This window comes from Notolepis coatsorum (genome assembly GCF_963971535.1).
Source record: "Notolepis coatsorum genome assembly, chromosome: 10".
Classification (NCBI taxonomy): Eukaryota; Metazoa; Chordata; class Actinopteri; order Aulopiformes; family Paralepididae; genus Notolepis; species Notolepis coatsorum.
In genome coordinates this window covers 98,455,278-98,687,777 of record NC_140174.1, presented here as the reverse complement: position 1 = coordinate 98,687,777, position 232,500 = coordinate 98,455,278, and the positions used below count along the sequence as shown (strand labels likewise).

At 45.0% G+C, this 232,500-nt stretch overlaps 4 protein-coding genes across 4 annotated transcripts in view; all 4 read left to right on the top strand.

Annotated features, from left to right (window-relative positions):
- The first annotated feature begins 16,967 nt into the window (after positions 1–16,967).
- riok2 (RIO kinase 2 (yeast)) lies at positions 16,968–31,700 on the top strand. The gene is made up of 10 exons (XM_084323395.1): positions 16,968–17,174; positions 17,637–17,775; positions 21,276–21,392; positions 21,727–21,902; positions 22,901–22,989; positions 23,610–23,801; positions 23,911–24,003; positions 24,143–24,604; positions 26,430–26,529; positions 31,115–31,700. The coding sequence occupies exons 1-10, from the start codon at positions 17,109–17,111 to the stop codon at positions 31,274–31,276; spliced, it is 1,596 nt and encodes a 531-aa protein (XP_084179521.1). The 5' UTR covers positions 16,968–17,108; the 3' UTR covers positions 31,277–31,700.
- A 3,853-nt stretch (positions 31,701–35,553) lies between these two features.
- Positions 35,554–40,369, top strand: LOC311235652 (protein limb expression 1-like; the record flags this gene model as incomplete). Its single annotated transcript, XM_084323117.1, has 6 exons — positions 35,554–35,632; positions 36,668–36,873; positions 37,603–37,743; positions 37,841–37,936; positions 39,570–39,647; positions 39,917–40,369. 6 exons carry the CDS (start codon positions 35,554–35,556, stop codon positions 40,367–40,369), a joined length of 1,053 nt encoding a protein of 350 aa, XP_084179243.1.
- A 3,379-nt stretch (positions 40,370–43,748) lies between these two features.
- On the top strand, positions 43,749–174,899 carry epg5 (ectopic P-granules autophagy protein 5 homolog (C. elegans); the record flags this gene model as incomplete). Its single annotated transcript, XM_084323116.1, has 45 exons — positions 43,749–43,802; positions 43,982–44,632; positions 51,300–51,560; positions 54,003–54,201; positions 54,966–55,102; positions 56,572–56,679; positions 56,770–56,843; positions 57,141–57,249; positions 77,063–77,177; positions 77,345–77,495; positions 77,958–78,119; positions 78,903–79,060; positions 83,894–84,045; positions 84,601–84,741; positions 85,140–85,301; positions 87,424–87,546; positions 89,597–89,859; positions 90,342–90,482; positions 90,591–90,735; positions 106,683–106,880; positions 107,401–107,508; positions 107,614–107,736; positions 108,403–108,569; positions 109,105–109,329; positions 109,472–109,595; positions 110,828–110,972; positions 112,338–112,509; positions 114,069–114,231; positions 114,531–114,673; positions 130,055–130,211; positions 136,607–136,801; positions 146,607–146,820; positions 147,704–147,891; positions 150,123–150,330; positions 153,071–153,146; positions 153,908–154,011; positions 154,161–154,336; positions 155,672–155,902; positions 156,685–156,894; positions 157,573–157,717; positions 158,165–158,407; positions 170,014–170,227; positions 170,972–171,190; positions 172,151–172,265; positions 172,421–174,899. 45 exons carry the CDS (start codon positions 43,749–43,751, stop codon positions 172,601–172,603), a joined length of 7,752 nt encoding a protein of 2,583 aa, XP_084179242.1. The 3' UTR covers positions 172,604–174,899.
- A 50,980-nt stretch (positions 174,900–225,879) lies between these two features.
- Positions 225,880–232,500, top strand: part of dnajb5 (DnaJ heat shock protein family (Hsp40) member B5) — a 23,157-nt gene continuing 16,536 nt past the window's right edge. Inside the window, 5 exon segments of the mRNA XM_084323115.1 lie at positions 225,880–225,908; positions 230,241–230,559; positions 232,184–232,243; positions 232,246–232,369; positions 232,371–232,475. Coding sequence (XP_084179241.1) covers positions 230,349–230,559; positions 232,184–232,243; positions 232,246–232,369; positions 232,371–232,475 — 500 coding nt within the window. The 5' untranslated portion in view covers positions 225,880–225,908; positions 230,241–230,348.

Below are 232,500 nucleotides of genomic sequence, written 5' to 3'. Positions count from 1 at the left end.
TAAGAACTTAAGAAAATTGTCAAAAATATATATTGATTGTACCGTCCAACTCCATACCATAGGAATAGCCTAATATACATTTTATAATTGGGTGGCGTCCTGCTTTAAAGCAAGTATTTGTCTTGTGATATATAGTTATGTCAATGTTTAATATGGACACAATGGTGTTTACACACGTTGACCACTAGATGGTAGTAGACCGTCTCTGGTAAAAATGCATGAAAATAAAGCATCTTGAAAAAGAGTGATTGATTGATTGATTGATTGATTGATTGATTGATTGATTGATTGATTGATTGATTGATTGATTGATTTATTGATTGATTGAAAAGTTTATTAACAGATTGCAGAATGGGTACAGTTACAGTACAGCTCAATACATACAATTGTTAAGGGGATGCAGACCAGAGAAAGACTTTCGTCTTGTTTACATCAGGGTCCCCCATTTTCAATTCATCATAACATATATGACACACACGACATACAGATAGACAGTACTGCTACATCTATACATTTATGACATACCAGATTTGCAAATACAGTACTGTTTGTGATACAAAAAGTGTCCAGAAAAAGAGTGTATATACATTTGACGTAGAAACTGTACATTGGAGGAGGTTGGGTAGGTGGGGGGGGGTTGGGGGGGGGGGGGGGGCTGTACATTGGAGGTGGGGGAGGGGGGGGGTTGGGTAGGGGGTGGGTGGGTGGGGGACACTGCACACTGTACATTGGAATACTGACAAAGCCATACTTGGTCATTTACTGTACAACTGGGTTAGGACATTTGTAGGGGCCAGTTTCGAATTGCAGTCTCCCGTAGGTGTTCTTTGAGAGTGTTTTTGAAAGTGGGTAGTGATTCACATTCCTTTACAGCTTTGGGTAGGGCGTTCCACATGGCATAATTGCGAAACATGTTTAGTCCCTTGTTTGAGCCGAATCTGGGTTTAACATGGTTTGTGGAGCTCCCTCTGGTGTTGTGATCGTGGTATTCACTGACCTTTGGGAAGTATTTTGACATGTACATGGGTACCTTGGTCATGTAGTGTATCTTGTAGACCAGGCCCATTGCAAGTTGCTGTACTCTGTCGTCTACTCTAAGCCATCCTAGGTTGTCAAAGTGGGCAGGGGTGAGGTGGGTTCTAGGAGTCAGGTCAAGCAGTAGTCTGACTAATTTGTTTTGAGATGTTTGTAATTTGGTTTTTAGTGCCTTTGAGGTGCTTTGGTACCATGAGGTGCAAGCATAGTCATAGTACCCTTGAATGAGTGCTCCTGCCAGAGTCTTCAGGGTATTCTTGTTTACCAGAGAGGAGATCCGGTACAAGAATCGAGTTTGTTGGTTGAGTTTTTTTTATTACATTGGATGCCATTTTGTCACAGGAAAGATTAGCCTCTAGGATGGAACCCAGGTATGTAATTTCATCTTTCCTTGTGACAATATTGTCACCCACTGTAATAACTGTGTAAAGAGTAAAATACCATTGATATATCTCAAGTCTGCCTCGTCTACTTTCTACGGGCGCAGTAGATTTGTGTATTTATCTAAAGTTAGCTCCATGAATCAATGTTTGATAACCTTAGCTAGTGGTAACGCTAGCTAACAATCTTCTTGCTACAGAAACGAATACTGAGCCGTACTGTATTGTACCCGGTCCGTGTACGTTTTGATAGTTCGTTTTTCGTTTCAAACGGAATTACGAAAAAACGGGGAAAAACAGAAATACGGAGCTGTTTATCGTATTTTGGTGTCAGAATCAATTGAAAAAAAGGAGTAAATAATGGGCCGATTTTGGTCCGTGTACGTTTTGATAGTTCGTTGTTCCTTTTTGATGTAAAGAATGGAGAACGGAACCACGTGACAAGTACATTTTTCAATGTAAAAGCCATGCACGATCTAACGTTAACGAATATGTATAACGTTATGAATAAATACATAAATACATGCATACAGATCTATACCAGGGTAACGTTATGATACATACATTTTTTGTTTTGTGCATTTCATTTAGACATGATATTTTATGTGAAGTAATAGCCTAATATGGAAATAGCCTGATGTGGTCCGTGTCTACACAATCTAACGTTAACGAATATGGATAACGTTATGAATAAATACATGCATACAGATCTATACCAGGGTAACGTTATGATACATACATTTTTTGTTTTGTGCATTTCATTTAGACATTATATTTTATGTGAAGTAATAGCCTAATATGGAAATAGCCTGTGGTCCGTGTAGCCTACACTACAACCTCGATTCTTGAATCGATCAATAAGCCGGCCCGTGACATAGTCGACAAATCATATTGATTTGCAGTAGGCAGGCTTTTTATTTGATCAACAGCAAAATAATCGTAACTACATATAATGTATTTTGGCGCATTGGTATAATTTCATCTGTGCAAGACAGAGCCGCGCCTGTATGCCTAATTTCTATGCGCAATTTGTACACGTCCATCGTTACTTCTGTGTATTCTAACGTGCAGTAAAATATTACATGGACTTTGTTAACTGTGTAAATACATAGAGACTACAGTAAAGTGTAGAAAAACATACCATCTAAAACTATACTTACAGAAACTGACCAGCAGGTGTCGCACTGTCAATTATTATTATAATATGCCACATAATTATGGCATCACTCACCCAAATGTGCTTTCTTGTATAGTAATGGACAAAAACACTCCCATTATGTCATTATGTCATCAAAGTGAAGAGAATCCATACAAATTTGAAAAATGTATTCAACATTGCACATACTTTCAATGGCAAAAACGCCATAACAATAACATGAATTTACATATATTAACCAGATATGGCTGCAGAACATAATTGACTTTGAACTTTACGAGGTCCTCAATAGAAAGTAAAAAAAAAATGCAAATGCTAAATGCAAAGTAATGCAAAATAGTTGCCAGTAATTTCCTGTGAATTTACATTTACAATGATAGACAATGATCGACGGCTTCTCAGTTACAGTGGGTGACAATATTGTCACAAGGAAAGATGAAATTACATACCTGGGTTCCATCCTAGAGGCAAATCTTTCCTGTGACAAAATGGCATCCAATGTAATCAAAAAAGTCAACCAACAAACTAGATTATTGTACCGGATCTCCTCTCTGGTAAACAAGAATACCTTGAAGACTCTGGCAGGAGCACTCATTCAAGGGTACTACGACTATGCTTGCACCTCATGGTACCAAAGCACCTCAAAGGTGCTAAAAACAAGATTACAGACATCACAAAACAAACTGGTCAGACTACTACTTGACCTTACTCCTAGAACCCACCTCACCTTTGACTACCTAGGATGGCTTAGAGTAGACGACAGAGTACAGCAACTTGCAATGGGCCTGGTCTACAAGATACACTACACCACACAGCAGTGGAGGCTGGTGACCAAATTTTTAGGTGAAGCACAAATTATTATATTATATATTAAATTATATTTTTAAAACATCCCCCACTGTAGTGGTCAGTGGACACAGATGAAAACATAATATTAATATACACTATATATTAATATTAATACCAACACCAATCAATCAATTAATTAATATTAATATCAATATCAATATACATATTAATATACTATCAATACTACTATTGAATATACATACACTATTGATTTAATTTACACTATACATTTCATCAAACCAGCATGTCATGTCTCCTTTAACTGTGAGTGAAAGCGAGGGAGAACTGCAATGACTACATTAACCAGAATGCCTCATGCCTGGCAATGTTTACTTCTGCATCTCACGCAACACACACAAGCCACCGTCGTTTCAGACACCCACACACATAGCTGTCAACATTGGCAGGAGAAAAAACTTGCACATTTTAGCCCCGCCCCTCCCACCCGGCCCCGCCCCCTCCCAATGGAGCTGCCTCGTCGCTGCCATCTGCTGGTCAAAACCTGTATTAATATACTTACATTAGTGTGAAACAAACTGCAGATAGTTCCTGGTATTGTATTTGTAATCTGAACAGAAGGATATGAAACAAGTTGTATATATGAGGAGAATCATTGAAGTTTACCACCAAGCTTTGTTTGAACCAAGTTGGACATATTTAAAATGAAAACTAAGTATAACTGTTAATATAGATATTAACTTAGGCTAAAAGGAATAATTAGAATACTATAAAACTGGGCTTACTGGTAGAACACTGTGATTCTTATCTGAAACATAATGCTTTTAAGTCAGGAATAATATGGTTGTGTTTAGAAAATGCCTCCCCATTCAACTAAATACATCCTGGAGTTTAATGCCAACTGTATTAAGCATATTTAGACAGTAATATATTTCTCTGATTGGGAAAACCAAACAGAGGTCAGGGATCTGTTTAAGACAACCCACTTTTACTTTACAACTGAGAAGGCTGGTGATTGGATGAGACCATATGTGTGATGTCACTGATGACCTCACACCCAGAGGTTCAGACTCATTGAAAAAAGGGGAGTGTTGGAAACCAACGAGACACAGACACCACCCCCAACGGCAGAGGACGGCGAACGGGAGCAGACGAAGAAGAAGCTCTTTGAAACGAGCAACAAGAATCAACAACCCGAAACTCCATTGAAGATTGTTACTCTGAACTACTTTTTATTAGTCTGATATTAGGAAACTCGTGGCATAGTACCTGTTTCACGAATATCATTGCGCTTTTATTGATTGAACCAGGGACTAAACACGTTTCGCAATTAATTTATGCCACATCAATGTGGAACGCCCTACCCAAAGCTGTAAAGGAATGTGAATCACTACCCACTTTCAAAAACACTCAAAAATTACCAAGTATGGTCTTGTCAATATTCCAATGTACAGTTTTGCTTGTACAGTTGTACAGTGTCCCCCACCCACCCCTCCTACCCAAATGTCAAATGTATATACCTTTTTTCTGGACTCTGTTCGTATCACAAACAGTACTGTATTTGCAAATCTGGTATGTCATAAATGTATAGATGTAGCAGTACTGTCTATCTGTCAGGCCACGTGAGCGGATCGGCGCGGCCGAGAAATCCGCTCTTCGCTCTTTAAAGCTTGGTCCGCTCCGCTAATCGCTCATGTTGACCCCGCCCCCAAGTCGCTCTCCGCTCGCTCCCCGCTCACCTTGAATCGAGCGCTCCCCGCTCCCCGCGCCAGATCGCTCGGCAGTTTTTTTTATTTTTTTTTGAGCATGGTGTAAATTAGCTCAAACTACAACAATTGTTTGTATTGAGCCGCATTGTAATTGTACCCATTCTGCAATGTTAAATAACATTGTTTATCCATTCACTAGCTCTATTAAGCGATGATAGGCTAGCCGAGCCACAATGCTATGGTCGCTGCCATTAACGTTAGCATGTAAGCTAACGACAACAACAATGGCGTCGATACTTTTTCTAACAGGAGTGAGTGAAGGAGGAGGAGTGAAGCCTGAACCGGATATCACAGGTTCACCCTTCTCATTGGTTGAAAATGGCCTTCATGTTTGTACATCGCCATCTGTTGCTTTGGCATTGTACTGCATGTATATTACATCAACAGTGTTAAACCACTGTGAGCGGCCTGGAGTGGATTGGAGCGGAGGAGAACTCTCGCTCCGGATGTCGCGCCGACTCATTTTAAAACCCACTCCTCGCTCACGTCAAAACCGGCCGCTCCGTGCCCCGCGCCGCTCACGCTCCGATCCGCTCACATGCACTGCTATCTGTATGTCATATATGTCATATATGTTACGATGAATTGAAAATGGGGGACCCTGATGTAAACAAGTCGAAAGTCTTTCTCTGGTCTGCATCCCCTTAACAATTGTATGTATTGAGCTGTACTGTACTGTACCCATTCTGCAATCTGTTAATAAAGTTTTCAATCAATCAATCAATCAATCAAAGAGGCATTAAGCGTCCAGAAGGACTCTTACCCACACCACGAGCACAGGCTGAGAGGACTGCAACCACTGGTCTCTCCATGTTGACGAAAGTCCTCGCTGCCGGGGCAACACAGTGTAGGGCCGACTAACATCCTCTGTCAAAGATGACGTCGTAGTCAGAGTGTTATGGCCTGTTATCCTCACGGCTAATGTTCAACGGTGTAGCATAAGCTAACAGCCAACTCAGGCCGGCTGGTAGCAACAAGCTAACGCTCCTGGCCTAGTGAACACAACGAGCTAGCGCCGCAGCTAACAGCTAACTGGCTAACAGTTAGCTCACCCAGCTAGTACACAAGCTAAGCAGCTATCACCGAAACTGCACACGAGAACACAATAAGCCAACACCTCAGACAGCCGCCGTCTGACTCACCTCCTCATCCTAGGAGAGAAGAGAAAAAAGAAATCAACACAGTTTCCAAAAACGGTGCAGATATACAGCGGTGTCGGCACAAATCCTTTATAGGCTGCAGCCGACTTGAGCGTGGTGTTTCCGATAAAGAAGCACCAAACACACTTTTCCTTGTGAGGGTTATTTTCAAACTTGAAAGATGGGGCCTTCACATGACAGAGAAGAATCCGCTCGTCCAAAAGATCCCGGGTTTTAACCATAGACCTTGGTCACGGCCCACTAAATTGACTATCGTGGGCTTCAAACCAGGACCCTCCCTCTGCCGTCTAAGAGGCAGAAAAAAGGATACTAGTCTGGGGCCGGCCTTCGTAAATTGTGCAGCTAACCCCCCATAGAAACACAACTGGCACTTGCATAAGAAAAAACATCACTCACCCAGAGGCAGCCAGTTTCTCACAACAGCCGACGCCTACTGCACAGTCCAGCTGCAGACCCGCAGGTAATACCTGTCCAGCTGCAGCTTGGAGGACTGCAGGTGGGGATTAGACCAGCGACGCAAGCCCCTAATACCAAAAAGCCTGATCAGAATGATCATCATCTTCCAGACACCCCAATGACGAAGACATTATCGCCGTATTTTCTCGAAAATAGTGAGAGAGAAAACAAAGATATAATGTCAACGTATCTCCTTGCTCTTCTGTTCTCCTTTCTTCAGTCTAAACAACCTAGCTCAAGTGTTTGGTATACAGGCACTTTCTTGTGGTGAAAGTGAAGAAGGAGATGAGGGCATGGCCACACCCCTGCTTATGTAGGTAGCGGATGGGGATGTGGTCAGACAGATGTTGGTATGTAAAGGTACATTGTGAGTTTTTATTCAGTGTGCAAGTACTGAGGTGGAGTATTTGCACCATGACGCTGAGCAGAGCTATACGATAATATAACTTGTAACGCTACTTGAAGCAGACTATTTTATAGTTTTGCCTGAAATTTATGTTAAATGACATTTACATTTAGTAATTTAGCTGACTCTTTCATCCAAAGCGACTTACAATTTCTGTACAAGTCATCAGGAAGGGCACAACTCTATCAGCTGAATGATCACAAGAAATGTTTAATTTAGAAGTCAACAAAAATTATGTTCAGAGAAATCCCACGTGTGTGCGATTTGGTGGGAGTGTAGCTGTGGCCATTATATGGTTTCATAATTTATGTTATTTGAGTTTGTAAGTCTAGTGTAATATTTGAGAATGTATTTATGTTGCATTTCTTATTTTCTTTATTATTTAATTCGCTACCATTTATAGTATATATTCATTTTGACGTCTGGTTATATATGGTGTCCCGTTAGGCTGCTGTCGCGTTTTACTTTTGGGACTGATTACGGCACCTGCGAGCAAGCGGCAGGGATGGTCGGAGTTGTACAGGTTCTACCACTATCAAGACCAGTGGCGTAACTCTCTCTCAATGTGTGCCGGGGACAGATTTGGGGGCGTGGCGAGTGACGTCGATGGGGGGGGGTTAGGGGGGCCACCCCCCTCTGCGTCTCTACATTTCGTAGCCGCATTTCTGCATACCCCTCTCTGATTGGTTGAACTCTATTTCTGCAGACCCCTCTCTGATTGGTTGAGCGAAGCCCCTCTCTGATTGGTTGAGCGTGCGCATGCGCATGAGCCGCGACAAGCTCCTCCAGAAACTCCGTTAAGCTCCAGAGAGAGAGGCTGAAAACCCACAGGTCTTGCCTGACGGATGGGAGCGAATCCCGGATCCGAGGTTTCTGATGACTACCCCCAAAACACGGAGGTCGCGAACGCAATTTATACGCATGGAAGTATTGATTACGCCATAACGAATCATTAAAAAAATATACCATTAACTGGAATATGTTGTGTGTGCCTTTCTGAATATGATTTGGGAGGGTTATAATAGAAGAAAGACAGTGTAAACAATATAACGTTATGTGAATAAACCGCGAAATAATAACTAATTCCTTGGTCAATAGAAGTCTCTGTGATACTTTCTGAATATGATTTGGGAGGGTTATAATAGAAGAAAGACAGTGTAAACAATATAACGTTATGTGAATAAACCGCGAAATAATAACTAATTCCTTGGTCAATAGAAGTCTCTGTGATACTTTCTGAATATGATTTGGGAGGGTTATAGAAGAAAGACAGTGTAAACAATATGTTTGACGTATTTTAACACACACCTCGGCTGACGACCCGAGCTATTATTATGCAAAGACAAGTACTTTAGCCTACAAAAGGCCTTCGACACTGTCAATCACACCATTCTGATTGACAAGCTAAAAGCAATTGGTTTTGATAGTCTATCAGTGAGCTGGATGCAATCCTACCTGGAGGGGAGAGAGCAGATGGTGGAGGTAAACGGTACCCTATCCCCCCCCCTCACAGTAAGCTGTGGTGTTCCACAAGGAAGCATACTAGGTCCGCTACTGTTCCTAATTTATGCAAATGACATGTCGTCAGCTTGTGACTGCAACTTGTTCCTGTTTGCGGACGACTCAGCCCTGCTGGTCTCTGACAAGAACAAGTTACAGGTTGAAAAAACCCTCAGCTCAGAACAGTGCATGTGAGCGGATCGGAGCGTGAGCGGCGCGGGGCGCGGAGCGGCCGGTTTTGACGTGAGCGAGGAGTGGGTTTTAAAATGAGTCGGCGCGACGTCCGGAGCGAGAGTTCTCCTCCGCTCCAATCCACTCCAGGCCGCTCACAGTGGTTTAACACTGATGTAATATATACATGCAGTACAATGCCAAAGCAACAGATGGCGATGTACAAACATGAAGGCCATTTTCAACCAATGAGAAGGGTGAACCTGTGATAGGCTGTTCGTTCAGGCTTTGTCACTGTAGAGACGCCCACACTCACTCCAGTTGAAAAAGTATCGACGCCATTGTTGTTGACGTTAGCTTACATGCTAACGTTAATGGCAGCGACCATAGCATTGTGGCTCGGCTAGCCTATCATCGCTTAATAGAGATAGTGAATGGATAAACAACGTTATTTAACATTGCAGAATGGCTACAATTACAATGCGGCTCAATACAAACAATTGTTAAGGGGCCCAGGGGGTGTAGACTGTTGTAGTTTGAGCTCATTTACACCATGCTCCAAAAAAAGAAGAAAAAAAACTGCCGAGCGATCTGGCGCGGGGAGCGGGGAGCGCTCGATTCAAGGTGAGCGGGGAGCGAGCGGAGAGCGACTTGGGGGCGGGGTCAACATGAGTGATTAGCGGAGCGGACCAAGCTTTAAAGAGCGAAGAGCGGATTTCTCGGCCGCGCCGATCCGCTCACGTGGCCTGGCTCAGAACTAGGCAAAATCTGCATATGGCTCGCTGATAACAAACTATCATTACACATGGGCAAAACAGAGTCCATTCTCTTCGGTTCAAATAACAAACTCAGCAAGACCGACGGCTTCTCAGTTACAGTGGGTGACAATATTGTCACAAGGAAAGAAGATATTACCTACCTGGGTTCCATCCTAGAGGCAAATCTTTCCTGTGACAAAATGGCATCCAATGTAATAAAAAAAGTCAACCAACGAACTCGATTCTTGTACCGGATCTCCTCACTGGTAAACAAGAATACCCTGAAGACTCTAGCAGGAGCACTCATTCAAGGGTACTACGACTATGCTTGCACCTCATGGTACCAAAGCACCTCAAAGGCGCTAAAAACAAAATTACAAACATCTCAAAACAAACTGGTCAGACTACTGCTTGACCTTACTCCTAGAACCCACCTCACCCCTGCCCACTTTGACAACCTAGGATGGCTTAGAGTAGACGACAGAGTACAGCAACTTGCAATGGGCCTGGTCTACAAGATACACTACACGACCAAGGTACCCATGTACATGACAAAATACTTCCCAAAGGTCAGTGAATACCACGATCACAACACCAGAGGGAGCTCCACAAATCATGTTAAACCCAGATTCGGCTCAAACAAGGGACTAAACACGTTTCGCAATTATGCCACATCAATGTGGAACGCCCTACCCAAAGCTGTAAAGGAATGTGAATCACTACCCACTTTCAAAAACACTCTCAAAAAACACCTAAGGGAGACTGCAACTCGAAACTGGCCCCTGTAAATGTCCGAACACAACCCCCTCCAATGTACAGTAAATTACCAAGTATGGTCTTGTCAATAATCCAATGTACAGTGTTTGTTTGTACAGGTGTACAGTGTCCCCCACCCACCCCTCCTACCCAACCCCCCCCCCCCCCCCCACTCCTACCCAACCCCCCCCCCCCCCCCCCACCCACCCATCCACCTCCAATGTACAGTCCCCCCCCACCCCCACCTACCCAATCCAATGTACAGTTTCTACGTCTAATGTATATACTCTTTTCTTTCTGGACTCTTTTTCTATCACAAACAGTACTGTAATTGCAAATCTGGTATGTCATAAATGTATAGATGTAGCAGTACTGTCTATCGGTATGTCATGTATGTCACATATGTTACGATGAATTGAAAATGGGGAACCCTGATGTAAACAAGACGAAAGTCTTTCTCTGGTCTGCATCCCCTTAACAATTGTATGTATTGAGCTGTACTGTACTGTACCCATTCTGCAATCTGTTAATAAAGTTTTCAATCAATCAATCAATCAATAGTGGGTACTTGGCCCATGCAGGGCAAGAATGCAACCCCCATCTACTGCTCTTTGCATAATAATAGGACAGGTAGTCAGACTCAGCTCTTTGGACGGTAAAACGTGGGGGGGACACATTCCGATGTCCCCGGCGTCAGGTACGCCCCTGATCAAGACTATTGCCAAGAACAGAAGAATGAAAAACCCCTTTATGTAGCATGCAGCCAACGAGGTATGACATGTTGTTTTTCATACTGTGTATATTATTGTTTGTGGCAACCTAACGCAACTTATGTTTTCTGTTTTAAGTTTTCACGGTGGATTGGAGGTGGATTGGAGCAGTGATTCCCAACCTGGGGTCCCCGGACCCCTTGGGGGTCCGCCAGGGGGCGCAGGGGGTCCGCCAGACCGCAGATGATTTGAGGTCTATTTTCACCAGTTTTTCTGTAATTTTTTCTTTCTTTCAGAGAAATATTTAATTAGCATATTTTTATCATCAGAAGCATGAATAGTCTCTCCACTACAATAAATAAAAATAAAAATAAAAATAAACATCTAGACATGATTTTGCACACAGAGGTGCGTTGGCTATCACAGGGCCGAGTGCTTGTGCGCTTCATGGAACTACAAGAGAAAATAGAAGAATTTCTTGAAACTAATAACCCTGCGCTTTCAGAGAAAATGTCATTCTGGATCAAAACTGCATACCTGGCTGACATCTTCACTCTCTACAATGAAACGAACAAGCGTCTCCAAGGCGCAGAGGCCAACATCATGCAATGTAAAGAGGCGCTCGACGCATTCGTGCGTAAACTGGACTATAGAGTCGGGAAAATGGTTAAGGGAGAGCTGCAACAGTTCCCCTTACTGCAGAAGCAATGCAGAGATAACACTGTTCCCGTGTCTCTTCGTCGTGAGTTTACCAGCCATATGATCGCATTGCAAAAGGAGATTAAATCACGGTTCGCTGACACAGATGAATACCTATCCAAGGAAGCATGGGTGTTGGATCCCTTCATTGCCAAAGTTGAGGATGTGGAATACCTTGATTGTAAAGATGAGCTCACTGACATCCAGGTCGACTCTGTCTCAAAGAAGTATTTCCAGGTATGATAATGTAGTCCTATTTTGTTTGTTTGTTTGTTTGTTTGTTTATTAACACAGTTAAACAGAAGTAAAAACAATACATAATAAGTTATAACGATTGTGAAGGAGAAGTTAGAAGCCTAGAGGCTTATCAAGAACGTCCCCCGTTTTATAAAATCAAACATACAAAAATACAAGAATATGCATATTATAAAATACCAGAATACATTAAAAGATTCGTGTTAATACAAACATACATACACACAGTACATACATGGATATACTGTGTACATAATAATATATAACAACCCACCCACCTGCCTATAAACCTACCCACCCACATAACCAAATGCATACCTACATGTATGACCTGTTATCTATCTACTACTTTTGGATGAGAATTTCTTTGTAGTTTGCTTTAAAAATAAGCAGAGATGGAGATTTCCTCAGCATAGGATCAGCTGCATTCCAAAGATTGGACCCTCTATACCTCACTGAGAACTGCCTAAGTGAAGTACCACAATAAGGTATATGCAGGTCCCTGGACTGACGTGTAGCATATGAATGGACATCTGAATTAAAAGAAAAAAAACTATTAAAACCATTTGGTAGATTGTGATCATGAATGCATTTGTACACAAATATACATATCTGTAAAGAATTAACCTCAGACACAGTCAGAATGTTTAGTTTCTTGAAAAGAGGAGCAGATGGTTCAAATCGATCTGAGAGGGTTGCCAGTCTAACAAATCTTTTTTGAAGTAAAATAATTTTTTGAAGATGAGATGAATGAGTGCTAGCCCAAATTATGTTACAATAATAGTAGTCCTATTTTGATATTGTCTTCTGCCGTTGATATCGTATTGGATGTATAGGCTATTCTGCGTCTGATGTAGGCTAGGCCCCATGTGGACATGAGTGTTGGACACATTTAGCCTAAAAATATTTCATCCATTCCTCCATTACAGGAGCACGGATTTAAGAAGTTCTGGATAGTGAAGGGATCCATCATTGCTCCGAGGCTCGCACTGCATGCCACCACCAGGATTATACTCCCGTTCAGTACCACATATCTATCGGAAACGGCTTTCAGTGCACTTGTCGCCATCAAGACAAAAGCGTGCAACAGACTTGACGTACACAATGACTTCAGAATGGCTGTCACGCACATTACACCTGACCTCTCAGGCCTGGCAGCGCACATGCAAGCCCAAGGTTCACATTACACCTGACATCTCAGGCCTGGCAGCGCACATGCAAGCCCAAGGTTCACATTAATGAACCTTCGTCACACCCAGCTAGGACAGATTCTCTCTGCTAACTACTGATTGGAATTTCCTGTCTCATATTTTGTTTAATTTGTTGCATTGATTTGTTCCATAAAAGCAAACCGTTCACCATTAGGGCCTGATTTGAGAGGATGAATACAGGATTTGAATATTGGCCAAACATTTTGAAATACATATACCAAGATGAGATTTGTTGATTGAAGGCACAAGTCAAAGAAGCATAGTGGGTCTAATTATGATGCATATGCCTGTGTATAAGCAGTTTGTTATTAAAATGACAAAAAAAGTATAAAAATGAAAAAAATATATATTTTATGGTATTTTATTAGGAGGGGGGTCCAGGAATTGCATCAGATATGTTTGGGGGTCCCTGGGGGGAAAAAGGTTGGGAACCCCTGGATTGGAGGACCAAGCTTTCAATAAACCAGTAGAAAGAAACCACTTGTGTCTGCTGTGCTTGGAAGGAGTTACACTGGATGTACATGGGCGAAACGAATTTTTTTTTAATGCTTTGTGGTTCTGGAGGGGGGAGGGTCTGATTACAAAAACATCTTCAGTGTGATCTTCAGACGGCTGTCTGCACAGGGAGCGACCTCTAGGCAGAAGAGCCCTGTGTGGCATTGCACTTTGTTTACATGTTTTGTTTTGGTCTGATGATTGGGTTGGAGTTGAGTGGGGATAGAGGAGGGGTTGCTATTTCTGGTCACACCTCAGGCTCTGCCAAGAGAGAACTGGAGACATGCACCCTATAATAAGTCACTAAATTCCAACCCACATATCAGACCAAAACAAAAAAAAGTAAACAAAGTGCAATAAAGTGTTTTTGCCTAGAGGTTGTTACAGATCTCCCTACATTATGAAATTTCGGAGGAAAAAGAAAGCACATTTGGGTGAGTGATGCCATAATTATGTGACAGGCAGGCCTAAGAAATTGATTTGTAATACCACACTTCACAATTGACAGTGCGACACCTGCTGGTCAGTTTCTGTAAGTATAGTTTTAGATGGTATGTTTTTCCACACTTAACTGTCTACTGTGTATTTACAGTTAACAAAGTCCATGTAATATTTTACTGCACGTTAGAATACACAGAAGTAACGATGGACATGTACAAATTGCGCATAGAAATTAGGCATACAAAATACCTACATTATGTTAAAATAATTATATGTTATTTTGCTGTTGATAAAAAGCCTGCCTACTGCAAATCAATATGATTTGTCGACTATGTCACAGGCCCGCTTATTGATCCACAGGCAGCAGCTATTTCCATATTAGGCTATTACTCCACATAAAATATCATGTCTAAATGAAATGCACAAAACAAAAAATGCATGTATCATAACGTTACCCTGGTATAGATCTGTATGCATGTATTTATGTATTTATTCATAACGTTATACATATTCGTTAACGTTAGATTTGTTTGCGGACGACTCAGCCCTGCTGGTCTCTGACAAGAACAAGTTACAGGTTGAAAAAACCCTCAGCTCAGAACTAGGCAAAATCTGCATATGGCTCGCCGACAACAAACTATCATTACACATGGGCAAAACAGAGTCCATTCTCTTCGGTTCAAATAACAAACTCAGCAAGACCGACGGCTTCTCGGTTACAGTGGGTGACAATATTGTCACAAGGAAAGATGAAATTACCTACCTGGGTTCCATCCTAGAGGCTAATCTTTCCTGTGACAAAATGGCATCCAATGTAATAAAAAGAGTCAACCAACGAACTCGATTCTTGTACCGGATCTCCTCTCTGGTAAACAAGAATACCCTGAAGACTCTGGCAGGAGCACTCATTCAAGGGTACTATGACTATGCTTGCACCTCATGGTACCAAAGCACCTCAAAGGCACTAAAAACCAAATTACAAACATCTCAAAACAAACTAGTCAGACTACTGCTTGACCTGACTCCTAGAACCCACCTCACCCCTGCCCACTTTGCCAACCTAGGATGGCTTAGAGTAGAAGACAGAGTACAGCAACTTGCAATGGGCCTGGTCTACAAGATACACTACACGACCAAGGTACCCATGTACATGTCAAAATACTTCCCAAAGGTCAGTGAATACCACGATCACAACACCAGAGGGAGCTCCACAAATCATGTTAAACCCAGATTCGGCTCAAACAAGGGACTAAACACGTTTCGCAATTATGCCACATCAATGTGGAACGCCCTACCCAAAGCTGTAAAGGAATGTGAATCACTACCCACTTTCAAAAACACTGTCAAAGAACACCTACGGGAGACCGCAATTCGAAACTGGCCCCTACAAATGTCCAAACCCAGCTGTACAGTAAAGACCAAGTATGGCTTTGTCAGTATTCCAATGTACAGTGTAGTGTGTGTGTCCCCCCCCCCACCTCCAATGTACAGCCCCACCCACCCAACCCCACCTACCCAACCTCCTCCAATGTAGTTTCTATGTCAAATGTATGTCAGTATTCCAGTGTACAGTATGTCCCCCCCCCCCCCCCCCCCCAACCTCCAATGTACAGCCCCACCCACCCAACCCCACCCCACCTTTCCAACCTCCTCCAATGTACAGTTTCTATGTCAAATGATATACACTCTTTTTCTGGACACTTTTTGTATCACAAACAGTACTGTATTTGCAAATCTGGTATGTCATAAATGTATAGATGTAGCAGTACTGTCTATCTGTATGTCGTGTGTGTCATATGATGAATTGAAAATGGGGGACCCTGATGTAAACAAGACGAAAGTCTTTCTCTGGTCTGCATCCGCTTAACAATTGTATGTATTGAGCTGTACTGTACTGTACCCATTCTGCAATCTGTTAATAAACTTTTCAATCAATCAATCAATCAATCAATTCTCGAAGTCAACTTCCTGTCTGTTATTGCTACGCAACTGCAGCGTGGGGGGAAACTGCCCCGCCTGGTACATTGTGTACACTATTTAGTGGAGAAACGGATAGTTAAAGCGGCAAATTAAAGACAATCAAGCAGACTTTTCTTCAGTCCTTCACAATGCCAAAGAGCTGCTGTGTTACGCGTTATACTAATGACAAAAACAGAAATCCAAATCGGAAGTTTTATACCATCACAGAGGAAAAAGTGGCTGGTGGCTAACGTTCGGCTAACTTGTGGTCGTGGTAATCAGGGGGAGTTTCTTTGACTCATATCTCGCCTTAGAATCACCAGAAAGGCTTTCGAAATAGTGAAATGCCATGTTGGCCTCAATATTTTCAAAACAAATCGTATGAAAATGTTATGAAATGAACAAGAATGTGATAAAACATGTAATAAAAACGGAGCTCAATGCATGGATTTGATGGTAGAAATCCGTATGGTCCCCCTATACCAAGATGGCGGCGGTCTCGTGACGCCGAGTGGCGTCTATACAAATAGTAGCTCTAGTTCTGCAGACCCCTCTCTGATTGAAAAATGTACTTGTCACGTGGTTCCGTTCTCCATTCTTCAAAACGAAAAACGAACTATCAAAACGTACACAGACCCTTATTGCTTGTTATTGGAATAATGGAAATAATTTATTTGCAACCTGAACCTACTACACTGGTGTTTCTGTTCTACATGACCTCGACGCAAACTGGAAGTCCACGTGACGTCGCTTCCGTCCACACACTTCCGCTTAGTTACCAGAAGATGGCGGTAATCATAGATATATATCGGTAATGCCCTAAAAGTGGCCAGCCGCCGTTAAACCTCAAAAAGAAGAAGAAGAAGAAGAAGAAGACTTCCGCTTAGTACATGTGTTTACCAGAGACATTGAGGATACGAAGCTAAGACATTATAATTAGACACGATTCGTATTTCGTGTGGTTTAACTTGTACCTACTGAAACATGGGGAAGTTAAATGTTGTCGTCTTGAGGTATTTATCTCGAGATGACTTCCGAGTCCTAACAGCGGTAAGACACGTTATTATGTTATAAAGCAGAAACGTTGGAGGAGTCGCAGTTCGACTCCGTTTATTATATCTGTGTTCTGTCTGGTTAGCGACTGTGTTGGTTTATCGGGTTATTGTAGTTCTAATATTGGCTTAGAGCTACGGAGCATCTATTTTGTCACCGAGTTTTCTTGTGAACTGCCTGCCTGCCACACTAGCAATGCTAGTCACAGTCCCTCCCCCAATTAATCTGTGGCCCTGTCAGGCTTCAGGATGTATTAAGAACACTCAGAAAAGATGGGAAGAATGCCACCATAATTAGTCATATCATTTTGCCAATGATCAGGGCAGCAAACCAGCCAGGAGTTGGATCAATGAAGGAGTTTAATTCGCTTGTCAGCTAATAGGTCAAACAAGTGAAGTATTTGGAGGGAGGGCTGGATAAAATACCCATCTTTTCAAACGTCTGTTTTCTTTCATGCAGGTTGAGATGGGAATGAAGAACCATGAGATTGTTCCCGTGAGTCTCCTCAGCTCCATCGCCAGCCTCAAACACGGGGGGTGCAACAAAGTGCTCAGAGAGCTCACGAAGCACAGACTAGTGGCCTACGAGTCCACTAAGGGTAAGAGCCACACACAGACTAGTGGCCTACGAGTCCACTAAGGGTAAGAGCCACACACAGACTAGTGGCCTACGAGTCCACTAAGGGTAAGAGCCACACACAGACTAGTGGCCTACGAGTCCACTAAGGGTAAGATCCACACACAGACTAGTAGCCTACGAGTCCACTAAGGGTAAGAGCCACACACAGACTAGTGGCCTACGAGTCCACTAAGGGTAAGAGCCACACACAGACTAGTGGCCTACGAGTCCACTAAGGGTAAGAGCCACACACAGACTAGTGGCCTACGAGTCCACTAAGGGTAAGATCCACACACAGACTAGTAGCCTACGAGTCCACTAAGGGTAAGAGCCACACACAGACTAGTGGCCTACGAGTCCACTAAGGGTAAGAGCCACACACAGACTAGTGGCCTACGAGTCCACTAAGGGTAAGAGCCACACACAGACTAGTAGCCTACGAGTCCACTAAGGGTAAGAGCCACATACAAACTAGTGGCCTACGAGTCCACTAAGGGTAAGAGCCACACACAGACTAGTGGCCTACGAGTCCACTAAGGGTAAGAGCCACACACAGACTAGTGGCCTACGAGTCCACTAAGGGTAAGAGCCACACACAGACTAGTGGCCTACGAGTCCACTAAGGGTCAGAGCCACACACAGACTAGTGGCCTACGAGTCCACTAAGGGTCAGAGCCACACACAGACTAGTGGCCTACGAGTCCACTAAGGGTAAGAGCCACACACAGACTAGTGGCCTACGAGTCCACTAAGGGTAAGATCCACACACAGACTAGTAGCCTACGAGTCCACTAAGGGTAAGATCCACACACAGACTAGTGGCCTACGAGTCCACTAAGGGTAAGAGCCACACACAGACTAGTGGCCTACGAGTTCACTAAGGGTAAGATCCACACACAGACTAGTGGCCTACGAGTCCACTAAGGGTAAGAGCCACACACAGACTAGTGGCCTACGAGTTCACTAAGGGTAAGATCCACACACAGACTAGTGGCCTACGAGTCCACTAAGGGTAAGAGCCACACACAGACTAGTGGCCTACGAGTCCACTAAGTGTAAGAGCCACACACAGACTAGTGACCTACGAGTCCACTAAGGGTAAGAGCCACACACAGACTAGTGGCCTACGAGTCCACTAAGGGTAAGATCCACACACAGACTAGTAGCCTACGAGTCCACTAAGGGTAAGAGCCACACACAGACTAGTGGCCTACGAGTCCACTAAGGGTCAGAGCCACACACAGACTAGTGGCCTACGAGTCCACTAAGGGTAAGAGCCACACACAGACTAGTGGCCTACGAGTCCACTAAGGGTAAGAGCCACACACAGACTAGTGGCCTACGAGTCCACTAAGGGTAAGACTAAGCCACACACAGACTAGTGGCCTACGAGTCCACTAAGGGTAAGAGCCACACACAGACTAGTGGCTTACGAGTCCACTAAGGGTAAGAGCCACACACAGACTAGTGGCTTACGAGTCCACTAAGGGTAAGAGCCACACACAGACTAGTGGCCTACGAGTCCACTAAGGGTAAGAGCCACACACAGACTAGTGGCCTACGAGTCCACTAAGGGTAAGATCCACACACAGACTAGTGGTCTACGAGTCCACTAAGGGTAAGAGCCACACACAGACTAGTGGCCTACGAGTCCACTAAGGGTAAGAGCCACACACAGACTAGTGGCCTACGAGTCCACTAAGGGTAAGAGCCACACACAGACTAGTGGCCTACGAGTCCACTAAGGGTAAGAGCCACACACAGACTAGTGGCCTACGAGTCCACTAAGGGTAAGAGCCACACACAGACTAGTGGCCTACGAGTCCACTAAGGGTAAGAGCCACACACAGACTAGTGGCCTACGAGTCCACTAAGGGTCAGAGCCACACACAGACTAGTGGCCTACGAGTCCACTAAGGGTCAGAGCCACACACAGACTAGTGGCCTACAAGTCCACTAAGGGTCAGAGCCACACACAGACTAGTGGCCTACGAGTCCACTAAGGGTCAGAGAACTAAGAATGCATGCAGAGCTTTTCAGAACCTGATAGAAATGCTACATGTAGCCAAAGATGAGTCTGATGTAACAATCTCATGGTTCATAGCACTGAGACCGCCCTCGTAAAGGTACTGAACGACCTACTCCTCATCACCGACTCTGGGAAATGTGCTGCACTGGTCCTCCTCGACCTAAGTGCAGCCTTCGACACGATCGACCACACCATCCTCATTAACCGCCTCCAGCAGGGGACGGGCATCACAAACACCGCCCTGGCTTGGTTCACGTCCTACCTGGAAAACAGAACCTTCTCTGTGAGCCTAACAAACTGCTCCTCCCAAAAAGCAAACCTCACCCACGGAGTCCCACAGGGTTCGATCCTGGCTCCCATTCTCTTCAACCTCTATGCTCCCCCTCAGTCAGATCATCACTCGGCACAACATCTCGTTCCATTGCTATGCCGATGACACACAGATCTACATACCACTCACCATAGATGACCCCACTGGCTTAACCCGACTAAAAGACTGTCTGGGAAATATCAAGGAGTGGATGTCACAACTTCATGCAGCTAAATTAAAGCAAAACTGAAATAATCCTGTTCACATCCACCTCTGTCACCCAGATCACCAACAACATGGGCACTCTGTCCACCCTGATAAAACCCCAGGTAAAAAACCTGCGGGTCCTTTTTGACTGAGCTGAAACTCGAAAAACAAGTGCGAACAGTGGCTCAGTCCTGCTTCTTCCAGCTGCGCACCATCGCAAAAATAAAAACATTCCTCTCCCCCAGCGACCCCCAGAGGGTCATCCTCACTCATATTTTCAAGACTGGACTATTGCAACGCCCTCTATTCTGGTGTGGCAGACGAATGCATCAACCGCCTACGACTCATCCAGAACGCAGCCGCCAGGCTCGTGTCAGGCACCAAGATGAGGGACTACATCTCCCCAGTCCTTTCATCCCTACACTGGCTCCCGGTAAAACAACGAATTAATTTCAAGATCCTCATGTTCACATACAAAGCCATAAACGGTCTCGCCCCAGCTTACATAAAGGAACTCCTGGTCCAATCAGCCAGCTCCAGATCCCTCAGATCAAACAATCAAATCTCCCTTAAAATCCCAGACTGGTGACGAAGGGAAACCGGGCAGTCGCAGCGCCGAAACTCTGGAACATGCTCCCACTAAAATTAAAATCAGCAAGCACTCTACAGACTTTTAAGGCCATGCTCAAAACCCACCTTTTCGCCATAGAAAATCCATGAGCTAGTTTTGTGTTGTATGACTGGTGTATTATGTCCGTCCGTTCTCTGTCTGCTTGGTTGGCCTGCATGTATTTATTCTGTTTTCGTAATGGTCCTGTTTTTCTTTTTTCCCGGGCTGCGCCCCGGGCCGATGTAACTATTGGTTGAGGGGCGCAATATAAATAAATGTATCGTATCATATCATCATATCAACGTGTGTGTGTGTCGATTGCAGCGGTCAAGGGCTATAGGCTGACAAATCGAGGGTATGACTACCTTGCCCTGAAGACCATGTCCTCCAGAGAAGTGCTCAGCTCAATTGGCAACCAGATGGGTGTGGGGAAAGAGTCAGGTAAAGTAGTCAATTTGTTGACTAATCTTGGTTGACTAAGACTATTTCTTTTTTAACAACTGATACATGTACACACCCCGATAATATTCAAATATATTCTTTGGTCTTTAATCAGCATTTTTACATTCATTACTGTATATTTTTAGCTGTATATTTTAGAATGTACTGTATATACATATTTTAGAATGTATATACCCTGACTATTTTAATTGTTGTTTTTATTTGTGATTTTTGACTACCTAAATGTTTATTGTGAGAGATCTGTAGTGCTGAATAAAGTACTTCTATCCTATCTAAAGAAAACGATACACATATTTGTGTCCCTCTCTTGTAGATATCTACATAGTAGCGAGTCCAGAAGGGGAGCAGTATGCTATGAAGCTTCACAGGTTGGGACGGACCTCCTTCAGGAACCTCAAGAACAAGAGAGATTACCACAAACACAGGAAGAACATGTCCTGGCTCTATCTCTCCCGCCTGTCTGCCATGAAGGAGTATGCCTACATGAAGGTACTGTACCTCATGGGGGGGGTATAACGGATCAATCCAACAATTATTCATTTATAATTTGATTCCAAGATTTATTGTATTAAAAAAAAACGAAAGAAAAACTGTTTTTACCACCGTTTGCTTAGATTAACACTTTCAGAGCCGGCCGTGTTTTCCTTTTTACCCCCTTGAATGCCCATCAACCACTTCAATGTTAGCGTTAATATCGCCTAATCTATGTTTTAAATTATGGCTATGTGTCTAATCTGCCCGTCGCTTATCAATTACTCATTTTCCAGTCAACATTGTCGAAGCGGAATGGTTTTTTATCGTTCATTTCCGTTTTATAGCATTTTGAAAAGCCCTCGTTTTCACGGAAAATAAAAAGAATCCGTGATAAACACCCTGTACTGGAATATTCTAGAACGTTGTCATTTTTCGGCTTATTTATGAATAGTTTTCAAATAAACTCTAGATTATAGAATCCCCCCCATGTCTATGTGGCTTAGTGAAATCTCTTTGTACATGGCATCAGAGAAAATAATGTTCAATCTTAAGAAAAAACCACATCTCTTTGATAAATGCTGGGCTGGGTTTAGGCAATACTTAGAACAGATTACATAGTAGGTTGACGATGTAGGCTATTATTGAAGCTCCCTTTTGTCTTTCTGATGGGTATATATTGCAATGAATGATACTGTAAATGTTATTAGTTGCTCTTTGAAGAGAAAATATGTAACGTTAGATATTTATTTGTTTGGTGTAGAAGTATGGGCACCTGTTATACGGGTGTAACTGGGTTTATAGGGTGAATGTGTGAAAAATAAAACATTAAATACAGAATGACGCTTCAATTATACGATGGTAGTTTCTACTGAAGCGTCGGCCTGCCCTTATCATAACTGAATGCAGTGGAGTTATCTGAATTTGATGGGTTCTGTCTTCTTTGGTTTAAGAAACTCGGGATGAATCAATATTGGTATACCTAATGTCCATGTCATCTCTTTGACCTCTGCCAGGCACTGTATGATAGAGGCTTCCCTGTCCCCAAGCCGGTCGACTACAACAGGCATGCTGTGGTGATGGAGCTCATCAATGGATATCCACTGTGTGTAACAAACCCAAATGTCCACATCTTGTTTGTATTCTCTCCGTTAATACCTCTTTCAAAGCAACCATCATATATGCTACTAGGGCTGACCCCTATTAGTCGATTAGTCGACTAATCGGTCGAAAGGAGCCATAGTCAACTGGCCAACCTCTTAGTCGAATATATATATAATAAAAATTTATATATTTTTTTTTATTTAAATTTTGTATCATTCTTTCCAAAAGAAAAGAGGCCTAGAAGCGTGGCTAACGCTAATGGCACACATACCAGAGGCTAACTGCCTACGAAAACAGGCACAGAAAGAGGATTTCACCCATCTAATGAACACACTAGACTAGACAAATATTAAGATGTATCCATCAGTGGACCAATTGCATGCTTTTGCAGAGGACAAGAAGCCTTCAGTCGACTCCTTCAGACATTAAGCACCCCCACAGCCCAAATGTAATGAAAAAAATAAATTGAAAATATTATACCTTTTTTTTCTCTTTTTTTTTTTTAAGTCTACCAATAGTCGACTAACGGCAAATTTTGGCCAATCATAGTCGACCATCCAAATCCTTAGTCGGGGACAGCCCTAATGCTAACAGATACGTAAATGTTGGCCATGTTTTCAGGTGTCAGGTGCGCGACCTCCAGGACCCGCCCGGCCTGTACAATGAGATCATGGAGATGATTGTCAAGCTAGGCAATCACGGCCTGATTCACGGAGACTTTAATGAGTTCAACCTGATGATCGACGATCAGGACCACGTCACCATGATCGACTTCCCCCAGATGGTTTCCACCTCACATCTCAACGCAGAATGGTCAGTCACTCCCACCTTCAGTTAACATTAGATGCCAGGTTCACCTGGAATTGGGCGTGGGAAAGGTGCGACTTACCGTACATCTGATCCCTCTCACCTCTGTCTTCAGGTATTTTGACAGAGACGTCAAATGTGTTCGAGATTTCTTTGTAAGAAAATACAACTACGAGAGTGAACTCTACCCGAGCTTCAAAGACGTCAGGTGACCGCACGCTTTTTATTTTCAACCATCCTCTCTTTCTAGTTTCCTCCCATTTGTTAAAATGCGAGGATCGGAGGTGAATTGGAATGATAACAATGTGTGACAGTGGGACTTATATTTTGTCTTTATGTTCCCATAGTCGCTCTTGCTCCCTAGACGTTGAGATCTCAGCCAGCGGCTTCACCAAAGACCTGGAGAAAGACGCAGCCTTGCTACACCCAGCAGGACCCGGGGAAGAGGAGGAGGAGGAGGAGGAGGAGGATGATGACGACGATGATGATGAAGAAGAAGAAGAGGAGGAACAAGAGAGTGAGGAGGAAGAGCCTGCGGACAATGAGGAATACAAGCACGCCATGTTGGAGCTGGAGGGGCTGAAGGTTGGCGACCCGCAGGCGGACGCATGTGCTGCGGCGACCGAAGTTCACGATGAGGAGGAAGAGACTAAAACGAGGGAGGAAGAGGAGCAGAGGGAGGCTGAGACGGCACTGACGGGAGGGGGTGAGGAGGAGGAGGGAGAGCGAGATCAGCTGGAAGAGGGGAGGGAAGCTGAGGATGTGTGTCCAGACCTCTCGACCGCCAACAGAGACTTCAAACCCTTCAGGTAGAGAGTGTGTGGTACACTAATCGGGGTATTTTACACAGGTTACTGTGGTGGGAGTGGGAGGTGTTTAGGGATCCAGGAGGGATGGGGCTTGTACTACAGTTTTGAGTCCACTAAGTCTCGAAAGGCGCAGAACAGAAGTAGGACTGCTGCTATCTGTGTGAAATGAATAGTCTGAGATGGGAGTCAAGCGGGTAAGATGACTGAAAGTAGTACACAAACTGAAATGTGAAAAAAAAAAAAAAGATTTACATAGAGTAAAGTCTATGTGTGGGAAAACATTCTTGTGGTAGCTTCTGTTTCCTATGAATGAATATAGTTATTGTGTCAAATTAAACATGCCCATTGGTGCAGCTGGGTAGTGTAGAGGTCTAAGCACTGGGGGAGATGGTGTAAACCTCTGCACCTCTTAACGCTCTCCCAGTGAAGCTCCTCGCTGCCAGGTGAAAAGAAACGGCTGTTGACTACACATGTATTGGAAGAGGCATGTGGTGGGCTACAACCTCCCCAAACCGACGGTAATAATAATAATGGATTGGATTTATATAGCGCTCTTCATGACACCCCAGTGACCCCAGAGCGCTTACAGAGTACATTATTCGTTCATACACAGTCATACCGGTGGTGGTAAGCTACAATTGCAGCCAGAGCTGCCCTGAGGCAGACTCACAGAAGCGTGGCGAATAATCAACGCCTACGGCCCCTCCGACCACCACCAACATTCATTCACATGCATACACATTCATACGAGGCAAGTAGGTTAAGTGTCTTGCCCAAGGACACAACGGCAGTGGGATGGACATGGGCTTGAGCGGGATACGAACCACCAACCCTTCGATCATTGGAAGACCCGCTCTACCCCTGAGCCACGCCGCCCCACGAAGTAGGGGTAGGGCAGCATGTGGTGGGCTACAACCTCCCCAGACCGACAGTAGGGCAGCATGTGGTGGGCTACAACCTCCCCAGACCGACGGTAGGGCAGCATGTGGTGGGCTACAACCTCCCCAGACCGACGGTAGGGCAGCATGTGGTGGGCTACAACCTCCCCAGACCGACAGTAGGGCAGCATGTGGTGGGCTACAACCTCCCCAGACCGACAGTAGGGCAGCATGTGGTGGGCTACAACCTCCCCAGACCGACAGTAGGGCAGCATGTGGTGGGCTACAACCTCCCCAGACCGACAGTAGGGCAGCATGTGGTGGGCTACAACCTCCCCAGACCGACAGTATGGCAGCATGTGGTAGTCTACACCCTCCCTAGACCGGCAGTCCAGCCCTGGTTAAAAGCCTCCAATGCTCATTAGTGCGTGTGCATTTGAACGTTTGCATGTTTCAACCATACATTTATATTTACATTTAGTCATTTAGCTGACGCTTTTATCCAAAGCGACTTAATAGTTCTGTATGACAAGTCATCAGGAAGGGCACAACTCTTATCAGCTGAGTAACAATGTTCATCAAAGTGTGTCGAGTGCTACAGTGTATGTTTGTTAGTATATTAGGACAGTAAGGTTAGTTAGGGTTAGATATTTATATATATTTCTTTTTTATTATAATTTTTTTAACACTTTTTAAACATTTTCTTATACCACCTCCTATAATAGTGGGGGTCGTGGCTCTCTGACAGCGTTATTTCGGGGGTCGCGGCCTGAAAACTTTGGAAACCCCTGGTCTACACCCTCCCCAGACCGACAGTAGGGCAGCGCAATGACAGGGGAGAATTGGCATAACAACTAAAGTGGGGGATGGGAGGATGCTTGTTGAAGATGTAAAAAACGTCGGGAAATTAATGCCGCTTGACGTTGTGTGTGTTTTCTCTCTTTCAGAGACCCGGACAGTCTTCTACATGTGGCAGAACACAGGAGAGTGAGGACGGACAGCGAGGCCACGGCGGGCAGTGTGGGGAGTTGCTCTACTATAGCACCGGTTTGTACATAACACCTCTCACACACACACACACACTGAGGGTAGCTTCAGTCTAGATGTTAGATATCACTTATAACTTCTAATTAGAGATGTCCGATATTATCGGCTGATATTGGCATTAAAATGTAATATCGGAAGTGATCGGTTTAAAAGAATATATAAGGTTATGTACATGCATACAAGTAAATAAAATAAAATAATTACAGTAACAATAGTATACAAGGAAAATTACAATAAATAAGGGAGCGAGAAGGAATGAGAGAGAGGGGAAAAAGAGAAAGTGAGAACCAGAGGGGGAGAGAGAAGAAAATGGGAGATGCACAGATAATGTTTACATTTAGAATGCCTTGTTGAATGCATCCAGTGAAATTAACACATCAATGCATACTTTTATTGTCAAAAGTATGCATAATGTTGTGTTAATTCCACGACAAGACATATGTAATGTTAGTTATCTGGGGGGGCGTGTCTGAATAACCTTTTTTCTAACTCCAGTGTAATGAAAGAGTTGTGGGCAGTCTGGCAGCTTTGCTCTGGAGGTCCATCCCTCTGTGTTGACCTGGTGTATAGTAGTGATGTGACGATTAATCGATTTGCATCGGTGCGCCGGCATACACGTTCACGATGCGAGTGCACCGGTGGAATAAGTGCGCATCGGCAAAATGTCAGGCTGAACTCGCAATGCATCTTGTTGTAGCGTCTTTGCATCGGTCAAAAACCGATGCATTCATATAATTTCCTCTCATCCACTTGTCAGCAGTGCACTGTGACTGCACACACACAGCAGATACTATTGCTTTGCTACTACATAAGGCGAGAGCCGCGTCACAGTTATCAATAAACAGTGGAAGTCGAGGAGACATGAATAGAATTGATCAACATGCTAATGCTAGTAGCCTCTGGCTAACGCCAGTTAGCCGTTCAGCTAACGCTAAACTAGTGTCTAACTAACTAACTAACGTGACTCTGCAACACCAGTACCATTAGTGAGGAGGGGGGGGGGTATATTGAAGACGCTTGACAACAGGGGTTCAAAGATAACTTCACATTTATTGGTTATTCGTTTCTTAATTATATCCTTCATGCATCTATCCAGCCTGGCTCCGTGTTGTTGACATAATGCGGCTACGGTCGGAAAGTATAGACGCATCCTAGTGACCTAGTCTAGTGTGTGACATCATCAACTGTCGACAGCAACTCAGACGGGGAGGGTCTCTCTCTCTCTCTCTCTCTCTCTCTCTCTCTCTCTCTCTCTCTCGTGTGTTTTTAGCTAAAGTGGATAGAAAAGACAGTTTATGCAAAAGTCTTCTTAGGCACCCAAGAGTTTTTATATAAATTGTCTTACAGTAGATTCTTTTATTTTTAATAATAATATAAGCTGCATATAAGGAATACAACCAAATCCTCTGTCATACCATAAAATTTTATCATTATTTTGCATCGTGTTGAATCGCATCGCATCGTATCGCTCCGAATCGCTTTATGTTGAATCAAATCGTATCGAATCGTATCGTATCGTATCGTATCTCAACAGGGGGTGAATCGTATCGTATCGCATCGCCCGGTGTTTCAAATGTATCGTTAATGTATCGTATTGTTGGCACCGTATCGAGATGCGCATCGCATCGGCCTCAGTGAGGAGATGCACATCCCTAGTGTATAGTGGACGTGCTGGATAATTCTTCAGTTCTGCTCATGTTTGTTCACGTTTGGAAATGACCTTGTTGCTGAAGTGACTGAAAGGAAATATTAACTAAATATACTGTATAAATTAAATATAAAAATGCAGGGGTTGTTTTGTGTAACACTAAATACTTAGTACTTACTTAATATGTCAAATAATTGACATTTCGCATATGTCTCACGGTGCGCAATTCTCACACACAGTCACTAATGTTTAATCATCTCTATGATAGACGCAACTAAATCTGTAATATTTAATCATCAACATGATAGACACAACTAAATCTGTAATGTTTAATCATCTCTATGATGGACACAACTAAATCTGTAATGTTTAATCATCTCCATGAGAGACAAAACTAAATCTGTAATGTTTAATCTAGGGATGCCCCGATCGATCGGCCACCGATCGTTATCGGCCGATAATCAGTATAAATATGCGATCAGGGAATTCCGATAATTAGTCATATTCGCCGATCGCGGAAACTGATCAAGTGGATATCTCACTCGCTTGTCTCAGACGCACAGGACCTGCAAACTGCTCCTCCTCCCTAGCCCCGCCCGTACCCGTGTAGAGTTTGTAAACACAGAGGAGGCGGACCTCCTCTGCTGAGTCTAGATAGTGCATTCGACCTGAGCTAACGTTAGCTACCTAGCTATCGTTACTGTTTAAACAAAATTACCCAGTCAACTATTCACTTTTAGTAGGCATTGTCTAACGGTATTTAGCCGGCTAGCTACTGATAGCTCCGGATATCAACAAATACCCCAGGAAGTCTAGTAGTCCATGTTGATATCGCCGTTAGCTTGCGTTAGCTTGCGTTAGCTTGCGTTAGCTGACGTTAGTTCACAGTTCAAAACGAAATGTCCGATTGAACTAAATAGTTGTCTTAACGTCATCTAGCCGGCTAGCAGTAGCTACAGATAGCTCCTGATATCAATGTCTTATAACATTGATTGAATGCGTATTCGAGCTGAGGGCTTGCTGAATGTGAAATGACCAAAGCATAACGTTACCAATAGGGTCCCGCTGCAGCGCCGGAGAATCCTTTTTGGAGCTGGAGGCTACTAGAGTACACACAGACAGTGGAGCTGTTTGCAGATAGCGAGCATTTTGACTTGTTGCGTGGTGGCGATGTCTTGCAGATAATACAAGTACAAGTCTAATTATATAATATATATATTTTATAAAAAAAAAAAAAAAAAAAACTTTTTATATAAAATAATTTTTAATTTCTTTTTAATCAAAAACGATCGGTATCGGATCGGTATCGGCCGATATGGCTCACGACGATCGGTGATCGGTATCGGTGGCAAAAAACGTGATCGGGGCATCCCTAGTTTAATCTCCATGAGAGACGCAACAAAATCTGTAATGTTGAATCATCTCCATGATAGACGCAACAAAATCTGTAATGTTGAATCATCTCCATGATAGACACAACTAAATCTGTAATGTTTAATCATCTCTATGATGGACACAACTAAATCTGTAATGTTTATCATCTCCATGATAGACGAAACTAAATCTGTAATGTTTAATCTCCATGAGAGACTCAACTAAATCTGTAATGTTTAATCATCTCCATGATTGACACAAATAAATCTAATGTTTAATCATCTCCATGATAGACAAAACTAAATCTGTAATGTTTAATCATCTCCATGAGAGACACAACTAAAATTTTTAATCTCCATGAGAGACGCAACTAAATCTGTAATGTTTAATCATCTCCATGATGGACACAAATAAATCTGTAATGTTTAATCGTCTCCATGATGGACACAACTAAATCTGTAATATTTAATCATCGCTATGAGAGACTAAACTAAATCTGTAATTTACCCCAACTTAAATGATGCTGGAGAATATGTGATAACTCACTATTCGGGGGGGGGGGGGGGGCTGCTTATGGCTGAATGTGCTCCTCATCTTAGCTTGCTCCTCATAGAGGGGGTGGGAGGGGTTCTCCAGGATAGCTCCTCACAGAGGGGGTGGGAGGGGTTCTCCAGGATAGCTCCTCACAGAGGGGGTGGGAGGGGTCCTCATCTTGGCTAGCTCCTCACAGAGGGGGTGGGAGGGGTTCTCCAGGATAGCTCCTCACAGAGGGGGTGGGAGGGGTTCTCCAGGATAGCTCCTCACAGAGGGGGTGGGAGGGGTTCTCCAGGATGGCTCCTCATAGAGGGGGTGGGAGGCGTCCTCATCTTGGCTAGCTCCTCACTAACCTCGTTCCCAGCTTTATCTCGAGAGATAAAGCCTGGTAAAGCACTACGGCCGAAAGTGGGAATCAGGTAGGAAGTCCTGCCCCTGAAATCACGACACTGTGCTCATGAAAATGTATTCCCCCCAGAAACAACCTCGTTATCGCCTCCCTTGACAGGCTGACAGACCTGCTTGTTGTTTGTTTCGCTGGGGACTATAAACAGATCAGGGGGTGCCCGGAAACCAGAAAGCCTGTAGCCGGTATTTCTGTATTTCCGATTCACATTTTAGGAGGCATAGCTTTACCAGCCTAGCTCCTCACAGAGGGGGTGGGAGGGGTTCTCCAGGATAGCTCCTCACAGAGGGGGTGGGAGGGGTTCTCCAGGATAGCTCCTCATGGAGGGGGTGGGAGGGGTTCTCCAGGATAGCGTCCAGCTTCGTTCTCATCCTCCTTTGAAACCACCTCTAGTTTTCTTTACACCCCCTTCCTTTCCAGCTTGTTCAGTTTGTTTGTGTGTCGTCGTCGTCCCAAGCACACCAGTGAAAAAGAGGATAGTTGACTTTCCTAAGTTGCTTATGTGAACACACGGTCACTCATCATACGTTGCAGAGCACTGGATTTGACTTGAATACACCGTGTATGCATGTCTAGTAACATTATGTCTAGTAACATTATACCCATGTGTCTGTGTTCTGTAGGAGGTCGTTCGTCAGAAGGTGAGGCAACAGTTGAACAAGCAGCAGAAGGCCAGTCGGAGGAGGCGTCTGCAGAAGGGAGAGGCCAACCTGGTGACTGAGGTCAGGCGAGACAACGAAAGCAACATCAAGTCCAGTATGGACTGTGCCTCCTTCTGGGGGTAAATGGAACTGCCGGGAAGAAATGGATTCCATCAATGGATGGATTGTGTCTTTTGGCTCCTCCCACTTTCCTCCCACCAGAGTGGTCTGAAAACACAAGGACGGCGATGACAACAGTATTAAATACTTCTGATCTTCCACAGTCAGTGAAATGGAGAAAACAAGAGAAGAAGAAAGGTGATTGACAACAGTGTTAAATACTTCTGATCTTCCACAGTCAGTGAAATGGAGAAAACAAGAGAAGAAGAAAGGTACAACTGTGTACAATACACGTCGGAATCGGATGTTCCTCCTCATGACTCTCCAGTCACTGAACCATCACATGTAGAGAGGAGTGTACACCGTCTGTGGTCAATCATAATATAATGCAGTGTAAATAATTTACAATAAAACCAGACTGTATGTTTTTTACAATAAAACATGTCAAATGAGGAAAAAATTTAAATGTATGTTTCACACATTTTTAAGAGATCACGGGTCATCAAAGTGGGTTTTTTTGCACGCCTAAATGGACTGCATTTATATAGCGCTTTTATCCAAATCTCTTTACAATTTATGCCTCACATTCACTCACTGACAGTGGAGGCAACCGTTCATCAGGAGCAGTTAGGGGTTAAGTGTCTTGCTCAAGGACACTTCGACGCGCTGCTGGGAGGAGCCGGGATCTAACTGGGAAGTATTATCGGACGATATTGGCATTAAAATGTGATATCGGAAATTATCGGTATGTTTAAAAATAAAAATGTTTTAACCTTTATTTACCCAGGCAAGCAAGTAAGAATACTTTCAGATTTTTTTCTATTGTCAAAAGTATGCATAATGTTGTGTTAATTCCACGACAAGAGATATGTAATGTTAATTACCTGAAATTATTCCGTTTTGGGGGGGGGGGGGGGGGGGGGGACCCTGCATATATCGGTATCGGTTGATTATCGGTATCGGAGATGAAGAGTTGGACAATATCGGTAAAAAAGCCAATATCGAGCATCCCTACTGGGAACCTTTTGATTACCAGACGACTGCTCTGGTCGCCCACACCTGAATAAGGGTCTCTATGGACCAGCTGTGGCCAGGTGCGCTGGTGGAGCAAAGCGCGACCCACACTTACTGATGCCTGAAGAACGACCTAAATGCCCAAAAGTCTAGCTGAAATCCAAAGTGCCTTTTTAACCGTTATAGATTGTATTTAAGCATTACATCACTCGCAGGAGTTGTTTTCTGAACAATAAACCATGCCTAGGGGTGGTCGTTAGACCCCCCCTAGGCATGGTTTATTGTTCACAAATCACGACTGCAAGTGGTGTAATGCTTTTATACAACTGCCACATTCATCCAACCTTATTGCTATACAATAAACACACATTAATCGAAGATTTATTGAAAAAACCATCCGCCAGAAAAAGTAGTTCCCACAACAACAAAAAAGACAATTTGCCTCCATGTGGAAGCAGCTCGGAAGTGCATCCAACCAACTAACGCATCCAACTGTGTTATTGGAATGATTGAGAGAAGTTGCCTCATGTGGAAGCAGCTCGGAAGTGCATCCAACGGATCCAACAAACTAACACATCCAACTGTGTGTTATTGGAATGATTGATTGAAAATTTTATTACCAGATGCAGAATGGGTACAATACAGTACGGCTCAATACACACAATTGTTAAGGGTATGCAGACCTACTTTCTATAGAACTTCATTCTTAGATGCTTCTATAGAAAGTAGGTAAAACAAATTAAAAAGTTCTTTGCCCTATAGAGAAAAAAAAAAGTTTTCTTCGCCCTATTTTTTTATTTATTTTTTTAAACCTACTTTAGAGGGCCTAAACTTAACCAGTTGGAAACCAGGCGTACAGTAATAAAATTAACAATCAACCAATCAATCAATTCAATAGACCATGCTCACTTAAAACAGCGTAGCACTCCGCTGCTTCTCTCTCAGTCTGACTCTCCCCCGCCGTTGCAGACAGGAGTGTGTGTATGTGAATGTGTGTGTGGGGGTGGGTGGGTGGGTACGCCAGCGTCGGACAGTGTGAGAGTGAGCGCTGCAGTCAGGGGGAAGGAAGAAGACATTTAAAATAAAATTGCAAATAATCAATCAATCCGCGATTTTTCTTTTGTTCTACAATGACTAATGACCCATCAATTACATCATCCAACATTGTTTAAAGGACTAAGACATTCGCCGTGACAGAATCGGTTTATATTTAGTCGTTATGACGCTATCAACATATCCATTTGTTAAAGATTATTGTCCGCCATCTTGTTTTCTCCGAAGAATCCGCACGGCGGAGACGCGGAGTGATGTGATTCGGTTGTGGGCGGGTCCTGGGACCAGGAGCGTGGAATGGTCCCTATACATACGTGTAAATGGACTGTTTCAGCCAATCAGAATTGAGAAATGTACATGCCGTTGTATAAATAATAAATATATTACATACATTGTGCACTTATATTGTTATTGTGCACCCATTTAACAATGTATATTGTGTAGGGATGGGTACCGAATCCGGTACTTTTAAGGCTATTGACCGAATCATGTCTACTACAGAGTACCGATTCACGTGAGATTCACTGGTGCCACATTTCGGAAATGCAAAAGAATTTTTTTTTTTTTTTTTTTTTTTTTTATGACGTCAACGTTTCGTTTACCGCGACAATACACTGTTACCTAGGATTTTACTAAGGTACCGGTATCGATTCACAGGTACCGGTTCAAATGTGAACGGTACCCAACCCTAATATTGTGCAATGTATGCCAAAATATATATCTTATAAACTTATATCAAAAATGTTTGTTTCCTTCCTGTAAAACTAAATATGACGTAGGCTCACGCAAACCAATTTCAACCAAAGATATAACTTTTGCAACCTTGACCCCAATGTTTTCAAACGAACAAATCAAATTCCTCCCCAACGTTATGTCCCGCCTGCCTCTCCTGTTTCACTCGGAAATACGTCACAATACGGAAGCTAGATAACTCGAAATTCCATTTCAGCTTGACTAAATAATATTCTTAAGTGATGACTGGCCCTTACTTTCCATCCATTTAATAATTCTCCTGCTTATGTTAAAAGTGCTACTCTGACAAGAGAATGACTGATGTGCGTGTAGGCCAAGGGTTCAAATGGAACCCCAAGTTCATTCTATAGACTGCTCTATTCTCTGGTTCAAAGGCTACTCACAATTAGACAGGGTTTTGAATGGGCCACGTCCGCCCCTGCCAGATACCCAATCAACTCAATAAAGTCACACACAGACGGGCACAAACATGTGGGAACATATATGCTCCAGGACACACCAAAGCGGTCGCCATCAAAAGGTGCAGTGTGCTCCACTGGCCCAGGAAATGAGCACATACCCATTTTACTCTGTCTGACTGACGTGCACACACACACAGTGAGGCACACACAACGTGCAAAAGAAGAGGACTTGGGAGCTAAGAATGCTCTCCGTTCTCAGTATTTGGTTCATTAATGTGTAAGACGCTTTCAAGGAGCGGTTGAATTCAGACCTAACAATAGCCATTCATACGGAGTGGGTGAATGGAGCTCAGACCCTGAGCTCGATGGGATCAAGACTTGATGTGGGTGGGTGTGTGTGTGTGAAGTCAACAGCACAGCTCCTTCCCACCCCCCACGACCTCGCGCGCGATACTGGGCATGGGACCCGTGGCTGGACGTTCATATTTCATATAAAATGCACATCATCCAATCCATAGATTGGATTTTGGGGCGTATCCTCCACGTTATTGGCAGATGGCATAGTTTGTAGTTCACCAGGGCAACTCAGCACTGGTCCTTAACTGTCTGACTCTGTTCAGGGATTAGCCAGCTGCACAGCCTAAGGGGAGGGGCTCAGCATTCCAAAGCTGGACCTCTCTGTGTGTGTGTGTGCGTGTGTGTGTGCGCGTGTGTGTGGAAAGAGAAAGGGGCCCTCCGAGCTAATTGGCAGTGCGGGTGACAAAGGTGGTCTGCTTCAGAGGAGAAACCCCGGGGAGATGTTCACACAGGAGAGGAGGAGGGCAGAAGGAGAGAAAGAGGGGGAGTAAAGGAGGAGAGAGGAGAAGTGAAGGAGGACTTCAGGCATGTTCCTTCTGGCATTCCTGCCCCTTGGCAGTGTGTTGGCGATGGAGACAGTTCTCTTCTAGAGTGGTGTGTGGGCTGCAACTGTTCCTGTTCTGATCAAGCATGTGTGAGCTGGACTGGGGGAGTCCAGAAGGGCTGGGGAGCCTGTGTTAACGGGGCAGCTTCAGGAGCGAGCGGTGGGATAGAGGAGCGAGGATGAGCGGGAAAAAGGCACAGGACAGCATCTTGATGTCACACCTGTCCCAGTGTGAGTCCGACGGCGGCCTGAAAGACAGTGAGTAGAAACTTTTAAACTAAGTATATCAAGAGGTACACACTTTCTTTTGCATTTTGAATTTGACAAAATCCAGCAAAGCTCGCAATAATACACGATTGAATTAAAGGAACATGCCAATGTTATTACGTCTTTTCTCAAGATCGTTGCCAATTTCCTCTGTGTGTTGACTGTGTTCAGTAGAAAGCTATATGGCTGCAAGCTAGCCTACCTTAGCACAAATTAATGGAAGCGGATACGGACCACTAGACTACTGTAGCTTAAAACTCCGGGAGAGGTATTTTTGGCCAACAGTTAGGTTAGTGGTCCATATCCGCTTTCAAAACATCTCTTGAAACTGTTAACTTTCCTCTTCAGATGCAGATTTAAGTAATTTCTTTTCTTTTTCTTAAATTTTTTTCATTTTTTATAGTATATTGCCTGCCTGATTCAGTCCAGGAGGCTCAGGTTGTCAGTCAAGTAGTCCCTACAGCGAGGGATTGAGTGTCAGAGGGAAAAGGTTTTGCCAACACACAGGGCCACAGGAACCGTCTAAAGCTCTTTGAGGGTCAGAGAGCACTCTGGGGTTTGGGATATGCTGATCTGTGCAGACTCAGGACTAGCAGCTGGGTGGTTCCCTGCAGAACCTAATTCCACTCAAATAAACTCTGTCTGGGAATGTTAGTCTTAATAAAAAAAAATGAATTGTGCACACACGCACACACACACACACACACACACAAATGCAACAGCAGAGGTAAACTTTCTACTGAAAAGTAAGAGACCTTTAATGTTTTCAAATCGCTTTAATCACAAGTAAAACAAGTCTCCGATGACCACTCTGTGTCTGATTAAGAAAAATTAACCTGCATACGTTCCAGCAGTGACCGTTTCATGACCCTAAAGAAACCAGAGGAGTAATCTGTCAGCTCTCAAATCTTTGTTTAATCCAGACCTCCTTCTTTTGTGGTCCTGAATGTTTTCTTTATTATGCTTCCATGATCCTGTTTTCCCATAACGTTTTATTATCCGTGTATCCCTGTTGTGTCTGCACAGTCAATGTGGTGGCCATGCTCCATCATTTCTGGGAGCAGAAACAGGTGAGCCAGCTGAATGGATCCTCCAGCGAATCAGAGGGCTCCGTGAAGGAGCCAGCCAGCCATTCAGAGAGCTTTTTGCTGTACGAGTCCGCCCCTTCACCTGGTCCTCCGTACATCTGCTATGTCACATTACCTGGAGGAAGCTGCTTCGGGAACTATAAGGTACGCGTTCCTCGTCGCTAAGATGAAGCAATGCACCTCCATTTATCACGTTTCCAACTTTTGAAAACCAGGTTGCAAGGCCAACGGACACAGACGAATAAACAAAGAGTAGAGTCACGCTGAAGCGCTGAAACGCTCTCATTAAGTGTTCATTTTCACCACGAGATCAAATGTGATCCACGTGGATCTTCATCCCATGTGTATTCCTCATTACTACCAGATAAACCATCCTGGCACAACCAAACACACGGACCAGGCCAGCTTGATCCCTGCTGTCATCAGCAGACCACACATGCACACTCGGCCTATTGACTCGGAGCTTACCAAGTTCCACCAGGAATGCCACACACACACACACACACACACACATACAGTACATATCCACCCACACAGGCCCAGTGTTGCTTTATTGTGAGTCCGATTGAATCCCATGATACGTTTCAATGGACTCATTGTGGCCCCTACAGCCTCCGGCGCAGCGCAGCTCTCTGATTGGTTATCTCCGACTGGCTCTGATACCCTAACCTTGTCACTTATTAGATTTCTGATCCCATGATCTGCTCTTGTGAACTCCGTCGGAGGTGTTAAATCAGGAGTTAACTCATGAGGCCTAGCATGTAACGGAGAACCCTGAAATTGTATTGTAAAACAAGTGAGATTCCAAGCATTAGCCTCCCTCCCCCCCATCTCATATCCATCTCTGTATTCCCTCCACGGCTCCGTCCTCAGGTGTGCGAGACCCAGGCGGAGGCGCGGAGGGACGCGGCCCGCGTCGCCCTGATGAACTCCCTGGTGAACGAGCTTCCGTCCCGACGCATCGGCCCCCAGTTCATCACTCGGAGCCTGCGGCAGGCCGCCACGGACAGCGCTGTGAGTGAGTCTGGGAAACAAATGCAAGTGTCGGTCCTGGACCATGTGTTACTCAAAGGGCTGAGGGATGTGTCGCTCTGCTCTCTGCTCGGCCCAGGTCTCCATGGAGGACGCGTGTGACCCGAGCACCAGCATAGGTACCTACAGTCTGCTGCTCCATTCACACACGGGCCGCGCCATGCTGGAGTTTCAGGTACGGATGCCGCTGGTCAAATGCTATTTTATCTGCCCGGTGGCCCGTTCAATCAAATCAGGTGACAATGATGATGAATATACAGTACTTCAAAGGATATGGACTGGAGTTGTTCTTCTGTACTTTTAAGTGCGTATGTTATTGGACTTCAAATAAAGACGTTGTTATTGTAACGTAAACACAGATTAGTATCCATATACACATGAGGTGTTCGGGCAAAATGAAAAATCAAAACCGAGCATGAGCGAACTCTCGTCAGATCCATAATGAAGCTCGGTGTGTGGCCGTTCTTCTCTGCGGTGTTATAGTTAGAACTGAGCTCTACTCCCCCACGCACTCCATCTTAGTCACAATGCCTTCGTATAGAAGTTGGAGTCAGACCTCTGGCAAGGGAAGGCGGTATGAAAGACCCCATATTTCCAGCTCAATGTAAATAAGCACATGTCAGCAGTCAGGGGGCTATTAACCAGGAGGAAATGGCTTCATTATCATTCCTGCTGGACATATGAGGATGGAGAGAAGTAACACACGGGCACACACACACGCTCAAATGAGTACACATACAGTTCACAAATACACACACATGCATACACGCAAGCACGTGTGTGTGTGTGTTTACACGCTGATACATAGGCCCCACATTAGCATGTATTACATGGTTCATGAACATGGTGGACACACAGACTGAAGACAGAGAGAGAGTGACGGACAGGTAAATATACTGCAGGTTCACCAGGGACATCAAGCCAACACGTATCACATTTCCCATCTGTGTCCGATTAGATTAATCCATTCATTAGACTCCTTCTGTCTCAATCTGTTGAACTCATACTGTCATGTTACTGTAAATGTATGGCAGCTGTTCGCCCAGGCACTGGGCTCTGGATCAGAGATAGCTCTACCTGGTACATAGCTACATCAAGATTCGACCACAGTTTGGTTACAGGTCAAGGAAATGTTCAGATAATAAATGATCCCGGGTAAATGATAGAGGCCTTGCACAGAATGTTTGTTTAGTTCTCTTTCTTCCAGCACAGCTGCCAGTAACCATTGGTAACCACGTTGTGATTCCATGTTCCATGTATCATTATGTAAAACACACATGATATTACTATTCTACTGTGAATTGTTTAGTGTGTAAGACACCTAATTCTTATGTTTTTGTTGATATATTTCCCATAAATCAACACAACAGTTGTCTCATGCATTGTCATGTACAAAATAGTGGTTGCTATGTTACAGGCAGCCATGTTGGAAGAAGAGAACTACATAAACATTCCGTGCAAGGCCTCTATTCATGAATGTTTGGATTCATGATCCAATCATTACTCATGCACAGGTGGAATTTCTCTCCCTCTCTCTCTCTTTCTCTTTCTCCCTCTCTCTGTCTCACTCTTTCTCTCTTTCTCCCCCCTCCCTCTTTCTCTCTATCTCTCTCTTTCGCCCCCTCTCTCTCTTTCCCCTTCTCTCTTTCGCCCCCCTCCCTCTCTCTCTCCCCCCCCCCCTCTCTCTCTCTTTCACCCCCCTCCCCCTCTCTCTCTCCCTCCATCTCTCTCTTTCTCTTTCTCTATTTCGCCCCCTCCCTCTCTCTCTCCATCTCTCTCTCACTCTCTCTCACTCTCTCTCTCTGTAGGAGATGATGACAGTGTTCCAGTTGTTACACTGGAACGGGACACTGAAGGCTTTAAGGGAGAGGCAGTGTTCTCGACAGGTACAATTCAACGAATAAACAAACCATCGGTCTCTGGAGGATATGGGACTGGAGAGCTGACGTTACCTAGATAGTTGTTTCACTGTGTTGTTTTAATTGTTCTATGAGTCACAGTGCAACTTAAACTTCACTGAGCAAATAAACATACAATACTGCATAATTTCTTCCCCTTAAAGGAACACGCCAACATTTTGGGAAATTAGCTTAAATTAAATGTTGGCGTGTTCCTTTAAGAGAATGATGGCCTGTTTATCCTCTCGCTCCCCCAGAGTGTGATCACCTATTACTCTCAACGAGGACTTGATGAGTGCATGCGCAGCAGCATGGCTCTCGATTGGCTGGTGCGGGAGCAGAGGTCCCCGGGGCGACTGGGCGAGGAGCTCCAGGTGGCGCAGAGGGAGCTGGTGTTTGCCCGCTGCCGGGGCACAGAACTCCGCTTCTACAAGGAGAAGACGGAGATCCTCAGCCTGGCACTGAGCCAGGCGTACATGAAGAACATACATGAGCCTGCGAGCCTGGCACTGGGTCACACCTACAAACAGGATCAACATCCTGGACAGCAGTTATACAGCCAGGATACTCTGGCCCAGATAACCCCACCCTGCAGTCCGTCACCGAGCCTCCATAGAAACGCTCCAGCCAGCCCGAAACAACTGGCCTCTGGAGGCCCTGCCACGCCCAGCCCACAGCTGGCACGTGGGCCTTGGACCAGCCCTGAATAGAATCACAAAGACGGGTCTGTGGAGATTGAACTGCAGACGTCAAGTGATTTATTAGAAATCTGTGAGTGTGGACTGAAACACACACTGACCTGCCAGTGGACTCCACCTGTTGACCAGGCAACAGAGGGCTGGTTTCTGTTATTTTGGAACGAGGAGAAGAACAGGTCTTATCTGAACAATACTGACCGGCTGTATTGAGTGCCAAACAGGAACATAGTTCTTGCCATAGGCAGCCGTGTGATATGCTGAGTGGATAACATCTGAGAGGGTCTGTGTAGGAGTGTGACTTGGCCACCACATGCATATACACACACACACACACACACACACACACACACACACACACACACACACACACACACACACACGCGCACTTCTTTGAGTGGTGTCAGCTGAACTGAATATTAAATAGAGGTCCATATAAACTAGGCCTAAAGGAACGATCAAGCATCAGCCATTATCACAAGTGACAATATAAATACTTTCAGGTGTACAATTTCACACATGAGTTTAGAAACGTGAGATCTGAACATTTGGATGACAACATTATGTTAGCTTAGCAAAAGAATCACAATGGCTACCGACCATTGAAAGCTATAGTTTTATAATTCTTATTTTTTTTTATCTACTTTTTCTCCCCATTTTTTTCTATTTTTTCCTCCCTTCCCCAATTTCGTATTGTTCAATTCTACCCCTCCCCTGTCTCGAACGTTGTTAGGCCATGCCTCCCACAAGCCGGCTGCAATGTGGACGAAGCCTTGCATCACGTGTCCCCTCCGGTACACGTGGAGGCAGCTGTCGCATCTTTTCACCTGCACAGCGCGATCTCTCAGCGGCGAGGGTCTGCGTGGGAGGGACACGCCACCCCGTCGCTTCCTGATTCTACTGCGCAGGCGCACCAACCGACCTGTAGGAGTCGCTGTCCACAACGTCCGATCCCCACCCACCAGCTTCCCACCCCCTAATACTGCCAATTGTATTAGTATGAACGACCAGCCAAGCTGGTAGCAACGCCGAGAGCTGGGCTCGAACCCAGCATATCCTGCGTTGGTGGCGAACGCCTTGCCCACTGCGCCACCTAGCCGCCCTAGAGTTTTATAATTCTGAGATAGAATTCTGAGAAAACATTCCAAAAAACATACACCCGCAAGGGTTGATACATATAGGCCAGTTTATTAGTGAGTCTGTGAGCAGCTGTAGTCTGCAGGGGTTTTTAAAGGGAAAAAGTTATTCTTGTGCTGTACATTTGTAAATAAATGTTTTTATCTCTTGCCATCTGTCTGTCTGTGGATTTGTCATGTGATATTGTGTAACTAGTCCAAGTGGCCCCATGTGCATGTGGCTTTACTCAGATGAAAGCATGGGACTTAAAGGCCCAATCAGTGATTCAAACATACTGTGTAAACAAATGGTAGCCCCACCCCACCATGAAAAAGTGAACAAATAAAACTAGCCATGGAGACCCGTTTTCTCTAGTTGATTGTCTGGGCTCTTCATACAAGGACTTACTAGACCACATGTAAATATGATTTTTTTTTTATTGTATTTCCTGTATTTTGTGGGTGGAAAGTATTTGTTTATAGGCCTATAGGTAATGTTTGTAAACACCAGAGTACATTTTTTACCCCACATGTAGCCTACATGGTCAAAATAAAATACAGATTGGGGCTTTAACAGCTGTTTATCAGCTGATTCTCCAGTGTGACAATCTTAAGTAGGTCCATGGCATACATTTTACTCTGTAATGCCCAAATCTCTTTTGTGAAATACGTGGCATGTGTGTATTGATGAAGACTTTATTGACATGACATGACATGAACATGACTCAATGTACTCAAGGGTACTACGACTATGCTTGCACCTCATGGTACCAAAGCACCTCAAAGGCACTAAAAACCAAATTACAAACATCTCAAAACAAACTAGTCAGACTACTGCTTGACCTGACTCCTAGAACCCACCTCACCCCTGCACACTTTGCCAACCTAGGATGGCTTAGAGTAGACGACAGAGTACAGCAACTTGCAATGGGCCTGGTCTACAAGATACACTACACGACCAAGGTACCCATGTACATGTCAAAATACTTCCCAAAGGTCAGTGAATACCACGATCACAACACCAGAGGGAGCTCCACAAATCATGTAAAACCCAGATTCGGCTCAAACAAGGGACTAAACACGTTTCGCAATTATGCCACAACAATGTGGAACGCCCTACCCAAAGCTGTAAAGGAATGTAAATCACTACCCACCTTCAAAAACACTCTCAAAGAACACCTACGGGAGACTGCAATTCAAAACTGGCCCCTACAAATGTCCTAACCCAGTTGTACAATAAAGACCAAGCATGGCTTTGTCAGTATTCCAATGTACAGCCCCACCCAACCCCACCCAACCTCCTCCAATGTACAGTTTCCATGTCAAATGTATGTCAGTATTCCAATGTACAGTGTCCCCACCCCCTACACTGACGTTTCCTTTCCATTCCTGTTCCGGTCTATTATTTGTCAATGATTGTTGTTGATATATATAGCGGCACTACGACCGCATCTCGCCCCGCCTGAGAAATAAATATGCCTACGAGGCTAAATATGATCAATGAGTCAATTGAGTTCCATTCAATCGCCACCGCAACGCACTCCGTTTAACAGTTTCTACTCGGGAGAAATGTCGTGGGAGCGGGCGGAAGTTGCCCAATCTGGAATAATCTCCGAGGCTGCAGCTGGAGGCTACTCTTCTGGCTTTCCGTAGAGAGGTGGGTGTAGTCACATGATCAAACCATGTGACCAACGAGGCTGGAGTTCTCAGAAGAAAACAAAACAAATGACAGCTGAGACCAAGCGTTTTGTTCTGGAAGGTGACCTGGCAGGATGTTATCAAATATAAATTTGACAACGTGATTACGGATACGGGGATGTTGTTACGACAAATCAGCTATGCTTGAAGACAGACTAACGTTAGTTTACTAGCGCGTTAGCTTCCAGGCTGTGCCAAACGCGTTCGTTGTTGTGTTTTCATTATCGACGGCGACAGAAAGGATTGGTTTCGGTTTCCCGATTTTCCTAACGAGACCATTCCACCAGAAGCACACTTCTGTCACCGAGGGAGTTTCCAAAACAGAGGCCCCGTGTATTAAACGTAACGTACAGGCGAGTGCCAGTGTTTATCTCGACAACACAGCCAGGCAGCTATCTTATCAAGTAAGCCACTGTGTTGATTTGTTGTTGTGTGTCGTTAGTTAACTTAATGTGCACGTTGTAAACAACGTCCATGTTCTTTTTAGCCTCAGTACATTGCTTGTCTCTCCTATTAAGCCTGTCTGTAGCCTTGATGTGACCCGAGGGCTGGGAGAGAGGGACGTGAGAAGAACTCCAAAGATGGAGGCTGTGAGACCAAAGAAGAGCAAATCCAAAACCAGTGGGAAGGCCCAGGTAAAACATACCAAGTATCTACAAATGGTAGCAATCATGACCAGATGTATTAAATGTATATATATGTTCAATAGTATGTAGGAGACTTGGTCACATGCACATTTGTACACATTCAAAACTAGGGCGGAGATCACTATGGTTGTTATTGAACCAATGAAAATGTTCTTTTTTGCTGACAGCAATCCAGGAAGCAGAGACAGACTGAGGATCCCCCTGCTGTCTGTGAGAATGATGCTTCCATCTCTGGTTTCACTGACATCCCCCTCAGCCTGCCTTACCAGGGGACTGAGGGGCAGCAGCGGGTACCTGTCCGGCACTCTGAGACCACAGCGCAGACCTCGGACCAGCCCTCAGAGGACCAAAACACCTCCTCACCACAGACGTTATCAGCATCCATAGCACAGAGTTTACAGACCTCATTGACTGCTGCAAAGCCTCATGCCTCAGGCCAGCTGACTGAGCCAGAGGTAGAGGAGAAGGATGAGGTAAGAGAGGAGGATCGTGGGGCTGAGCTCAGAGTTGCACCGCAGGCCACTGTGGCAGGGAGGGAAAACCAGACATGGACTCGACCCCGTGTTTCAACGCAGCTCGATAATCCACCTGCTCCCAGTGCCCCTGCTCTATACCCCTCCCTCCAGTCACTGGAGGTGGGCCCTCTGATGCAGCTCCGCGAGCTGGCTCTAGAGCCTTGTGGAACAAAGGGGCCTGCTGTGTTGGCCCTTGCAGAGCAGGAGTCGTCTCCTCCCAGCCTGCAGCTTCTTGAATCTGTAGCTGAACTTTCCAGGAGCAGACTTTACCCTGAATTACCCAAGACTGCCCCAGAGCTGCAGGTAATCGCATACCGTAAATAAAGCTACTCTTCTATTCAGTAGCTAAATAATATGTACTAGGGATGGGCATTTTAAAGAAAAATCCAGATAGATTGAGCGCATGCTATACTCGAGTGATCGTGTATTACTCGAGAAGGGAACATTTATTTTTTTATTTTTTTACTTAACCCATTCTCCGCCATTCACGTGTTAAGGCGGGTTTCTCCGCCATGCGCTGTCTGCCAATAACTCCGTAAGGCCTTTTTGAGATAAATATTTCATATTATCGTCATGGTATTCATATTTCACCCACGGAGTCTTGGGTGATGCTGTCTGATCCATCACAACTCTGCAACGCTTCAATACCGCCACCTGGTGGCAGATCGGTGAGTTGCCAAACCGGAAGTTGCCAAAACCGGAAGTGGTCCGTCTCCTATTTTCGTCCGGCCACTCGCTTATCAGACAATACAGACACTGTCGATATGAATCTTTGCCATAACTCAATAATCAATATGATTTGGACGTGTATTAGTAATATACAAACCGGAAATGGATCGCATCGATCAACATCCCATAATAGCGATCTTTTTGCTCCAGTGTGATCGCCCAACGCTATGAGGAGACTGGGGTGAGATTCAGCGTTTTTCTTTACCATTTTCGATACAAACTGCTCTGATCAATATATCACCCATACTACATGAATCATTTAACGTCGGTCATTGAATTATAAACGACCCCCCCCCCCCTCCGTTCACCCGCAGATTACCAGTCATGACGTTTAGGACCATGTACAGTTGACATTTTTAATATAACGTTGATCGGTAGTATTTGATCATCTAATATATGCATTTATGCGTATATCTCACGTTCTATGAAATACTGCAGAAAACGATAAAAACATATTTATACTCTAGACGGTATTTTAGTAGGAATGTGTGAATGAAAAAGTAAAACGTTCCTACATCCTGAACGATAGATAATTGATGTTGAATGGGCCATAGTAATGTCAATTTAGCAATACAATTTAAAAAGTTATAGCCCTGCAAAGAAGGTGAACATCTCCATAGACAAATAGTGCTGGCAGAGGATGGTTTAGGATGGATATAAGCCCGGCAGAGAATGGGTTAATTTTGTTCATTCAAATATATGTTTAAGGAAACCAACAAACAGTTATAATCTTACACATACATATGAAACAAATGTGTAAACAAAAATTATATATTTTAAATATTTTTCTTTATAAAAATTATTAATAATTTAAGATTGATTTTTCTCATAGCTACGAGTAATCGATTACATCTAAGTCAGTGAGTGAGTGCACGTTTGTGTGGCGGGGCTCTCTTTACACTCCTCAAAAACGTCCATAAACATAGGCGTTGTCGGAAAAAGTAACGTTGGTGTTGTTTTATTCGCCGGTCTCCCAAGGTGCAGAGGTGATATTTCAAAACAGTGACGCAAGCGTAAATAACATAAAACAAAACACACTATACTTACAATACTTATACCTATAATAACACAAGTTCCCCAATAACTCATTTGTTTACACAGAAATAACAAAAACACTATGGAGCTTCACCAGCATAATTCTACTTTGTAATGAGCAGCCAGGGGAAGAACCTGTCCTTGGCCAAAACGGCCCTCTTGTACCTGGTAGCCCCTCCCATCAGGCTTCACACAGCGGGCACAGATTTTTTTTACTTCGACACCACAACCTTTAACTTATACCACCACCTTAAAGTGGACAAAAGGCACTAGAGAACACTTAAATTCACACCCTTAAATTAATGAAGCAAACTATAATAATTTATAATAATAATAATAATAATAATAATAATAATAATAATAATAATAATAATAATAATAATAATAATACACTGTTTGTATAGCACCTTTCATACAAGAATTGCAGCTCAAAGTGCTTCACAGCACTTTGAGCTGCACATCGTTGTTTCTTTTATTCGATATTTCCATTCATAAAGACATGCCGGCAGCCTGTGTTATCACTGGGGATGGGTCTGAGATCTCAAAAGTCTAATACCGCTGCCTAACACCTTGCGGCCGCTATTGCACTCCATTTGAAACGATGTGGCTTGGTGTCTCATTTTGGAAATGACACCAGACCACCCTAAAACTACACTCATATTCACAACGGTATAAAACGGAAATGTATGGATGGAAAAATTATCTGTTTTTTGCATCTTGACCGGAAGAAACTCAATGACAATCGACTATATTATTAGATCCATAGCTATAATATATAATATAGCTTTAGGCCTGCAAACACAGCCACGTATCCCCATGTTAAAAGGCGCTGGCCTTTCAACAGTAACAGTAAACAGCGCCATCTGGCGCTGAAAGTGTTAATATGCGTCTTTGTTTACGGTTTGATTATCACTGATACAAAGTAAAATAGTGCAGTGCAATAAAATAGTTAGTAAAATAGAATAAAATAATGCAATAGTGCATTGCAATAAAATAGTTATCATCGTATTTTTTCGGGAGGCCGGTAAGGAGTGCATTACAGTAGTCGAGTCGACTTGAGATAAAGGCATGGATCTGGTTTTCAACGTCCTTTTGATTTATAAATGGCCGTACTTTAGCTATGTTTCTAAGGTGGAAGAATTATGTTTTTGTCAACTTGTTGATTGTGATTTAAAGCTTAGGTCTGAGTCTACCATAACACCAAGACTTAACTCACTCAAATACAGTTAGCAGCTGGATAGACTACAGATGGAAATTTGCTTCTGCTAAATCTGGTGCAAACATATTTTCATGTAACAATGATTAACACTATGGTCGCCAAAAACACCATAGCACGTCTTTCCCCGCCATGCTCATTCTGCCAAAGACGCCGTACCACGTCTTTGATATCAATATTTCAAAAATCTGTGATCGAAATCATATTTCTCCCCCGGAGACTTGAGATCTACTGTTGATCCCCTCTCAACTCTCCAACGGTTCAAGAGCGCCATCTGGTGGCCGATCGGCGGATCGCCCAGAGCGGAAACAGGAAATGGAAGCTGGTGCTCATTTCAATTCGGTTCGAGCTAGACAGGACTCGAGCTAGACACAACGGATAGCAATCCGTTACCAATAACTCGATAAACAACATGATTTGGACGTATATACTATTATACAACCTGGAAATGCAGGGGTGTACAGTCAGTGCGACATATATATCGCACGTGCTACAGCAACAGCTGTCTGTGCGATGGATGGATTTACTTCAGTAGCACTGGTGCGATAGGGATTCGGTTCATATAGATACTCTTATTTTGAAAATCCTGTAGCGGGTCTCATTTCTGCCCACGCGCAGCTCCAGCTAGGCTCCGAAAGCTAGCAACGTTCAGGTGCATATGATACTCTTATTTTGAAAAAACTCTTGTGACAACTCGACGAGTCGTATCCGCCCTATCCGCCCTTCTGCAAGGAGCAGCGCGTTGGTCGGTTGGTGCGCACTGCTGCGTTAACACAGCAGTGCGCCTACACGTCCCGAAATAAGTCCGTGGTGTTTTTTCTTTCTCGCAACGGGTCAAATGCATCTACATGCTTTGCACCGTCGCCATTCCTTTATGCGCACATCGCCCGAAATTAACGTTTATGTACCATTACAATCACTACAACGTTAGCAAGCTAACAAGCTAATCCTGATCAGAGGCGCAGAGCCAGCAGACACAGTGTGGAAAGGGAAATGGGGGGGCACTCTCTCCCCTTCCCTGTGTGTGTGTTAAGGCTGAGCCCGAACGTTCGAACGTTCGTTCGTTCCGCTGGCATTCGGACTTTAATTAATGCATTCGGACGTTCGGGGGAAAAAAAATAAAAAAAGGAGGCGCGGGTGAGGCGATGTGAAGAGGCGCGTCCCCGCGGCGGCGCGCGGGGTGGAGTCGAGGCGAAGATGCGCGTCCCCGCGGCCCGCGGCGCTCGGCTCATTATTCAATCATGGCAGCTGCAAGTGGGAAGACTTCACCTGTGGAAACACTTTAAATTAACAGACGACAAAGTAAAGGCTGTGTGTCAAATCTGCGACAAGCGGTTGGCATTCCACGGTGGCACATCCAACCTGGCTGCTCATTTACATCATGCAGGTCCCCCATTTTCATTTATCTGCATTGGTGCAATAAATCCCGCTTTTGGAAATAACTTGTCTCATTTGATCCTTAAATCAAAAGGTAGAAGACCTATCGAATATTCAATCGTAATTTATTTCAGTTGTTTTTTTCCAGGGGTAATGAAATTAATCTAGTATACAGGTGCCAAGTGTCTATAGTCTAAATGTTTTATTACGATACTAGACAGTAAAGTTAAAATGCACAATAACGTGTAATATATAAATCATTGTTTATGCTTCATGTTCATCCCCCCCTCTGTTCTGAGTGACTTCTGAGGCGATAGAAACATCGCCAAGTGCGCAACGCTCGAACGCAGCCAATTGAAAAATGCACGAAAAGCAATCAAATGTTGAAATGTATAAAAAAAAACTATATATATAAATGGGATTATGATATCACAATACTATCCAAATATATGCACTGGATAAAATGTATATTACGTTCACACTAATATAACTGTTTAGAATAGAATAGTCTATTGGGTGAGTGCGGCTGGCTTTCGTGTGACATCACGTCCGGGAGCGGGAGTCAACCAGGAAAATCTATAATAATCACAGATACATTCAGTCAATACTGGATCTAACTAAATGGATTTATGGATTGGATACACATTTATGGACATTTCAAGCCCACCAGACCAGAAAGCTTCGGTTATTCCAATTCATACGGCGATGTTCTACCGGCACAAAAAGTGAGTGCGTGATAACATGTTTGACTGCTGTCTTTTCCCTTTGTTTAATTACATGTTTACATGAACAGCCACCACTGTAAACAATTTTTTTTCACCAATAGATTATGCAATGCCGCCCTCCGTAGGATCTATAATAATACAATAAAAAAAAAAAATTATATATATATAAAAAAAAAAAAAAGTAATAAAAAAAAAAATTATTAAAAAATTTACAAAAAACGAACGTTCGTTCGTAGACCCTGGCGAACGTTCGAACCCTAAAAACAGGGTTCGGGCTCAGCCTTAGTGTGTGTGTGCGTGCGTGCGTTTGGAAAGACGATGAAGTCACTAGTCAGGACTCAGGACAGGAGTATATTATAGTAAACTGAGGATGGACAGATAATGATGATATTCAAATATAAACAAGTTTCGAGAGGAGTGGAAGTTTGAAGACAGACTAGACTACAATATGATGCGGGGGTGGTGAGTTGAAACAGTGTGTGTGAATGAATGAATGAAAACTTTATTTAACAGATTGCAGAATGGGTACAGTACGGCTCAATACACACAATTGTTAAGGGGATGCAGACCAGAGAAAGACGTTTGTCTTGTTTACATCAGGGTCCCCCATTGTGTGTGTGTGTGTGTGTGTCCCAACCGACCCCACTTCTATGTTTCAATAAATTATTTGCATTTAAAACTATTAACGCTGACTCATTCCTTCAGTCCACTCAAAATTATGCTAATATTCCTTATGTTGTTTATGATATTAATTGAAAATAGCATATGAGAGTATCATAGTAATAATAACACATGGCGATATACTAAATGACAGCCAAACATGGCACTGCAACTAAATAACACAAATACAATAGGCACATTTGTGACTGTTACAAATATAACACGTTTTATACTTGTGCTACAAGATTTTGGCCTGTGCTACAAAACTATCAACCTCTGTAGCACCAGTGCTATGTGCAAAAAAAGTTAACGTACAGCCCTGAAATGGATCGCATATTTCTACATCCCATAATAGGAATATTTCTGTTCCACGCTCATCGCCCAACGCTATGAGGAAGCTACGGTAAGATTCAGCGTTATTTTTTAACGTGTTCGATACTAACTGCTCTAATGATCATATCACCCACACTAGATGAATCATCTAATGTTGGCCACGGAATTATAAACGACCCCCCCCCCCATCCGGTCAACATCAGATGATACGTAGTAACTTCTAGAAGCACGTCCATTTGAAATTTTTTATCTCGCGCAGATTCCTATCAAACTGTATTTGATCATCAATATAATGCATTTGGGGCTATAAATCACGTTCTGGAGAAAGCTGCAGAAAACGATAAAAACATACTTATACTTTAGACCGTATTTTAGTATGAATATGTGAATGAAAAAGTATAACGTTGCTACACCCTGAACAATAGATACTTGACGTTGAATGGGCCATAGTAATGTCAATTTAGCAATACAATTTAAAAAGTTATAGCCCTGCAAAGAAGGTAAACATCCCCATAGACAAATAGAGCTGGCGGAGGATGGTATATTAAGAATATAAGCCTGGCGACCAAAGTGTTAATTGTCAAAAAAATATATATATAATTTTTCTTTTAATATATATTTTTTTAAATAGATTCGAGGCTTTTCAGAAAACATTCGGGGCTTGAGCCCAAGTAACCACCCCCTAGCCCCGCCCTGCTAACGCATCAATACATTAACCTACCAAGCAAATAGCAACAACAATAAATATATATAAATGTATGTATGAATGGATTGGATACATAAATTCGGGGCCGCTTCGTCACAACTTGGAACAATCATTTTGGTCTCATATTATGCTTTTTCCAGGTCAAAACTATGAAAATGGAGTTCTTCATTTGTGCCCCCCCTACCCCAGGCGTTCTCATTGGAGCAGCTGAGTGTTTGGGAGCCGTGCGGGGGTGTATGTGCGTGGCTGGAGGGCGTGGAGGTGTGCGCGGCCCAGTTCTGCGCCCTGGCCAGGCAAGAGAGCCACGAGCTGACAGAGCTGCTGCAGAACTATTGGCGCTGTCGCCGACAGCTGACCCAGTCGCACACGCAGCTACACACGCAGTCCTCCGACTGCAAGAGCACTCAGAACCGGCTCTGGAGCTTCAAGGACGAGCAGCTCACCCTGCAGGTGAGAGACACCAGAGTACTGGTAGTACCACTGTGTAGGGATGGGCACGAGGAACGTTTTCCCAGATCCAGAATAGTGCTAGAGTAATTGTTTAGCAGGAATAACGAGATATTGCGCTGCGTCACTCACACACTATACATGTTATTATGTCTCACTCTGCTGACATAATAAAATGTACAGCAATATACCCGATGCTTAATGCATATTGTCCGTTACCATTTGTAATAATTACATTACCTCCACTGTCTGCAACACGTATCTCCGCTCATGGAACGGCATGTCCATATCAATAGTCTATGAACGCTATGCAAAGTGGTAAAAAAAGAAAGAAAAAAAAAATTAACCTTTATTTAACCAAGGTAGGTTCGCTGAGCACAGATGCTCTTTTTCAGGAACGCCCTGCTTCACATTCACACAGTTCCATTCACACCTGGGAGCTGCCCAGTACAACCACAGTCGACACCATTGGCCACTGAGCAACTCCACTGGAGCAGTTAGGGGTTAAGTGCCTTGCTCAAGGGCACTTCAGCGGTTGGTGTTCCTGCCGGTCCTGGGGATCGAACCGGCGACCTTCCGGTCACAAACCCGCTTCTCTAACCTTTAGGCCACGATTTGCGAGCTAAGCTTGCTTTCAATGCGACAGAACGTTTTTGAGTTGCGCTCTCATGCTCCACAGCTGACCAGTGTTGTCTTCATGCAACAAGTCACGCCTCTTGGGATTTCAGAGCGAGATTTCTGTTTCAGTGGCACAAACAAGCACTTGAGTGAAAAGACCGAGCACTTGAGTTGAACTTGAGTAAACTGTTACTGGCACCCATCCCTGCCACAGTGTAGTGCTCCCATTCATAGTACCACTGTGTAGTACCTCCACCTGTACAGTACCACTGTGTAGTACCTGAATGAATGAATGAATGAATTTTTTATTTAACAGATTGCAGAATGGGTACAATACAGTACGGCTCAATACACACAATTGTTAACACATCCAGCGCCGGAAACGCTTTCCAGCGTTATTGCCCGCCATGCGTTGTCTGCCAAGATCGCTGTACAGCGTTTTTGAGATCAATATTTCATTTTTTCGCCATGGCATTCATAATTCATCCACCCAACCCCCGATGCTCTAGCTGGACCCTAGATGTGACTGCAACGGCTCAATACCGCCGCCTGGTGGATGGTCAGGCGAGTTACACTCTCGCAAAAACCGGAAGTGCCATCGGTGCATCAAGGAAAGTCCTCCGGCAGTCACATCTCGTTACGAGACTCCCGACGGACACTATAGTACATATGGATCGCTTTCTAAACTTAATAATCGATATGATTTCGGCGTTTATTGCGCCATACAAACCGGAAATGGACTTAGGCGATCAGCGTCGAATAATTGGGATCTTTCACCTCCAGTCTTATCGGCCCACGGTAAGGGGAATATAACGTTATTTTCAGCCCGATTGTTTATTCATTTCACTGCAAACCATCTGATCAATATATCACCCATACTACATAAAGCCGTTACTGATGATCAAGGAATTCTAAACGACCCCCCCCTTTCCTCCACGCATGATGAAGCATAATGTATACCGATCATATACATTTGAATTTTTTAATATAGCGTGTATAGGAAAGAAACTGCAATCGATAATCTATCATATGCGTTTGGGCCTATAACTAGCGTTTTTGGAATTACAGCAGAAAAGATTAAAAACATACTTATATTCTCGAAGGTATTAACACAACAATGTATGAATGAAAAAGTATAACGTTCCCACATCCTGAACGATAGATAATTGATGTTGAATGGGCCATAGTAATGTCAATATAGCAATACAATTTAAAAAGTTATAGCCCTGCAAAGAAGGTAAACATCTCCATAGGCTTTTAACGGTGGCAGAGAGGGGTATGAGATGGGCACAATGCCCGGCGGTCAATGTGTTAAGGGGATGCAGACCAGAGAAAGACGTTTGTCTTGTTTACATCAGGGTCCCCCATTTTCAATTCATCATAACATATATGACACACACGACATACAGATAAACAGTACTGCTACATCTATACATTTATGACATACCAGATTTGCAAATACAGTACTGTTTGTGATACAAAAAGAGTCCAGAAAAGAGAGTATATACATTTGACGTAGAAACTGTACATTGGAGGAGGTTGGGTAGGTGGGGTGGGGTTGGGTGGGGTTGGGTGGGGGGGGGGGGACTGTACATTGGAGGTGGTTGGGGGTTGGGTAGTGGTACCTGTATAGTACCACTGTGTAGTACCTCCACCTGTATAGTACCACTGTTAGTACCTCCACCTGTATAGTACCACTATGTAGTACCTCCACCTGTACAGTACCACTGTGTAGTACCTCCACCTGTACAGTACCACTGTGTAGTACCTCCACCTGTACAGTACCACGTTCTGGTGCACATCACTTTTAACGCGATTTCTTCACAGGGTGTGTGCGTGGACCAGTCGAAGGTGTGTGGGTACCACCGCTTCCAGCAGGCCGAGTTTAGTCCGAGTGTTCTGGCCGAGCTGAAGAGGTTGTTCGAAGCCCGGGCTGAACTGCTTCACCAGAAGGTGGTGCTACATGCGTACACCGCCTTGCTGTCGCGCTTACAGGTGGAGTCGTACCTGTACTGCTTGGTCAAAGGTGAGAGACTTCGAAGTACAAGGCAAAGGAATGTCCGCACAATGGATTCCAGTTCTGAATACTTTGTTATGCCTACAAAACACGAGAGTTGACGTTGCTCCACAATGGCGTGTCACTGCTGAAGTTGTTATTTGTAGACTGCTTTCACTGTCTACAACTGTCCTACACTGTAATCATAGTAATCATAATAACTACCCACCTCATACTTTAGTCTACCCATATACTCTGTATGATGGCATGTACAACAGTGCTGTATATACTGCATATATACATTCATATATTTATATTTACTGTATATATATATATATCCATATCTGTCTGAATATACCTGCATATAACCATTTTTGCATATCTGTAGATACTATATCTATCTGTACATATCCCTTACCTACTCTTACTAGTTACGCTGCAAGACAGACTACCATACTGTCTTTATACCTGTATCACTGTACAGTACATATTAATACTACAACTCTGTACATACTACAACTTTGTACATACATCTTATTAGCACTACACTCCGTAGTACTAATTTATATATTCTATACCCAGTTTAATCACCTATACATTGTATATTATTATTTACTGTTTACTGTTACATTTGCACTCTGGTTGGATGCCAAACTTCCTTTCATTTTACTGTACTTGGGCGGTATAATGACAATACATTTGAATCTAATCAAATCTAATATGTTTGGATATCCACACCGCCTGGGGTTGTGAACTGGCATCATTTGCGTTTGTCTCGTGTCTTTGTGTTCCAGATTTCTCCGGTAGTAAGACACAGCCTTGTTCTCTCCAGCCCCTGAAAGAGGCCATCAGTGTTCTGTTCAGCTTCACGCGGAGGGTCCTGGACGACGCCCAGTTCCAGACAGACATTCATCACTGGTTGGAGAGAACGGTAAACACACATGCCACGCTCACACACACACACACACACACAGTACTCGCATTCACTCACACAACACACGCACACTCACGCACTATATCCCTTTACTCCCTCACGGGCGAGCATATTCTCTCAGTACCAGCAGGATGTCTCTTAGCCCCTTCCGTGACTGCGATGTGCAAGCCAGGGGCTTTTGAGTCACTCGCAGCTCTATAGCTCGCAGGCTTATTTGGACCACCAAGCACTGCTTATAAGCTCGGGGTGGGTCAAAAATATATCACATATGAATTTAAAAGGTACCCAGCGTACAATTAGGGTTTCACACACAGCCGCGCTGGGGTCTGAAAGCTCGGAGTTGCTAATAAACATTTTAAATCATTTTTATAAAACTAGTGGTACTCGTGTATTTCCGTATTTGGCTGCCTGGTGCGCCTGCGCTGTGATGTGATCAGCGCAGGTGCACCAGGATTCAAAAGCCCCTGGCTTGCACATCGCAGTCACGGAAGGGGCTAGACGTCTCTAACAAGAGCTTGGCTGCTGGGGAAACCAATAAAGACTGAAGGCCACACTGTCCAACACACGCACACACACACACACACACACACACACACACACACACACACACACACACACACACACACACAGAAAGATGGATTGAGGATGGCATGCTCGCACAGACAATTAGCATGGTAATCATACATGCATACACTCCCTTTTTTTTATCCACTTGTTCTCTTTTTCCATTTTTCTCTCATCCCAATTCCAATGTGCCAATTCTTCCCTCCCCTGTCTTGAACGTTGCTCGCATATGCCCCCCACTGGCCGGTTGTAGGGAGGATAGAAGCCTTGCATCACGTGTCCCCTCCCGTACACGAGGAGGCAGCCTGTCACATCTTTTCACCTGCCAGCGCGGACTCTCATTGGCGAGGTGTACCGTGTGGGAGGCTCACACTACCCCCGCCATTTCCTGTTTCTGCTGTGCAGGCGTCCCCAACCGACCTGTAGGAGTCGCTGTCCACAACGTCCAGATTACCACCCATCGACTTCCACCCGCTAATTCTGCCAATTGAATTAATATGACGGCTGGCCCAAGCCGGAGGCAGCACAGACAGCCGGAGTCAAACCCGGTGTCTCTTGCGTTGGTGACGAGCGCAATGTCCGCTGCGCCACCCAGCCGCCACATGCATACAGTGAGCATTGAATGACCATTTGAAAGAAGCGGAGGCGCCCTGATGTCCAGGTCAGCTGTTGAGCGACAGTGGCTCAGGAGGTAGAGCGGTAAGACCTGGTAAGCAGAAGGTTTGATTCCGGCTTCTCCCAGCAAGATGTCAAAGTATCCTTGAGTCGGTGTGTGAATGTATGAGTGAATGGGTGAATGTGAGGCATAAATTGTAAACCGCTTTGGATATAACAAGAGCTATATAAATGCAGTCCATTTACCATTTGTTGAGCTTTCTAACGTAGGTCCTCTGTGTCTCCAGGTGACGGTGTTCCTGCGTGTCGGAGCGCCAGGGGAGCACCTGTACCTGCTGTGCCACCTGCTCTGCTGCCCTGCCGGCGTCGGCAAGTGGGCTGCACCCTTCCTACAGGTCAGACAGTCTTTCCCAAGCAGACATTGGTAGGGTGGTACCTCAGTCATTTAGAGAACTGGCTGCCATCTTTTCTCACGTGTGTTTCAGATCAAGGTGTTTGGGAACACCTCCGGTGTGCAGAACTTCATGCAGGCTCTGGCCATTCTCATGTCTCCAGCCAGGTGATTACCATCACAACCCCCTAATTGACCTGTCTCAAACCCACGCCCTCTTTTCTTGATCCTCCAATCACGACTGTTGCTTCCGAGGGCGGGGGTTTGCGATAGGCTCATCTATCGCCACTATACTATTAACGTAAACCGTGTACGCCGAGCCATAATCTCGAACTCAAGGAATGTTCCTTGTTCGTATATATTGTGAGAAGCCGAGTCATGCATTCGGGCTCTAAAATGTTACTGCTGCTCGCTCACCCTAATCCTTGACCCCTGACCTCTCTTTGTCCTGTCTCCTGCCCCCAGGCACAGAGCAGAGTTCCTTGGACATATGAAGCCTTGTGAGAGCCAGACCTCGGCGACCTCCGGCCCGGAGTCTGGCAACTGGACACTAGTCGACGAGGGGGGGGAGGAGGTATGTGAACAGGGCAGGATGTGGACCTTTCTGTCTCACGGCCATAGTGACTAGCTCCCAGCCACTGTCACTGTTTCACCAGCTGAACTGATGGTTCGTTTTCAAACAAAGCAGCCAAGTCTAGCTATGAAGGAGCTATATTCTTTGGAACAACCTTCCGGAGGATCTACAGGTTTCTGAATCTTTCTGAAAGACGCACCTTTTTAGCATTGCATTTACCTAGTGTAACTGAGGGGTACAATTCCCTGACTGTATTACTAGATATGATACTTACTACCACTACCTTTGTACTTAATATTCGGCCACCCAGTACTCGGCATAAATATATTATGATGAACACTGTCACGTAGATGAAACGGATCCAACACAAATGTACGAATTAGAAATAGGTCTTTATTTCTACACAGCGATGGTGTGTAGAGCAAGCACTTAATCAAATCAATCACATTTATGAATGGGAATTAGTATGCACTTTTATGGCAAGAGTATTCGTCGGTATATCAATAGAGAATGTCCAATCTCTGAAGGCGCAGGTGGTACATATACGACCTGGAATAGTTTAAGGAATAACAGCAATGATACTTTAATGATTATAGGCTGGATACACTAGGGGGGGGTTAATCCGGTCGCTTGTAAGCCGACAGGAGTAGGAAGGGGGGGGGGGGTAGAATCCGGCTGCCTCATCCGGCCAAGGGTATCCCAGGTGAACCCACTGTAGTGCCGTTCAATGCGCCGGCGATCCTTGGACCACAGATGAAAGCAGGTGGACTCTTTGTGGGCCGGCGTCCTCCGGTCCACGGAGGAGAGACGTGAAGCGACCTCGTCTTGCAGAGCGTCTCCTCACCTTGCGTCCTCTCCAGGGGGGGGGGTTCCAACACACGGCAGTGTCGGGGGTCTTTATCCATGGAATAATCAACGTATACAAAGCATAATCCGTGCCGGGGAAGGCGGGCTGTCGTCGGTAGAATAATCCGGTATACAGGTCCACTCGCTCGTCGGCTCTGGGGCTCCTCGGGTGCAGCTTCACGTGGGGTCAACCACCCTGGATAAGCAGCCAGTTCTCTGCCCGAAACGATGGGGTACTGACTACGGTAGTATTCTCACCGGACTGAAAAAGAAGTCCTACTTTAGTAGCGCAGTATATATACGCACTATGAACAAATAGTCCCATTAGTGGTGCGGTAGCCAGATTCCTACGCGGAACTAGGACTTGTTCGTACATGTTGAGCGGTACGTTTGAACTGGGTCTGGGGGGGTATGGCAGCCTGGCACCAAGGTCTCGACCAATAGTAGAATGGAGACTATTATGGGATGTTCAGTAGGCTAGAATGGATATTCAATGCATATTGTACAAGGAATATACAAGGGATATCAAGGAATATTAGAGAATATACAAATACAATTAAATATATATATATAAATAAATATATATATTCGGTTTAATCTGGCCCTTCACAACACCTAGGCTTTTTGGAGTAATTTGATTGATTTTTATTATTATTTGTTTGTTTCTTGCCTTTTTAATTATTCTTTGCAATTATTTTCTGTGAAGCACATCGAGTTGCACTTACCGTATGTGTGCTATACAAATAACGTATTGGAGTAATTTAATTGATTTTTATTATTATTTGTTTATTTCTTGCCTTTTTTAATTATTCTTTTCAATTCATTTCTGTGAATCGAGTTGCACTTACCGTATACAAATAAAGCATAAACGTCTAGAGGAGCATATGCAGTACCTCGCGTGCACCTTGTGGCCGCATACACTTAATTGAAAACAGCCGCGCTGCTAGAATGCAGAGCAAATGCGGCCAAAAGGTGCACGCGAGGTACTGCATACGCTCCTCTACATTGGAAAATGTATTGAACACTAGACTTGGTTGCTTTCGGTCGGAACGGACCATGGCTGTAAGAATGGAATCTTTCAAATGATGTCACCTGCCAAAGTACAGAGACATACCAGCCACAAACTGAATTGACCAGGTGGTGTTCATTTGCCACCCTGGTTGTGAATGAGTTATAGGAAATCCAAAAGTAGTCTTCTCAAGAGGAAAAAGACATTCTGAAAATGCTAGTTATTTTATGTATATACTCTAACCAAATGCACGGTATGAATAACAAATACCATACACATTTTGATTTCTATGATCATCCCATCATCAATCGATCAATCAATCAAACTTTATTTGTATAGCACACATACGGTAAGTGCAACTCGATGTGCTTCACGGAAATTAATTGCAAAGAATAATTAAAAAGACAAGAAACATACAAATAAAAATCAATAAAATCACTCCGAAAAACCCAGCAATGCTAGAAAGGTATGTCTTTCAGAAAGATTCAGAAACCTGTAGATCCTCTGGCAGGTTGTTCCAACGGCTATAGGACCATCATAGCTAAACGCTGCTTCTCCAGGCTTTGTTGTTCTAGCCTGTGGAGACCAGTGTCGGAGGATTCTAAAGGTTCTGCTGGGCACATACCTAAAAGGCATTTCAGATAAATAGGCAGGTGTATTGCCATAGTGATTTAAAAAACGAATAAAAGGATCTTAAAACCAGTGCAGGGACTTTAAAATGTGTGTAATGTAACTTTAAAATTGGTGTAATGTGTGTCTGCGTCTGGTCTTTGTCAGATTTCCATAAGCGGAAAACATCCAAGGGACCTCAGGGCGCTAAGAGCGGGACGCTCAGCCAGTATCATGTAACTAGGGTTATAGAATAACCATACGTTACATATCAACTGGCCTCGCGTCCCGCTCTGCCTACTGAGATAAGGGCAGAGCAGACGCGTGGCCCGCACAAATGCACCCCCTGAGGGTCCATAAGCCCCAGCCAGGGAGGAGGGGAGTCCCGTCCGCGTCTATATTAATCCCAGCCGAAGAGTGCGTTGCGTTTCTCTGATTGGCCATGTGACCGCGGCGCGCGGCAGAGCGGTAGAGCGGAAATAGGCTGCTGCCTCCACGTCAAGAAAGACAGACAGGCATTCTATTGCCATGCTCTGCGACAAACCTTAACCAACTCCGAAATAATGCCTAACCTTAACCCTAACCTTAACTTAACCCTAACCTTAACCAACTCCGAAAGAATGCCTAACCTTAACCCTAACCTTAACTTAACCTTAACCAACTCCGAAATAATGCCTAACCTTAACCCTAACCTTAACTTAACCCTAACCATAACCAACTCCGAAAGAATGCCTAAACTTAACCGGCGAAAGAATGCACGTTTATAGCGAGAGATGATAAACGTAAAAAAAAAAGAAGTGAAGTTGATTCGAACTTGTCACCAACCGCACCGCAGGCTCCACAGCAAGGCGGCGAACGAGTTGAGCTAAGCGTCGATGGAAAAACAGCTGGGATTACGGCTGCATAATGCCGCAGCTCTGCCGCTGCCGCGGGGCGTGTCGCAGCCAATCAGGGAAAACGCGGAAGCACTCGGCAGCACTCTTCGGCTGGGATTAAAGAATAGGCGTCCCGTCCACCCGCCCGTCCTAACGAAGGGGGGGAGGGAGTCAACTCCACCAAAGTGCGAAAAGGGGGGGAATCAGGCCGCGGTCCACACCCACACACTCCCGCTAGCCCACCTGACGACGGGACGCAGGAGAGGTTCCGGACCTCAGGACTGCCTGGGAGTTTCACAGAACCCCCAGTCACATCCATGAGGTAAAACCTAACAAAAGCACTCTGGGAGGACCAGGAGGCCGCAGCACAAATGTCCTCCACTGAGGCCCCCCCTAACAGGGCAGCAGAGGCCGCCACACCACAAATGGAGTGCGCTCTGACGCCCCCGGGGGGAACCTGTCCAGCCAACATGTAGCAAAGGGCAATGCCCTCGCACAACCAATGTGACAGGCGCTGCTTGGACACCGTAACAAACAACAAGTTGATCGGAGACCCTGCGTGCGACTAAGGTAAACCCCCAGTGTACGGACAGGACACGACAGGTGAAGGCTCGACTCCAACCCACTAGCGTGAGGAGGAGGATGAAACGCCTGAATCACAATATCCCTGGAGCGAAAAGAGCTCCGGATATTCTTTGGCACGAAGACCGGATTAGGCCTCAGAGTCGCCCCGTTATCGGCCCGAACAGACAGGCACTCAGGCCGCCCAGAGAGAGCACATGGCTCACCCACGCATTTAGCGGAGGTGCTGGCCCAAAAAAGGAATGCGGTCGTAAAACAGACGATCTAATGGCGCCTGTTCAAGAGACCAAACAGGGCCCTCAACAGCCTTTCCAGAACAGTTGGAGGTCCCGACTCGGAGACAGAGAACGTTCCACAGGCTTGAGACGCCGTGCGCCAAGCAAGAACGTCCCACGAGAGGGTGGCTGAACAATGTTCTGCCACCCACTCTCGACCATACGCCACTTCCCAGCGTAAGCCGCGGTAGTGGACGGAGTGCGCGCGTTCCGGATGGCGTTAACCACAGAAGAGTCAAGACTCATCCCCACCAGATTCACCCTTTCAGCAGCCAAGCCTAGAGGCTGCCCCAGAACAGGAGGCAGAACAGTGTTCCGCGTGCCTGAGAGAGGGCCCGCGGTGACCACAGTACAGGCCACCCAAAAACTGAGGGCGGGGATGTGTAAACTGTAACACAAGCGCCGCCCTCAGCGTTATCTCCATCCACACAGACATATGGCTACCACTGCAGCCATACGTGGTAAAATTCCAAAGCGCCCCCGCCGCCAACTGCCGCTGGTCCGCTAGGAATCGTAGATAGGTGGCCCGGTCCCTCCCGCTGTGCGTTGTCAACCCTGGTCTTGCCAACCACGCGAGCAGGGTGTCTCGTGGAGCCGAGATATCGCACCCTGACTCTACCAACGAGGCAATCGCACCCAAGGGGGGGACCCCGACAGAAGGGGCGGTCTGATACGGGGGGAGCGGCCATCACCCCTGGTGACAGGCTCCCCCGCTGAGCATCTTCCCGGCTTAGCTTGCTGAGGACAGCCTGCTCCGCAGCTGGACATGCATGGTGTGTGGTCCTCACACTGCCCGATAGGGTGGGTCTCTACACACCGTAGCCCTGTAGTGATATTACTACCACCCAAATTACGCGTGCCTGCTGACCGCCGCGGGATCGGTCCAGACGGGGGAGGCACTAACGTAATACCCGGCCTGGCGGGGCTGGGGGGAACCGACGCTGCGACCTCCTGGGCCTAGAGTTCCCCCTCTGACAAAATGTTTTAGATACAGGGAACCCTGCTCCCGTCGACGGATACAACACCAGGCTCACCAAACACAGACGCAGGACGTGTGGTGTGGGAGCCGCTTGACAGCACAGCATTCTCATAGACAGACCCAGGCCTAGCTAGCAACTGGGTGTCAGCCCCTGTCTCCATGAGAAGCGAAATGTGGGGCCGCTTGCTCTTCACTGGAAGAACGCGGCCCGCAGCCAAAGGGAACAAATCGGAGCCCTGTGTCCCGTAGCGTAGCGGGGGGGGGAGTAACCGGAGAGCGTGCTAGACACAGCTAGATGGCAACGTTTTTTTAGGGCGTACCCATCTAATATAGCCGATCCCTCGGGCCGCCGAGCCTGTCGGCCTTGTGATCACCTGTTTTCTTTGTGTCCAGGGTATCTCAGGCGGGGGAAACATGGCCGGGGGCCTCGCCGCAGCCGAGGCCGTGCTCTTACCTCTGGCTGCGCGGTGTGGGGCGGCGTGGAGCCCAGGTCAAATACCGCCTGCGCCTCCGTGGACAGACCAAGGTCCACCCGCGGAGAGGGGAGCCCTGAGGAAGAGACCCCTTCCCTCCTCAAGGGGAGATTGCTCCAACCAAAGATGCCTGTGAAGAACCGTTGACAGCATCCTAGTCCTCCCTGCGGTTATAGCTTGCGGCTAGGTCAAAAGCTGAATAACCTCAAAACCTCGAGCGATGGTTTGACGTCGGCTGGCCCTAAGGCCCCACCACCGACACCATTTTTGTCAAAGCAGCCAATTGAGCAATGTTGTCAGCTGCTGCTAAATTCTGTACCGCGGCGGTATAAGCTTCATCAGCCCACCAGCCACCTGCCGGGCCGACTCGCCTCATGGCGTCGGCCGGGCGGGACACCGTCTCACCATGTCAGGGCAAAGGACAGATGCCACCTGCTTCACTAAGCACGGAACACCAGTGGTGGCTGCTGACAAGTCTACTACTAGTGAAGCACTGCTCCACCAGTAGTCATGTAACAACCTCCACTGCGGTGTGCACCCGTGAAGGGATGAATGAATGAAAACTCTAACGTATTGCAGAATGGGCTAGCCCAATACAGACTATTGTTAAGGGGATGCAGATCAGAGAAAACGATAGTCCTGTCTACATCAGGGACCCCCATTTTCAATTCATAGATTCACAAAAAGCACACCTGCCCTGAGCCCTGAAAGGGTAAATAAGCCCCCGCTAAACCCCCAACATTAGACACCGATTGACCATCAGCATGAATGGTTAAGAGGAGGGAAGACCGTAAAGACAGCCCTCGGCGGGGTACATGGGGAACGGCGGCCCAACATTGTAGCATTAGCTGCGCGCTAGGATACCTGGAAAAACATCCAAAAGAGAGTCATGACGACCATGTTTTCCCAAATATCCCGCCCCCTGCGCCAATGCATCACTCGGTCGTCTCACGAGACAACGAGCAGTATCACAAATGCCATTACCAATGCCTGCTTAGCGCAGGCCCTACCTATGTGCGACTTAGTGCGACTGCTAACCGTCGCGCGACGTCCATTGGTCCGCTGTCACGAGACGAGGAAAACACAGGATAGGGCCGTCGTGCTGTCAGGACGCGCCGAGAAGGTTCCGGGGGCTGGCGAACTTCTGGCGAATTCCCAACATTATTTAATTTCACCTTCTGCTTAATAACAATCTCCAGTTCTGAAGTGCATCTAGCTGCTTCCGCGTGTGGAAACGAAATGAGGAAGGGTGAGGCGTGACCACTTCCGGCGTCATATAGGGGACGCATGGGAGGGGCGTGGTCACGGGCAAGTGGGTGCATTTGTTTTTGTTTCTCGTGCACGCTAGGTGCATGGAGATAAGGGGTTAGCTCAGCAAGCAGAGCGGGACGCGAGGCCAGTTGATATGTAACCGTGAATTATCTTTTCAGTATCTGAAACGGAGAAACGGTCGAACTCTAGCAATATTCCTTAAATGGTAAAGGTAATAAAATGTTGTGGCCTCATGTTTCAGATGGTACTTTTGGGGATTTTATTTGGATTATTACTTGGACTTGCACACTCGTACTGAGTGATACTTCTATTCAACTGGTAACTAGTGCAGCTTTGTTATTTTCTCAACTGATTGTAAATGAGTGAGGATGATGCTGTATAATTTGCCAACCAGGCGCAAGGAGTATAAATGAAAGGCTGTACCCACCCCTAAAACAGCATGTACTTTGTGTTATTCCAGTGATCTTGGTCAGTTAGGTCAATATCTATGAACATAGATGACTGTGAGGAGGAGGACCTTTAAGAAAGTGAATATCGGGAAGGCAGCAGGACCGGACGGTATCCCCAGCCGCGTCCTAAATGTCTGTGCCGACCAACTGGCCCCAGTATTCACTGACATATTTAACCTGTCCTTAGAACAGGCTGTCATCCCCACCTGTCTGAAGAAGTCCACTATTATCCCTGTACCCAAAAAATCTACGCCCGCTTGCCTCAACGACTACCGCCCTGTAGCTCTCACCTCCATAGCCATGAAGTGCTTTGAGAAGCTAGTAAAGGGCTACATCTGCTCCTCCCTCCCCATCAACCTGGACCCCCTGCCATTTGCATACCGCCCCAACAGGTCCACGGAGGACGCCATAGCCCATGTGCTGCACACAGCAGCATCACACCTGGACAAGAGGCAGGGGAACTATGTGAGAATGCTGTTCATCGACTACAGCTCAGCATTCAATACCATAGTCTCCTCCAAACTCATAGCCAAGCTCAGGGACCTGGGCTTGAACTATGACCTCTGCCAGTGGGTCTTGGACTTCCTGACGGGCAGACCCCAGGTGGTGAGAGCAGGCAACTGCACCTCCTCATCCATCACTCTCAACATAGGGGCCCCCCAGGGCTGTGTTCTGAGTCCCCTCCTCTACTCCCTGTACACACTAGTGATGTGACGATTCATCGATTTGCATCGGTGCGCCGGCATACACGTTCACGATGGGAGTGCACCGGTGGAATAAGTCCGCGTCGGCAAAATGTCAGGCTGAACTCGCGATGCATCTTGTTGTAGCGTCTTTGCATCGTCAAAAACCGATGCATTGATATAATTTCCTCTCATCCACTTGTCAGCAGTGCACTGTGACTGCACACACACACACAGCAGATACTATTGCTTCGCTACTACATATAAGGCGAGAGCCGCGTCACAGTTATCAATAAACAGTGGAAGTCGAGGAGACATGAATAGAATTGCTCAACATGCTAACGCTAGTAGCCTCTGGCTAACGCTAGTTAGCCGTTCAGCTAACGCTAAACTAGTGTCTAACTAAAGTGACTCTGCAACACCAGTACCATTAGTGAGGAGGGGGGGGGGTATATTGAAGACGCTTGACAACAGGGGTTCAAAGATAACTTCACATTTATTGGTTATTCATTTCTTAATTATATCGCTTCATGCATCTATCCAGCCTGGCTCCGTGTTGTTGACATAATGGAGCGGAGCTACGGTCGGAAAGTATAGACGACGCATCCTAGTGACCTAGTCTAGTGTGTGACATCATCAACTGTCGACGACAGCTCAGACGGGGAGGGGCTCTCTCTCTCTCTCTCTCTCTCTCTCTCTCGTGTGTTTTTAGCTAAAGTGGATAGAAAAGACAGTTTATGCAAAAGTCTTCTTAGGCACCCAAGAGTTTTTATATAAATTGTCTTACAGTAGATTATTTTATTTTTAATAATAATATAACCTGCATATAAGGAATACAACCAAATCCTCTGTCATACCATAAAATTGTATTATTTATTATTATTTTACATCGTGTTGAATCGCATCGTATCGCCCCGAATCGCATTATGTTGAATCAAATCTTATCCAATCGTATCGTATCTCAACAGGGGGTGAATCATATCGCATCGCATCGCCCGGTGCTTCAAATGTATCGTTAATGTATCGTATCGTTGGCACCGTATCGAGATGCACATCGCATCGGCCTCAGTGAGGAGATGCACATCCCTAGTACACACATGACTGTGTGGCACAGCGGAACAACAACACAATCATCAAATTTGCTGACGACACAGTAGTGGTGGGCCTGATCTCTGCAAACGACGAGGGCCTACATGGAGGAGGTCAAGGTTCTAGCGGGATGGTGTCAAGAGAACAGCCTCTCCCTGAACGTCAGCAAAACAAATAATAATGCAGGACCTGCTCAGAGGTCTTTAATTGGCATTGGCAATTATCCTCAACACACACACACACACACCGGAACACACACGCATGCATTGTCTGTAGGATCGCTGATGCGATTCGTCTCTGCGATTAACCCATCCCGTCGTCCTTCCCCCCCAAGGGCAGCCGGGAGCAGACAGGCGTCAACGTGAGCCGCGCCAGGGGACCAATCCAAGTGCTCCTGTCCGTCTTCGTCAAGGACGCCACAGCGTTAGCGATCTGTTGTTGTGCATGTTTTTCCATTGGGTTTATCTTATCGGGGGGGAAACCCTTGCGAGCACGGGGAGAACATGCAAACTCCACACAGAAAGGCCTGGGAGATACCCCACCTGGGTACCTGGCATCATGGAAACCTGGTCCCCAAGCGGGAATCGAACCCTGGACCTTCTTGCTGTGAGGCGACAGTGTTAACCACTACACCACCGTGCTTTGATTTGATTGTGAACTTTAGGAGGTCGGGGGTCAGGGACTACAGCCCCCTCAGCATCGACGGGGCACCGGTTGAGAGAGTGAACAGTTTTAAGTACCTCAGAGTCCACATATCCGAGGACTTGACATGGACCACACACATTGACAGTGTTGTGAAGAAGGCACGGCAACACCTCTACTTCCTCAGGCGCCTAAGGAAGTTCCAAGTCAGTCAGAAGATCCTTAAGAACTTCTACTCATGTACAATAGAGAGCATCCTGACTGGCAATATCACCTCCTGGTTTGGGAATAGCACCGCACAAGACCGTAACAGACTCCAGAGAGTGGCCCGTTCAGCCGAACGCACAATTGGAGGGGGGCTTCCCACTCTCCAGGACAGTGTTTCTCAACTGGTGGGTCGCGGATGTGTGTGGGGGGGAAATAAATAAAAAAAAAGAAAATGTATAATACTTTTTTTGCACTACCTATCTTTGTGAAAGTGGCTTCTCAGCTCTGGTCCAGCTGAAGACAGCAGAGGAACAGATTGGACATTGAGCATGACCTCAGAGTTGCTTTGTCTAACATCACCCCAGACGTTGAGACTCTTATCAGGAGCAAACAACATCCCCAGTTATCCCATTAGTTCCCTGTGATGTTAAGCTAAGAAGTCTGCTAAGAAGGATATATTATTTATTATTATTATTATTATTATTATTATTATTATTATTATTATTATTATTATTATTTTATTTCATTGTGTTTTTAGCCCTTAGTTGCACTTTTGTTGCAACCCCAGTTATCCCCGTAGTTCCCCCAAACTTACTGTAGGTCTGTTATGTTAAGCTAAGAAGTCTGCTAAGAAGCATAATTATTTATTATTATTATTTTATTTCATTGGGTTTTTAGCAATAGTTGCACTTTTGTTGCACTTTTTGTGTTTATTTCATGTTTTGAAAGATTGCGTATTACTGCAAACAAAAAAAACAAAAAAAATGTGTACATCATAGTGGTTAAAATTTTTGGGTCGTGACTTATTAATGACTAAGGAAAATGTTGGGTCCCGAGGCTAGACTAGTTGAGAACCACTGCTCCAGGACATTTACAACAAGCGGTGCATGGGTAAGGCTAAGAGAATGATCAAAGACTCCAGCCACTCAAACAACTGCCTCCTTGAACTGCTGCGGTCAGGCAAGCGATACCGGAGTCTCATGGCAAGCACAGAGTGACTCAGAAGAAGCTTCTATCCCCAGGCCATCAGGATGCTCAACGAACAATAACACTATGTAACAACCATCAAATGCACTCACAGTACACACATCCACACGCACACACTCACTTTAAACAAACAACTCACTGCAGCACCCACCTTACTGTAAATTGTACCTAAATTGTCCCTCATCCCATTTCTGCTTTGCACTGTATAGTATATTGTATATTATTATATTGTATAGTATATTGTATGGTAACTCAGTTACTTCTACTCTGCATTGAACATTGTATATATGTACATACTGAACACTTGTGTCTACGTACTTGACTTCTATTTTATACTTGCTATACTTATTTTGTATTTTATTTTTTTATTATTTTTTAAACAAACATATAAACAAACATGACAACACACGATAAGATATACAAGCATTAATTGTCAGGGCACATCCAATGAGATCACCTTTTAGTTAGTTTTATATAAGATACCTGTTATCTAAAAAAAAAAACCTACACACATATGCTCAGCTCGAACCCCCCCCTCCCGGACTCCACCTTGAGAAGTACCTCCACTATCCCTCGCACCTAACCAGACACTACCATTATAAGCTAGCTTTTATTCTCTCCACCACTTCTAACCACATTGACATTTTGGATTCATTGAGACCCAGAATTCTTGCTGTAGATATTTCATGGTAAATTACATCGAGATATGTAAGAAACCAAACTTTACGGCACATTTTTTCCGGTTGAAACCAGCGTGATGCGATCAGCTTTTTGGCTACTGTGATACCCGATAAAACCAATCTCTTTAGCTGTGGATTCACTGCAAACTCAAAAACATCATTCAACAGCAATACCGAGGGGTGTACAGGTATATTCCAAGATACGAGTTTTGATATTTGTTGGGTCACATCTTTCCAGAATGCCTTAACTGGTGAGCAGTCCCAATACATGTGCATAAATGTCCCTTCGTCCCCATTTGTACATTGGGTGCATTTGGAATCTTGTTTGAGCCCCATTCGGCACAGTCTTATAGGAGTCAAGTATGTCTTGTGAATATAGTTAAGATTGATTTGTTGATGATCCGGGTTCCTTGATGTAAGTCGGACATTTGCCCAGGCTCCTTGCCAATCAAAGTCATTTTCCAGGTCTGGTATATCCCTCCTCCAGACAGAGTCAAGTTGGAGGGTTTCATACGAGGACGTTAGTAATTGATGATAAAATTCTGAAACAAAACCTCTCGATGTCTCTCTTGAGTAGAAGAATTTGTGGTATCTGTGGTGTTCAATTGGTCTGTCTAATGGAACACCGTGAGACTTCAAACATAGCTCTAACTGTTTGTGAAAAAGCCATGTGGACTTGGTGAGATTAAATTTTTTGCGTATTTCTTTATCACTACAAAAACCCTGTTTGTTAAAAACATCCCCTAATGAGTGCATGCCTTGCTCTTCCCATATAGGGAATCTTATAGGTCGTTTTCCAATTAAGAGAGCATTGTTATTGAATAAGGGAGTATGATTGTGCCATTCTTGTGGGTTAGGATTTTTTTTTTGTGATTCACGCCATATCCGGATCGCATGAGTAATTATGGGGCCAAATTTTCGTTCACAGTGCTTGATTGGTAGTTTAGTGTATGCTATGTCCTTCAGTCTATGTGGGGCTACTATGTTTTCTTCTATTTTTCTCCAAGATGCTAATGCTTGGGAGTCAAACCATGTTGTCAATGGACTTAATGAGTACGCCTTAAAATATAGGAAAAAATCTGGAAATGCCATGCCACCATCTGCTTTATTTCTCTGTGCGGTGGATCTTTTTATACGTGGTGGTTTGTTATTCCAAATAAATTTGTATGTGGAGGAGTGTAATCTTTTCCAGTAACCCTCTGGAGGGGGTAACGGTAGCATTGAACAGAAGAAGTTGATTTTAGGTAGTACATCCATCTTAACTATTGATATCCGTGCTTGTACTGTGTTTTTAAGTTTTGCCCATCTATCAAGGTCGCCTTTGATTTTGTTTTGGATTTTTGTGTAGTTGTGCTTCACCGTTTGTCTTATGGTAGGGAATATTTCCACTTCCAAGCATCTGAAATGTTTTACCATCGGTATCTGTCCTGGGAGGGTTGTATCTTTTTTTGCAGGGGTGTTAAGTGGAAGGAAAGCCGACTTCGGCCAATTTATCTTAAATCCCGATAAATCACCAAAGTCCTCAATCAACTTGAGCAGATGAGGCAATGTGGTGTTGGGGTTTTTCATGAACAATATTACATCGTCCGCATATAAACAAATGTTTTGTTGTGTGCCCTTGATTACGATAGGTTCTATGGTTTGGGATTGTCTTATATATTGTGCTAAAGGCTCTAATGATAGATTGAACAGTCCGGGACTAAGAGGACAACCCTGTCTGGCAGAGCGTGATACCGGAAATATTTCAGAGATGATTGTGCCTGTTGTAATCATGGCCGATGGGTCTTTGTATAATACTTTAATCATATCGATGAATCCTTTTCCTAACCCCATCCTTTCTAGCACTGCCCACAGATACGACCATTCCAGCCTGTCAAAGGCCTTCATAGCATCCAGGGACAGCATCGCCTTAGGTATGGTGTCCTCCTTGTCGGCATCAAGTACGTGCAGTATACGTCTTATGTTCTCAGTGATCAGGCGGCCTCCTATGAAGCCAGTTTGGTCCGGGTGAACTAAAGACGTCATATGCTTTTGTAATCTGATGGCTAATACCTTAGAGTACAGTTTGATATCTGTTCCGAGGAGGCTTAAAGGTCTATAACTACCGCACTCGTTGGGGTCTTTGTCTTTTTTAAGGAGGACTGTTATGAGTGCAATATTGTCAATTTTATGGAAGTTCCCCTCCTTGACTGAGTATAAGATCATATTTAGTAATAAGGGGCCAATTATGTCCCAACAAGAAAGGTACATTTCTGATGGGAAACCGTCTCTTCCTGGAGCCTTACCACTTTTCATTGCGGTTATGGCCTTCTTGAGTTCCTCTAGTGTGATCGGTATTTCTAACTGTTTAGCGTCATCCTCTGAAAGTTTAGGGAGAATAATTTGATTAAGAAATGTGTCCATTTTGTTTGATCGAAGGTCATTTCTGATTTATATAAGTCGGAGTAGAATACTTTGAATGTATTGTTTATTTTTACAGGATCTGTTACAAGTACTTGTTGTGCTCTAATGGTAGTTATATCTGCAAATGTTGCATTCATTCTTAATCGCATGGCTAATAGGTGACTGGGTTTGGAGCCATGGGAGTACTGCTGTTGTCTTGTGCTGCGTATTTGTATTTCCGATTGTTGTCTGTATATGGCATTGATCTCTATTTTTAGTACGTTAACTTGATTTTCTAGTCGAGTTGAGTTGTTGTATTTCAGAGAATTAAATAACGTTGAGTAAAGCGTTTCCAGCTCATCCAGTTTTGTGCTTTGATTCTTGCGCATTTTGGAGGAAAAGCTATCCGTGAAGTCTTTGATCATTCCCTTTACCGCCATCCATATTATTCTGGGGTCTTGCACCGAGTTTGCATTCTCCCGTTGGAATACTATAAGAGCTTCTTTGAGTTGTGTAATGAATTCCTTGTTAAGCAGCAACGAGTTAAATCGCCATCTTGGGGCTCGGGAGGATAGTATACCAAATGTACCTTTAAGGAGTAAATAACAGTGATCTGATAGTGCGTTGGGTATCATTTCCACTTCATAATTATCAAATAGTCTCTGTGATGCAAAGACATAATCTATTCTGGATAGTGTCTTATGTCTCGCAGATCGACAAGAGTACTTTCGGGTCGTGGGATTAAGTAACCGCCATAAGTCCTTTACACCTGTAATCTTTGACCAATCCTTTAATGCCTTCGATGAATTCTTTTGTTCGCTGGAAAAGGCGAGGTAAGATTTGTCCATCCTTGGGTTCCAGATGGCATTAAAATCCGCTCCTATTATAAATGAGTAATCGGGAATGTCTAACATTGCATTGGTTAGTGTAGTGAAGAAATCTTCTTCGTACAAATTTGGGGCGTATACCGCTATCAACGCTATTTTCCTGTTCTTATGTTCAATCTTAGCTATAGTTATCCGACCTTCTACATCAGACCATACTCCCTTTAGTACAATATTCAACTTACGTTTAACGACTATTGCTACACCCCGAGTTCTCGTACCAATAGAGGAGTGACTGATATTATGGTATATGTTGTCCGCTAATTTACCTATGTCTTTCCCTAGAATGTGTGTTTCGCTTAGCAGAGCAATGTCCACATGTTCTTTTTTCATCAGTGTGAGCACGCTTTTGCGTTTGAGTTGGTTATTTATTCCCCCGGTGTTCCATATCATTATATTCAAACTAGCCATAGTCTATACATGTTGCATTGTAATTTTTGGTAATGCTTCTAGAGTGCGAGGCAATAATAGATATACATCCCACTAGTGAGGTCCCGTTGAGAGCCGAGCTTAAAAACATACATATATACAAATAAAAATCCCCTACCCTTCCCTCCCACCGAGAGTCGTACAGGATTGTGTTCCATGAACACAACCTTTGCGTATGACTCCCTCCCTTGCACCACCGGATATCCCAGAATGATCCAATTATCCTTAACATTCCTATGTATACCATAGGATATAACACTCTAAATTCTACCATAAGTAGAATGTCGACTGTGGCTTGGCCACTTACCCGTAAAAAATAAATAAATAAAAATTTAAATGAGATAAACTAAAAATAAAGACCAAAAATAAGCTTCAATTGTCATGCCCTAATCACTTACATTTTATATGAACTTGTGTAATTTATAGTAACCCATGAATAAGATGAAGGTATTGAACTGAAGAGAGAGCCTCAATAAATCAGAGAGAGCGGATGAAAAAGAGAAAAAAACAAGTAAAAGGAAGAGAACATTAACTTAGATCTTAAAAGAGCATTGCTATGCTTAAACATCTAAAGTATAAATTGGAGAAGTAGTGAAATTATTTCCCATTAATAAAAAACAGTTTTTAAATACGTATATGCAGCATTTCCCCTGACCGGGGTGGGCGATGATTGTTGTGTAGAGTGATCTTTCAGCCGGCCGGCTATGATGGCTCTGTGGTTCTGCATCTAGATAGCTGTTGATTATTCCCCCGAGGGGCTTCTGGTAGAGTGAATGACCACGTATTGCTGATATTCCAGAATGCTCCATATATCAAAGAATGCTTCGATGTTCTAGATTATTCCAATATGTCATTTTTACATTGTCTGAATGTTCCAGTATGTTCTGGAGTGTTCCAATCTTAAATCCAATATGTCCGCAATAATATAAACACGTCGGGGAAAGCATTCAAAAACTCTGAGCACGTAGGTCTCTCTGTCCCAAATCCTCGGTTATTAAAGGTTGTACTATATGGTGACCTTGCATAACTGAGATTTAAAAGGCCATTTATACACTATTCTGCGTGTTGTTCAGACAGGAATTTGGCTGCATCTTCAGGCGAGTTGAGGAGAACCTTTGCTCCTTGTTTGTCGACGATGCGAAGTATTGCCGGGTATATTAGTAGGGGTCTGTATTTCCCCAGGTATAGTTGAGACATCACCGTCTTGAACTTGGCACGCAGTTCCACTACCTCACGACAATAATCTTCAAAGCAGTGTATTGGTACCTCCATGTATTTCAGATTGCCTTTCATCCTGCGAGTTTCACGCATAATCATTTCTTTTATTCTGACTTGGCGCAGTATAACTAATATCACTCTGGGCTTAGCGTTATTGCCAATGGAGCGGGGTCCCAATCTGAAGCACTGATCCACCTCCGGTATTTTAGGAAGGATTCCTGTTCCCAAGATTTTCTGTAATTCTGTGGCAAACTCTTCAGGGTTTTCACATCTCACTGATTCGTCCAGACCGACAATACGAATATTCAGCTTGCGTTTTTGATATTCCATCTCGAATATTTTGGCTTTCTGTTCTTTATTGATTCGCGTGAGCTCCAACGTTATTTCGCTGAGCTCCGTCTTGATTTCATTGTAGTTCCCCTTCATCTCAGCAGTTAGGTTAACTTTGTTAGCCTCTACTTCATTGTAGATGCGATCGAAATTTTGTTGGTGTGCTTCCAAGCCAATTTCCAGTGCCACGGTGCGCTTAATATGTGCCTCGGCATCCACCCTTAGCGCTTCTATTTTGCCTTCGATAGATTCTTTGATAGCATCTACTTTTTCGGTTATTGTTTCGGTTATTGACTTCTCCATTTTTTTCATTTCATTTTTCATTTCCCGGATGATATATTCCGAGTCTGAGGAGGTGATTATAGGGGTTGAACTTGGGGTGGACATCCCGTCAATATCCTCTGCGATTTTGCGAACGTGTCCCGCGGCCATAGGGGGGTCTTCTGCGCTTGGTTTTGGAAGCGTTTTATGATCTTTCCTTGTTGTTGGCATCTCGAATCTTTCAGTCAATATAGTTAGTTGATAATCTCAGTTGATATATGCGTCAAGTTTTAAACGCATTGGTGGTCTATAAATATGTTTTTAAAACGGAAAAAAAAAATAACGGGTGAGCAGCTGTGTCACATGCGACTTACTCCATTCTATAGCTGACCGGAAGTCAGCTATAGAATTCAGCTATACTTATTTTATACTTACCGTACTTTTCGGACTATAAGCCGCAGCTTTTTTCCCCATTTTTCGACCCTGCGGCTTATATAACGGTGCGGCTTATGTGGACAAAACCCGAAAATCGAAATATTGCTTTTTTTACTGCATTGAAATGTTATTTATCTGTTCCCTTATTTGCTAAACTTAATACAACTTGTAAATGAGTTAATTCTTGTTATTTGTCCGACAGTATTGTGTCCCAATGGGAGTCATTCTCTGTAGAGGTGGGAGTCATTCTCTGTAGAGGTGGGAACTTAAAGCTCAATATAAGAACGGCCATGCACCACCACCAACAGAATCGAGAAAGAGCAATCAATCTGTCAATCCTTTCCGTGTCCGGGCCGGGTGAGGTTTCCCGTGTTGAGTCAAATTAAGCTGCAGGCTCCACTCCTTATGGTAATTAAACATTAAAACACATGCAGCTTATAGTCCAGTGCGGCTTATATACCGTAATTCCTCTAATAGTAACCCCGGCTTGTATTTGTTTCAACTGTAGCGGGTACCAGGCTTGTATTAGGAGGAGGCCTGTATAAGAGGGAGGCCTATATTTCAAATTTTCAAACGGATCATAATGAATAAATCAACATTTTGTGTCAATTTGAACCCAGTAAAATGTACTGGGTTCATTTATTGAAACCAAGTACTGTATGAAATAGTAAACAGTGCAATTACAGGTGGTCACTGGTCATTTCAACGTTACAGTGAAATCAAGTAACTAGCTCAGTATGCAGCTCAGTATATTAGTAACCCGGCTTGTATTAGGAGGCCGGCTTATAATTGCTTAGCTCAAGAGCGCACCCGGCCATTAATAGAGACCCGGCTTGTATTTGAGACCCGGTTACTATTAGAGGAATTACGGTATGTACACATCATTCAATTTAGCTGCTGCGGCTTATAGTCAGGTGCGGCTTATAGTGCGAAAAGTACGGTATCTATTTTTGTCTAGCACAGTCTCTGGAGCGTAACAGAAAGAAGCATTTTGTATAAAAGTATTCTGTACTTCTCTATTACTTATCATCTTCGTCCCGGTTGGGGCATAAGGCCGCAATCATACACTGCCACTGAATCCTGTCTCGTGCTTTGGCCTGCGCTTCGTCCCAGGAAAGACTCATCTCCTTCAGCTCCATCATCACTGTTCTTCGCCAGGTGTTCTTTGGTCTACCCCTCTTTCTCTTCCCAACTGGGGTCCATCTCAAGGCAACTTTGGGTAACCTTTCATTGGTCATCCTCAATACATGGCCGAGCCATCTTAACCTCCGTCTCCTTATCTCAAGGGACATATGCAAGCTACCTGTCTTATAAAGTTCCTCGTTCGAGATTCTATTTGGCCAAAAGATGTTGCAGATCCTACGTAAGCAGCTATTGTGGAAGACGTCAACCTTTCTCATATCCTGTTTTGTTACTCTCCAGCACTCGGAGCCATATAGCAGGACAGACTTAACATTGCTGTTGTAGAGCCCGAGTTTGGTTTTAAGGCTATATTGTTTAGACTTCCAGATGTTTCGAAGTTGGCTGAAAGCACCTCTTGCTTTGTTGAGAAGCGTCTTGATGTCTTTTTGCGTTCCACTTTCACTGCTTATGAGGCTTCCGAGGTATGTAAAGTCTTCTACACATTCCAACGCCTCTCCATCGATGGTGATTGGAGGTGCTGTTGGGACATTGATGCACATCACCTGGGTCTTTTTCTGGTTGATGTAGAGACCAGTTCGCTTTGCATAATTGCTTAGCCGGTCAGACTTCTCCTGGAGGTGGCTACGAGTGGATGACATGACTGCCAGATCGTCTGCAAAGTCAAGGTCTTCCATAAAGGAGAACAGGGTCCATTGGATTCCACGGGGACGGTCTGATGTAGTTTGATGCATAATGGTAATCAGGAACAGAATAGGGGAGAGGATGCAGCCTTGTCTTACTAACTGTATATTAATCCCTATCTGTGTATATAGGATGAGGACCCATTCTAACTGTATATAATCTGTGTATATAGGATGAGGACCAATTCTAACTGTATATAATCTGTGTATATAGGATGAGGACCCATTCTAACTATCATCTCTATCTGTGTATATAGGATGAGGACCCATTCTAACTGTATATAATCTATCTGTGTATATAGGATGAGGACCCATTCTAACTGTATATACTCTCTATCTCTGTATATAGGATGAGGATCCATTCTAACTGTATATAATCTCTATCTGTATATAGGATGAGGACCCTGACAGCAGTTGGCTGTTGTTATGTGAGGAGGACCTGATCTCCCTGTTGTCCCAATTCCCCTTCCAGCAGCTCTATTCACACATGCTTGGGATGAGCAAGCAGGGTTAGTGAATCTGTCTTGTCTGCCTGTCTGTCTGCCTGTCTGTCTGTCTGTCTGTCTGTCTGTCTGTCTGTCTGTCTGTCTGTCTGTCTGTCTGTCTGTCTGTCTGTCTGTCTGTCTGTCTAGTGGTTAAACCACTGTACGAGCTGACCGGTCTGTTCTTGTTGCAGGTGTGTATGAACCCCAGGCCTGCTCCAGTCAGAAGATGATGCGTGTGTTTGCTTTTGCTTCCTCACTCATTGAAGTTCTGGCTATCGGTCTACAGACCTACAACAGGGCCCGGTATAGGCAACTAGTGAAACGCATTGGACAGACTATACGGTCAGTGTATATATACTAACACACACACACACACACACACACAAAAATCACAAGATCCCCTCCAGATGTATTTGAAACTTGGAACTCCCAAGTTTCCAGCTTGTATTCTTTTAAGACACGTCAGTACCTACTCGAAGCTAAAGGTATCATGTTACCTCATATTGGACCAAGATAGGTTTGACTTCTTAGTGACATCACACACATACAACTCAGATTTCAGGGAGGTACAGTGAAGCTCTCCCTCTCCAGGGGAAGAATGTGAAAAAAGGCACTTTGGTGACAAGTTCTGCATAAATAGTTTAGCCTCCAAGAGGACTTGACCATAAAGAAGAGATGATTTTGAGTAGAGGGGATCTTATGCATAGCACACATACACTACACACCATCACACTCCCTCATCAGAATATGAGTCAATACATTAATACAATTATGAATACCGTTGTCCTGTTTGTCTTTCCTCAGAATGACTGTGTGTTACGTCAGTGACCATTGGGCCCAGTATGTCAGTGTGACTGGTTCTGACGGACCCAGCTCCCACACGCACTCCCTGTCTCTGGACAAGCTTCAGCAGGAGTATGACCACCTGTTCCTCAGAGCTGTCCTCCATGTACTCAGGAACAAGAGGTTGGTGTCTTCATCAGAGTCTTCATCAGAGTACAGTGTTTCTGACTTGGATGTTAAATGCACGGTACCGCCATGGTACGAGGGACGCACCGATACCGACTGGTGTTGGACAATTCCTGGCTAATAAAGGGTTATTCGTATTGGGATAATTGACCTTTAGGTGCAAACTTTATTTGTCTGAGGGAAGCAACAGTTGTGATTGGGTGATCGGGAAAAGAGGGCAGGGTTTGAGATGGGTCAAAAACCTGATACCAAGAGCCATGTGTAACATGTCAGAAGTCAAAGAAAAGCCACTTGATTGGCTGCATTCCTTGGAGAATACAAAGATCATTGATGTCTCTAATGTATAAAATGGGTTGAATCTCAATAATTTCTGTCCTAAACAAATGGCTAATAATAAACTGTTCAGTAGAATGTTTCTCATATTTTTATATTCAGTGTTAATTATATTGTTTACACTGTTTATTTTTTCTCTTATTTTTATATTCAGATCTAATTTAAATTGTATTACCTATATTCTACTATTCCCCTGCCCATACCTGTACCCCCCTCCCCCAGGCTGCTATGACGCCTGAATTTCCCCAAGGGGATCAATAAAGAAATATCTTATCTTATCTTCAGTAATGGATCGGATCGCTACTCAGTACTTGGTATCAGACGATCCTGAAAAGCTACGTGCTTAAGAATGCGTATTGGCACTTTCATAGCGTTATCTGCGCCTCCCTACGTACAGTAGCACCTTTAGACGTGTTGGTATTCAGCGGTCATGTCTCTCTCTCCCAGGTTGGGCATCTGGCTGTTCATGTCTGAGATGCCATACGGAACGCTGTCCAGCTCCATGCTGTGGCGGGTGCTGTACGTCATGCAGTGTGCCGAGACGGCAGGACCGGAGACGGTCGGCACGGCGGACAACACACAAGCCTGCCTGCAGGCTCTCAGAGGTACTGCATACACAGACCAAGTCAAGTCATTTATTTATATAGCGCAAGACCATACAGCAGACAATATAGTAAGACATAGGAGACTAGCCGGTATGTTATAGGAGTAGGACTATGCAACAGACCAGGTCCCACTCCAGCCATATCAGTCATCAACATGAACATTTAAAACGGTGCCCATGTGTTACCTGTGCAGGAACCCCTCTTGGGGTTGGACATTTGAACACAGAAATCTATCGCAATCCTTTTTATAGATTCTAATGACAGAAATTATTAAACATTTTCAGGGAGGTTTTAATATCAATTCTTTCTTTTAATTGAATGGAAATTCTGTCAAGTCTATAATTGTGACAACTTTATGCTCATTCTGTGCCTATGTCTATTTGGTGTCTACATCACTGCTGTGAAGCACTTTGGGCTGCAATTCTTGTATGAAAGGTGCTATACAAATAACATTTATTATTATTATCTGGCATCAAAATCTGAACGCATAATAGAAGATATATCAGTATTGTGTAGACGGGGATCAAAGCTACACTGGAACACAGTTACATTAGGAGGATTTGAATTTGAAACTCATCCATTCATGCTCTAGGGCAGGGGTGCCCAATCTTTTTTGAACCAAGATCTACTTTTTAATTTACCACCTAGCCGAGAGCTACCAGCCAAAATTTGACCTACTCTCGGCTAGTATTAGTATTAATAGTATTAGTGATACCCATTCAATATGCACATGACAGAACATATTATATGGCATATAATATTTTCTGTCATGTGCATATTGAATGGGTATATAATATAATATGATATTTTATATATCATTGTAACGGTGTAGTGTAGCAATTACAAGAATGACGAGACTAACTTCTCACGTTGGGCATGCAGGCAGCATGACCCATTTATTTCACACTCTGCATACACCGACAACACACACACTCAATTCAATGGGCATGAGAAAACATGAGTTTACATTGCCAAAGCAAAAGTGGAACAATACAATCAAAACAAAAATGATATATGTCAAATTAACACATTCAGGGCCATTGGGATGCGTCTAATAAATCTCTAGAGGACCGGCAAATGTAAACAGACGTGGGGCTGTTTGTAGAGCTAAATCTATACTTTATAGTATTGCTATCTGTCCATTCTCATTGTCAATTGAGACCATAAACCGTCCCTTCAAAATGGCTTAAAGAATTTTTTTTTTCCATCAATGCGTTTTCATTTTATAGCGCCGTGAATATAAGCGTTATACGGGATTTGGTCTAGTATATTTCCTGGAAGGTGAGATAAAGGGCTAATACAGTAGCTACTACCGTTATATCCAATGGCATTTCTGTTATACATATGCTACAGTTAAAACTCAAACTGCATATGATCGGCACGATCCTCAAGCATGTATGCATGAAAGGGGGGGGGGGAGGGCGGGGGACGTTGTTTCTGATTATTGATTACCAATAACCGCGTTAGCCTCATTAGCCTCATTCATTGATCGGATGGATGGCTATCAAAACAAGGCCCGATCGGGATGTACTTTACGTGAAAAAGATCTTACCGTGGGCCGGTGGGATCCCCCAAAGCATTTCCCCGTTATCGATCGCCATCTGGTAGATCGATATGTCCATTGGCTGATTATAAATCCCCTTATTGCATAGTGAAATCTGCTATCCAAAACGTAATCCAAGCTACAGGCTGCACATCCAGAATCGAGCTAACTGAAAACTCCATTGAAAGTAAAAAAAAAAGAGTCCACCGTTCAGCCACAGGGCACACTCTATTATCGCAACAGCGCCCCTAAGAGGATCTGGCCGGTAATGCACGTTGGCGAATTCAAAGAGTAGGGTACATCTGCAGTGCCGCTCGGCGACCTTGAATAGGTTATTAAATGGAATAAAAGCAAAAACAACTTGCCATGGATATATCCATGCTTCTGTCCACAACGGGTGGAATCGAAACACGGAGTTCTCTGTGGTCGGGCGCCATTGTGTTAAAAGGGAATAGGAATGATGTGTAAACAGAGCTGTCACATTGCAACTGACAACACACTAGTGTTGTCACGATACTGGAATTTCGAACTTCGATACGATATTCGATACCATTTTCGATACCACAGGGAAAAATGTTAAATCTTAAAATGTAAAAAAATTATAAATTAAGATAAATATATATATATATATATATATATATATATATATATATATATATTGTTTTTAACTAAATTTAGCTTTTTTTGCTGGTCGATTCTCCTCAGCTTCTCTCTGGTACTATAAGAGAAGATAAATATAACACTTTTAAAACCCTTTGTTTATCTTTAGATCAGACATTTAAAAATGATCTAATCTTAGAAATTAAGTAAAGTTAATAGTACTGCATGTTAAACATAACAGATTGATTGATTGAACATTTTATTAACGGATTGCAGAATGGGTACAATACAGTACGGCTCGATACACACAATTGTTAAGGGGAGGCAGACCAGAGAAAGACTTTCGTCTTGTTTACATCAGGGTCCCCCATTTTCAATTCATCATAACATTTGACATACAGATAAACAGTACTGTTACATCCAGCCATTTATGACATACAAGATATACAGTGCTGTTTAAGAGACAGTTTATAAAAGAGTATATACAGTTAATTTACTTCTGACCATTATAGTCAAAGTATTTTCCTATGAACTGAAACTCATAAGGCTAGCATCATTCAGTTACAGCTATATTGGCCAACATTAGCCAGCTATCTAGCCAGCTACTGCACCACGAACTGCCTACCTTAACCCACAATACAACAGCTATCCAGCCAGCTACTGCACTACGAACTGCCAGCTTGATTGATTGAAAAGCTAGCCAGCTGGCCACCCCCAATCCAGCCAACCGTACAAATTACGGTCTCAGCCAATCACATCGATTTGTACAGTTAGTTAGCTAGCCATTCCATTTGCGAATTAAAAGGTAGGCCAGTATTAGCTAGCTAGTAGCTAACGTTAGCCAACTGAGAACGATAGCTAGCTAACCAACAGCTGCAAGCCTGCAAACAACAACGCTGTTGATATAATGAGCTATCCGTAGTAGGGCTGACCTAATTTTTTTTGGGAATTCGAAGCTTTGGGGCCGAGATTCGATTTTAAATTCGAAGCTTCGAGATACATATTTTTATTTATTATTATTATTATTTTTTTTTTTATGTTGTGGGACTTGTACAGCACTTTGTTCAACTTTGCCAGTGCTGTAAAGTTTAAACCTTTTTAAATCTTAGACAAACAAAACACTTAGCTTTCATGAAATATTGTAAGCTGTCATTTGAGGCTTTATAAAAGCAGCATAATGAACACAAATCTGTCAGTGCCGAGTCCGACCTCATCTTAAATAACAAACAGCATTGCTTGTTGTAGTTAACAAAGAGAGGCAGAGTTGATTTTGCAAAAAAGAAGAAAAAATAATCGAATTTTATTAATCGAGATCTACTTTAACACTTTGGCTGCCTAAGGTTAAATTCATGATATACCATAGATTGCCAGCGCTATTTGTCTATGGAGAAAGTCCCCTTCTTTGCAGGGCTATAACTTTTTAAATTCTATTGCTACATTGCCATTATTAGGGCCCATTCAAAGTCCTATATGTATTGTTCATTGTGTAGCAACGTTAAACTTTTTCATTCACATATTCATAGTAAAGTATGGTCTAATGTATAAGTATGTTTTCATCTCTTTCTGCAGCTTTCTCCAGAACGTGATATATAGCCCCAAATGCATTATATTGATGATGAAATACAGTTTGATGGCAATCAGCGCGATATAAAAAATTCCAACTAGACGTACTTCTAGAAGTTACTACACGTCATCTGATGTTGGGCGAGGGGGCGTTTATAATTCCGTGGGCAGCGTTATACCAATCATCTAATGTGGGTCAAATGTTGATAATAGCAGTTAGTATCGAAGACGGTAACGTTACACGCTGAAACTCACCCCAGTCTCCGCGCGCCGTTAGGCGATCATCGTAGAGTAGAAATCTTATCATTATGGGATATATTTTTACCCGGTCCATCTCCAGCTTGTATAATGGTATATACGTCCAAATCATGTTGTTTATCGAGTTATTGCCAATCGATCACCGTGTAGCGTGACGAGCCAGAGTCCCATGACCTATAGCGAGCGCCCGGAAGTACTACGGACGTCTAGGACAACCTCTATGCCACATCCTGTTTGGCGATTGCGCCGATCGGCCACCAGATGGCGCTCCTGAACCGCCAGAGAGCTCAGTGGGTCCTGCTGGTGGATCTCAGGCCAGCGGAGGGGACATATGAATCCGATCGCAGATTTTTGAAATATTGATATAAGGACGACGTAACGCGTCCTCCGGCAACTTTAGCATGGCCAGCAAAGACGTCTAAAGACGGTTCCCGGCAGTCAAAGTGTTAAATCAGCCCGCGATCTACCTGTCGATCGCGATCGACTGGTTGGGCACCACTGCTCTAGGGTAATGTGTTTACAATCCATCTCCCAAGTGTATTTACACTCCGGTTTAAACATTGCCTCGTTCCCTAACGATACACGGTCTAGAAACCTCTTTTATCTGCTCTGGAATGTTAATGCCAGGTGTTAAAGGGGCTTAATCCAGTTGTCCAGGACTGTTATTGACAACCTGTGGGACTTGTTGTTTCAATCCTGATGAATTGAAAATGGGGGACCCTGATGTAAACAAGACGAAAGTCTTTCTCTGGTCTGCATCCCCTTAACAATTGTGTGTATTGAGCTGTACTGTATTGTACCCATTCTGCAATCTGTTAATAAAGTTTTCAATCAATCAATCAATCAAAACCTACTTTGTGATATTACAGACCCAGGGCACCAGGAGAGGTTTGAGTGCTGGCTATGTGAGGTCAACAGCTCTGACGGCATCTCCCTGCTCACCGCGCTGGCACACATGGCCACGCCCAACCAGCACTCTGACTCCGCCTTCATCACCACCATCACCCTGCTCATATACCAGGTACAGAAGCATTACTTCTCATTTGCCTTTCTTTTCTCCACCTCTTACCCTCTCCTCCCTTTTCTTTTATCTTACTGCCCTTGCTTTCTTTCTTTCCTCTGACTCCGGTCTCCTCTCCATCCCCACCACCAACCTGCGCACTGTCGGTCCCAGAGCCTTCTCTGTTGCCACACCCACCCTCTGGAACTCCCTCCCTCCAAACATCCACAATGCTACATCCCTGGACTCCTTCAAATCACAACTAAAATCTCACCTCTTCACCAAATGTATCAATGACTCTGCCTGACTTCCCTCTTTTTTCCCAATTGTTTCCCTAATTTCCTTCCCCTTAGTTTGTCCCCCTCCTCTGTTAAGCGCCTTGGGTTTCCTGAAAGGTGCTATATAAATTTAAGAAATCTTTCTTTCTTTCTTTCTTTCTTTCTTTCTTTCTTTCTTTCTTTCTTTCTTTCTTTCTTTCTTTCTTTCTTTCTTTCTTTCTTTCTTTCTTTCTTTCTTTCTTTCTTTCTTTCTTTCTTTCTATCCCTCCCTCCATCAATCACTGTGTATCTTCCCCAGGTCTCCTATGTCGGTGTCTCCACCAGGGAAACATACTCCAAGGTGGGGCGGGAGCTCCTGGCTGCCATAGCAACGGCCCATCCGTACGTCATCTCTGTGCTGCTGGAGAGGCTGAGGGAGACCATAGAGACTGTAGGCATGGTGGGTACAGTAGCACTCGTTCTATTACACTTCCCACAAACATCTCAACTGCAGGTTCTAGATGAGCACAATATGTTCCATTATGTTGTAAATAGAAGTTACTAGATTAACCCAATTAGTTGCCCCATATCTCCTAAATATATGACCTAGGCTATACCTATTATTGTGTGTTTCTGTGGCTGTGTGTGTATTCATTCATTCACCACATGCCTTGATGGTGACCTCTAGGCAAAAGAGCCCCGCTTGGTATTGCATTTTGGTAAACAAAGACTGTAAACGAGTACCTCACTGTCATCCTCTGCCCTAGAGCTCGCTGTTTTGAGGACATTACAGGTTCTACCTTTTGAAGGACAGGTATGACTAGCGGTGACTGACTGACTGCATGTGTCTGTAACAAGGTGGCGTTGTACCTGTGTAAAGAGCTGCCCCTGTACCTGTGGAGGCCGCGGCCAGAGGAGGTGTGTGTGACCGGGGCCTGGCTGCTGCAGCACCCCCTCTCTGCGGTGGAGAACCGGCTGGCTTGCGTCATCCTGGAGGGCCTGAACTGGGGCTACACACCGGTAATGGAACCACAACACATGGGTGTTTAGATTACATTAGATTATATTACATTAGATTAAAATGTATTGTCATTATGCAACACAAGTACAGTACAACGGAAGTTTGGCATCCAACCAGAGTGCAAATGTAACAGTAAAGTGCAATAGTAATATACAATGTACAGGTGATTAAACTGGGTATAAAATATATAAATTAGTACTACTGAGTATAGTGCTAATCAGATTTATGTACAGCGATACAGGTATAAAGACACTATGGTAGTAGTCATACTGTCCAGCAGCGTAACTAGTAAAAGTAGGTAAGGGATATATAGTATCTACAGATATGTAAAAAAGGATTATATGCAGGTATGTACAGACAGATGTGGATAGATATATATACGGTAAAAATAACTATATACAGTACCGTATATATACGGTATATACAGCATTATTGTACATGCTATCATACAGAGTTATATGGGTTATATCCAGGTGTATAAGTAGGTATATAGAAGGATTGTATGCAGGTATATTCAGACATATATATATATCTATGTGATAAATATAAATGTGTATATATAGGGTATATGTAAGGGATAATGTATAGCTACGAGGTCATTGTCGCAAAATAATTGACCGACACAGAGTTTAAAATACCGAGGCGCCGCGCCGAGGTGTTTTAAACGTCAGTGAAGGTCAATTATTTTGCGACAATGATCGAGTATAGCTATACATTATCCCGCTTATTACATGGCTAACTTACTAACAATATACCTAATTCATTTTACATCGACAAGACGAGATCAAATGCAGACGCAGTTCTGTTCTGGCTCTGCTGTCATCGTCACACACACTCCGCTGTCAGTGCAGCCAGCAGGTGTGTCTGATTGGCTGCACTGATGCAGTGTGTCAGTGGCCTTGATTGCGAACAGCTGCGCACAGCGGTCATTATTGTTCGGCAGAGGTCCGTTATCGAGTAATAACGGACCTCTGACGAGCGCTATTGACCAATCACAAGCAAGCATTTCGGCGAATGTGAAAACGCCATGTAATAAAAAGCATTATTGTACACACGATCATACAGAGTTATATGGGTAGACTACAGTATGAGGTAGGTAGTTATGATGATTGTTATTATTATTAGTAGGGCTGGGTATCGCCACTGATTTCCCGAATTGATTCGATTCACAAGGTCCCGAATCGATTCGATTTCCTATTTAAATTAGATTCCGATTCACAAGGTCCGGCATCAAATCGATTTCCGTTTCAATTCTATTCAATGCTATAAAATGTACCCCTGGTCTACACCCTCCCCAGACCGACAGTGGGGCAATGCGCGCAACAACCAGGAAGGGAATTGGCATAACGACTAAATTGGGGGATTAAAAAAAAAATATATATATACATTTTTCTTTTCTTTTTTTTTAAGATCGATCTTGGGATTTTATTAATTTTTTTGGTCCACTTTTTCCTCCTCCTTTTTTCAATTTTTTCTCCCATCCCAATTTAGCCGTGCCAATTCTCCCCTGTCTTGAACGTTGCTCGCATATGCCCCCCACTGGCCAGTTGTAGGGAGGATAGAAGCCTTGCATCACATGTCCCCTCCGATACATGTGGAGGCAGCCTGTCACATCTTTTCACCTGCCAGCGCAGACTCTCATTGGCGAGGTGTAACGTGTGGGAGGCTCACACTACCCCCGCCATTTTCCTGTCTCTGCTGTGCAGGCGTCCCCCAACCGACCTGTAGGAGTCGCTGTCCACAACGTCCAGATTACCACCCATCGACTTCCACCTGCTAACTCTGCCAATTGAGTTAGTATGACGGCCGGCCCAAGCCGGAGGCGACACCGACAGCCGGAGCCGAACCCGGTGTCTCTTGCGTTGGTGACGAGCGCAATGTCCGCTGCGCCACCCAGCCGCCCGATCATGGGATTTTATGAATCGATAATCACTAATTCAAATGAAGATCGATTCAGAATCGGAAAATCTATTTTTTTAACCCAGCCCTAATTATTAGTATAGTGTGTGTGTGTGTGTGTGTGTGTGTGTGTGTGTGTGCGTGTTATTCACAATGCTCCAGTAGCTCCAAATGACGAGATACAGACCTAGTACAGTCTTGACTGAGTCAGTCTGCCTGTAGGATGGATCCCTGGTGCTGCCCGCCGGTTGCCACAGTGACGTGGCTCTGCTGGTGGCTGAGGCCTATCAGAGGTACCTCACAGACAAACCCTACAGCGGCCTCATATCAGAGGGCATCAAACAGGTAACCTTCACATTACATTCCCCTAACACGAATTCAGTGTCAAATACTGTAGAAGATCATGCACTCAAAACATCACACGATGGTTATAGCAGTAACTGTTCATGGTAGTTCAATGGTGTGGGCTCTATTTCTCTTTGACCCTTTTCTAGTATTTTTCTGTCCTGCACCTAGCATGTAGTTGTTTGAAAGTGCATGCTTCTTGTTTAAATTTTTTATTTTTAATTAGATTAGATTAAAATGTATTGTCATTATTAGGGTTGTCAGTTTATCGCGTTAATTATATGAATGAATTACACAGCAAATTATCGCATTATGAAAATTAACTCAAAATTAATAAAAAAAAGAATATATATATATATATATTTTTTTTTTTATTAAATTAATTCCATAAGAACGTAGAATACACATTTAGAGACTTTTTTTTAATATGGTCCATTTGCATGTTCTTGGTATCTGATTCTAGGGACATCTATGGATCTCAGGGAATGTATTCCCAGTGTCAGAAATACTGTGTCTATTACTAGGCGTGAGTAAATTGTGATGAAACAAATGAGAATATAAATTAAAAAAAAATTATCTTTGACTGTGAATAACACCATGCTAAAATTGACCAGACCTGAAAAATCGAAGCAAATTAATAAATGGAAGATGATTAACACATTCCACGTCAAACGGCTTACGACGTGTTTCAAGTTCATACGAATTCTGCCAATCCACGGCGTACGACGTTATTGAGATCATATTTCATTTTTTCGCTATGTTATTCATAATTCCCTCATGGAGCCTTGTCTGATGCAGTGGGAGCATGCACAACTCTGCAACGCTCAATACTGCCACCTGGTGGATGATCGGCGAGTTGCCAAACCGGAAATGGACGAGTCGATCTCGGTGCGTCTGGTAAATGTGTCCGGCACTCGCATATTGTTGCGGGACTGTATACACACGTCTGTGTGTAGCGATCGCTGCCATAACGCAATAATCGATACGATTTGGCCGTTTATTATGATTATACAAACCGGAAATGGATTTAGGAGATCGCCGTCAAATAAGTGGGATCTTTTTCCTCCAGTCTCATCGTCGAACGGTAAGAGGACGCTGACGTTACTTTCAGCCTGTTTGTTTATTATCCATGCAAACTGCTCTGATCAATATATCACCCATACTACATAAAGCATTTACTGGCGATCACGGAATTATAAACGACCCCCCCCCCCCGTTCATCCGCGCATGATCAGTCATAACGTTTAGGATCATGTACAGTTGACATTTTTAATATAGCGTGTATCGCCAACAAACGGCATTTGATAATCTATATATGCGTTTATGCCTATATCTCACGTTCTAGGAATTACTGCAGAAAACGATAAAAACATATTTATATTCTAGACGGTATTTTCGTATGAATCTATGAATGAAAAAGTTAAACGTTCCTAGATCCTGAACGATAGATAATCGATGTTGCATGGGCCATAGTAATGTCAATTTAGCAATACAATTTAAAAAGTTATAGCCCTGCAAAGAAGGTGAACATCTCCATAGGCTTACAGTGCTGGCAGAGAGTCTTATAAGATGCTCAAATTGCGTGGCAGGGAATGTGTTAAACAGAAGGTTTTGTAGATACAGTACTGAATTCTGCCATCCGGACACATGCAATTTGAAATATGATTATAGAATATCAGGCATAAAATGGTTATGCGATTAAAATGCGATTAATTAGACTAATTAATTACAAATCCTGTAATTAATTAGATAAAAAATAATTATTATATAATTATACATCACAAGTACAATATGTTTGGCATCCAACCAGAGTGCAAATGTAAGAAGAGAAGAAGTCTTTATTTGTCATGCAGCAACACACACATGTAAGATGGATGACACACACACATGAGATGATGAAGATCTTTTGGGGAGAACATGCAAACTGGTCCCCCAAGCGGGAATCTAACCCAGGACCTTCTTGCTGTGAGGCGACAGTGTTAACCAGTACACCACCGTTCTTCCTATAGTAAAGTGCCAGTAAAGTGCAATTTTCTCTCACGTCTCTCAGGTGTCCTACCTGGCCAGTGTCCTCCGACTGGGCGTGTCTGCCGAAGCGTCTTTCAGTCAGTGGGCATGGCAACTGTTGCTAAGGCTGAAGCTCCATGGCAATGCTCGGAACCCTCAGGCAGCCTGGTCTGCTCCCGGCTCGGCCTCTGCCCCCTCTCCGGAGCTCACGCACGCTCCCAGCATGCGCTCTGTTCTCCGGGCCGTTAAATCGGGCATACCCATTGGCTCCTACCTAACCCTCGCCATGACTACCGTGGGTCACAGGTTCGTAGACACGCATATCCGATACATAACACGTGGTCTGGTTAACATGAGAAAGCACTCACTCATGCTGCACACGCCCACACTTATGGCCACAAAGAAAGGTCACTTTAAAAATAGTATAGTAACAGTGTATTGCACTACCAAGGGACCTAGCATGTCCTTCATGCTCTGTAAATAACTATGTACAAATACCGTGATGTCCCACTATGTTACCCGTTTATTGCACAATGTTGTCTATTGGATTCTATTATATGTTGTACTACTGTATTGCACATCATTGCGGGCAAGACCACCCGCATTTCATTGTATACTTGTATGCCGTGACAAATAAAACTCTTGACTTGACTTGACTTGACTTGTCTTGTGTAGCTCAGTGGGTAGAGCAGACTTAGCACTGTGAGCTTTGGATGAGAAGCATCCTCACTATGGTGTATGTTATGTTAAATGTGCATGTCATTGTTTTCTCTTCCCGCCATCATCAGCCTGGAACAGTTCTGTACTGAAGGAGTCGTGTTGTTGAAGAGTCTCATTCAGTCTCGCCACCTGAAGGCTGCAGTGCATCTCCTGGACAACATCCTGCCTCCTACCTACCCTCTCAGCTTCTACCTGCTCAAGAACACTCAGTAAGACACTACAGCCACCCTCTCAGCTTCTAAAAAAACATCTTAATCATTATCATTTAGAAAATGTTTCATTCATGCCTCTGTTCTCTGTTCCCCTCTTCCTCTCAGGTTTGTGAGTTGTATCCAGTTCTTCCTGCAGTGTGACAGTGTGTGCCCCCAGGGTGTAACGCAGCAGGTGACCCATCGGGTGGCGCCACTCCTCACAGGGGGCGTTTATGGAGACTACGTCCGTCTGCTCAACAGCGTCATACAGGTGCGGCCCTAGTCCATCGGCCGAGAACATTTGCACCTCATTCATGAGGATGTGTTGTGAATGAGATGCTGCTAAACACCAGGGCCCTCATTTATCAACAATGCGTAGAAAGTGTTCTATTGCCGTTCCTACGCACGGAATTTAGAATGTGTGTACGCACAGAAAAATCGGGATTTATCAACCGTGCGTACACGGGTCCTACGCACACTCCGTGTTTATAAATACCATTTGTTCTACCGTCTATGCTCGTGCATGATTATCCATATATGGTAATGAAACACCCCCATGGGATGTGAAATAATGGTCTAAGCCGAGCGAACAATGAGAAACTTCACTGAGAGCGCGATTGATCATGGAGGTGTAACCAACAAATTGAACATATACAGCATTTCCCGTTGTGATTGTGAACAATCTTATTTGGAAACCGGACACACAGACTAATAGTATTTAGCGTTTTATTTTAAACAATATTTAATCGTATGATTATAGATATTTTTAGAGAATAAATAAATCCAATGAAGTTGTCAAGTTCACAGACAACTCCGCTGAGGAGGAGGGAGCGTGTAGACTATCTTCGGTGCGCCGGGAGCCAAGGATGTTGACTGACCCAGTCCTGCTACAGAACCAGCACATTGACAGAAATAAATGACAAGCTGACCCGACATTAACTGCACTGTAATGACTGAAATGAAATCAATTTCAGCAGGCCAACTCTGCGCTCTACAATGCCTATTGTGATCTCCGTGGTTTTGGTCAGTCATTATGGCTTCAGTGGATAACCCTGATCTGAATTTAAGTGATGTTTTAATTACAGATACCCCAGTAATAACATTACAATTGAATTAAATACAATTAGGCCTGAATGAGTCGTGTTCCTCCCAGCCACCGGCAACGACATTATCAGCCAAAATGCGCATCGCAGATTATCTGTACATTGACCGAGTGGAATCCCGTTCACATTACTGGATTTGTTTATTGATGGAGCTTTGAAAGCTACATCGGTACAGTCTATGTTGGGTAACCTGGCGTAAAATACTCTCTTGGCCTCCTGTTATTGATATATGGATGTTGTATGTAGTTGGGGGTTGGGGAAATTACGACATCCAACACTGCGTTTTGCTCCACGCTCCAATGTGGGTCTCAAATTGCGGTACAAATCGAGGAGAATGTGTCTCGGGTAGCGGACTCTACTTAATATTATTATGTTCTCTCTGCAATTAGACTGCCCCTCATTCATTCATTCATTCCTATCTGCTTTCTCTGAAAACAGTTCCCCGCGGAGCGCAGTCAGCGCACCCCGTAGTATTCCGATAATGCTATATATAAACCATGCTGCATTCATTCAGAAAGAAAGACCTATTCCAAATGCTATATTTATAGGGTTTGACAATAATTACACTAATGTCGCTATTTTATAATGAACTATAATGAATTACGGATCATATGAACACGTCAGTGTTGAAAGTAAACTAATGCATGAAAGTCCGTCTCATGGTGCGTGCAGTCTTCATATTCTACCGCTGGGCGCCAGGTACACACGGTCTGGGCTGTGCGTATATAGACGCACTAAGTCAAGCACACGTTCAAATTGATAAGTCCCACACTTTGCTTAGAAATGATCGTACGAGGGGAGCTCCAGTAGCTCACCGCGTACCTCGAACGCTATTTCGGCGTCGGGGACAACCGTGCGCGTCACGGATCTGGGGTACACGAGTTCGACTCCCGGACTCGCCCCAGTAGCTCACCGCGTACCTCGAACGCTATTTCGGCGTCGGGGACAACCGTGCGCGTCACGGATCTGGGGTACACGAGTTCGACTCCCGGACTCGCCGTATTTTCTCAGAGTGTCTTTCCCCCCATCTATACCCCATTCAACCTGTTTCTGTCGGTCATACTTGACCAGAAAAAGCGATAAACGCGAAAAGAACCAGCTGACTGGTCAAAGTTTAAAAAAAAGAAATGATCGTACGCACGGGTTACGCACATATCTGTGCGTACGCACCATTGATAAATGAGGGCCCAGGAGAAGTCATGTTATAATAATAGTGAATATTTTCAAATGTTAAAACTAATTCAAGTTTCAAGTTTCTTTATTAGTTGTCATACAAAAGTACAGAATACTTTTATATAAAATGCTTCTTTCTGTTTTGCTCCAGAGATTGTGCTAGATAAAAATAGATAAGTATAAAATAAGTATAATAAGTATAAAATAGAAGTCAAGTACAAAAGTGTTCAATATATATACATATATACAATATACAATGCAGAGTAGAAAAGTAACTGAACATCTTCTCCAAAGAATGTCACTCATATTTTTTGCCTTTGTTGAGGATTTGGGAGACAGACCTGTAACTAAGGGGTACAATTCCCTGACTGTATTGATAAGTATGGTATCATTAAACCACTACCGCTTTATGTACTTTAATTACTGGCCATACATATACTGGCCGTAGTAAAACAACACAGTATACAGGTAGTAAAAAACAACACAGGCAGTGTAAACAATTTGATCAATATGGTCAATATAATTTACTATCTGACTAGCTGAGGAATATTCACATTATTCACAGTGTCACATAAGGTGCAGTATGCATGAGGTAGTGTTATAATTTACTATCTACTGAGTATACATTATTCACAGTATCACGGTATCCACTGAAATATACATTATTCACAGTATCACAGTAGCCACATAGGGTGCAGTAAGCCTAAGGTAGTGTAGGTTGTCCTCCTTGGGTTCCTATAAGTCCCAGGTCAATGTCTGGTAGCAGTCGCTGTCGCTGCCCCCTGTTGTGGAGCCTGGAGGCTGCTAGTCGCTGCCCACTGTTGTGGAGCCTGATGGCCGCTGGTATGAAGGACTGTCCGAGGCGGTTAGTTGAGTGTCGGGGGGGAATGAGTCTGTGGCTGATCGAGCTTCTCATCTTGACTAGCTCGTCGTAGAGGGGGTGGTAGGGGTTCTCCATGATGGCAGCCAGCTTCCTTATCATCCCCCTCTCTGCCATCACCTCAAGTCTAGGTAGCTCGACTCCCACCACGGAGCTAGCCTTCCTCACCAGCTTGTTGAGCTTGTTGGTGTCCCTTGAGTTGATGTAGCCTCCCCAGCATGCCACAGCATAGAAGAGGATGCTGGCCACAACAGACTGGTAAAAAGACTGCAGCAGTCTGTTGCACACATTGAAGGACCTGAGTCTCCTCAGGAAGAACAGCCTGCTCTGTCCCTTCCTGTAGAGGGCCTCTGTGTTGTCCGACCAGTCCAGTTTATTGTTCAGGTGTACCCCAAGGAACTTGTATGAGTCCACCATCTCCACATCCACCCCTCGGATGGAGATGGGAATCGGGGGGGGGGGCCTCTTCTTGCCCCTCCGGAAGTCCACCACCAGCTCCTTGGTCTTACTGGTGTTGAGTTGGAGGTGGTTGCTGTCGCTCCACCCCACGAAGCTCTCCACCAGGGCTCTGTACTCATCCTCATCATCGTCGGTGATGTAGCTTACGATGGAGGAGTCGTCTGAGAACTTCTGCAGGTGGCACCCGCTTGAGTTGCGGCAGAAGTCTGAGGTGTAGAGGGTGAAGAGGAAGGGTGACAGCACAGTTCCTTGGGGGGTGCCGGTGTTGCTCACCAGTACGTCAGACTGACTGTCCTTTAGTCTGACGTACTGTGGCCTCTCAGTGAGATAGTCCTTGATCCAGGCCACCAAGCCGTGCTGCATCGCCGAGAGCTTCTCCGCTAGCAGTGACGGCTGGATGGTGTTGAAGGCGCTGGAGAAATCAAAGAACATAATCCTCACTGAGCTGCGCGGCTTCTCCAGGTGCGTGTACGCTCTGTGGAGCATGTAGATGATGGCATCCTCCACCCCGATGTTTGCCTGGTATGCAAACTGCAGGGGGTCGAGGGAGTCACGCACCAGGGGCTTGAGGTGTTGCAGGACCAGTCTCTCAAACGTCTTCATGACGTGTGACGTCAGAGCGACTGGCCTGTAGTCGTTGAGGGTGCTGGGACGTCCCTTCTTGGGCACCGGGACAATGCAGGAGGTCTTCCAGAGCTGGGGCACCCTCTCCAGCCTCAGGGAGAGGTTGAAAAGATGCTGGAGCGGTGCTGCCAGCTGCTCCGCACATACCTTGAGCACCCTGGGATTGGTGTTGTCCGGTCCTCTGGCCTTGTTTACATTAATCCTGGAGAGCTGCCTACTGACCTGACTGATTGTGATCGTCAGGGTTGTAACACTAAAGATGGCGGCAACGACAAAGAATTGCTGCAAAATAAACATACATCTGTTGTTTAAAAATATATATATACCGTAATTCCTCTAATAGTAACCGGGTCTCAAATACAAGCCGGGTCTCTATTAATGGCCGGGTGCGCTCTTGAGCTAAGCAATTATAAGCCGGCCTCCTAATACAAGCCGGGTTACTAATATACTGAGCTGCATACTGAGCTAGTTACTTGATTTCACTGTAACGTTGAAATGACCAGTGACCACCTGTAATTGCACTGTTTACTATTTCATACAGTACTTGGTTTCAATAAATGAACCCAGTACATTTTACTGGGTTCAAACTGAATGTTGATTTATTCATTATGATCCGTTTGAAAATTTGAAATATAGGCCTCCCTCTTATACAGGCCTCCTCCTAATACAAGCCTGGTACCCGCTACAGTTGAAACAAATACAAGCCGGGGTTACTATTAGAGGAATTACGGTATATATATTTTTTTATATATTCGATTTTCTTTTTTATCGATTTTTTTTAATTGTTATCGATATCGTTATTGCGATATCATTTTTGGCCATATCGCCCAGCCCTACCATAAATTGTATCTAACTAATATAAATGCATAACATTTCTAGAGATAACTCATTAAACTGTCCTAGATGTAAAACTAACGAAGGAACATTTATACACATGTTTTGGCACTGTGAAAAATCAACTATTCTGGAATTGTATTCATTAATTTACAAAATCTGTATTGGAAAATGGAATTTGACTTGTCTCCATGTGCCTACTTACTAAATGAATTACCTGAGATCCAGATGGATCCAAAAAAATATATAGATTGCTGGGCGGCTAGGTGGTGTAGTGGGCAAGGCACTCGCCACCAGTGTGGAGACGCTAGGATTCGCGTGTTCGAATCCAGCTCTCCACATTGTTTTCAGTTTAGCTGGTCGTCCGCAGTAATACACATTGGCCGTATTACGGGGAGGGAAAACTGAAGGGTGGGGATCGAACGTTGTGAACAAGCGACTCCTACAAGTCGGTTGGTGCGCCTGCGCAGTAGAATCAGGAAGTGTCGGGGGCAGCGTGAGCCTCCCACGCGTTACTCCTCGACACTGAGAGATCGAGCTGCGCAGGTGAAAAGATGCGACTGCTGTTACCTCAAGTACCGGAGGGGACTTGTGCTATGTATGACTTAGTCCACATTGCAGCCGGCTTGTGGGAGGCAAGAAACAGCGTTCGTGACAGGGGAGGGTTGAATTGGATGATACGAAATTGGGATGGGAGAAAAAATATAGAAAAATGGGAGAAAAAGTGGATCAAAAAAAAAATATATATAGATTGCTGATTATTATAACATACTTTGCCAAGGGGCGGCTACGTGGCGTAGTGGGCAAGGCGCTCGCCACGAAATCTAGAGACGCTGGGCTTGCCTGTTCGAGCCCAGCGCTCCACATTTGCTTTCAGTTTAGCTGGTCGTCCGTACTAATACACATTGGCCGTATTAGGGGGTGGGAAACTGATGGGTGGTGATCGGGCGTTGTGGACAGCGACTCCTACAGGTCGGTTGGTGCGCCTGCGCAGTAGAATCAGGAAGTGTCGGGGGCAGCGTGAGCCTCCCACGTGTTACTCCTCGCCACTGAGAGATCGAGCTGCGCAGGTGAAAAGATGCGACTGCTGTTACCTCAAGTACCGGAGGGGACTTGTGCTATGTATGACTTAGTCCACATTGCAGCCGGCTTGTGGGAGGCAAGAAACAGCGTTCGTGACAGGGGAGGGTTGAATTGGATGATACGAAATTGGGATGGGAGAAAATATAGAAAATGGGAGAAAAAGTGGATAAAAAAAAAAAACATACTTTGCCAAGAAATTAGGGGTGTAACGGTACGCGGATACGTACTGTACCGGCTTAATGTGGTCCTCCGGTACAGTACGCGCTGTCCACCGAGCGATTGCAACGGTATGGAACCTTTTTTTGCGGAACTTAAATCCCCCCGGCCCTAATATAACGTGCACAACTAACCGGATGTTGTTTGTTCATTCCACGCAGCGCGCATCTACACTGAACGTTAGCTGTAATTCAGCATAGCATATTAGCCCGTATGTCGAGTCAATACTAACTGACAAGCCAGAGCCATGTCATTGTTCAACTTTATTGCAAACTTTATCACGCATTTGAAACGGCATCACCCGAATGTGAATATCACTGGTACACGGAAGAAACAGATCCTAGTGCAAACCCAGCTCCCCGCTGCCGGGCCAAAGCAATAACAAACGCCATAGGTGTTTTTATAGCAGCAGATCTGCGACCATACATACGTTGTCGAGAACACTGGGTTTAAGCACATGTTAAAAGTAATATAGCCCCGCTACCTAGTTCCCTCTCGTCCGTATTTCAGCCAGTATAAACTAGCCCCTTTCATGACTGTGATGCAAGCCCTGGCTGCCCCTGTATTCAAGCATCACTAAGTTGGCGCCGAGGAGAGTGGCAGCCTTTTCATAGCAGCTCCCACCCCCTTTACTTCTTATCGCGTTTACTACTTTCTTAATTATTCTTTTTGTGATTATACTTACATAATAGGTGTATAAGTGACTGTGCGTTGCTTTAGACCAAGTTAAGGCATTTGTAACAACTTCTGTGAAGTTAGCTGAGTTAGGCAAGTTCGGTCGAGCACAGCTCTGAACAATGGACAACAACACCGGCGGCAGGCTGGTTTACCCGCGGCAGGACGACAACAACAACAACAACAACAGCAACAACGGCGGGCTGGTTTACCCGAGGGAGGCTCTCCTCTGCTTTCGAAACAGAGTTGCAGAACCACCGAGGAATCTACCAGCCGAAATAAGGATTCGCAGACGGGGAAATCGAGCTGGCACGAGCGTGAAGGACAGGAGAGAGGACAGCAGGAGATTCAAGCCTTACCTGCCCGCTGTCGTCATGGGGAACGTGCGATCGCTGGTCAACAAGACCGACGAGCTCTCAGCCCTGATGATCAACCAGCGTGAGTACAAGGAGGCAAGCCTACTGTGCTTCACCGAATCCTGGCTGAACGAGAACATCCCGGACAGTGCAATAGAACAGGAGGGCTTCACGGTGGTGCGCGCCGACCGGAGTAAACAGAGCGGCAAGCGGAGAGGAGGAGGGCTTGTTGTCTTTGTTAACTCCAAATGGTGCCACCCGGGGCACATCACCATTAAGGAACGTATCTGTTCCCCCGACATTGAACTATTGGCACTGAGTCTGCGGCCATACTATTTACCGCGAGAAATAACACACGTCCTGGCTCTCACTGTTTACATCCCACCCAGCGCGGCGGCGGCGCAGGCGAGCGACGTCATACACTCCACCGTCGCGGCGCTTCAGACAAAACACCCGGATGCATTTATTTTTATCAATGGGGACTTCAACCATGTCAGACTGAACAAGACCCTGACAAACTTCACCCAGTATGTCACCTGCAAAACCAGGGGAGACAAAACTCTGGACCTCCTGTATGCTAACGTGAAGGAGGCTTTCAGTGCGACTTCCCTGCCCCCCCTCGGCCAGTCAGACCACAACCTTGTGAGGCTTGTATCCACATACACGCCTCTCATTAAGAGACAGCCTCCGACCACCATGTCTGTCCCACAGTGGTCTGACGACGTCGAGGAGGAGCTACAGGAGTGTTTCAGGTCGACAGACTGGGATATGTTTGAGAGGGCTTACGGTGATGACATTGATGGACTATCCCACTGCATCACAGACTACATCAGGTTCTGTGAGGAGAGCATCGTACCCACAAAGAGGGTACGCTGCTTCTCAAACAATAAACCCTGGATTAGCAAGGACATTAAACACCTGCTAAACAGGAAAAAGAGGGCCTTCATGGCAGGGGACACTGAGCAGGCCAGGGCTGTCCAAAGGGAGCTCAAAAAAGAGCTAAGGGCAGCCAAGGTCAGCTACAAGGACAGGCTGGAGGGCAGACTACAGGCCAACAACACCAGGGAGGTGTGGGCGGGGGTCAGGAAGATCACTGGTTTCAAACAGCAGGGCACAGCTGTGGAGGGCCCTCCAGAGCGTGCAAACGAGTTCAACTCGTTTTTCAACCGCTTTGACCAGAGTGGCCTCCCCACACCCCTCCCCCCACCCATCGACACCAGCACCAGATCACACCTACAAAGCAGCCCCCCCACCCCCCCACACCCATCAGCAACGGCACCCCACCCCCAACACCAGCAGACTGCCCACCACCCCCAACCCTGACGATCACAACCAGTCAGGTCAGTAGGCAGCTCTCCAAAATTAATGTAAACAAAGCCAGAGGACCGGACAACACCAATCCCAGGGTGCTCAAGGTATGTGCAGAGCAGCTGGCAGCACCGCTCCAGCATCTTTTCAACCTCTCCCTGAGGCTGGAGAGGGTGCCCCAGCTCTGGAAGACCTCCTGCATTGTCCCGGTGCCCAAGAAGGGACGTCCCAGCACCCCCAACGACTACAGGCCAGTCGCTCTGACGTCACACGTCATGAAGACGTTTGAGAGACTGGTCCTGCAACACCTCAAGCCCCTGGTGCGTGACTCCCTCGACCCCCTGCAGTTTGCATACCAGGCAAACATCGGGGTGGAGGATGCCATCATCTACATGCTCCACAGAGCGTACACGCACCTGGAGAAGCCGCGCAGCTCAGTGAGGATTATGTTCTTTGATTTCTCCAGCGCCTTCAACACCATCCAGCCGTCACTGCTAGCGGAGAAGCTCTCTGCGATGCAGCTGGAGCACGGCTTGGTGGCCTGGATCAAGGACTACCTCACTGAGAGGCCACAGTACGTCAGACTAAAGGACAGTCAGTCTGACGTACTGGTGAGCAACACCGGCGCCCCCCAGGGAACTGTGCTGTCACCCTTCCTCTTCACCCTCTACACCTCAGACTTCTGCCGCAACTCCAGCGGGTGCCACCTGCAGAAGTTCTCAGACGACTCCTCCATCGTAAGCTACATCACCGACGATGATGAGGAGGAGTACAGAGCCCTGGTGGAGAGCTTCGTGGGGTGGAGCGACAGCAACCACCTCCAACTCAACACCAGTAAGACCAAGGAGCTGGTGGTGGACTTCCGGAGGGGCAAGAAGAGGCCCCCCCCGATTCCCATCTCCATCCGAGGGGTGGATGTGGAGATGGTGGACTCATACAAGTTCCTTGGGGTACACCTGAACAATAAACTGGACTGGTCGGACAACACAGAGGCCCTCTACAGGAAGGGACAGAGCAGGCTGTTCTTCCTGAGGAGACTCAGGTCCTTCAATGTGTGCAACAAACTGCTGCAGTCTTTTTACCAGTCTGTTGTGGCCAGCATCCTCTTCTATGCTGTGGCATGCTGGGGAGGCTACATCAACTCAAGGGACACCAACAAGCTCAACAAGCTGGTGAGGAAGGCTAGCTCCGTGGTGGGAGTCGAGCTACCTAGACTTGAGGTGATGGGAGAGAGGGGGATGATAAGGAAGCTGGATGCCATCATGGAGAACCCCTACCACCCCCTCTACGACGAGCTAGTCAAGATGAGAAGCTCGTTCAGCCACAGACTCATCCCCCCCCGACACTCAACTAACCGCCTCGGACAGTCCTTCATACCAGCGGCCATCAGGCTCCACAACAGTGGGCAGCGACTAGCAGCCTCCAGGCCCCACAACAGGGGGCAGCGACAGCGACTGCTACCAGACATTGACCTGGGACTTATAGGAACCCAAGGGGGACAAAGTAGACTACCCTGGTACTTTGATTAATGTACACTCAGTAGATAGTAAATTATAACACTACCTCTTGCATACTGCACCTCATGTGACACTGTGAATAATGTGAATATTCCTCAGCTAGTCAGATAGTAAATTATATTGACCATATTGATCAAATTGTTTACACTGCCTGTGTTGTCTTTTACTACCTGTATACTGTGTTGTTTTACTACCTGTACCCCTCCCCCCTCCCCCCATGCTGCTATGATGCCTGAATTTCCCCAAGGGGATCAATAAAGGAATATCTTATCTTATCTTATCTTATCACAGTCATGAAAGGGGTTATGTATAAACAAGCACACGCTACAGTTGTCCATGACTTATCCTCCAAGGCATCTGCTACAGTATATAATAATCTTCAGATTTACTTAAGTGTTATTAGTAGGTTACAGCAGTAAGCATTAGTTTGCTCAGTCAATTATGGCCAATTTGTTTTTTATTGTTTAATAGTTAAATAAATAGATAAATGAAAACCAATTTTTTTTTTGTGCTGTGGGACATGTATCTGCTGTACACCTGTTATTCAAATAAAAAGAAGTAAACATTTTTTAAAATGTAACTGCGTTAAAATACAATATACAGTACAATGCAGAAATGGGATGAGGTACAATTTAGGTACAATTTACAGTAAGGTGTAATGAGGTATGAGTTGTAGTGCAAATTCTTTACCAATAAATATAAAGTGTGTTAAGTGTCTAAAGTGGGTGCTGCACTGCTGCAGTGAGTTGTTTGTTTAAAGTGAGTGTGTGCGTGTGGATGTGTGTGCTGTGAGTGTATTTGATGGTTGTTACATAGTGTTATTGTCATTTAGCATCCTGATGGCCTGAGGATAGAAGAGTCTCTCTGTGCTTGCCATGAGACTCCGGTATCGCTTGCCTGACCGCAGCAGTTCAAAGAGGCAGTTGTTTGGGTGGCTGGAGTCTTTGATTATTCTCTTAGCCTTAGCCATGCACCGCTTGTTGTAAATGTCTTGGAGAGTGGGAAGCCCACCTCCAATTGTGCGTTCGGCTGAACGGGCCACTCTCTGTAGTTTGCTACGGTCTTGTGCAGTGCTATTCCCAAACCATAGGGATGCCCCGATCGTTCGGCCACCGATCGTTATCGGCCGATAATCAGTATAAATATGCGATCGGTGATCGGTGATAATGCTTTATTTTCGCCGATCGTCAAAACCGATCTCACTCGCTGCGGCGTCTGCTTCTCCCTCCAGCCCCTCCTGCACACATGTAAACACGGGTCTAGTCTAGTGGGATGGGAGGACGGCGTCTCCCTGAGCTAACGTTAGCTTAGCTGCTACCGGTACAAAATGACCCAGTCAACTATTCACTTTTAGTTTAATACATGATGAGCCATTGTCTAACCGAACGGTATCTAGCCGGCCAGCTACCGATAGCTCCTGATATCAACAAATGCTCCAGCAATAGTCTAGTAGAGACGTGTATAATACTCTGTTAGCTCACGTTAGCGCAAGTTAGTTCACTGATCAAAACTTAATGTCCCATTGAACTAAATAATTCACTGAGGCGCTGTATCAACGTTATATATCCGGCTAGCAGTAGCTACAGATAGCTCCTGATGTCAATGTCTTATAACACTGATTCGACGCGTATTCGAGCTGAGGGCTTGCTGAGCACAGTAACGTTATACCAATAGGGTCCAGCTGCAGCGCAGGAGAATCCTGGCCGTAGCTCGAGGCTACTCGAGTCATAGGTCCAGCTGCAGCTCCGGAGAATCCTGGCCGTAGCTGGAGGCTACTAGAGTACACACAGACAGTGGAGCTTGTTGCGTGGTGGCGATGTCTCGCAGATAATGCAAGTACAAGTCTAATTATATAATATATATATTTTATAAAAAATAAATAAAAAATTATATTATATAAAATACAGTTAAATCTTTTTTTTATCAAAAACGATCGGTATCGGATCGGTATCGGCCGATATGGCTCACGACGATCGGTGATCGTATCGGTGGCAAAAAACGTGATCGGGGCATCCCTACCAAACCAGGAGGTGATATTGTCAGTCAGGATGCTCTCTATTGTGCATGAGTAGAAGTTCTTAAGGATCTTCTGACTCACTTGGAACTTCCTTAAGCGCCTAAGGAAGTAGAGGCGTTGCCGTGCCTTCTTGATAACACTGTCAATGTGTGTGGTCCATGTCAAGTCCTCGGATATGTGGACTCCGAGGTACTTAAAACTGTTCACTCTCTCAACCGGTGCCCCATCGATGCTATGGGGGCTGTAGTCCCTGACCCCCGACCTCCTAAAGTCCACAATCATCTCTTTTGTTTTGCTGACGTTCAGGGAGAGGCCGTTCTCCTGACACCACTGTGACAGATTCTTTACCTCTTCCAGGTAGGCCCTCTCATCGTTGGCAGAGATCAGGCCCACCACTACTGTGTCGTCAGCAAATTTGATGATTGTGTTGTTGTTCCACTGTGCCACACAGTCGTGTGTGTACAGGGAGTAGAGGAGGGGACTCAGAACACAGCCCTGGGGGGCCCCTATGTTGAGCATGATGGATGAGGAGGTGCAGTTGCCTGCTCTCACCACCTGGGGTCTACCCGTCAGGAAGTCCAAGACCCACTGGCAGAGGTCATAGTTCAAGCCCAGGTCCCTGAGCTTGGCTATGAGTTTGGAGGGGACTATGGTATTGAATGCTGGGCTGTAGTCGATGAACAGCATTCTCACATAGTTCCCCTGCCTCTTGTCCAGGTGTGATGCTGCTGTGTGCAGCACATGGGCTATGGCGTCCTCCGTGGACTTGTTGGGGCGATATGCAAATTGCAGGGGGTCCAGGTTGATGGGGAGGGAGGAACAGATGTAGCCCTTCACTAGCTTCTCAAAGCACTTCATGGCTATGGAGGTGAGAGCTACAGGGCGGTAGTCGTTGAGGCAAGCGGGCGTAGATTTTTTGGGTACAGGGATAATGGTGGACTTCTTCAGACAGGTGGGGATGACAGCCTGTTCTAAGGACAGGTTAAATATGTCAGTGAATACCGGGGCCAGTTGGTCGGCACAGACTTAGGACGCGGCCTTTTTTCCGGCGCTCTGATTGGCCAGGTCATGTGACATGTGCGCCCAATAGCGTGTTTGCCCATTTCCGCGTCGAACAGCCTGCAAACTACCTGGCGTTCTATTGCCATGCTCTAAGACAAACTCTAACCTTAACCAACTTCGAAATTAGTGCCTAAGCTTAACCGGCGAAAGAACTTGCCGTCACGCTCTAAGACAAACTCTAACCTTAACCAACTTCGAAGAGTGCCTAAGCTTAACCAGTGTAGAAACTTGCCGTCCCACAATTGGCGCTCATGTCACATGACCTGGCCAATCAGAGCGCAAAACGGGAACCCGGAAACGGCGATGCGTTGTAAAAAGGCTTCAAGCGTCCGGTCCTGCTGCCTTCCTGATATTCACTTTCTTAACACTTTGAGAGCCCACCACGTGATAACACGTGTTATCAGCCCGCCCCCTGAATGCTCACCACGACAATTAGCGTGTTATTTTTTTATTAGCGATCTGAATTCATATTTCATCAACGGAGTCTCCCGTTGGTAAACCAGCCGCATCAGGAGCTCAGATGTGAAAAAACCGCCCCCTATCGTCTCCCAGATGGTAATGCGACCTTTTGGAATGGACTCAATGAAAATGGATGAGAAAAGAAAAATCCGGAATCCACATTTTACTTCTCAGGCATGTACCCCGAGCCGATCGGATTCATTGTGGACCATCAGAACAGCGTGGAATATGTGTTTACAGTATGTAGCGTTGGATCAATAAAAGTGATCGGTTTTTGGAATGGCGATCAGGAATTGGAATGATCTTTTTGGAGAACATCTGATCTGAGGTAAGGAATCGATTTTACAAGTCTTGGGATAATCAGAGTTGTATTCGCTGAGCTCTCAGCGTTCGCCCTATGTGTGTGTGTGTGTGGGCGATGACTTTGAGGAAATCAGAGAATTGATTTTTCAGATCGCCTATATAGCGTGCATACGTACACATAATATTATCGATAATCTAGCGTTTATTTGAAAACGATTCATAAATAGGCCGAAAAATGACAACATTCTAGAACAGGGGTTCTCAACCTTTCTGCTGCCAAGGCACCACTGTGTTCAATAAAATATTCCATGGCACCCCTAGATACGATAAAGACTTTTCCGGTCCTGTCTTTTTTGCTACAATGATGACAAAAGTGCTTGCTTTAAAAATAATGTTTATTTAAGAAACCGGGAAACACATTTGTGTGTATATGCAGGCTATATAATGCATTATTAACAGGTGTTTCAGGTCTAAATGGCTTAGTATTGTTGACATTACACTGCTTGTAGTAGTAAATCAAATAGCATATTTCTTTAAATAAAATCACAGAAGATTATCACTAAAGTGCTATCTGTTGCAGCTGCACTCTTTTCCATAAAAATAGCATATTTGGATAAGTGTGACCATTTCTCAAACTGAAAATCATGTATTTTTTTTAAATACAGAAAAGGATCACTAAAGTGCTATCTGTTGCAGCTGCACTGTTCTCCATAAAAATAGCATATTTGGATAAGTGTGACCATTTCACAGAAAAGGATCACCAAGTTACCATTTCTCAAAAAATATAAATAAATACAGAAAATAAGCACTCGTTCACTCAGTGGACATTTCTAGCTCAATGCGAGGTCTGCTGCTGCTGGCTAATAATACGGTCAATACGTGGGGAGATCTTTGACAAGGCAACACGAATGTCATCCTCAAGGCTCAACTTGGCCCTATATTTTGTTTTCAGAGCTGTCATGGATGAAAAGCCAGCTTCACACAGATATGTGGTGCTGAATGGTATCAACACCTTAACTGCTGCATCATGAGATACTTGGTACTCAGCTCCACACTCTGAAACGAGCTCTCCAGATGGTATCAGATGAGATTTCAATGAGTTCTTCCAAGAGTTTGGATGGAGATGTGTCAGGAAGCTTTGTCTCAATGTTCTCTGTAAAGGTTTTTTTTTATCCAGAGTAACTTGGTGATCCTTTTCTGTGTTTAATTAAATAATGATTTTCAGATTTTGAGAAATGATCAAACGTATCCAAATATGGTATTTTCATGGAAAACATTGCAGCTGCAATCTGCAATTTTTTTTTTTTTTTTTTTTTATCTCAAGGCACCCCTGGCAGCTCTCTGAGGTACCCTAGGGTGCCACGGCACCCCTGTTGAGAACCGCTGTTCTAGAATATTCCAGTACAGGGCGTTTATCACGGAATCTTTTTTATTTTCCTTGAAAACTAGGGCTTTTCAAAATGCTATAAAAACGGAAATGAACCGATAAAAAAACAATCCGCTTCGACAATGTTGACTGGAAAACGAGTCATTGATAAGCGACGGGCAGATTAGACACATCACATCCCCATCCAAGACACACCCCCTGATAAAGCACGCCAACACAACATACTGCCCTAGTTAAATCACTATCATAACATCCTACCACATAACACAACAAGCATACTGCTCTAGTTAAATCACTATCATAACATCCTATCACATGACATAACACAACATACTGCTCTAGTTAGATTAGGCGTTATTAACGCTAACATTGAAGTGGATGCTGGGCATTCAAGCACTAAATCATGCGCCCCCTGCTGGCACTGAAAGTGTTAAAGGTCCTCCTCACCTCATGTTCTGTTATCCTGAACACTGAGTCTCCATCGGCAGTGCCCCCCCCCCCCCCCCCCTCCATTGCAGTGGTTTGTAGGCTGGTGTTGTTATTCATGGGACCAGTGAGATGGTTTGTTGGGGGAGAATGTCTAGCAGATGATACATCAGGCGTCATGGCGGCGGCTGTAGATCTTCTTGAAACACTCAAATAAACAGAATAGTAGCAAACTAGTTTCATCCCTTAGTTACCTTGGGAAACATAAATTGTGTATAGCAACTATTGGCAACACTTTGATCCTGAATCCTGAACCTGTTTGTGTGTCTCTTCCAGATCCACGTGGTTGAGAGCTGCAGGCCTGGTCGCGTGGGCCCTGTAGCGGTCCTGGAGTTCTGGGTGGGGATCCTGACCCAGCAGAACCTGTGGTACCGGGACAGAACCGTTCTGTTCCTCATGGACCAGATCTGCCGGGCGGCATTCACACACCACCAGGAGGAGTGTGTGCAGAAGCTGTTGTACCAGCAACACAAGGTTCACACAGTCACTCACACACCATCACACTCTAATTAGATTAGAATAGATTTATTACACAGCACAAGTACAGTACAACGAAAAGAAGTTTGGCATCAAACCAGAATACAAATGTAACAGCAAAATGCAATAGTAATATGATTAAACTGGGTATAAAATATATAAATTGGTACTACTGAGTAATAGTGCTTATCAGATGTATGTACAGAGTTGTAATATTAATATGTACAGTGATACAGGTATAAAGACAGTATGGTAGTCATACTGGCCAACAGATATGTAAAAAGGATTATGTGCAGGTATTTACAGTCAGATGTGGATAGATATATATATACAGTAACAATAACTATTATCATAGTCGGTCAGTTGTCACTCACACTCAGTTTTGCACGCTCATACATACTAGGATAATACAGTTGCATATTCATACACAATATTGAACATACATCTGCCTCCATTATCACAGTGGTACCTGCAGTGGCTGTGTTGTGATTGTTCTCTGTCCTCATATTCCCTTCAGAATGCCTTGGGTTTCCATGGAGACCGTGGTCTGCTCTCCTCTCTGGTTGGCTGGATTGCGGGAAATTCCACTCCCTCCTTCGTAGAGGGCCTATCCCTGAGCGGAGAGGTCAGTCTGTGAGAGTGCTGGTAGTCTCTGCAGGTAGAAAATGGATTGCCCTGTTGGTGTCCTGAGACCTGACACAGCTTGTGACTCTCTGCGTTGCTACTGTAGGTGTGGTTTGCCTGGCTGGTGCTGAACATGGAGGGCATGTTTGAGGAGGATTCACAGCTCAGACAATGTGTGGAGCATGAGCTCCTGTCAGAGTCCAGCCTCTCCCCAGACCAGGCCCTGAAGGTGTGGACACACACACACACACACACACACACACACACACACACACACACACACACACACACACACACACACACACACACACACACACACACACACACACACACACACACAGTTAAGTATCCTAAGTTACGGATGTGACTGATTCTGACCCTAAACTATAAATATTGCCCCGATACCAAGTATCCATCGGATCCATTACTATACCAAGTATCCATCTGACCCATTACTATACCAAGTATCAATCTGATTCATTACCAAGTATCAATTTGGGAAATTGTCCCTGATACCGATTTCAGCCTGGCATCGGCATCAATATATCAATACCAGTATATATGGTATCAATACCAGTATCGGTGCATCCCTAGTCCTCTGTTATAGAGGTTGATGTTGTAACAGTCAGAAAAAATAAATAACGCACATCCTCCGTTTGTTGGTGCTGAGCCAAACTGTAAAAACAGTAATACATAAGAACATGAGGAAGACCGGTAAGGTCGAAACGTTGCATCTACTGCCTGTTTTGTTTATTAAAATCACCTTGGCACTACAAGTGAGTTGCGAGCCCCGCTTTGTTCTGATGTTGTAACAGGACAATGTTAATATGAACTGTGTGTCTTTGTGTCTGTGTGTCTCTGTGTCTCTGTATCTCTGTGTGTCTGTGTGAGCCAGAAGGCACAGCAGCGTCTGAAGCTGCCGGTGGCTCCGTCTCTGCAGCGGCTGCAGGTGTACCGGTGGGCGTGTCAGGCCTTGGCCACGCCCCCTGACCACCCCGTCCTCCCTCTGGTCTGGCAGAGGTTCCTGCAGCTCTACCTCAGACAGCCAGGTCCAGATTATGGGTAAGATGTCACGCCTTCAGTTCAGAATTCTTCATTTGGATCGTCCACCAATTAAAAAAAAGTACAAATAAGATTCAAATAAGGAACACTTGAGTACTACTATCATCTCCGCCATATGGCCTGGCTACGTATTACAGCACAAACTGAATACACACACACACACACACACACACACACACACACACACACATACACATACACATACACATACACATACACATACACACATACACATACACACATACATACATACACATACACACATTACTACCCACAAGCTGAATACATAGTACAAGAGAAACTGAACTGGAAAAAACTATTGAGGGAGAAAGATTCAGCAACTCTTTGGAGGCCGATGGATGTTCTTTATTCATACAATATAATGCTAGAATACGTAGTACCCACACAACTGACACACACTAAGTTTTATTCTTGTTTTGAATCGAGTCCAAAGTACAGTACTATACTCCTCTATAACCTGAAAGGTGAAGCACTGTTGCATGTGTGTGTGTGTGTGTGTGTGTGTGTCTCTCAGGCTGGATGCTGGTGGATGTATTGGCTGGAGGTTCTTCCAGGCCTCGTCCCAAGCAGCTCTGTTCAGAGACCTGAGGCAGAGGCTACAGGAGGTGTCCGACTTCCACCACGCCGCCAGCCAGGCCCTGCGAGTCCATCCCCCACACACACCCTCCTCAGAGGAGAGCTCAGAGGTCGCCCCGCCCCCCTACCTCACCTCTCCTCAGTTACACACCGAGCTAGTCAGGTAGGAAGAAGGCATTGAAATTGCATCCTTAACTTTCTTTGGCTAGAACGCTATGACGGCGATGGGACACAATCATCCTTTTATTTATTATTATTATTATTTTTAACTGGCTCTCAGATCTTCTGTGATTGGCTGTTTCCAGGTTGTTTGGTGTGTTTGCCGTGTGGTTGGATGATGAGACGCTACAGAGGAAGGAAGTATACCTGCCCTCTCTTCCTCAGCAGTACGACCCTCACAGACTGGCCAAGGTCATGCAGCGAAAACAGGTCTGTGATTCTGTGTGTATGTGTGTGTGATCTACTGTAGGATAGTATGATAGTGATTTAACTACAGCAGTGTGTTTGTTGTGTCATGTGGTAGGATGTTAATAGTGAATTAACTAGAGCAGTATGTTGTGTTATGTCGTGTGATAGGATGTTATGATAGTGATTTAACTAGGGCAGTATGTTGTGTTATGTCATGCGATAGGATGTTATGATAGTGATTTAACTAGAGCAGTATGTTGTGTTATGTCATGTAATAGGATGTTATGATAGTGATTTAACTAGAGCAGTATGTTGTGTTATGTCATGTGATAGGATGTTATGATAGTGATTTAACTAGAGCAGTATGTTGTGTTATGTCATGTGATAGGATGTTATGATAGTGATTTAACTAGAGCAGTATGCTTGTTGTGTTATGTGGTAGGATGTTATGTTAGTGATTTAACTAGAGCAGTATGTTGTGTTATGTCATGTGATAGGATGTTATGATAGTGAATTAACTAGAGCAGTATGTTGTGTTATGTCGTGTGATAGGATGTTATGATAGTGATTTAACTAGGGCAGTATGTTGTGTTATGTCATGTGATAGGATGTTATGATAGTGATTTAACTAGAGCAGTATGCTTGTTGTGTTATGTGGTAGGATGTTATGTTAGTGATTTAACTAGGGCAGTATGTTGTGTTATGTCATGTGATAGGATGTTATGATAGTGATTTAACTAGAGCAGTATGCTTGTTGTGTTATGTGGTAGGATGTTATGATAGTGATTTAACTAGGGCAGTATGTTGTGTTGGCGTGCTTTATCAGGGGGTGTGTCTTGGATGGGGATGTGGTGGGGATTGATGTGTGGGGTGTTTGGGGGACTGGCTGTTCCGGGGGGGTTCACATGCAACACTGTACTTACTTATTTTACAAGTACAGTGTTGCTCACATGCTTTCGAGGAACACTGTACTTATTGTACTTATTTTATGCCTATTCTTATGTCTGCACTTTCTACATTGCACTACTTTGATTGTCTTTTATACCTATTCTTATGTCAACTGTATGCTAATTTGATTTATGTTCATTTTATGCTATTTGCTGTGAAGCACTTTGAGCTGCAACCATGTATGAAAGGTGCTATATAAATAAAGTTATTATTATTATTATTATTATTATTATTATTATTATTATTATTATTATTATTATTATTATTATTATTATTATTATTATTATTATTATGTCATGTGATAGGAGCTGTGGTTGGAGTATGTGGACCAGGAGCGTGTGCAGTATGATGCGATGGAGGTTCTGTCTCTGTGGGAGAAGGTCCAGAGTGAGCCCACTTTCCTCCAGACCAACAACCCTGGCTTCACTGACTACACCAGCCTCAGCACAGGTAGATACACAACGTTACTACTGGGTATCCAAAACATGTTGTTTTAATATTTCGACTTTTAGATTCTCAGTCCAGTGAAGGATAGGAACTCTCAGCCTTTAACAGCGCATTCTCATTTCATGGAGCAACTGCACCAAAACCTTGCTTAAAGAAGAGAATTATCACATAGTATTATTGGTACACGATAGGCCACCATACCAGTGGCGACTGGTCCATAGTGCGCCGCCCCCCCTGGTGGAAAGTGGTTTTGGATTTTTCTATTATAGTAGATTTAGAAAATATAATAAACATTTGAAAAATAAATAATAATTACTCATTTTAAGTGTTTGTGTTTAAAATGCACAATAACGTGTAATATATAAAATATAAATCATTGTTTGTGCTTCCTGTTCATCCCCGCTCTCTTCTGGGGCGCTAGAAACATCGCCCCACTGTCTGGGCATCAGTGCGCAACGCAGCCAATTGAAAAATGCACATGGCAACATAAATACACCTAGCAACAAAATTTTGCCAATCAGCGTCTTCAAATATGATGCCTAAAGGGCGATTAATTTAGCGCCCCAAGCAGAGTCATTGGTGTGTTGGGGGGGGTGGACTGACGTGATGACGACTATGATGAACGCAGGGACTCGAGAGACGGGATTACAGCTGCCCCCAAATTCAATAATATCTCTTCTCCAAAAGCTATTTGAGAGGAGAAGTTTGGTGGAGAAAATACAAATAAAAGAGCTTGGCGCAGACGTCACGTCCCGAGTCACGTCAACCAGGAAATAACTAGCGCTAATAGTTGTTGTCGTCTGAAATTGATAATAATCACAAGATACATTCAGACAGTGTTGGATCTAACTAAATGGATTTATGGACAGTTTGGTCACATTTATGGAAAGTTCAAGCCCGGACCACAAAGCTTCTCGAAGGGTTAGCGCGACACGCCACGCCTCTTCCAGTTCTACCAGCAGCAAAAAAAAGTGAGTCTCAGCCTCTGCGTTATGATATTATGATATGAAAATGTAATTGTACGGGTACGGGTGGTCTTTTCCATTTAGCTTCTTCTCTGAGTGCTTCGTTTACATGTTAAAAACGAGTTTCTTCTGGGGGACAATGCCCACGAACCCCTACAGGTTTGTAAACATGTCACCTTTTCACCTCTTATCAGTTTGCAGGTCTGGTTATATACTGTACTACTGTAGTTACTGAAACTGATTGAATATGACACCGCCCCACCTAGAATACATTTCACCAGCCCCCACTGCATCACACCCTTTCTGTATCATTTCCTCTTGAGGTTTTCCACTTGTAATCTCAATTGAAACGGTTCTTGACAGTCTGCCTGTGGCCTGTGTCTCTGTGTTCCTCCCGGTGCAGCGAGGGAGCGCGTCCTCTCCAACCTGCTGAAGCACCCGGTGCCCCGCTGTGCCCCTGAGCTGCAGCAGCTCAAAGCTCCTCTGGCTGAGGTCCCCAGCAGCTGCCTCACTGACGCCAAGGCTGCTGCTCAGCTACTGCAGCTGGACCTCAGCACCCTGCAGGACCAGGCCAGGTACACACACACACACACACACACACACACACACACACACACACACACACACACACACACATAAATATACATATACATATACATATACACACATACATATACGTACACGCACACACACATACAGATACATGCATAAATACACGCACACACACACACACATACACACACATGCACACATACATACATACATACATACATACATACATACATACATACATACATACATACATACATACATACATACATACACACATACACACATACACACATACAGATACATACATAAATACACGCATGCACACACACATACATACACACACACACACACACACACACACACACATACATTACATGCATACATACATACATACACACATACATACGTACGTACATACATACATACACAAACATACATACATACACAAACATACATACATACACAAACATACATACACACACACACACACACATACATTACATGCATACATACACAAACATACATACATACATATACGTACATACATACACATACATACATACATACATACATACATACACACATACACACATATACACACATACATATACACACACATACACACGCACATATACACATACAGATGCATACATACATACACATATTCAAACACACATACAAGGGGATCAATAAAGGAATATCTTATAAATCAAATCAAATTTATTTGTAAGGCCCGACAACACACGTTAATGTCCCCATGGGCCGTACACGTCTTCTTTAAACAAGTCAAGAAGAAACATCACAATAAGTCAAGAACAAAACAAGAACTCCATAAGGTCCAGAAAATTTAAAATAAATGCAAAATAAATGCAGCACTCCCAGACATACCCCACGCGAAGGTAAGGAAAAACTCATTAAAACCTAGCAATAGGAAAAAAAGCTCCACAGGCAGTGTGGAGGAGAGAAACCTTAGAAGGGCCATTCAAGGGGGGATCTCCCTTCTTAGATGTCGGTGATAGTAGTGTTGCAGTAAAAACAGGCGAACAGTTGGTAAGCATGCACTCGTGTGTAGTGAAACACAGATGAGTGCATGCGATAGCAACTGAACATTTAGAAAAATTTAAGATAGAGCTGATAGCGATAGCAACTGAACATTTTGAAAGATTAAAGATAGAGCTGATCTATTTGAGGCACAGGGGCGGCGCAAAGAGGGTCGCGTCCTCCCGGTCTTCATCATGGGACGTTCAACACTTCGGTCATCACTCCGAGACAGCCGGAGACAGGGGGCGGCGCAGAGAGGGTCGCAACCTCCCGGTCATCATCACGGGACGTCCAACACTCCGGTCATCAATACGAGACAGCCGGAGACAGGGAGACGGGGGCACGCAGAGAGGGTCGCATCCTTATACACTCACTCTCGCACACAGTCACCCACGCAAACACACACACACACACACTCTCATACACACATTAAACACTCCATCATGATTATATTAAGCTAGTACATTTTGAACAGGTGCTAGCAATCTATCACACTCGCCTACATAAATTATGTTTCTCCAATTCACGTCGGCATTGTCAGGATTGCAGTGGCGCGGGAAGCCCAGCAGGTGGCGATGGAGCAGGAGCTGTTGGAGAGCCTTCCCTTGCTGTATAAGAACCGACCAGAGCAAGTCACCATGGAGCTGGAGTGTAGGGGGAAGGGGGGGCAGCCCTGCCAGGGACCAGCAAGCATCACTGTCACAGTAAGACCAAACACGCATACAAGCCATAATTTCATATTTCCATATTGTTTGTGTATATGTGTGTGATAGGTAGTCTTGTAGGCTGAGTGGCAGATATTGTGCTTTGTGCAGTGGTGGAAAGTATTTTTACTCAAGTACTGTACTTAAGTACAATTCTGAGCTACTTGTACTTTACATGAGTATTTACATTTTAGGGAACTTTATACTTTTACTCCACTACATTTCAAAGGAAATAATGTACTTTTGACCTGGGTATTCAAATAAAGTGTGTGGGTGTGTGTGTTTGTGTTTGTGCGCAGTGTGAGTGTGTGCAGAAACAGGAAGCTGTCCAGACTCGGATAATTTCTCTGTGTAGCGACATAAAGAAGCTCCAGGCTGATTCCATGGCCCCTCCTGCTCAGAGCCTGGCCCAGGCCGCAGTGCACACAGAGAACTTCATCACGTCAGTACACACACACACACACACACACACACACACACACACACACACACACACACACACACGCACACACACGCACATACATTTTAGATGCTTTATTCATGTCCACATAAATACAAAGTACATTAACACATTGTCTGCCAGGTATTGTGCCCATCTTTGTGCACTCTCTGCCAGCGCTGTAAGCCTATGGAGTCGCTCACCTTCTTTGCAGGGCTATAACTTTTTAAATATTATAGCTATATCGACATTACAATGGCCCATTCAACATCGGGTATCTATCGTTCCGGATGTGGGAACGTTATATTTTTCCATTCATACATTGTTGTGTTAGTACCCTCATGAATATAAGTGTTTTTGGAGTGTATAGCAGTAATTCCTAAAATGCGAGTTATAGGCCCGACGCATATGATACATTATCGATTGGCGTTTTGTTCCTATACACGCTATATTAAAAAATTCAAATGTATATGATCGGTATACATTATGCTTCATCATGCGTGAAGGAAAGGGGGGGGGGTCGTTTATAATTCCTTGATTGTCAGTAACAGCTTTTTTTAGTATGGGTTGATACGTTGATCAGATGGATTGCAGTGAAATAAATAAACAATCGAGCTGAAAATAACCTCTTACCGTTCGCCGATGAGTCTGGAGGAAAAAAAATCCAATTATTCGATGTCGATCTGCTAGATCCATTTTCCGTTTGTATGACGCAATAAACGCCGAAATCATATTGATTCTTGTGTTTCGAAAGCGATCCAATGCACTAGAGTGTGTAGACCCACGTTACAATATATCTCTGGCGGAGGATTTTCCCTGATGCACCGGCGTTGCAATATCAGACAGGGTCCAGCTGCGTCCCGTAGGGAGGCTGGATGAATTATGAATGCCATGGCGAAAAAATTAAATACCGATCCCAAAAACGAGTTTACTCACTGTTGGCGCACAACGATTGGCAGGCAATAACGAGTATACCCGTTGTTGGCGCACAATGTCTTAAGGACATAAACACTAACAGTGCAATTAGCTCATTGGGAGTCATTCAATTACGTTTGTGACTGTGCAGCATTCATCGTACACATACAATATTGACACGGATGATGTTTAAAAAACAGATACAATAGCATTTCCATAAAACTATATCTACTCTATGGGTACAAAAAGCAAGAAAATCGGAGGAAAATGGAGGGGGAAAAAGACCAAAAAAAAAAAAAAAAAAAAAAAGCAACGCCGTCTCCAAATAGAGCGGCTACCAATAATAGCAGATACACACTCACTCACTCACTCAATCACAAATGCACACAGACAACTTCATCACGTCAATACACTTACTCACTCACTCACTCAATCACAAATGCACACCGAGAACTTCATCACGTCAGTATACACACACACACACACACACACACACACACACTGTCCAGATATCCAGTCAGTCACACTCTTTATGTGCTGATCCAGATCTCCCTCTGGAAGGGTGTAGGCAAACAACTGTTCTTTCCAGACCGAAGGAAACAATTCGGATGACCGACTTTATCTTGTACTCGTTTATTCCGTAGAAGCTTACAGTACAGTGATTGTTAGTGATTTAACCAGCTTTAGCTGGCGGTAGTCAGATTAGTAACCTGGTGGTAAACAGAAACAAAACGTTGCAAATCAGCGATAGGTTGGTATACACAATAACATTTGAGAATGGTAGCCCGCGTTATCAACACATCAACAAACCGTTAGACATTCAATGCTTACACAAATGACAATTGAGACTGTAAGTCTGCGTTTACAATATAGCATACCGTTGGTCAGTTAGGTTGCCAAATATAGCTGGTTCAACAGCTTCTTTGTTCCGAAAGACCTGTGCTTCACGCGGTCTTAAAGTTCGTTCCAATAGTTATTTAGTTTGAAAGAGCGAAGTACACTACTCTGCAGCGTTTTAAACCCCAGATGGTCAAGCCGACCCGGAAGTAGTTCATAGGTCTTGATTAGGGATGTTCGATATTGGCTTTTTTACCGATATCCGATATACCGATATTGTCCAACTCTTAATTTCCGATACCGATATCAACTGATACCGATATATGCAGGGTTTCCCCCCCAAAAAAACGGAATAATTTAAGGTAATTAACATTACATATCTCTTGTCGTGGAATTAACACAACATTATGCATACTTTTGACAATAAAATAAAATAAGAATTTGTTCTTACTTACTTGGGTAAATAAAGATTAAATAAATGTAAAATAAATATATATTCATAGATACGTTAGCGGACAACACATATCATAACATTAGTCACTCTTCCTTTGGAACGAGAACTCGTGGAGTTGCCATAGTCGTTAAACGGAAGTTGAATATTGAATTGAAGGGAGTATGGTCTGATTCAGATGGTCGGATAACTATAGCTAAGATTGTACACAAGAACAGGAAAATAGCGTTGGTAGTGGTATACGCCCCAAATTTATACGAAGTTAGTTTCTTCACTACACTTACCAGAGCAATGTTAGACCTTCCCGAATACTCATTTATAATTGGTGCGGATTTTAATGCCATTTGGAATCCAAGGATGGATAAATCTTACCCCTCCTTTTCCAACGAACAAAAAAAGTCATCTAATGCATTAAAGGATTGGTCGAAGATTACAGGTGTAAATGACTTATGGCGATCACTCAACCCCACGACCCGGAAGTACTCTTGTCGATCTGCGAGACATAACACATTATCCAGAATAGATTATGTTTTTGCATCCCCGAGACTATTTGATAACTACGATGTGGAAATGATACCCAATGCATTATCAGATCTGTTATTTACTCCTAAAAGGAACATTTGGTATACTATCATCCCGAGCCCCAAGATGGCGATTTAACTCGATGCTGCTTAATAACAAGGAATTCATTACACAAATCAAAGAAGCTCTTACGGTATTCCTACGGATTAATGCGAATTCGGTGCAGGACCCCAGAATATTATGGATGTTGGTAAAGGGAATGATCAAGGATTTCACTGATAGCTTTTCCTCCAAAATACGCAAGAATCAATGCTCAAAACTGGCTGAACTGGAAACGCTTTATTCAACGTTATTTAATTCTTTACAATACAACAACTCGGTTCGACTGGAAAATCAAGTCAATATACTAAAAAAAGAGATTAACGCCATATACAGACAACAATCTGAAATGCAAATACGTAGCACAAGACAACAGCAGTACTCCCAAGGTTCCAAACCAAGTCACCTATTAGCTATGCGATTAAGAGTTAACGCAAAATTTGCAGATATAACTACCATTAGAGCACAACAAGGACTTGTTACAGAACCCAAAGAAATAAACGCGACATTCAAAGAATTCTACTCCAACTTATACAAATCAGAAACGACCTTCGATCAAAACAAAATGGACACATATCTTAATCAAATTAACCTCCCTAAACTTTCAGAGGATGACGCTAAACAGTTAGAAACACCGATCACACTAGATGAACTTAGGGAGGCCATATCTGAAATGCAAAGTGGTAGGGCTCCTGGAAGAGACGGTATCCCACCAGAAATGTACCTCTCTTGTTGGGACATAATTGGACCCTTATTACTAAATATGATTTTATACTCGGTCAATGAGGGGAACTTCCATAAACACGACAATATTGCACTCATAACAGTCCTCCTTAAAAAAGACAAAGACCCCACCGAGTGCGGTAGTTATAGACCTTTAAGCCTCCTCGGAACCGATATCAAACTGTACTCTAAGGTATTAGCCATCAGACTACAAAAGCATATGACGTCTTTAATTCATCCGGACCAAACTGGCTTCATAAGAGGCCGCTTGATCACTGATAACATAAGACGATTACTACACGTACTAGATGCTAACAAGGAAGACACCACACCTAAGGCGATGCTGTCCCTGGATGCAATGAAAGCCTTGAGCCTTTAGCACAATATATAAGACAATCAAATCAAATCAAATTTATTTATAGGGCCCGAGAACACACGTTAATGTCCCCATGGGCCGTACAGGTCTTCTTTAAACAAGTCAAGAAGAAAACATAACAATAAGTCAAGAACAGAACAAGAACACCATAAGGTCCAAACATTTTTAGATGAATGCAAATAAATGAAAGAATGCAAGCACTCCCAGACATACCCCACGCGAAGGTAAGGAAAAACTCACTAAAACCTAACAATAGGGAAAAAAGCTCCACAGGCAGTGTGGAGGAGAGAAACCTTAGAAGGGCCATTCAAGGGGGGATCTCCCTTCTTAGATGTCGGTGATAGTAGTGTTGCAGACGGACAGTTGGTAAGCATGCACTCATGTGTGTAGTGAAACACAGATGAGTGCATGCAATAGCAACTGAACATTTTGAAAGATTAAAGATAGAGCTGATAGCGGATCTATTTGAGGCACAGGGGCGGCGCAAAGAGGGTCACGTCCTCCCCGTGTTAGTCACGGGACATTCAACACTCCGGTCATTGCTCAGGGACAGCCAGAGACAGGGAGATAGGGGGCGGCGCAGAGAGGGTCGCGAACTCCCCGACATCATCGCGGGACATCCGGCACTCCGGTCACCGCTACGAGACCTCCGGAGACAGGGGGGCACGCAGAGGGGGTCGCAACCTCCCGGCCTTCATCACGGGACGTCCAACACTCCGGTCAACACTCCAGGACATCAAGTCATAGGGAGACGGGACAGGCGTTAGACAGCTCATGAGATTGTAGTGGGCGGACATAGCAATAGATACAAGTGGTAGGCATATATGTGAATGGAGTAGATATATGAAGTAAGTGTATTATGTGAATAGAATATAAGTACTTAACCCAGCAATGAAACCGCGTTGACTGTTAATCTGTTAACAGTCTGTTAATACTGTTAATCAGTTGACAGGACCACGGACAGACGACGGTGAATAACTGATCCAAGGCCTCGGAGGTGCATATAGAGCAGTCACTACAATCTTGGCCAAGACCCCGAGGCATCCATCACCTTAGTCAGCGAGATGAGCACTCAGAGAGAAGGGGGAGGGAGGGGGGGGGGAAAGAGGGAGGGGGGGGAAGAGTTAGAGAGTTCCCATGTTTGTGGTGCTGCAAAGGAGCAGACATGTAGTACCCTGTAGTGCCATGTAGTACCATGTAATACACCGTAGTACCCTGTAGTACCCCGTAGTGCCATGTAGTACCCTGTAGTACCATGTAGTACCCCGTAGTGCCATGTAGTGCCATGTAGTGCCACGCAGAGCCATGTAGAGCCATGTAGTACCCCGTAGTGCCATGTAGTAACATGTAGTACTCTGTGGTACCATGTAGTACCCTGTACCCTAACTAAACTACACAGATTAATCTAAAGGTCAGTCCCCGACCAGGTGAGATCAGGGTAGGTTGAAGGAGAGAGAGAAAAGATGAGTCTTAAGCAGGGATTTAAAAGCTTCGACAGAGCAGGCGCCCCTGATGACGGCAGGTAATTTGTTCCACAGGTAGGGAGCGCGGTAGACAAAGGCTCTGTGGCCGGCGGATTTCTTTTTAACCCTAGGGGTCGATAGAAGCCCCGCATTTTGTGAGCGCAGAGCACGAGCGGGCGAGTATCGGGAGATGAGATCGGATAGATAGAGCGGTGCAAGCCCATTTAAAATTTTGTAAGTGAGGAGTAGCACTTTAAAGTCAGAACGGGCTTGGATAGGAAGCCAGTGTAGGGCGGACAAAACTGGTGTGATGTGATCAAATTTTCTGGTTCTAGTTAGTATCCGTGCAGCCGCATTTTGCACAAGTTGAAGATTTTTGATGCTTGAATTAGGTAGGCCTGAAAAAAGTGCATTACAGTAGTCCAGACGTGATGAGACAAAAGCATGAATCAGGGTTTCAGCATCAGCCAGAGTTAAAATGGGCGTATTTTTGCGATATTACGAAGATTGAAGAATGCAATTTTGGTGGCATTTTTTATATGTGCATTAAATGAGAGGGAGGAATCAAAAATGACTCAGAGGTTTTTTATGGTGGAGCTCTGGGATACATGACGGGTATCAAAGTTGAGTGAGATGTCCTGAAACAGGCCTCTGTGGTTTGGGGGGCCAACAATTAACATCTCAGTTTTATCTGCATTAAGGAGTAGAAAGTTTTGCGACATCCATTTTTTGACGGCAAGCAAGCAGGCCTCAAGGTTTTGTAGTTGGGAGGGATCATTTGGCTTAATAGGTATATATAATTGGGTGTCATCAGCGTAAAAATGAAAGTTTATGCCAAATTTGCGTATGATATCGCCGAGGGGTAGCATGTAAATCGAAAATAGCAAAGGGCCCAGGACAGAGCCTTGTGGGACACCACATTGCACTGGGAGGGTCTCAGATGTTAAATCATTATAGACGACGCAGTGTGTTCTATCAGTTAAATAGGATTTAAACCAAGCTAGTGCGAGACCCCGAATGCCAACATGATTCTCAAGCCGACCTAGAAGAATCGAGTGATCGATAGTGTCAAAGGCTGCACTGAGATCAAGCAATAAGAGCACAGAAGTGAGGTTTGAGTCAAGAGAGAGCAGTAAGTCATTTGTGACTTTGGTAACCGCCGTTTCGGTGGAGTGTAAGGCTCTAAAGCCAGATTGAAATGATTCATTAAGATTATTGTTTGATAAATGGTCAGTAAGTTGCGTTGCGACGATCCGTTCTAACACTTTGGATAGGAATGGAAGATTGGAAATAGGTCTGTAATTTTTCAAGATTAGAGGGTCGAGGTTCGGTTTTTTAAGTAGTGGTTTAATGACTGCTGATTTAAAGGCCAGGGGCACCACGCCAGTAGACAAAGAGGTGTTGAATATATTGAGTAGGGCAGGGCCTAGAGTTGGGAAGAGTTCTTTGATGAGAGTTGCTGGGAGAGGGTCAAACAGACAGGTTGAAGGTTTAGCCGCGCCAACCAGTTTAGAGAGGGCACTAAGTGAGACGTTTTCAAGGCAGCATAGCGTATGACTGGAATCAAAGTCAGGGGGAATGCCCGTCAAAGGTTGGGAGGGACTCTGATTGTTGAGTAAAGCAACAATTTCATCTCTAATGAGGTCAATTTTCTTGGTAAAAAATGTCATGAATTCGTTAGCCGAGAACGCATGGTTTAGGGCACTTGGTTGTTTCTGTGTAAGTTTTGCAACTGTGTCAAACAGAAACTTTGAGTTGTTTTTGTTTTCATTTATGAGCCTGGAAAAATAAGAGGTTTTGGCAAGTGAGAGTGCCTTTTTGTAGTTACGTAAACTATCATTCCAGGCGAGGCGGAATACTTCGAGTTTGGTCGAACGCCATTTATGTTCAAGTTTGCGACAAGCCTTTTTAAAAGAGCGCGTTTCCTCCGTAAACCAGGGAGTTCGTTTTTGCGGAGCACGTTTAATTTTAGGTTTAAGGGGAGCGACAATGTCGAGCGTGCTACGAAGGGCGGCATTAAGATTGTCTGTAAAGAGATCAAGGGGGCCAGAGTAAGAGAGGAAGGGAGAGAGGGTGTCTGGTAGGCAGTTAACTAGAATTGGGACAGTTGAGGCGTTAATACGACGGCTCATGTAGGATTCTACACTGTCTGGGCGAGAAACCGTCAGATCAATTTGAAATTTGATGAGGTAGTGGTCTGAGAGAGCAGGAACATAGGGGGAGACGGTCAAATTTGACACAGTGAGACCGCGGGCTAGGACTAGGTCAAGGGTGTTCCCACCACTGTGAGTGGGTTGGTCAACGATTTGAATGAGACCGACAGAGTCAATGATGTCGGTAAAAGCCTTATTTAGGGGATCTAGGGTTTTATTGGAATTAATGTTAAAATCACCAACAATTAAAATGTTATCTGAGCGCATAACAAGCTCAGAGATGAAAGTTGAAAATTCATCTAGGAAGAGGGTGTAAGGGCCTGGGGGGCGGTATAGGACAGCCATTACAAAGGATGCAGTGGAGGTAGGAATCAGACCGCCACACTTTCTGTTGGGTGGAGAGGGATGCAACAGGAGCACCTCAAACGAGGAAAACGTACAGTTTGCGTCGGATGTAAAGTTGTGCTTAGAGTCATAAATTAGAGCAACTCCGCCTCCTTTCTTGGAGGTGCGTGCGATGTGGGAGCTACTAAAATTAGGGGGTGAGGCCTCGTTTAAGGGCAGAAAGTCATTAGGTTTAAAGGATAACTCCACTATTTTGGGAAATTAGCTTATTTAACATCTTCCCTGGAGTTAGACAAGAAGATGCATACCTTTTTTGTCTCTGTGCGTGCATTTTAGCTTTGGGAATAGACGCTCCGTTAGCATAGCTTAGCTTCATCACTGGAAGTGAGGCAGGACAGTAGCCTTACAGTGCCTTACAGTGTATTGCAAGGTCTGACATTGACCAAACTTGATATGCATGACCTTGGTGGGCTCTAGGTCAACTCCTGAAAAGGGGGTCAATGTCAGACTTTGCAATCAAAAGTTAGGGGGCTAATAACCCTTGCCATAATTTCAGTGCGCCCCCTAACTTTTGATTGCAAGGTCTGACATTGACCCCCTTTTCAGGAGTTGACCTAGAGCCCACCAAGGTCATGCATATCAAGTTTGGTCAATGTCAGACCTTGCAATACACTGTAAGGCACTGTAAGGCTACTGTCCTGCCTCACTTCCAGTGATGAAGCTAAGCTATGCTAACGGAGCGTCTATTCCCAAAGCTAAAATGCACGCACAGAGACAAAAAAGGTATGCATCTTCTTGTCTAACTCCAGGGAAGATGTTAAATAAGCTAATTTCCAAAAAAAGTGGAGTTCCCCTTTAAGCCATGTCTCAGTGAGGCCCAATAGGTCGAGACTATGGTCTGTTATCAGTTCATTTACCAAAAGAGCTTTGGTTGGCAGAGAGCGGATGTTGATAAGGCCAACCTTCACACACTCTGTATACTTAGCAGCGCGGTTTTCAGCCATGCGGGTAGGTTTAATCGCAATTAAGTTGGCATGGTTTATCGCACAAGGACGAGCTGGGTAAAGCGGAGCGTAACGGGATATTCTAGTTTTGATTGGGTATACAGGTTTAGGGGTAGAGATAGAAAGAGAGGAGTGGGGAGCCTGGAGGAGGAGGGACCGAGCAAGAAAGGTATAAGGATTGGCAGGGTCCATCAGTTTAGCATGACTAGCAGGCCCGAAGCTATAATCTTGTCTATATTGCGAGATAAGAGAGAGGCGCCTTGCATGTTAGGATGCACGCCGTCCTTTCTCAGCAAGCCAGGGCGCCCCCAGAAAGAGGACCAGTTATCCACGAACCCTAAGCCCTGTTCTTTACAGTATTTTTCCAGCCATCGGTGTAGAGAAGCTGTCCTACTCACAAACTCATCATCATGCCAGTTTACAGGCAGGGGGCCAGAGAAGATTACTCGATGCCGACTCATCTTTCTGGCGAGGTCAGAAAGCCTAACTATGTTGATCTTTGTGACCTCAGAGACTTTCATCCTACAGTCATTATTTCCGACGTGTATAACAATATGGTCGAATTTATCTTCAGTGGGTGTGATATGTGGGTTACCTTTTGCCTTGACTATGCTATTCGCCAGAAATCTCAGGTTGGCTTCAATGTCGGTAGCTCTGGCTCCCCCAAAACATTTGATCTCGGCTGGCTTACCTAGCTTAATATGCCAGGTGATGGAGTCGCCAATCACAAGGACGGGAAGACGGGGTTGCAGTGGAGGCCGCTGCGTACTGGGACCGGAACCCGCAACACGTGTAAAATCATGTTGCGGAGCAGGTGCTGTTGAGGCCGAGGCCGAGCGGTTACACTGCCGCTCCGTAATGGGCGCAAAGGCCTTGTCCTGAGCACTATGTCTGGGACTCTCCAGACTAGAAGACCTCGCTAGAGGCTCCTTAGAAAAGCCTATAGTGTCCGAGACGTCTAAAGCTGACTGTTTTCCTGACTCAAGTTCAAGGACACGACTCTCTAACCGAGTTAACCTTTCTAGGAGAGAGGGACAGACAGAACACAGAGCCATGCTTACACCAGGTAGAGCAGGAACAAATAAAAATACGAAGTACTATGGATCAACTGCTAAAGGCTATGTGTATGAAGCCGATTGAAGGTTTAGCTAAGGAGCTAAAACCAGTGGGTCGAGTTAGTTGACAAGCTAACAAGGCAAGACCAGAAAAAGCAGGTACAAAAGAGTGGCCTGCTAGAGGAGGGCAGGTGAGGGGCAGTAGATATGCACTCGGTTGCCTCCTCGGAAAACTCCAGCAGGAAAACTCCAAGTCAACTCCAAGTCTTTGTCTGTCTTAGTCGGTCGCCGGCGCTCTGCTGGCGCTTGGATAGACTACACTTAAATCCCTAATGAATATTGTCCCACACCTGTAAGGGGCTGGTCTCTGAGTGATTGGACTAATTACACAGGCTGCTCAAATCAAACCCAATAGGGTGAAGAGAGCCTGATTGATTGAGAACAAACAATTACCAAAATATACAATGGATTGACTACTAACTTACATTACTCAGCAAGATCACAGTGTAGTCAGCTCAGGTTTAGAGAAATGTGAGCAACAGGCAACTGTATTTAACACAGGCCTTGACTCTGAGTGATTGGACTAATTACACAGGCTGCTCAAGTCAAACCCAATAGGGTGAAGAGAGCCTGATTTGACTCTGAGTGATTGGACTAATTACACAGGCTGCTCAAGTCAAACCCAATAGGGTGAAGAGAGCCTGATTGATTGAGAACAAACAATTACCAAAATATACAATGGATTGACTACTAACTTACATTACTCAGCAAGATCACAGTGTAGTCAGCTCAGGTTTAGAGAAATGTGAGCAACAGGCAACTGTATTTAACACAGGCCTTGACTCTGAGTGATTGGACTAATTACACAGGCTGCTCAAGTCAAACCCAATAGGGTGAAGAGAGCCTGATTTGACTCTGAGTGATTGGACTAATTACACAGGCTGCTCAAGTCAAACCCTTTCCAATCCAATCCCAATCCATAGAACCAATCGTAATCAAGGGCACACAACATAAAATTAGTTTATATGCGGACGACGTAATACTGTTCATGCAAAACCCCAACACCGCATTGCCTCATCTTCTCAAGCTGATTGAGGACTTTGGAGATTTATCGGGATTTAGGATAAATTGGCCGAAGTCGGCCTTCCTCCCACTTAACGCCCCTGCAAAAAGAAATATAACCCTCCCAGGAGAGATACCGATGGTAAAACACTTTAGATGTTTGGGAGTTGAAATATTCCCTACCATAAGCCAAACGGTGAAGCACAATTACATAAAAATCCAAAACAAAATCAAATACGACCTTGACAGGTGGTCAAAACTCAAACTCAGTACAGGCACGGGTATCAATAGTTAAGATGGACGTCCTACCTAGAATCAACTTCTTCAGCTCAATGCTACCGTTACCCCCTCCAGAGGGTTACTGGAAAGAATTCCTCCACATACAAATTTATTTGGAATAACAAACCACCACGTATAAAAAGATCCACCGCACAGAGAAACGGAGCAGACGGTGGTATGGCATTTCCAGATTTCTACCACTATTTTAAGGCGTACACTTTAAGACCACTGACAACATGGTTTGATCCCCAAGCATCAGTATCCTGGAGAAATTTAGAAGAAAATATAGTAACTCCACATAGGCTGATAGCATCACGATGGTTTCAACCGGAAAAAATGTGCCGGAAGGTCTGGATTCTTGCATATCTCGATGTGATTTATCAAGAAATATCTACAGCAAGAATTTTGGGTCTCAATGAATCCAAAATGACAATGTGGTTAGAAGTGGTGGAGAGAATAAAAGCTAGCATATAAAGGTAGTGTCTGGTAGGAACAAGTTATAATGGATGTATTATCTAATGGGGGTCCGGGAGGGGGGGGTACGAGCTAGAGCATATGTGCCCAGGTATGGACTTCAGGGTCATGTTGATGGATCTTCATTTTTTCTTTTTTTTTTACATATTATGAAAGTACAGATTCATACCTTCAAAATAAGCCATCACTTGAACATTTTGGTGGGATACTTTGCAAGCTACTTCCTATGATTCATGGTGATATCACAAAACGTATTCAGAGATAATAGCCTTCAAGAGACGAGCAGGCTATTCGGTGACAATAGTGAAACAACTACAACACTACCCAGAATTCATTGTAATCCATGGCCCCCCTCTCTCTAGGGCAATTAACACCTGGCAGCTTTCCAGTCTGAGGCTCTTTGTTATTACAATGAGTCTGGTGACTGCAAACACAACACCTAGAGGAAAAAGGAAAAGTCATGATAGTTTATTAAAAAATTAGTGTGGTAGTGAAAGGTTAACCTTCTGTAGTGTGGTAGTGAAAGGTTAACCTTCAGTAGTGTGGTAGTGAAAGGGTTAACCTTCTGTAGTGTGGTAGTGAAAGGTTAACCTTCTGTAGTGTGGTAGTGAAAGGTTAACCTTCTGTAGTGTGGTAGTGAAAGGGTTAACCTTCTGTAGTGTGGTAGTGAAAGGTTAACCTTCTGTAGTGTGGTAGTGAAAGGGTTAACCTTCTGTAGTGTGGTAGTGAAAGGTTAACCTTCTGTAGTGTGGTAGTGAAAGGTTAACCTTCTGTAGTGTGGTAGTGAAAGGGTTAACCTTCTGTAGTGTGGTGTGTGGTAGTGAAAGGTTAACCTTCTGTAGTGTGGTAGTGAAAGGGTTAGCCTTCTGTAGTGTGGTAGTGAAAGGTTAACCTTCTGTAGTGTGGTAGTGAAAGGGTTAACCTTCTGTAGTGTGGTAGTGAAAGGTTAACCTTCTGTAGTGTCATAGTGAAAGGGTTAACCTTCTGTGGTGTTGTAGTGAAAGGTTAACCTTCTGTAGTGTGGTAGTGAAAGGGTTAACCTTCTGTAGTGTGGTAGTGAAAGGGACCCTGATAATAAACAAGAGACAAATCAAGTTTCAAGATTTTATTAGCATTTAAAATAACACGAGATAAAAATAGACATGCTAAAGTCAATGTTCAATGTTCTGATGGCCTCTCCAGATGATCACCGTGGTCTTTTTGAACCGCTGCTGGATATTTTGGCTGGTGGTGCTGGGCATGTTATGTCCTGGGCTTCCTCATCACAGAACTCTCTGATCTTGTGGAACAGATAGTGTTGTCTTGCAGAGTCCAGTCCCGGTGGTGGCAGCACAGGAAGTCCATCTATAGGCGGCAGGACACGGACGTCACGGAGCAGCTGGAATCTGGTTTCAGCGCCACCAATAGACATCTTTGCCACAACCACACCAGGTTCCTTGGAATCAAAGCTGCAATAATAAAGTGAAACGTTAGTACAGGGCACATAACAATATCAATGCATTTGTATCATTTGCCAATGACATTCTTTGCACTAAAGTGTGAATTATTAATTACAGTAAATACACAACACACAGTGACCACACCCACCTAAAGTGCTGGTACTGCTTGATCTGTGGCAGTGGCTTGAAGTAAGGCCCCAGATGTTCCTGCCAGTTGTAGGACTCCACGATTACAGTGCCATCTTCCTTTCCCACTAGCTGTGGTATGTTGACTCCAGCCACTGAGCTGTCCCTTACGACTGCTGCAATCTCATCAAGAGTGTTCACCTTGGTCTTTCTGAAACGCTGCTTGAGAAGCCCAAAGAAACAGTCTGGGGAAAACTTTGTGTGGCCTACAATCAGCAGGTGGAGATTGACACGATGGTGAAGACCATGTAGCGCTCGCCACGCTAAGTACCACAACATGTACTTGTTCTTGTTTTGGCCACTGCAGTTGTCACAGTGAAGGTCAACATCTGTCTCCCCAAGACCATGGTCTTTGAAGAAGTGGTGCAGGTAGCTTATGACGGCGTTGCTACCTTTGCTGGACTCCATCCCCTCATCCACCAAATAGTTGACTTGCCGTGGAATCGCCTCACAGCAAACACCGAATATGCTGCACTTGCGTGGAGCCAAGAAGTACATGGGCCCTGGCTGAAGGGGGTCTGATGGGTAGTGCACCTGCAATAAATGAATAAGGATTTTAGAAAGAAAAAAAAGGGAGCAATGCAGTAGTTATAACAATTATAACATGATGGTTGTGAAAGAGGGCTTGGTATGTAGTCACCTTTTGAGCGTAGTCGAAACCGTAATGCATTGTCATGGGCTTGCTTGCCGGTGGCACATGACCACCCAGAGAAAGACCATCACCGATCTCCTTGGCGGCTTTAAGCATGGCGTTGTAGGCAGCCCGCTCGGATTTTACATGCTCCAGATGTTGTTCCTGCTGCTTCAGCTTTGCAGACTTCTCAGCCTCTGGCAGATTGGCACTTCTGAAAATCTGAAGAAAAAAAAGTTAAGTAAATGATGATTAATATTAATAATAATAAACTATTTGTATAACACTTTTCATACAGAAGTTGCAGTTCAAAGTTCATAACACTGTGATGTTCACTAACCAGATAATTGTTCTTCTGACACACCCAGCAAAGATCAGACATTGGTTTGATTGCTGTGATATGACTCAGTAATTGCCTCCAGAGGGACTTAAATGTGGACAGGCCCACTGCTCGCTGGTCTGAAAGATTAATAAGAACACATGTTAGCACAATGTCATTCATTTTCAAGCTTTGTTTTTATTTGACAAAGACCTATTTGACCTATTTCTTTGACAAAGATTTGCTTACACCTAACAACTGGCATTGCCTTGGTATATAAACGCCACACAGATGCCTTCGTGACGAAAGATGGTAACAGCTGACCGGTAAAGTTCTTTTGGTGTGCCTGGCGTCCAGGGAGGTGAACAGCATGATCTTCTGCATAATTCAACACAAATTGAACTACTTTTTCGATCTCCTCATATTTTATGCAATGCTTGTTGTTGCGTGGCGATCGCTTCTTTGTGCGAAGGCACATGCCATTTTAGGGTACTAGATAACAGGTATTAGGGGTATATCCTGTATAAGACATTTAACTACACGGTAAATGGTGATTTCATTGGATATGCACTGTTAATTAATGCTTGTATATCTTATCGTGTGTTGTCATGTTTGTTTATATGTTTGTTTAAAAAATAATAAAAAAAATAAAATACAACATAAAAAAGAATATATATATATATTTTTTTTAAAAACCGATACAGATAATATCCCATATTACATTTTAATGCCAATATCAGCCGATAATATTGGACATCCCTAGTCTTAGTGCATGCGCAGATGCACGTTCCAATGCCGTTCCAGCTAATGCCCACTAGATGGCACCAGACGGCAAGTAATCCTTTGCAAAACGTTTGGTAACAACATTGGATAATTCTACACACACACATTCACAAAGTCACTCGAGGATATTACATTTACAATGAATCTATGTACAACTACTTACAAAAGAAAATGACACATGTTTTGTCTTCGGTGGACATGTTTCTATGCTTACATTTTAAGAAAGTACATAGAATAATTGTTGTTTGTTGTTTGTCTGTGTTTGCAGGGCTCTGGTGAATAAGTACAAGGCCCAGAAGAGCCCTGCGGTGCAGCATGTAGGTGTGTCTGCCTTCTACCAGGTGGTGTCCTTTGTGTGCGAAGACACCCTGCGACACCCACCCACACGGCAGTACCTGTGCTCCTGTGTGGAGATACTGGGACAGGTGGGCACAACACACACACACACATACACACACGCACACCCACACACACACACACCAGTACCTGTCCTCCTGTGTGGAGATACTGGGACAGGTATCAACACACACAGCACATCAACACACAGTGTAGATCTTATTTCATCCTATGTGTATCTTTGATTAGTAAGAATGTCATCATGTTGAGGACTTCCGGTGTGAGAGCAGACGTGCGGTGGAGCTCCTGGTCAAATGAGCGAAAAAACGGATAAATAGAGACCCGAAAAGTGATTAAAAATAAAAGATGCACACGAGAAGTAAGGAAGAGACAACGATTGTGAAGGAAAGAGAAATGGAGAACACACGAGAAGAGGAGAATTTGAAGAAACAGAGCCCCCGAAGCGAAGCCGAGAAGGGACAGGCGGAAGAAGGGGGAGGTCCCGCTGAGGCAGACACGGGAATGCCAGGATGGGCCGTGGTCATGCAGGCCGGGATATTGGAGACCATAACAGCGACGATAAAACTGAACACGGACACGATAAGGAACGATATTGGGAAGTTACGGGAGGAATTGAGGAAGGAACAGGAGGACTTCAGAGGTGAAATGAATACAGAACTCAAAAGGGTGGATGAGAAGATGGCGGAACAGGACAGAAACGTAACAGAGTTACAGACTAGAACGGCGCAAACGGAGGAATGGAACACAGAGATACACGAGGTGTTAACGTGTGCGATTCAAAAACAAGAACAGATGGAGACAAAGATATCGGACATGGAGGGGAGGTCACGGAGAAATAACATCAGAATATGGGGATTGAAAGAAGGAGTCGAAGGGGAATCGGTGATCCAATATGTGGAAAAGCTTATCAAGGAACAACTGGAGGAGACGGGACTGGAAAAAATGGAGATACAGAGGGCCCACAGGGCGTTGGCTCCGAGACCGAAACCGGACAGACCTCCGAGGGCGGTGATTATTAACTTTCTGAGATTTGAGATTAAGGAATTGATACTCAGAACCGCGTGGACCAAGAAGATAGAAATCGAAGGGAAAAGACTGTCGTTTGATCACGATTACTCGACAGCGGTAGCAATAACACGCAGGTCCTACGCGGGACTGAAGAGAATTCTGAAAGAAAACGGAATGAAATTCCAATCACCCATGACCTCGCTAAGGATTCACTGGAAGGAAGGGACGGTGACGTACGCGACGGCGCGGGAGGCGGCGGAGGAGATGAGGCGACGGGGGATGCAGATGGCGGAGGACGGAGAAGGAAGGGGACAGGAGGGCCAGACGCTGAGCCTGCAGCAGAGATTGGAGAAAGCACGCAGATGGACCAGAGTAGGAGATCGAAACCCGGGAGAGGAGGGAGGAGAGAGGAGAAGGCCGAGGTGAGACGTGACAGACCGAAGGCGGAGACGGACGAGGAGGCCAGAGACGGAGAAGGAGGGGAGAGGAGGCGGGAGGAGACGAACGGATGAGTACACGCACAAGAGATTGAAAAAACTATCCAAATAGAGACAAAATATAGAAACTGAAATAACATATACATAAACACACATTCCCAGGTAGAGGCAGGATATAGGAACGAACATAACGTATACATGGACACATAATACACATGCTGATGGAGGAAATAAATGGAAATATAATTAGGTATGATAGACGGAACACAGAACATATGGAAACAAATACATAGACACACGCTGCGAGTAACACAGTTGGAAGGGATTAAGGGGATAAATGGACATCACATAGAAAATAGAGGGGAGGAAAAGAAAGTAAGAAGGGGTACACAGAAGACACCACACACAGGTTTGGGAGGAAGGAGGGACATTGGAACATATGAGCCACATTGAGAGGGACCTAGGAAATGGGGGTCTTTGATCAGAATGAAGGACAGAGCGCTTTTGACCAGGAGCTCGACAGCAATAAAAACAGTAAGAAGGCTGGACAAATATGACGAGCGGTTGGGGGTAAAGGTTTCAAACCCCCAAGCCGTCAGGAGGAGGCCTCTCACTAGGAGAGCAATTACTCCTCACCCACCAGCAGGGGACACAGGGACCCCCCGAACGCCTTGGGAGCATTTTATGTAAAGTTTATGTTTTTTATTTATGTTAATCATTATATGTATTCGGTGAAGAGAGCGGAGGCTACAACCGGAGGGGGGAATGAATGTGACATGGGGGGGACTGACAGACGAAAGAAGAAGAAAGATGACAATGGTTAAAGGTATAAAAATGATGTCGTTAAACGTTAATGGAATGAATAATACGATAAAGAGGGGCAAAGTGATGTTGAAATGTAAAAAAAGTTAGATGGAAGTGATTTTTCTGCAGGAGACACATTTGGTAGCACAGGATCATGAGAAACTGAAGAGATTTGGATATGAAAATGCATACTATAGTTCCTTTAAACGGAACCTGAGGAGAGGAGTAATCACGTTAATCAAAAACACAGTCAAATTTGAATTGATCAAGGAAGTAAGAGACAAGGAGGGAAGGTTTGTTCTGGTGAAGGGAAAAATGGAGGGTCAAATGATTACGTTAGTGAATGTTTATGCACCCCCAGAGAGTGAGAGGGATTTATATGAGACCATTTTTGATATGATAGTGATGGAACTAGAAGGGATATTGATATGTGCGGGAGATTTTAATGTAGTACTGAATCACGACCTAGACACCACGAGTACTAGAAAAGGACGGGCACCAATCAGTAGATATATGAATATTCAGATGACGGAAATGGGAATTACAGATGTTTGGAGGGGGATGCACGCCATGGACAGGGAATACACACATTACTCACACCCGCACGTGAAATGCGAGAATAGACTACTTTTTGATGACGACGGGGGACAGTTACAGGGTACGGGAGAGCAGAATAGGAGTAGCGGACATATCGGATCACAGTGCCATATATCTGACAGTAGATCTAGAAGGGAGACGGAGGAACACGATCTGGAGACTAAATGTAGGAATATTAAATAATAAGGGGGTGGTGAGTCAGATCAAGGAGGAGATAGCCAGGTATAAGGAAGAAAATTACAACGGGCGGTAGATCCGAACATTCTATGGGACACACTGAAGGTGGTGATAAGGGGGAAATTGATGGAGAAGACAGCAATGCTGAAGAAGGCCAGAACGGAGACATATCACAATCTGATAGGGAAGCTGAAGAAGCTAGAGGGGAGACACCAGATATCAAAAGAACAGGAAACGCTCGGAGAAATCAAAGAAGTAAAGGCCAGGATAAATAGGGAATTATTGACGGAAATAGAAAAGAAAGCGAGGTTCATGAAACAAACGTACTATGAAGGGGGACCAAAAGCGACCAGACTGTTGGCTAGGAGAATTAGGACGCAACAGAAGTTGAACACGATACACACAATAAGGGATACAAAGACTAATGAAATATTGAGAGACCCAGCTGAAATAGAGAGGACATTTAGAGAATACTATGAGAAACTATACACACAGCCAAAAGCAGCGGGAGAAGAGGAAATAGAAGCATATCTGGAGAAGCTAGAGTTACCATCGATAGGGAAAGAACAGAATGAAGAATTAAATAAAATAATTACGGAACGAGAACTGGAAGAGGCAATTAGTAGAGCTAAAAACAACAAATCTCCGGGGAGCGACGGATTCCCATCGGAATTCTACAAGACATTTAGAACGGAATTAGCACCCATGTTAGGGGCGGCGTTCAGACACACGATGGAAGAGGGCAAAATGCCCCCCTCGTGGAAGGAAGCCATAATCGCCATGATACCGAAGGAAGGGAAGGATAGAGAATTATGTAGTAGTTTCAGACCTGTGTCCATACTCAACGTGGATTACAAGATGTATACATCGATAATATCAAAGAGATTAGAGACGTTTATGCCAGACATTATAGATGAAGATCAAACTGGATTTATTAAAGGGAGACAGACACAGGACAACGTGAGAAAGACATTACACATAGTAGAGGAGATACAAAAACAAGGTGGTAGCGCGGTACTGATTAGCCTAGATGCAGAAAAAGCATTCGACAGTGTGAGCTGGACATTTTTATATAAAACATTGATGAGGTTCGGACTGAACGGGAGGGCGATGAAGATGATCAAGGCGCTATATCAAGAACCGACAGCGAGGGTTAAGGTGAATGGCAGCCTGACGGATAGAATCAGATTAGAGAGGGCTACCAGACAGGGATGTTGTCTCTCACCAACGCTCTTCGCCGTTTTCATAGAACCACTGGCGCAACTGATCAGACAGACCGAGGACATCAAGGGAGTAAGGATAAAGGGAACGGAATATAAATTAGGCCTATTTGCGGACGACGTGATAGTATACATGAGACAACCAGACAAGAGCTTCCCGGCACTGATGGATCTACTGAAGGAATATGGCCACTACTCAGGATACAAACTAAACGTGACAAAGACACAGACTTTAGCATGGAACTATACCCCAACGACGGAAATTAGGGAACAGTACGGGATAAGATGGGACATGGACAAGATTAAATACTTAGGGGTGAACATCACGAGAGGGGTGGGGAAACTGTTTGAGGCGAACTATACACAGATAAATCAGAACATCAAGAGAGACTTAGAGAGATGGACAGTAATGCCCTTGGACTTCAATTCAAGAATAGAGGTCATTAAAATGAACATACTATCAAGGTTACTGTACCTGTTCCAGTCACTACCGATACAAATACCACAGAATCAATTCAGGGAGTGGGACAGACTGATATCGAGGTTCATATGGGCGGGGAGAAGACCACGGGTCAGATATAAAACACTACAACTACCAAAGGAAGAGGGAGGGATGGCAGTACCCAGCCTACAAGATTATTATTATGCAGCGCAACTGAGAGCAGTGACGTGCTGGTGTAACGACAAATATGAGGCAAGATGGAAAGACATTGAAAAAGAAGGGGAGGGATACAAGGTACAAGCTCTGGTGGGAGATGGGGAACTGTTCAAAGAAAAAGAGGGACTGTTAGATCCTATCACCAAATGCACCTTGACCATATGGAACAGAGTAGTAAAAACACACAAATTAGAGAAGCAGCGATATGAACAGCGATATGCAAAATGATAGAGAAGGGGGAAATGCAAACACTACAAAAACTAAAGGAGAAATTTGGACTAGAAAACAAGGACCACTTCAGATATCTACAGATTAGAGATTACTATAATAAAGAAATAAGAGGGGACAAGGAAGAACAGAATGGAATAATTAGGATGATAGTAAGGGCATACGAAGGAGGGAAAGGAAGGGTAATATCAGCACTGTACCGGGCTATAATGACCAGCAAGGGACACACGACCGATTATATAAGGGAGAAATGGGAGAGAGAACTAGTGATAGGAATAACGGGGAAGGAATGGCGGAACATATGCGAGGTGCAACATTCAACCACAGGATCGAGGATATGGAAAGAGTTTGGATGGAAAAACATAATCAGATTCTTTATAACCCCAGAGCTGAAGGGAAAATATGCACCAACACAAAGAGCATGCTGGAGGATGTGTGGGAAGGAGGGGGCAAATCACACGCACATATTCTGGGGATGTCAGAAGCTGAAGGGGTATTGGGAGGAGATAGGGGAGGCAATGATCAGAATATTAGGATACGGGTTACCACAAACAGGACTGGTGCTTTACTTAGGAGACCTGACACACAAGGGAATACAAGGGGGGGACAAATATTTAATAAAGATAATGTTGATAGCGGCCAGAAAAGCAATAACAAGACTGTGGTACAAAGAAGACCCACCGACAATAGCACAATGGGTAGGAATAGTGGAAGAGATACAGGATATGGAGAGGATAACACACATGCTGAGGTTACAGGAAGAGAAATTTGGAGAAAGATGGGGAAAGTGGGAGGATTACAAGGGGAACGAAAACGACATCACAGAGGAAGAACCAAATACATCACAAGAGGGCGAAGGGTAAAGGAGGAAAGAGGTTCAAAGAGGGTCTCTGAACCCATGTCACACACTTAATGTTTTCAAATTTTATTTTGTTTAATATATGACAATTGTTTTATGTTTTTTCCACTTCATTATTTATGTATGTGAATATTTGCTTAAGTCAGTATTTTAAATTTTTCGTCTTTTGGGTATTACATTTTTTCTTATTTATGTCTGTTTAATAATGTTGTTGATGTTATTGTATATGTTGTGATGTTTGTCTATAAATGTTCAATAAAAATGTAAGTCTTTGTATTTTTGTCTTTTATGACAAACATTGTTTGTCTGTAGAGCAGGTTTGGAAATCAATGATGGGGGGGGGGCAACATTTATACGACTCATCAACTAACAAATTCTTGGTCGACTGAGATCAAACCAACTGATGGATTGACTAAGAGGGGTTAGCCATAAAACCTCCAGTATTGTGTGTGTGGGTGGGTGTGTGCATGTGTAGGTGTTTATCCAGGGGACCCCGGCAGAGTGCGGTCCCGTCCTGCGCTCCATCCTGGGACAGAGGCTGCTGTGTCCCCTCATCTCGCCCTTCTTCACCCCCAACGCGGCGCCCGACCAGCTCGTCTCCCTCTACCAGGACGTGGTGACGTCGCTGCACTCCGACGGCGGTGATGTCATCTTCATGCTGCTCACTAAGGTTAGGAACACACACATAACACTCACACACTTTTCACACAACACTGAGAACCTTAGCAGGATATCAGGGATGTGCGCAACCCCATTCCATTTCATTTCAAATCATCATTTCAACTCATAAGACACTGAGGTTACCCTCATTTACAGCAACGACAAGCTTACAAAACAAGACACAGTTTATCAGCAATTTAATACGGCACAATAAATAAGAATAAACAATATCAGACAGTTACAAGTTGGTACATAGTGGTAGGAGGTCATACTTTGAAATGCAGCAAAAGAAAAAAGGAAGAACCTTCAGCTTCAGAGTCAGTTGGAGGGCATCCCAGGTGTCTTGTGGGTTCTAGGGTCCAACTCCAGGCTCTTGTGCTTCATTTTCTTTTCTTTTTGCTATGTATAATATAATGGGTACTATTAGGCATGGGCACAGTGTTTTATCAATGTTTAGATTGAATACAGTACAATTAGTTCGCTTTTTTAGGCTGATCATATTTATAATTGTGAAAACGTGACAATATGTCTTGTTTTTTATCCAGTTTAAAAAAAAATTAACAGTCCAGCTAAAGGTTTCAAATATAAAGGTCTTATCACTTGTGGAGCTCTTCTATTGAATAATGAATTAGACACATCTAAAGTTCCACTGTTCTTAGTGCTTCTGTGTCCCTCATGTCGAAGTTGCTGCTAAGCAGTGGAGCAGAGAAACTAAGTATTTCACTCCTCTATACCGTTAAAAAGGATAAAAGAAGACTTCCGGTTTGACCGTGGAAGAACATGGCAGCCTAACTCACGAGCTCCCCGACAGCAAAATGATATAGCCCCGGAAAACATTTATTGACAACACCAGGGTACATATTTAATAGGGATGAAAGAAGGGGCTATCACAAGATGTAGGGCGAACACGATTACAACTGAAAAAGACGACAGAATGGCAATACAACGGGAGAAAAAGATGGTGACGATGACTCTGAGCGAGAGGCCACGCTGATGAACATCTACAAGGAGCTCAAAGAGTTAAGAAGAGACAATGAGCGTCAATTTCGGGAAATTAAAAATGAGATGAACAAAATGAACAACAGACTCTGTGAAGCGGAGGGGAGAATCGGAGAAAATTAAAATGTGCTTGATGCGGCAACGGTTTTAATCAAGAAGCTAATGCAGAGGCAGGCCGACATGGAGGCTAAACTGCTCGACCAGGAGGGCAGAACGAGGAGGGAGAACCTACGGGTCTACGGTATCCCAGAGGAGAAGGAGGGAAAAGACATGCACGGATTTCTAGACAGCCTGTTTAAGGATGCACTTGGCCTGCCTCATGACATGGACCTTCTTATCGAACGAACACACCGGGCATTAGCCCCAAGGCCTAACAACCCGCAGATGAAGCCACGGTCAATCGTGGTTAAGTTTGGGAGCTACAAAATGAAGGAAGAGATAATACGTCGGACGTGGCAGAAGAAAGACGTCTCATGTGACAATGAACGCTTCCATGTCGACCATGATTTCCCCACTGAAATACTGAAGAAGCGAGGAGAATATGCCGAAGCCAAGAGAATAATGAAGGAGAAGAATCTCAAGTTCCAGACACCGTATCCTGCGAAAATGAGGGTCTTTTACGAAGATGGCACCCGCCTATACCAGAACGCAGCGGAGGCGACGGCGGATATGGCAAGACGTGGATACTAGATCACCGTGGTGAACCCCCCTGCCGACCCAGATCGAGAGGAGATACTGCGGCTGTCTACCTGGCAGACAGTGGGAAGACAACGGGGACCGGGAGGCGACATACAGGCGACGGAGAATGGAGGTCCCGCACACACAGGGCAATGAACATCACGGGTACCGGGAGAAACTCCAGGGATTCAGACGGGGACAGTCGGAGGCGGACAATTAAGATAACGGTCAAGAAACACGTGGATACAGATAAGTCTCAGGGGCATCGTCGTAGAGTAACGAACATCGCAAAGTGCCAATATATATAAAAAAAACTTGAAGTGAAAATAGAGTGCACTAAATAGAAAAATATGCTATAAGCGTGGGAAGGGAAATATCCTGGATAGATAAAAAATGGATGGCGAAATGAAACACAGTCCAATATGGCTATGACATAGAAATTGCAATGTACCAATATATATCTAGGGGATATACAAATGTTAATTGTTGGAAAAGAAAAAACTTCACCATCTTGATAAGTTCAGTTGAGTTGATCACACTGTATATAGACTACAGTGTGAGCCATACGTTACATTAGGGTATACAAAATAGTAGGGGCACAGTTTTGGGCAACCTGCCTTGTGCCAAATGCACTCCTCTGGTAGACGAGGGGCACCAAAGTGCACGGGCGAGTATCGATCTCACCCTCGGTACAATTGTTCTATCTGGGGTCCTATCGAACGTAGCTTGGGTAAATGTGGGGGGGGGGAAATGTATTTATGTTTTTATATGTTCCTTTTTATTTCATCATATACTATGTTGTTGTATATATATCATCACAGTCTCGGGTCCTAGATATGGAAATATGGGATATAGCGCCCCAGACATAGAAGCATTACACGCTGGATTGCGCAGGGGAGATACATTACAAGGGATATGGGGCTGATTAAAATAGTATCGTGGAATATAGACGGATGTCATCATCCCATTAAGAGAAAAAAAGTACTGACGTTCTTGAAACAAAAAAATACTGATATTGCACTAATTCAAGAATCACACCTGAATGAGGAAGAGTCGGCCAAGCTTAAGAGGGACTGGGTGGGACAAATATTCTATAGTACGTTCTCTTCTAGGAAGAGGGGGGTAGCAATATTAGTGAGAAAAAACATAGACGTTAAGGTGCACAACAGTTTCTCGCATGATGAGGGGAGATGGGTTATATTGGATGCAGATTTGGAGGGACAGAGAACTACATTAGCTAATATATATGCACCCAACGTGTCGTCCTCAGACTTTTTTCATGAAGTGTGTGAGGTGATTAGGAAGATAGGGAATAGCAACGTAATCATAGGGGGGGACTTCAACCTGGTTGGAGACACCTTGCTGGACAAATCATCTCAACCCAGGACCGCTGACAACGCAGGGAGACTGGCGGTCGGTGTACTGATAGATGAATTGGGCCTAGTGGATATCTGGAGGGTTCTGAACCCACAGGAAAGAGACTACACGTTTTACTCTCACCCACATGCCTCATACTCTAGAATAGACTATTTCCTGATCTCTAGCACGCTGGTAGAACAAATAGCAGATAGTAGGATAGGGAACATTGTAATATCTGATCATGCTCCAGTTGAGTTGGTAATCACATCCATAGAGGAGGGAGGGGCAGCGGTCCCTGAGATGGCGATTCAATACCTAATGTTGAATGACGAAGTGTCATGTCAACATTAGACGAAGTGTCATGTCAACATTAGAACTATATTTAAGGAATTCTGGGAACTTAATGAAGGGTCAATAGATGATAGTGGCATAATGTGGGACACATGTAAAGCATACATGAGAGGACGACTCATACAATACAGTGCAATACTAAAAAGGGCAGAGAAACAGAAAATGACAGCATTGGACAAAGAAATTAAAGCACTCTCGAAACAGCACAGCCAGAGACCAGACCCAGAAACGTGGAGAAATCTGAACAAATCCAAATATGAATTGAACAACATATACCAAAACAAGGCTGAATATGCTTTATTTAGGACCAACCAAAGATATTATGAAGGGGAAGGGGAGAGAGCGGGTAAAATACTAGCGAATCGGGTTAAACAAATGCAAAATCAAAATATTATATCCTCAATTTATAATAAGGATGATGAAATTATTACAGACAAAAAGGAAATTAACAATGTTTTCAGGTGCTTTTACCAGGATTTATATACCCCACAGGCGGTGGTGGATCAGGTAAAAATGGACGCGTTCTTCAACAAGATTGAATTACCATCGTTATTGAAACAACAAATGAAGTCAATGGAGGGGGAGGTCTCGATAGAGGAAATACACGCAGCAATCAATAGCCTTAAATTAGGTAAAGCGCCAGGAGACGATGGGTTTACTCCCGATTTCTACAAACAATTCAGTGATATAATTTCTCCAAGACTATTGAAAGTATATCAAGATTCACTGTTAAAAGGGAGCTTGCCCGGGGAGCTCCAGTAGCTCACCGCGTACCTCGAACGCTATTTCGGCGTCGGGGACAACCGTGCGCATCACGGATCTGGGGTAGCGGGTTCGACTCCCGGACAAGCCGTACTTTCTCAGAGTGTCTTTCCCCCCATCTGTACCCCCATTCAACCTGTTTCTGTCGGTCATACTTGACCAGAGAAAAAGCGATAAACGCAAAAAGAACCAGCTGACTGGTCAAAGTTTAAAAAAAAAAAGGGGGGAGCTTGCCCACTAGCTTGAGATCGGCCACTATTACGTTACTACAGAAAAAGGGCAAAGACCCTCAATACTGTGGGAACTATAGGCCTATATCCCTGAGCAATTTGGAAGAAAAAGTATTAGCAAAAATACTAGCAAATAGAATAGAAGATGTACTACCAAGTTTGGTACACTCGGACCAAGTGGGTTTCGTGAAGGGGAGAAACTCAGCTGATAATATTCGCAGACTCCTACACATAATGTGGAAGGTTAGGAATGATGTAGAGCCTACAGTGGCCTTCTCATTGGACGCCGAAAAGGCCTTTGATAAGGTGGAGTTTGCATTTTTGTTTCACACGCTAGAGCGTTTCGGATTCGGACCATCGTTTACTGGGTGGGTAAAGCTGTTGTACACAAATCCGATGGCCTCTGTCTTGACTAACGGGATCGTATCCTCGCCCTTTAACCTAGGACGGGGGACGAGGCAAGGTTCTCCGCTTTCTCCCCAAATGTTCGCGCTTTTCCTCGAACCACTTGCTATTGCACTAAGGACTAATCGAGACATCAAAGGGGTAATAGCGGGACAGGTGGAACATAAACTATTTTTATATGCGGATGATATCTTATTGGTATCCAGCAATCCCCAAACAGCAGCTGGGGTCATTGGAACTGTTATCGAGTCCTTCTCAGAAATATCTGGATACACAATCAACTGGAGCAAGTCAGAAGCAATGCCTCTCTCTAAGTGCTGTCCCTCTGCTATTAGGTTTGGTTTTATTTCTGACACAAAACATATACAGATTTTATTCCATTTACACTTTTGTCAAGGATAGGAACGAAAAGGCGCAGTGCCTTATTTCCATCGTTGTCCTTGGATGTCAAGGATGCTAGAAACAGACACATACAACTCATTACAGAATTAATCACAATTATTATCTTTGCGTAATAATAATGGCACAACCCTAAATTATACAAACGAAGTACATTTGTTGTTACAATGTTCATCTATGTCGAAAGTCTGTGTGTTTCAAGAAGCACCCTCGGGGAAGGGAATTTGGGGGATGGGAGGGAGGGCAGAGAGTGGGGGGTGGGAGTTGGTTAAGGATAGGGTAGATGGCTTAGGGTTTGGGCGAGTGAGACAGTCGAGGGTCCCTCCCCTCCTTCCGTGCACGTCGCCAGTCGTGCTCGTGGGGGGGAGGTTTGCGTGAGGATGGGGGGGGGGGGGGGGGCGGGCCTGCCATCCATCCATCCATCCATCTTATCTTCAGACAGTTTGATTCTGTCCCGTCCTTGGTTGAGATGAGTACGGACGTCATAAACCAGGTCTTATCTTGACTTCTTCACCAGCGCGGCCTCTTTCATTGACCTCGAACATTCTTTCGTTTCTTCCACAGACTTGAGTTTTGTGGGGGGGGGGGGGGGGGGGGGGTGTTGCATCAGGCTACAATGATTCCTGAATTGCATCAATTTATTCCAAATCTGTCTTCTTTGTCGCGGTCCTAATGTCCTGCGCGACCCCCAACATGATTTGACCTCTTAATTGTTCGTCCGCTGTGTGTTGTGCGAGCCTCTTTGCAAGTTCAATGTGGGCGTTTTCCAATCTTGCCACTACCTGATGGCAGCAAATCCAAATCCAAATTGCGATCGCTCCCCAACCGATCAGGAAGATGACAAGGAGATACAAATCCTCAACATCTTCAATCTCAATAGAATATAGGCATATTGATCGCCAATTATTCCAACTGTCAATTGCAAACCCCGCCTGGAATGTCCCTATCGGACATAGCGGATCGGTCGCACTTTGTTTTCTTGAAGAGAAAATTCGATCCACTGCTGCAAAACCCCAGCTTACTAGTTGATCCATTGATTGATTGAGTAGGAAGTCAGGTATATTGAAGAAAAGTAGAATGTCCACACCGTCAAGGAGGCAGTTGTAAGTAGAGATCCACACTGTGATATTTAATAGTCAATAGATCAGTGGTTCTCAAACTGTGGTACGCATACCACTAGTGGTACTTGGTGGTACTGCTGGTGGTACTTGAAAACATTTCCAAAAAAGCACAAAAAAAAATAAAAATTCAGGCCACTGAACTTAGAAGCAGGCCAGGCCAGTGTTTCTGGTTGTGGCGGCGCGATAGTTAGATAACCTAAGTGGGGAACAACCAGGAGATCACTGTGACAGAGAGTAATGCAGTCTAAACAGTCATAAATCTTTAATTCAACTTCAGCCCTGATCATAACCATTTATTTTTATATTTTTTGTAATGTCAGATAAAAAATGAAGTACTCCCACTTTTCTGAAAAGAGTTGGTGTTAAATCTGACATTACAAAAAATCCATCAAAATCTGTGTTGCTGCTAATCATTGACACATGCCTAGCCTGTAATAATCCCCCCCAGAAAGATGTACTTTGCATTTGATATATTGAAAATATTTGACTTTTTTGTGTGTTTTTTTTTTAACAATAATTTGTGATGCGATCACACAAACTGGCATTTAAAGGGTAAACATTCAAAAATGTATTGAATATGTGTTTTCTTTTCTTTTTTACAATAATTTGTGATGCCCATCACAAACACTGGCATTTAAAGGGTAACAATTCAAAAATTCCTGCACCAGAATGCAGGAAATTAAGTTTTTGTAACAAAATAAGTGTGTGTGTGTGTGTGTGTCTGTGTCTGTGTCTGTGTGTGTGTGTGTGTGTGTGTGTGTGTGTGTGTGTGTGTGTGTGTGTGTGTGTGTGTGTGTGTGTGTGTGTGTGTGTGTGTGTGTGTGTGTGTGTGTGTGTGTGTGTGTGTGTGTGTGTGTGTGTGTGTGTGTGTGAGAGAGAGAATGACGGACAATTGCTTGCTGTGTGAGAGAGAGAGAGAGAGATATAGAGAAAGAATTAAGTACATTTGCTGAAATACAGTTGTTCTTAATTTTCTCACTTGCTATGTGAGAATGTTAGTTATTATGTTCTCAATGCCCCTTGGATTGTATGAGTTGTGTGGAAGTGTTTGCTAGTTCTAGTGCTATCCCTTTGTACATTGTGGCTGTGTCTGACAAAAGTGAACAATAAATAATGGTATTAGGAATACATTTGCCTCCTGCCTGAACTGTGCATAGCTGAATAGACTGTATTTTAACGCCGGTCATATGGTGGTACTTGGAGAGCCAGCTACGTTCTCAGGTGGTACTTGGTGTAAAAAGTTTGAGAACCACTGCAATAGATAATTAATATATATTTGTGGTGGGGCAAAAGGCCGCTATTTGGTCGGGCCAAAATGTATGCAGCAAAGGAAGATGGCGGCTTATCCCTGCCTAAGCTAGACTGGTATCACTACGCGTTCTCACTCTCCCAGCTCTCCAAATTGAATCACTCGACTGAGGAGGCACCTGCTTGGGTCAAGATGGAGGAGGAAATTGTATATCCCTCATCTCTGGAATCCTTCCTGACACAATCAGACAGACCTATACCTTTTAAGAACCCTCTAATGGCATTTGCCAGGGAAACTTGGAATCAGTCGCACAGGCTGACTAGTGATAGCCCATATCTAACTACAAGAGCCTCTATATGGTATAATAAAAAACTAAAGATTGGTAAGAAATCAGTCATATGGGAGGACTGGATTAAAAGGGGGATACATGTACTAGGTGATATAGCTGGGGAAGATGGGGTATTACCTTTTGAGGATATTAGAAAGGACTTTGGTATAGATAATAAAAACTTCTATAGATTCCTGCAGATTAGACATTGTATATCGTCATCAATGGGAGGGCCAAAATGTGGCCCGATTACTGCAATTCAAGAAATATTTTATAAAGGATGGCGTAGGAAAGGCGGTGCGTCAAGATTCTATGATGTTATAAGGGAACACAATGCACCCAAGTTGGCGGGTCTGAGGTTGAGCTGGGAGAACGATGTACGTGAGGATATTACTGAGGAAATATGGGAGAAGCTGGTGTCCAAATGGGGTAAATTCTCGCGGGAGGCACAATCACAACTTATCTTTTACAAAGTTTTAAACGGAAGCTATTGGACGCCTAGTAAACTGGCCAGACTAAAATTACGGGACAGTGACATCTGCTGGAGATGTGAGAAGGAGACAGGCACTTTACTATTATGTTATACAAATGTGAGAAAGTCCGGAAAATGTGGGATCAAATTGTGATATTCCTAAGTAAAGTTTTGAATGTAAAGGTGAATAACTCCCCAATGGCATGTGTTTTGGGTATAATACCGAAAGAGATTAAACTGCCTAAATACCAGGGAATGTGGTATAGAATGTCCATGATATCAGGGTGTAGAATTGCCTTACGACATTGGAAATCACCCATTGATATTACTTTTAAAGAATGGATGGAACTAATGTTCCGGACAGCATCATATGAAAGGGTAACATATAGAGTCGCAGGGAGAGAGGATATCTTTGCTGAGGTATGGGACAGTTTTCTACACCTGACTGAACGGTCTGCGGACGAATGATTAAGGTGGGGTTTCAGTATTATCAATGATGAAGGTGAAAAATGGGATCTGACCTGATGGTACCTATACTTTATATTGTACCGGTATTATGTATGTATATGCATAGATTGTATGTCCGGATGGTGTATCTATGGAATGGCCACTTTCTCTATCACACTCTCACATGCGCATATCTAGCCGCATACGCATGTCTAGGACACACATACTCGTATGTGTACATAACTGAATTACACACACTCATATGCACATGGCTGGGATATACATGCCAGAGGCACACATACACGCATATACTCGCATGTAGGAAGCAGGCATACACACACGTACTTATACACATATCTGAAGCATAAGCTCTCACACATATAGGGGATATACACATACATATGGGACACACACACATACATAGCTGAGACGCACATACATATACACACCTGAGATATACACTCACACATGTGGCAGAGACGTACATGGATACGAGACACACACAAAAGGTAGGATCACAGTCACGTACCTGAGAGATGCACACACACACACGTATGAGACATACACACATACTTACGTGAGACACGTACCCACATACACATATCTGAGACACATCCTCTCACAGGCACTATTGAGAAAGATGGCATCCCGATAGAAGATGCAGCACATACCTGCTCGCAGGTAGATAGGTCTACATGTAACGTATGTGCATCAGGGGTATATATGCACAATGTATAGTAATGTTTTTTTTTTTTTGTAAGTGCTTTTTTAATTTCCATGTCAGTTTTTAATATGTTTGTATGAGTCTTTTGTATGTTTTGTATGTTATTACGAAAAAGAAAAAGACAAATCTTGGATGTTGCATATTATGCTGTGGAAAGATGTCTTGTGAATATTTGGAAGATTTGTGCAAAAATATCAATAAAAAAAAGGATAAAAGAATAAAACTTTACAACTTCATATAGGATACATCCTCTGAGCTGACTCTAACCGCATCTCCTGTATCTCTCTACAGTTTGATTTGGCCCAGTGGCTGACTGAGGGTCACCCGGCCTTCTCGGAGAGGACCCGTCTGCTGGAGCTGGTCCACGGGGCTCTGTGTGTCTGCGGCCGCGAGCCGGAGCCCGATGTGCTCACCCCCTTCCACCTGCTCACCAAACACTGGACCGCGCTGCTGCGCAACCACTTCCCCGACCACTACAGCGACTGTCTGCGCCTGCTCATGACCAGTGAGAGTGAGAGTGAGAGTGAGAGAGTGAGAGAGAGAGAGTGAGAGTGTGAGTGTGTGAGTGAGTGAAAATTGGATCTTTTCTACTAACCATCCACACAACATGCGATAACGTTTACAATTAGATCTCCCATGTGATTCAACAGCTCCGTCTGAAGTCAGAATGCCTTACTTTCCAGGGGTCTCTATAATAGTTATAATAATATATTGTTAATAACGCCATTGTTCTTTGAAATTAAAACATGAACATGTAGAAGAAAGCTAACTAGAGATGCGTTATGATTGCCCACTGTCTAAACTGTTAAGACAGTCAATAAGGTGGCTGAGTTAGAAGGAGGATATTTACATATATATTAGGGCTGTCAGTTTATTGCGTTAATTAGATTAATTACACAGCAAATTATCGCGTTATGAAAATTAACAAAAAATGTATTAAAAAAAAATGTAATAATTTTCTTTTTTAAATCTCATTCATTCCATAAGAACGTAGAATACACATTTACAGTGTCAGAAATACTGTGTCTGTTACTAGGCTTGAGTAAATTGTAATGAACCAAATGAGAATATCAATTAAATTTTTTTTTATCTTCGACTGTGAATAAACACCATGCTCAAATTGACCAGACCTGAAAAATCGAAGCAAATTAATAGATGGAAGATGATTAAACAGAAGGTTTTGTAGATACAGTACTGAATTCTGCCGTCCGGACACATGCAATTTGAAATATGATTATAGAATATCAGGCATAAAATGGTTATGCGATTAATTAGATTACTTAATTACAAATCCTGTAATTAATTAGATTAATTTTTTTAATCGCCTGACGGCACTAATATATATATATATATATTTTTTTTATTATGATTATTATTTGACTTGCCAGGTTCCTCTGACCAGCTGCTGAGTCCTGAGTGTTGGAAAGTGACTCTGCGTGTGTTGGGCTGCTCATCCGCCCCCTGCAGTACCAAGAGCAAAGCTGATCCGGGGTCTGGTGCTAACCTGGCCCCATCTCGCCCCCCGCCCCCCCTGGCCTCCCCCAACAGATCCCCCATCAGTCTCTCTCCGCAGCAGGTAATACCAGTCTGTGTGTACCGGATGCTTGTATCCTTTCGGCAAGCAACCTTCCCTTCCGCGTTGCTCTGATTGACCGAGCGCGCGCAATTTATACAAATGGAAGTATTGATTTTGCCGTAACGAATCATTAAAAAAATATACCGTTAACTGGAATATGTTGTTTCTTTACACATATGTTGGATTATGTAATTGGTTTGTCATGACAAACCAATAAAAAATCGCGAATTAACCGGTTGTTATCCTATTATATTAACATAGCTACAACAACACACAGTAACGTTAATATAATTACATGCATCATTGTTTACAATGAACGGTGGGGCTAATCGAAAGGACTGGACACGGACAAGTTAAACTAACCTAAAGTTAGTTGTTCACCAACAATCTACAGACGCCAACAAACACAGAACCGGACTGTTATATTAAATTAATTGATTGCTGTTTAACTTGTCCGTGTCCAGTCCTTTCGATTAGCCCCACCGTTCATTGTAAACAATGATGCATGTAATTATATTAACGTTACTGTGTGTTGTTGTAGCTATGTTAATATAATAGGATAACCACCGGTTAATTCACGATTTTTTATTGGTTTGTCATGACAAACCAATTACATAACGGCACGGTGGTGCAGTGGTTAACACTGTCGCCTCACAGCAAGATAAACCCAATGGAAAAACATGCACAACAACAGATCGCTAACGCTGTGGCGTCCTTGACGAAGACGGACAGGAGCACTTGGATTGGTCCCCTGGCGCGGCTCACGTTGACGCCTGTCTGCTCCCGGCTGCCCTTGGGGGGGGAAGGACGACGGGATGGGTTAATCGCAGAGACGAATCGCATCGGCGATTCTAAAGAGACAATGCATGCGTGTGTGTTCCGGTGTGTGTGCTAAACTAACCGCTGTGTGTACCGCTAAAACATTGAGTGTCGTTGCATGCCGAATAAAGACCTCTGCAACAGGTCCTGCATTATTATTATTATTATATGTGTAAAGAAACAACATATTCCAGTTAACGGTATATTTTTTTTATGATTCGTTACGGCGAAATCAATACTTCCATTTGTATAAATTAGGTTAACTGGAGTTTAGTATTCCTGCCTGGCTGAGGGGCTTATCGCGGCTCATGCGCATGCGCACGCTCGGCCAATCAGAGCAACGCGAAAGGGAAGGTTGCTTGCCGAAAGGATACAAGCGTACCACATTGAATAGTATAAACAACCTTCCCACCGCAGTCAGGACAGCTGAAAGCCGGCCAATTTTCCACCGTCGACTAAAAACACACCCCTTCAAACAACATCTTAAAGGGGAACTCCAACATTTTGGGAAATTAGCTTATTTAACATCTTCCCTGGAGTTAGACAAGAAGATACATACCTTTTTTGTCTCTGTGCGTGCATTTTAGCTTTGGGAATAGACGCTCCGTTAGCATAGCTTAGCTTCATCACTGGAAGTGAGTAGGGGCCGGAGCCTTACAGTGCCTTACAGTGTATTGCAAGGTCTGACATTGACCAAACTTGATATGCATGACCTTGGTGGGCTCTAGGTCAACTCCTGAAAAGGGGGTCAATGTCAGACCTTGCAATCAAAGGTTAGGGGGCACACTGAAATTATGGCAAGGGTTATTAGCCCCCTAACTTTTGATTGCAAAGTCTGACATTGACCCCCTTTTCAGGAGTTGACCTAGAGCCCACCAAGGTCATGCATATCAAGTTTGGTCAATGTCAGACCTTGCAATACACTGTAAGGCACTGTAAGGCTCCGGCCCCTACTCACTTCCAGTGATGAAGCTAAGCTATGCTAACGGAGCGTCTATTCCCAAAGCTAAAATGCACGCACAGAAACAAAAAAGGTATGTATCTTCTTGTCTAACTCCAGGGAAGATGTTAAATAAGCTAATTTCCCAAAATGTTGGAGTTTTCCTTTAAGATAAAAGATAAAATAACCTTCTTACTCTCTTTTTACTACTATGTACCTTATTACTATGCTACTATACTTGTACTCACTACTTATCCTGCTAATATGTCTATACTACTATGCACTCAGAGTGTAACACTCATTACTATTTGACTTACAACGCCACTGACCCTTAGCTGCCAGAGACATACCCCTCCTGCTGACTTGTTGTTCACAATTTATAAGCCACTTTGGATAAAAGCATCAGGTAAATGTAAAGTAGGTGTCGTGATATTAAACCTTGACCCTGACGACCCACGGCCTTCGTTATCAGGTGGAGGAGACTGTGGAGTGGCTGAGTGACTACTTCCTGCGGAGTCGTCTCAGCAAGTCGGAGCTGCGCAGCTTCGGCCTCTACTCCGCCTGGGCGCCGTACATCAGCGAGGTGGTCACCTTCTGGGGCCACCTGGTCGACACCCTCATCAACGTGCAGCTCGCTAGCTGTGGCAGGGAGCCAGCAGGGGGCAGCAAAGTACTGAAAGGTAGTTGTCATGTAGGGCAGTGGTTCCCAAAGTCGGGGTCGCGACCCAAAGGTGGTCCGCGAGCAGCCACGGGAGGGCTGCGAGATGATTTAAAAGAAGAAGAAAAAGTGAAGATTTTTTTTTTTTTTTGTCAGGCCACTGAACTTAGAAGCAGGCCAGGACAGTGTTTCTAGTTGTATTCTAAAATTCTATTCTATTGTATTCTAAAATGTGACTATATGGTTTTATATTAACACTTTGATCGCCATGGTTAAATTCATAATTTACCATCCCTCGCCATCTCTATTTGTCTATGGAGAAGTTCCCCTTCTTTGCAGGGCTATAACTTTTTAAATTGTATTGCTAAATTGACATTATTATGGCCCATTCAATGTCCTATATCTATTGTTCAGGGTGTAGCAACGTTATACTTTTTCATTCACATATTCATACTAAAATACGGTCTAAAGTATAAGTATGTTTTTATCGTTTTCTGCAGCTTTCTCCAGAACTTGATTTATAGCCCTAAATGCATTATATTGATGATCAAATCCAGTTTGGTAGGAATCTGTGCGATATAAAAAATGTCAACTGGATGTGCTTCTAGGAGTTACTACGTATGATCTGATGTTGACCGGATGGGCGGGGGGTCGTTTATAATTCCGTGGGCAACGTTATATCATTCATCTAGTGTGGGTGATATGATCATCAGAGCAGTTAGTAAAGAACACGTTGGAAAATAACGCTGGATCTTACCGTATCTTCCTCGCGCCGTTGGGCGATGAGCGTGGAGCAGAGATATTCATATTATGGGATGTAGAAATACCCGATCCATTTCCAGGTTGTATAATAGTATATACGTCCAAATCATGTTGTTTGTCGAGTTATTTGCAACCGATCGACATCCATTGTGTCAAGATGGAGTCCTGCTAATGATAGCGAGTGCCCGGACGAAATATGGGTGAGCACCACTTCATCCACATGACTTCCTGTTGGGCGATCTGCCGATCGGCCACCAGATGGCGCTCTTGAACCGTTGGAGAGTTTAGTGGAGCTCAGCAGTATATCTCAGGTCCCCGGGGGAGAAATATGATTTCGATCACAGATTTTTGAAATATTGATATCAAAGACGTGTTACGGCGTCTTCGGCAGAATGAGCATGGCGGGGAATGACGAGTAACGGCGTTTCCGGCGATTAAAGTGTTAACTTAATAAATAAACAAAAACAAAAACGAAAAATCTACTTATTTCAACGAACATTTCAAACTAAATAACAGATTATGCACATAAAACGCTGAAAACAACCGAAGCAACAATAGTATTTTAACACTTTAACTGCCGGAGGTTAAATTCATGACCATGCATGGGTTGCCAGCTCTATTTGTCTATGGAGAAGTTCCCCTTCTTTGCAGGGCTATAACTTTTTAGATTATATTGCTAGATTGCCATTATTAGGGCCCATTCAATGTCCTATATGTAATGTTCAGGGTGAAGCAACGTTAAACTTTTTCATTCACATATTCATACTAAAGTATGGTCTAAAGTATAAGTATGTTTTCATCTCTTTCTGCAGCTTTCTCCAGAACGTGATCTATAGCCCCAAATGCATTATATTGATGATGAAATACAGTTTGATGGCAATCGGCGCGATATAAAAAATTCCAACTGGTTCTAGAAGTTACTACACGTCATCTGATGTTGACCGGATGGCCGAGGGGGCGTTTATAATTCCGTGGGCAGCGTTATACCATTCATCTAATGTGGGTCATATGTTCATCAGATCAGTTAGTATAGAAGACATTGAAAAATAACGCTGAATCTTACCGTATCTTCCTCGCGCCGTTGGGCGATGAGCGTGGAGTATACATTTTCCTATTATGGGATGTTGAAATACCCGGTCCATTTCCAGGTTGTATAATGGTATATACGTCCAAATCATGTTGTTTATCAAGTTATTGGCAACGGATCGCTATGTATTGTGACGAGCTAGAGTGCCGGGACCTATACCGAGTGCCCGGAAGTAATATGGGTGAACAGCACATCGTCCAAGTAACTTCCTGTTTGGCGATTGCGCCGATCGGCCACCAGATGGCGCTCTTGAACCGCTAGAGGGTTCAGTGGGGCTTTTTGGTGGGTCTCAGGCCAGCGGATGGGAAATATGAATCCGATCACAGATTTTTGAAATATTGATATCAAAGACGAGTTACGGCGTCTTCGGCAACTTGAGCATGGCGGGGAAGGACGCCTAAACACGTCTTTCGGCACTTAGTGTTAATGAGGCTATTATTATTATCATTATTATTTTGCAACAAGTTAGCACTCATAAATAGCACATATAAATGAATAACTAACTTGAACTAACTTAATAGGATTGAAGTGATATTTGGCTTAAAAAATCGGTCGCCTGGCAAAAAAAAATTAATAAAAAGCCTGACGATGTGCATTGGGCCGCGGCTCTCTGACGCCTTATTTTCTCGGTCCCGGCCTGAAAAGTTTGGGAACCCCTGATGTAGGGTACAATGGTGACCTGGGAATTACTTTGGTCCAGGTACCATTACGTTACCACAGACATCTCGGTAGACACACGACAGGTGAATGTAATCACACAACAAAAGGTTATAATCAGATGACACTCTGTGCTGATGATCTTCATCGTGGCATTGCTCTGTTTTGGTAGGAAATGCATTTACACGTCACGTCGATACTACAAATTCCTGTCTTTTTTATCTGCCGTAAATCTATTCCTCCTCCTCTATCCCAGCACTGCAGGATCTGCACAGTAAGATAGTGAAGCTGTTTAAGCCTTGGATCCTGGCACTGGACACTGGTGACATCAGGTAACGAAGCACAGCTCTCCTCCTCCATGCCCAGTGTCGAGTCTTCACTTATACCAGTCTGTCTCTTGTCTCAGTAACCCCAGATGTCATCCCTGGTTGGAGACAAGTCTGTTTACTCATGTCAGTCTGTCTCTTGTCTCACTAACCCCAGATGTCATCCCTGGTTGGAGACAAGTCTGTTTACTCATGTCAGTCTGTCTCTTGTCTCTTGTCTCAGTAACCCCAGATGTCATCCCTTGTTTGAGACCAGTCTCTTTACTCATGTCGGTCTGTCTCTTGTCTCAGTAACCCCAGATGTCATCCCTTGTTTGAGACCAGTCTCTTTACTCATGTCGGTCTGTCTCTTGTCTCAGTAACCCCAGATGTCATCCCTGGTTGGAGACGAGTCTGTTTACTCATGTCAGTCTGTCTCTTGTCTCAGTAACCCCAGATGTCATCCCTTGTTTGAGACAAGTCTGTTTACTCATGTCAGTCTGTCTCTTGTCTCAGTAACCCCAGATGTCATCCCTTGTTTGAGACAAGTCTGTTTACTCATGTCAGTCTGTCTCTTGTCTCAGTAACCCCAGATGTCATCCCTTGTTTGAGACAAGTCTCTTTACTCATGTCAGTCTGTCTCTTGTCTCAGTAACCCCAGGTGTCATCCCTTGTTTGAGACAAGTCTGTTTACTCATGTCAGTCTGTCTCTTGTCTCAGTAACCCCAGATGTCATCCCTTGTTTGAGACAAGTCTCTTTACTCATGTCAGTCTGTCTCTTGTCTCAGTAACCCCAGGTGTCATCCCTGGTTGGAGACGGATGCCGGTGCGGCTGGTCGTCTGGTGGGGTTGTACTCCCAGCTGACTGACACGCTGCACCACAAGTTCAGAGGTGGGTTCTGTAAACCAAACACAAGAGTCCTGACCATTGCCTATATGTGCTCCTCACTTGTACGTGTATTTGAGTGTTAATAGTGTAGCCACGCTTGTTGTTGTCTATGAATGCAGTGTTATAAGAACATGAATGTGTGTGTGTTGCAGAGCGTTTGCTCCCTGGCCAGAGGGGCGTCCTGTGGCTGTGTCTGATGCAGTACTGCGAGAGCTGCACATCCCCCCGGACCCCAGAGTACCTGCTCTACCTGCACCACACACACCTCCGCTGCCTCCCCTGGGGGCACCTGCACCCCGACACCCAGCTCATGCAACAGCTCTTCAATGTAAGTCTCTGTCTCTCTCTCTGTGTGCGCGTGTCTCTCTCTCTGTGTGTGTGTGTGTCTCTCTCTCTCTGACCTATAAACCCAGCTCATGGAACAGCTCTTCAATGTAAGTCTCTGTCTCTCTCTCTCTCTCTCTCTCTCTCTCTCTCTCTCTGTCTTCCTCCTCTCCTTTCTTTCTTTCTCTCTCTCTCTGTCTCTCTCTCTCTCTGACCTTCAACCTATAAACCCTGACACCCTAGCGCCGATCTAGACACGCGACTCTGGGAACAAGCTTGGTCCAGTTGAGACTGTGGTCCTTGGTACCTGTCCCTTCCTGTCCACCGTCCCGGCCTGAATCTTCACCGTCAAACAACCACACCTCTTAAATGAGTCTTTGTCACTCAAACACCAAGAGATCTGAACGGGGTGTGAAACCGTTTTTAGAGAGGGAATAGTTCTTTGTCCTGATGATGGACAATGAAGAAAGATGGGCAATGTAATAAGAGGATTGTGTGACTCATCTGAACCCCATGCTGTTGTAAGTAATAAGTAATCAACAGTCATCTCCCGCCTCGACTACTACTGCTCGCTGGCCTCCCGGCCACTGCCACCAAGCCTCTTCAACTCATTCAGAACGCAGCGGCCCGCCTGATCTCAAACCTACCGAAGTCGGCCCATGTCACCCCACTTCTTAGGGACCTGCACTGGCTCCCCATTGCTGCACGAATCCGCTTCAAGGCCCTCGACCTGGCATACCGTGCGGCAAAGGGAACCGCTCCCGCCTACCTCCGGTCAATGGTCTCTAACTACACACCCTCAAGACCCCTACGCTCTGCATCTTCTGGCCGCCTCAGACCTACTCCTATCCGAGCTCCGGCAGGGTCATCAAAGAGGAGTCTCCTTTTCTCAGTCCTTGCCCCACAATGGTGGAATGAACTACCCACCCCAGTTAGGACAGCCGAAACCCGTCCAATCTTTTGCCGTCGACTAAAGACACACTTCTTCAACAATTATCTGATTTTTTTTTAGATTTTTTTTTTTTTAGATCTAAAGGCTATAACTAACCTTATTGTCATGCACTTGTCCTAATAAACTAACCTACACTGTAGCACTCAACACTTTGATGAACATTGCTACTCAGCTTGTAGAGTTGTACCCTTCCCGATGACTTGTCGTACAGAACTTGTAAGTCGCTTTGGATAAAAGCGTCAGCTAAATGACTAAATGTAAATGTAAGTATTAGCCAGCATGGCAGACGTGAGTCACCAGAGCTACCAGATGGGTTTTGATTGATTTATAGTCCTTTTACTGTTCTGATACAGAATGTCTTTGTCTCCAAAACCCTCTCACGACCAGGTGGAGAGAGGAAGTCCCAAGAGCTGCTTCCTGTTCCTGGGGGAGGTTCTATGCGAGGTCAACTGGGTCAGCATCCTGAGTGACAGCTTCCAGGCCCCGCCCGCCTCCACGGCGCAGGCCTATCCCGCTCTGCCCGGTGCGGGCGCTCGGGAGGAAACGCACACCATGTTGGTGTATCTCCTCTACATGCTGGTCTTTCTCACCAAGGAAGAGCAGCTCCTCAGTCAACCGGTAAGGCCGTGTTCACATCTGAAAGTCCACGGATAGTCCGGACTTTCTGTTGGACCAAATGTGAGAATGATACATTGTTTGATTTTGGTTTGCGTTCACACTGCCCTTTTTTGAGCTAACCTAATTTGTAAACAAAGGACATGCAGTCGCCAAGTCATTCATTCTATTGGACAGATCATTTTCGGGAAGATCCAGCCTGAACAGCACACGCTCGCTCGCACACACACACACTCTCTCTCATGCTCGCACGCACACACACGCGCTCTCTCTCACGCTTGCGCACTCACGCTCTCTCTCTCTCTCACACACTCGCTCTTTCATGCTCGCTCGCACACCCACACGCTCTCTCTCTCTCACACACTCGCTCTCTCATGCTCGCTCGCACACACACACGCTCTCTCTCTCACACACTCTCTCATGCTCGCTCGCACACACACACGCTCTCTCTCACGCTCGCGCACACACTCTATCTCTCTCTCTCACGCTCGCACACACACTCTATCTCTCTCTCTTTCACGCTTGCGCACACAGCTAGATTAGGTACTATATAAAGTTTGATGGACCATGGTTCGGTTGTTTGGTCCTCACAATAGTTTGGTTTGTGTTCACACCTCTCCAAACGAAACAGACTATTGATTTAAAGGGACCATGGTTCACTTAAAACGGACCAAACAGGGTAGGTGTGAACGCAACCTTAAAGTGAATTCTGTCTCCATCGAAAAAAGGAAGCCCATAGAGTTCTGTTCCTCCTCTCTTCTCTCATCCCCCTCTTTGTCCCCCAGGACTCTCCTCTGCTGAGTCTGTTGGTCCAGTCCTCCTCCCTGCCCTGGCACCAGCTGGACCTCCCCTCTTACCAGGGGATTCTGGGCTACGTCGGCACCCACTACCCTCCCTCCCTGCTGCTCAGCGCTGACCCCGCCCCCCAGCTGCTGCTCAAGTCGCTACGCAGCGCCGCCGGGCTCCAGCCACACCCCCACGGAGCTGCACACCGGGTGAGAGAGGGAGGGGGAGAGAGAGAGAGAGAGAGGGTGAGGATGAGGGTGAGGGTGAGAGAGAGGGTGAGAGAGTGAGAGAGTGAGAGAGAGTGAGAGAGAGAGTGAGTGAGAGACAAGCGTCTTTCAACCCTTCTATCCTCAGGCCATCAGAATGCTAAATGACAATAACAACCATCAAATGCACGCACAGCACCCACATCCACACGCACACACTCACTTTAAACAAACAACTCACTGCAGCACCCACTTTAACCACTTTAGAACACCTAAACACACTTTATATTTATTGGTAAAGAATTTGCACTACAACCCATACCTCATTACACCTTACTGTAAATTGTACCTAAATTGTACCTCATCCCATTTCTGCTTTGTACTGTATAGTATATTGTATTGTAACTCAGTTACTTCTACTCTGCATTGTATTTTGTCCACGTACTTGACTTCTATTTTATACTTGCTATACTTATTTTATACGTATCTATTTTTGTCTAGCACAGTCTCTGGAGTGTAACAGAAAGAAGCATTTTGTATAAAAGTATTCTGTACTTCTGTATGACAACTAATAAATAAACTTGAGACTCCCCCCCTGGTGGAGGAAGAGGATAACACGACAACGCGCCTGTCTCGTACCGTATTTACTCACTCTCTTCGTCTGTCCCGTCTCTCTCTCAGGAGGAGACGTCGAAGGCCAGAGTGTGCGTGCAGTGGTGCGTGCAGTCCCTGGTTGCCCTGGAGCAGGGAGGCAGTGTCGGCCTCAGCGCCCTGGAGAGCCAGACAGAGGCGTTACTGGAGAGCATCGTTACGTTCGACCCGTCGGGTAAGACGCCCTCATCCTCGCGTACATACTAGGAGTAGAGCGCAACGAGTGTGTCGGGCAGCGCCATGCCGGCGGAAGCTTTCTGATGTAAACAAATTCACGGGACCAGTGGGATGGTCAGTTAGGAGCGGTTATAACGTTGGTAGTTAATGCTAGCAGGTGATGTTTTTGAACTGCTGAAATTAACTTGAATAGTCAAGAACTACTCACTTGTTTCTTGTCAGTCAACGGGCAGCTGATATTCATTACAGGCTGAATTATTCTGGTCCCATGTAGAAGAATCCCTCTGTGGGATACAACAGTAACTATTAATACCTTCTTCCTCCAGCTACCTTGATCTAGCTCAATCATGATCCATCAGTCATTAATAGTTCTTCACTTGACTTACTCTTAATTCCCTTCTTCTCCTCCTCCTCCTCCTCTATCCTCCTCTTTCTCTCCCCGCAGAGACAGGTTTGGAGCAGAGACACATGGCGTTCTGCAGTCTGTTCAGTGACGCACTGGCTTTGCTGAACGGAGTGGGCGTGTCCACAGGGGAAGCCCTAGCGGCTCGGGTGATTGCTTGGCTGGACAGGAAGGGGAGGGGCTTTCCCATCCTGCCACTCCTCACGGCTTGCTCCCGCTGTCTCGCGTCGGTGCGTCACATGACGCGCATCATGGAGGCCTGCATCACTGCCTACTTTAACCACGGTAAGTCGGTAACCAAAGAATAATTTCGGTCACCTTGGTTTAGCCGATTAGATTAGATTACATTCAAATGTATTGTCATTATCATTATTCAGCACAAGTACAATACAACGAAAAGGAAGTTTGGCATCCAATCAGACAGATGTGGATAGATATTGTGGTCCAGCCAGTGAGCTTACAGAAATTGAGATTGAGTCAATGGATAGGAAAAGAAGATAGTTTATTCTGTGCAGAGAGTCTCGGTTCGATACAGAGAGCCGAAGACAATCTGCGACGTGAGCCCCGAGGCCAAGGATACTTTCAGCCTTATAGTAAAATAAATCAAGATTTTGCATACAGAACAAAAGTCAGGCAGTTCCTGTAACAGCGTGGGATGAACACTGATAAGCTGCATCTGGCCATAGAACAGATAACAGATATTTTGTTATGAGAGAATTGGTCATTAAAGTGGTTCCAGACAAAACATGCTGTCTGTACGCTAGAGCAGTGTTTCTCAACTGGTGGGTCGTGACCCAAAAGTGGGTTGCGGGGCCATTTTGAGTGGGTTGCGGATATTTGCACTACCTATCTTTGTGAAAGTTGCTTCTCAGCTCTGGTCCAGCTGAAGACAAAGCGGAGGAACAGATTGGACATTGAGCATGATCTCAGAGTTGCTTTGTCTGCCATCACCCCAGACTTTGAGACTCTTGTCAGGAGCAAACAACATCCCCAGTTATCCCATTAGTTCCCTGGGATGTTAAGCTAAGAAGTCTGCTAAGAAGGATATATTATTATTATTATTATTATTATTATTATTATTATTATTATTATTATTATTATTATTATTATTATTTTATTTCATTTTGGTTTTTAGCCCTAGTTGCACTTTTGTTGCAACCCCAGTTATCCCATTAGTTCCCCCAAACTTAGGTCTGTTATGTTAAGCTAAGAAATCTGCTAAGAAGCATATTATTTATTATTTTATTTCATTGGGTTTTTAGCCCTAGTTGCACGTTTGTTGCACTTTTTTGTGTTTATTTCATGTTTTTAACAGTGCATGAAAGATTGTGTATTACCGCGACTTAATGACTAAGGAAAATGTTGGGTCCCGAGGCTAGACCAGTTGAGAACCACTGCCCTACACCATGTAAGCACACTGAGAGATTAAAATCCACATTCTGTACCCTACACCAGGTAAACACAGAGATTAAAAACCACAATCTGTACCCAACACCAGGTAAACACACTGAGAGATTAAAAACCACATTCTGTACCCTACACCAGGTAAACACTGAGATTAAGAAACCACATTCTGTACCCTACACCAGGTAAACACACTGAGATTAAGAAACCACATTCTGTACCCTACACAAGGTAAACACACTGATAGCCCTTTTACACCGGCCAGGCTCCGTGCTGGAGCCGGTTCCCGAACGTAATCTCGCACCGGCCAGCACGTTCACACCGGGATTAATTGGTTCAGAACGTGACAAATCGGTGCTCAGCTGGCACCGGAAAATAGTTGGTTTTTCCTCGCAAACCGTGACATCATCAGTGGGCGTGTCATATTCTAGGCTGTGAAGACGAGTAAACGGGGGAAAGTAGCGAGTCAGCATTGCACTCAACCGATCCATTCAACAGGAAGCCATTCCTGCTCTCAACTAGATTCGATTTAAATGTATTTTTATGATACAGCACAAGTACAATACACCATCCAACCATAGTGGATAAAGAAATGCTCCAGAAATGCGTGGAGAAAGGCTTAGCAAGCCTCAACACGCGAGCGCACAGACGCACACACATGCACTGTTTGAAATGAATCATTCCAGCAAAGTAGGCTTCTATTATTCGAACTACTGTTTTAATGGGTATCATAGTAGTACGTCCTACTGTAGGAGCCATTCTTGAGTTATTTAATCTTTGAGTTTGTATCATGCAATTATTTGAATTATGAAAATGCTTTATGGATTACGAAATATGAAAACGAAAACTGATAATTTGATTGACAAGTCATGATATTATTTACACTGATTATCTTATTGTAACTATTCTTATGATTTGAAACTATGTGCACTTTCCCTTTTAAAGAGACCTACCTGAGCTATCCACCTGTGTAGTTTACCTTGATAAGGGGTGGTGGCTTGCGTGGGAGACGTGGACCGGGAAAGCAAACAGTTTTTGTACCGCACGCACAGACGCACTGCACGCAACGCACGCATGTATTAGATATACGAGTTTTGTTTGTTTTGCTTATTAGAAATAAATGATTCATTCATTGTGACAGCCAAACGGATGGATCAGAATCTTTATTATGTGCGTGTAGACTAAAGCTATCCCCGGAGTGGAAGTGGCAAATACGAAAGACAAAATTGTTTGTAAATAGCCACTATATTAAGTACAAAAACTCATGCGGATATTAAAGTCTTTCGCCTGAAAGAAGAGGACTTCAACAAGGACACGTTCGCTTCACCCAGGACCCAGGGAGAAAGAGGATCCCCGACAACAAACATTCTACAAGATACTGCGCGGTCGTGAGTAACGTTGCATTGCGCAACACATGGGAATCCCGCGGGGATATTATGAACTTGAATGAATTAATCTTGGATCCGACGTCATTGTGGAAGGGCTACCAGATTGGCTCTGATTCAGTTATTCTCCGCTGTGGAATTTTTTTTTTTTTTTTTTTTTTTTTATCTTTCTTCCCCTCCTTTTTCCCGATTTTTCTCCCATCCCACCCTTCCTGGTTGTTGCGTACTTTCCCCTACTGTTGGTCCGGGAGACCGGAGACTGTCACATGCTTTCCTCCGACGCATGTGCAGCCTGGGGCAGGCCAACCTGGCCGCGCAGGTTCTCACCGGGGAGAGTGTAGCGTGTGGGAGGCCACACTATCTCTCCTCAGATCCAACCCTCGCTGAGCAGACGCCCCGACCGAACTGTAGGGGTCGCTGTCCACAACACCCAGGACCCACCCTTCAGCTTCCCACCCCCTGATACAGCCAATTGTATCAGCGTGAGAGGACAGCCAAGCTGATAGCAACGCCGGGAGCTGGATTCGAACAGGCGAATCCTAGTGTCTCCCGGTGTTGGTGACGAACGTAATCTCCATGCGCCACCTGCCCCCCCCCGGAAACATTTGTTTGACCATAGCGCACAGACTGTGTTTCATTGTGTTTCACAAGCATAATAATAAACACCGAAGCGTCTTTACGCATGGACTGTGAATGACATTTGCGGGAATTCTGAACTGTTAGACTGTTGACATTGCATCGCTGACGCTGTCACACATTATTGTGATATTTCAACTATAATTAAAATAATGTCTGAAACGGAAATGGCCCAAGAGGCTGAGAGAGAGCTGGTGAAATTGATTGGCTCTCGCAGGGCGAAGCTGGGTGTATTGACAAGGCGCAAGAATGAGTTGGATGCGCTGTTCGACGGACTTGATGACGTAGACGTGGAAAAGGTGAATGAACATTTGCAAGCCTTTGATGTTTTATTTAATGAATGAATTTGAGAAGATGCACCAATCTGTCCAAGCACTGTTGTATGAAGATGAGAAAGAGGGTGATGAATACGACTGGTATAAACCAAAGGTTCAACAATTCAATTCATTTATGAATGATGTTCGAAACAGAATAAAACCTGGTTATAAAGAACAGGATCAAGTTCGACCTGAGGACAGCATCAGCAGCACATCTAAAAAGACCACTAAATCAACAACCTCAACTCTGCGTATAACACTAGAAACTAGGGATGTCCCGATCCGATCACGTGATCGGGATCGGCGTCGATCACGTGCTTTTCAGAGGATCGGGGATCGGGAAAAAATAATAATAAAAATCGGCAGTCAAAAAAAAAAGATTTATTCAACAAACATGACCATGTCCACGTCTTAAACTCATACGGAGGCCTTAGTTTTGGTTTTAAATTACATATAATATATCATCATTAATGTATTTATTGTCACACAGAGCAGAATAATTGTCCACAACAAACACTTTCCCTTTAATTTACACCGTTGCAACAAACACATTCCCTTTCATTTAGACCGGTGTTCTGCCACAACAACAGCACGTCTCTCCCGAAACACGGTTAATATCCACTGACTTGAGCAGCTAGACTTAATGTCAGAGGTTTGGAACTAAGCATTTTAAAATAGAAAGTCAAGCCAGTTGCAATGTTTGCAAGGAGGACAGGCTGGAGGCGAAGTTTTCAGACTAACTTTTCACCTGGAGGATAACGTCAATTATTTGCCGTGACTGAGGATTATTGTCGGCGTTTCAGACCAGAATGGACCATTACGTAAGTCGAACACTGAATGTATACTAATGTGCAAACATATATTGAAACTTTTAATATTTCTCATAATGAAGCAGAAGCACATTTCTCAGGCTGAATGTAATAACAAAAGCCTCCGCGCTGGCGCGCTCGCGCCCCGGACTATAGGCAACAGAGGGGCGCGTGCGGAGGCTTTTGTTATTACATTCAGCTTGACAAAAATGTGTCAAAATTGATTACTAATGTGAAAGATCGGATCGGAAACGATCGGATCGATAGATATTTAAAATCACATGATCGGGATCGGATCGGCAGCAAAAAAAGGCGATCGGGACATCCCTACTAGAAACGGAGAGAGCTGCTCTCATTGCAAAATCAGCAGTCATGGAGGAAAAGTGGAAATTAGAGGAGGAAGAGGATAAACTGAAAAAAAGGAAGGAACAACTTGAAATGCAAATGGCATTTGCTGAATCTGATGCTAAACTAAAAAGTCCTCGATAAATACGACAAAATAAAGGAATCCCAGGCTGAGGTCAAATCATGTGAATCCCAGGCAAGGACTCCTACAGATGGCATGAATGAGTATCTTGACCAAATGCAAGCCAGGCAAGATCAACCCCCAATGACAATGGACATTATTGATCCGGGAAGCTCACCCCCCCCCGGCCTGACGATGACAGACAACAGTCCCCCCAGCTAGGAGCTAGGTCAAGGATGCCACCTGACCACTCCATGGAAACGGAATACAGTCAACCCCAGTCACAGGCAGGTCCATATCTGTCGAGGCCATCACATGTTGACCATTTCCCAGTTGGTCCACTAGGGGGAGGCATTCAGCCAGGTGCAGCAACTTACCTGTCCAGGCCATCACACATTACCAATGTCCCAGTTGGTCCACTAGGGGGAGGCATTCAGCCAGGAGCAGCAACTTACCTGTCCAGGCCATCACACATTACCAATATCCCAGTTGGTCCACTAGGGGGAGGTATTCAACCAGGTGCACCATCAGGGCATGGCCACCAAAGTCACCAGAACACATTAGCTACTGTCATGCACAGGCAGAGTCAAATGACAGAACTTCTTGTGCACCAACAAAGGCTGTCATTGCTACCCGCCAGGGAAATCACAACATTTGGAGGAGACCCAATGGAATATCAGTTGTTCATAAGTGCTTTTGAACATGGTATCGAGTCCAACACGGACATCAGTAAGGACAGATTATATTATCTGGAGCAATATACCACTGGCCAACCAAGAGAGCTGGTACGCAGCTGCCAGCACATGGATCCTGCAAGAGGATATGCTGAAGCAAGGCGACTGCTGGAACTGCACTTCGGTGATAAGATAAAAATCACAAGTGCCTATATACAGAAGGCACTGGATTGGGCTGCTATCAAACCTGAGGACGGGGCAGCACTACAGGCCTATTCACTATTTCTCTGTGTGTGCTGCAATGCTATGCAGGCCCTAGAGTACATGCATGAACTGGACAATCCATCCAACATGAGAACGGTAATTTCTAAGTTACCCTACAGGCTCAGAGATTCATGGAGATCTGTAGCATGCAGCTATTATGAACGAACCCTGCAAAGAGCAAGATTCACAAACCTGGTTGACTTTGTGGAACGGCAAGTGAGAGTTATTCTAGACCCAGTATTTGGGAATATTCAAGAGTCTACTCCAAAGGTACAAGGTCTTAAAACAAGGCTGGGTAACCCCCAGCATCAATCCAAGTCATCAGGAAGCAAAGGCAGGAGCAGTTTCTCCTGCACATAAATAGAACAGACAACCCCAGGAAGGAAGAGAGCACCACCACAGCTACAGCTAAAGGTGAGGAAGTTTCCAGCGCCCTGGTCTCACTGCAGGCTTGCGGGCTTACTGGGGCCGGAGGAAAGGAATGTGCTCTAGCTATTCTGCCTATCCAGGTTAAGATGGCTAAAGGAAGCAAAGTTATCAGAACATATGCGTTCCTGGATCATGGAAGCTCTGCTACCTTCTGTACCGAGAGCCTGATGAAGAAGCTAGACGCCAGAGGCCAGAAAACCGAGATACTGCTCAGGACAATGGGCCAGGAACGGCCTGTGAGCAGTTACAGATTGGATGGGCTGGAAGTGAGTGATTTGGAAAGCAATAACTTCTTTGCTCTCCCTGAAGTTTACACACAGCTCGCTATACCAGTCTCACAAGAAAACATACCAACACAAGAGGGTCTAAAAGAATGGCCTTATCTGAAAGACGTACCTCTGACTACTATTGAGGAGGAAGTTGGACTGTTGATTGGGATTAATGCTGTCAAAGCCATGGAGCCATGGGAAATAATTAACAGCAAAGGAAACGGGCCCTATGCAGTGAGAACCTGTCTCGGATGGGTGGTTAATGGTCCCCTGAGCGGCAGCCTGCCCATTGACAAGCAGGGTCGACCATGTACAACATCAAACCGAGTCACCATAGCAAACCTGGAAGAACTTCTCATCAAACGGTACAATCAAGACTTCCCAGAGCGAGGCTACGATGAGAAGGCCGAGCCGTCTGTAGAGGACAAGCAAGTCCATCACATTGAAGGATGGTCACTACCAACTACGATTGCCATTTCGCAAAGAGGACGTGAATCTGCCAAATAATAGAAGGATGGCAGAGCAGCGAGCCACGAACCTCATTAAGAGATTCAGGAGGGACGAGGCATACTTTGCTGATTACAAAGGGTTCACGAGTGACATCTTGGATAAGGGGCACGCCGAGCGGGTGCCAGAAGGACAGCTGCACAGAGAACTTGGAAAGGTGTGGTACATACCTCACCACGGTGTGTACCACAAGAAGAACGTGAAAATGCAAAAAAGACTTACGAAGTGGATCAGTAACAGCCGTGCTGTTCTGTCTGCCATTCCAGAAGAAGATAAAGCCAAGGAAGTGAAGGAGCTCAATCTCGACAGAGAAGAACTACCGGTGGAACGAGCTCTCGGAATCCAGTGGCATGTGGAAACCGACACCTTCTCCTTCAAGACTGCTACAAAGCAACAACCCTTAACCAGGAGGGGTATTCTGTCGGTGACAAATTCTGTTTACGACCCCATGGGATTCCTCGCCCCACTGGTTCTCCCAGCAAAGAGGATCATGCAAGATCTTTGCAAAATTAATTGTGGATGGGATGACAAGATCCCAGAGGCCCACGCTCGGTCATGGCAGAGATGATTGGAGGATCTAGGCAAGCTGTCAAACCTCCACATCAGCCGTTGCCTTAAACCCAGTAATTTTGGAAAACCACACACTGCACAACTACATCACTACAGTGATGCCAGCGAACACGGGTATGGTACAGCTAGCTACCTGCGACTGACCAACCTCAAAGGTGACGTCCATATTGTCTTTGTCATGGGCAAAGCACGGGTAGCCCCACTGAAGCAGATGACAATACCCAGAATGGAACTGGCGGCAGCAGTGGTCGCAGCCCGCATTGATAAAATGCTGAAAGAGGAACTGGAAGTGGAACTTCTGGAATCGGTCTTTTGGACAGATAGCACGTCTGTCCTCAAGTACCTCAACAACACAACCAGTCGATTCCAGTCATACGTTGCAAACCGGATTTCAACCATCCGAGAACTGTCTGACCGATCACAGTGGCGCTATGTAAATACAGCAGTCAACCCTGCAGACGACACGTCACAAGGCCTGACCATGGATTCTTTTCTCAAATCCAGTCGATGGTTGAACGGCCCAGACTTCTTACAGAGGCCTGAGAAAGACTGGCCAAAGTCCCCAGAGGAGCTGCCTGCCCTCTGTGAGGACGATCCAGAAGTTAAGAAGAGCACTATCACGTTCAGTACAGCCGTGATGGATCATGACAGTGATCCCATTGCCAAGCTTATCAAGCACTTCTCAGCATGGGATAAGTTAAAGAAGGCTACAGCATGGATCTTGAAGTTCAAAGAAACACTTCAGAATCTAAGCCTCAAAAGAAAGGAGCTGCAGGCTGCAACCTGCACAAAGAATCCAGACCAGAAACGACGAGACCATCTGGATGACCAGATGAACAAAACAAGAGCTCAGCTAGGAGCTCAGAGTCTCTCAATTGAAGATCTTGCGCATGCTGAGGAGACACTTGTATGCTATGTACAGCAGCAGCATTTCCAGGATGAAATATCTGCGCTGAAGAAAGAGAATACTGTAAATAAAAGGAGCACCATTTACAGACTGGACCCAATGCTACTGAACGGCGTGCTGAGAGTTGGAGGAAGAGTCAGTAGAATGGCGATGCCAGAGGAATCCAAGCATCCGGCTATCCTTCCTAAAACCAGCCATTTGTCTCATCTTCTACTGAGCCATATACACATGGTTGTAGGCCATTCTGGAAGAAACCACATGCTCTCAAGGCTTCGCCAGAAGTACTGGATAATGCGAGCCAACTCTGCTGCCAGGAAGATCGTCAATGACTGCGTTCTGTGTCGACGATTTAATTCCACAGTGAAAGAGCAGAAGATGGCCGACCTACCAAGGAATCGCATTTCTCCAGACTTGCCAGCATTCACGCATGTGGGAACAGATTATTTCGGGCCTATAGAGGTGAAGAGAGGGAGGTGCCTGTTCAAAAGGTACGGCGTACTCTTTACATGCCTGGTGAGCCGTGCCGTTCATCTCGAAATGGCATACTCCTTGGATACTGACTCCTGCATATCAGCACTGCGGCGGTTCATCTGCAGAAGAGGTCAAGTTAAAGAGATGGTATCAGACAACGGAACCAATTTTGTCGGAGCTGAGTGGGAGTTGCGGGAGTCACTTTCCAACCTGGACCACAGCAAGATCCAACATGCACTGCTCGACGAGGGAATCCAGTGGACATTCAATCCACCCACTGGCTCCCACCACGGAGGCGTTTGGGAGCGACTAATACGATAAAGAAAGTGCTGTACTCAGTACTCCGCCAGCAGACCCTGGATGACGAGAGTCTCCAAACCGCCCTATGTGAAACTGAGGCCATTCTCAACAACCGTTTTATTACCACAGTCTCAGATGACTAACAATCTTGAGGCTCTGACCCCGAACCATCTACTGCAGTTGAAAGGAAAACCCATTCTACCACCTGGTTTGTTTACAAAGGAGGATTCGTACTGCAGAAGGAGATGGCGGCAGGTCCAGTACATGGCCGACCTCTTCTGGAGGCGATGGAAAAAGGAGTACATCCCTCTGCTTCAAGAACGTCAGAAATGGAACCAAGTAAGGAAGAACTTAGCCCCAGGGGACGTGGTCCTCATTGTGGATGAGTCATCACCAAGAAATTCCTGGCTCATGGGCAAGGTGGAAGAGACAATGCCTGACAGCAGAGGGCATGTACGCAAGGTAAAGGTCAAGACCAAGTACAATATCCTAGAAAGGCCCATCAGCAAACTATGCTTGCTGAAAGAAGCAGATTGACTGACATTGACTAGCCCCTACTGACTTCTTCACGCGCTTGTTTGTTTTTTCCTTTTCGAGGGCAATGCCCGAACCTTTGTTACACTGATGGATTATACCTTTTTTATGGATTATACCTTTTTTGTGGATTATACCTTTTTTGTGGATTATACGCTTTTTCGTGGAACATACCCCCTTTTTGGAATATTTCTATTCCTACATGAACTATATAAAGACATGTTCAGGCTCCTGTTAACATGTTTGCATAGAATAATTGTCCCTTTTTAGGATAATGGACAATTAGAGGCCGGGATGTAGGAGCCATTCTTGAGTTATTTAATCTTTGAGTTTGTATCATGCAATTATTTGAATTATGAAAATGCTTTATGGATTACGAAATATGAAAACGAAAACTGATAATTTGATTGACAAGTCATGATATTATTTACACTGATTATCTTATTGTAACTATTCTTATGATTTGAAACTATGTGCACTTTCCCTTTTAAAGAGACCTACCTGAGCTATCCACCTGTGTAGTTTACCTTGATAAGGGGTGGTGGCTTGCGTGGGAGATGTGGACCGGGAAAGCAAACAGTTTTTGTACCGCACGCACAGACGCACTGCACGCAACGCACGCATGTATTAGATATACGAGTTTTGTTTGTTTTGCTTATTAGAAATAAATGATTGATTCATTGTGACAGCCAAATGGATGGATCAGAATCTTTATTATGTGCGCGTAGACTAAAGCTATCCCCGGAGTGGAAGTGGCAAATACGAAAGACAAAATTGTTTGTAAATAGCCACTATACCTACTGTAGAACATGACATATTAGCATGACATCTGATTTATTAATGTCAATGCTAGAAATTAGTGACAAGCGCAATTGGCACAAGTGTAAATGATGGATTGGTCACTCACAGTTAATATCTGACTGATTAGCTCAACTGGTAAGTCTGCTGGCTGTCGATCCTATGGTCACAGGTTCAAATCTCTTGGTTCCAAAATTATTATTTTTTACATTAATTCATTTATCCACTCTGGTTGGATGGTGTATTGTACTTGTGCTGTATAATGACAATACATTTGAATCTAATCTCATTTTGAAATCGCTACCTGTTGAGTGGATCAGCGTGGTGCAATGCCACACCTCCATCACCCCAGACTTTGAGATATATTATTATTATTATTATTATTATTATTATTATTATTATTATAATTATAATAATTATTATTATTATTATTATTATTATTATTATTATTATTATTATTATTATTATTTTATTTCATTGTGTTTTTAGCCCATTAGTCCCCCCAAACTTACTGTATGTCTGTTATGTTAAGCTAAGAAGTCTGCTAAGAAGCATTATTATTATTATTATTATTATTATTATTATTATTATTATTATTATTATTATTATTATTATTATTATTATTCTTTTATTTCATTGGGTTTTTAGCCGTAGTTCCACTTTTGTTGCAACCCCAGTTATCCCATTAGTTCCCCCAAACGTAGGTCTGTTATGTTAAGTTAAGAAATCTGCTAAGAAGCATATATTATTTATTATTATTTTATATCATTGGGTTTTTAGCAATAGTTGCACTTTTGTTGCACTTTTTTGTGTTTATTTCATGTTTTGAAAGATTGCGTATTACTGCAATATTTTTTTTTACATAAATCATAGTGGTTAAAAATTTTGGGTCGCGACTTAATGACTAAGGAAAATGTTGGGTCCCGAGGCTAGACCAGTTGAGAACCACTACGCTAGAGAATCTATGCCCAGTAAACTGGTTTATCGTACAAGCAGTAAAGGGATAGTACATGAAATATTGTACAAAGAATGTAAGAGGGTGAACATGTGATTGGCTTGGACCATAAGAGATGACCACAGGATCAGGAGGAATTATTCTTTTTCTTCGTCTGTCCTTCACACTCTTGTTTGCTCTCGTTCTCTCCGCTCAGCCGAGGAGGAGTCTGTGGGCTGGGGTCCCGTGCTGGCCTCCCTGCAGGTGCCCGAGCTGACGGCAGATGACTTCCTGTCCGAGAGCCAATCGGGAGGCAGCTTCCTGACGCTCTACGCCTACGTCCTGCAGCGTCTCAACGCGGAACACACGGCAGCCAACGACAGGAGGACACTGGCTCTGCTCAACACGTGGACCTCTCAGGTGTTCCCCAGGTGTGTTCTCCAGGTCTGTCCCACCCCGGTCTGTCCCGCCCCGGTCTGTCCCGCCCCGGTCTGTCCCGCCCCGGTCTGTCCCGCCCCGGTCTGTCCCACCCCGGTCTGTCCCGCCCCCGTCTCCAAGCTGTTCTGTCACCGGCCAGGTTGTCTCCAGACTCCAGAGAGATTTATCGAGATGACTCAGATCTCTGGCTTTAAATAGCGCCATGATTTTTATTTTTACATGTCAGATTTTGCACATTGATATTAATTAGTTGCCCCTAGTGGGGAGGTGTGTGTTTTATGTGTTGTAGGCAGAGTTAATGACAAAAGTGTGTGTGTGTGTGTGTGTGTGTGTGTGCGCATGCGTGTGTGCCTGTGTGTGTGTGTGTGTGTGTGTGTGTGTGTGCGCATGCGTGCGTGCCTGTCTGTGTGTGCGTGCCTGTCTGTGTGTGAGTGGAACTTGAACTTGAAACTTGAAAACTGTCTGTGTGTGCGTGCCTGTCTGTGTGTGCGTGCCTGTCTGTGTGTGCGTGGATGTATGTGTGTGCGTGGATGTATGTGTGTGCGTGCCTGTCTGTGTGTGCGTGCCTGTCTGTGTGTGCGTGCCTGTCTGTGTGTGAGTGGAACTTGAACTTGAAACTTGAAAACTGTCTGTGTGTGCGTGCCTGTCTGTGTGTGCGTGGATGTATGTGTGTGCGTGGATGTATGTGTGTGCGTGCCTGTCTGTGTGTGTGTGTGTATGTATGTGTGCCCACCCAGTGGTCCAGAGGATGAGGCCAAGCTGTTCTTATGGTGGCACAAGGCCCTGTCCTTGTCCGCGGAGCAGCTGCTGCCTCAGGCAGGCCAGGGGGAGGTGCCCGGCGTGGTCCTGGGACTGCAGCGACTCCAGAGCAGACTCACGCAGCTGGGGGAAGAGAGGCTCCACTCTGGCCTGCTAGGAGCCATAGGACTGGGGAAGAGGTCCCCTGTTTCCAATAGGTAGAGTAACACACACACACACATTTTATATACTTTATCGAATCTGCAGATCAAATCACGTTGCACATTGGATTCAAATAACAGAGGTTCAACATGGACACAACACACACACTCACTCACATAGTGAATCACTATAGGCCCATATATCAAATATATATAAGTATGTTATAATACTGCAAAAATAAAAGCTCATGCTTTTATTTGCTTCAATCATTGGATAAAACCGCCTACACCGGCCTTTAATTCCTTTTGTACAAAACCCTTGCTCAGCAAAGATGGGAAATACTATCAGGTTGTTTATTTAAACCAGTAAGTAATAATAATAATAATATAATTATTAATAATTATAAACCAGTAAGTACTGTATGATTATTACCTGTATGAAAACGAGGCTATCAAATAACATTAATTACGAATAATTTGATCTGCGCATTCTCACTCTAGCGCCAACTTCACACACTGAGAGAAAGAGAGCAGTTGGGAAGAATATAGCTGAGTTGTTCTCAGAAAGTTTCACTTTCTGTTATGCAGGCGTGCTGTATTTGTGTAGTCGGCTAACATTATGTACTAGCCAGCATTGTTGAGACTACTAAGTTGTGCATCAAGCTAAATCAGCTGGAGAGCGATGGAGAGAGAGATAACTGAGAGATGTGTTGTCGCTGCGTTTCCAGGGATTTGATCAGCACTGACTTATGATTGAAAATTATGATTAAAAAGAAAAACAAAACTCCACCTGTCTTAACCACAAAAACTATTTAGACCCGGCTTCTAATAGAGACCGGCCTTTATTTGTCAAAACGTGTAGCCACACCCGGCCAGTAAAAGGGATGCAGCATTTAATTGGGACTCTGCTTTTAAATGAAGTTTTACGGTATGTATACACATACTATATATCAAAATGTAATATTATTATTGCTATTCTACCATGTGTAAATGTATTGTATGTATGTCTATGTGTAGGTTCAGGGTGGTGGTACGTAGTCTGGCAACGTTTCTCTCAGTCCAGATGCCATCAGAGACCCAGCTTCATCTCAGTCCCACCACTGACCTGCAACTCTCGGCTAAAGCACAACAGGTCCTTTACACACACACTCACTCACTCACTCACTCACTCACTCACTCACTCACTCACTCACTCACTCACTCACTCACTCACTCACTCACTCACTCACACTCTCTCTCTCGCTCTCTCTCTCTCTCTGAGAATCTTATCCTTTCTTGTGTGTGTAGGCGCTGGGCATATTGGAAGCCATGCCTAGCAGTAAACAGTACTCTGAACAGGAGGAGTCTCTGAGGAAGGCCGTCCAGTTCATCCGCTACCCGGGCCACAGTCTGAAAGATGGACCCCGGCTCCTGTCCCTGCTGGCCAACCTCCTCTACCCGGACCATCTGTACCTCCACATCATCCGCTGACCCCTGCCTAACAGTCTGCTAGCACCGCTGCTGCTAGCCAGCGATACCCTGACAACCAACGCCGGGGCCCGGAGAATAATATCCCCCCCTTCATGGCAAACTAAATGTCAGTGAACTTGTGCCCCCTGCCCTGTGAAATTACAGCATATTATGTAGCGGCACTGGGACTGGAAATGTGGTGAAATGACTGTGAACCGACGCATACTATGAAAGCGTAGGAGGGTTGGTCTGGTCTGATCCGCTGGCTCCTTGTTGCTAATAGTAACTGCCAGTTCATCTAAATCGTGAATGAAGCTTGACTGAATTTTACAGAGTACAGAGCGGTACTAACCGTGTCACTAGGACTTCCTCTCCCTGCACTACTATCAGTTCTTACATAATTATGTTTTATGCCTTGTTTTATATATATATATATATGATTGTTGCCTGTTGATTTTTAATGCCATCTGTCTTTTATCCTTGATCTGAGCTGATGTTGCACATATTTATTACCGACGAGAACGAATCAGAACTCGTGTCACAAGAATCTGTGCCATACACCGTGTTCAGTGGTTTCACGTCAGTATTTTAGAAGCTAGAAGGCGTCTACAGACAGACCGGAGGAAACATTACATAGAAGAAGGGCTGTCCCAAATGCCGTTTACTTTAGCTTCGAAGCTTCAGTACGAATTATCGGCGTATAATCAAAGCTTCATTCTTCCGGCGTGTAAAAGTTGCAATGTGGTGGGTGAATGAGAGCTGTGGGTTTTCATGACTAAATGTCTGAGAAGAACCGTCTTTCGAAAAATGAACACCGAAAGATCATTTCTATCAGCTGTTTCATATGCTGATGTCGACACATTTTTGTGGTTAAAATATATATATATATTTTTTTCTGGCATCGAATACCGACGGCAGCGATTGAAGCTTCGACATTTTTTGTTTTGAGGCATTTGGGTCAGCACTACATAGAGGACCGACCCAACAGGTCTACCAATGCAGTTCTACCAACCTTACCATGTGACCATAGCAGGAAAGGTCCCAGGCAGATAGAGCTCCTGTTGGAGCTAGATTCTACATTAGCGTCTGGTCTTAACGTGCTAGTATTAAATGTCCATGATTGGTTGTAAAATGGCAGTTTTACATGTACAGCCAAAAGTGCTTTTGTTCCTTTCTGCCAAAGCGGTCTTATTCATGTCTGCTCAGCAACATAAATCTGCTGAAAAAACACTTTCAGTCGTCAATTGGTTGGAACTAGTGTCGGGTGCAAATGCAATAGCTCTTTGTCTGCTGTAAAAGCACACACATTGGTCCATTTCATAAGCATTACTTAGGAGAAGAAGAAAAAAACACACCACTCTGCTCCTCCATAACCTACTGTGCAGGATAATGTGTCTACTAGTTTCTGTGGTATGGTTGAAGCACGTTGTAGCTACTGTATGTAACTGGACTTGTCCACGGACCAGCACATTTGTTCTACACGTGTTGTCCGCTTAATCATTTGAGTGACGCATATCTCAATCTCCCCCTGTTGTTTCACCGCTTCTGTCAATCTGCCATTTTGTTAATAAAGAATGATACGGTGTGGTCTGTAGGCTGACGTCTGCCTCGCTTTGTGGTGGCTGTGTTGTTAATGCCATAAGCATTTCTCCCTGTGTGTCAGCGATGAGGAATGGGTCTCTAGGGGCTTCAGGAGGGAGAAACAATGCTGGTCTACACAGCCAGGCTACATGGAAGAGACGACATTCCCTTAGCGGTACATGGAAGTGCTGCGATTCCTGACCATTGCTCATCCAGCATCTCCGATATCTGGGTCCGTGTGGATCAGAATCTGACAGAACCTCAGATACTCATTGACCTACATGCCCTGGGTAGGTCACCTGACCATATTAGTGAGGCAAACTGGGATCTTAAAAGTATGAGTGCCGTCTCGAGACCGGATTGGCTCGTAAGTCATAGTGAGGTGTATATGGTTGTGACCTGAGCCGCTGAGAGCAGATCCTAGATCAGTACACATACTCTTAGAAGTGTCATACATACATAATTATATGAATAAAAGTAAAACCCATTATTCTGTGATAATGTATAGAACCAGTTTAGTCTCAAGGGTGTTTTCACACCTAGCTCGTTTGGAGCTGTTGTTCCGGAACCTGGAGCGTTTACCCCCTATTTCGGTTCATTTGGGCATATGTGAACACAGCAATCACATTATGTTGCGGAACAAGTGGGCCGAGACCGCCTAGAGAGGGTGGTCTCGGCGCACTTCCAACCGAACCCGAAGCCACTCGTACGCTGTGAGAATGCAATCGACTTAACAAACCGACACAACTCACTTGCCGTACTGTATATGCGTAGAGCCATATGAAATCCGCGATCACGGAATCGCGGACGGAATTGCGGAATTGAGCAATAAAAATGGAATCAACTGTAAATTAAAAAAATATATATATATATTTTTTTTTTTTTTTTTTTTTTATAATGTTGTGGGACTTGTACAGCACTTTGTTCAACTTTGTCAGTGCTGTAAAGTTTAAACCTTTTTAAATCTTAGACAAACAAAACACTTTGCTTTCATGAAATATTGTAAGCCATCATTTGAGGCTTTATAAAAGCAGCACAATGAACACAAATCTGTCAGTGTTGAGTCCGACCTCATCTTAAATAACAAACAGCATTGCTTGTTGTAGTTAACAAAGAGGCAGAGTTGATTTTGCAAAAAAATATATATAGATCATTTATATTTTTATATTTTTTAATAATCAAATTTTATTTTCATATTCGAATCCCATGCCCATCGAACGAAGCTTCGAAGTATTTAAGACAGCCCTATTAAATGGACTGTTATATCTTATTAAATTGTGGACATTTATTCATTCCCACTTATTAGACACTTTTTCTGGTGGTAAAATGAGCGTACAAAGCAAAATACAGAATTCTGAAATATTAAAACGGAATTTGGGAAAAAATAAAATGGAATTTGGGAAAAAATAAAACTGATTTCATATGGCTCTATATATGCGTTGCATGATGACGCTTTCGCATTGAATTGTGGGCGGGATCAGTTTGTAGTCTTTAGGCAGATAGATCAATAGGGTATATCTGCAGAGCCACAGAGCCCAACGTCTGGGCGGGGCTTCGTGGCGTGGACGGGTTTGAGGCGGGGCTTTGTGGCGTGGACAAGTATTGTGGCCTGGACAAGTATTTGTTGGAGTGTGGATGAGGGGGGGGGGCCTCTCGCTCGCTCTCTCTCTCGTTTACTACAAGTATTTGTTGGAGTGCGGATGAGGGGGGGGGCCTCTCTCGCTCGCTCTCTCTCTCTCGTTTACTACAAGTATTTGTTGGAGTGCGCATGAGGGGGGGGGGGGGGGGGCTCTCTCGCATATAGTAATAATAGAGTATATACATTTGAGTGGGAATAAACTGTACATATACAGCACTGTTTGTGATACAAAAATAGTAGAGTACATTAACCTGGCACACAACATACTTGTTCACATGTCATTTTTCTTTCACTCTAAAGAAAATATGTCTCACATACAGTAGACCCCCCAGTAGCCTACTTTGTGGAGACGAAGATGATGAGTATACCAGTCTTCTCCTCAGACATATAAAATCAGTTTTTCAATACAAGTACGACTCAAGACACACAACATTAGTATGCAAAATAAAAAATGAACACGGATTTGAGTGTGAATATCTCATTGGATGTGCCCTGACAATTAATGCTTGTATATCTTATCGTGTGTTGTCATGTTTGTTTATATGTTTGTTTAAAAAATAATAAAAAAATAAAATACAAAAAGATTTGAGTGTGAATGAAAACTTTATTTTAACAGATTGCAGAATGGGTACAATACAGTACGGCTCAATACACACTCATGGGTACTCATCATCTTCGTCTCCACAAAGTAGGCTACTGGGGGGTCTACTGTATGTGAGACATATTTCCTTTAGAGTGAAAGAAAAATGACATGTGAACAAGTATGTTGTGTGCCAGGTTAATGTACTATTTTTGTATCACAAACGGTGCTGTATATGTACAGTTTATTCCCCCTCAAATGTATATACTCTATTATTACTATATGCGAGAGAGCCCCCCCCCCTCATCCGCATGCACACCAACAAATACTTGTCGTAAACGAGAGAGAGAGCCCCCCCTCATCCGCATGCGCACTCCAACAAATACTTGTCCAGGCCACAATACTTGTCCACGCCACGAAGCCCCGCCTCAAACCCGTCCACGCCACGAAGCCCCGCCCAGACGTTGGGCTCTGTGGCTCTGCAGATATACCCTACTACTCAGATAGATCGGTAAAGTTAGCTATAGACCACTGCACTTCCGTGTTACATTGAAATCGGGGGGAGGAAATGAATGAATGTGGATGAGAGCCTTGATGTAAGTGGTTGCAGCTACGGCTGTGGGGGTGCTGGAGACATGATCGAATAGACTTTTATGCGCCTGAGTTTCCTGAACACGGCGCGACCCATTCCTAATCGATCAGAACTAAATCGGCCGATTTACATCACGGCTCTCTCATCCACATTCATTCATATGCTCCCCCCCCCCCCCGATTTCAATGAAACGCGGAGATTCAGGGTTAGGGGGGGGGCACACCCCAAAATCTGACCAATGAGTGACCGTTTGCTCGCGCGTGCGTTTGTTTTGGTCCGCTGTTAACACAGCCGTGTGAACACAAACGAACTAAGGGACAAGTGCAACATTGTATCATTATAGTCCCTGTGTCTCCCTGAATCGGAACAAAGCAAACGAACTACAGGTGTGAAAACGCCCTAAGGTTCTAGTGAAGTAGCGGGTCAAGGGAATAGGAGCTCTTACTTTTATGTTACTGTGTGGCTGTGGTTGTCCCTGTTTGAACCTGTCCTGAGTTGACCCTGTGTCGTCTCCACCAGCGATACGGCAGCGCAGTGGTTTGCACCATTGCCTCACAGCAAGAAAGTCTTGGATTCGAACCTTGGCGGGAGGCCTTTCTGCATCAAGTTTGTGTGGGTTTCCCTCTGGTACTCCGGTTTCCTCCCACACCAAAAAGACACCCGTGCTAGGTACATACTCCTGCCCTTGGTCTTGACCAAGAGACTGGTATTAGAACTGGAGTTGGTCCCCAGACACTGCACTGTGGCTACCGCCTGCTCATAACTAGTTAGGATGGGTTAAATGCGGAGCACTGATTTCAGGTATATGTAATAAGAATGTAATAATGAACTTTATTTGTATAGCCCCTTTCATACAAGAATTGCAGCTCAAAGTGCTTCACAGCAGTAAATATAATGTCAAGTACATTATGTAATAATGTACTTGACAATAAAGATCTACTTCTTTCTGCATTCTCCCTGCATAACTGCAGATGCGCTGTGACTGAAATATGTATCCAACTATTAAACCCATTATGATAAGTAATCACTTTGTCTGCTTCTTGGTAATTTTATTACAGATAATCCCGTTCTCTCTGTGCTTCTGTATGTGTGTGTGTGTGTGGCTGTCCAACTGAGAGAGAGAGGGTAAATTGGCAGTAATAAATTGTTGCTGAACTGTGTTAGTGAGTGCGTACAGCGTGTCCTTGTCTGACACCCTCTCTGTCTGGAAGAGAAATGTTCTCTTTGGGCAACAACAGTCTCTATGGTTACGGGGTAGAACTGAGGAGGGGGTTGTCTGAGAACAAAATGTGAGAGGGAGGTGTAGGAGACCTACTCAGACACCGGTCTCTGCCTCCTCATCACATGGTCCCACGGGTCCGCCTCCTGTCTTTCACCTTGTAATCTGCCTTCTGTGCTGTTTGTCCATCAACTCTGGTAAGGTACATTACAGCAGATGGGCATTTTCTTTCGGTTTTGGTTGAAGCATTCGCTCTGCTTTTATTTCATTATAAGAGACGTGTTTTCCAGACAGACCTGTGGAGAGACAGTTGTTCCTCACATGGGTACAAGTGCGAGCCACAAGGACCACGGTGATGAGACAGAGCGTGCTCAGTAGTACTTGGACGCATTACCGCCTGGTGGATTCTTTGTGTCGTCATGGAAACCGACATTAGGTCCGGAATCATTGCTAAGAGTGTTCCAGTGCACACTCAGCACAGCTCCCGCATGCTCAACTGCCAGTCTCTCAGTCCAATCATTACTGACAATTATCTTTGTTGCCATCAAACAATCAATCAAACTCTACTGGTAGATTGAGGCTGTTCTGCATTGACACTTGTTGTATTCTGCCATACTGCAGGTAAATGGTAAATGGCTGCATTTATATAGCGCTTTTATCCAAAGCGCTTTACAATTTGTTCCTCACATTTTACCCATTCACTCACACATTTACTCACCAATGGCGGAGGCGACCATGCAAGGTGCCAACCTGCTCATCTTGAGCAATTAGGGGTTAAGTGTCTTGTTCAAGGACACTTCGAGACGCTGCCCAGGAGGAGCGGGAATTGAACCCGGGAACTTCCGGATTACAAGACGACTTTTCTACCTCCCGAGCCACTGAGTATGAGTCTACTAGGTGTAATTGACTACTACAGTACCTCCATTCCAATTCTGGAAAACGAGGATTAATGTGCAAGGAGTGAAAAACACATCGAGAAATGTCCACCCCTGACCGTATCACAACTTTACCAGTAGAGGAAAGAAATCCCACGTGAAGCCTATACACTTAACACAGAAAGGCACCATATCAGCCATTATTCCATTTTGGATTCCAGTTTAATGCTTATGGTAATAGGAATATAAACGCACTCGATGGCTCCCTTTTAAGCCACAAACAGCAGCGGTGGTATAGTTGAAGAGGTGGGTAGATTCGACCCCACTCTCCTATACTATTTCAATAGAAAGTCATTCAAAATGTTACAGAGCCTGGACACCCTGGATGTTGTGGCAGAGAAGGACGAACGCCTTTCCGTCGTGGACAACGTCTCCTGTCCTCTTATGTGATGAACAGACTAGGTTTTACGGAGTAAGGTCAAGCAGTAGTCTGACCAGTTTGTTTTGTGATGTTTGGCTTGAGGCTATAGTCCACCTATCGTCTCTGTGTTCACACTGCATCACAAGCTCTTTTCATACATTGCCTGATAACATTTCATTTGTATTTGTTCCATTTATGGCAATGCACGGCTAATTTCATAATAAAAAGCACTTCTCAATTTGCACATTCCATGAGTGAAAAGGAGCAGGGAGAAGAAAATCTTTTTTGTATTTTATTTTTTTATTATTTTTTAAACAAACACAAACAAACATGACAACACACGATTAGATATACAAGCAGTGCACATCAAATTAAATCACAGTTTAAATAAATGTCTTATACAAGATATGCCCCTAATACCTGCTATCTATTCCCCTACACACATATGCTCTTGCTCGCACCCCCCACCCTGGACCCCCCAATGGATAATCCATCCATTATCATTTGCTCCTAACCAGACACTACTATTATATGCTAGCTTTTATTCTCTCCACCACTTCTAACCACATTGTCAATTTGGATTCATTGAGACCCAAAATTCTTGCTGTAGATATTTCTAGATAAATCACATCGAGATATGTAAGAATCCAGACCTTTCGGCACATTTTTTCCGGTTGAATCCATCGTGATGCTATCAGTTTTTTAGCCACTGTAATACCAGATAAAACCAATCTCTTTAGCTGTGGATGTACTGCATACTCAAAAACATCATTCAGCAGTAATACAGAGGGGTGTACAGGTATATTCAGAATTAAGAGATTTGATAATTGCTGGGTCACTTCTTTCCAGAATATCTTAACTGGTGGGCAGTCCCAGTACATGTGCATAAATGTCCCCTCGTCCCCATTTGTACATAAGGAGCATTTGGAGTCTTGTTTAAGACCCATTCTGTTCAGTCTTATAGGAGTCAAGTATGTCCTATGAATATAGTTAAGATTGATTTGTTGATGGTCCGGGTTCCTTGATGCAAGTCGAACATTTGCCCAGGCTTCTTGCCAATCAAAATCTATTTCCAGGTCTGGTATATCCCTCCTCCAAATAGAGTCTAGGTGGAGGGTTTCATACGAGGGAGAAGAAAATCTTATTTTGCCTGCCCCCTTGCTCAAAACAATAAATAAAGAATATAAATAGTCTGTCAATTACACATATTTAACAAGCAATACTTACAATAACATGAGAGAACGTTTTTTTTTTTTTTTTTTAAATAATAATACAATTAAAATAGTAAATGGGTCATAGGGAAAGCTATTTCCTCTCAACTTCATAAAGTCTAAATGTTCTTTCGTTATGCATTTTCTTGAACTAAAAGATATGTGTACAACTCTTTAAATCATTCTGTAGAGAATTCCATAGTTTTACGCCACATACTGAAATACACATCTGCTTTCATTTAAAGTCATCCTACATACTGGTGCTTTAAATTACATTTCCTTCTATGGTTCTCGTCCTCAGAACTAGAAACAAACAACTTCTACACGCTTTCTGGCAATACTCTGTTTTTTGCTTTGTACTAATACTATCTGTAACTCAACTATATCTTTAAGTTTCACAATTCCTGACTTAATAAACAGACTGTTGGTGTGTTCTCTTGAATCCACATTATGAATACTGCTTTTTTATGTAATATAACCAATGGCTTTATGTTGTTCATGTATGTGTTGCCCCACACTTCTACATAGTAACTAAAATATCGCTAAATAAGTGAACAATACAGAATTTACATTGCCTTGTAGTCTAACGCATATTTTGCTTTGTTCAAAACATAAATATTCTTAGACACCTTTGTGTTTTAAGATTTCCATGTCAAATTGTCATCCATTATTACACCCAAATCTAAATTCAAATACTCTTTCTATGTCAATTCCATCTATAGATTGGATATACTTGAGGTGCACTTGCCCTGTGCATAACTAAATGCGTAATGCTCCTTGTCATATCAGTGTGTATTTATTAATTGCCATTACTGTAGGCCTATATCATTTCATTATGTAAGTTTGTACATCTGCCCTGACCTGATGACATGTTCTTTGTTTTACATAATTCGTTTTACATACTGTTTGACACATTACTAAGGGAATATGCTAATTGAGTTATTAACGTTAGGTTATGGCTATAACCAAGTTCTGTTAGTTAGGGGTGACGCTTGGCATCACCTACTGCACTCCCTCGCGTACGTGCACGCGTACTGAATAACATTCCACAAATATACCTTTAATACCAGTATTAGTCTGACCACACCCCTCATCAGCCTACCTTCATAAGCAGGTGTGTGGTCACCTGCTCTCCTCCTACCCAAGCTTTCACCACAAGGTGAGGTCAAGGGCTGCAGCGGCCGTCTGATGCCAAGCGTCACCCCTAACTAACAGAACTTGGTTATAGCCATAACCTAACGTTCTGTTCCGTTAGGGGCTCTGCTTGGCATCACCTACTGCACAAGGGAGGCCAAGCGGAGCCGCTGGCTGACAAATACACCCCGCTGACAGCCCCCCACAACCATCAGAACAGGGAGGGCCGAGCCCCCCCGACCCCCCCTAATGGAGGGCATCCCCCCTATTAGGGGCTTCACGGGAGGGCGACGGACCCGACCGTGCGAAGAGGCACTCAAGCAACCCAACGCACAGGGTGAGCAGACCGTGGCTTGACCCCACGACTACACCCACGCACAACCCGCATGCCACCCGGGAACGAACGTAGGAAACAACCTCGTCACTGCCCCCAGAATCACGGGGTCAAGGGCAAACCCAACCCCGTGGCAAGGCCGTAGCAGCGGAGCGCGAAGGAAGACCCAGACCCACCAAAAGGACTGGACTCCCTGGAATGGGGGCCCGGAGAAGTCCATGATGCCAGCATCAAGACCCCACCAGGTGGGCACCTAGTGGCCCCGCCCCCCACATCGCCAGCGTATTCGGACAAAGGCCCCCAGCCGAGCGGGCCCTGTCCTCCCCAACAGCACACCGCCTGGAACACAGGCCCTGCAACAGGCAGACAGCATGGTCATAACACACAAGAGTTAACCAAGGAAGCAGGCAGTGCACCGGGGAAAAAGACCAGGCAACAGGCTGTCAACCCAAGCCTGGAAACTGCGGACGAAGCAGGTGCCAGAAAGGACAGCTGAAAACAGCCGCCCCGGCGGAAGGGGCGTAAGCTGGCGTTGTCGCATAACCAAGCCTTTAAACAGCATGACAGAAGTGGGATCCTTAGACCACTCGACCCCTGACAGCTGCCCACAGAAAAAGCCCATACGATTGGCAGACGTCATGAACGTGCAGGGGCACCCTCAACCGGAGAACCGGGAGTCGACACTGCAGCAACACACCAGAGAACCAACCACCCAGGCATTACCCCATGCAATGGTTGGTCCCATAACCCCTCAGGAAAGAAACCCCAAAAACACATCTGCGGCACCGCCGCAGCCCGCGTTCCGGTTCCCAACAGGGCTATCCCGGGCCTACGGGCCAACGAGCATCACCCCGGACCGGGCCCGGTGATACGGGGAGCACAGGGTCCCCCGAGGAGGTTAAAACCACCCCAACAGGCCCCTCAGCGCCAAAACGCAAGAGAAGAGCGTAAAAATGGAAGACCAGCCCCAGCACCCCGCACTCGGTATTCCCAGGAGGTCACCCAACCAAGTACCAACCAAGACCAACCCGCACAGCGGCCGAGATCGGACGAGATCGGACGCGTACAGGTCGGCACGGCCGTAAGCCATTACGACAGTGCAGAATACAACGCACCCAACAAGGGTCCCATAACGCTCAACCCTGTGACACCCGGATCGACCCAGCATTTTTCCCCCTGAAAAAACCCCAAGTCCCTCAGGGTACCAGAACAGCAGATCTGCATCCCCAGCGGACAACGGGTGCAACTGATCTGGACCAGCGCGACCAGAACCAGTCCCGTGCCCTAATCACCCCGACCTGCCAACCCCAGGAGAAGGGGCAGATATGCGCGTTTGATCCCAACATAAAAAAGAAGGCGCCACCCAGACGTGTCGGTATGAACCGCGTCCGGTGGCCCACCCCTAGGGCGTGAGACCCTTCCCCATATGTCCAGACCCATTCCGTCATCATCCCCTGACATGAACGGGAACCCATCGACAACACACAGGATGTCGGAAGAGGAAAAACCCCCATCCCAATTGCTCCATAAAAACGCTGTTTCACCCAAGCAATCAAGGCGCGCTAGTCAGCCAATGGCCCAAAAGCACATCCTGAGCCAGCACTATGTGTGCATTTGGACATACCCACATCAACAATAGGCCGTTTAGACCACCATATTGAATCCCCAAGACGACCAGGGAAACGACAAGAGGGGCGAGATGCAATCAACTCCATGAATGAATGAATGAAAAAATTTACCCAACAGACTGCAGTACAGGAATACACACAATAGGATAAGGGGAGGCAGACCTGAGAAAGACGTTAGTCTTGTTTCCATCAGGGACCCTCATTTCCAATCCATCAAGACACATTCAACTCTTTATAAAAATAAAGAAAAGGCATCACCCATATGACCCAACTGCACAGCTGGGAGTAAAAACCCTGTTTTTCACATGATTTTAATCCAGTCACTCCTTTTAATCAGAGTGCAAGACCAGACCCTCCCAGAAACACCTTCCCACATGAGACTACGGCCAAGAAAAAAGATATGTAAACTGTGAGACACGTGACCAATAGACCCAAGTTTGACACATAAACCGGGCGCAGCAGGCCTGTGAGCCCCGCGCCCAACCTCGACATCTTTAAGACACCAGCTCATGGAAGGCGTCGCCATAGCAACAACGCTACAACGGGCGGGGAAAACCCACCGGATCCTGTCATGTAACAGGAGTCGGTAGAATACCCCTTCCCCCCCCCCCCCCCCCCCTGTCAAGCACTGGCTTGGCCCTGACTGGCTCAGCAGAAAAGATCAAAAATCCCCTAAACCAATCAAGTGGGAAAGGAGGGGTTTATTCGACACCCCCTCCCGAAAACACACCCTTTATCCCTACACACAGAAAAACAACCGTAGCCATCTTGAAAACCTCCGGTAGAAAACAATGCATAGCATAAGCTAATACAATGCCTGCTACCCACAAAAAGTGTAAAAGGCTTTACAACAAAACACAAGTCGCCTGTGCGTGAATCCTATACCCGTTGCCTATGTCATACATAGGAAAAAACGCTGAACGAGAGTAACGGCTAGGCCATGAAAAGTGTGCGTACGAGCATTACTGCAACTAAACAACACAGCATTGTGAAAACACATATACTTAGTTAAAGCAATGGAATAACACCAGTTCTAATTGCATGTGGAGCATCAAGCCAAATAGAACCTATTACCGAGTGTAAGTTGCAGACCTTGCTTAACCTCGTAACACAACACAACTCACCCCACAACGTAAAACAGGGTAGATTCATATATACACAACCCCACCATATGATTTGTTTGAAGAAACACACAGTTTGTTCGGCCAAAACACAGTCCCCCTTATGTCGGGGAACTTTTTTTATTAAACACTAATAAAGTTAAGGCACAATATCATAGAGGGGCCGGGAAGGGTGTAGGAGAGGGGATACAGAGGGGAAAAAGTCACTCCTAACGGCGTCTGCCACCTCGCGCCGCTCGAGTCTTGCCACCCCGGGGAGCCCCGGAGGGACGGTAGGTTACAGTCTGCTGGACACGACGTTCCCTACCGTCTCCTCCGGTCTGGGATGGGCCGGCGGTGGCCGAAGCGCCGTCTCGTCCCCTGGCCCTCTTGGCAGGGCCAGCAGCGGCGGCGGAGGCAGTGGTAGCGGCGACGGAGACAGCTCGACGTCGCGGAAGCCTTCTGCCTCCACCGGCAAGGACGGGAGGCGGAAAATGGGGTTGGAGGATGGATCTCTCCTCTGCCATCTCTCTGCATGTTGAGGTCATCAATTGCAGGGCCTTCCCGAACAGGCCAGCGTCGGAGAGGGCGGCCGTCAGAAGAGGGGCTCTCTTCTTCTCTGGCACACGGGCCTGCTCCAGCCAAAGGTGACGCTGGCCCAGGGTGGCCAGGGCGCGCACTTTCCCCATGGCTATGGCCAGCACCTGGGAAAGGTGCAGGACAGCTCCCGCAGCCTGGGTGATCTGATCGCATTTTACCTCGTTCAGATCCGTGCCGCCCGTCATTACCCCCGATACAAATCTAGCCAGGTGGGTGATGTTAGATGCCGCAGCCAGCGATTGTGTACCAGCAATGAATGACTGGTCACCCCAATAAGCCAATCGCCTAGCCGACTTCCCCTGGAGGACCGGCTTGCATAGGGGTTCCCACACCATATCCGGACAGAGGAGCGCGGCCATCGGATTGTCAAGCCGAGGCACGCCCTCCCCCATACCTTTGACTAACCCCGACACCCGCGTAACTGGTACGTAGGTGGGAGTTAGTCCCATGATGTTGGACACCGCCTGACCCCAACGAACATAGGCCCCCATCGATGGGAAAAATGGGTAGACAACGTCCACCCCTCTCACTGGGGGACGCTGCCAGGGATGGCCTATGAGGTCATCAGGGACAGGTGCAGGCAATGGCAGCGGCAGCGGCACACCGTTTGCGGCGGCGGCTACCGCCATGAGCTCGGGAAACAAGGCCCGCAGTTCCCCCTGCGAACCTTCCTCCACCGACCCCGCATCCCTCGCATACAGCAGGCTGCGACTGTTCAAGGAGCCACAATCCGATGCGGCCGACAGTAGGGCATCCTGCCGATGAGGCCAAGGTGGTTCCTCGACATCCTCGAACAGGGCGCCCCATGGAGCCATTTCTCCCCCCTCCGGGGTCTCCGGAGGAGGGATACTCTCCTCCACGGGACCATCATACAAGAATCCGTCCGCCTCTTCCATGAAGTCCTCAGTTTCCATCAGAAATCCAGAGTCGGACGCATCCTCGCTGGTCTCCAGCAGCTCCCCAAACCCAGGCCGTTCGCGTCTGCACGCCACCATCTTGCGACACGAGCGAGCAGACGCGAAAAGTTTGCGTCGCAAATCCTCCGGCTCCAAAACAATCCCCCGTTCATCAACGGGCGATTCCCCAGAACCAGAGGAACCAGAGTCGAGATCAGGCCATCGCCGGAGCGACGGCACCGAACCCTCGGCTCGTCGGTGAGGAAAACTATCCACCGGCAGTCTCCCGGGCTGGGTCGGCAACCACAAGAGTGGCAACAGCCCAGCACCGAGGGGCACGACGGAGGCGGGAATGGAGAACCGGTGGTGAAGAGTAGGTCTAGCGGGTCTACTCTCCGCGGAATACATTATGACCCAAACCTTTTCTTTTTTTTTTTTTATATTTTTTTTATTATTGCAAAACAAAAAATATTAAAAGTCAGTACTCAACACACAATGCATATTGAAACTTTCAGTAAAGGTGGTTAAAATATATGCAAGTACAGAAACAAGATAAAACAAAAATAGTCTATAATAACATTTTAACCGTATACAGTGTATATCCAGCGAAATTACAATTATATAAATGTTAGTATATAATATACCCCTAATACCTATTTTCTAAAACCCTACACACATATGCTCCAGCTCGAACCCCCCCCCTCCCGGACCCCCTCTTGGATAGTACCTCCATTACCCAAACCTTTTCTTATACAACAAGTGAGAGAAGAAAAGATTAAGCACAATGTAAACCAGTCACAACTCTTTTCAACTAACAACACGTCAAGTGGGGTACTACCGAGGCACTTCCTTGTGGTGAAAGCGAGAAGGAGGAGAGCAGGTGACCACACACCTGCTTATGAAGGTAGGCTGATGAGGGGTGTGGTCAGACTAATACTGGTATTAAAGGTATATTTGTGGAATGTTATTCAGTACGCGTGCACGTACGCGAGGGAGTGCAGTAGGTGATGCCAAGCAGAGCCCCTAACGGAACAGAACTTGCAGGCTCAGGTTTTGTGTTAAATAGTGGTATTTCCTCTGTTGAAACTCACTCTGTATGACAAGTGACAGTGAGTAAATGTGTTTTGTAAATCTTAAATCTCAATTCAGCCTGGTTTCGCTGAAAACTGAGGGCGTGTTAAAACTGCCTTTTGTTCTGCTAATTGAGTTATTAACTGTCAGACTCCGGCTTCACGTTATCCACAGGTGTCTGACATTAGTAACTAGAGATAGATATTTAAATGCATGCTGGGTGAGCGTCAGCGTAGCGGCATCGAAGACAGTCAAAGACAGGGAGTTCTCCGAGGAAGAAACCGACCGACCCATCAGAGTGCTAAATAGACCGTAATCCTATGCTGGAATAATTTTCTTTCCCCTCCTGTTTTGCAATCCTCTGCCTTTCTTCCTCCCCTCTTCACCTGAGAACCTCACCTTTCCTCCTGCTACTTACACCTATCCCCCTCAACAATGTGGTTCCTACCTATCCCTATACCCTCCCCTCCTCCAGACCAATTTCAAGCCATCCACGCCAGTTTGGAAGCAACCCTGCCAACCTCCGCTACCCACCTACGGCCACAAATATACCTGTCACTGTATGTGGAGGCTTATGGAATTGTCAATCAGGAAAGCAGACTTCATTACTGCCTACGCCCATAGTCAAAACCTCCAGCTTCTGGCTCTTACTGAGACCTGGATAACACCAGATAACTCAACAACACTCACAGCCTTATCAACAGAATACACCTTGACTCACACACCACGACCTTCCAGACGTGGGGGAGGCACTGGTCTATCTCTCCCTCATGGACTACAAATTGAATATCACTACCAGCTCTGTCACTCTCCTCAGGAATATCATGCAGTATATGTCTCTAGTCCATTCAATCTCACCATTGTTACTCTCTATCGCTCTCCAGGTTCCCTCAAACACTTTCCAGTTGAGCTGGACATGCTTCTAAGCTCTTTTCCTCTTCAACCTGCCTGACTTGTCTCAGTCAGACACAGTGGTATCTCTCCTACAATCCTTTGACCTGACTCCCATTGTGCTTCCCACTCAAAAGGCAGGCAGCTCCTTGGATCTCATATTCTCCCCTGACTCCATAATATATAATTAACACCATGGTAACTCTCCTCCGACATCCTATCCGCTCTACCTTTGAGTGAGACTTTCTCTGCTCTCCCCCCAGATACGGCAACCTCCACCCTCCTTTCAGCCCTCTCAACCTCCTTCAACAAGCTCTGTTCCCTCACAGAGAAGCTTGCCTGCCGTTCCACACCCAGTCCATGGCTCTGAGATGCAGTGAGAGAAGAAAGACGGGTCCTGAGAGCAACCGAGAGGAAGTATAAAAAGACACGCCTCAGTCACTGGTGACATCACAACCTCTTGTTACCATTCTCCAAAAACATTACTACTGCTAAAGCCTCTTTCTTTCACCATAAGATTGAGGCCTCGGCTAAGAACCTCCGCAAACTGCACGCCACCATGTCCTCCCTCCTCACTCCCCCTCCACCCCCCCTCCTCCCTCTATGCCAAAGACTTTGCCATATTCTTTGAGAAAAAAGTGCTTCTCCCAACCCCCACCCATTCCAAATGCTGAATCAAGAACCTCATCTTTTACTCTGTAATCTTTCTCTCCCATTACAGACGCCGAAGCGTCCCACTACATGCCAGCTGGACCCGATACCCTCCCCACTCCTCCAGACCATAGCACCAATGCAGCAAAGAAAACAGTGTTATATAGAGCCATGTCATATTGGAACAAACTGCCAGTACATCTTACACAGATAACCAGTAAGATACGTTTTAAAAATAATTTGAAAACAGCATTGAGAGAAAAAGAAATAAGTTTACATTAAAGAAAAACACAGATACTATAGTGTACACTGTAAAGATATGAATGTCTGAGAGTTTAATCCCGTTTAATCCCTTTTATTGTATTTTCTGTGATCTGATACTCAGTTTGTGTACTGTAATGCTATTTGGAATTATTTTTACATGTAGGAATATTGGAATATATTTTTAAATGTATGCTACTATAATGTTATGTATGTATGTACTGTTTTGTTGCTGCAGTGATGACTAATGGGGATCCGTAATAAAGATAAAGACATCCTCCCATTCCTAACTGCAACCATCAACTCCTCCCTTAACTCTGGGGTGGTTCCCACCTCCCTAAAACAAGCCGCTCATAAAACAACAACAACCATGAACGTACGGTTATGTATATAACCATAGTTATATGAGTATAGTGACGATCTGCGTCATACTGTAATGCTCTTCCATATCAGTATTAGCATTGAATTAATTTTCACATGCACCTTTACACACCTCATCTGTCTGGCCACACCCCCATCCGCTCCTCTACATAAGCAGGGGTGTGGCCATACTAACAGCTCCTTCCCAAGTATTTCACCACAAAGGCAAGACCACAGGGTCCTCAGTGAGTCCGACGCAGAGCGTCACTATACTCATATAACTATGGTTATATACATAACCGTACGTTATATATCGTATAGCTCCGCTCTGCGTCATACTGTAATACAGGAGCTAAGCAGAGCGAGAGCTCAACACTTACCCACGACTACACAAACGCGCAACCCACATGCCACTAGGGAACGAACGGAAGGAACAAAACCCCCGTTACAACCCCTAACATCACGGGGTCAAGAGCAAAATCCCAACCCCGTGGCAAGGCCATAGCAGCGGAGCGCGAAGGAGGACCCAGACCCAGGAAGGGACTGGACCCCCCCGAAAAAGGGGGCCTGGAGAGGCCAACGACGCTGCAGCATCGAGACCCCACCAGGCGGTCACTAGTGACACCACCCCCCACATCACCAGCGTATTCGGACAGGGCCCATCCAAGAGCAGGCCCTTCCCCCCTACAGCACGCCGCCCCAAAGCACTCAAGAGGCTACACCCACAGCGGGACCAGGCAGCGCACCGGGGAGACGACCCCCAAAAGAGATCGATCCCTCAATCCAGGCAACAGGCCACTCGACCTGAGCCTGGAGCACTGCGGACTAGACAGGCGCCAAAGGGGTCTGCTGAAACAGCATAGAATGCTGGCATGCTGTGCACCATGTCGCAGCCTCCACAAAAAAAAACCTCGACTCTCTAGAGGGGCCGAGGCAGAGAAGGCTGACATGATTGGCAGACGTCATGAAAGGTGCGGGGGCACACTCACAGGTAGACAGGGCCAAACCCGGCCTACCCCGAGAGTTGACTCCGCTACCAACACACCAGGGAACCAACCACCCCCTTGGTTCTAACATGAGGCGGTTGTTCCTATAACCCCCCAAGAAAAAACTCCAAAACACAACTGTGGGTATACACTGGCTATACCGCAGTACAAGTGTTTCAGTTTTCAAGAAGGGGTTAATCCAGGCCAACAGGTCGACGAAAGCTATGGGCGTGCAGGAACTGATGATGAGCGTCCAGCACCGCAACGCCCGCCATCATCCCTGACATGAAGCGCGCCAGCTGCGTGATGTTGGATGTCGCAGCTAGGCTCTGTGTCGAGGCGATGAATGACTGGTCACTCCAGTTGGCCAACTGCCTAGCCGATTTCCCTTGGGGAACCGGCTTCCGCAACGGCTCCCACACCACCTCAGGACAAAGGAGAGACGCCATCGGGCTATCAAGCCGAGGCACTCCTTCCTTCAATCCCTCGATCAAACCCACCACCCGTGTGACTTGCACGTAGGCGGGGGTAAGGCCGATGATGCGGGAGATTACCTGTCCCTGACGCACGTAGGCCTCCATTGAGGGGAAGAATGGGCAGACAACGCCTGTCTCCCTCACAGGACGACGTTGCCAGAGATGACCTATCAAGTCATCGGGGACAGGTGCAGGCAGTGGCTGCGGCAACGGCACGCCATTAGCGGCTGCGGCTGCCGCCATGAGCTCCGGGAACAAGGCACGCAATTCCCCATGCGCACCTTCCTCCATGCAGCCCGCGTCCCTCGCGTACGGGAGGCTGCCACTCATTGTGGTGCCACCATCCGATGCGGTTGATAGCAGGGCATCCCGTCGCCGAGTCGGAGGACGAGGGACCCCAAGGAGACATACCACCCCCTGCCACACCCTGAGGGGGAGAGTGATGCGTCCCCACCGGGGCGTCAAACAAGAGCGCCTCCGCTCCCACCACAAAATCCTCTGTTTCCATCAGACAAGGAGAAGCAGAAACACCCTCGTCTGGCTCCAGCAGCTCACCAAAGCCAGGCCGTTCGCCCCTGCAGGCCACCCTCTTACGACGGGAACGAGCAGAGGCGAAGAGCTTGCATCTCAGATCCTCCACTACCAGAGGAGCCGTCAGCCTATCGGCCGACCGCCCCCCGACAGGGGAACCAGAACTGGAACTAGGCCATCTCACAGGAGACGGCCTTGGCTCAACAGCTCCTCGGAGAGGCAAACTCTCCACCAGACGCTGATCGGGTGCGTCTGACTGCCACGACCGCGGAGTCAGCGCAGCCCCACGACGCACGGCGGAGGCGGCAATGGAGAACCTTTGGTGAAGGGTGACGTTGCGAGCGCTCGAACCCCCCGAAGAAGACATTATAACTTAGCTTTTTCTCTTAAATTGGTGAGAGAGAGAAAAAACAAGAAACAATGTCAACGCAGCTCTTCAATATTTCACTAATCTCAAAGTGGTGTATACAGACACTTGCCGTGGTGAAAACAAAGAAGGAGCTGTTAGTATGGCCACACCCCTGCTTATGTAGAGGAGCGGATGGGGGTGTGGCCAGACAGATGAGGTGTGTAATGGTGCATGTGAAAATTTATTCAGTGCTAATACTGATATGGAAGAGTATTACAGTATGACGCAGAGCGGAGCTATACGATATATAACCCCACCGTCATAGATAACTATCGCCCTGTCTTTCTTCTCTCTTTCCTTTCTAAATCACTTGAACGTGCTGTATCCAATCAACTCACTGATTATCTCTTACAGAATTACCTCCTAGACCCTAATCAGTCAGGCTTCAGGACTGGTCACTCCACAGAAACGGCCCTCATAGAAGTCACAGAGTCACTTCATTTAGCAAGAGCGAAGGGCCTCTCCTCTGTCCTGATTCTCCTGGACCTATCGGCAGCTTTCGACACAGTCAACCATCAGATCCTCCTCGCCAGGGACGTGCACAGGACTTTAGAGGGGCAGGTGCTCAAAGACTGAAAAGGGCACTACACTTGTGCGTATATATTAGCCGAGCCCTTTTCGGGCGGGGGGCCCCCTTTTTATGCTTTTTGGGGGGTTTTGGTGATCAAATATTGAATATTGAACTATAATAATCAGTGCAGGAGCTCACTTATCCTTGAAAGACACTTTTATCACTGACTTAAAAGGCCCATACATCTCCATAAATGTTCAGGGGGGAGGGAATAAGTGCTTACCCTACAGACCCCAAGAAGTGCTGTATATTCTGTATTGTTTAATATAAATGCATTTTTTTATTCCAATCCCGATTTGTATTTGAGATTCCCAAATCCCATCGGATTTGACTTCTTCGTGTCCCTCAACCAGCATTCAACAGCGGTTTCTATCATCATCATCATCACCACCCACGCTATGCATAAAATATATAGGTCTGCGGAGAGGCACGCTGAGGAGGCCGTGCAAACTGCAATGGAATATGGGGCATCTCTCTCTCTTTACCTAATATTTTGATTCTATCCTGACATTTTTCAGTTGGAAGGGCAGTCTATATGCGTAATGGTAAAAAAATCATAAAAAAAAATCATTTTTTTTTTTTTTTTTTTTTCAAAAAGGGCACTTTTTTGATGAGGCTCAAAAAGGCAGGTGCTCAGGCACCCCTTGGCCTCTATGTGTGCACGTGCCTGCTCCTCGCATCCCTCGCAGGAATGGGAGCTGTAGGCTCTGCGCTGGCATGGCTGTCATCCTACCTCGACGACCGCTTCTACCAAGTATCATGGAGAGGGACCCTGTCGGCCACGCGCCCCCTTCAGACGGGGGTCCCCCAGGGCTCTGTCCTTGGACCAGTCGCTTTGGATAAAAGATTAAATGTAAATGTCAAATTTTAATGGAATATCAGCAGCTGTCTGCTCTGTATTATATGTTCACTGTCTTTACATACATTTGCTCTCTCTCACACATTGTATATACATACTTTCGTGATCTAATTTATCTTATTTGTGTTATTTACTGTACCTTTTTCCGTTTTTCGTATCTTATTTATTGCCATGTGGTGCTGTCGACAATGATACAATTTCCCTTTGGGGACAATAAAAGTCTTGTATACTTTATACTGTTGAGTATACTGTAAATGGTGTGAGAAAGAGGTGGATAAACCATTTACCTATATTTACAGTACCACATACAGAATAGTAGTCTGCTGCTGACCAGCTGCTCCTACATGACAGCTGCACCCGACCTCAGTCCCACCCTGCTGCCAAACACACACACACACACACACACACACACACACACACACACACACACACACACACACATGCTCAGCTGGACACACAGGAATGTCTGTCTGACCAGATATATTGTCCATAATCTACGACTATTGTCCAGAGCTATGTGTGATAGAGCTGTGAGTGACAGCGCACAACTCAGCTCTGTTACATTGTTATATCATATGCGTCTGTGTGTGTGTGTGTGTGTGTGTGTGCATGCGTGTGTGTGTGTGTGCGTGCGTGTGCGCGTGCATGCATGCAAGAATGTGTTCAGAGTCAGACTCCTGTACTGAGTCAAAGACTTTTCTCACACCTCCTCACCACCTCAAGAGGGATGACTCACATGGGCCCTTCTCTCTCTTTCTCCCTCCCTCTTTCTCCCTCTCTCCGATCTCTCCCGACTGCCCCCCTCCCTCCCCTCTCTATCTCTCCCTCTCTCCTGCTTGCCCTCTCTCTCTTTCTCCCTCTCGCCCCCTCTCTCTCTCCCTCCCTCTCTCTCTCTCTCTCCCTCTCTCTCTCTCTCTCTCCCTCTCCCTCTCCCTCTCTCTCTCTCTCTCTCTCTCTCTCTCTCTCTCTCTCTCTCTCTCTCTCTCTCTCTCTCTCTCTCTCTCTCTCTCTCTCTCAATCAGATAACAGTATGATTCAGACATCCACTGGTGACATAACATATTGTAAATGCTTTGATTGATTGATTGATTGAAAACGTTATTAACAGATTGCAGAATGGGTACAGTACAGTACAGCTCAATACATACAATTGTTAAGGGGATGCAGACCAGAGAAAGACTTTCGTCTTGTTTACATCAGGGTCCCCCATTTTCAATTCATCATAACATATAGGACATACACGACATACAGATAGATAGTACTGCTACATCTATACATTTATGACATACCAGATTTGCAAATACAGTACTGTTTGTGATACAAAGAGTCCAGAAAAGAGAGTATATACATTGTACCTAAATTGTACCTCATCCCATTCCTGCTTTGCACTATACAGTATTGTATATTAGTACATTGCATAGTATATTGTATATTGTATGGTAACTCAGTTACTTCTATTCTGCATCGAACATTGTACATATGTCTATACTGAACACTGTGACTTCTATTTTTACTTCTATTTTACATGCTATACTATTTTATTTCATACTTATCTTGTCTAGCACAGTCTCTGGAGCGTAACAGTAAGAAGCATTTTGTATAAAAGTATTCTGTACTTCTGTATGACAACTATTAAAGAAACTTGAAACTTGACGTAGAAACTGTACATTGGAGGAGGTTGGGTAGGTGGGGTGGGGGGGTTGGTTGAGGGGGGGCTGTACATTGGAGGTGGTTGGGGTGGGTAGGAGGGGTGGGTGGGGGACACTGTACAAGCAAAACTATACATTGGAATATTGACAAAACCATACTTGGTCATTTACTATACATTGGAGGGGGTTGGGTTAGGACATTTACAGTTTCGAATTGCAGTCTCCCGTAGGTGTTCTTTGAGAGTGGTTTTGAAAGTGGGTAGTGATTTACATTCCTTTACAGCTTTGGGTAGGGCGTTCCACATTGATGTGGCATAATTGCTAAATGTGTTTAGTCCCTTGTTTGAGCCGAATCTGGGTTTAACATGATTTGTGGAGCTCCCTCTGGTGTTGTGATCGTGGTATTCACTGACCTTTGGGAAGTATTTTGACATGTACATGGGTACCTTGGTCGTGTAGTGTATCTTGTAGACCAGGCCCATTGCAAGTTGCTGTACTCTGTCGTCTACTCTAAGCCATCCTAGGTTGTCAAAGTGGGCAGGGGTGAGGTGGGTTCTAGGAGTAAGGTCAAGCAGTAGTCTGACCAGTTAGTTTTGAGATGTTTGTAATTTAGTTTTTAGCGCCTTTGAGGAACTTTGGTACCATGAGGTGCAAGCATAGTCGTAGTACCCTTGAATGAGTGCTCCTGCCAGAGTCTTCAGGGTATTCTTGTTTACCAGAGAGGAGATCCGGTACAAGAATCAAGTTTGTTTTCTTTTTTTTTGAACAAATGTTTTTTTGTTTTCTCTTTTTTTACATGAAACAAGACAAACAATACAGTAACAGTAATAATCAACAATAAATCACAGGACAATAACAGAAATAATAATAACAATGACAGTCCAGTAATTAAATCAGAATGAAAATAGACTAAAATACATAAAAATAATAAATACAATACAATGGGCTCTCGCTCGCTCTCCCCCCCCCCCCCCCCCCCCCCCCCTCAGGACCCCAACGTGGGCTATACATCCACTACTTCATTCAACACCAGAAAACTCCAAATGTATATGCGTTCCTTTATCTTATCCACCACAGCTATGCTGGCTTCATTAACACCTAAAATTCGTGCAGTAGATATCTCTAGATAAATCACATCGAGATAGGTGAGAATCCATACCTTCGGGCACATTTTATCCGGTTGAATCCAGCGTGACGCTATCAACTTTTTGGCAGCTGTAAGACCCGCCAAAATGAGTCTCTTTACATGTACAGAGGTTGATAACTGAGAAACATCATTCAACAACAGTACAGAAGGCAGTGTCGGTATGGTCAGAGATAAAATCTCTGATAATTGAGTGGTAACATTTTCCCAAAAAGTCTCAACAGGAGGGCATTCCCAATACATATGGATACTGTATATGTACCAATAGCATCGTTTGAACACAAGGAGCATCGAGAGTCAGCTCTGAGACCCATTAGGTACAATCGTCTAGGGGTCAGGTAAGTCCTATGAACAAAGTTAAGATTAATCTGTTGGTGATCTGGGTTGCGTGATGATAGCCGAACATTTTCCCAGACTGCATCCCAATCAAAATCTACTTCCAGCTCTGGGATATCCTTCCTCCAAACCGAGTCTAGGGGAAAGACCTTATATGAGGACGTAAGTAAGTGGCGATAAAAGTTAGAGACGAAGCCTCTCGACGTCTCCTTGTCATAAAGGAATTTGTGAAACCTGTGGTGCTCAAGTGGAGCATCCCATGGGACGCCGTGAGCCTTCAGAGCTGCTCTTATTTGTAAATAGAAGAAAAAGGAGGAACTGGGAGGTCAAATTTGTTGGATATATCTTGAAAACTGCGGAGACCAGAGTCATCGAAGATATCCCCCAATGTGTGTATGTCTTTCTTTTCCCAACCAGGGTATCTGATAGGTTGTTGTTCAATAAGGAGTAAATTGTTATTAAATAGGGGAGAATGCATGTGCCATTTATGGTGGTTAGTACACGTTTTCTGTGTGTCACGCCACATCCGGATCACATGTGTAATAAGAGGGCCAAATCTTAAGTTGTATTGCTTAATTGATATGTTGGTGTACACTATATCCTGCAGTCTATGTGGGGCCACTATCTTCTCCTCTAATGGTCTCCAGGATACCGCTGCTTGAGAATCAAACCAGGTGATCAGTGGTCTTAAAGAGAACACTTTAAAGTAATATTTGAAGTCTGGAAAGGCTAAACCCCCGTCGGTTTTATTTCTCTGTGCAGTGGATCTTTTTAATCGTGGGCGTTTGTTGTTCCAAATGAATTTATATGCAGCAGAGTGCAGTTTTTGCCAGTAACCAGCAGGGGGGGGATAACGGCACCATAGAGCTGATGAAGTTCATTCTGGGCAAAACATCATCTTAACTATTGACGCTCGGGCCTGTAATGAGTTTTTTTTATTTTGACCACCTGCTGAAGTCATCTGTGATCCTGTCTTGCAAGCCGGAGTAATTATACTTCACCGTCTGGCTTATAGTGGGGAATATTTCAACTCCAAGACATTTAAAGTGTTCTACCATGGGTATATTTGCTGGGAGGATGGTAGCCTTCGCAGTCACATTGAGTGGAAGGAAGGCCGATTTTGATCCCGATAGATTGCCAAAATCATCTATTACTTTGAGAAGATGAGGTAGGGAGGTGGCGGGGTTCTGCATGAACAAGAGTACATCATCTGCATATAAGCTGATGTGATGCTGTGTGCCCTTAATTGAGATCGGTGCTATGGTCTGGGATTGTCTTATGTACTGAGTTAAAGGTTCGAGGGATAGAGCAAATAGTCCGGGACTAAGAGGACAACCCTGTCTGGACGAGCGTGATACAGGGAAGAGTAGAGAGCAGAGTTTACCTGTTAAAATCATGGCCGATGGACCTGTATATAGCACTTTGATCATATGGATGAACCCTTCACCTAACCCCATCCTTCTAAGTACTGCCCATAAATAAGACCACTCCAACCTGTCAAAGGCCTTCATCGCGTCTAAGGATATGACAGCCATAGGGGTCGCGGCATCCTTGCTGGCATCTATCACATGCAGTAACTGTCTAATATTATCCGTGATCAGGCGGCCTCTTATGAAGCCTGTCTGATCTGGGTGAACTAGAGATGTCATATGCTTTTGAAGTCGGATGGCTAGCACCTTAGCGTACAGCTTGAGATCGGTTCCAAGGAGGCTTAAGGGTCTATAGCTGCCGCATTCGGTGGGGTCCTTATCTTTCTTAAGTAGGACAGATATGAGTGCCATATTGACATCCCTGGAAAAGTTTCCCTCTTTGATTGAGTGTAAAATCATATCAAGTAATAGGGGTCCAAGTACATCCTAGAATGAGGTACAGGTCGGGCAGAATACCGTCCCAGCCAGGGGCCTTACCACTTTGCAAGTCAGCAATCGCCTCCCTTAGTTCCTCTAGTGCAGTGGTTCTCAAACTGTGGTACGCGTACCACTAGTGGTACTTGGTGGTACTGCTGGTGGTACTTGAAAACATTTACAAAAAAGCACACTTTTTTTTTTTTTTTTTTTGCAGTCAGGCCACTGAACTTAGAAGCAGGCCAGGCCAGTGTTTCTGGTTGCGGCCGGCGCGATAGTTAGATAACCTAAGTGGGGAACAACCAGGAGATCACTGTGACAGAGAGTAATGCAGTCTAAACAGTCATAAATCTTTAATTCAACTTCAGCCCTGATCATAACCATTTATCTTTTTAGATTTTTTGTAATGTCAGATGAAAAAATGAAATACTCCCACTTTTCTGAAAAGAGTTGGTGTTAAATCTGACATTACTAAAAATCCATCAAAATCTGTGTTGCTGCTAATCATTGACACATGCCTAGCCTGTAATAATCCCCCCAGAAAAATGTACTTTGCATTTGCTATATTGAAAATATTTTACTTTTTGTGTTTTTTTTAACAATAATTTGTGATGCCATCACACAAACTGGCATTTAAAGGGTAAACATTAAAAAATGTATTGAACATGTGTTTTCTTTTATTTTTTACAATAATTTGTGATGCCCATCACAAACACTGGCATTTAAAGGGTAGAAATTCAAAGATTCCTGCACCAGAATGCAGGAAATTAAGTTTTTGTTTTGTGTGTGTGTGTGTGTGTGTGTGTGTGTGTGTGTGTGTGTGTGTGTGTGTGTGTGTGTGTGTGTGTGTGTGTGTGTGTGTGTGTGTGTGTGTGTGTGTGTGTGTGTGTGTGTGTGTGTGTGAGAGAGAGAATGACGGACAATTGCTTGCTGTGTGAGACAGAGAGAGAGAGAGAGAGAGAGAGAGAGAGAGAGAGAGAGAGAGAGAGGGAGATAGAGAGAGAATTAAGTACATTTGTTCTTAATTTTCTCACTTGCTATGTGAAAATGTTAGTTATTATGTTCTCAATGCCCCTTGCATCGTATGAGTTGTGTGGAAGCGTTTGCTAGTTCTAGTGCTATCCCTTTGTACATTGTGGCTGTGTCTGACAAAAGTTAACAATAAATAATGGTATTAGGAATACATTTGCCTCCTGCGTGAACTGTGCATAGCTGAATACTGTATTTTAACGCCGGTCATATGGTGGTACTTGGAGAGCCAGCTACGTTCTCAGGTGGTACTTGGTGTAAAAAGTTTGAGAACCACTGCTCTAGTGTAATAGGTGCATCTAACCGTTTAGCGTCATCCTCTGAGATTTGTGGTAAGTTAATTTGATCAAGAAATTCCTCCAGCTTATTATGATCGAAGATCACTTCTGACTCGTACAGGTTGGAATAAAATGAACGAAAAGTCTCGTTGATTTTTTTGGGGTTGGTGGTAACATTCCCCTGTTGGTCTTTGATGGCAGGGATATCCGCAAATTGTTCACTGGCCCGTATCTTCATAGCTAGTAGGTGACTAGGTTTAGAGCCATGAAAGTAATAATGTTGTCTTGTTCTGTGCATTTGAAATTCAGATTGTTGTCTTAAAATGGAGTTAATTTCCTTCTTCAACATTTTAATTTGAAACTCCAGTCGACCAGAGTAGTTGCGCTGTAAAGAGGAGAACAACGTGGAGTGAAGCCCTTCCAGTTCTACCAATTTAGAGACATTCCTTGCGGAGGTTAGAGGCAAAGAGAGTAGTGTTACTCCTGATAAAACCCTTAACCGAGTTCCATACAATTCTGGGGTCAATTCAATGTCAAAGCTATCAAATAGTCTAGGGGACCCAAAAACATAATCTATTCTAGAAAAGGTTTTGTGTCTTGCTGAGAAAAAGGAAAAATCTCGCGCAGTTGGATTGAGCGATCGCCACAAATCAATTACCCCTGTGTCCTTGGACCAGGCCTGCAGGGCCGTAGAGGCCTGTCTCTGGTCATTGGTTGTGGTGTGACTGGATTTATCAATCAAGGGATCCCAGATGGCATTAAAATCCGCACCAACTATAAATGAATACTCAGGGAGATCCAGCATCGCTGTAGTGAGTAAAGCATAGAAGTTAGCGTCATAAACATTAGGGGCGTAAGTCGCTACCAGAGCAATTTTCCTGTTAAAGTAATCTATCTTGGCAATAGTAACTCGACCATCTGCATCAGACCATATGTCTAATAATTTAATATTCAACTTCCGTTTAGCTACTATAGCTACACCACGGGCCTTGGTGCCAAAGGAAGAGGAGCTTATGTTATGATAGACTTTATCCGCCAGCTTTGTATTGTCAGCCATTAAAAGATGCGTTTCACTTAAAAGAGCCACATCAACCTGTTGACTTTTCATCCATGTTAATACGCTTGTGCGTTTATGATGAATATTAAGACCCCCTGTATTCCAAATCAAGATATTTAAATTAGCCATAGTCTAAACAGGTTGCAGTATGCCTGAGTGTAATTCGTCTGGAGTAGCACACCATAACACCATAATAGATATATATCCATCTGTTAAGGTCCTGTTGAGATCCGAGCGTGAGCATAAAAACAAACATAAAAAACAAAAAAACACACAATCCCCCATTCCCACCCCCCTCCCCCCCTTCAAAATACTTATCCGGTATCCCCAGACCGAGCATATCAACCATACCAACCCTATGTATATTACCATAGGGCCTAAAACCCTCAAACCTACCATAAGTAGATTATTCTCTCAGTGGCTGCTTACCACATTCCCAAAAAATTTAAAATTAAATTAAAAAATTCCTCAAAAAGTAGAGTAAATTCATTTAAACCTTATAAGAACATGGCTAAGATTAAACAAGAAGAAGAAGAAAAAACCTAGAATTGGAACTATTGCAAAATAAGGGGGGGGGGGTTATAATACCTATATGTGTATCGCATGCGTGTGCAATACGTCCACCAGGCTGGAGGAGGGTGATGCTCCGCTGTGAAGTCCGTTGTTTCCTGTGATGTCACTATGATGTCACTATGGATAGAGTCATGGCAGTTGATACTTTCTACATGTGTACTGCATGCGTGTGCAGTACGTCCACCAGGCCGGAGGAGGGCGATGCTCCGCTGTGAAGTCTGTTGTTTCCTATGATTCGCATAGAGTAGAGGTCACAGAATATTCCAGAATTGTCATAGTAGAATTAGACGCCGTGTCAGAAGAGGTGCTGTGCAACAGTTCGTCCGACTTTTTATCGTACTAGTAGGTCAACAACAGATGAACCGCAGATGATGACGCTGGCCGTGGATGCGACTATATGCCATGTGTGTGGCTAGCAGAACATATCTGAAACGTTGATGGATCCTTGAGGCCCAATAAAAATATGTACACACACAGAATAAAAAAATTTATTTAAACGCTACACGGACCCACGGAGGTATTAAGCCAAGTCATGACGAGGCGTAAGTGACACGCATAAAAGTCATAGATCATTTAAACAAAGCTAGCGCATATCTCCCCAGCATATAGTGGACGCATAAAAACATCATGCAATAGTTATACAAAACAGAACCAACCGAACTCCCCTTATATCAGATGTCGAGAAAGATTTAAAGAAAGCATCTAGGCGTTACCCAACGTCACACAGTTAACATATTTTATAAAAACGGAGTAATAGAGAATAATATGACGCCGCTCAGCATATTAGCCATAACGAAGTGCTAGCGGCTCAAAAACAGGCTACTATCGCGTACTACGGAATGGTGAGGACGATGTCGTGGCCTCATCCTCCTGGGTCTTCAAGAAGGCTGCGGCTTCCTCAGGCGAGGGAATCGGTATTCTCGCGCCGTCTTTGGTCGTGATGAACAGCCTCGCAGGGTACTGAAGAGACGGCTTGAGACCTAGCTTGTAGAGTGGGCCCATGACATCTCTGTAGCGGGAACGCTGCTCCACGACTTCAGGACAGTAGTCTTCAAAGATTTGGACTGGTTTCCCTTCGTATTCCAGCTTTCCCCTCCTCTTCCGTGCCTCCCGAATAATTTTTTATTTTATTCCATAATGATGTAAACAAGCAATAACTGCTCTAGGCCTGCAGCTATTTGTTGTTTTGGCACCGGCTCTGTAACACCGGTCCAACTCGGGTGTCATAGGAAGGATCTCTTCCCCCAGAATATCAACCAGTACCTTCGCTATACACGGACTCCTCCAGTCCTAATATGCGAATATTGGATCAACAGCTGCGGGACTCGACGTCGGTTAGCTTAGACTTTAGCTTATCATAACATATATCATAACATACACAACATACAGATAGACAGTACTGCTACATCTATACATTTATGACATACCAGATTTGCAAATACAGTACTGTTTGTGATACAAAAAGAGTCCAGAAAAGAGAGTATATATTTGACGTAGAAACTGTACATTGGAGGAGGTTGGGTAGGTGGGGTGGGGTGGTTGGGTGGGTGGGTCAGGGGAGGGACTGTACATTGGAGGTGGTTGGGTGGGTGGGGTGGGGGGGTTGGGTAGGAGGGGTGGGTGGGGGACACTGTACAACTGTACAAGCAAAACTGTACACTGGAATATTGACAAAACCATACTTGGTAATTTACTATACATTGGAGGGGGTTGGGTTAGGACATTTACAGGGGCCAGTTTCGAATTGCAGTCTCCCGTAGGTGTTCTTTGAGAGTGGTTTTGAAAGTGGCGAATCCAGCATATCCGGTGTTGGTGACAAACGCAATCTCCGCTACCGCGCTACGCCACCTGACCGCCCCTGTCCAGTTTGTTTTGAGATGTTTGTAATTTAGTTTTTAGAGCCTTTGAGGTACTTTGGTACCATGAGGTGCAAGCATAGTCGTAGTACCCTTGAATGAGTGCTCCTGCCAGAGTCTTCAGGGTATTCTTGTTTACCAGAGAGGAGATCCGGTACAAGAATCGAGTTCGTTGGTTGACTTTTTTTATTACATTGGATGCCATTTTGTCACAGGAAAAATTTGCCTCTAGGATGGAACCCAGATAGGTAATTTAATCTTTCCTTGTGACAATATTGTCACCCACTGTAACTGAGAAGCCGTCGGTCTTAATGAGTTTGTTATTTGATCCGAAGAGAATGGACTCTCCGTTGTTCCGTTGTGATGTCACAGTATGATGTCATAATAGGACATTCTAGAACATTTGTGATGTCACAGTATGATGTCATAATAGAACATTCTAGACCATACCTGGGCATTGTACGGCCCGATGATTCTGACCGGCCCGCAAAAGATTACACAATAATAAAAATAAATTTAAAAAAATTAAAACAATGTTTTTTTTTTATTTTTGTTTTTTTTTATGTCAACGTTCACACGCACAATATACGCTTACCTAGGATTTGACTTGATTCAACAACAAAGCAGTCGGGGCAAGCCAAAAACGGTCGAAAGTGTGGTTATTTGAAGTTTGGATTTTTTTTTCACAACTGAGGTAGGTAGATCACATTTTTAGAGACTAAAGTACAGAAAAAAGGTACCGTTGGGTACCGGTATCGATTCACAGGTACCGGTACCGTATCAGTTCAAATGTGAACGGTACCCATCCCTACTGAACACACAACTGCAGGGCAAGGGCATTTTTGCTCATGAAATGCATAGCCATGTGAAAGCCTTCATGACAAAGTTGCAATTAATTTCAAGGCAACTAGGCAGCAACAATCTCAAACACATGAAAACACTGAAAGAAGTCAAACCATCAGCTGATCACCGGCACAGGTACTCATCCATGTTGGGAGCACTGCATGATGAATTTTCAAGGCGTTTTCAAGATTTCAAAAAGGTTGAGGATGAAATGCAGCTGGTTTCCTCTCCCTTTACCTGCAGTGTTGACAGTTGTTCAGCTTGAACTCATTGACCTGCAGTCTGATTCACTACTGAAATAGCACTTTAAGTCAGCATCACTGCTAGAGTTCTACTCTGCTCTCAAGGAGGAGAACTTTCCAAACATGAGGAGACATGTTCAGAAGATGTTGGTTCTCTTTGGATCCACCTACATATGTGAACAGACATTCTCAGTCATGACGTTTACCAAGTCCAGGTACAGATCCTCTCTCACTGATGAACATCTGGCAGCTGTGCTTCGCATCTCCACCTCAGACATGCAACCTGACTTTGATGGACTTGTTAAAGCTCAACAGAGACTGGATTTCTCACACTGAATGAAACTGAAGAACACTAAAGTGTGGAAATATAACAAGTGAAATGGGACACTTGATCTTTTCTTTTCTTTTTTTTGCACAGTTCTGAAACATAAAATGTTTAATATAGGCATGTAAAGTAAAAAAGGCTACAAACTGGGACACTTTTCTTTACACAGTTCAGTGACATGTCTTGTTTATTTTTTCTATAAGATGATGTGATGTCTTTAGAAAGCAAAGAAAATCCTTGTTTCAATAGTATATGAAACTCAAAATGCCCTTTGTTATTAATGTTTCACATTTTGTTTATCATTTTGGAAATAAATTCTATTTGAATAAATTATATTTTTGAAAGCTAACCTCACCTTTTAATTGCCAAATAATAACATACACTCTTACCAGGGGTCAAAACAATGCCATTTACTGCTTTTTATATAGAAATAAAATGTATATTATGCATAATTGAGTTTGGAATTTTGGCCCGGCCCTCCAACATATTTTCAGTTGCTCATTCGGCCCCCTGGGAAAAATAATTGCCCACCCCTGTTCTAGACCATTTGTGATGTCACAGTATGTCACATAGTTATATTATCGTACTTGGCCATCGCGTCCCGCTCTTAAGCCTATCGAGATATACCTCATCTCATCTACCTATTGTACTCCATCAACGAAAAAAACAAGTACACCTACACCTGCCGGGTCCCGCCCCTATGGAGGCGTAGCCTATAAGACAGTAGGCATGGTCACCAAACACTCTTCCTCTATTTTTGTTTCCATCATAACGGTTGCAGTGCACCTTATGTAAACTAGTTATTATGAAAAGATTAGAGAAATTGCGTAATGTTGAATGCTTACCGGAGGTTTGCTTACCCCTGGCATCTTCGAGGCATGTTTCAGCGACACGTCGGGCCTGTGTTGATGTTCCTCGTCTGACGGCAGCAGACCAAGGGGCAGCGTACAAGGTTTGGCTATCGAGCCGGCTTGTACAAAGGTAGGCCCTGTGTCATCAGGCATTAATGTTGGTATTGGTAATGCTGTGGAGTATGTTTCGGCGCCAGGGCCGGGGTGGCTTGGTGAACGTTCCACTGCAGTGGACGATTTCCTGGCGATCCTGGAGCACGCTGCTAACGCTAATGCTACTAATGCTACTGCTAATGCCAATGTTGATGCTGAAATGGGTTGTTGTTCTAATAATCCCCGCCGCGGGACATTGCCGCTTTTCCCTCCTCTTGCCCGCTTCATTGATGAAGGTCAGTCGGTTGCTAATGTGGGGGGTTTCGCTGAGTCCTATTTACCTTTTTTATGGGTAAACGGGCTAACAACAGGGTGCAGGCCGGGTGTATTGTGGCTACGTAGCCAGGTAGCTTTGTTCCTGTGCCCCGGCGGGGATGAACGATGTCCCACCCGGCCGATGCTTGAGAGCGAATCGGCTCGGAGGGTGGCAGTATGGACGGATGAGTGGTATACTGCTGCAGGATGGTTTGTAGCGGCGGCCAGTGTTATGGCTCAGCTGGCTAGTTTCCTATCCACATTGGCGTCGGGTAGTAGGGCTATGGGTCCAGCCGACATTAAACATGTTGCATGTTTGTGGTGTTATAGAGATCTTGACTCAGTCGCAAGCTATAACTGCGGGGAGGATTAGGATGCTATCAACGTTTGTTGTTAGGCATGTTTGGTTGGAGCACTCTCCTCTTGGGGAAGAGGATAGGTTTTCTCTCCTCACGACTCCTTTTTCCACGGAAAGACTTTTTGGTCGTTCTGTGGAGGCGCAGGCGGTTGTTGATCTGGGTCATACACCGCCTCACGCTGTGCAGCCAGAGGTGGGAGCACGGTCTCGTCAACGACTGTGGCGAGGCCCTCGACAGGCGGCCATGTTTCCCCCGCCAGTGGTGCCCTGGGCGGAGAGTCAACAGGGTTCCACAAGGCCGACAGCCTTGGCGGCCGAGGGATCGGCCATTTTGGGTGAATTCGGCTTGGATAAAACAAGCCATCGTCACTTTGCCGCGAGCAGCCCGCTCCCCGTTCAATCCTCTCTCTGTTACCCACGGAAGCGGGGCTCTGATCGTTTTCCTTTTGCGGGCCGCGAACCTTCTTTGAAGCGCATGCGGCCCCATTCTTCACTTCTCATGGGGACAGGGGCTGACACCCAGTTGATGGCTGAGCCTGGGTCTGTCCGTGCGAATGTTGTGCTGTCGCGTGGCTCCTGCACCACACGTTGTGTGATGGATGAGCCTGGTGTTACAGCTGCCACTAGCTACAGTGGTCAGCAGGGGGACTCGAGGCCTCTTCTGTTGAATGCACAGCAAGGGTTACCCCGGCCTCGCCTTCGCCAGGCGGGGTATCACACTGATGCCTCCCACTCCCGTGAGAGCGGCAGTGGTCTGCGAAGAAGAGGCGAGCATGATTTGGGTGGTAGCAATATCACTGCAGGGCTTCGGCGTGTAGGAGCCCATGGGGTCCTCATGCCTTGCGTGTCTAGCTGCGGAACAACTCCTCAGCATGCGCTAGAGGGGTGTTCAGGGGGGGGATGTGTATCAACCAGTTTGATGACAGCTTCTCCCGTATCAAACCGGCCCTTTCTGTCGGGGTCCCCCCTTGGGTGCGTCGCACAGCGGGAGGGACCGGGCCAACTATCTACTGTTCCTTGCGGCCCAGCGTCAGTTGACGGCGGGTGCGCTGTGGGATTATTTTCACATATGGCGACAAGAATGCCGTTTGGAGGGGTGGATAGAGAGAACGTTGAGGGAGGGGCTTGTTTTGCAGTTCGCACAACCCCACCCTCCGTTCTCAGGTTTGGTGCCGACCCTATTGTCAGGGTCAGAAGCAGTGACAGCCCTGGCCGACGAGATCCAATCTCTGTTGGCGAAGCAGGCCGTCGTCGTGGTTCCGAGAGAGGACGCGATGTCAGGCGTCTACTCCCGTTATTTTCTGATACCCAAGAAAACAGGGGGGGTCAGACCTATACTGGATCTGTCCGCGTTCAATCGGTTGATTGTAGTGAAACCGTTCAGGATGTTGACCGTCAAACTCCTTCTGCTTGCTGTCAGAAGGGGAGACTGGTTCACCTCCATAGACCTGAAGGATGCGTATTTTCACATCCCGATTTTCCCTCCTCACAGGAAGTTCCTACGGTTCCTGTTTCAGGGCGTAGCGTACGAGTACCAGAGGCTGCCGTTCGGCTATTCTCTGGCTCCCCGCACATTCACCAAGTGCGTGGCGACTGCGCTGGAGCCTCTACGTCGTCGGGGGATACGGGTTCTATTCTATCTCAACGACATTCTACTCCTCAGTCGTTCGGAGGAGGTTGCCAGGTCTCATACCAGGCTGGTGGTGGAATTCCTCACCAGGCTGGGTTTTGCTGTGAATTGGAAGAAGAGTACACCTCTTCCCAGTCAACAGGTGGAGTACTTGGGCTTGACGTTGAGGTCGAGGCCCATGATTGTAACCCTCTCGGAGCAGCGCCGGGTGTCTATCATTTGCGCGCTCTGGGGTTTCCGTCTGGGAGGGACGGTCACGGCGCTGCAAGTGATGCGTCTGCTCGGTATGATGGCATTTGCTCACACGGTGGTTCCTCTTGGCCTCCTCTTCATGAGGAGGATACAGAGGTGGTTTTTCTCTATGAGAATAGATCCGGTGAGGGACAAATGGAAACGGTTGACGGTTCCTTTGTCGATATGGGGAGATCTCGCCCATTGGAAGAGGCTGGGTATCCTCACCATTGGGGTCCCCATGGGCAGCAGGCGCTCACACGTCACGGTCTTCACCGACGCCTCTCTCACGGGTTGGGGAGGGACGTGTCGGACCCATGCAGTGGGGGGCAGCTGGACGGAGGTTCATGTTGGCCCGTCTACCCCGCACATCAATGTGTTGGAATTGAAGGCGGTCCTCCTGGTCCTCAAACGGTTCGACCACCTGGTGGTAGGCGAGCACGTTTTGGTCAGGACAGACAGTATGATGGCAGCGGCGTATATCAACAGGCAGGGTGGGACTCGTTCCATCCGCCTGCTCCGGGCGGCGGTCGAACTTTGGCTATGGGCATCTCACAGGCTGCGCAGTCTGAGGGCGCTCCACATCCCTGGTGCAGAGAATATGGGCGCGGATATGATGTCTCGGGCGGTCCTCGTTACGACGAGTGGGAACTCCGCCCCGACATAGTCAGACAGATCTGGGATCGGTTCAGGGAGGCCTCGGTAGATCTGTTTGCGAGCCGACGCTCTCACAAGTGCCCCTTGTGGTTCTCGGTCAGTCGAGCAGATCATCCCCCCTTGGGGGTGGATGCCTTCTCGACCTTTCCATGGCCGCCCGGTCTTCTGTACGCCTTTCCTCCTGTACAGCTGTTGGGTCAGCTGTTGGAGCGGATACGGAGGGAGCGCAGGACGGTGATCCTGGTCGCGCCGGACCGGGGCACGGCAGTGTGGTTCCCGGTCTTGATCCAGCTTCTGGTCGCTCCTCCTTGGGTTATTCCTTGGTCGGCGACGGCCCTCTCGCAGCACAACGGGTCACTGTTCCAGTACCCGATGTTGGGCCAACGCCTGTTGGTGTGGCTGGTGGGAGGGTAAGTCTGGAGAGGATGGACCCTTCTGTGGTTGATACCATCCGGAATGCACATGCTCCCTCCACTGTCGCGCTTTACGCGGGCAGATGGCGTATGTTCCAAGAGTGGTGTAAGGCGGGGGGCCGGGACCCAGTCTCCTGCCCCCTGGATGCTGTCCTGGGTTATATCCAGTCTCTCCTTGGTAGACTGTTGGCTTCGACGGTGAGGGTATATGCGGCGGCTATATCCTACTATCATGAGGGGTTTGAGGGGAATATCTTGTTCAGCCACCCTCTTGTGAAGCGTTTCCTGCTTGGCGCTCGACGCGTTAAGCCGGTGCAACGCTCTTTGGCTCCGAGTTGGGATCTTCAATTGATCCTCGGTCGGTTGTCCTTGGCCCCGTTTGAGCCGCTCGAGCAGGCGCCGTTGGGACAGCTGTCTTTCAAGACCGCGTTCCTGCTGGCTGTCACCTCCGCTAAATGCGTGAGTGAGCTCTGTGCTCTTTCGGTACGTCCAGAGTGCCTGTCTTTTCGGGCCGATTGCGGTGCCACTCTGCGACCTAATCCTGCTTTCATGCCTAAGAATATCCGGAGTTCCTTCCGCTCCCGGGATATTGTGGTTCAGGCGTTTCGTCCTCCTCCTCACACTAGTGAGTTAGATGCGGGCCTTCACCTGTCATGTCCGGTCCGTGCTTTGGGAATTTACCTCAGCCGTACTCAGGACTTCAGGGTTACCGATCAGCTTTTTGTCTGTCACGGTGGTTCTCGTGCCGGTAAGGCACTGTCGAAACAGCGCCTGTCCCATTGGTTGTGTGAGGGCATTGCCCTCTGCTACATGTTGGCTGGGCAGGATCCCCCTGGGGGCGTCAGGGCGCACTCCACTCGTGGGGTGGCTGCCTCTGCCGCTCTCCTGGGTGGGGCCTCGGTGGAGGACATCTGTGCTGCAGCTTCATGGTCCTCCCCGGGCCCCTTTGTAAGGTTTTACCTCATGGACATGACCGGGGGTTCTGTCTCCCAGGCGGTTCTGGGGTCTGTGGCCTATCCTGATTCCCGTCCTTTGGTAGGGTAGCAGGAGTGTGTGGGTATGGGCCACAGTGTGTTAGGTCACACGTGGTTCCGCCTGTGCTGTGTGTTCAAGGGGTTCTAGTTCCCTCTTGCTCGCACTCAGGTGGAGTTGACTGCGCCCCCCCTTCATTAGGAAGGATTGGGTGACGGGGCTCCCCAAACCCCTTGATGTGGGCTTACGGGTCCTCAGGGGGTGCATCTGTCGGGCCTCGCGTCCGCTCTAACCCATATCTCGATAGGCTTAAGAGCGGGATGCGATGGCCAAGTACGATAATGTAACGTAAGGTTATGTATATAACCTAGTTATATGAGTACTGGCTAAGCGTCCCGCTCTTAAGCGGCCCTGAGTTCCCTTTTGAGGGATCTTTTACTGGAAACAGGATTTTTGGCGAGGAAGAGTGTTTGGTGACCATGCCTACTGTCTTATAGGCTACACCTCCATAGGGGCGGGACCCGGCAGGTGTAGGTGTACTTGTTTTTTTCGTTGATGGAGTACAATAGGTACATGAGATGAGGTATATCTCGATAGGCTTAAGAGCGGGACGCTTAGCCAGTACTCATATAACTAGGTTATATACATAACCTTACGATATCTATATAGAACACTAGATAGCTTAAGGCGGAGTCACCAGCGTCACTGAACCGCCGCCATCTTGCTCGAGTCAGCCTTGAGTGAGGGTGAGTGAGCTTCACAGACAAAAATACTCATAACTCGCTGAAATATTGACGGATTTACAAACGGGTTGGTTTATTACAAGCATTATTAACGTGGCTATGATTCAAATGGTTTGTAAAAAAAAAAAAAAAAATTAAGTAAAAAAGTAGACATGAATGTTATCAGTAGCTGAGCTGCCTCAAGCAAGATGGCCGCGCTACAACGACATCGCTCTACATTGGCCGGCAGCGCGGGTAAGCTATCTAGTGTTCTATATAGATATCTATGGTATGTCATAATCAAACATACTAGAACATTTGTGATGTCACAATATGATGTCATAATCAAACATTCTAGAACATTTGTGATGTCACAGTATGATGTCATAATCAAACATTCTAGAACATTTGTGTATCTATTCAACGATTCTCTCAGAAGATCTCATTGTGCATCTTGAAGCAGTACTGAACAGTACTGAACAGATAGACTAAACAACATAGATTGAAGCCTGCATTTCTCAACCAAGGTGCCTTGCCTACCGTTTTGCTGTGGAAAGGTGAGTGTCCACAACGGCTAGCTAGCTGTTCTACTTGAATACTGAATGTTAATATTGAATCAGACAATATCATTTGACAGTTGACAGGGGGCTGGAAAGTTGATTTAATAAAAGAAAAAACTAATTTAATCAGATTAATCACTTTATTCAAATTGAGGATTTAGTTTGAGGATATATAAAAAAGAATAAAAAAATATATAAAAAAGTATAATTTTTAATTTTTTAATTTTTTTTATTAAAAACGAAGGTTCGAACGTCCCTTCGAAAAACCCTGACGAAGTTTGAATCACTTTATTCAAATTGAGGATTTCGTTTGAGGATATATATATAAAAAATATATATATAAACTGATGTCTGTCTGTCTGTCTGTCTGTCTGTCTGTCTGTCTGTCTGTCTGTCTGTCTGTCTGTCTGTCTGTCTGTCTGTCTGTCTGTCTGTCTGTCTGTCTGTCTGTCTGTCTGTCTGTCTGTCTGTCTGTCTGTCTGTCTGTCTGTCTGTCTGTCTGTCCGTCCGTCCGTCCGTCCGTCCGTCCGTCCGTCCGTCCGTCCGTCCGTCCGTCCGTCCGTCCGTCCGTCCGTCTCCCTCCCTCCCTCCCTCCCTCCCTCCCTCCCTCCCTCCCTCCCTCCCTCCCAATTACACTGTCCTACTCTACATCACTCACCAGCATGTTTCGCAGCAAGTCACTTGTTGTTTTTGTTTTTTAATTCTAGCTTTTTCAGCTCCACCATTTCTTTTTTTACAGGGGCCAATTTCGAATTGCATATCATTCTTGGTTGACACTGAAGTTAGTAAAATGCCATCCAAATTATGAAAAAGCTTTCTTGATGGAGAAACAGTGTATCAAAAATCTGAAAGAAGGAAAGATAGCCTACTGTTTGAAATTCTCAATTGTTAGATTACTGCTTCCCTCTGCTGATCAGCTCTTCCACCTTAGAGCTATATCTCCAGGCAGCCTCACGTTGTTCACTAAGCACAACATTTGACGACAAGGGCTGTCCCGACTAAGGATTTGGATAGTCGACTTTGATTGGCCGAAATTAGCCGATAGTCGACTATTAGTCGACTATGGAAAAAAAAGTTGAAGAAAAAGTATAATATATATATTTTTTTATCATTACATTTGGGCTGTGGGGGTGCTTAATGTCTGAAGGAGTAGACTGAAGGCTTCTTGTCCTCTGCAAAAGCATGCAATTGGTCCACTGATGGATACATCTTGATATTTGTCTAGTCTAGTGTGTTCATTAGATGGGTGAAATCCTCTTTCAGTGCCTCTGTGCCTGTTTTCTTAGGCAGTTAGCCTCTGGTATGCGTGCCATTACATTAGTGTTAGTCACGCTTCTAGGCCTCTTTTCTTTTGGAAAGAATGATAAAAAAAAGTTAAATAAATAAATAAGAAATCGACTAAGAGGTTGGCAGTCGACTACGGCTCCTTTCGATCGATTAGTCGACTATTCGACTAATAGGGGTCAGCCTTAGACGACACAGAAGCAAATCTTCATTCAAACAGCAATGGCAGGCAGCTCGCACAGTAGAAGCAATCGTCTGTGTTATGTGATTTGGAGAGTATTCCTTCATTAAAAGGACAACAAAAAACTTCTGAAGGCTTATATTGTCAGAGAATAATAATAATAATAAATTTATTTTATATAGCGCCTTACATTAGGAATCTCAAAGCGCTTTACATACATGGCATTATAGAATACAGACAAACACAGTACAGGGACAAACACAGTACATGGACTTTCACAATGACGACATAGTGGGGATAATACAGAGAGAGGGAGACAACTTATGCCCCTTTTCCACTGCATGGTACCTACAGTACTCGACTACTCTACTCAACTCAGCATTTTCGGTTTTCCATTACCAGGTACTTTTTGGGTACTTTCTGGGTACTTTTTTTGTCCCTGCTCTGTCGAGGTTCCAAGCGGGTAGAAGTGGTACCAGAAAAATGACGTGAAACACTGCAGACCACTGATTGGTCAGAAGAGAGAAGCGGCATACGTTGGAGCGTCTGCCCAAAAACAGAAAGCCTTAAGCCGCCATCTTTAATGCCTCGCTTAGGATTCATTATTTGTTAATGTAACGGGTGTAAAACTCACTCCCCAGAGGCATCCAAACTGAGCGCTTAGGAGGGAATTCCTTTCTTGGCGCAGCGGTTTGTGATGTCGCCCGCAGTGCGGACGCCTGGGGTTCGACTCCCACTCAAGGCATGGTCGAATTCGTGGCAGGGGCGAGTTGCCTCTGTTACACTGGTGCCGTGACCCGGATGCCTTGGGTGGTGTGAGTTTAGGGGGGGTGAATGTAACGGGTGTAAAACTCACTCCCCAGAGGCATCCAAACTGAGCGCTTAGGAGGGAATTCCTTTCTTGGCGCAGCGGTTTGTGATGTCGCCTGCAGTGCGGACGCCTGGGGTTCGACTCCCACTCAAGGCATGGTCGAATTTGTGGCAGGGGCGAGTTGCCTCTGTTACATTTGCAGCAGGAACAAGTGCAATAAACAAAAAAGGATAGATTCACTGTGTATTCTGCCTCATTTATTGATGAAACAAAACCGACATCAACACAATTGAATTTACCACCGAGCGGAGAGTTTAGTCTCACAAAAAGATAGATGATTTGTTAAGCTTGTTGTTAGCTTAGGTGCTAATGAGCTTGCGTTTTTACCATGGCTAGCGTACATAGCGTGATCAATATAACTCGCTATTGATTGTTTGTACTAGTAACGTTAATGCTAGTAGAATAGACACAACGTGAGGTAATCACCATCCATTTTAAACCGGTTATTACCTAATGCTAACGTTAGCAGATAGACGCGAGAGAGGTAACGTTAAAGCTTGTTGTTAGCCTAATGCTAACGTTAACGTTAGCAGATAGACACGAGAGGTAACGTTAAAGCTTGTAGAATAGACACAATGAGAGGTAACGTTAGCGTTAGCAGAATAGACACAACGAGAGTCTGGTTAATGTTGTTATTGATTGATTGATTGAAAACTGTGTTTTACTCTGGCTTGCTCCAAGCCCCCACGGACATAGCTATGCTGGAGCTCTCATGCTGTACACCAGCGGCCCCGCCTCCCCACACGGAGACAAACTGAGTACTACCTGCAGTGGAAAAGGAACGAAGTACTAGATGAATGAATGTGAAAACTTTATTTAACAGATTGCAGAATGGGTACAATACAGTACGGCTCAATACACACAATTGTTAAGGGGATGCAAACCTGAGAAAGACGTTTGTCTTGTTTCCATCAGGGTCCCCCATTTTCAATTCATATAGACATTTATGACATACACAATATACATGACATTTATGGCATATGGACATATAGGTATTTAGTACTGATACATTTGTGACATAAACGGTATTCAAATATACAGTACTGTTACCCCTAGATCCTGACAGAGTATATACATATGATGGGGAGGGGACTGTACATTAGGAGGGGGTGGGTGGGAGAGAAATATACATACAGCGGGGAGGGAATATCTACATGCGGTGGGGAGGAGACTGTCTATTAGGAGGTGGTGGGGGTTTTGGGCATTTACGGTGGCCAGTTTAGAATTGCAGCCTCCCGTAGGTGCTCTTTAAGAGCGGTTTTGAATGTGGGTAGGGATTCACATTCCTTTACAGCTTTGGGTAGGGCGTTCCACATTGATGTGGCATAATTGCGAAACGTATTTAGTCCCTTGTTTGAGCCGAATCTGGGTTTAACATGATTTGTTGAGCTTCCTCTGGTGTAGTGGTTGTGATATTCACTGACCTTTGGGAAGTATTTTGACATGTACATGGGTACCTTAGTCGTATAGTGTATCTTGTAGACCAGGCCCATTGCAAGTTGCTGTACTCTGTCGTCTACTCTAAGCCATCCTAGGTTGTCAAAGTGGGCAGGGGTGAGGTGGGTTCTGGGGGTAAGGTCAAGTAGTAGTCAGACCAGTTTGTTTTGTGATGTTTTTAATTTTGTTTTAAGCGCCTTAAGATACCTAAAGAGGGTAGAGTAGAGTAGGGTAGAGTCGAGTAGGTAATATGCAATGGAAGAGACAAGACAGAACATTTTTAAATAAATAATAATACTAAAGTAGTGGCTACGGTGTCAGAGAATTAGGAGAATTAGGCTACGCTACGGTATGCTCCAAATGGCATTGAGTTTCTCTCGTTCGATGTCACGGATAGGCTAGGGCAGGGGTGGCCAACCAGTCAGAGACTAAGAGCCACAAAAATTACTGTGGTACCACAAAGAGCCACACCATATACCAGCGTTTCTCAACCTTTTTTTTCAGTCACGGCACCCTTCATGTGTTTATAGGTCTCACCCTCTGGCCTCTGAAGTTGCTAATGTCTTTTTTATTTGGGCTTCACAGGGTTAAAGGTACCCTGTGAGACCCACGTTTGCAAAATTACAAAATCACTTTTAGAATGTTTATTTAAAAAATGTTAAGCACATATATTGGTCAATTGGTATGGTATGTCCCACCCTCTGGCCTCTGAAGTTGCTAATGTCTTTTTAATTTGGGCCTCACAGGAACCTCTTAAGCCCGAGATATACAGTAAAAGTGTATATTTTCAGCATTACGTTTGTTTACCAATGATTTTAACTGTTATTAGTGAAATATAAGATTATAGAAATCTCAGGGCATTGAGTCGGAAACCGGCGCATATTGACCGGAGGAAGTGGAGCGAATTTCGAAAAACTACCCTACCCAGCTCACACCAGCCCCTGTCAATCATCTGACTTCTGGATTTACTTTTTTATTTCTCTTATTTTTTGGGATTATCTCCCACAAACCTGAACGTTATTGCCATAAAACAGAACGCAGTTAGTTTCTCTACCTTTCTGTGAACGTCTTGCAAAAAACGGTGTTGCAATACGATGAAAAATGGTGGAGAAATTTACATTATAAAAAAGATGGCAGAATTCAGTACTGTATCTACAAAACCTTCTGTTTAATCATCTTCCCTTTATTCATTTGCTTAGATTTTTCAGGTCTGGTAAATTTTAGCATGGTGTTATTCACAGTCAAAGATAATATTGTTTTTTTAAATAGAATTGATATTCTCCTTTGGTTCATTACAATTTACTCAAGCCTAGTAACAGACACACTATTTCTGACACTGATCCATATGTCCCTAGATTCAGATACCAAGAACATGCAAATGGACCATTTAAAAAAAATTGTAAATGTTTATTCTACGTCCTTATGGAATGAGTGACATAAAAAACAAAAAAAAATAAAAAAAATATAATATAATATATTTTTTGTTTTTGTTTTTTATGGATGGAAGAGCCACACATTGACGGGCAAATAGCCGCATGCGGCTCGCGAGCCGCGGGTTGGCCACCCCTGGGCTAGGGGACACAAATTCAGCCTGAGACGTTCAGAGTCACTCCGGCCCGCGCGCACACACGCACACACACTATTGTCACCTACGCGTGTCGTTGCGCTCTGGGTAGTGTATCTGTAGTAGAGCGCTGTGTAGGCTACATCATCTGGACGGACTGTTTCTGTGCGAGCAAGCATGCTGTTACGACCCTGGCTCAGAGGGAAGCAACATAAGGGCACACAGACACCAAGAGTCTGTGTTTAAACCTAAAGACTATAATTATTATCCTATCTAGCACAAACTAAAGATCAAAGTGGTGGAAGGGGGAGAGACACTGCCTCAACAATGTCCTCTAGCAACAGTCACCCTGCATGTGTGTGTGGGGAAGGGCCTTTGAGCACTGCCAGGCAGGTGTCAAATTAGCAGCAATCAGCCAATTAGCAGCAGTCAGACACAGGATTAACATGGTACATAACACATGCATACTATGGAATTTAATCCTGCCGGCATCTGGAATACCATCCAAAATGGCGTCACACAAAATAACATTGTCATGATCAAAATGGTTGCCACTCATCAGACCAGGTCGTGAAGGCGGCTCCTGCTGTACAGAACACAGGTAACTACTGTAGGTTGACTAGCATACCTAGCATACCCAGTGCCTGGCAGAGAGTCAGTGTGGACACGTGAATCAATATCAGAATCATCAACTGACATACTGGGATCATCCCTGCCCACAAGTGAAACATCATGAACAATAGAGCTACTGTGGGAAGGCTGGCAGCCTAAGCCAGGCCTTGTAGCCTCTTCAACTAGAACGGTGCCGCATGAATCAACAACATTTCTCATAGCATCCTTCCCACACTCCTCCTCCAATTCGTCCGTGGCCTCAGCCACCGTACAGGCTGGGAAGACCTCGAGACACTGCGCTGCCAGATCATCTCCTGCCACATGCATATCCGGCACGCATGTCACCTTCGGTTCCACCACCAGGCCTGACACAAAGGCACAATCAAGAAAATCAATATGCAGAGGTACCTCCACAGTGTGCATTCCAAAATTCTCAACAGGGTCACTTTTCAATTCAACAAAGAATGTGTCACTAAGTGTAACGTCACAATTTGAGTTATCAACATCATGGCTGTCGCTTCTGTCCTTTGACATTGCCCGTGTTACAGCACACACAGGGAACACTCCTGGATGTTTCTGTGCCAGCTCATCCGGGACCTCAGAAACCACAGGGATGGGAATTACAACTGGAGTAGCCAGCACTTTGTCACCAGCCAAATCATTCCCTAGAATGAAGGACACACCTCTTATGGGGATGTGAGAACATACCCCCACAACAACATTGCTTGATACTAAGGGAGAGTTGAGTGTGACCTCATGCAAAGGTGCATCCACAAATCCACCTCCAAAGCCACGAACAACGACACCGGAATGCAATGAAGACTTCTGAAAACGGCAAAATCCCCTCCAGAATGAGGGACTGAAAAGCTCCGGTATCTCCATATTGTTATAGCCTGCTTTGACTCTAGTGCATCAGTCAGGGAAACAAATCCATCCATCATAAATCTTGAGGAGCCCTCAAGCTCTTTGTCCACACCTTTGATACTCCCCCCATCACCCCCTGAAAAGGACGCCTACCCCTGGACTCAACACGGTATTCCTCCACAAAGACGGACTTGTGTGTCAACACAAACTCATCAGCCAAGACAGCAGCGTCGCCTATCTTCAATACCTTACGCTCGTTTAGATGAGTGGAAACGGTATCAGGAACACATCTTTTAAATTCCTCTAGGAGAATCAACTGTCTAAGCTGCTCCTTTGACTCTGCCTTCTGAGAGGTGCACCATCTATCAAATAGGTTCTCCTTCTCTTTTCCAAATTCAACATACGTCTGTCCCTCCGACCTGCGATAGCCTCTAAAACGCTGACGATAGGCCTCTGGAACTAATTCATAAGCCCTCAATATGGAAGCTTTAACAAGCTCATAGTCAGCACTTTGTTCAAGGGACAGAGCAGTATACGCCTCCTGTGCCTTACAAACGAGAACACACTGCAGCAGCAGCGTCCAGGCCGTATTAGGCCACTTCAACGTGGTTGCCACCCATTCAAAAAGGGGAAAGTACCTATCCACATCCTTCTCAACAAAAGGAGGCACCATCCTAATATTTTTGCCAACATCAAAACCGGAACGTGACTCCAAATGCAGAGAACCCGCCTGCAAGGCAGCATGCTTAAATTCAAGCTCCTTCAGCGCACGATCGTGCTCTCTCTCCTCTCTCCTCTCCTCTTGTTGTAGCTGTTTTTCCTTAAACTCACGCTCTTGTTATAGCTGTTGTAACTGTTGTTCCCTAATAGAATAGAATATAGAATAGATCTTTATTGTCATTGTTCACGCTCTTGTTGTAGCTGTTGTTCCCTAAGCTCACGCTCTTGTTGTAGCTGTTTTTCCTTAAATGCTAACTCTCTAGGCCCCCAATCAATGGCAACACCTTCCGCCACACCAGAGAGTTGTGGAGACACCTCAGACAAAAGAGGCTTGTCCACCTTCGCCACAAGCACCTGCTCCTCAATGAGTATAGCCCTCAAAGTCCCCAAGGCAGTCGTTTTCAACCGCTTCTCACTGGCAGTAAGCTCCACATTGTAGTGCACAGCAAGCTTCAGAAGCTGCTCCTTGGAAAACCTCTCCAACATCTCGTCAGAAGGGTTATCAACAAAATCCTTTATGGTAGCCATCCTTACTGTACCAGCGCCACAAACTACTCACTTTAGAGTTACCAAAAGCTGCCAAAAGCACCCTAACATACACACAATTTACCTGAAGAACCACTAAAGAACCACTGAAGAACCACTGAAGAACCGCTGAAGAACCACGAAGAACCACTGAAGAACCACTAAAGAGCCACTAAAGAACCACTGAAGAACCACTAAAGAACCACTGAAGAAACACTAAAGAACCACTGAAGAACCACGAAGAACCACTGAAGAACCATGAAGAACCATGAAGAACCATAAAGAACCACTGAAGCATGCTGAAGCACCGCTGAAGCACCACTGAAGCACCCCTTGTTAGTGTTAGCATGCTAATGCTAATACTAATAACTATAAGGAGAGCAGTCAGTTTTTGTGCCTGTCCGCCTGTGTGTTCGGCGTGTGACCTGGTGGAGATGTGTGCTCTACTGAGCGCACCTTTCTAGTTTGCAAATAATTCAACCACCCTGAAATAAGCAGATGTGTCATACGCGCAGGAGGTCAGGTGCTAACAGGTAGGCTATTCAAACAAGCAGGAAACCGCAGACCCATGGCGCTACCTGCACATGCCTTCAACAAAACATCCCTGTGTTACACTCAAAAAAATTAATAATAACAAACAAATCCAAACAGGTGCCCCTTATAATCTGATATGACTACTCACAGCTTCTACATCTACACTGCAGTCAATGACGGACTGCCAGGCCCACCACATGTCTACACTAAAAAAACGTACATCAGGCCCTAACACACTACCTGTATTTTCTGGCACCCTAACCTACCTACACTGAAGCTAAAGCACTGTAGACCTAACCCTCTTCAACCACACCTGCTACCAGCCAAAGATCATATTGACCACCAACCAACCCGTCAAGTATATGGTATGGTACAAGACAAGTAAATGGTACTACCCCAGGGGTAAGTGGTACACAGGAAGCTGACAAACAACCAGAAAATAATGACACTACCTACATGTGGTGTCCACTAAACTATATATTTTAACAGCATACAAGTAGTCAAATCAAATCACAAAAATAAGGGCATACTCACCTGTTTGAAGACCGGCTCAAGCCCCCACGTTACACAACATGTAACGATCACTACCCAAACTACAGCACCAAGACACACCATGCAAAAAATAAAAAATAAAAATTATTTTTTTACCAAAGGCAATTTGCCTAACCAAACAAATCTAGGGGTAATGTTTTCCAAATTCACTCCCGGACGAGCGCCCAATTGTTACGACCCTGGCTCAGAGGGAAGCAACATAAGGGCACACAGACACCAAGAGTCTGTGTTTAAACCTAAAGACTATAATTATTATCCTATCTAGCACAAACTAAAGATCAAAGTGGTGAAAGGGGGAGAGACACTGCCTCAACAATGTCCTCTAGCAACAGTCACCCTGCATGTGTGTGTGGGGAAGGGCCTTTGAGCACTGCCAGGCAGGTGTCCAATTAGCAGCAATCAGCCAATTAGCAGCAGTCAGCGGCAACCAAGACACAGGATTAACATGGTACATAACACATGCATACTATGGAATTTAATCCTGCCGGCGCCACTGCCGGCCCACACACCGGCCCACACACCGGCCCACACACTGGCCCACACACCGGCCCACACACCGGCCCACACGACTGGCCCACATTAGTGGCCCACACACCGACACACACTGGCCCACACACTGGCCCACACACCGGCCCACACACCGGCCCACATACCGGCCCACATTAGTGGCCCACACACTGGCCCACACACCAGCCCACACACCGGCCCACATTAGTGGCCAACACACCGACTCACACACTGACCCACACACCAGCCCACACACCGGCCCACACACCGGACCACATTACGCCGGCTCCCTGTGGTGATTCTGTCTCACTGAGCGGGTGACTTTCTGTGGGGGAAGGGCAGGGTCCTTTGGCTCCGGTTGTTTGCTGTGTTAGCCTGCCGGCTACCTGCGTCACCGTCGAGTTGATTAGCCCCGGTACCTTCTCTCCCGTCTCGTCCTCCCGTGTGTTCCTCTGCGGAGGCGTCGGATGTGTTGAATGCTCCGGCGTCGGATGTGTTGAATGCTCCGGCGTCGGATGTGTTGAATGCTCCGGCGTCGGGTGGAATGTATGCACCTGAAGCCATCGTTGCATCCTGTAGCGCCAGACCCAGTCATCGCGTCTGAGTTTGCGTCCTGACGGGGGTCCTGACGTGGCTGGGTCCGGGGTTTAGCTGCACGTCTCCCGAGAGTAGCAGGATAAGGGACAAAAAGGCCATTCGGTCCATTCTGCCAGTCGGGGGGCCTGTTCTTTTTTTCCGGATTAGCCGTTAATGTTGCGTGAATGGTCGTTGTCCCCACGGCCAGGTGCTTATGCTCAAGTCAAGTCAAGTCAAGAGTTTTAATTGTCACGGCATACAAGTATACAATGAAATGCGGGTGGTCTTGCCCGCAACAATGTGCAATACAGTGGTACAACATATAATAGAATCCAATAAAAAAATAAACATTGTGCAATAAACAGGTAACAGGTAACATGGTGTGACATCTCGGTATCTGTACATAGTTATTTACAGAGCATATAGGACATGCTAGGTAGCTTTGGTAGTGCAATACACTGTTCCTGTTATTCTAATTTAAAGTGGCCTTTCCTTTTGGCCATAAGTGTGCGTGTGTGCGGCATGAGTGTGTGCCCGCTCATGTTAAAGTGTTAAGTGACTGCTAGTGTGTGAGCGTGCACAGCGTGCGTGTCGTGTGTGTGTTCATGTGTGCTTGTGTGTGGATAGTTCAGTGTTCTGTGGCACTCAATGTTCATTGTTCTTGGCTCTGATGGCCTGGGGGAAGAAGCTGAGCCTAAGCCGCTCTGTCCTAGTAGCTGGGGTTCGCAGGCGTCTGCCTGACCTCAGCAGCTGGAACAGGCTGTTATTGGGGTGGTGAGGGTCTTTCATTATCCTGCAGGCTCTGGATTTGCACCTCTTGTTGTATAGAACCTGCAGGGGAGGTAGTGCAATACCTGTGGTACGCTCGGCTGAGCGCACCACTCTCTGTAGGGCCTTCTTGTCCTGTGCCGTGCTGTTTCCATACCAGGCAGTGATGTTTCCGGTCAAGATGCTCTCTACAGCTCCTGAGTAGAAGGACTGGAGTATCTTCCCCGATACTCTGAACTTCCTTAACTGTCTCAGGTGGTAGAGGCGCTGTTTCGCCTTCTGTACTACTGTGTCTATGTGTGTTGAGCATGTCAGATCCTCTGAGATGTGGACCCCCAGGTACTTAAAGCTGCTCACCCTGTCCACGGTAGCCCCGTTAATCATCAGTGGTGTGTGTGTCTCCTGCTGTCCTCTCCTATAATCCACGATCAGCTCCTTGGTTTTACCAATGTTCAGGAGCAGGCTGTTGTCCTGGCACCAGCGTTCCAGTACCTCAACCTCCTCCCGGTAGGCCTTCTCGTCGTTGTCCGAGATCAGCCCCACCACCACTGTGTCGTCTGCGAACTTCACTATGGAGTTGGAGCTGAACTTGGCCATACAATCGTGTGTGTAGAGTGAGTACAGCAGGGGGCTTAGAACACAGCCCTGGGGGGACCCGATGCTCAGGGTGATGGTGTTGGAGGTCTGACCCCCCACCCTGACCGCCTGGGGTCTTTCACTCAGAAAGTCCAGTACCCAGGCGCTCAGGGCGGAGCTCAGACTCAGCTCGATCAGCTTGTCCACCAGTCTGGTGGGGACTATGGTGTTGAACGCTGAGCTGTAGTCAATGAACAACAGTCTCACATAGCCCCCCTTCTGACGGTCAAGGTGGGAGAGGGTGCTGTGCAGTACCTGGGAGACCGCGTCGTCAGTGGACCTGTTTGTCCTGTATGCAAATTGCATAGGGTCCATATCACTGGGGAGGGAGGCACAAATGTGGTCCTTGACCAGCCTCTCAAAACATTTCATGACCACAGAGGTGAGTGCCACCGGTCTGTAGTCATTTGGACATGTTGGGGAGGGTTTCTTCGGTACAGGGATGATGGTAGACATCTTGAAGCAGGCAGGGACCACTGACTCCGCCAGGGATTGATTAAATATGGCGGTGAACACCGGGGCAAGCTGGTTGGCACAGGACTTAAGTATGCGTCCTGTTATACCATCTGGGCCAGCAGCCTTCCTGGTGTTCACCTGCATAAATGCTCTTCTCACACTGTGTACCGTCAATGAGAGAGCGTCCCCGCCCCCCCGCGGATGCCCCCCCCCCCTCCACAACAGCCGGCGCACCAGTGACGTCACTAGCCGTTGGGCTAGCAGTGCCACTGTTTGCACCAAACCGCGCGTAGGTGTTGAGCTGGTCCGCAAGGGAGGCGTCGTTGCTCCCCATTGAGGGGGCGCTGACTTTGTAGTCAGTTATAGCCCTCAGTCCCTGCCATAAGCCTCTTGTGTCATTCTGTGCCATTTGTGCCTCCATCTTGTCGGCATACGTCCTCTTAGCAAGTTTGACAGCCTTGCGCAGAGTGTAGACTGTTGTCTTGTACTCTTCCATGTTTCCTGACTCTCTGCCCTGGTTATAAGCAGTGGTGCGAGAGTTCAGGGCTGCTCTGATAGTACTGTCCACCCATGGTTTCTGGTTTGGGAACACCCTCGCCTTCTTTGTGGGGACGATACTATCAGCCAGTGTTGTTATGAATGACACCACAGCGTCTGTGAAATCGCTGACGTCACTGTTACTCCTCTTGAACATAGACCACCGTAACACTTCCGGGATTCTGAAATCAGGGAGGAGATTGCGGGGTGCATATGAATGAATGTGGACGAGAGCCGTGATGTAAGTGGTTGCCGATACGGCTGTGGGGGTGCTAGAGACATGATCGAATAGACGTTTATGCGCCTCGCTCTCCTGAACACGACGTGACCCATAACTAATCGATCAGAACTAAATCGGCAGAGAAAAAGCCCATTTTAAAGCACCTATTCCGCTTGGACATGCGCAGAGTGCCCATGGAGTCTGGACGACGCGAGATGACGCTCGAATGAATGTGGACTGTTCCATCAGAGGGGGGAGCTTCGATGGTCATGTAAGTGGCTACAGACCGCTGCACTTAAATATAAACATTAGTCTACCTGGAGACTCAATGAGGTAATTGTAGATGTCGCCATAAGACACGTCTGGCCATTTAGTGGGATCATTTTTTCTGCGCATGTCCAAGCGGAATAGGTGCTTTAAAATGGGCTTTTTCTCTGCCGATTTAGTTCTGATCGATTAGTTATGGGTCACGCCGTGTTCAGGAGAGCGAGGCGCATAAACGTCTATTCGATCATGTCTCTAGCACCCCCACAGCCGTATCGGCAACCACTTCCATCACGGCTCTCGTCCACATCCATTCATTTGACCCCCGCAATCTCCTCCTTGATTTCAATGTAACGCGGAAGTGTAGTGGTCTATTCCCCAGTCGGCGACGTCCAGTGCGTCCTGAAGCGTGGCCTCTGATTGGTCCTCCCATTTTTTTTTTTTTAAATAGAAGTGCCGTTTTGAAAATAGAAGTTGCTTTATAAACATCTACCACTCACTCTATCACCCTGTTATATGAACTGTCTAAACTGATAAACAGAGGAGGAGGTTGATGGATGGATATATGAGTAGATAGATGGATGGATAGATGGAGAGTGTGCGTGTGTGTGTGAGTGAGTGTGAGAGTGTGTGTGCGTGTGCTATCCCTCCTTTATCTGCACTAAACAGAGGGAAGTGGACAAGTTGATGTGGGCCTGTCTGGTCTGGTGTGCTCTGAATATGTGACACAATTCAACGATTGAATTTAGACGTGCTTTGACATATATGATATATTTGTGCTACGTGACTAGGATTAAATATACGCCACACAACACAATCTAGCCTGGAGCACCATCCAACGCTCACGCACACTGGTGACTATTGTTTTGTCAACTTTCAAATTCAGACCTAGAACACACTCTCTCTCTCTCTCTCTCTCTCTCTCTCTCTCTCTCTCTCTCTCTCTCTCTCTCTCTCTCTCTCTCTCTCTCTCTCTCTCTCTCTCTCTCTCTCTCTCTCTCTCTCTCTCTCTCTCTCAGTTATTGTTTCTCTACAGTGAACATAGCCTGCCTCGCACCCTTGCCATAATTGCCTAGTGCCTATGAACTGCTGTCAGAGAACCCCATCTTCCAGGAGTGGGGAAAGCAAGCAAAATAACTCTCCCCTGCGCGGTCCACTGTCCGACCCTTGTCGCGAAAAGTGAAGAAAAGCCCTGTGACTGGTGAGTCCGGGAGTAAAGCCCTGTGACTGGTGAGTCCGGGAGTCCCCTTTCGGACTCCAAGCCCTGCGCGCGTGGCTACCGGCTGGTGGGAGGGTCTTAACAGACCAGTCCGATCCGAGAAGCAGACACCGAGCGGACCAGCGCGAGAGACAAGGAGGACCGGGTAAGAAGACTCTACACAATTTTTAAAACCAAATTTGAATAGATTCTGTCGTTTGTTTTGCAAATGTACAATGGTGAAATCGGGACGAATACGTTGCTTAGAAATAGGCAACTTTTTAAGGTGTGTTGTTGTTGGTTAAAAAACTCGAGAAAGATTCGTCTGGGAGTTATAGTTCGCCTATGAATCATCACCTTTTTGTAGCTGTAGAGGCTATTAATATATCAATAGTTGATAGCCTATAAATGACCACGGCAAGGCTGTCACTTGTCACAGTTCTTGGTACTGTTATTCCCGGGCCATGGTGGCAAACGTCAGCCCCCCGCTGTGTTCAGTCACCCGCTATTTCAGAACCTGCTGTCCGGTCTGATGACGTCACATAATAAGGATCCAACGCCGGGGCGCGTGGCTGAAAGATAAGGGGAATATTGGCGAGAGACACAGAGAAAGAGAACCTGTCCAGGACTGACTTTACTCTTCGTTTATTCCCGAATATTCTGGTATGGATTTGCTTTATTCTCTCGCCTTCTCTTTTATTCGCACCGCCCGTCTTCTCACTGTATATCCTAATAAGGGCGTCGGGTTGCCCGATCCACCCAGCCGTGCGGCGGTCTCACTGACAAGTGGATTTCTAAGAATTTCCATAATGCTATTTAAACGTTGTTGCTTGGCGTAGCCTCCTTGTCGTTGTGCATCTCCTCCGGTAATGCGGTACGCGGGTGTTTTTGTGTCTCGGCATGCAGTCGAGACAGCATAATATGGGTTAATGTCATTTTATGAATAGTCTTTTCAGCGTTTATGTGTAGTGGCCTTTTTTTCGTTTTCTTATGAGGCTTGAGTAAAAGATGCAATTATGCCCTTCCTCGGTTTCTAATTAACGAAGGGGGTTCTTCTGACTGCTGATTGCAGCGATTAATGGTAGGCTGAGATTGTTTTCTCAACCTTACATTACCCAGTTTTAACAGAAAAAAGCCAAATAATTTGTGAGATAAAATTATTCAAAATTGACCTTTAGAGGTTTGAATAAGCATGTATCTGACAGGCTGTTATGACCCTCTGCTGAAGGGAATTCCGCCACTCACAGTTTACTACACTAGCATAGCGACATGCTATGCATCCCCATAGCAACAGTAGTGAGACTAGCACTCTACACCCCCCCCCCTCTGTGCAAGGGAATCAAAGAAGGAAGGGTCATCACGTCAGAATATAACGCTCTGCTTGGTGCCAGTTCTATTGAAGCCTGTATTAAAATTCTAAATATACCATATATCTGAGGAAACATACATCAACCAATAATATATCAAACGTTAGCAGATTAACAATGCAACACATTGCCGATAATTCTGACATCCATGGTAATAACTTGTTTAAATAAATGACAGGTCATAAACGAGGAGATGGCTGATCCCATTCAACTCAATGTCTGCCGAACTGAACGTTTCCACACTTGGCTATACAGTGACTGATGACCCTTCCTTCTTTTATACAGGAGTAGTTTCCTTGCCTCTGTTGATTGATTGATTGATTGATTGATTGATTGATTGATTGATTGATTGATTGAAAACTTTATTAACAGATTGCAGAATGGGTACAGTACAGTACAGCTCAATACATACAATTGTTATTTGTTAAGGGGATGCAGACCAGAGAAAGACTTTCGTCTTGTTTACATCAGGGTCCCCCATTTTCAATTCATCGTAACATATATGACATACATGACATACAGATAGACAGTACTGCTACATCTATACATTTATGACATATCAGATTTGCAAATACAGTACTGTTTGTGATACAAAAAGAGTCCAGAAAAAAAGAGTATATACATTTGGCGTAGAAACTGTACATTGGATTGGGTAGGTGGGGGGGGGGGGGGGCTGTACAACTATACAAACAAAACTGTACATTGGAATATTGACAAGACCATACTTGGTCATTTACTGTACAACTGTGTTAGGACATTTGTAGGGGCCAGTTTCTAATTGCAGTCTCCCGTAGGTGTTTTTTGAGAGTGTTTTTGAAAGTGGGTAGTGATTCACATTCCTTTACAGCTTTGGGTAGGGCGTTCCACATTGATGTGGCATAATTGCGAAACGTGTTTAGTCCCTTGTTTGAGCCAAATCTGGGTTTAACATGATTTGTGGAGCTCCCTCTGGTGTTGTGATCGTGGTATTCACTGACCTTTGGGAAGTATTTTGACATGTACATGGGTACCTTGGTCGTGTAGTGTATCTTGTAGACCAGGCCCATTGCAAGTTGCTGTACTCTGTCGTCTACTCTAAGCCATCCTAGGTTGTCAAAGTGGGCAGGGGTGAGGTGGGTTCTAGGAGTAAGGTCAAGCAGTAGTCTGACCAGTTTGTTTTGAGATGTTTGTAATTTTGTTTTTAGCGCCTTTGAGGTGCTTTGGTACCATGAGGTGCAAGCATAGTCGTAGTACCCCTGAATGAGTGCTCCTGCCAGAGTCTTCAGGGTATTCTTGTTTACCAGAGAGGAGATCCGGTACAAGAATCGAGTTCGTTGGTTGACTTTTTTTATTACATTGGATGCCATTTTGTCACAGGAAAGATTTGCCTCTAGGATGGAACCCAGATAGGTAATATCTTCTTTCCTTGTGACAATATTGTCACCCACTGTAACTGAGAAGCCGTCGGTCTTGCTGAGTTTGTTATTTGAACCGAAGAGAATGGACTCTGTTTTGCCCATGTGTAATGATAGTTTGTTATCAGCGAGCCATATGCAGATTCTGCCGAGTTCTGAGCTGAGGGTTTTTTCAACCTGTAACTTGTTCTTGTCAGAGACCAGCAGGGCTGAGTCGTCCGCAAACAGGAACAAGTTGCAGTCACAAGCTGACGACATGTCATTTGCATAAATTAGGAACAGTAGCGGACCTAGTATGCTTCCTTGTGGAACACCACAGCTTACTGTGAGGGGGGGGGGGATAGGGTACCGTTTACCTCCACCATCTGTTCCCTCCCCTCAAGGTAGGATTGCATCCAGCTCACTGATAGACTATCAAAACCAATTGCTTTTAGCTTGTCAATCAGAATGGTGTGATTGACAGTGTCGAAGGCCTTTTGTAGGTCCAGCATGACCATGCCGCAGTATTTGCCCGCGTCCACCACTTGTTTGATGTGGTCGTTTAAATAGAGAAGGCATGTGTCAGTGGAGTGGGATGTTCTGAAGCCAGATTGGAATTCGTAGATTAGATTTTTTTCCGCAAGGTATTTTTCGACCTGTTCGTATAAAAAATGTTCCATGACTTTCGAGATGGAGGTAAGGATATAAACAGGGCGGTAGTTGCCTGGGTCTAATTTGCTGTCTTTTTTGTGCAGAGGGGTCACTCTCGCAATTTTGAAGTCCTTGGGGACGTGTCCCTGTTTTATGGAGAGGTTTATTATGTGTGTGATGACTGGGGTGATGGCGGCTGCTGAGTCTCTCTGTGCTTTCAACTCGCCTGTTCTATGGACGGTTTCATCTTGACAACATAAACATTCTAAACAGACCAAAGTTAATTTCCTGATGAAACGCAAGGAGACTATAAAAGAAGGAAGGGTCATTACGTCAGAATACCAGAGTTCTATGCTCTTTGGTGCCAGTTCTATTGAAGCCGATATTAAAATTCAAAATATACCAGCTATCTGAGGAAACATACATCAACCAATATCAAACGTTAGCAGATTAACAATGCAACACATTGCACAGGTCATTGACATCAAGGCCACCTAATCATCCCTCCCCCTTAATTGGCTGATATCAATCCCTGTCTCCTGAGCCGTTCAGCCATTGTGTAGTAGTAGTGTGATGTGTGCCGGGTGCCAGTGTATGGCAGCCATTGAGCCTGCGTAGCCCAAGGTTGGGTGCTACCAGTGGTGGTGAAGGAGGCCATTTCCACCCTACACTGTGGAGCGCTTTCAATGTCTAGAAAAGCGCTATATAAAATGTAATGATCATTCATTCATTCATTCATTCATTCATTCGATGACGGGTCATAAACGAGGAGATGACGATCCCATTCAGTCGGCCGAACTGAAAGTTTCCACATGCTTTCTGACCCTTCCTTATTTTTATAGTTTGCTTGATGCAATGTTTGCTAATGCAATAACATGAAATACACTTGGGTCCAAACTGTTCTCTAGCAACATTATTCCAGTGAAACCGTCTATAGAATCGAACATACTCTTCAGAGCCCACGTGGTAAGAGGCAAGAAGTGTAGAGGCCCAACGTTTGTGAGGTCTGAGTTGGCATGTGCACAGCTAGGGGCACGCTGAATCAGATGCAGATCCTCTCCTCCATAAGCATCCTTCTCCTAACAGCACTTTATCTCCCACCTGCAGTGAACGTGGCCTGAGTCAAGGGGCTTCCAGTCCAGTGAGTGTGTGTCTGTGTGTGTGTCTGTGTGTGTGTGTGTGTCTGTGTGTGTGTGTGTGTGTCTGTGTGTAGCCATGGGGAAGGACTACTACAAGACCCTGGGCATTCCCAAGGGCTCCAACGAGGAGGAGATTAAGAAGGCCTACCGGCGCATGGCCCTCAGGTTCCACCCCGACAAGAACATGGACTCCAACGCAGAGGACAAGTTCAAGGAGATCGCAGAGGCGTACGAGGTCCTCAGTGACCCCAAGAAGAGAGTCATCTATGACCAGCTGGGAGAGGAAGGTGAGACGATTCAACACCTTGTGTGTGCATGTGTCTCTGTCTGTCTGTCTGTCTGTCTGTCTGTCTGTCTGTCTGTCTGTCTGTCTGTCTGTCTGTCTGTCTGTCTGTCTGTCTGTCCGTCCCTCCTTCCCTCCCTCCCTCCCTCCCTCCCTCCGTCCGTCTGTTTGTCTGTCTCTCCCTCTTTCTGTCTGTCTTGTTTGTTGGTTTACATGTCTGGCTGTCTATCCCTTTAATGATTGGGATTAGTGTGCAAAGCAGTGCAGAGACGGTGCTGTCGGTCCGTCCGCTGGGCTTCGTCTCCTCACAGTACGCCGTGTGTTCGTTAGTTAGACGGAGCTGTGATGAAATGAGGTGTTGAAATAGAAATAGCACTGTGACTGACTCAGCTTCTAATATGACAATGTAAGGGCGAGCGTCGGCGGACGTTACGCTCTCTGGCTGAAGCGCCGCTGTTGTTTTCCTCTTGCTTTCCCTCTGTCCCGAGTGCACATAGTGTTCTGAGGGTGTCCGGTCATTAGTGCCGCTAACACTCAGCAGGCCCAGCTCCTTATATAGACTGTACTTGTACACCGCACCTAACTTGAAGTCTGAGGAAGAGTCAGTCAGAGATTTTATTTGCCATGTATGGATGAATCCACATTGGAATACAGGTACAGAGCAATACTGTGTGTCTACAACTAAACCAATACAGTAGCAGAGCAGAAACAGACACGGACAGTAAGAAAAAACACAGACAGTATAAATTATAAAAGGACAAATGCTAAGGTTAAGATCAACATCCCCTAAAGAGTTCTGTTGCTTCCAACGACGCTGCATTAAATGAAAGTCCTTTAAAGGAAGCTATTTGGTGTGCGGATCTACTTGTTCATATGTGCGTGTGTGTGTGTGTGTGTGTGTGTGTGTGTGTGTGTGTTCACCTGCCTGAACCATTTTCCCTGTATTTCTATGAGAGTCTTTAGGCAGCCCTAAAATCGGCAGCGATAGAGATATGAATAGCCAGTGAGTGACGTCATTTGTGTGTTTGTGTTTGCGTGCGTGCATGCATGCCTGCTCGTGTGTGCATGTGTGTGCATGTGTGTGTGTGTGTGTGTGTGTATGTGTGTGTGTGTGTGTGTGTGTGTGTGTGTGTGTGTGTGTGTGTGTGTGTGTGTGTGTGTGTGTGTGTTTGTGGAACAGTGTAGCCTCCAGTGTTATCAGTTCCTTCAGAAGCTGAGTGGTCCCACTGGTGCTGTGGGAATACTCTCGCCCACATGGGCTCTATTTCTCCTCTCTGCCAGAACCCACACATCTGTCTCATGCTGGTAGTACTTACACTCATGAACAGACTCCTTATGTCTGCGCTTCAGTACGTATTATGAGTGTGTGTTTTGAGGGGTTCATGAATATTTATCTTTTTTCTCTCTCTCTTGCTCTCTCTCTTTGTCTGTTCTCTCCATCCCTCTCTTTTCTCTCTCTCTCTTGACCCCCCTCTCTCTCCTTTCTCTCTCCTTTCTCTCTCTCTCTCTCTCTCTCTCTCTCTCTCTCTCTCTCTCTCTCTCTCTCTTCTCTCTCTCTCTCTCTCTCGTCTCTCTCTCTCTCTCTCTCTCTCTCTCTCTCTCTCTCTCTCTCTCTCTCTCTCTCTCAGGTCTGAAGACAGGGGGAAACAGCAGCTCCTCTGGTACTCCGGGCAACACGTCCTACCACTACACTTCCATGGAGACCCCCACGCCACCTTCGCCTCCTTCTTCGGAGGCTCCAAGCCCTTCGACATGTTCTTCGGCTCCAGCCGCAACCACAACCACAACCACAACCACAGTCGCTCTAACGGCTTCCTCCTTCCACAGCGACCACGGCAAGGAGCAGGACCAAGACACGGACATGGAGGAGGACGACCCCTTCGCCCACTTCGGACGCCAGTTCGGCTTCCCCGGGGGGGGGTGAACGGCTTCCCGGGCGAGGAGG

Coding starts and splice junctions, on each gene's coding strand:
- riok2 (XM_084323395.1), top strand. CDS start 17,109: ATGGGGAAGTTAAATGTTGTCGTCTTGAGGTATTTATCTCGAGATGAC. Junction 21,393..21,726: donor GGGTGTGGGGAAAGAGTCAG/GTAAAGTAGTCA, acceptor CCTCTCTTGTAG/ATATCTACATAGTAGCGAGT. Junction 22,990..23,609: donor CTCATCAATGGATATCCACT/GTGTGTAACAAA, acceptor CCATGTTTTCAG/GTGTCAGGTGCGCGACCTCC.